The sequence below is a fragment of the Arvicola amphibius genome, chromosome 1, assembly GCF_903992535.2.
Source record: "Arvicola amphibius chromosome 1, mArvAmp1.2, whole genome shotgun sequence".
In the NCBI taxonomy this organism is placed as follows: Eukaryota; Metazoa; Chordata; class Mammalia; order Rodentia; family Cricetidae; genus Arvicola; species Arvicola amphibius.
The window spans coordinates 72,767,972-73,041,874 of NC_052047.1; the positions used below are offsets into that span (position 1 = coordinate 72,767,972).

Sequence of the window (273,903 nt, forward strand, 5' to 3'; positions counted from 1 at the left end):
CCTAAAATTAAATACTTTTGTACACCAAAGCGTTGGGCCAAAATTATCTCGGGACCTGTACCTCAAGGCCTGTAGGACAGAGAAAAGCCTAGCTCAAGTTTGAAGCTACTCAGTGAGGATGAGACAGCAAAATCTAGGTAGCTGCCTTTCGAGCCCGAGGGAGGGCTTGGCTGTCTCTCATTGTCTGGAGGTACCCCACATTACAGGATGACACTTAACCTACATAAGCTGATGCTCACAGTGATAAACTGAGTTCCTGCTTTGACTTGACTCCCTATCGTGTCTGACTGTCCTGTATCGTGGGACTGCAGGACAGGTGGATAGTGCACTCATCTTTTCCTGGGGAATAAGGCTATGGAGGCCTGGTACGAAAGGACAGCTTAAGATAATAAGGAATGGAAAAAATGTTTGCAATCCATCTCTGTCTATGTACATTAGATAAGACTATGATGCCCAGAATATTCAGGGAACTCATGTCATTGTTCATAAAATAGAATCGGAAAAGAGGCAAAAGACTTGAATCGGCATTTCTTCAAAAGAAACATGCAAATGGTCATGGGAAAAGATACTTAGGGAAAAGATACACTCCGAGACAGAGGGCACACACAGAGGAAATTGCAATAAATGCCACTTTCATCCACGAGCTGGCTGTGATCAACGTGATATGCCATAGCAAGCACTAGAAAGCACATACACATGCATGCACACACCACAGCTACATGTGCACACACAGGCATATACCACACATTTGCACATACATGCATATATACCACCTACATGTGCACATACACACATACCACACATGTGCACACATATGCATATATCACAGAAATTTGCACATAAAGGCATACATCACATACGCATGTGCAAACACATATACACACACATATATACACATATATATGTGCATACACAACACAAACATATACAAATGGAAAAAAGCAACAGCAAGGGCTGGTGAGGATGAAGAGCCTTCTTCCATTGCTGATGGGAATATCCAAGCTGAAACCTGGAGCGAAGCACTCTGGCAGTCCTCCAAAATGTTTAACATCTAATGACCCACCACCTAGTGATGCCTTTCCTAAACACATAGAAAAATAAATTTAAGTCAGGCGGTGGTGGCACACACCTTTAATCCTAGCATTTGGGGGGCAGAGACAGATGGGTCTCTGTGAGTTTGAGGTCAGCCTGGTCTACAGAGCGAGTTCCAGGACAGCCAGGACTGTTAGACAGAGAAACCTTCTTGAAAAGCAAACAAACAAAACAAAACAAAACAAAAAGTTAAAACATATTCATATAAAATTCTCCATGTGAATGTTTTGGGCAAGATTATTTCTAATAGAAAAAAGGTTGAAGCAATTTTAAAATGCCCCTTACCTGATGGGAACACCTGTCATGTCTCTATGGTAAGATGTTATTCAGTCACAAAGAACAGTGAAGTCCTGACACTCATCTCTATAGGAATGAGCCTTTGAAGCATGCTCAGTGAGTGAACCGCATTCGACATGATTCCGTTTACTGCAAATGTCCTGAAGAGGCACGTTCCTCAAGGCAGAGGTAGACTGCTCCATGTGGCAAGAAGTGGGGAATAGGGTGAAGGCACTAACGGGCATGGAGTCACTTTGTGATGAGAACATTCCACTGTTGGAACTCAGTGATGGTGGCATAGCCTTCTGAATCAACTACAGCGTACCACACTACTTGATAGTGGTGTATTTTATCTAGACAAGCGATCTTTACTGAAAACATCACCAACGCTTGGAAAGCTTGGAGTAACCTACAAGTGTTTGCTGATGTGACTACATGACAGTGCCACTGTCACTAGCTCCAAGCTCCACAGTCTTGGAGGACAGCTGTCTTGGGGGATTGGGTGCCCAACCTAGGTACACAGGGCTGACTCACCTCAGACTTAGAGGTGAGCTTTTGGAACCATCTTCTCTCTCAGTATTCTGCCTCACATCCAGTGACCTAGCTAGAAGGAGAGGATGGAACACTCCAAGCTAAGAACTGTGTCTGGTGGATCCAGGATCCCTGCTTCGTAAGCATTTGTTGTCAAAGCTTTCCCCCGACCATTGCATCTTGTTTCCATGTAGTGTGCTGTGTCTGCTCTACTAAGAATGGAGTTGTGGGAATCCAGAAGTGCTCCACTGCAAGACAGGACATCTATGATGTTCAGCTCCTCTGGCCTGGTTCCAATGTACCCACCAGGTGAGCGCGGCAGTTGCTGAGCGGGGAATGGGAAAACGGGGAGGTTCTGGGCACATTTTAAAATGCTCTATAATACTGAGTCTCAGCGGTAGTCAGAATCATTCAGTCTTACAAGATGAAAAGAGTCTCAAGACTGGAGGTGACACTAGTTGCACAGTTACTATTTAATAAACACATTAAATACAATTAAAAATTGGGAGAATAGTAAATTGTACACGGTTTGTAATTTATTGTTTTGCTGTGGTTATTGAAAGAAGAAAGTGCAGATGTTGCACCTTTTTATCCCTGGAGCGCCCCTGACCAATAGCCACAGCCCCTGGGACCGTGGGACTGATGGCCATGGTCCCTGAAGCACTCAGACTGATGGCCACAGTCCCTGGAGACCCTCAGACTGATGACCATTGTCCCTGAGATCCTAGGCAGCTGAATCCTCTCTCCCAGCTTCCAGACTGTTCTCTGATTGCCATAGATTCTCTCAAGGTCTGTGACCAAGCCTTGAACTTGCTACGAACTTTCTGGAGTTACCCTGCTACCCTCTGGCCAGGCTGCTATAAATAATAATGACGATAATGAAAAGAACTGCTTAAGATGCAGCAGGAGGCTCTGCAGACTCCCAGGCGCGCTGGAGAATGAGAAATGTTGTGTCCAGGGACTGCTTCATGGACTCGTGCTGATAAATCATAATAATTAAATACAAGTCCTCATGGTTTGAAATGCATTTCTTTCATTCCTTGTAGCAAGGCAGGGGAATAAAGGAAACGGCAGACTGTCCTCAATCGAGATGTCCTCCAAGGGCTGAGGGCTAGTCCAGGGCTTCCTGCTGTTTTGTCTGTAGCTCTCAGTTGCTGGGAGACTTGCCTATCTCTAAGGCAAGTTTTCATTTTCTTCTTTCCTGCGTGTAGATGGTGAAGGTGAACCTCGGGTGTAGATAGCACAGAGTCTAGAGATAAGGTGACTGTTCCTCTTGCTGTCCTTGCCAGACTGAGTCAGTCACATTCCCGCTCGTGCAACCGCACAATATAGCTGGTATTTCGGGAAGCCGAAGCTGAGGGAGCAGCTTGCAAAGTTGGCTTACATACTCTTCAGCGTGTGTGTTGCCCAGAGGAAGCTAAGCTCTGAGGTACTAACAACATCTCCCAGCTCTTTGTGTCTTTCCACTCCCAGAGTTTACCTCTCACACTGGCAGAATCCTCTGAGGGCTGGTGCCGGAGCCGGATTGCTGTTCCCTGTGCAAGGATAGGGCTCGTGGCTTCGTTTTCTGTGCTCCAGCATCCCTTCTGCCTCCACGGTTGGGGAAATGCAGAGATCCTTTTTATACTTTTTACCACATACTTAGACTTTTGCACAGAAGTGATCTGCACAGACTTTCTCTCCCAGCTGCTTACCCAGGTGGGCCCACCTCCCTCCAGAGGTGAAGGGGAGCAGAGCGTCCCACTCCTCAGTGAGGAGACCTGGGAATGAATGAGATCCCATGACACTGATGGCTGCAATTCTTTGCCCTGGCACAGATTCTTTGCGTCTGGTTATTTTTCTGCTACAGAGACTGTCCTTGAGCGGGAAACTCTGCACCAGCTACTTTGGCTTCTAGTAGTAGATGTGTGTAGCATTAACCAGGAACAACACTCCAAAAGTCTCTACACATTGTCAAATGTCCCGTGTGGGCAAAATCCTTTCCATTTATGAACCCCCCCGGTTCAGGTCATCTCATGTCTGTGTTGACGCTATCCTCTGCTCTGGACATTTGCTTATTTGGGATTAGAGCCCCCACTGCTTCCTGGCCAGGGTGTGGACCAACTGTCTTATAGTGTGCTTTGGTTCCTGTTGTTACAGAAGTGTTGAAGGTCTAGCCAAAATATTAGAATCTGCCTCTAGGTGGAGATGTGCCAGTGTTTGCTCCCATGAGAGTTAATCCAGTCGGCCCAGCCAAACACCTGGCCAAAGGACCATCTGTCAGGAAGGCGAATCTATCTTAAGTCATGCTGAAGAGATAGAAAGAACAATTAGCTCTTTAATGAGACAGTCTACCTTTCATTCCCGGAATCTCTGGCCGCTAGCACTGCCACTTCAGAATTCTGTTGGGTCTGCTCATCTTTGTGCATTCCAACACAAAAAGCTGTGACTCTTCCTTCTTCTTCTGTTGAGAAGTAGAAAGAAGGCTGTGTCCTGGTACTGTAGGAAGAGGAAGGGCTGAGGAGTCAAATGAACTTGGCAGTTCCTTCAACTTTATTTCTCCCAAGTTCAAGGTAATGATTGTATCTGCCTTGGCTTGCTAGTCAGCTTGCGCTGCAGTAACAGAATACCCCCACACCAGGGGGTCCAACAGCAGACATTTATTTTGCCATAGTTTTAGGATCTGGAAGTCTGAGATTAGGAGTGGGCAAGGTTGTTTCTCTAGAGCTTGTTCTTTGGTTTGTAGACACCACATCCTACTGTGCTATCAAATCTCCTCTCCCTCTGTGTGTGTTCATGTCCTTATCTTGTTTTCTATATGTATAGAGTCGCATAACAGTAAGATCCACCCTAATGGTTCTATTCTATTTTAATTTCCTCTTTAACAACTTGATTGCTGAATACAGCCCCATCTAAAGGTCTGAGAGTTAGGTCTTCAGCACAAGAGAGGAGAGGGGACAGATTAGTCCCACAATGTCTAGCACTTAGTGTGGAGATGAAGCAAAAATAATAAAAGTGAATACAGCCATGCGTCTTATGCACGTTTCTGCACCTTGTCATTAATTTCACCTGTAGTTGCACCCAACTCTCCAGGTTTCATCTCCAAGCCCTTACCTTCTATTGTCTTCCCAGTGATCAACTAGTCCGAGAAATTAATAAATTAATACCTCCCAGTCTCTAATTCAATCTTGCATTTTCCCCAATTCTTAATTATCGTATGCTAGCAACACTGAAGTGGTCCACAATTGCTCATACAGAGCAATGCATAGTCAGCTGCCAGTCAGGGGGTTATAGGCTATGGTAGCATCAGGCCTGCGTGGCTTCCGAACTGTGGCAAGAGTCTCAAACGGGAGGGGCCCAATGAAGCATGTTCCTGACAGATTCTGTGCTAGATTGAGTGCTGGGTCATTTTGACAGTGTGTAGGAGCAGAGACCAAGACAGCAGCACAGCGCATGGATGAACTGTGTGACTCCTGACCACATAGCCCAGCTGTGAATGAAGATGAGTCACATCTGGCAAAGGCTGATGATGCTGTGAAATAGCTGCTGAGTTTGTAGTTGGTCTGAGTTTCCCCCAAAAGGTTTGAGTTCCCTTCTGTTATCTCGGTGGTCATCTTCAGCCCAGGTCTAAGAAAAGAATCGTGATCCCAAGTTACAGGGCTCCACTTTGTTTGTGACAACCACAGCTTGCTGGGTGATTGTCTCAAAGGTCCAAACCCTGATTATTAGTAATAATATTATTGGGGGATTAGGACTATTATTATAGATAGGGTTGTCAAGATTATTAACAGTCAGCTGTGCACCCATTGGTTATCCACACTGCTTCTTCCTGACACTGGATCTTAGTGGTTTTTGAAATGCCTGTGTAGGCTCCAGCTGGCTGCAGGTTATCACAACCCCGTCCTCCTGCCATGGGGTCTTGCTACTGCTTCAGTCTCTGATGACTTGTATTCTGTGTGATCTGAGATCTGCCTTTTCCTTCCATTTCATAGCCCCTTCTGACTTGGTGGAAGGCTCTTATGTCCTTTTGTCCCACCTGCCAATACACAAGTCACTCTATTGGGGTCTGAAAGCAATGATGACCCAGTTTGGGTGGTACTATCTATGTGAACGGGCAATGAAGTCGAAAGCTGTGTGAATATTGCCAGGCTCTGAGAGGAGTGGTTGGTGGGTCAGATTTTTATTTTCCTGGCTCCACCTTCCTGGCTTCACTGGCATCTCCCGTTGGCAGGACATGGGGTGACCCACTGATCTTACCTGCTCTGGGACTCAGAAGAGGGGAAGGGATCCCAGACAGATGGGAAAGAGTGGGGAGGGTGTGGGATAGGGAGTGGTCCGACATTTCCCGGGTCCACTGACAGAACTACTCATGTCCAGACTGCGCTCCTCTCCACCACCTTGTGCAGCCGGTATATCTCAATGTGGAAACCCACAGAGCTTGGTTTAAAAACCCTGCACATCCCCGACAACAAGACCACAGGAAGCCTTTGGAGAGCACCATTGAAAATGTTTGGCCATGGCATCTTCGGGATTCTTTTAATACAGTTTAGATTTCAGGTAACTGAGATTTTCATACAAGCAGATCTTTGCCTATAGATGAAAACCATCCATGGTCAAGAAATCTTCCCTCTTCCCTTTCCTTTCATCTTGAGACAGAGACTGAGAGTTGAAGCTGTGGGATTTGGGCTCCAGGCTTACTCAGGCTTTGCTCTGCAATTCCCAGTAGGGAGGATGAGCAGGAGAATGTGGACGTAGTGTGAAAACGTGCAGTCTTCTGAGTGACGGGCCAGAGGAGAGCATGAGGTACCCATCTCACTTTGTCCAGTTTGTATCCCATGTCCTTCTGTTCCACTGGGAGCACGAGGAAATTTGAATCCATGGCCAGGTCCTAGAAGAATACATGTAAAATGGCCTTGGATGGGTGAATTTCAAGGGCATTGATTTAAACCTCCACCCCATGGGAGATTCTTTAATTTAGTGCAATAAACATGGGCATTGGGCCAATGGTATGCATTGCAAAATATAATGATGATGATGATTATGATGATGATGATGATGAAGAGTTAAAATGCCGTGCTGCTTAGTAGCCACACTGATAGACTATGATAATAGGAAAAAATCCATTATCTTCTGTAACATTACTTACTGTTCATCAGCTCCTCATCTCGAGCGAGGTTGTCATTCTCCCTCCTTTAGAAGATAGAATAGAGGACCAGATGATATGGGAAACGCAAAGCTCTTTGCCCTTTTGAACAGGGCTCAATAATGATGAACGTGGATGTCAGAGACCCTGCTGTGATACATGAGGAAGTGGGGGCAGGATTAAGGGCCTTTTGCCCAAGCTGACTGGCTCATACTAGAACTGTTGCCAAGTTGTTTTCCTAAACCAGAGAACACCGCAACTCCACCCCAAAGCCAATCCGGTTTCCAACCTGGGCTTTCTTCCTTGGACAATTTAGCATCTAGCCTGGCACATCTTTGTCATCTAGAGCGGGGCCAGTTGGAGGCACACTGGCCAGATGGTGCAGGATAAGCCAATTACTCTGTGCAGTGGCTGTTCTGGTTTGGGAAGATGTAATGGTCTCCATTAATGCGTGAGTCTGTAGGGAGCATGATTTGAGTCACGGCTGACAGCCTGACTGGTTCTGAACCCTCTATAACCTGGTGAATTCATAAATGTCCCTATTAAGAGGAAATTAAAATTAAAGCTCTGCTGGACGAGTTGTAGACTAGCAGGAGGAAATCTCATTAGGAAAGTGTAAGGAGATCACATTTCCCCAGTGTTCGAACCAACAACCAGGCAGCGTCACCTTGTTATTTGACATTAAGCACTGAAGCAAGACTTTTATTGGGATCGTAATGGACTTGTTTTTCTGTTCTCACAGCAGTAAACAGTGCTCAGTTCTGCATATGGTGGCCTGGGACTTCCCGAGATGGGACAAGCACACAGGGATGACGATGAGCAGAAACGGTGGTGCTCTTGCGCCAAATCCTATCTCTGTCTTGTTCTGTCTGTTTCTCTTACAATCTACTTGCTTCTCTTTCTAGACATTTCATTTATTATAGTAGTAGTAGTAGTAGTAGTTGTAGTAGTAGTAGTAGTAGTAGTATGTGTGTGTGTGTATACCCATTTTAGTGGAGGAACTATTGTGAGACCCCACGTTACTTCTCAAGCATTTACTTCCCCTCCCCCAAGTCTCCCAGGAGACGGAGTGGAAATCCACTCTTGGTAAGAGAAGAGAAGGGAGAGAGCATGGAAGCAGGACTTGGGTAGTAATCAGAGCACATATCTTGTTCCATATGTGTGCAAGTGGTGCACACGAAGAGGAGGACTTCTTCCTATCTGGATGCGGCCTCACAGCTCTTTTTCCACACAGAAGCAATTTCAGTTTCCGTCTCCATCTCAGAAGCAGGAGTGGCAGATGGCTGTCCTTCTCTGATTGGGGGGAGACACGAGTACTAGATCTTTGCTACAGCCTTAGAGGATTCTGAGGCTGCTTTTTCTGTTGTTCAGGTGGGTAACCCCTGTGCCTCTGTCTTCAAGTTCATGAATTCTTTCTTTTCCACTTTTCTTCTTGGATACTTCCAAACAATCCTACATGTCAGCCAGCCCACCTTTCAGTTCTAAAATTTCTGTTCAGCCTGTATTTGTATCTTACATTTTCCTGTGTTTTTTTTTGTACTTTGCTGTTTTTCATTTTCTTCCAAGCATATTTGTAATTATTCCTATTAACATTCATATAATGACTACTTTAAAATATTGGTTTCTTTTTTTCTGATACTGTCTATGCTTTATTATGCTATATATTTAGACTTTGTTACATATTTGTGATAGCTTGAAAAAAAATGGCCTCCATAGGGAATGATACTATTGGGAAATGTGGTCTTGTTGAAGTAGGTATGGCCTTTTTGGAGGAAGTGTGTCACTGTGGGGCGGGCTTTGAGGTCTCTTCTGCTCAAGCTTCCTTCAGCGTGACTCTCAATCCACTTCCTGTTGCCTTCTGATGAGGATGTTGCCAGCACCATGTTTGCCTGCACACCACTATGTTCTCCATGTTGATAATAACAGGCCAAACCTCTGAAAATGTAAGTCTCCACCTCAGTGAAATGCTTTCCTTTATAAAAGTTGCCATGGTTATGGTGTCTCTTCCCAACATTAGAAACCCTAAACAATACTGGTTAGGAAGGATTTTCTTTTGGTGCTGATGGATCATTGGTTTGGACTTCTAGGTTCTTCAGCTTTTGATTGTCTCTCAGAAGTATTTTTGACGGGAATGATGAGGAAGAATGTAAGCTCAACACAGTCCCCCACAGTCCATCTACTTTCCTTTCTGAGTGATAGACCAAAATATGCAGTGTAACTAGAGAAGCGCCAATGATATTTTCTGTGACATCCTCATGTAAGGCACATGGGGCAGGGCCAAGAACACTGCCTTAGCTGTGTCTACAAGCCACTACCCATGAACGAACCAAAGCAAGGTGGGGACATTAGCATCAGTGTTGAGAATTTCTCTTTGATCTGATCCTACTGCTTTTTGATAGCTCTTGGTTTTTATATAAAAAGTAGTCTGACATTTTCATTTTATTACACAGAACATCACTGTTAATAGAAATGTAATATCAGTCATATATGTACTCATTTCTTTCTCTTTTAGGACCACCAATGTGTTTAGGGATGACTGCTTTGGGCTAGGCAACCTATCATGGGGCTCATTCATGGAGAAAACTGTCTTCCTCCCTCAGCAGCCATGAACAACCTATAGCTCTTTGTCTAGCATGAGGGCCTTGTAAAATTTCCCTATCCACACCATAAGGTCAGTTGGTGTTGCCATTGCACAGGTCTTGTTTAGGCAACCATACTGTTGAGATTTCATGGGTGTAACTTCCCTGTCTCACCTAGAAGACACTATGGAACAGCAGGCATCCTGGTCCTCTGGTTCTTACAATCTTTGTTCCTCTCTCTTCTGCAATGTTCCTTGAGCCTGAAGTGTAGGGCTTGTGTGCAGCTATAACAATAAGGGTGAAGTGATCACTTACTCTCTGCATTTTGACCAGTTGTGATAACTGTAACAATTTCCATCTTTTGAAAAAAAAAACCTCCCCTTTTTTATGAGGGTTAGAACTTATCTGGGGTTATAAGGATAAGCATTTAGAATACATTAAGAAATTAGTTTAGGAAAATGGCAGCAGTAGATTCTCCTCTAGGTTCTATGACTTCTCTGGCCTTGGTAGTTGGTTAGGTTTCTAGCACCAGGCATGAACTCCATTCTATTGAGCAGGTCCAACTAGACAACTGTTGGTTCCTCTCAGGAGAAACATGCCATTATTTCACTTTGAGGATGTCTTGCCTGGCCAGCCTTTCTTCTGGTTCACAAGCTTTACAGCTGGGTGGGGCTATTGATTGCTTTTTTCTCTGGAAATATGCACAGAGCCTTTGGATACTATAAGAGCTATTTCTCAGGGAGGAGATAAGCTCATTGATTCTTTCTTCCTCCTTTTCTGGAGATCATACATATGGTTTTGAATCTCATTTACTGTGGTTTTTGTTTGGGTTGGAAACATCACCCCAGCCCCTGGCACCCATCCTTGAAGCGCCAATGGAGCCAGAATGGAGCAGGAAGCTCCATTTCAAGCCCCTGCCCCTGGGAGTTGCTATGGTCTGGACTCCACCTCTGGGAAAGCCCGCCATGGGGTGGACCACTCCTACATGCTATTTAGGCTGTTGCCCGGAAAAGGAACACATGGTCTCCGGGCTTTGTGTGGTCTTCCCCTTCTCTCTCTTCTTTTGCCATGCTTTTCCGGGCCACCCGGGAACACTGCATTAAACATGGGCATCTTTTATTCAGTCTGATTTGGTCTGATTGGAATTATTTGTGTTGGCGGAGAGGCTCGTCTTAAGAAATATTCCTAACAGTTTTTACTTCTAAACCTCCCATTTGGCTCTTTATGTTTTCTACTTTCTTCTGTGGCTTTCTGGTTTTTTGTTTTCATTTCTCCCAAGTATATAGACAGTTGCTTAATGACATATTTGGATGACAGGTAGCTGAAAGTCTCTGTTTTCTGTCTTGCTAATCTGCCTTGTCATGAGCACTTTGTTTGTCTACAGAGAGTAGCTCCTTCGGGTCATTTTTTTCCCTGTGATCAGGGCCTTCTCCATTCCCCTGTCTGGTATATAGTAGGCAATAAGAAATTCCAAGGAATTCACCTTGGTGACACAAGATCTTACTCCAGCCAATTAATCTTTCCACTTCAGGGTCCTCTTATGTTTTATCTAAGATGCTTAGGCTTCTTGGTTACACTTGGCAGAAGGAACAAGGAAGTGACTCCATAACAAGAAGTATGGGATGGGGTGGGGTGGGGGTGGAGACATGTTTCCAGTGGGTGGAATTAGGAATGATGCAGCCCAGTGGGCACGTGAGGTATCACAGTATGTAACACAGAGAGCAAGCATGATGGAATCTGGCCAAAGATTTCTTAATAAGTTCTGCTCTTGCTTCAGAGCATGGGGCTGAGGCTGATGAGGTCTTATTCAGCAACTGAGCTGCAGGGATAAAAGAAAAAAATAATAATGAAAGAAAGAACTCAGGTATAAGAGGCATTGATTTAAAAAAATGTTGGCTAATTCCAAACTAACTGTTCACGGAGGGACATAAGTAATGGGTGTGAGAGCAGAGGAGAATCACTGCCTGGCTAGGAAGATGGTTGCTTTCTTTTATTTGAGCCTTAGATGCCTCCCTGAGCCACACCCAGAACCTGTGGAGAGATAACACACAGGAGTCGAAATCCTAGGTTCACACAGGAAGTAGGGAGGGCTTTTGTGCAGAAAGAACGAAACGGCATATGCAAATTGAACACTGGTGAGAAATACAATAAGAAACCTTTGGGGTTTTCCATTACCATGTCAAAATCAGGCAAGTTGATTGGGTCTGAATCGACCTGCAGAGAGAACTCAGGAGGAAGATGGCGCCAACTCTTTCTCTCAAGGGTCCTTCTCTCCCTTGCTCTTGGACTCTCCTGTCACCGCCCCTCCTCACTCTCCCACTCCTTCCTCCCCACCACATATAACTCCACACACCCGAACCTACCATGAACACACAAGCGTGTTAGATGGCGAGGGACCAAGGAGACAGTCCAAGAACTGCAGTCACAAGACAAATATGGAGATACGTGGAGAATCGCTCATTTAACATCTTCTCTCCAAATGTTACAGTCAACAAAAGGATCCAATTCCTTTCTTGGAGAATAAAGACATTTAAAGGGCAGCTTTAAAAAGGAACTGCTTACGATGAAAAGATCCAGATGTGCTATGGTTTAAAAATATTTTTAAGGAAAAATATGAGCACTCAAATGAAGGTCTCACGGTCCTGTGTTTAATGTGGTGACCGTTTAGAATGGAATAAGACTATAAGCTAGAAGCATTTTAATTCTTCAAGTCAGGGGTGGATTCAAAGTTTTACAGAAAAAGCTTTTGAGTTTTGAGGCCATGTACAGCAGGAAACTTTGCCCTCTTTAAAAAGCATAATTGCAATACAAACAAATCTCCCACTGAAGAGCCAGACGTCCTGGCAGCGAGGTCCTTGGCTTTAAAGTTGAAAGTAGAGCTTAAGAAGTTAAGTTCAGAGCCATGCATGGTGCTGCACATCTGCAAGCTTAGGGCTTAGAAGGCATCAGCAAGAGGATGACCACATTTTAGGTCAGCTTGAGCTGCAAGGCGAGTTCAAGGCTGGTCTGAGCTACATCGTGATACCCTATTGCAAAACAACCAGAGCAAATCAAATAAAAGGGATTGAACTTCAGTAGCTGAGTAGATGCATGGCAGTCATGCACGCGTTGTTCATAAGCCATTTGTGAGTGTGTCTCCAGAAGCCTTCACTTTGGGGTCCAGATGTCAACATCATGTGCTCCGCTGAGGCTGCTCTCTGCTTCTTTGCAAAGAAAAGAGCTTTCTTGCCTGTGAAGTTTCTACGATGGGGATTAAGTCGTAAGTGGGCCTTTTGATCAGGCTTTTAGGGCTGACCTCACATTGATGAGGTTTGTCCGTGTGGTTTCGGGTTGTGCTGTTCACTACTCTTCATTCTCCACGGCCTTCCCTGGTGTGAACGTGGGCATTTGTGGGTCGTTTTAGTCCTTGTGGTTTTTGCTGGTTATGCCACCATAAGCATCCTTATGGAATGTCTTTCATGTGGATGGCTTGCATCCTTGTTACCTTGCATGTCTGCATCTGCGTATAGTTTCCAGGTCCTTAGTTGTAATTTCAGGGTTAGTAGCTGCTACCCACGAGTCTCCTGAAGGGCTGTGCCAGTTTGCACCAGGGTTGCACATGAGTTCAGACGATTTCCCCTTCTTTGTGTGCTCTCCACATTCCACCGGGTCATGATTACTAATTCCCAGGAAGGGCTCCAGGATGAAGATAATGTGGAGAAAGGCAAATTCCTGTTTGTTGCTGGTGAGCATGTGCAAGGGTGCAGCCATTATGGAAATCAGTGCTGGAGTTACTGAAAAGCCTGAAAGTAGAGCCCCCATCCAGCCCAGCATGCCACTGAGTATTTACCTGAGTGAGTGTAAATTTACATGAACAGAGAGGCTTACACACCCTTGTTTACAACTCCATTGTTCTTAACGGCCAGGGAATGGAGCCAGCCTGTGTTGCACACACAGAATAGATTTTGCAACAGCTATAAAGGAAACTGAAGTCATGACAGCTTCTGGAATCTGGGAAAGTGAATTAAGTTGAAATCGTGTTAAGCTAAATAAGCCAGACTCAGAAAGACAAATTCCAAATTTAGTACCTACATATAAAACCACATATGTAACTATATGTTTGCAGGTTAAAAAAAAATCTACAAAGGGGGATTACAAAATGGGAGGAACAGGTCTTAAGGAAGGAGGGAAATGAGGGGGTAATGAAAAACACATAAGAGGAAAGTGGGAAGGGGGACTAAGTTGGGGAAGGACAGGAACCAGCTGCAGGTGGGATGTGTGTGGAGGAGGCAGTGTTAGAGAAGAAACAATGAGAGCCATGTGCATTAGGTTACTTTGTATGTTAACCTAAAGAATTAACAATAATTTAAAAAATGACTACAGCAAAACAGATTTCACTAAGAGGCAGTCTATCTAGAGCCAATCCTCACCAGAAACAAGGCATCCCTACTGCACCCAGTGAGCCTTCAGTGCCACATGGAAACATCTACCCTGGATCTTTAGCATCAGTGGACTGGGCCACAACCTGCGGTGTCTTTGTGATCGGTAAAACACGAGCGAGCACTTCCCACCCCTTCCAATACATTCATCCAAATCCTTTGGCAAGTATTCAGCATCCTATTTTATAGTTTCTCCTACCCATAACTCATAGCACTTTTACCTAATTGTCCCCAAGGGCAGCGAGTTAACTCACAGCTCTGTTTTCCTGAGTGAGCTCAATGTCTACACCAGCTGGGCTCTGAGCAAGGCAGGCACAGGTCATGGCCTTCTTGACAACGTTTCTCCAAAGATCAGCTTTGTAAGAATTCCTGAAAATGGATGATTTTAGTCTGTGTTACCGTAAAAACGACACCAAGTGGGACCGTTACAGAGATTTTCGTGGCTCGTGACTGTAGTGACTGAAAGGTCCGAATGTCATGGCACTGATATCCTGATGAGGACCCCTGGGTACCTTACAGCATGGCAGCTGTCACTAATGGCGGGACTGTATTGGTGAGAGCTCTTATGGAGATGGAGGTGGCAAGAGGGTGTAGAGGTGGAAGCTGGACTTGCTTTATGATAAGCACCTACCCTGGGAGGAACTAACCAGTCTCTTGAGAAGTTCCTTAATCCCTTCTGAGAGTGCTGCCCCCACCATCTAATCAACACATTACATTGGGGTTCAGCTTCTCAAAAGTGAGTCTTTGGCAGACACGCTTAAGCAGCAGTCAGAGCCTGGAGCTAGGCATGGTTTTCTGTCGGAAGGCAGAGCGGCACAGGTGACAGCCAGGAAACAGGAGACTGATGAGAGTCCAGTCTTGGTGATTGCTGTTGGTGTGCTCAGTTTACCGGAGACACTGTTGTTCCTTCTAGACTGCTGCTGCTGAGGGTCGAATTGTGACCCCCTAAGAGATACACCAATATTTGAGCTCAAGTTCATAGATGACACCTTGAACTTGCAGTCCAGATGTGTCACCACCATTTCTGACCTGTTGTTAAAGTTCCTGCTGTGTCCCAGTTGACCCAAACAATGCAGGAGCTTGGCTTTGTGCATGAGTGCTAAGTGATGACGGGGACAAATTAGCGGTGGCCCACAAAGAGTCACTAAATGATGCCATATGTTCACATCTGGATTTAAACATGCTAACCAACCACTTAGCAAAATCTTTGTCCTTTATCCTGAACGTAAACTGCTACCTCTGTTATACAGACCAGCAAGATCTGAGACGTGGGATGAAGTCTCCCATCCCTTTGGTATTATATGTGGCTATGGGAAGAGTAATATTCTCACAGTTTCTATCAAGTGGAAAGACACACAACTCTGAAACAAAGAGAAAGATATGGGATGTTGACTCTCCAGCATCCGTGGGTGCCTTTTCACCTGGAAATAGGGTTTTACAGATACAGTCAAGTTAAGCTGAGGTGATGAGCAGAGCCCTACTCCAACATGACTCTTGACTCAGAAGAGCAAAATTTGGACACAGTCAGAAGAAGATGCGTGAGCGGGAAGCAGAAGCTTGAAGGATGTTGTCACAAACCTAGGACTGGCTGAGATCGCCAGGACTGGACAGGATAGTTCCTCCATTAGAGTCTTCAGAGAGAGTGTAGCCGTTCTGCATTGCAGACTTCCATGTGAGAAGCAGATACAGTAGCCTGATGACTGTTCTAGAAGCAGTGCTTGCCTTCCCTATAACGCCCCAGTCTCCTTGTCCCCAGAACTCTTCCTGTGAAGCTGTTTCTTCTGTGTCTTTTCTTTCCTCCCTCACCTTTAAGTTTTATTTTTACAAAGCAGAGTACATGAACATGGCACACCAGATTTCTCCCTGGAGTCAAAAACAAGAAAGGGTGATACCCGTCAACCCTCAGACCTGTCTTCCTCAGGCTGTCTCAGTGCATGACTGAGTCCCCAGGGCACACTTGCTGTCCATGTTGGCACACTCAAAGTCTTTCCTCCCTCTAACCCTTTGAGATCAGGGGCTACATTTACTCCAAAGAGGCCTCGTAGGTGCCGGGACTTTCTACCTGACTTGTCCTTTGAACTGAAAAGAGAACACAACATGGACCAGTGAGAGCTTGCTCTGGAAACAGTCACCATTCAGGTGAGATGCATTTCTCTATATGAGCATAATTTAATTGGACCATGTTATAGGAAGCTACGCTAAGCTGCCAGGCATGTAAAATATGTGCAACTGTGTGTTGGTATGCTATACCCTAAGATTGAAGCTTGAAGGATGTTGTCACAAACCTAGGACTGGCTGAGATCGCCAGGACTGGACAGGATAGTTCCTCCATTAGAGTCTTCAGAGAGAGTGTAGCTGTTCTGCATTGCAGACTTCCATGTGAGAAGCAGATACAGTAGCCTGATGACTGTTCTAGAAGCAGTGCTTGCCTTCCCTATAACGCCCCAGTCTCCTTGTCCCCAGAACTCTTCCTGTGAAGCTGTTTCTTCTGTGTCTTTTCTTTCCTCCCTCACCTTTAAGTTTTATTTTTACAAAGCAAGATCTTATAAGATCTTATAAAATAACTGGTCTCTAATCCAGAGCATGCTTGTGTTGAGCCTCTCTATAGTTACCAAGTGATAGACTAATCCATGCCCCAGTCCCTCAGCAAAGCCCATGCTCATGCTGGCGAGTGTGAGCCTGGAGAGGACTCTTCCCAGATGTGGTCACATTAAGCATGGCGATGACAGAGATGGGGGGGGTGGTTGGGCTGGAGACAGTTTTGTCACTTGTCACTTCAGCTCTGAGCTGCTGAATGGTGATGGAGATCTGTGTACACAGGGCATTTTGAAGCAAAAGAAACATCTAGTTTCCTGCCTTCTGCCCTCCCTGGCTCCCTGCCATGTCCTTCTACAGGCCTAGGACACAGGCAAATCATGGCTGGGGTACATTGGAGGTGCCACCCGTAGATCTGTGCCAGCCCCTCTAGGGAATCCCACCCACCTCCAGCCTGCTTTGTCGGGATGCAGGGGTGTGAATGTGGGTGGAGAGGAGGCCCGTGACCACAGGTAAGTAAGGTGGTACTAGTACGTCCTCACTGTGATGGATGGCTTTGGTATGGAGATGACTGTGTTCTCCAGCGTGGCCCGGTGTTCTGTTAGCCACTCTGTTCTGACACAGTGGATTCTCAGTGTATCCAGCTCACAGAGCGAAGGATTTCACAACCTTGTTAACAGCCTCCTACAGCTGAGGAAACTAAGGCCCAAAGAGGATGCTTCTCATGGGGAGGCCTGAAATCCTATCTGGATGTTAGAGGGGATTTGATAATCTCCACTATTTCTCTAATAGGGCACTTTGATGTGCTGCTGATTCTAGTAGGTGTTGTCTGTCCACTCAGGCTGCAGAGTGTCCCTGTCCACTAAGAATATGCAGTGTCCCTGTCCACTCAGGGTGCAGAATATCCCTGTCCATTAAGAACATACAGTGTCCCTGTCCACTAAGGACACACAATGCTTCTGTGCACTCCGGCACACAGTGTCCCTGTAAGCTAAAAGCACACACTATTCCTATTGAGTTAGGTCACACAATGTTCCTGTTCACTAAGTACACACAGTGTCCCTGTCTACTCAGGACACACAGTGTCCCTGTCTACTTGGGGCACACAGTAGTCCTGACTATTCAGAGTATGCTATGTCCTTGTCTATTCAGGGTAAAGTCAGAGTCCCTTTGATTGAGTCCCCCTCCATCTCCCCTGGCTCATTTGTCTTCTCCTAGTTGTTGATGGGTCCCCAGAACCTCACATGTCTCAGGCTCCTGCCCACTGCCCCATACATCCCTCCTCCTAAGGTCTTTCCTAAGGTGGCTACTGTCTCTAGCAGCCTCTGATTGAATTTTGAAGCTGGCTTTCCACCGCTCCCTCCTGCAGCTTTTATGCTACTTGAATTATTCCAATATTTTCATAGTATGTCTCCATTTCCAAGAGAGTTCTTTGTTTACCTCCCAGGGGAGTTATTGATTGTTGCACCGATCTGGAGCCATAGCTCCTAGGATGCGATTCTTGCCCTGTCTGTCCACAAATTCTGTCTGGCATCTGGCACAGAGCATACATTGGCTATTTCTGGGGGGGATGAGTAAATTCATTGATCTAACGTCCAGGGTAAAGGCTCCACAAGAAGCCTTCACAGCTCTGGGTGATGCCCCTCAGGGAGACTGGGGTAAAGTGTGATGTTCTCCAGAACATCCCAACTTGGCTGCTGAAGGAACAGGAAGTCTTTTAGTACAGGAAGTGTTACCATGATAGTTGAGGGCCCAGCATTCTATCTGCGATTCAGAACTGAGCTCAGGCTGCCCAGCTAAGCAAGTGTACATGGGACTCTGGGCACTCGAATGTCCTCCACAAGGCACCAATGGCCTCTTGGAACAGGAGCCACTTACCCTAGTCCACAGAGCAGCAGGGAGAGCCTCGAGAGTGGTGTTCTGGCTAGAACTCACATACCAACAATCTTTTCATCTCTCCACATGACTTTCATGGATCTTCCTTCAGCAGTGTTCCCTCATCTGTTTCAGGATCGGCACAAACCAACAGGATGACGGTGAGGGGCATGCGCCCTCATTGCTGCGGTTTGTAGGTAGGCTGGGGTAAGGGTGTGTGGACATGCCCTTGGTTGTGGGAGAATGCCCTCAGGTGCTACCGTGGTTGCAGTGACAGGCACATTCCTGGCTTAGAGAGGACACTGAGAGCATGCATCCCTAGGATGAGAGCAGGCGTATGTTGCCTTGATCTCTACCCAGCTTGGCTGGCTACTCTGTCTCACAGAGAAGTCTCCACATCATGGGCTGAGCGTCCCATGTCTGCATCAATCTCCCCTTGACACCCACGGGCCAATGTGTCAGTGAGGTTCCACATGGGAGTTTCCCCGTGGAACACCTCTAGGCAAGAGCAACTGATGGTGGGAGGGTCACGTCAGTTCTCCTTACATGCTGCCTGTTGGCTGTATACTGACGGTCCTAACTTAAACTATTGCCACGGAGCTGGGCCTTATGGAATTCTGATGGGTGGTATCGGCAAGGTGACCAACTGATACACACGTGCTGAAGTCATCCAGGGGAGAGGAAGTGGCTCTTCACTCCCAGTGACAAATGTAGGGAGTTTGTCACCTGGAGGTCATGGTGGTCAGCCACACCAACAGGCTCAAGAGAGATCGGGAGCCCCCCAGCAAGTCATGGGTGGCAGAAGGGTAATTTGGAAGTGCTGAGCTCACCCTCTTGCCTTCTGTGTTTATTTTTTCCATGAAAAACACACTTTCATTTTAAAAAATTAGAAGCGCCAAACAGAAAAGGCAGCAAAAAATTAAATACATCTAGAATAAGATATGATGGTGGCTGTTTTGTTCCAGTTTCTTTCAACTCTATTTTGATGACTATACGGTTAAACCTACTCTGTCTAAATGATTCTATATCTTGTTTTATAATTCAACACCATACCATAAATATGTAACCAAAGCATTTGCAGTTCCTTGCAAGCATTTGCTAAATGGTTTGAAAAACCTGAGGATATTGGATTATTTCTAAATATACTGTGATAAATAACATTGTACACAGAATTTCAGTTAGAGCTGTTTCTTTTGATCATTTTTCCACGACCAAGTTTGATTTTTTGGTAAGATTTGTCCATGCAGATGACTGGCTGAAGAGTCTGAACCATGGGTTAAGAGCACAGATGCCCTGTATGATTCTCAGGACCTGCAGGACCCTGGCTTGGCAGGACTACAGCATTCTGCACCAGGATGGCCATTTGGCTGACCAGGTGACTCATGCTCGTCTCACACCTTACAGGACAAACAGAAATGGTTAATACATCCAGTCAAGCATGGTCCTGGCCACTGACAGTACACTAGTTCTTAATGGATGCCTACACACTGACAGTTTTTGAGAAAGGCCAGTTGAATTCTGATGGACCACAGCCCATCTTCGTGTAGCTTGGCACAGAAACCTTTCCTCCTGTGTGGAGAGCAGAGATTCTTTTGTCTGCTACAATCCAGGACATACTTCTGCCTGGAGTCCCTAAGAAATTACAGGCTGTGTAATCCTCGATCTCTCTGCGTCTTTCTTTGGTATTTTGATCCCTTTTACTTCTGACAGGTGGTTCATGTTACTGTGACCTGTTTTTTTTTTTTCCCTTCTAAACAGTGTGCACTGCACTGTAAAATCACTTTTAAATACAGTTAAGAAGAATGCAATATCCCATCACCGGGTTAGAATGGTTCCTATCAAAAAGACTAATGACAACAAGAACTGGTGAGGATGTGGAGTGCTGTGCACACTGTTGGGAGGAACATAAGTTAGCACAGCCATGATGGAAAAGCGGTCCTCAGAAAAGTTCAGAGGAGAACTATTGTGTGATGCAGCTCTCTGTGACTGGGTATACACCCAAAGGAAATGATTGTAGCATGTCCGAGAGACACCTGCACGCTCGTGTTCGTTGCAGCCCTATTCCCATCTGAGGTCACCCAGCTGCCTATGAGCTGACGAATCAATGAAGCAAATGTGGTGCCTGGACTCAGAAGAGGAAGGCACAGCTGTCATCTGTGGCAGCATGGATGGAGCTGGAGGTCATTGTGTTAAGTGAAACAAGCCAGGCACAAAAAGACGCCCGGCACTTACACTCGTCTGTGGACGCTAAGGCCTGCTGATCTCACAGAGGACAAGAGCAGAGAGGTGTCTCCTAGAGACTGAGGGAGAGCAAGGGTGTGGGAGGGGAAGACTGGTCCATGGCTGTGAAGCTACAGTCATGGACAGATAGGAGACTGAGGGTGCTACTGTCCAGCACAGTGACCATAGGCGACAGTTCTTTATTTCTGTTCTATGTATTTGCCTGTGTGTGTGTGTGTGTGTGTGTGTGTGTGTGTGTATGTGTGTGTGTGTGGCCGGGGGATCACAACATAAGTATATCATTTTGAATGCTTTGTTAATTTCCTAGGCAATGGAGCCTATCTTATTTTCCAGTTTTCATCTTTTATCACGAATGGAGTTAACCCCATAATTATTCTCTTCTTTTTGTGGTAAATGATTACTCTTGTTATTGCTCAGTTGATAATTAGATAATTCATAATTTCTCTTTTATGTATTTTAAAATGTGTTTGTGTGTGTGTGTGCCCGTGTATGTGTGTGTGTGTGTGTGTATATGTGTCTGAAGTAGTTTTTTGGATCCCCTGGAGCTAGAGTTGCAGGTGGTTGTGAGCCTGATACAAGTTGGGTTCTGGAAAGCTGACTTAGGTTCTTTGTAAGACCAGCAAGCATGCTTAGCCACTGGTCATGTCTCTGGCCCTGATTTATTTTCATTTTTTTTTTTTTAGTTTTTAAGGTGTGTGCATGTGTGTAGATTGTGATGTGTGCTCATACATGTGGAGGACTGAAGTCATTGTCAGGTCCCTTCCTTGTTCTTCACCTTTTTTTTTTTGAGACAGGGTTTCTCACTGTGTTCTCTAATCAGCTCTTCTGACTGGCCAGCAAGCCCCAGGATTGTCCTGTGTCTGCAGGGCTGGATTGATAGACTCTACCATGCCCTGCTTTGTGTGTGGTGCTAAGGACCACACTTGGGTTTTTATGCCTACGTGGCAGACACATTACAGAGTGAGTCATTGCTTCAGACCCCAGTTTTCGTAATTTCTACAAGCTATAGGTGTACCATTATCCACATTCTGCGATGTGTTCTTGCCTATGCCAAGCATTCTGCAGCTTTGACAGACAGATTTCCCTAAAAATGCATCCACTGTAGCCACCTGGACCACTAGCCTGGCAGTGGAGAAATGCTTTGTGCTTTAGCTGTTGGGATCACTACCCTAGCAGTGGAGAGATGCTTTGTGCTTTAGCTGCCTGGACCACTAGCCTAGCAGTGGAGAGATGCTTTGTGCTTTAGCTGCCTGGACCACTAACCTAGCGGTGGAAAGATGCTTTGTGCTCCCTTCTTGCTCTTTCCTCCCTTCTTGCTCTTTCCTTCCTGGCGCCTCCAGCCTCAGACTCACCCTTTCTGATCTGGGTCATGTTTGTTTTACCTTTCACGACAATTTATTAAAATAAGTGAGTCTCTGTTTTTAGTTGCAGACCATTTCCTCTCTCCTCCCCCAAGAAAAACAAGAGATAGCTGGCATTTCTAGTGCTGGAAAGAATGTCTCAGAGAATGCTGGCCCAAGGACCCTCCACAGCCTCATTAATCAAATCCAAATGGGATGCGCCAGAGCTGGGCCCAGACCCTTTCTTACGGTGGGATCAGATTGCAAAGGCAAGGGGACTTAGACACAATGTATGGCCAGAGGCCTGAGTGCAGGGGTAGACTGGTCCTGCCTCACGAGGGCTGCTGTCGAGTGGGAGGCAGAAGAGAGCACTGTGGCTATAGGATGGAGAATGCTAGCCATGCTAGCCCTGCCACACGTGTGCAGGCTTTACAACCACCCCGTATATTAGGAGTCACCATGTAGATAAGAAAGCCAAGTTCCAGTGAGAGTCTTTACCTACTATCTTGGAACTAGAGAGGAACCAGGAATGGGCAGAAGAGGGAATGTGCCATACACCTGTGAACACTCTGCTCCCCTGGCCTCATGACCTTGGGACCGTGGTTTTGCCATCAGAGGAGGCCAGGGCATGCTGTTGCCTCACCAGCACTCTGGCACGGAGGCAGAATTTCTCCTTCATGGTGCAAAAGTGTCATCTATGTTGGTGGAAATGAAGCGAAATAGCTAAGAAATGAGGGAAACTGATGTTGCTGAGGATAAATGTGACACATTCATCTTGAGAGAAAGTGATGATTTGGATGGGTGGTTGTAATGTTTGTGTTCCATTCTCATTTTAGTTTTTCTTACGTATCCTTCGAGAATTTCTTTCATGCATAAAAAACGTTTTGATCACATTCACCCTCTACTCCTCCCTGACTTCTTCTTGAACCACTGTCTCCTTCCCAACACCATGTCCATTATCATCATCATCATCATCATCATCATCATCATTAAATAACCCACTTAATCTAGGGCTATGGACTTCTCCTGTTTGCAGTCTCTGTGCTGTGTTCAAGGCTCAGGCTCTAGGCACTGGATGTCCCCACCACGGGAGACAGTGGAATAACTGGTCAGGCCCTTGTGATTCTAGCCAATGGTCGAGAAATTACTCTAGGTCTAGGAATGTTTCTTTAGAAAATGTTTCAACCAGCATCCAATTAAAAGGGGCATTTATAAGGAATTTGCACAAAGTTCACAGTCAGAATGGCTGTCGTTTTAGACGGTCTACAGAGACATTTTCACCCCTAACTGTTGGTGGTAGTCGTGGGACTCGGTATTTGAAACCTTTCCCTTAGATGATAGTAATTGTGATGCAGAAGCAGTTTTGATTTCTGCCTAGAAAGCCATTGCTGTGAGCCCACCCCCAGGACTTGATTTATCAGTAGCACGCAGCTGACTGGCACACAGGCAACTCGTATTTTACAAGCAGGTCACGCACTCCTTGCCACCAGCTCACCTTGGCGGCACAGGCCGGTCACAGGGAGAGATAAATCACAGCAGTGCTTGGAAGCAGAGGGAGCTGTTAGAGAAAGTGGAAGTGCGCGCACTGCATCACCCTGGGAGATGAGAGCCATCTGCCCCACGCCTACCTGGTTTCCATGAATCTCTATCCCAGGAAGTTAGAAGCTCCCTAGGAACCCATGGAGCCGAGGGTCTGGTGCAATAGCAGTCTCTGTAGCTGCAGACACAGTTTGTTCTCTGGGGACATTGGTAAAGAAAGCGCATTTCATTGCTACCCTCTCCAGGTGCTGGGACAACACAGTAATCTAGGGCGGGGGGCGGGGGGACTCGCATGGCCTTTTGCAACTGGAGGGAGGAGGCTTCATGCATCTTAGCTTCTCCGAGCTTACCAACTTGTGCTGTGTTGTCATTGCGGCAGGGGGCCATTTAGAGCAGCTCCAGTGGGTTGTAGGTGATTGCAGCCTCTGGGCCAGTGGGGCAGGTGGAATTAAACCATAGGGCCCCACTTCATTTCCTTCCTCGGGGAAGACTTCGGCTTAATGTTGATTTTATCTCAACTCTTTCATTTCAAAGTCTATAAAAGAATGAAATACTAACACACTGAGTCACCATAGCCGTTCACCTGGATCCAGTTAAGGTGAACATTAATCTCCACTTACTTTCTGCCTCTCTGTGGCTCCTCTCCCATTACACACACACACACACACACACACACACACACACACACACACGCACTTTTATAAAACTATTCACAAAGACAGACATCCTCATTCTACATGAGTGAATGCCTCACCAAGCACATTTTCCTACATAGTTATAGGGTCATTATCATGCCTAAGAAATTTAGAATCAATCCAAATGTTTTCCTTTCTCCACAAAATGTCTTTTATACATATTCTAATAAAACCAAAGATTCGCTTTAAAACCCCACGTTGCAGTAGAGCATCATAACTCTTTAATCGCCTTTTATCTGGAGCAACCTCCTCTACATTTTTATTCTTCAGGATTGTCCTTTTTAAAAGTCAAATCTTAAGTCAGTGAGGCCTATCTATGCACTTATCAAGAAATCGACTGTGTGCCAAGAGTGTTTGATCTTACGTGACTTTAATGGTATATCTTGAGATTTACTGTGCGATTGCCCCTTCCATTTAGATGAGAACCGTCACAGTGAGAGTCTTATCCTAGAGTAGACCCCAAGCCCAGTCCCTCCCTCAGCACTGACTAGACGGTGGAGAAAGGGTCTGCTTGTGTGGGTGACATCACCGGGTTCCTCTGGGTGGATTACTACTGTCTGTTGTTCAGCTTGAACAGGAGAGGTTCAGTACTGGTTCACAACCAACAAAGTGAGACTCCGATGAGGGTCTGCACAGTCTGACCTCAGGCAGCCCAGAGGTAGCTAGTCCTCTTGGTCCTGTAGTGTCTCAGTCGGAGATGAAGGGGACAATCTCCTCTATTAAGCTCCTGATGTTCTGAAAGTCCAAATATTCAAGGCTTCTGGGCAGTCTTCGGTCTGTGGCTAGCAAGGGGACATGCTCAAATCCTGCTCTCCTAGCCTGGATCCAGTGTGTGCTATTCATGGCCTTTCTTTACATATGTCTACATAGTAGGGCTGAAGGCAGGGGAAATGACGTCAGCAAGCAGTGTGATGTCCATGGCACAGCTGAACACTCCCTCCCTCTGTGAGACGGAGAGCTCCAACGCAGTAGAGTAGAAGGCAGCTGAGCAAGACAGGGTACCGCCGTTACCTAAGAGTGGAGCTCAATGAAAGTTCGGTTTCTCACATACTTTCGAAAATGAGGGCAAACACTTACCTTCCATTGTATATCAAGAGTTCCAACCCAGGAGGCAACACAAGTATCAGTTCAGATCCAGACTATAGCAGGAGGCTTTATGAAACACGTAGAGGCACCTGGTGTATACCCATGAGTAAGAACTCCATACCTCTCCTCTGTCCCCAAGTGCCAGACCCGGTAGCTTCCTGTACCCCAAGCCCCAGGCCCAGCAGCTCCGTGTCCCCCAAGTGCCAGAACCAGCAGCTTCCTGTTCAGGGAGCTGATGGAGGAGTGTCTATGTGTTACTTTCATTGGTTAATTAATACTGCTTGGCCCAATAGGACAGAAAATTAGGTAGGTGGAGTAAACAGAACAGAATGCTGGGTAGAAGGCAGTGAGCAGACGCTTCAGGCAGTCGCTATAGTGAATCGCCATGCCTCTCCTCTCCAAGATGGATGCAGGTTAAGATCTCCCTTGGTAAGCGACCACCTCATGGTGCTACACAGATTACTAAATATGGGTTAAAGCAAGATGTGAGAATCAACCAATAAGAGGCTGAAACTATGGGCTAGGCAGTGTTTTAAAAGAATACAGTTTCCGTGTAATTATTTTGGGTAAAGCTAGCCGGGTGGCAGGACGCAGCCCCGCCGCTCCCTTCTACAGGGAGCTGAGAGGGAAGTTTTTCTCTCCTGCCTAGGTAGCTCCCCCACACCTCATCAAGACATTCTATCTGTCCAGGACAGTAGAGCACTTTACTGGCTGTCACATTGGCCACTGAGCAGTCGTGCTTACCTGCAAACAAAGGGGAAGGTAGCATTTTTCTTTTTTTATTGATTTTTATTGAGCTCTACATTTTTCTCTGCTCCCCTCCCTGCCTCTCCCTTCCTTCTTCAACCCTCTTCCAAGATACCCATGCTCCCAATTTACTCAGGAGACCTTGTCTTTTTTTACTTCCTATGTAGATTATATCTATGTAAGTCTCTCTTAGGGTCCTCATTGTTGTCTAAGTTCTCTGGGATTGTGGTTTGTAGGCTGGCTTTCTTTGCTTTATGTTTAAAAACCACCTATGAGTGAGTACATGTGATAATTGTCTTCTGTGTCTGGCTTACCTCACTCAAAATAATGTTTTCTAGCTCCATTCATTTTCCTGCAAAATTCAAGATGTTGTTATTTTTTTCTGCTGTGTAGTACTACATTGTGTAAATGTACCACATTTTCATTATCCATTCTTCTGTCGAGGGGCATTTAGGTTGTTTCCAGGTTCTGACTATGACAAATAATGTTGCTATGAACATACTTGAGCACATGTCCTTCTGGCATGGTTGACTCTAACCAAACAAGTGGAAGACGTGTATGACAAGAACTTTAAATCTCTGAAGAAAGAAATTGAAGAAGACACCAGAAAGTGGAAAGATCTTCCATGCTCTTGGGTAGGCAGAATTAACATAGAAGGTAGCATTTTAAAACTTTCTCAGGAATTAGTCAAATTCTTTTTGTTCCACGCTGTCTCTCCCCTTTTCTCCCATCCCTCCCCTTTTACATAGCCAGCTCTCCCTTGCACTTGACACAGGATACCGAGCAGTGGAGACAGCGGCTGGCTGCAGAGGCACGGCCATGGCTTCTGCCTCTTTCATTCCCAGCACGAGTTTCTCCGGGAATTGGGAAGGTGATAGACAAGATAGACCTTTACCACCTTTGGGGAAGACGAAGAACGAAAAGAGGAATCTATCTTCCTGAAGTCGTGAATTTGAGCAATGTGTGTAAGAGGAGACACAGACTGCAGACACAGATATGGGGCAGTCAGAGGAGCCCTTGAGTAGTGCTCTAGGGACATAATGAGAGCCCCCCCCCCAACCTCCGCTGCTGCTGATTGGTCAATAAAGCTAGAGCTCCCTCTCTGGGTTGCTTGCTGTAGAGGTGCCCACCCCAGCCCTGCATTCCTCTGCTGCCTGCACCTCTATGGTGGGTGGCAGTTCTAGCTCGGGTCACAGGAAATCATTGTTGAAGAGCCCCATCGGCACATCGAGCCTCATCTATGCAGGCAGGCACTGGAGACGTGGTGAAGTCAGGCTTTGCCTGGAAAGGGAAGACTCGCCACTTCAGAACAAGACTGTGGCAATTTGAAATGATGTGTTCTGTTGGAAAAAATTCTTATGGGATGCATTGTTCTGTAAATTAATTTGGCTTTGCTTTGAACACGGACCTTGAAATTTGTGACTGAGCCATCAGTTGTTCCTGAGAAGCGGGTGTGATGACGCCTGTCCTTCCGGTCTTGCCTTCTGGGTCCATGTAGGTTCCCAGTGGATCATACCTTTTCAGGGGTGTGGATACCATCTTTACTACTTCATTGGGGACGATTGCACAGCCATTGTCTGCTTCCTTTAGGTGAACCCCCCAAATCTGCATTCCAGCTGGCCTTATCTATCACTGCTTAACCATGCTCATTAAAAGAAAGCAATGATTCAATTTTTTTCCTAAGAGCTTCATTAGGACGAGGAAAAATTAAATTTACTAAGGAAAGGAGGAAACGATTGAATAAAAAATAAGACAAGTAATCGAATCGTAGGGCCGCGGCTGATTCGATTCTGACACATGGAACTAGTAATGAGATGACGGAGCACTCTGCCTCCACACAGCGCCCGCTAATCCACGCAAATCCTGATCATCTGGTTCCTGTCATGGTGCACAGTCTGGTTTTCCCAGGGTGCCCTAGGAAGTGTGGGCATCACTGGAAAATCTGCAGCACACAACCACACAACCAAGTGCGATATGCTAAATATCTGTTTTGCTCCTCAAACAAACAAGCAGAAACAAAACAAAAAACAAGCAAACAAACAAACAAACAAACAAAACACTGAACAAGGAAGTTAAGCAGTTAAATTCCTGTCCATTCTATCTACTACAAAAAGCCTCCAAGAGACTGGGAAGCCACATATTGAGTAAGTGGCAGTGCTGAGGCCCAGACCCCTGTGAGCCTATGTCACCTCTACCTGCTCACGATGCCCAGACCCCTGTGAGCCTATGTCACCTCTACCTGCTCACGATGCCCAGACCCCTGTGAGCCTATGTCACCTCTACCTGCTCACGATGCCCTTCGCTGGGAAGACGCTCACCGTGGGTGGGAAATGGGCCTTTCCAAGTGTAGCTCTAGCTAGCCTAGGTCTAGAAGGTGTAAGCTCATTGACCTCTCAATTAATTCCAGCTGATCCAGGGGGACTTGTTAGTAAGTTTTGGGGCACAATCCTAACATCCAATCCTTATACAGCTAGTTTACTTAAAAATGGATCTTTCAGTTTTTTTTTTTTTTTTAAAAAAGATGATGGTTAATGCTTTAAGAATGCACTCCATTGGGGGAAAATTTAGATGAATCCTAGTCTGGGATACAGGGCTGTCAAGACAGCCAATCGTGGGTTCTAAACTCACTGGTAAAGAGGACTTGCTGGGCCATTCTTGCCTGTCATCGTGGCTTAGGGAATGACGTGAGCTGGCAGAGTTCTTGACCAAAGTACATTTACTTCGATTTTCCTTCACTATGAAAGAAGACAGTTCCCCCAGGCCCTGGCATTTCCCAGTATTCTCTAGCTTGAGTATCAGCCTCAGGAGATGGCTTGCGTGTTCTCCCCTCTCATCCCTTCTCCAGGGAAGCCATCTGTAACCACCCTGGTTGGAATGAAAGTATCCTAAAGAGACAAGTGAGGGCCTCCCTTTGGCCACCAGTCTATTAAAACAAAATCAGAATTTTTCCAGAATCTCGTGCTGGGAGCGGGGGAAGCATGAAGCCTGATGCCAGCTGAGGAGAAAATGGAGAGAGATAGCCCATAGTTCTAGCAACTTGTCAGGTTGCCATGCAGAAGAGAGTGGAGCCTGAGTCAGGGCTGGGCAGTGCTGGGCAGTGCTGGGCAGAACCACACCTGGCTGGCTACTTACTTCTGCATGCCTCTTGCCCAGCATTTAAATTTAAACCTCATGTCAGGATCCTGAAGGTAAACTAGGGGTGGGAGGATATCACTGAACCGCTTTATTTGTCCTTCCCATTGTGGCTACTCTCAATCTCTCTCTCTCTCTCTCTCTCTCTCTCTCTCTCTCTCTCTCTCTCTCTCTCTCTCTCTCTCTCTCTGTGTGTGTGTGTGTGTGTGTGTGTGTGTGTGTGTGTGTGTGTGTGGACATGAACATGTATGTCAGGGCACTCATGTACTTTGTGGGGTCAGTTCTCTCCTACATTTGTGTGAGTTCAGGGGATTGAACTCAGGCTGTCAGGTTTGTGCTGCAAGCGTCTTTATCTGACGAGCAGTTTCATTATTCCCCAACTCCCAACCCCTTATATTTCAGGACACAGTTTCCCACTGATGAAGCTGGAGCTCACTGCTTTAGCTGCACAGCTGGCCAGAGAGCTCCTTCATACCCCCAGGACTGCGCTTACAGATGCCTGGCATCTAGACGGGATCTGCACTCAGAGCCTCAGGCTCTTTACCCATTGAAACTTCTCCCCAACCTCCACGTACTTGTCTCTTTAACGAGCTCTTTAAAGAGGTAGACAAGCCTAGCGTGTTAGGGCTGCAAGGACCCAGGCTCCGACCCTAACTACACTGGTAACAGAGGCTATTGGAGGCCTGGGACACCCTCAGCTTTGGGAAGTGACCCCTTGTTTTGTTGGACATCACTACCCCTGGGCTGGGGCTGAGTGTTACATGGAGACCTGGTCAGAAGAATGAGGTCAAAATTATGATATAGAATAATCCACACTTGGAGCTCTTCTCTACTGAGGCCAACATTCAACAAAATGTGCAGGAAAAGGGTGAGCTCTACTAATGTCCCAGTGCCACAGCATGGGTGGCAGCGAGACTCCCACCCTTCTCCAGCCCTGGTCTTCTTCCCCCTCCAGAAGTACCTTTTTCTTCCTCTATTCACATCTCCCTGTACAAGTCCCAACCAAGGACACAAGAACCCTGGAAATCTCAGTGCTGCCCGTGGGACCACAATCCCTGCCTGCAGCAAGGGTGGCAGAGGCGGTACCATCATCACAGTCCTGGAGGGCACCACCTCTCACAGCCAGCCCCTAGAAGCTGGACTGAGCTGTGTGCCAGCACCCTGATGCTCCCTCTGATGACTATGCCCAAATTTCAAGCCAAAAGTTGGCCAATGTATCCAGCGTCAGAGCGGAGCACAGGTAAGGGCCACTAGTCTTTATCTTGCCTTCAGTGTGGGTATTCACGTCAAGTGAGCCATCCTGTGTCCACTTCGTAGCTGACCAGCTGTCCACCCCTAACCTGCAACAAAGTGGAGAGGCGTCCCTTGGCAATGATGGCATGGGAAACACTGGTGCTTGTAGCAGACAGTCCTGGAGACAGCTTCTTGTGTATCCGGATCTGTAACTGCTGGAACTGCCCCATGACAAAGGGGCAGGACACACACAGAGGACCCCACCAGCACTCAGCTGGGGTGACCCCTTTGCTTTGGAAAGTTTGAGTGAAAAGAATTCCGATTTTAAACAGCCTCTCATTGTGTGGCCCCTTTGGAGCAGCCCTGTTGACCTCTGACCTTCAGTCAACTCACCAAAACAAGGTGAGTATTTCTGAGTCCCCCTCCCCTAAGCTTGGGTGGGGGGGGGGACAAGAGACTAAATCTGAACCTATTTACATTCCTTTCCCTGAAGGTGATGAATGGCTTCCCCTCTTGGAGCCGGGGCTCCTCCCGGGCCTCTTTTGTTTGCTAGGCTCATTTCAAGAGGTAGGGAATGCACTGAGCATCTTTTAACTGTTTACCAGCAGAAGGGCAAAGATCAGATTACCAGCTTGGGGGCGATTCATCTTTTCTCCCAAATCAAAGCCATGTGGACACAGGGTCTGTGTACATATCGGTCCACTCTGTGCATTCAGCTGGGTCAGGAGAGGCCAGCCAGGACCAAGCCCAGGAGGAAGAAAGAAGTAGTAATTAAGCCCAAGTGGGGAGCCAAGGAGGCCCTTCTCGGGCTTCACATGAGGACTTTTTATTTTTTTTTTAAAAAGTGTCTCCCATTCCCTTGCTGTTAGCCTAATTACCAATGCTTTTCCCAGACTTCTGGTCTGAGGGATGTTTTAATTTAAAAGATGTTTCCAACTGTAAAAACATATTTCTTACTTTGCCAACATTTATGGCTGGCTCTCTCTCTCTTTCTCTCTCTCTCTCTGTGTGTGTGTGTGTGTGTGTGTGTGGTGTGTATGTGTGTGCAAGGCCAGAGTTGACACTCTTTCTATCGTATTTTTCTGATTGGCTAGACTGGTTCTCTAACAAGCCTCTTGGATCCTTCTGTCCCCTCTTTCTGCATGCTGGCATCATAGATGTGTACTGCTTCACCTGACTTTTTATGTGGGTCCTCGGTGTCTAAACTCATCTTTAAGCTGTGTGAGCATAACCTCACCGACTGAGTGAGTCATCATACCAGCCCTAGAAATCCTTCTGTTCTAACTATGAGAGTCCAGGTTCATACTTGTTAGAAAAAACCCGATTGTTAGAAAATGAGCCTTGAGACAAACAGATACTCAACAGTTGGGAGGACCAGTCCATTGTCATGCTGAAATATACAGAGCAGTGTGGGCTATAAAACCGGAATGCCAATTCACCACCTATGAGATTCTGACGTCTTGACACATGTGTGTGCTTGTTTTCTAGAAGTTACCAAATAATAAAGCACAGAGACCAGGGAGCCGCATTGGGTCCTTGTCTTTAAATTGAAGTTCCTGATTCCCAGGGGATACTATATTGTTGTTTCCGATGTATCCAATCTACAGTGGCCATTCAGCCACCATACCGTGACTCTGCAGTGAGTCTGTAGCCGCTGAAGACTGTGACTGCGCATTTTGATAGCATTCGCAGACCCCATGACACTCGCTGAATTAGCATACAGTATTTTACTTCCTGCACGACACAGAAGCCAGCCATGGTGATGGTGACATGTATGTGCATAGCCGCTGCCAAGGCTGTGGCGACTGCGAGACTTCACCCCCTACTGCTCACAAGACAGGCCACTCCAGCTTCAAGGGTGATGGTGGAAGACGCCAGATTCCTGGGTCAGAGACAGAGGCGTCAGGGCTTATTTCAGTGAGAAGAACAGCCCTCACCACAAAGGGGAAGAAGAGCCAAGTTTAGTCTGGAGCCAAATGTGAGTAACCACGGTCAGGGAGCACAGATTCGGGTCTCTGTAAATTCCATGTTCCAATGGTGTCAGTTTCATGAACTTTTTTTTATAGTGACAGAACAAACAAAGTGATAAGTCAGCTCACTTTTCAAATATCCTGGTGGGTATATCAGGTAGGCAGAATACGGCAAAGAAGGTGAAACTCTGCTATAGGCTGCCGCGCACCGTGCCTGCGTTCGGTGCGCTTGAACCCTGTTACTGAGATTCGGGCAAGGGGCAGGAGGTTAAAATACACAGATACATACAGACACAGGGACAGAGACATGGGTCATCCTTGGATTCCCCAAGAATGCCCCCTTTATTGTGTTCAGGGGCAGATTATATAGAGATAGCCATGCCCCAGCCAAACCCACCAGAAACCACTCTGCCATCAGGAACTCCTGAAGGTCTCGTGCTCAGAACAGCTGTAGGCACTCAGATCAGGGGATTACAAGAAATTCTGAATCTGGGGTCTCACTGCTCCCAACAATGGGCCTTCGATGCTATCTAACGTCAATCTTAGCACCAGAAAGAGGGATCCTACTCATACATCCCAAAGTTATCCAATGGTAACAAATGATGTTACATCCCGTACAAAGGAGAGCAGTAAGTGCCTATACGTGAGGGCGGCTAAAGGTACCCCAAGATAATTTGGCTCTGGACTTGTAACATTCCAACTTTTCCACGTCCATGCAGTTGTAGTCAATCTGTCTTGCAGACACAGCTTCCTTCCAGGAATTCTTCACAGTCAAAATAAGCTGGTTTCTCTGAGTTTCGGTGTCACAGGGTGGCCTGGAGGCCCCAGAGGCCCTTGCATGAAGAGCAAGCCAAGCAACAGAAGAGATCCTGAGTCTGGGGATCCTGAGGGGTCGTGGCAGGTAGCAGGACACCCCATCCCCCGTTTTCTCCTGGAATAAGACACAGCCTCACTCTGATTGGCCTCTCCAGGAAAGGGCAGGCAAGACACGGCTGCCTCCACCAGGAAACTGATGCAAGAGCCTAATCTCTTGGTGCACAGCCACCTGCCACTCGTCCCCTCCCTCCATGTGTTTGGGAAGTGGATTTGTGACAGGCCCAGTTGTTTTCCTCAGCAGTCCCGGGACTCTGAACTCCTCTGCTGTGTCTGCGCGTTTTCCTGTTCCTTCATTTCCCGGCTCTCCTTGTGTGGAAGACCCTTTAATTTGGACTAAGCCGCCGGGTGTTGAGTGACGCGACCATTTACTGAGCGTGTCCTTGATCAGCCACAGCTGCAGGAGGCTTGCCATGAGCAGGGTTGCCTATTCTTTCTGCCCTTTGCCTTTACACATCGTTTATCTGGCTACAGATGTGCTTGCTTCTGATTGGTTGGGAGCGGTTCTTTGTAGGTCTAGTACACTAACTCTTCCCACAGTTACCTGAGGTGATTCAACCTCGTATCTCCTTGGTGCTTGTCTTCTCAATTTGCTCATGAGTTCTTGTGTCAGTGGAAAGTTTCATTTAGTTTTTAATTTTAAATGTAATCTTTAATTAAAATGTTTCATTTTCCTTCTCTTCTTTATAAAAAAATTATTTATTTTCACTGAAATATAACCACCTCATTCTCCCTCCCTTTTCCTCTTCATCCCCTCTCATATCCCATCTCCCTACTGCTCCCTTTCAAATTCATAGCCTCTTAGTCTTTAATTATTATTGTTACATATATATGCAAATAAACATATGAACCCCATTAGATGGGCTTAGTGTTGCTTATATGTGTAGATTCTTAAGACTGGCCACTTGCTATTGGATAACTATTTAGGGTGCTCATCTCTGGAGAAGACTACCATACTCTGAGCAAGTTTCAATTGCCTGTAGCTCTTCATCTGTAGGGGAAAAGAGCTGTCAGATTTCCCCATCCACACTGGCACATCAACTGGTGTTGTCCTTGTTTAGGTAGTCCTCTTGCTGCAATCTCATGGGTGCAATTTCCATGCATATCTAGAACTCTTAATCTTGCAACAGACTCCCTGGTCTTCTGGCCCTTTTCATCTTTCTCCGCCCTCTTCCTTGATGTTCTCCGAGCTCTAGGTAGATACAATGGTTGTGTTGGAGATGTCTCAGCTGGGTGCCCCACAGTTCTCTGTATTTTCACTAGTTGTCTGTCTGTAGTGGTCTCCATCTGCTGGTGTGAAGGGGAGCTGACAGCCACACTTCCCTGTGGGTACGAGGGTGAGTATTCAGAACACAGCTAAGAACTGCACTGGCGTAGGAAAGTGACTGCAGGGTACCCAGGTGATACATCTCCTGCGGCTCACTTGATTTTTCTTCCTGATACCCGGCTTCCTGATAGCCGTCCAGTGTATGTCATTTGCTATCCCATGTGCCTCCCCCCCACTGGAAGGTAAGCCACTACCAACAAGCCTTCTGTTGGTCTCCTTCACTGATCTGTTCTCAAAGTTGAGAGCAGAGCTTGCCACAAACTAGAATCAGAAATGTGTATGGGTCAATGACTGGATGCATGAAGGCATAAGGTTTCCCTTTGAGAAAAAGTTACATTTTTGGCAACCCTCTACTGTGTGGAGCTTCAAGCTCTTGTGATTGTTTTCTTTGCAAACGTTTTTCTCAGCTATCCTAGGCTCTGGGCTTCTGGCCTTGAATTTTGAGGAATGCCCCAAATTTTAGAGACTCACTGGTATTTCAGTTAGATGCACATTAATTTGGCACACTAAGGTGATGGGAACAGGTGATGTCAACACAGGATTTCCATTGATGTAGGCTTTCTCTCATATTTCCCAATCATGGTCAGTCCATTCAGAAAGCAAACAGCATGCACATCTCCTGCTAGGTTTGCCAGGGGAGTGCAGTTGTTGTTTGCACCCTGTAAAGACTGTACTTCTGCAATTCCTAGTTGGTGGGGGATAGCTGTCATTTCCAGTGTGTTGGTCTGCTAAGGTATTTGGCTGGTGTACCATTAAGGTCTGGGGAGGAGAAGGGGCAACTGCGTCTCTTGTGGCGGGGCATTGTTTGAGTTACTGGTCTCCTCCACACAGCCCTCTAGGTGCCTTACCTTATAGCCTTGGCTTTCCACTCACAGAGGCAGTGGGCACACACATCTGTTTCCATGGGCATGCTTCTAAGACTGTGTGGTCAGTTATGATGTTTATTATTGGGCTTGGCATAGGCATCCCATTTCCCTCATAACTAGCATGCTTGATCTGATTATGAATCAGTGTTGAATTTTATGGATTGCCTTTTTTTTCCTTCATGTGCAAATCCGTTTTTCTCCAAGGAACCATGGTTCCATTTCCAGGATAAGCCCACTCTTCATGTCATCATTATAGCTAGCTGAATTGTGTTAGTGTTTTCCCTCAGATGTTTGAAATGACGAACATTAATTAGGAAGACTGCCTTTGTTGTTTGCCGTGCTGGAGACAAAACCCAGGGCTTCGCATAAGCTGGACAGGTGCTCTGCCCCGACAATTGTCAGGCCAGAAAGACTGTTCATGCCTTTACCTTCCTGTGATGTACTCAGCCGTTTTCTTTAAGATTAGTCTAGCTTTACAGAACAAGCTTTTTGTATTTCCCTTCTATTTTAATGTTCTGGAAGAGTTTGTATACTATGAAAGCTTGAATATCAGCAGGAGGTTGCTTCCCGAACATCTGGTACTGATGTGTTGTAACTAACTCCCTTACACTGAGTACCACTGCATCTCTGGTTCTAGCTCTTCAATGTTTATCTAGAATTTAGATTTATCATTCTGTGTGCCTTGAAAAAACTGGATGTTTCTAGAAAATGGGTAATTTATTCATCTTTTCATAAGTGTTGCACTCAAGATTATGGTATTATTTTTCTTTGCTGTGAGATGAATTTGTCTTTTGTTTTTTCTTGCTTTTTATTGACTTGAGCAATTTGTTTTTCTCTATTAACTCTGCTACAGACATTTGTGTCTTGGCATTCTTTTCAAAATCCCATCTTTTTGTGTTGATGCTTCCCTGGTCCACTGCTTTCCACTTAATTGGCTTCAAACCTATCTTTCCAATGTCTATATTCCTATGTTACTTATGGATATTTATTTTTTTTAGGTTTTTGGGTTCAATATTAAAATTCTTTACTTTCAAACTTTCCTGATTTGTAATAAACATCTTTCAAAACACAAAATTTTGTTATAACTACTGCTTGAGATTTATGATATAAATCTGCATTATAAGGTCCCTGTAAATCAAAAGTGATTTCAGTATATTTGAAGTTTGCTGTCTGCAAAACATTTATCATTGGGCTTTTTGTTTGGTCAGAGAAAGAATTCCTGGTAACACTACACGGCCCATCTGCTCTCAGCAGCGCACACACTAAACCAGGCCTTCCACAGCTAGTTAGTAGCCAAGAATGCGGACTTGTCTTCCATATTTAATAATCTCCTTAGCAAATTCTGATTTGAGAATGTGGACTTTAAAAATGAGTTCAAACACAGTAACCTAGCTGACTTCAAAGCTGAGTGTGAGTAACCATTTTATATTGAATTAGTCAAGCCAAGGAGAGAAAGGAGAGAGAGAGAGAGAGAGAGAGAGAGAGAGAGAGAGAGAGAGAGAGAGAGAGAGAGAGAGAGAGAGAGAGAGTTCTATTAACTTAACAACATTCAATTGTTCACTTTACAAAATAGAGCTTTATTTCAGAAATCTTATATAAATAGATTCTGTTCTGGTCTTGTTCTCTGTATTATTAGATCTAGATGATAACTGGCCGAAACAGACTCAGCAGGGAGAACAAAGTCTATAAAATAAGATTTCAGGCTTTCTACGTTAGGCAGAGTCAGAAAAACCATCAAATGGGAATACAGCCACGTTCAGCTCAAGTGCAACTGGGGAACAAGACACTTAGGAGAAGACAAACTACGGGATTGTCACTACGGGTTGCAGACAGATGATACATGAACTTGGATTTTTGCCTTGGCTTCCCGTTTCCTTGTGGGAACTGAACAATTAACAGCTTATCGGAACCTTAGCTCTTCTGTAAACTGTGCAGGGTGTTGGCTGTGTGCTTGAACACCTGGTTCTCAGCTAGTGGCACTGCCTTGTGTTTGGGGCACCTGACCGGCCAAGTTGGTAGTAAAGTGTAGGCCTTGGGAGGTAGAGCCAAGGCCTGGTTTCAAGAAACTATTTTTTCTTGGCTTCTAGTTGAGCTGCTATCTGGGGATTGGCCCTTGCAAGTCAATGCTGCTCTAGATTTTGTCCACTTCCACTCTAGAGGGGACAAAATCCCCTAAAACCATGAGCCCAAATAAATGCTTTGTCTCCTAAGTTATGCTGCCATGCATGATGTCACAGTAATGTGAAAATTAACTAAGATGTAAGTGTAAAATGTCTGAAAGTAGTTCTCCACTCCCACAAAGGTACTAGGGAGCCAGTGGTTAACAACTGGATCCCTGACTCAGTGTGGCCTCATCCAAACATGTTCTCAGACTGTGGCCCAGGCCTCACCTTTTCAATCTTAAAAGATGATAATATACAACCTACTTCACCGAACTTTTGTAAAGATTAATTAAGATCTCAAAGAACTTAGAAAAATGTTTGGCTTCTAGTAAGCAATTATACACATATATGAGAAAGAGAGCAAGAACGCAAGAAAGAGAGAGCTAACATAAGCTGTCAAAACAAATCTCCATGAAAGATCATATTCTTATTTTTAAAAGAATCTTAAACATTGGATCATTCTGCTGCTTTACAGGGGCAGGGGTGCAGAGTCCCGGAGAGCCACAAGAGGTACTGTTTCCTCACCAGCCATCCCAATGCAGTGGCATTCTCAGAAAGCAGTGCATTCTGGGAAAGCAGTTGCATTCTGGGAAAGCAGTGGATGCAGAAGGGCTTGAGGCCCAGGGTGGTGTCTTTGCTGGTGAAAAAGAACGGATCTGTTGCTGGGAGATGGAGTCAGGGGACTGCTGCTGTCTAAGCTGCCTTATTCCACAGTACAACAGGAAGGAGAAGAGTCATGCTGGGCCCAGGGCTCAGTCTCTAGGAAGCAGCCCCTGCTTTCATGGTTCCCTGACATGTGTTGTAGACCAATTCATAGTGTCACCAAGAAATTTTCCTAAGCCAGAGTAGTTACCATTTCAAAATTTCAGACTGCTGTCTATAACTGGTCCTGGAACTAAGAAACTAATGCGTATAGCAACATAATCCCTTAGACTAGAGTCTTATACAATCAAACAAACAAAAATTATACCAAAGTTACACATTCCAATTGACAAATAGGGTAAGCATGTGAGCAGTCAACTCACTTTTAGCAAAAGTGGTCAGGTAATCAGCAAGCATACATACATAAGCAACTTCAGGGATCATCAAGGAGTGTGAAAGTCAGTCGTAGTCCGGGTGGGTTGTCACAGACTGACCAAGATGTATGGGCCACTGACTGCTAGAGGAGAAACCATCTCCCAGGAGCCCAGGAGGCTGTAGGAACCAGGAGAAAATGATCCCAGGAACGATTCAGAATCAGGGGCCAAATGCAGTCTGCCTCATTCACATGTTCGCAGTTCAGGCTTTTCCTCAGCCAGCGGCTCTGAGGATGAGGATGCAGGACTGGGTCAGCGGCTCTGAGGATGCAGGACCGGGTCAGTGGCTCTGAGAATGGATGATGGAGGACCGGGTTAGCATCTCTGAGGATGGAGGATGCAGGACTGGGCCAGCGACTCTGAGGATGCAGGACAGGGCCAGGGCCTCTGAGGATGGAGGACGGTCTTGATGGTCTCCACCACCACACATGTCCCCTGCTCTGCTTCACAAGCGTGTGGGGTCGCTGGCCTGTGCTACTAGGCTTGGCAGGATCTTTACATTTTAAAAAACCAGCCTCCAGATAAAATTGGAGTAAGAGACACCAGATTGATCTTCCTGGCCAAATTTAAGAAGAGGAAGAAGAAATAAAAACTAAAGCGACTGGGACTGCAGGTCAGGCCAGTTTTTGTTTGTTTTGATTTGTGCTGATTTTACAGTAAACAGCATAAATAGTCTGCTTATTTTTCATTCGCTGTTGAGTTAGCAAACCAAATGACGGGTTTCACCGTGGCCTTCTCACACATATGCATCACTGTGCTCTGCTCTCGTCCTCCCTCCTGCCATCCCCTCCCATCTCCCTTGTCCCATTCTTGCCCAGTTCCATCTCTCCAGTCCTTCTTTCTGCTCCAAGTCACATAACTTCTATCACTCTCTATTTTCCCTACACCTTACTCCCTTAAGATTGTTCTCACTCACTTCAGGATCCCCTCTCTGTTTTCCTGACAACTCCCAACACAACCACACACACACACACACACACACACACAGAGAGAGAGAGAGAGAGAGAGAGAGAGAGAGAGAGAGAGAGAGAGAGAGAGAGAGAGAGAGAGAGTCATCTAGATTCTGCATATGAGAAGGAGAAATGTAGTATTTGTCCAAGTCTGGTTTATTTGGATTAGCATGATGATATCCAGCTCCCTAGAATTTCCTGTGAGTGTTATAATGTCATACTGAGTGCCATGATTTCGTATTTTATAATTCCATTGTGCACACGCTCCCCAGTTTATTTATTCATCTGGCAAGGACTGGTTCCATTTTCTAGTTACTGTACATATTGTGGAGGTAACCACGAACTTGTAAGTGCCTCTGTGGTAAATTGGCTTAGAGTCCTCAAGTCCCTAACTGAGCATGGCTGGATTACGTGGTCATTCTGGGTTTGGATGTTTGAGGAACTTAAACTCTGCTTTCCATACTGGCCGCACAAGTTTCTGTTCTCACCAGCAGTGTATAATGGTTTCTTAGGCCTTTCTCGTCCTTGCTTGCTTGATGAGAGCCATTAGGAAGGAAACTCAAAACAGCATTCACTTGCCTTTTCCCGATGGATAAGGCCGTGGACCGCTTTTGCACATGTCTGGCTTTATGCCGGTCCTGTACGACTGTTGTTACTGTGGCCTGTAGTAGAGGTGGAATTAGCTACTGTGACACAGACAGCATCACTCTTTCTGATCAGGTTTGCATCGGCTATCCAGGGATTTCTGGGCTCCAATACTAATTTTAGGATTGTACTTGTTGTTTGTTTGTTTGTTTTCTAGTTCTGTGAAGAGTGCTATTGGATTTTGACAGGAATTTCCCTGAATGTATAAAAATGCTTTTGATCATATAGCCATTTTTACATGATTATGTGTGGTCTTTATGCTTTAGTATCTCCAGCTTCTTTCCTCAGGGTCTTAAAGTTTCCACAGCGGACATCTTTCACCTCCTTTGCTATGCCTATCGTGGATCATTTTGTTCATGTTATCCTGCAGCTGCTGCTCTGATCCTTATTTCTTTGCCGAGTTTTGCATATTGACTTCGTATTGTGCTAATTTGCCATGATCACGCTCTGCTGAGTCTTCGGTGTTTTTGAAGTATAGGTCATGTTCATCTGCAAAGTCTGGAAAGTTCACTTCTTGAGCTACCTGTTTCTTCCTTCCTTCTCTGTCTTTACTGCTCCAGCTAAGGCTTTATGCATCATACTGAGTTAGAGCAGAGAGAGAGAGAGAGGGCTCCCTTGTTGTATTCCTGCCTGTAGGAATGTTTTCTGTTTTCTCCCACTCTCTAAAATGTTGCGTATAGAATGGCTGACCATACGTAGTTGTCATTATGTAAAATATGGTCCTCATTTCCTTGGAGAACTTCCGATGAAAAGATATTGTATGTTGTGTTTTGAGATGATTGTGTGGCTTCTGTCCTTATCCTTACTTACATGCTATATTGCATTTATTGCTTCTTGTATGTTAAATGAACTTGCATCCCTGGCAAGAAACCAACTTGTTCATGGTGTTTGATCTTAATGCATCTTCAGGTAAACTGGTCTGTCCTTATGTAGCGTCTGTATCTGGTTGAGGCATTGGGATATAATGAGCTTGTGATGTTTTATTCAGTGGAACTCTCTGGGGAGTATTGATGTCTTCCTTAAAGGACTAATAGATGTAGGCACTAATCCATTCAGTTTGGGACTTTTCTTTGCTAGGGGGACTTTTTTATTGCTGCTTCAACCTCGTTGTTTGTTATAAATCTATTTAAGTTGTTTATATGTTCTTGACTTAACTTTGGTAAGTCATATGTATTTCAGAACATAGCCATTTCTTCAACATTTCCATTTTTAGGATGTGTTTCAAACTATTAGTAGTCCCTTGAATTTCACTGAAACCCACAAAAGCCTCTCTTTTTATAATTTTACTTAAACTTCTCATTCCTTTGGTCAGTTTAATTAGGCATCCATGAACCTTGTTCATGTTTTTGAAGAACCGAGTTTGTGTTTAATTGGTTCTTTGTATTATTCTTATATAATTTATTCAATCTACCCTGCCCTGCAGCCATAATTATTGCCCCTTCTCTTTTAAATAAAAAAGTGAAATTAGCATATGAGTTAGACAATATTAAGACATTTTGAATGAAGTGTGCTTTAGTGATTCTCTTCCCCCCTTCTCTCTCATCCCGTGTCCTTCTTGATCTCCTCTTGCATTTCCCCCTCCCCTGTCTTTGTCTTTTAAACCCCACCATTCCTATCCTTCCTCTTCATCTCTTGGGATGCTCTTGTGCTCACTTTTCTGTTGTTCCAGGCTTTTCCTCATGCTTGTCCCTGCTGATATGTCCACACGTACACACGTACACATTACAGGCCAGGACATGCACACACGAAGGAGAACTTGTGGGGTTTGTACTTAGAGTTTAGGTCATCTTGTTTAATATTGTACTTTTCAGATCCATCCATTTGAAGGTTTGAAGAGTCCCTGAGTGTTTCTGCTGAAGAAATGCTATTTTCTCATGCTCTGTAACAAACAGTAAGAGGCAGGAGACTCTACAAGTTGATCCACTTTGGGTTTAGGACTACCAATATCCAGTGTTATCTTCGCTAATGAGATTGGCCAATGAAGTGGGTCTTCACTTGATTGTCTGAACACAGCTTCCTGTAACCTGCTGCTGTGAGTTTCTGGTACCTTCCTGATAACTGTATTCTCTGGACCTGCTGCTGGGGCAGGCTGAACTCTGTTGTTTGCTGTCCTGAGTCCTCTGTGTAGGATCTCTCGCAGGCTTGTTTCTGGTTGATGCCCTCTGAATCAGAGTGACACAGCCATGCTGACTCATTCACTGCCTCACCAAAGCCTGCAGCTGGATTTGGGGCGTATGAAGGCTTATTTCCTTTTGGATGGGACTCATGTTTCCCCACCTCTGCCTGGTATCCACACAGCTGGAGCTATGTCTGGCTTGCACATCATGTCACCTGGGATTTTCCTTGGTGCTTTTCACTTGATGTCTATTGTCACCTTTTTAAATAGTCGGTTTTTTCTTAGATTTGGTTCTTCCCTTTAACCAGATCATGTGGAAGTGGTCTAAAATCCACCAGCATGCATAGAAGGCCTCTATATCTTGTGTTTTTAAAAATGCTTTTGTTTTAAATTTTTATTCTGCTGCTTATATTTATCTGATTTTGTTTACATTTTTGTTTACATTCTTGGGCAGTGTTTTCCCTGTCTCCTCCTCCTCTTCTTCTGCTTCTTCCTTTAAAATATTTTGGTCTTTACCCTTCCTTTTCATAATATTCCTCTCTTTCTATTTAGACTTTCTTTTACATAACTTAATTGTTTCTCCTTTCCCTGTCCCTTCCTTTATTTCACTCATGAAATAACTCTATACTCACCCTTAATATTTTCCAACTCCACATCATGCTCAACGTTATCTTTTCCAGTTTGCGTTCCTGGTCAATAGTGGTATATTAGCAGGATTTAATTCATTCCTATTCTACTTCTCCTTGAACGTTCATCCTCACTCCTATTGGATTATAAATGTATTTGTGCATCTTTTTTGGCTTGGTGTTATTCTTTCCTCCTCATTGAATGGTATTGGGAATTGAGTTTTTAATAGTGGGCAGCTCCATAAGATCCCTATGTAGAACCAGAAAATGGAATCAAACCAAGAGGTGAGCAAACCACAACAACGAAGTGAAAGAAAAAAACCGATAAGAAGCAAGGAAACATGAGTCCAACACTGAAGCTCAACTACTGAATTCATAACTGCTGAATTATGTGATGGATAGAGTGTTGAATGAAGAAATAAAATATTTTAGAGATGTTAATGACATTTATGCGATATAAACAAGCAGATGAATGGAGTAAGGGAATCAATTCAAGATATGGAAAAACAACTCAGAAATGCAGGGAAAAAATCAGAAACATGTATAATAAAGTGTCAATAAGGAAACCAAGATTTTGAAAAAAAAGTCCAAATAGAAATACTGGAGAGCCGGGCGGTGGTGGCACACGCCTTTAATCCCAGCACTCAGGAGGCAGAGGCAGGCGGATCTCTGTGAGTTTGAGACCAACCTGGTCTACAAGAGCTAGTTCCAGGACAGGCTCTAAAGCTGCAGAGAAACCCTGTCTCGAAAAAACAAAAAAAAAAAAAAAAAAAAAAAAAAAAAAAGAAATGCTGGAAATGAAATATACTTCAACTAGTTAAAAACAAAAACAAAACCACCTTCTCAACAGACTGGATCCAGAAGAAGAAAGTGGTGGAGGAAAAAAAGAATGACTATGACATTCAAAAATCAATGAAGAAAAGCGTGTAGCCGGGTGGTGGCGCACGCCTTTAATCCCAGCACTCGGGAGGCAGAGGCAGGCAGATCTCTGAGTTCGAGACCAGCCTGGTCTACAAGAGCTAGATCCAGGACAGGCTCTAGAAACTACAGGGAAACCCTGTCTTGAAAAACCAAAAAAAAAAAAAAAAAAGAAAAGCATGTGACTATAATATCCATGAATTGAGTGGTACAAATGGAGACAAACTTAAGAATTCACAGAATTGTAGTGTGCTGCATGGAAGATTTAGCTTTTACTCAGATAAAAATGGCTTATATGCTGCACGGTGCTTCCCAGAGTTGAGGTCGTTTAGGATGGGTCCCATTGGGCAGTCTCAGAGGCAGTAAACATTGGCCCTAGCCATGCCCATTTAGCAAAAAGAAAAAATATAGAAAGAAAGAAAGAAAGAAAGGAAGGAAGGAAGAAAAAGATGCTTCTGGTCAGAAAATAGTTACAGATACACAATAAAGACAGATTCAGATAAAAAAGACCTCTAAATGGGTCACAGTGTTGGATAAATATATGTAGGCTTGGGAGAGAGAAGAAAAAGAGTATAGAGAGTTATAAAAAGAAGTAAATCATTTAAAAAATAAAACAAAGTCTTTAAAGAGACAGTAAACTTGTAGAAAAAGTAATAGGAATAAAGAAAAATAAACCACATAAATATGAAATATACACAGAGATTCTGGATTATGTATATTATTGTGTTTTCTTTGAATTTTTTTTGACTACAGAGAGACATTTGATTCTGAGGAGTAATAGCTAAACCAACATATATGTTTTAAAGGTTTCTTGACTTCAAAATTTGAGTCTAAGGATATTTTGCTTTGGAAAAGATGTCCTGCTTTTGTTTCCAGAAAAGATGAAAACCTGTGGGATTAATACCAGATTAGTAGAGTTTGATGAAGTAATACTCCCCGCAAGGTTGCCGTGAACACCCCTCAAAATTACTTGCCCAACAAAAAGTAAGAAGCAATTTGGAGAGAGCTATACCCAAATTTCCTAAATAATTATTTATAAATGTTTGTTTACATTTAAAGGGGGATATGCTATAGAGATTTGCATTAGTATGGATCTTGCTTTATTGATACAAATTTAAGGTCAATTTTATTATATGTATATTTCTGCTCTTGATTAAGGTATTGTGTTTGTCCAGCTCAATTAAAAATGTATAACTAAGAAATATAGATTAATAGATAGTCATCTATAATAGTAAAGCTTGTAGTCATGTTAATTAGGTTTTCTAGATATATAAAGATATATTTCAGTTAGATAGGTATTCCTCAAATCTTTCAGAGACCTTCACAGTATGGCATTTAAAATGTTTAAGAACTTAGTACTTTTCTTGACAATGAGACACATCTGCTCCTGGCAGCACCAATCTACTTGAGGAGGATGATGGGCATCAAAGAGGCTCTTCATAGTGTTTGTTAGCCATTTGGGCAAGAAACTGCTCTTGCCTGGACTGTTTGATGAACTGGACATGCAGGACCCACAGAGAAATGACTGCTGAACTTACCTAAAGGTGGGACAGTCCTTTGGGGGTCCCTATTTCATGAGTCTGCCAGACATTCTGGGGGACACAAAAGAAAGTGACTGACAAACTGCCTATATAGGCAGAACTGTCTTTGAAATTTCCTGCTTCATGGAAAAGTCTGCTGGATACTATGGGCCTGTAGGCTGAAGATGGATAGCACAATGATACAGAAGAACTTTGGGTGACTGTCTAGGCAGTGAGATGTCTCTATCATTTCTAGAGTTTTGGAAGTTGTTTATGATGCACTTCTGTTAACTCAGGTAATATTATATCTTTCTGGGGTCTTTGATGGAGTTGAAGAATAGATAGTCATAGTTTTCCTTAGTAATGATAAAATATAAAAAGACATAAATATTGTAACTAAAATTCTTGCTTGATAACTGTTTTGTTATATGTAATTTTACTATGTTAAAGTTAAAACCTTCCTTTTTATTTAAAAAGAAAAGGGGAGGTGATGTGGGATTCTCCTCTATATGTTGTGAATACCATTGGTTAATAAAGAAGCTGTTTTGGGCCTGTGATAGGGTAGAGCAGAGCTAGGTGGGGAAAACTAAACTGAATGCTGAAAGAAGGAAGGTGGAGTCGAGAGAAGCCAATGGAGGCACTGCTGGAGATAGACATGCAGGAATCTTGCCTGTAGGCCATGAGCCTTGTAATAAAATATAAGCCTGCAAGGGACTGACCTAGGCACTCTGCGTATGTTACAGTTGTGTAGCTTGGTCCTCTCTCTTGTGGGACTCCTAAGATTGGGAACAGAGGCTGTCTCTGACTCTTTTACTGGATTTTGGGACTCTACTACTCATACTGGGTTGCCGTTTCCTGCCTTCATACATGGGACAATGCCTAGTCTTATTGCAACTTGATATGCTGTGTTTTGTTGACATTCATGGGAGATCTTCCCTTTCCTGAACAGAAATGGAGAAGGAGTGGATTGTGGAGTGGGAATAGAGGAGGGTGAGGGAAGAGGCTGGGAGGAGAGGAGGAAGGGGAAACTGTGGCCAGGATGTAAAATAAAAATAAAATAAAAGACATAGAATGTTGTAAGCAGAGACTAGCTGGCCATTTGGTGGGAGTAAAAAATACCACAAAGAAATAGGTTTGCGAAAGTAAAGGCCAGGCTCATGGGACTTCAGAGGGAAGCAGGGACTCTATTGGAAATCAAAAGAGAGGCCACCATTTTACACTCTGGCAAAGAATCTGGCTACATAGAGCTTGCGTTGTGACATCTGAGTGAAGCTGAATTCAGAAGTAATCGATGGAGGAAATTCAAAACAGCAAAGTATTGGGGCAATGGAACGGTTACTGCTCAGTGTGTTTGATCTGAGTTATGGCAAGAATTTAAAGCAAGAAGCAGAGCAGAAAGATGTGAATGATATGTAATTTGTCCAGAAAAAAGAAGTATGAATGTATTTAAGGTTTAAGATCAGGTGAGTACCGACAAAGGCATTGTAATTATGAAAGAGAATAGTCCCATTGAAGAGAAACACTTCACTTTGCACGGGGACAAAACAAAAGGAGCCTTGACAGCCCATTCCCCACTTAGAAGACTCTCAGTGTAAAACTGAAAACCTAATCTAAATACTTTCATTTAAGGGGAATTCCCAAGAAGATAGAGCCTCCTGCAGGGTACACCAGCTTAAATGGACCACCACAGGCAGCTCAGTAGTTGCTGTAGCTGTGGTCCCAGGGAACCAGGTCATGCGTCAAGCTGGAAGCACAGCCTGGTATTGTTCGCCCACTGCTAGCTTTGGAGAGACGTAGAAAGTAAGAGTTCCGGTGTCTCACAACCTTGCGATGAGGATTCATGAAAAGTTGGCAAGGCCAGGCAATGCATAGCAAAGTCAGAGTCCCTGCAAAGAAGAGGTCAAGAGAGGTCACTGTGTGAAGCTGTAGAGGTGAAATTCAAGTTGCAATGTCTATCCCAGTTGGAGATGTCAGAAACATGGGACATTGTCAAGATACCAGGTGGTTCCAGTCCAAGAGAGTACCCGTGTCTGTTGCAGGAAGAAGGATGTAGGTGCGGATTTATTGGTGCTCAGTGTGTGTCAGTCTGCAATAGAGACAGGCCACCACATTGCTAATGTGTAGATCTATGTCTTCCAAGAATTTCACTTTTGGGATTGGCCCGTCTTATAACATTGGCCTCTGACCCCATGGAACTATCAGGACTCAAGCTCTTCCCTTGATTTCCAAGGCCCTTGTCTTCCTGAAGCAGACTGACCCTGAATGCCAGGCAAGACCTAAGATCTGGGGAAGAATTTTTACCAAAGAGGAGTTATGGCCTCACTTAAACAACAGCAAGAGATGCTGAATAAAGACGTTCTTCCCAAGTGATGAAATCAGGACATCTTGTCCCGTGGAGAGAATCTCAAGTCTTTGAAAACATATTCTTTCCTAGCCTTAGGTCAATGAAGAACCCAAGTGTACCCAAAATAAACCATGGTCTCATCTCAGCACAAATGTTTCCATTTATTTTCGGGCTCATTGGCAAAATGTACATCCAGAAAGAATGGGAATTAGACCTTGCTGACAGCAGACACTTTGCCAATGTTTTCCTAGCAAGGCAGATGGGATACACATTCTATCCAAGAGTGCCCATCAGGTCAAATCATAATGGCAGTATATGCTGGTAATATACACAAGCATTCTCTGCAGCCACTGGCCGACTGAGTTTCCTATGCCAATGTAACTATAGGACACAGTCTGCCTAAACACTGCTGAGTGTTTTCACAGCAAAAAAATATACGGAAGTGCGTATTGTGCTGTTAAGGAGCAAGTCTTTGCTCATGCAACCATGACGTCACTGAAAGTGGCTTACAGTTCAAGCAGTTTTTGTGTGTGTCTGGGTGAGCTTATCCTCGCTGCACATCCTGCCTGTGGTTGTGAAGGAGACACTGCTTATAGATACATGCACATTACTGTGATCTCGTAGAATTCAGGGTTCTGAAGCTTCCAGAATGACTCCAGCTTACAGGATCTGAAAGCACAAAGCTCTGACTTCCCTCCCCTTGCCCAAGAACGTGGTAGCAGGGAAACACATGTTTCAAGGTCATAGTGAGGCTGGACTCTGACAAGCAACAAGCAGCTCAGGATGGCTGGCAGCTGGGCTCAGCAGGCATCTTGTGTGGAGTGTTCACCTTGCAAACACAGCTGGGGAGAAGATGGCTGGGAGCTGGAGAAACCTGATGTCTAGGATAGTCTTGTCTTTACTGTCATTCTCTTGTCTGCTGGAAAAAGCATGAATATTTTAAATTAATTTCTCAGTTAATACACAGCCCTCCCTATCAATACTTCTTGCTGGTACCAGTCAGTGTTGGTTCTCTTCAGCATCTACATGGCCACTTAGTTCCATTTGTTACTCCAGTTCTGGGGATCCAATGCCCTCTTCTGGCCTCTGTGGGTACTGCACACACAGGCACACATGTATTCACATAAAATAAAATAATAAACATTTAAAAAGAATATTGGTCACATTTGTGTGAGTTGACTTCTGGGACCTGCTCTGAGACCTGTGCCATCCCCTCTGCCATTGTCACACAGTATTTATTACTGTGGTTATGTAAAGTACAGCTCCTTCCTGTGCCAGCACCAGATTCCTCCCTCTTGACTATGACTCAGCATCCAAGGAATCAGTAGCTACTTGTAAGAGTCTCAAATTGTGTCATCCAAAGGTTTCAAAACAGGAAACTTGGGCCCTACAGGCAAAGGATGTTGATGTGCGTTTCAAAGGTCCGCACACATTCTTGAACTTTCTGATCTAGTTTTCTTACTCTTGCCAGGCAGCAGGACCAGGCTGATGGGGAAAAATACCACAAGTTTTTGCAAAGGATACAAGGAGAGACTACAAGAGAGAAGCCCCATGACCACAAACGTCTGGAAAACTACTCAAGGCACACCTACTCCAAAGAAAGGCTTTCTGAGGCCACACCTTGATCAAGGACAAGAGCTAGTATGTTCATAATTTTAACTTCTTGTACTGTAAGGAAAACCTATAGTAGTGAGAGAAGCCAAGGAGACTGCTGGCCAGAATCAGTTTGTACAACTTCATTCTACCTTTACCCAAAGTCTCAACAGTAGATAAAAACATCACAGCATCCTCACGGTGACTGGTGACATGTGTGGCTATGGGATGCCCTCACATGCCACCTGTAACCCCGAGTCTCTATCTTCCATTTCAGGCAAACCCAGTGGGAGGCAGGATGACCTCTGTACTAGAGAAACTCTTGAATCTGCTCCAGTTTTCCTTTTCCTTGATCCTGCTTGAAATGAAATAACCACCATCTTGCCATTAGATAGCAGATCACTTTGGGCATGCCTGTTAGTGGTGACATTGGTGCAGAAGCTCCTGGGGCATTGTTTACTGTTAGGGACACTGGCTGCCAAACTGCTAGAGACATGGAGTCCATGTTTTCCCAACAGTGTTGTGTTGGTGACATGGCCGAGGTGAGCCTTAGGAGGTTCCCACATGATCCACAAGGATCCCTGCCTCATAGGCCACCAATGTACATCCCCGTTTTCTGTTACTTTTGTGGCCCTGTGAATACTCTTTGGCAGCCATGCAGTGCTTAGGGAAAAGACCACTGTATTCCTATTTGAAATTGTTACTTTAGTGGGAAAAATTAATCTTTGGGTATTGGTCAGTCTGATCCAGAGGGGGGGCGGGACTACTGAGATGATCAGTTTCTCATATCATCAAGTACTAGGACTCAAATACTATTCTTTGTTTAAAAAAATATTTTGTTTCTATATATGTGTGTGAGTGCATGTGTATGCATGTGAGTACATGAGCATGTATATGTATATATATGTATGTATAAATATGATTGTGTTTATAGATACATAGGTGTGTGTGCTGAATGCACATGCATGCTCATGGACTATCTTAAGTGTGGAGGTCAGAGGACATCCTGCAGGAGTAGGTTCTTCCCTTGAGAAGTCAGAGATTGAGCTCAGGTTGTCTGGCTTGGTAGCAGGTTCCTTTACCCACCAAGATTCTTTTATATCTTTTATATAAGCTTTATAGACTAAAAGGAGAAAGTGAAAAAAGTATTTGAGTATTTCATTTTACTTTTATCCAAGAGGCGGAATTCCTAGGAACACCGGAATTAATGTGAAACCGTGTGAACCTTGTCTCGGGAATTTACAGTTGCATAAATGTTTGTGGTGTGCTATTTCCTCCCCCAAAAGAAAATGTTGATATGCTAATCTTCAATGCCCAGAAATTATGGCTTTTGTGGGAAGTGAGATGCGTTTATCACAGTGGGCTCTAATCCAGCACAACCATGTCTTTACGTAAAGAGAAAACCTGACCATGGAGAAACACAGATCGGGAGAAAGTCAATTAGAACAAGGCTGCCCCAAGCTAGGGAGTGCCGAGGAGCTGGGAAAAAAAGTCCAGCAAGCTCTTTCCTCCCGGGCCATGGACCTCAGGTCTTCAGACAGTGAGATGTCATATTTCTGACTGTGGTATTTGTTACCTCACTCCAGTGAACTAATACAGCCCCCTTTATCTAGCATTCAATCATTATTGAAGTTTGCTCTAAGCCAATGAGACAAATACTGCTTCTTTAAAAAGCAGCTGGCTCTTAATACATTCTAATCCTGGAAAATGCAAAGATTCCAGTCCTGTGGCCCACCCCCCACTACAGAGAATGTCGTTTTTGTAAATAAATTCCATGCTCGCAGTGACACAGAAGCCCTGGTTTATCTCCAGTGTCACGAATGCTAGGCTAGCTAGCACGCATCTGAAGAAAGGAGGGGGTGTGCGTACCAACATTTCAACTTCGCTGGCACTTGTGTGCCGGGAGGGGGATAAATCAGGAGCTGCAGAATGTTTCTCGCTGTGCAGCCACTGCAGCAGACACAGTGTGGAAGCTGAGAGTTCTTATCTTAGAAGGCTCTCGGCTTCAGCATCGATGGCTGAGGTTTACGTTTCTTGCACTCCTGATACACCCAATAGTCGTAAATCACATCTAAGCAGTTCTATTAAGTTTAACGAGCTTTTCTTGTGATGTCCAGCCAAGGGGGGAAAAATACCAAGATATACTTAAAAACATAGAAAAGCTTAAGGAAAAAAATGTCTTCTAAGAACTATTAAAACTATTGGTCACCATGGTGACCCTGTTCTTGTACAGTCCCTGGGCTTGAGCAATACAAGAGACCCTTTCAAAAAGCTTTTCAGTGGAAAATCGTTTCAAACTTAGAAAAAAAAAAACATAAGAAGAACCTCAAAGTTCTCGCAAACCCTGCCCTTGGAGTTCTCCATCAACCTTTGCCCTGTTTGGCTTAGCTTTCGGCTCTTTATAGCCATAGGCTTTGTCCATCACTTTCTGCTTGATAATCAGTTTGCTAAGCATTTACTGTGTGTCTTCAGGAGTAGAGAAGACACGGATTGTGATGTAACTCTCCCAGCGCTGGCAGAGACAGACAAGAAGATCATTTTTATTTGAACACAGCCGCTCCTGGCTTGTTAAACATCTCCTGGGAATGGCGGGGTGCATTCCTCCCGGAGCCTCTCAATTTCGTTCGTGACTGCACTCACTGTTCGTGGCCCCTTTCCATTTCATGGAAGAAGCCCATCGCACCCAGAGCTAAATGGATACAAAAGTTGCCCGATCCTTGCTCATCTTTCTGAGATTTTTCTGCTGCTGGGAGTTGTGTCCTCCTTGGTGGACACAACTAGAACATTTTCAACATTTTAGTGTTGCTCATCATTGCCTCCTCAGTCCCCAGAGTGGTGACAGGCACATGCACGAACCTTGACCACTGTTTTTAGTAGTCTAGATTAAGCCCATACAGAGAAAGAAGAATATGTCCATACTAACCTTGTTTGCCAATGACACAGTGCCCTTTGTTTTAGGGAGGACACGTGGTACAAGGCCGCACTATGTGCCCATAGGCCCCACTCTGTAGTTAGAAATGAATCACTGTCAACAGGAGCTCAGTGGTGGGGACCTTGAGGCTTCTATGCCCACATCAGAAGGAGCAGGCCCATTCAGGGCCCCTCTGCTTTCCTCATGTGAGGGCTGGTGTGGATTTACTTGAAGCACAGCCTGCCTCACCCTCAAGAATTCCAGCTCAGTGTGTTAAATTACCTTGCCCCCCCACCTCCACCAGTAAGATAGTACCACATGTTGTGGATGCCAGCTATAAGCACCAAGTCTATCAGTGACACTCAACCTTCTGAAGGCTGTGACCCTTTCTTACAGTTCCTCAGGCTGTGGTGACCCCCAACCATAAAATTAGTCTGTTGCTACCTCATAGCTGCATTTGAATCATATGATATGAATCATAACACAAATATCTGACATGTGGGGTCATGACCCACAGGTTGAGAAGCACTGGTCTAGACAGAGGCTCACTGTGAAGCTGGGTGCTCTAAATTATCCCCATGGTACCTCACAAACTGGCAAAGTTAAGGAAAGAACAGCAAGAAATGAACAGTGAGCTTCAGAATTCAAGTGCATAGTTGTAACCTACCCAAAAGCAGAGCCTCTGGCCTCTGCACAGGAGGCTTCTCTGCAAGCCCAGGAGGCCTGCACTTCATTCCCCAGATACAGAACATTAACCCCAATTTTCCACCTACAAAAACTTCTCTACTTCCTTCCTGGCAGAAGGAGATTACGTAATTACACTTAAAAATATTCTGTGTTGAGCTGGGCAGTGGTGCCACATGCCTTTAATCCCAACACTAGGGAGGCAGAGGCATGAGGATCTTGGTGAGTTTGAGGCCAACCTGGTCTACAAGAGCTAGTTCCAGGACAGGCTCCAAAAGCTACAGAGAAACCCTGTCTCGAAAAAACAAACAAAATAAAAACATATTGTGTGTTAGGGATGAGAGCCACGGTCTTATGCGAGCTAGACAGGTGCTCTGTGGAGGAGCTGCCTGTGTCCCACTTAGTAGATCAACTGTGTCCTGAGATAAAGTGTCCCCTTCTGGCTGACTCATCCTGCCTGAACCACATCACAAAAGCCAAGTCAAGAGAAAATCTTATGGGGCAAAGCCCCCATAGCATCTCCCAGCTGCCCCTGTGGACTCAGGCCTGGCTAGCATCTACAGAGAAGGGGCACACTGAGTCGCGAGGGCCCTGGACCACAACCAGAAGCCAAGCAGGAACTTTCCTTTGACTGTAGGTGGAGGTAGCTAAAAGGCAGGGGAGAGCCAAGAATCACAGAATGAGCAATGAGCCGGGGGCGAGAAGAGGCGGTGGGCCTGGCAGCCACAGCGTTCTGGTGCTCTGAGTCATTTGAGCACAAAGAACAATGCAGCTCGCAGGTGGTTAGTGATAGCTCTGGGCAGCCTCTCCTGCTTTTTTAGAGAGATACCAATCTTAATTATTATTGGTTAAGATGAAAAACAACTGCCCCGGAGTTAGGAAAATCAAATGGGTCCTGTTCTTGGTTTCCATCACACAAAGGGGAGTCTGTTCTGTAAAGCCCAGTTGGGCTTGGCCTGCTCGGGGACCACTGACACCCAGCTCCTTCCCAGAAGGACAGCTAACTCGTGCTGCGGAACCTGGGTGCTACAGGCACTGGCAAACCCAGCTAGGGCGGCTTGTGTGTAATGCACTTTTGATAAATGTTTCATAAAGTGACTGTTCAGAAAACAATTGCGTTTTCCCGTGGGAGGGGAGTAAAATTGATGACTGTGGTAGCGCCAAGCACTTCATGTCACACAAGAACAGCATGTCCTTGGGGCACAGATTACAAGTATGAGTCTTTGCAGTCTCTGGCATGAACATGGCAGAGTGTTAGGAAACCAGCACGGATTCTGATGCATAGAGAATACGAAAGGGCTCGCAAGAGCGTGCATCATCATGCATATGGAAACTCTTCAGACACACTTGGCGATTCTGTCCCTTAGAGTCATGACATTGATGTCCATAAGTGTACGTACAGGGGACAGTGGGAGGAGACTTATGTCTTAGCAAAGCTCCAGTGGGAGCTGGAGATGCAGCTCTGCCTAGAATTCTTGCCTCAACTGTACAAAAAAGAAAAACCACCAAAAACCTCAAGCACACTTGAGTCCCCAGCTTGAGGCCCAGTGTCTGATATACTCCATCTGTCTGTATCCACAGAGATACCATATTTAGGGTCAATCCCTTTTAAAAGAGGGTTGTAGACATTAGGAAGAGACATTAAATTTCACTAAATACAGATGTGGCGAGTCAAATGATATTTTACTCTTGTTCTGGTGAAGGGTGTTAATATATTTTTAACACTAAAAGTAATCTTGAGTTAAAACTCACAATCATGGGATAGTGTTCTTTTAGTCTGATGCTGGATCTTGCTTGCTAGTGTTTTATGTAGATTGCTTTTGATGTCAAAATCAGTACAGCTGGTAGGTTTTTGAAGTTTGGGATATCTTGGTATAGTTTTTAATCAATGTATTTCTTGTTCTCAGACAACACATTTGAAAGGTTTCTTCCTCTGTGTGTCGAGGAACAGTTTGCAGGCACCCTGGGCTTAGCTTCTCCACAGGAGCATGACTCCCACTTGAGCCACTTCTGGTTCGTGATTTCAGGGGTGCCCGTCCCAGCTCTGCTTCACCTCTCTCTCTTTTCCGGTCAATTTAGCTATGACAGGTTTAGACAGCCAGCTTGTCTTCCCCAGGTTCTTGTTATTCACTCAGTGTCCCCAAATGTGTTTCTTATTTCCCCTTTGTACTGTATATGCTTGCATCCGTCGTCACCCACGCACTTCGCTGTAGGACAGCTGACCGCTTACAAGGTCGCTTCCAAGGACTCCGCTCAGTTGCGCCTCATGTTGACCATTCCCACCCTCCTGCTTTGCTGAGCGCATGCGAGTTTTGCTGCTGAACTGGGTTGAATATAGACGGTTTCCCCTCATTCAGCTGTTCCTGGAAGTACTGATTTGATAGTACATGTCAGCCTGGTTCTATCCCTATTTTCCTCAGGTCTCATGGCATGGGCATTCGCATGGTTCTCTTCCTGCTGAAAGTGTACTATGATCAGTTTTTTTTCATGTTACAGAGGCTGTGGGAACCTCTTGTTCTTTCTCTCTGCATATGTGCATTCTGGCTTTTTAAGTCTATCACACGGTTGACCATTGTATTTCCTATTCTCAAAAATTATACTTTTCCTTTCATGTGTCCCAATTTTGCTGAGATGAACCTTCAGATCATTTTAATAAATAGAATAATAATTGTAAAGTAGAGCAGCCTTTTAAGTTTTCAATCATGTAGAAGCAGCCAGTGATGCTATCTAGTCAGCAAAAGAATGACATTATTACTTTAACTCTAGTAACTAACTCTATCACATTTACCCTAGTTTAAAGAGATTTAAATCCACTTTTTTTAACCCTGGGATATGAGTTCCTTTTTAGATATATTATAGTCTCTGATGTATGATAATTGAAAGTACAGTTTTTCAGTCTTAAGGTGATGGCTAAGAGTTCAAAGATTAAAAGGTAGCACTACCCTTGCAAAGGACTCGGTTCATTTCTCAGCACCAGCATTTAGTGGCTCACAAATGCCTCTAAGTTACAGTTCCACAGGATCTGACTGTCCACGCCCTTTTCTGGACTCCATGTATACCAGTACACATAAACTCATGCAAGCACACACATACACATAAAAATCGATGATAAATAGATGGTAGATACATAGACAGAATGATAGATAGATATATAGATAGATGATAGATAGATAGATAGATAGATAGATAGATAGATAGATAGATAGATCTTTTCAGAAACAATGGCACTTTCTTTAGAGGCCATACAGAGTCGCAGACCCTGACTAGTCCCACTGAGACACGGTCCTGTGCCATATTGTGTTGCTTATTCTGCTGCTCAGCAGTCCTGGTAGATCAAATGCCTCTCTGTATTTCAAGTTATGGTGGGTATTTTGGGATGGATCCCCATTGTCAGTGGAGAAACATCTGTATAGACCTGAATCCTTATCCTCCCTCTGACTTACATATAGCTCTCCTTTTCAGATTTCTCTGTACATTATTATTCCTACAATAAATTTTAACTTTAAAAAAACTACAAGAGCTAGTTCCAGGACAGGCTCCAAAGCCACAGAGAAACCCTGTCTCGAAAAACCAAAAAAAAAAAAAAAAAAAAAAAAAAAAAAAAAAAAAATTACTTTTGCTGAGTTTTCTCAGACCCTCACTCTTTGCTCATCTTCTTGCAAATCTATTCTTATTCTTCTCATCATTGTGCACAGAAATGCATTTCCCTGTGTCTGTGGATATAGAAGAATTCCTTTCTTCTTTCATGTCAACTTAGTCTTTTGTTTTTTGTTTTTCAAGACAGGGTTTCTCTGGGTAGCCCTGGCTGTCCTGGAACTCACTCTATAGATCAGGCTGGCCTTGAACTCACTGAGATTCACTTGCCTCTGTCTCCCGAGTGCTGGGATTAAACGCGTGCGCCACCATGTACTCCACTCTCAAATGAGGATTTTCTTCACTGTTTTTCATGAGAGAATGCCTTGCTTGCAGGAGTCACTCTTTTGTGGCAATTGCTTTTAGATGATGCTTCTTTGCTCTTGCCTTTGATTGGCAGCTCCGGTTGTGCCAATCTGGAGCCCGGTGCAAGCTCTTGCACACGGCAGCATCCAGATACACATCTTTCCCCTCCCTATTCTAATTCTCAGCAGCAGGCTGTTTAGCACTGTCGGTCACATTCTGTGTGAGCAGACATCCCTCATCTCTGTGAGATGCACTTTCCATTTCTGCTTCTCGGTCCCTTTATTGATTATAATTAGAATGGGAAATGATGGGGCAGATAGATATCCATGGCACCACTGGAAACTTGAAGTCTTGCCATACATTTTAAATGATTTAATTCTGGTCAGAGCACATCTTCCCACTAATGTTATTCTTAGAGGGGTTTTATACAAATCTACCTTATGATTTCAAACCAACTTTAGAATATAAAAATTGCTGTGTAGAAAGTTAAATAAATAATTTGCATAGTCTTACCGCAGTAGCATGGTACCCTGGAATGCCAATGAGAGGACTCTCCTCTGTCCTTGACTCCACTGTCCTCCTCCACTGGTTTTCTAGGCTAGAGAGTTCTAGGCTGTCAGACAAACCATCAATCTTTACCAGAAGTTCATCCAATAGGCTTGAAAATTCATCCAGGTAATAATTCTTAGGGGAAGAAAACAAGATTGGTAAAGGCATATAAGAATGCAAAATTTTTCTTTTCCCCTCATTATCTGAATTATTTAGTGATGCCAACTTTAGACAGTTGTCCCTGTTATAAGATATTCCCGACTCAGAAGTTACATTTGGGTGCTAGGCCAGCTTCTTTCTGTCGGCCTTGGTTCCTTCATGTATGGTTTGTGCACGCACTGCTTCATTCGTAAGTGTTACCGCTCATGTCGCCTTGACAAAGGGCCACTGAATGGATCTTGAGCCATAATGGGCACATGACGGGCAGTAAGCCCTATACAAACACACGGTGCGATGACTGCTTTTCACCGGCTTCAGGGCCACACGGAATGCTGTATACACAGCGGTCACGGATGACGGCTGAGAAGTCACTGTGAAAATACCTAGGTTGGACTTGTTTGCATTAGTGTCTGGAGTGCCCAACCCGAAGTGTCAAGGGCTCCATGGTTTGGGTAGAAGTTTGGGTCTGATAGCCAGCGCCAAAAGCAAGCGAGTAACTCAAGGAAAACCCGGAGACTCTACGTTTTCAACAGTACAGGGTGATTATAGGGATGTAGTGAGCAGCGGCAGAGTCCGCAAACCCTGTGAGCTCTTTAGTATTTCAAGGGGAGAGTCTATGAGATCCACTAGGGTTGAGCCTTTGCAGTAATAACTGGTACGGATCCACAGTGGTGCTCTCCTAGCAGAAGGCAAGCCAGCACGGTAGTGTCATCAACCCGAGTGTGTCACTGCTTCCTGCTCCAAAGTCACACAGCTTACCTGATCCGTAACCACCTCAGTCTCCTCCAGAGTTGTTTCCAGCCCCAGAATGGTGAGGACTTTATGCCATGCATAAACGGCAACATTTGTAAGTGTCACATGAGATTTTCTTTGAGCAGACTTTCTTTTTCGGAACAAAGTCAGGAGGGAAGCCCTCAGCTGGAAGAGACAGAGAGAGAGAAAGAGAGAGAGAATTCTGTGTTACCAAGCTATGGAATGACTGTCAATGTGATAAGCTTTGAAGTGGACATGACATCAACTGCTAATGCTGAAGGACTTCTCAGGAAGCTTGGCAAAACATAATTAGGAGGATGCCACTCAGGCATCGGACTTTGGTTTGAGCTCAGCCGTGAAAGCCTATCTTACTCTGAAGCACACTGCTGTCGTCACATTGTGGTGTTTCTGTGTTGGGCACATCACCTCGGCTGGAGTGTGGGCCGGTGTCTGGGAGACAGAAGGGAACCAGAGACCCAGCAGACTGTTGCATCCTCATGTGTGCTAATAAGATGAGCCAACACTGTGCCCCAGAGATGAGTCCCTAGGCTATTGATTTCCTCACTGCTGACTGAGACGTGTTAGTTCACATCCCATTTATTTTGGAAAATAGTTCAAACAAGCAAAATTTTAGCCATTTAAAGCCTGTCTGCTTTGGACGCCTCGGAGAACCTCACGTGGTGCTGTCCATTGAGATGGAGAAGCTGTGCTGACAGGCCCAGAAAAGCTTGCTAACTCACTGACGCAGAGCCTCCTTCCCTGCTGCTGAGCCACACCCTCGGAGCACTTCAGTACCCCTCCCTAAGACCTCCCTTCCGCCTTTCTTCTGGATTTCCATCACCTGACTCCGTCTGTGAGTGCGTGCGTGTGTGTGTGTGTGTATGTGTGTGTGTGTGTGTGTGTGTGTGTGTAACGGGGTTCTACAGTGTGAGGGGCTTCTTCTATGTGGAAGCATGTCAAAACATCTCTTGAAAATGTCCCTGTGTGTCACTGTCTCTCATGGCCACCACTGTGCCCTTGATCGTCCCTTCAACCCTTGGCAGGACTGTGTAGGGACACCGAGAGTGGGAAGCACAGACAGCTGGCAGATGGACACAGCTCGCCTGCACATCTGAGGGCTGGCTTCAAACCACAGAAGGCAGGTTAAACAAGAAGAGAAACTCGTGTGATTATAGGTGTTTAATCCCAGCACTTAGGAGGCAGAGGCAGGCAGATTTCTGAGTTCAAGGGCAGCCTGGTCTACAGAGTGAGTTCCAGGACAGCCATGGCTACTCAGAGAAACCCTGTCTTGAAAAATCTAACCAACCCTAAACAGAATTGGACCTCCTGATGCACGGTTTTAGTTCTAGTGCTTGGAAACAAAAGACAGGTGAGATTTTACTAGTTCCTAGATTTTACTTTTCCTAGATTTTACTGGTTAGCCAGTATAGCTTACTTGGTAAGTTCCGGGACAATGGGAGGCTTTATCTTATGGGGAAGAATGGCAGTTTCTGAGGAATCACGCTGAGAGTTGTCCTCTGGCCTCCAAATGCACACACACACACACACACACACACACACACACACACACACACACATTCTTCTTTGTACTTCTCATGCCCTAGACTTAAAACGGATGGATGGAAAGAGAGTTAGGTGAGTGGGCCAGTGAGTATAGTAGCGGGCAAAGAGATGGGGGATGGGTGGCTGGGAGGGTCAAGATGGAGGAAGGAATCAAGCATGGATGGATGAATGGGAAGGAGTGAGCAGGGAATGTGGCTCATTGAAAGGAGCTAAGAGCGCCAGCCCAAAGGCTCTCAGTCTGTGAGCGTATGTAGCCACTTCTAGTCTAACAATCCACCGTGAGCACTGGCAGAACTTCATGAAACAAAGAGTTTGAGGTGATTGAGAAAGTGTTGACCAATTCCTTTCACTTGTATTGAGCATCACCATGTGCCGGGACCACCCTGGGACCGTAGAGGAGCTCTTGCTGTAGCTGCTTCGAATGTGGCTAGAATTCAGAGGGAGACAGAAAGGACTATCTAGGACCATGACTCAGTGAAGCCGGCTTAGAGTTTAAGGGCAAACCAGCTATAAAAGTGCCCTCTTCACAGAGGAGGGACTCAGGAGAGGCAGCCTGAGATCAAGCTGAAGGCGAGAAGAGACGTGAGTCACCAAGTGGGAGGCCAGGAAGGCCGTGTCCTGAGCAGGAGTAGCTGTGGTCTTGCTGAACTCTTCTCAGTGAAGGAAGAATCAAGCTGATTGTGCCCCCAGCTCCATCTCAGGACAGTTCAGGTAGATCCTGGGAGCAGGGTCTGTTCCCATGAGATCTGGCTAGCGCAGTCTAGACTTGTCTGTCTATGTGGGCAGAGACCACTTTGTCCTGATAGCAGATGAAACCTTCACACACTTTGACTTTAAAGTCTAGCCTGCATCGAGGTATCCACGTACCATTCCAAAACACAGAGCGGCCACCAGCAGAAACAGGGCCCCGCAGTAACAAGCCATGGCTCGACGCCCAGACTCCAAGCGATTGTGAAGTGAGTCCTTTTGGTTTCTTCCCAGAAACTGAAGCAGCAGCTCAGGAAATGCATCTGTAGAGGTGCCGGGTGATTGCATCCCGGTGAAGAGCAGAAAGCGGCACAAGTGGGAATAGGCAGCCAGCGACAGGGCCCCTAACAGCTGCAGGGAGGAAACCCCAGGATGTTGACTCATCAACTGACTTTGGGGAAGAGGGCTATCTGGGGACTTCTAAATTATTTTAAGTTGTTAAAACCTGGGAGAAGAGGATTTTGTGTGCAGCCCAAGCCTGTCTGGTTTAGGATCTTATCCCAAAGAGGCCAACCTCCACCAGAGTTGCCCCTCTCAGCTGTCTTTCTGTGTTTCAGCCTGTATCTACACCTTCTGAGCCACCTCGTAGTTCTGAAAAGAGGCCTGTGCTCTCTTCTCTGCTAACAGAGTTGTTCTAGCCCCATCCCACCACCCTCCTTGCACTGAAGCTTGGGAGACTGTCTGAAGGCCAGGTCACAGTTCATTCATGCACCATGAGGGCCTGTGATGGATGATCAGCTATAAAGAGGCTCATCCTCTTAGGCCACCTTGGCTATCAGTGACCTGCCCCTTCAGCCTTTGGCCAGGAGCATCTTGCCTTTATATTAGACCTCTACTATATGGGACCTACTGCTACTATGAAGGTCTCTTGTCTAAATGTGTCTAGCACCCAGCATGGGCTATATAAGAAGAATCAGAAAGAGCTACTAAGAGCCAAACTGGCTCTGGTTAAGCTTATGGTTTGGCTAATAGAGACAGGGACTTGGCTTGGGGTCTGAGGTGTAGTGTTGGCAGCCCAGTTTGTTCCACGCTGCCTGCTAAAGCCAACCCCAGTTCTGACACACTTTCTCAGGTGTCTGGATGACAGGCCGCCATCGTGCTATCTGTCTGGGGAATCACTGGCCTCTATTTGTTTCCCTGGCCCCGAAATTTAGAATTCCTCGCCTCTTGCCTGGCACTCATTGAATATCCTCAACTCTGAAGTGGTTTGGCACACACCTCTGTGGGACTGAGGAGGAAGAAAGCATAGCCTAGGCTGAGCATGGTGGGACATGCCTGCCATCTCAGTGCTCTGAGCTGGAGGCAGGAGCATCAGGAATCCAAGGTTATCGTTGGCAATATAGTGGGCTTAAGACCAGGCTTGTTACATAAGACCTTGTCTTGAAACAGAATGCGAAAGGGATGGCAACCTTGCCCAGCGGGCAGAGGGAGTCGCCGCTCCTAAAACTGCAGTGCCACTGAAAATATCGTACATGACATTGTTCATTATATCTTGGGCTAATCTTAACATGAAAGCACTTTTATATAGTGCTAAACGGTATAAATAACAGTTTACTGCTAGGTAGGGATCACATAGATCCATATAATTTCTAAGGCAAGCAACCTTCTTTGGCATACATCAGCCATGTGTTTCCTGGCAGGTTTATTCGCTGGCCTCTGGTGACATCTATGATTTGGGTAGGGGTAGCCTGGGTTGAAATGTAGCTGTCTTAGACTCGGAGGTATACTCTTTCTGCTATCATTTGCTGACCTGCTCCTCCAAACACAGGTCCAGCAAGGTCTGGGGTCTATACTTTCTATAGCAGGAGATTCTTGCTTGGGTCCTTGTGGGTCTGTGTGAGCCCTGGGCCCTGAGAGCCAGAACATGCTCACAATAGCCACGCAGCCAAGTGGCTCTCTCGGATTTGATAGCAATGCTGTCTGTGGCAGAGGTGTGAACATGTGCTGCACTAGGCCTATGGGGCTAGAGTGAGCGCTTCCCCACTGGGACCTGCTCAGGACCAGCAACCAGGAGCATCATCAGGGCCTAAGCTACACTCTGGGCCTGGTTTGGGCCTTCACTCTCCAGTTAGAACTTTTGGCCCATCCCTGGATGGAGAGTTGCCCTGTTCTGGCATTGCCAAGCATTCATGCAAAGGGCTGAGCCCTATATACCCATCTCTTTCTTCCTGATTGGGGTTTCCATCTATGTTCTACTCATGCTATGTGGCTCCTCACGTGAGGTCAATAATACAAAGTGGATTCTAGTGTATGAGTGGAAAAGTCTCTGTGTGCAGGACTTGGGTGACAAGTGCATGTAGAAGCAGCATGTGGCTGTCAAAACACCTGAAAGTTACAGTCCCAAGGCAAGTGTCATTCCCTCTCTCGGTGTCTTGTTCCCTCATCTGAGAAAACCACCTTTCCTGGCCCATTGTGCTTGTTAAGCGTGTTCACACATAAGAGGCACTCCTGACACCTAGAGAGAGATCTGTAGGCAGTAATAACCACAGGAAATAACCATAATAACACTGTGGGAAAGTGTAACAAAAAGCCATTGTTTAATAAATCTTGACTATTGCTGTCACAATTGCAACTTATAATACTGATACCCCTTATGTAAACCCCACTGTAATGGGTCAGGTGGCTAGAATTCTGGATAGTGTGCCACCCTGTGAGAAGTTTGCTATTATCTGACTAGGGTGAACCAGTGTGCTGGCTGACTAAGGAAATCGCTGGAGAAGGGGAAAGGATTCTTACTGCGGGTGCCAGGGCTCTGGAGAGAGATGAACGCGTCACTGCGGAGAAGGCTGCCCTGCTGCTTAGGAGGCCGAGGAGGTGAGCGCATTTCAACATCCAGAGGAACAGCAGGCTTCCCCGGAGCCATCTTACCCTCTAAGGGAAGAACACAGCAGGTCAGTGTGTCCTGCCAAGGACAATAAGGAGCTCACGGGCACACACCTGTGAGCTGTGCTGAAACACAAGTCCATTTAAGGAGTTGTTTAGACCACAGGTCTCCCAGGGACACCAGGTCTCCCAGGGACACCAAGCGTCAGTGTCTGCAGAGGAGCACAAGTCAGAAGCAGGAGTCAGGACACACTGTAAGGCATCTTCAGGAAGCCAGGCTGGTAGAGACAGCGGAGCTGGTCTGGTTGTTTCCCCTCTGAGCCTCAGTACACCGTGCTCAGTAAGGAAATGGCTGTCACAGCAGTGACAGGGTGTGTCTCCCTCATCATGCAACATTTCACCAGTGTTTGCCTTGAAGATACAGAAAACTGAATCCTGTGATGACTAGGACAGCTTTGACGTCTGTGGCTCAAACAAACACAGTGATGGGACAGACACACAGCAGGGTGGCCCAGGGGCATGCTCAGAGTCCAGATGCAGCACAGGGACCCATAACCCCTGGGTCACTCAAAAGCTGTGCACCCGCTGAAAGCTCGCTGGGAAAGGCTTTTTGGCACATGAATCTCTCTCTCCCCAAGAGAAAGAAATGGGTGCCACATGCTAAGAACTCCATGTGGGCAAAGGATCAAGGTTTTCGGCTTGTTTGGGAAATAACCAACAGCCACCCGTGACAACAGAGGCCCAGGGAAGTTGTGAGGGGCTGGCTCACCTGTGGCCCCTTCGAATCAGCAGGACACAGCTGTGCTGGGGAAAAAAACAGGGACAACTGACACCACAGCTGGTACTGGCTAGGAGAGCTGCAATGTGGGGGCGCGGACAGAACTGCACCTTTTCTGGTAGCTGCAGTTTAGCAGGTGGAAATGAATGCAGAGACTGATTGCATTTTATTTAGACCGACACATGTAAAATAATACGTGTATCCTGCACAAATGGAGACGTTTGCATGTTAAATTTATAAAATTCAACAAACATCTCAATTTGAGCCGAACACACTTCATTCACTATGCTCTCAGGGGTCAGGGGCCATGACACTGGAGAGACAGCTATGACCTCTCCATGGACCCCTTTTTTGCCTATATCTGATTGAAAGGGCACCAGAAAGCCTCCTTAACTGTTTTCATTACCATATTTATTTATAGGATGTCTATCATGTGCCAGGAGGGATATGTATGTATAGTCTTCCTCTCTCTCATCCTCGAAAACCTCCTAAGTGTTGGACCATGGTCCTATCATATTTAGAATTTGAGGACGCTTACTGATAGGGTTAAAGAAAAGCTGAGGCTAAGGCCATAGGCCGCAGCTGCAAGGCTGTCTGGATCAGACAGTGACAGCGTGCTCTGAAGACCTCCCATCCTTACATCACAGTTCCCGTCTCAGGTAACTGGCTACAGGACCAGAAACCATTTACACTGCTTCAGTGTGTTGCTCACCCTCTTGGGGTATGGGTGATGCCATTTGTGGTGTGAATGGGACACTATTACCTGTTTCACTAGATAGTACATCACCCGATGCATGGATGGTTATGTGAAATACACTTGGCATGCCTGTGGTCCCTTCAAGACTGTGAGACATGGCTGTGCTTGGGAAAAATGGAGTTGCTTGACACTGTAACACCCACCGGGTAGGAGAAACACAATGTGGGCTATGGGCTGCATATTTCTGCAAATTTCCTGGTAGCTACAATTTAACATGTGATAGTAAGCCGAGAAATTTACTTAGCATTTTATTTAGATCAGCCTATGTAAAATAATATTATATTCGGAGGAAAATGGAATTATTTGCATACCAAATTTCTAAACTCCTTTCCAGCTTGTCAAGCTAAGCCCTGTGGAGAGGAGAGTTGGAAGCACTCAGCTCTGACCAGCTTGAACTGTACCCCAGGCACTGGCTGGTGAAAATGAATAACTTTCTAACGATGGCACAGATGATGCAGGGGAAGACAGCCGACGCGAGTGTGGGGCAGGATGAAGCTTTACCAGGTCAGCTCTTACTCAAGAGCTAAGGAAAGGCCCAGAAATTGACACCAGGCCATATTAGAATCCCCAGGGATGATGGAATCATTCCAGGCAAGATTCTGGAGACAGTAAACATGACCAGAAAGATAGCACACAGGGGAAAGAGGCTGTGAAAGGTGAACCCATTTTGGGGGGCCAGTGCTCACTGAGAATGTCCTGACAGACTCCTGTTTCTCCTCACTACACCCCAGTGAGAAGAGCATCCTACAAAGTGTCTCAGGAAAGGAACTTTGGCTGGGATGGAGTTGGAATCCAGACTGATACATAGCTGTGGTCGTAGGGTAGAAGAGATAGAAAGTGACCTGAGCGCCCCCTAGTAGAAAATGTGGAGACAAATACAGACACATGGGAAAGGTAGACCAGAAGGCCTAGCAATCATGAAACAGTGAGGCCAACAGTGGAATTGGGAGTCATCATCTGTCTAAGGAATAGTACTGAACAAGCTGATAAACTCCTTTTTAGAGCTTCGGGCCTCTTGGTGTATGAGACAACCAAGTCATACAGTAACACACACACATTTTGACAGATGCTAAATGCTTGCAAGAAGATCCGTGGGTGGCTATGACTGACCCAGCTCTTCTTTAACTGCGTATATTTCTCAAAATAACTGAGGCAAAGAACAAAACAAATAGAAGGCCCTTGGAATCGCCTGAGGTGTTCATTACCCACAGCTGGGAGGACCTGGAGCACAGCATCCTGGGGTTCTACATGCTAGGGGAATCCATGAGGTATTAGGATAGCGTGTCTTAAGACCTTCTGTTTTAGGACAGAAAGGAACAGAGCTTGCTGCCTGTGTGGTTAAAATGAAGATGATTTTCCTGCCTTTTGTGACTGGCATTCAAGACTCCTACAAGTTGTAGCAATTATTCTAAGTGCAGGAGTGTCTGGAATTCTGCTCCTGATATTTAGTATAGGAATGGCCTATGGTGCCCTCCATGCAGCGAGTCCCTGCTGGGATCAGCCATGTGCACAAAGCATGTGTTTGACAGCACCATGGGGTGGTGAGCAGGAATGGGAGGAGGCAGGCTCAGTAAGGAAGTGCCAGTTGCTCTGATGCAAAGATGATGTCTACTTCGTTTATGCCTAACCTTGGGACTCATAAGCACCTGTGGAGCTCAACACTCAGGAGTAGAAGTACAGCTTCAGGGATTCCCTCCTGCAAGGGCTCTCTTCTTAACCTTGGAGGGCTGAGGACTAACTTATAAAGTCGCAGGTCTAGTGATATCTGCTAAAGGAAGATGCTTGTCCTCCAGAAAGAAACCCAGACTGTCCTCTGCTTGAGATCCTTCAAGACACCACCCCCAGGCTGATGAGTCTCTGGTTCTTCCACAGCTGGGTTACTCTGGTTATAGGAAGGTCCTGACACCATCTGGGTCTCAGTTTCCCTAGCTGTATGTAGCAATTGTCTCGGGAACACGCTGTGTTTGTGCTCCACAGTTTCCCCAGAGTGTAGATGGTGAGAAAACAGAGACAAGAAGATGGGCGGAGGCTGATATACCCTCTGAGGAGACAGAGACAGCAGTGGTACCACTTATCCAGGAAAGGAAGACTGGAGCTGTGGTGGAGGACAACCACCATCCGTGTGCCCTCTAAGGCTCTCTAAGTCAGCAGAAAAGAAAGCTGACCCCAGGGTACATCAAAGAAGAGCCAGAAGGAAGTTATAGAGAGAAGGTGGAACAGAGAGCATTGAGGTTAGAGGGGAACCACCCCCCCTCTTTTCAGGTTGTATTGGGAGCATCTTGTCCAGGGTATGAAGGTACCCTAGGTACAGGATAACTCTGGGGCATTGACAGCCCTCAAGGCAGGTAGAAAAGAGACATAAAGAAACTGTGGGTACAGGGCAGGGTACCCTGCCCTCTCTAAGGACTGGAGGGGTGGAGGGAGGGCCAGTGGGGGAGCAGGAGGGAAGTGGGAGGAGGGGAGGAAGTGGAAATTTTGATTCCTATTATTTATAAAGTAATAAAAAATTATCAAAGGGAAAAAAAAGAATCTGTGGATAGGTAGAGGTGTTAGCTGTGGCTAACAGCAGAACAGGATGGGAATACAGATTCAGTTTGCATATACCTTCTGTGGCATGAGGATCTCCAGGGAGCCCAGCTGCTTGTGATAGAATTCCCTGACCTACAGGTCTTCTCCCAGGGGCTTATGAGACCCATCCTGTATATTTCACCTGGTCCTCTTGGTAGAGGTCCCATTCTACAGTTGGAAGTATAGAAAACAGAGAGAGAGAAGGACTTAGAGGTGATGTTTCTCTTTTTCATGACCTCAAGTCTTTCTCTGAGTCTCAGGCTTATGACTTATTGAAAATACCTGCATCTAAGACCATGGCCAGATAAAAGGGAAGACAGGCATGATGTCTAAGCATGTTAGTGCCAGCCTCCTTTCTTTAGTCTATGCTGACTGACACCTGCTTCCCCATGCTGCTGCAAGTCCATTGGCATCCCTGGCTCTTGAGTTCTGCTCTACATAGCATGCGTGGATGCCCAGCTAGTGGGCACACATGAAATTCTCCAAATCCCTCAGTGCTTCAAGTGTCACCATCTGTGAGCTCACAGCATTATCCTTCAACAGGACAAACCATCACACTGAACCTTCTAGTCCTTGCGTGACAATTGTCACTGAGCAACATCAGTTATGGCTTCTTTTGGGTAGCCTTGAGCCTCCTAGCATACCTGATTCCATGACACCATCAGACTTAGGTCCACAAACATCTGACGAAGTCCTTTGTGGAACTGGTCAGTGACATTCTCGGCAAGGGTAGTGAGGTGACCAGAGGCCGTATAGTAGGCCAGGGCTACCCCAACCGTAGAGAGCTGCAACCCAGGGGAGAAAAATCTCTTAGTCGGCTGAGGGAGGACTCAATTGGCATCCCTGACCCTTTGGTGACAAGTTGCCCATCAAACATTTAGTCAGTGGTTGAGAAGATAACTCAGCGATGGTGAAGTGAATGCATGAGCATGTGAATGCAATGTCCAGAGCCTGTGTAAAAATGCCTGTCATGTGCCGGGCGGTGGTGGCGCACGCCTTTAATCCCAGCACTCGGGAGGCAGAGGCAGACGGATCTCTGTGAGTTCGAGGCCAGCCTGGTCTACAAGAGATAGTTCCAGGACAGGCTCCAAAGCCACAGAGAAACTCTGTCTCGAAAAACCAAAAAAAAAAAAAAAAAAAATGCCTGTCGTGTTGGTGCATGTTTGGTATCCCCATGTGGGGGAGACTGAGATGGGTGAATTCCTGGGGCTCTCCAGCTAGCTTGCCTCATCCATTTGATGATTTCCAGGCCAGTTAGAGACACTGTCTTAAAAAGAGAGATTTACGGTATTTGAGAAATGACACTCAGAGCTGGCCTCCACATGTTTATGTACCCAAACACACACACACACACACACACACACACACACACACACACACACACACACACACACACACTCATCACTACCATCACCACCATCAGACGCCAAGAGAACCTGATTTCAAATGCTATTCTGCCTCTACACTGCTGTGGGGAACCACAGTGACATTGGAGATAGTATCTATAAGACTTTCTGATAAAAATATTTTCCCTTTCCAATAAAAATACTTTAGTGTCATTATTCTACATAAAGAAGACTACATCAGAGAGGTTACCTCCAGCCAGGGTCTTGGTTTTCTCCAGTAGCTGAGGACGCCCTTGGTGACCATTCCCCAGAGCTGGAAACAGAGGTGGGTCACGTTGAGGACTAGGAACGCCAGCTGGGAGGGGCCGGAAAAAAGTGAGACAAACAAAAGGTCAGGTAAGTAGTTCTTTAAAGGTCTGGACTTCTGCCTGATTCCGTTACCTATCTCTGCTTCTGTGGACACGGTACAAGCCTCTCCCTCTTGGCAGCATTTGATAACAAACTAGCCTTCAGTAGGCACCTGGGCAGCTCGGTATCCCTTCACACCAAGTGGTCCCAGAGACCCAATTCCATGTGCAGCATTAAGATGTGCTATTGACCCTGAGGCATAAGAATAAGACATAGGGGTGTCCACAGCCACCACCAGCTCATCATGCCAGCCTGCCATTTATTCACCACTTTGTAGGAAATTGAAACACATCAGCAAGGGCTTTCTTCATTCTCTTTGGGAGCTATGGGTGCTGTGCCTTTGTGGGTCCACTCCAAGACATGACCAATGTAATCAGAGCCAAGCTGGCTTTGCATCCTAAGGGGAGGACACTGTAGCACGAACACCAGAGACTGTCTCTGCACTAGAGTGGGAACCACGGTGATGTGGAGAGCAGCATCGATAAGACTCCTGAGAAAAGGGCTTTTCCTGTCAGATAAAAATACTTTAATGCCATTGTTCTACATAATGGAGACTACACCAGAGAGGCTACCTCCAGCCAGTGTCCATTTTCTCTGTAGTACAGAGCCAAAAGAAAGGGCAGGAAACTGACCTGGGTTGTTTTTTGTTGCTGGTTTTTTTTTTTTTTTTTTTTTTTTTTTTTTAATACTCTGTAGCTTTGGAGCCTGTCCTGGCACTAGATCTGTAGACCAGGCTGGCCTCGAACTCACAGAGATCTGCCTGCCTCCGCCTCCTGAATGCTGGGATTAAAGGCATGTGCCACCACTGCCCGAGTCTGACCTGATTTTTTAAACTCTTGATATTTTGCCCAATATGGCTTTATTTTTTTTCCTGCGTGAATTCTGATATTTTAAGATATCACACTAGCGTACTATTTACCTTGTTTTCTGACTATATTTTCTTTTTGGGTGCCTAAGGCAAGCCTCTCCTGCCCCAAACCTTCCTAGTAGTCTACACTTGTGCTGCATGCTTCTCCTCCATTCCCGGCTCAGTGGCGATCTCTAACAGTCCCTAGCGTCTATGGCCAGACCACCCTGAACGCGCCCAATCTTGTCTGATCTAACAGTCCCTAGACTCCTTTCCCTTCCAAAGCCAAGTAGACTTGACTTGCCCAACATCAGAACATGGTTCCTTCAGAGAGAAACAAGGAATAAGAAGATACAAAGCCAGAGGCACATGGTGCAGGGTGGCTGCTGAGGCTTTTAGCTGTTCAGTGAAGCAATGTGAGCCACTGACTCCTCGTGCTATGGACATGCGGGGGCAGATACCCCCAAATCAATTTTTTGGAGCTCCAAACCCCATAATGTCTCTCTTTGGAGGCAGGCCTCAATAGAAGAAGTTAAAGCCAAGTGCAGGCATGAGGTGGGGCCCTGTTTCTATAATATTGGGGTCTATATACACATTGATGCCCAAAGTACACATATTTTCTCTTTGTTCACTGGTGCAGAGATGGAGCCAGGCTGCGTGGCACAGTGAGAAGAGAGCATCCCCCCCCCCCACCAAGGAGGGGGTCTTCACTACAGCCCAGCATTCCCAGCACCTTCTTCTTGGGTTCTAGCTGCCAGAGCTTTCTTAAGTAGATGTTTATTATTTAAGCCACCCAGGCATTGAACAGTAAGTAGTCTTATTCACCTGACAGGGAAATGTGGCAGTCCCCAGTGGCTGTCAGAAATTTCAATAGTGACAAACCCTATTAATACTGGAACTTTCTTATAAATACATAGCTAGCCATGATAAAGTTTAATTTCTAAATCTGATGTAGTAACTGATTAGCAACCATAACACATGATAAAATAGAACAATCATAACAACATTCTGTAATTACACCATAATATACTGTAAGGTTGATTTTTAAAATATAGACAACTTCTGGAATATTCCAGTACATATTTTCAGATCATGGTTGACTATAGAAAGTTAAATGTTGGACAGTGAGGGATGATGACATTTTGTTATGGTAGTGGGGGCTAAGACTCAGCGTTGAAGCCCGGCAGTGGTGGCGCACACCTCTAATCCCACCACTCAGGAGGCAGAGGTAAGCAGATCTCTGTGAGTTTGAGGCCAGCCTGGTCTACCATAGTTAGTTCCAGGACAGTCTCCAAAGCTGCAGAGAAATCCTGCCTTGAAAAAAACAAAAACAATAAACAGAAAAAGAAAAAAAAAAAGACTCCAAATTGAATTTAGCACATCGAGGCAGGTTGAATATTTGTTCTCATTTTGTATGTGGTGGTTGGTTTCCCCGTTGGGGATGTTCTTTGTCTCCACTCGCAACACTTATTCTATGATTCATACTACATGGAAGGGACATCATAATTATTGTGTGGGTGGGCCAATGGGAAGGCCCTAGCTTCATGGCGGTAGAAGGTATTCAGCTTGCAGAGGCATTTAGCCATGTAGAGCCCCAGTTCCCTGTGCCTACCCAGGAGGTCCACGGCAGGTGGACTTACCTCAGAAAGCATAAGAAGGTAGCGTGGGGCTGAGTCACCATAGATGCTGATTGATTCCACCAGGGATGAGGGGACAAGACCTCCCGTGGGGAGAAGCTCTGCAGCTAGGGTCACACTGGTGAAGAGTCGCGTGGGAGGGTTGTAGAGAATGAAGTGTATAGACATGGCCCTCGTGCGCTGGTCCACCCACCTGCCGGTCCTGAGGGCAGTCAGGGCTACGTGGACGTCGTGCCTGGAAAACAGCCCAGGTTCAGAGGGAGGGCAGAAAACAAGACGCAGGAGCCCAGGAAAATCCCATTGTGGCAGCATGCCCAATACTCGCAGTACAAGCCTTCATGGGGACAGATGATCCCCAGGCTTCTGATTACTGCACAGACAGTCCTCCTGGGAGCTAGGGTCCCCACCAGGAGCCCACTGTCCTTCTTTTCCTCCTTGTCCCTGCAGGAAAGATGCAACCGCAGCCAAAAAAAATGGTGTCTACCCTCACCTGGGCCCCAGGTGAGGGAGAGAAGCCCAGCCGCCCTCCCCAAGGGCTGGCACATAGTCACATCCTTCTCTTTACCGTGGACTGCGTGGATAGAAAGTAACTACACTGTACGAGTTCATATTTAGTAGCAAATCATGTCCTGTGTTTTAAATTTCTCTTGGCACACTACTCTGACAGCACAGACTGATTTCCAATGCAAAGCCCCGTTCTGTAGGCCTAGGGTATCCTGCGGAACTGACAGGGCACCTGACTATAGGCTGAGCTTCAGGAAGCATGGCGTATGCGTGCTCTATCTATACACACTGGAATACCCACTCCTCATTTGCTCCAGTGCAGCTCAAGACAGCGGCTGTGATCCTCTAGGAATTAGGGGAGGAATAATCCAGGCCATGCGAGCACCCCGCTTGTCACACAGTGAGCAAAGGACAAAGATTCACCTGACTCCAAGACTCCGCAGGCTCTGGCAGCCACTTTTAAAGAATGTCCTACTCTGTCCTCCACGTACTTGTGTCTGAATTGTAGTCTGAGTTCTTCCACACCATTGTTCCCAAGCAGAACACTGCTCAGGCCTGAGCAGGGCTGGTCCTTTCCCTGCCTGCCCAGAAGCTGAGCTGCAGCAGAAATGCCTCAGCAAGCAACATGGGACCCAGGAGCATCTTCCTGAGGCTCGCTTACCTTGTTCTTCCTAGGCTGTACACGGAGATCTTCTTCTTCGCCCCACAGGCCTCAGGACCACTAGGGGTCAGTTTTAGGTTCTCAAGGTCAAGGTCATGACTCTGGGTAGGTGGTGCATCTTCCGTGGCCTCTGAGACTGGCCTGGAAGGCTAGAGCACAATCAAGTAACCCCTACTGATCCATGTCCCTAAGTTAATCGGCATTGTGGGGCTCCCAAGCTCTGTCACACAAAGTACAGCAGAGGCTCTGTGGCCAGGGACCTTGCTACTCTTGAGGATCATTCTCAAACCTACTTGTTGATCTCAGCTTTGTCTCAAGCTAGAAGCCTGCTGAAGGCTGCAGCTGAGGAGTTGGCTGTGTGGGGCTGGTCAATCTGCAAAACATTGCCTTACGGAATGATACTGTCTCTGGGTACCCGTCTCCATCAGAAAATAATGCAAGAATATTCTAGTTTCAGTTTTAGAAGAAAGAGCCTTCTTTTTGCCTAGCGTGGCAACTCTAGAAGTGAAGAGAACCCTTCTGGGGCAGAAGGCAGAGGGTACCAGAGGTCGCTTGGAAAGGGCAGAAGGAAGGTTGGCCCTGGCACCTGGAACTCTCACACTGCCTCCCAACTGTCTGAGGAACTTAACCGATGTGCGGCCCTGAGTCTCCCAGTGCACTTACCGTGCATGCAGTACCAGATGAAACCCTGAGCTGCTTGATCACCGCAGGGCCTATGAGGTGGCACTGCCCTCCGAGAGCTCCAGGCTGAAACAGGGGGAGACTCAGAGTATAAGAATATTGTGCACTTCAATGGCTGCAGTACGGAATCACTGACAAGGCTGCGGAAGCCCAGATCACCGCATCTGCAGAATCAGAAGTTCACTCTCCTGAAACCCCGAGGATACAACCAGCACTCCAGAAACCAGCCTTCTGCAGATGCAGCCGACACCCCCTCCTCAGCATCCTCCGGAAAAAGAAAGCATCCAAATGCCTTCCTCTTGAAGTCCCCTCAGCAACCATGTGAATGACCCCAGGCATCTCCATGACATCATGTGAATACAAGAAAATGAAACGAAGGACAAAATGTTTGAGGAATGCAGGACAAAGACCTTATATTTTTCTTTTTTTTGTTTTGCTTTGTTTTTGTTTTTCGAGACAGGGTTTCCCTGTAGTTTCTAGAGCCTGTCCTGGAACTAGCTCTTGTAGACCAGGCTGGCCTCGAACTCAGAGATCCGCCTGCCTCTGCCTCCCGAGTGCTGGGATTAAAGGCGTGCGCCACCGCCGCCCGGCAAGACCTTATATTTTTCAAAAGGGGGAGAAAGTAAATGATGAATGAGGGACAGGACAGCACAAACTCAGGAGCAGCCTTGCTCCCTGTCTAGAAGCTTCCCCGATGCTGCTGCCTTAGCCATGGGCTCCTTGTCTGCTCTGGGGACTCCTGAGCCCTTGCCATGCAGGCAGTGAGTTAGCTTCTTCCCCAGTCACACCCTGAACCCAAGTGTCCGGGTCCTGCTTGGACTGGCAAGTGTTGAGTCGGGGGGGGGGGTGTGAATAGCTTAGGAGGCCAACATGGGATAAGAACACAGACTCCAGGCAAGGAGACTGACAGGTTTCTTTGTCATGGTGCCATTGAGCAGACCCTTCACTGCCTCATAGTCCCCCTTACTGGCGTATGGCTTCCGTTAGACAGGAAATGAACGCATGCCCACCTGAGCCCCCCGGGCTCCAGCAGAGGGTCCTTCTGGGTGCAGCCCATCCAGCAACATGCTCAGAGTCCAGTCCCACCAGCCGTCTGTGCTGTTCAGGTCCCCAAAGGAGTGTCTGGCATTTCTTAATCCAAGAACAAAACAAAAAGTGTGCATGAACCCATAAGAACCATTCCAAGTGGGTCGCTTTTTTCCTGCCATTTTTTTTCTTCCACTCACATCCTAGGTATTCTGTGAGAGTTAAGACAAAGCAAACTGCAGTAGGAGGTACGTCCCCAGAATTCACTTTGCTCCTTCAGTGGCAGAGGGGAGAGAAACAATAGGAAAAAAACCCTCTTGTTTATTACTCGCTCCTTCGCTCAACAAAAGTCACTGTGTAACTTCCAGACACTGGGAGACAAGATCAAATTCCTGTCCTGCTGTGGGGAAACAAACACATTATGTATGTATGTATGTATGCATGCATGCATGTATATGCAGCCTATAATCAAAGAGTTTCAACTGATAATAGTTTAGCTTTAGAGTGGTACAAAATTTTACCTGCCAACACTTCTGTGTTTCATTTTTAGCGCAATATCCAATTCCATGAAACATTCAGCACTTGGTAATGAAGCAGGCATGGCCTTAGCTGAGGTCACCAGCTGTGGGCAGATGGAGTGTCCTGAGGACTTTCGGAGAAGGGTCAGTTGAGCTAAAGCCCAGGATCCAGGGACAGTTAGCTGAGTTAAGACCCAGGGAAGGTTAACTGAGCTACAGAGAACCGGTCACTTGTGCTAGTGTGCACCAGGCAGAAAGCCATTTGTCTCTTAACTCCATGTTCAGGGACATGACCTTCATCACGTGAGAAGATCTACAGCAGAAGCATCCACACCACAGAAGATGCCAATGCTTTCTACCAGAGAGCCTCAGCCCCGGGTGTGGGTAGGGACTTTTTAAGGGTGGCTTAGGGATGTGACAGAAAAGTAAAAATGCTGTAACACCTTACAAACTATGTGAAAAATGCTGGACAGTTTAATAAAAAAAAAAAAACCAAGGGTAAGGAAAAGCCTTCAAATATGTTAATAGAGAGAAAGAAATACCTCCATCAGTAGTTTGTATATACTGTAAATCTGTTCAACATTGCCATAGCCAGGAGCCACTGATCTGGCTCATTCTAGTTACTTTGTTCTTTCTTTCTTCCTTGCTTCCTCCTCCTCTTCTTCAAAATTCTTATTTATGCCCCTTCATGTGTGTGTGTGTGTGTGTGTGTGTGTGTGTGTGTGTGTGTGCGCGCGTGCGCACGCGTGCAGGAAACTGCAGAGGCCAAATGTAGCTCCAGTTGGATCCCCTGCAGCTGGAGTTACATGCAGTTGTGAGCTACTGAACTGGATGCTGGGAACCGAACCTGGGACCTCGGGAAGAGAACTACATACTCCTAACCACAGAGCTCTCTCCTGCTCTAGCTCCCTTTTCTTGAGTAGAGAACACCTCCGACCCATTCAGCAGTTTGTTTTGCCGTTTGGAGCCTAATCTATGTAGGCTCCCTACTGACTGCTAGCTCTCAATCTTACACTTCTCCGAAAATTTGGCCAAACATCTTGTTAAATTCTAAGTGAGTGGGAGAGCTGCAGAGATATCCAGAGGCTGCGATGGGGAAACAGTGCATTGCATGGGAAGAAGGATCAAAAGGGGGAGAGTTGGGGAAGGGGCACAGATAAAACCCTGAAAATATTTACAAACTTTGGGAGCTAGCACTATACAGAGAGAAGGTGGAAGAGCTGGAGGCAGGGAGGGCTATTCGGCAGACAAGCTGACTGCTTACCTATCTCCTAGTATGCTCCATATCTGTTCTAAAACACAAACCAGTGGACAGTTCATAGCCATGCTGAGTTTCCACAATACTTAAAACTTTTAAAATTTGATTTACTTTTATATGCATGGGTGTTTTCCTTGCATGCATGTCTGTGTACCACAGGTGTGCCTGGTGCCTTCAGAGGCCAGAAGGGGGCACTGGGTTCCCTGGGACTAGGGTTACAGATGGTTGTCAGCAGCCATATGGGTGTGAGAAACAGAACCAGAGTTCTCTTGAAGAGAAGTTGTACTCAACCGCTGAACCATCTCTCCAGTTTTGCATAATACTTTTGGAGGTTGCTGGGAAATCAACCCCAGGGAGGCTTTGCCCATACTAAGCTTGAACTGCACCCCTAGTCCAAGTTTGCACAGTTCAGAGAAAAGTTGTTACTTTCTGAGACTTGCTTCCTGTTGGGGCATCATTCAAGAAACACCTGTGTGGTGACCCTGCGCTCACACATCCCCACCACAGGAATCATCTCCTGCTCCTCCCAGGCACTCTGGAGAACAGGAGGTGAATGGAAGGATCCAAGCATGCCCTGGTCCTGTGCGTACTAATTACATTGATTCTACCAAATGGGCCCACAGCGGCAGTACAGCGCGTGGGGTGGGGGAGAGACAGGAGCAATCGTCTCCGAGCGAGCGCACTGGGATGGAGCCCCCTCCTTGGCTTCCATTATCGCAGCCGCGCTTGGAGCTTAGCTTTGTTTTGTTGACTTGGGATTTCACGAAGATTTTGAGTTCAGATGCACTTCAAATACAGATTAAATGCTCCACAATCTGTTATTGGAGTAATATTTTGTTGCTGTTGATGACAGAAATCTAGACTGCCATCTTTTGAGCTTTATGGAGGAGGACGCTGCACCCTGGAGCCAAAGGATTGCTTGCTACCGGGCGCCAAGAGAGGGCTCCCTGGATTCCACAGGATCCGTTTCTCCTGCCCTTGGTCCCATGCTCTCTCTGGAATGCTACAAATAACAGCCTCTCTGAACTTGTTGATTTTTAGGATTAGGTACTGGGGGATGGGTGAGGCAGACAGGGTCCACTTTAAACATTCCATTTTGCGCCAGGAGGTATAAATATGGCCCTGCTGGTGACCAGAGCTGCAAGAGGCAGTGAGGTTTCCCTTGGTTCTGGGAAGCATAAGGCGTTTAAGCCCACCTGGGTCAACATCTCAAAGGTTTTTTTACCTGTGTCTATCAGGCCCAAGAGCACTTAGGGATCTTACAGCTTATTACCTCAGCTGGAATATTTCTGAATTGACTATCAAGAGGCATATGAAAAATATTGAGTAAAAAGGAAATCAGGAAATGTGCGATAGAAGTCAATTAGCCAAATCAGTGTTCCTAATGTTTTGACTTCCAGATGTACAGAAAATGCCCGTCAGGGTCTCTTTGTTTTGCTCACAGCGCCCCCTCATGGCACAGTTTATACATCTGTTCAGTCGGAAAGAATTAAATTGTCTAGTGGAAGGTAACTGTGGCCTTGCCAAATGGGGCACAGAAAATTCCATTTGGCTTCCCTAGAGCTGCAGCAGTAATAGGCAGGATTACTGAGCTATAGAGTCCAAGAACTGGGACCTCCAGGCTGTACCCGGTTAAAGAGCAATAAAATTATAAAAATAAGGGGAATAGCATCTGTGAGTCACCATCTAACAGGGGATCAGTGTTCCCCTGTCTTACAGAATCTAAAAATATGTCCTTAAATCAAAAGAATGAAGTGGATTTTATTACCATCCTCTCCTGCCCCCAAAGGCAACAAATATATTTATGTAAAATGCATGAAAAATCAAAAAATTCATAAGAATGCTACAGAATGGGCATTAAAATATTCTCTACAGAAAGAAAAAGGAAACCCCTGAATTTGTAGCATTGTTATACTACCTGGCACTAGAAAGTAAATAATTATAATCCGTATCTCTAGAGTCAAAGTGCCTTGGAGAAATTGCCTGGGTTAGCGAAATTCACTGACAAAGGAATGTTCTACTAAGCGGGTCCACTCATCGCCTTGCACATCCTAATCTCAGGAGGGTCAAGACCCCAACAATATCCACATGGCAGACGCCGTGAGAGTGTGCCTCACCCTTGGACTGCCCTCTGGGTTAGTGTTTACTTGTGATAGAAGTCCGTTGCATTTAAAACTAAAAAAGCAAATGAACACTTGAGACATGGTAGAGAGCTCGACAAAGCTTGGCACTTTGAAATCGGACTTCACAAATCATAAATCGTGACTTCAGCCTTTGGCTAAAGAATACTGATGTTTTTCTGCAAAATAGATGGTATGACCCTCTTGTTCTGAGAATTTCTTTCACCGTTGACCCCAAATAAGATGTCAAGCACCTGCCCAGAGTCTGCAAATGGAGCCTTTTATTAACATGGGTAATTAGACAGACTTTCTCGGACTTCATATGCAGGTTGTGATGAAGACCTTTCTCTAAGAGCAGCCTGTATAGAAAAATGACTGAAGGAGTGAGTAGGGGGTCTGTAGGGCTCTCCATTCCGGAGCAATGTGAAGGAAACAGTTTCTAGAATGCAGACCCTGGAGTTCTCTTTGGGTGTGAGAAAACTGACCATGAACTAGTGCAAGCCCCTCAGATCTGCAAGAGATCCCCGAACTAATGCAACCCCCCAGATCTGCAAGAGCCCTCCTGAACTAGTACAACCCCCATATCTGTAAGAGCCCCCCAAACTAGTGCAACCTCCCCTAGATCTGCAAGAGCCCCCAAACTAGTGCAACCACCCCCAGATCTGCAAGAGCCCCCCAAACTAGTGCAGGACCCCCCCAGATCTGCAAGAGCCTCTCGAACCTCCTACCTTGTAAATGCCTTCCTGATGGCTTGGTTGAGAGAATATTCACCCGGGCAGACTCTCCCATATGTTATAAACAAAAGCAGCAGCAGCATGAGGCTGTGCGTGGAAATGCCTCTGGGAGGAGAGATTTGAAAGTTAGCATCCTTGGGGACACTACACACCTGTTTCGCTCACAGAATGTGTTTTAGGGAGCAGGATATCTATGTCCCTGTTGGGATGTAGTAGCATAAGGCATGGGATGGATTAAAGTTTTTCCTCTTTGTCTTTTTAAAAAAGAACCGCTCCCCCATTTTTATTAATTCTCGGAGAACTTCACACAATGCGCTTTCCTCGCCCAGCTCCTCCTAGGTCCACCAAACCTTCCCTATCCATCCAACCTGTGTCTTCATTTTTATTTAACTCATCAAATACAATTAGTGCTGTCTTTATACTGGGAACCGTGTGACCTACCACTGGAGCTTGGTCCGCCTACCTTAAAAAGAGAAAAAAGAAAGAAAGAAAAACAAAAACAAAAACTGGTTCTCCTCCCACCATATAACAACTGCCAATAGTTCCCTAGCTAGAGGTGGGATTTCAACACCTATGTGTTGGTTTTGTTCTTTTGTTTTATCAATATTCAGGTTTCTCAGGTCCATTTTGGAAAAGACTATTTGTTCATTGAATTGTCTTTATGTTTTTGTCAATAAACATGCTTGGGCCTATTCGTGTGGCTGTTTCTGGGCTCTCCCTTCTGTTCCATTGATCCAGGTATCTATTTCATTGGTCTGTGACTATTGTTTTGTCCAACAACACACACAGCAGTTTCTGCAGCTCCATCGTATGTATTAGAATTGCACGAAGTCAGCCCTCTAACGTCATTCTTTTTCAGCATAACTTTTGTTATTCTAGCTCTTTTGTTCCCTTATTCACTTTGGAACCAGTTTGTTGACATCAGAATTGCATAGCCTAAGGTATTTGGGTTGTGAGCACCCTGAATCTGCGGATTAACTTGGGACACATTGATGCACTGCCCTCTGTGGGTTGATGTGCGTAGTGTCTTCTTTCTTTAGTCTTCTTTTTTTTCAGTGTAGTTTTGTGGTCTTGGGCTTATAGAACCCTAATGCTCGCTTTCGTTTTCATTTGCATACTTGGGTTTCTACAGTAAATGGTCCTATACTTAAGCTCAAGTATTCCTCGCTGCAGGCATGTAGCAGTATAACTGCTTTATAATGCGTGAGTGTATGTGTGCAGGCTTTCATGTGTGTAGGTGCACATGTGTGTGTAAGCCAGGAGACAGCTTCGGGTGTGGCTTCTCATGAGATGTCCACACGATTTTTAAGATGGGGCTTCTCCCCGGAGCTTGCGACTCACTGATTCTGCTAGACTGGTCAGACAGGGATTCTCCTGTCTCTACTTCTCCAGTGCTGGGATTTCAAGTGTGTGCCTGCCTTTAACACGGGTCCTGGGGATAAAACTCAGGTCCTCATGCTGTACGGAGAGCATTTTACAGACAGAACTCTCTACTTTCTCAGCCCACAGTTCAATTTTAACATTGACTGTTACCTCAGAAGCATGTGCCTTTTTTGTTGAATGCCAGCAGGCTGTTTGCTGTGAACTAGAGGTATGTATGTGGCAGCACAGTCCCTGGAGAGACCCCGCAGGGGCTCCTGATGGCCCACCCTCTATTCTCAGATGCTCAGGTGCCTACAGTTCCCTTCATGACCTGCTCTTGAAGAGGTGCAGTGTTCAAGGCACTGGGTATACAACGTTTACCCTATCTGTGATTTTGATGTGTAAGTGTGTCTATGTGTGGGTGGGTGTCATTTAGGTCTGTCATGCATGTTTTGAGTAGGTTTGGTTGGGGGTAATTTAACTACTTTGCTTTTATGGGGAGACCAAACAGGTTTCAAAGTCTTTGTCAGTGCCTTGTCTTCCCAGAATTCTTTTTTCATGCAATTAAATGTGACATCCTAATAAAGCCTCAGCTCTTTTTTTTGGAAAAGGATTTGCTTCAGAATGCATTATTTATGTAAGGGAGCCGACCATGTGCAGGTGATAAGGATTTTTAAGAGGGACGATTAATTGGAGGTGACATTATATACTTTAACAGCACCATTGTGGGAAAAGTATCTGGAGCTTCTAAATACGTGACAGACTTAAGAAATCTGAAATCTGGAATTCAGAACTGGGAGATATGTGTTCACTGGTACTGTAGAAGGTTCCTCCAGGACCTGTTATTTGTGCCCACCACAGATGGGGAGGGGAATGGGTACCACTGATAGGAAGAGGCATGGCTGACGTCTAATTTGGAGAGGGTTGTCTCAGTTACGAAGCTTCACGTTTTATCTAAAAATGTGCAATGGGTTTTATGTTGAGCTCCAAAACATGTCTGTATAAACTATGTTGAGTTATTTTCAAACAGCGGTCCCTGGGGCCAGGCCACATCTATGAGGAGTTGCAACATTTGCTCTTGGGTTTTTATTGCCCTGTGCATCCAGCCAGAGGGGTAAAATGCCAGGTCTAGTGCTGAGCAGAGTGTGATGTGATAGGGTTGTTATGTGTGATACATGTGAGTCTGTATGGCTGAGGGAACCGAGGGGCAGCACTCTGGGCCACTGTTTACAGGCAGGTGACGGACAGACGAGCTTTCTTCCTCCAGTCTCTGTCCCATGTGTTCTGGCACAGGCTGAGACCTGGGAAAGGATTTTCCCAAGTTCAGATTGAGATCTCTTACTGTTCCTTCTTTAAAGAAGGTAGTACCAGAGAAAGCCCATTGTATTCTGACCTTCTCCCACCTTGCGGCTGCCTGTGCCCACCTCGGGGCTACCTGCTCCCATCTCGGGGCTGCCTACACCCACATGTGGGCTGCTTGTGTCCACCTTGGGGTTGCCTGCACCTTCTTGGGGCTATCTGCACCCACCTGTGGGCTGCCTGCGCCCACCTTGGGGCTGTCTGCATCACCTGGGGAGTTGCCTTGCCCTCCTAGAGGCTGCTGCATCCACCTCGGGGCTGCCTGCACTCACCTCAGTGCTGCCTGCATTTGGTTCTCTTTCCTCAGTCTCTCCCTGGTCACTCTGAACTTGGCCCTGGATGGTGGCTGAGCCCAGCGCAGGTGGCGATCTCGTTGTCTTGCAGCCAAGACCTGTGAGGCAGGAAGAGCACCATGATATAAGAGTCAGCACTGGAAAGAGAGGCCTTTGGTGTCCTTGCCAACCCAAGAGCCATCATCATTGCTCTCTGCCCTGCCTTTGGGGACTTGGTGCAATTAACACAGACTGTGTTGTTGGGGAGGCAATGGGAGATTCAGTAGGCCTATTTGAAAACTCTGCTCATGTCCAAAGCCAGCCCCCTTGGCAAGGATTGCATCTGGGCCATTACAAAGCTGAGCTTTACAGTAGAGGCGTGCCCACTGCTGTTCAATCACAGGAGCTATTGCTTTTGGCATTTGCATAGTAATTCATGTTCGGGACCTTCCAAGACTGGAGAAGTGATTTTAAAGCAGTTTATTTTAGTATGAAATGGCCTTTGTTTGCCTTATGTAATAAAAGCATCACGGCTTCCATGTTGTAGCCAAATCTGTTTATGGGCAGGACTAACATTAGCCAAACCCATGGGAAAAGGTCTCCCATTCATCTCTCACTCATCCGTTTACCCATTCCAGGCACATTCACCGCTCAGCCCTGGGGCCCTTAGTCCTTCCTCCCAGAGCTGCGGGGCTTCTAAGAAATACAGAGCAAGGACCAGAAGGTGAGCGTTGGGGATTGGGCTTGTGGTTCAGCTGTGCTTTGTGTTCTGAGGACTGTGCACTGTGGCTGGGCGCTAGGGAGACTCGCATGTGGAGGTTCACAGCTTAAGGTTTGGAGAGTCAAGCCTGAGCAGGACTGAGTTCCTCAAAGGCCTCTCAGTTCCGAGGTTAGACCAGCTACCAAAGGGAAGCTGGAGGCCTGAAGTTGTGTAGAGAGTAGTTTCTCAGAAGCCACGGTATTGAAGGATGGGGTCAGAGAAGGCGTGATACGAGCCTGTGCTTGGGATGTAGAGACTGCTACAGTCTGTGTGGAAGCCAGGGGAGACAGGGAAGCTATATATTTTCTACGTGCATTGAAAAGCAAATGATCTAGAAGTTCTCTGAAACTGTGGCCAGAAATTATATTTTGCATTTGCCTCTACAGTTCCAAATGCACTCATTTCCCTGTGGCTCTGATTGGGGTAAGGAAAGAAGCATGAGAAATGAACACAAATACACATACACATACATTGGGGCTCCAAAAAAAAGTGCAGCCAAATTTGAATTAAGGTCTGAGCTTCCAACTGCGTGGTGGGAAAGGTTCTGAAGCCTCTGTCTCCTGCTCACCCTTTCGGCCTCCTCAGCACTCTCAGGACTGTGGGAGCTGGGAGAAAGAGGAAGGTGGGTTCTGGAGTATTCTTCCAATTCCAAATCTAGATCCTTGGTTGCATCACGTAAAGACTCCGTAAAAAACTGGCTGTCATGTTTCTTTTTCCAAGCAAAGTCCAGTGCTGCCAAACAGATCTGGAAGAGAGGTGCAATGGCACGGGTGTCTATTTGTGCCCTTCCCACACAGAACCATCTTCCTGGTCCTGCACTGCCAGCTGATTTCATCTCAGTTCAAAATACATAGCCAGAAGCAACTACCCTGAAGTTCCTAGCACCTAGTCACCAGGTGTGGTCTTCATCAAGAGACTCAGGGCCTCTAGGGCACAGCTTCCTAACCTGAAGATAGAGACTGATGTGGGATTCCCCTCTATATATACTATAAATATGTTTTATTAGCATTGGTTATTTAAAAAGCTGTTTTGGCCAATGGCTTAATAGAATAAAGCCAGGCAGGAAATCCGAACAGAGATATAAAGAGAAAACAGGCAGAGTCAGAGAGATGCCGTGTAGCTGCCAAAAGAAGAGGGCCTGGAACCTTTCTGGTAAGTCATAGTCTTGTGGCAATACACAGATTAATAGAAACGGGTTCATTCAAGATGTAAGAGCTAGTTAGAAATATGCATGAGTCATTGGATGAACAGTATTGTAATTAATAGTTTCTGTGTGATTTTTTTTGGGTTTGGGCAGCTGGGAAATGAACACGCAATCTCCACCTACAAGAGACAAAGTGGTTCATCTCTTTTGGGATTTTTAAAATAAGGATTCTGAACCCCAGGTTGAGGTGGAGCTTAGCCCAGGCCCTGGCTCTTTGATTTTCTTGTCACATCTAAATCAAACTATAGAGAAGACTCACACCACCAAAACACACCCATTGGGCCCTCTCCTTCCCAGTCTCTCCCTGGTTCCCCGCTGACCAAGGCACCTCCACCGCAGGGGATTTCATACCATGAGTGGCTGGGTGACAAATACGCAGCAGACCACAGAGAGAAGCAGCAGGTGCAGCCACCATATACACTGCTCTGGCACAAACCTGTCCGGAAGAGGGGTAGGTCGGCATCATGGGAGTTCGCTACCCATGACGACAGTCACAGTCAGAGGACAATGATGTTTCCACTGCTGGGAGACATGGGGAGTGGTTGAGGAGGGGCTGCAGGATGGGTGCCAGGGCTGCCTGCCCATCAAAGCAGAGTCCTTCCTTCTTGAGGGGATACCAACCAGTCTGAAACTTCCCAGCACCAAGTGTAAGAGGGCCTAAAATGAAGACAGGACATGGTGCAGAAAAGGGACTGGGAAATACAGTGACGGTGTTGTGAGCTCCGTATTTCACCCCACACCTCTGGATTAAGCACACCCAGAGTCCCTTTTTTACATATAAGCAAACTGGGGTATGATCGAAAGTCTAGTGTCTGTCCTGTCTTCACAAAGTGGTCAGGAATGCAGTTGGGAGAGGAAATTGTCAGGAAGAAAGGCCCCTGGGTGGCCTCTCCTCCTCATGGGTTAGAAACACAGTGTAGGCTTCTCCAGAGCCATAGGGGATGGCCCTCTGGTCTTCAGGGGTGACCTAAACCCCACAGGAGCCACGTGAAGAGGTAACATGCGGGAAGGATTGGTAGGGATCTTAGATGAATCATTGCAGCCCAGCTCAACAGTATACATTTTGTTTTACAGACAACACTAGATAACAAATGGTTGACTTTGGCCAAGATCTTCTGATGAGCTTAGTGGCAGAATTCCCTTCCCTTTTTGTGACCCCCTTCCCCCCAAAAGCTTCTTGTTTGATGTAGCATACCATGCCCGTCTGTGCTCTATGCACTACCATATAGTTTGTGAACTGGGCAAGGGGCTGGAGATTTAAACACACAAAGACACACAGACAGAGACACGGATCATCCTTGAAACAAGAATGCCCCCTTTATTGTGTACCAGAGCCACTTATATGTGGATCCTTAACTGATAGCCACACCCCAGCCAAACCCACCAGAAACCACTCCCCTGCCATAAGGAACCTCTGAGGGTCTCATGCTCAGAGCAGCTGCAAACATTACAAGTTGTTTACAAGAAATTCAGGTTCTGGGGACTTCACAGCTCCCAACAGTTTGGTACTCAGGACTCTGTCTAGAGAAAGCTTCTGTTGAAGACTTGGCAGGGCTGAGTGACCCTTTGGGGTTTGCATATCATGGTATTCCCCTTCAAAAGGGATGGAGTATGGGAGAAAATAGTGATTCTGGTGACTGCGTATGAATTCCCCAAAACACAGGAGTCTCTTCCCAGATCCTAGACATCTACCAAGCACCCAAGGCTGTCTGAAAAACCTCAGCTACTCACTCACCTGTAGCCTAGGAATCCTGTCCCCAAGTCACAGGCCAGGGACACCACCCCACAAATGGCCCAGACCACAGAGCTTGACCAGCGCAGACAGACCCTTGACCACCGGGGCACGAGCCCTTCAAAACCACCGCTGGGAGCTAAGGAAGAGCAAGATAGAGATCACTAGGTTAGCAGACCTTGTCATCCTCACCTACAGGGCTATGGGAGTTTGTCACCGTGGTCAGGCCACAGGGTACCAGACACACTGTCAGACAGTATCTGTGTTCTGTCTGCGAGGATGATCCAGAAAATAACCTTTGAGTCAGTGGGCCAAGCAAAGCAGATAGGCCTCGCCATGTGGGTGGGGCCTCATTCAATCAGTTCAGTGTCTAAATAGAACAAACAGACAAAGGGAGGTCCACCTGCCTGACAATGATCCTTGAACTGAGACATCCGTCTTTGCCGAAAGAGCAGGCATAGCAGTGGGAAATGAGGAATTTGGAGCTGGCCGCTATAGCTGGGTCATCTTGAGCAGTCCTTTCTCTACATATTCCACAGTGAACTCACTTTTGAGCTCTGGCTTTGCAGCCCATCTATCTGCCCAGCAACATTTAGCCAGGATTCTTGGGACAGCCCACCAATGCTGGTACTATGATTATAAGCTTGCCTAGCTGAGTGCTTATCTGCACCTAGACGTGACTTTTTCCTTCTCCCCCAGTGTGTTCTGTGCGCCAGGCACGGCCTTGGTCATCTGAGCACATAGGTTTTTCTGACCACTGTCTGTAGTCCAGTTGCTGCCCAAAGCCTCTTCTGACCATTTATCCACACATTTTGCAGCTCGATTGGCCTGCAGTTACACGCTGACACCCTTGTCCTCCATTCCTACGAGGCCAGATTCGGCAGGCCCTTCAATCCCAATGACCAGACCAGATGAAGCTAGTTCCTGGGACCCTGGTTCCAGCAGGACTCACTGACTCCACTAGTACAGCCTTCCCTCTTATCTTCCCGCCTCTTCCAGTTCAGTGAGCATCTTGACATCATTTGAGGCTGGGGCTGTTACTCTAATTTGTTCAAAAAAAAAAAAAACAGAACTTTGACCTAAAGAATATTTCAAGTGTAGGGTTTTGAAAGCACTGGATCAAGCTTGCATGCCAGACTCACCAGGATTGGACTGAAGTCAGATGTCATGGCTTCAAATGGGCCTGAACTCGGCCCTGGGCTTGGATTTTTAGGGGATCAGAAGGTTTAGTGACATTTGGACCAAGTTCATTCTGCTTGTTCTGCCTCTCTGAATAGGTACAGACCCCTGTTTTGTCAGCAGGAATGGGGGCTACTCAATACAGCCATGGGGTTCCGTTACCTTGTGAACTAGGAGGAGGGTGGTGGCTCTTCTCTCTCGGAGCAAGAAAGGGTGAACAGGTCACACCACTGCTATTGGCTGCCATCCTCCAAGGTCTGTCAGTCCCTGGGAGAATGTCTGATGCAGGATGCTGGAATTGTGACAGGGTTAGGCCCAGTCAGTGCCACTTTTGCAACACTAGTACCCTTTGCAGCCAAGTCTGAGCACAGAGCCAGATGCGGGCCTGGTGAAGCAGGGGCCTCAGATGGCTTTGGAAGGATGTCTTCTCTGACTGAGTCAGCTCATTTGTACCTAAACTCCAATTTCCTCTTCCTACCGTGGGGCCAATGCTGGTGGCCTCCAGGCAGTTCCAGGCAGTCAGGTTGATAGATTGCAAAACCCATCAGAGGAAAAAAGGTTGGAGGATGAGTGCCAGAACTCTAGCTAGTTGGTGGTGGGGGTCGGGGGTCCTTGTGACACACAGAACAAGTGGGGCCTGAGAGCGCCTTGGGTAGGTTGGTACAGGGGGTGTGGACCTGTGGAGCAGACTGACTCACTGCCTGGAAAGTGTAGGAATCAGGTTAGCCCTGATGCACCGCCACAGAGAACCCCCTAAGAGCACCAGCACCCCAAGGGCACCAGCACCCAAGTGTTGGGTAATATTATTTTAAGGTGTGTTACTTTTGTTTATGTTGCATTTGTTTAACTCTGTGAAACTGTGTTACTGTGCTTGTCTAAAACACCTGCTGGCTTAATAGAGCTGAACAGCCAATAGCGAGGCAGGGGAGAGAAATAGGCAGAGCTGACAGACAGAGAGTATAAATAGAAGGAGAAACGAGCAAGAGGAGGAGCAAAAAGAGAACAGGGGAGGAGGACTTCAGGGACCAGCCACCCAGCCAGCCACAGAACAAGAGTAAGATTTACAGAAGTAAGAGAATTGGAAAAGCCCAGAGGCACAAGGTAGATGGGATAATATAAGTTAAGAAAAGCTGACTAGAAACAAGCCAAGCTAAGGCCGGGTGATCGTAACTAAGAATAATTTATTTGGGAACTGGGTTGCAGGCTGCCTCAAAAGACCTAAAGAGTAAAGAATAAGAAACATACAACACCCAAGAGTACCAGAACCCCAAAAGCACCAATACTCAAGGACACCAGAAATCAGGGGCACTAGCACCCCAAGGGCACCAACACTCGATGGGCACCAATACCCAAGGGCACTAGCACACAGATACCCAAAGCAAAATCCCAGCACAATGCAACCGCAGTAACATTAGAAATTGTCCTTCATTTGCATGGAGTTCTGGGTCCATAGAGACCTGGCTCCCAAGTCCTGTCTACAGAAAGGCAGCACAGACCACAGTCTCGGAATGTCACAATCTCTCCTCCTTCTCTTCCACAGGATATCAGGATCTCACTGAACACACCCACGGGACTTTCCAGACGCGGCCCTTCCCTGGCCCTACCTGCTTGTCACTCCCACTCCTCCACCTGGGACTTGGCCTACACTCTTTGGAGGACCAGCTCCAGCTGTCCTCTGGACCCAAGCACGGCTAACCCACAGCCACAGGAAGATGGCAGAGAAATCCATTTTTTAGCATCTTACTCTGTAGAATTAGGGATTGCATGTCATGTCAACTTACCTGGGATGGCTGCCTCAAACCTGGTCTCCCATTGCGATCAGGGCCTGTTGGGGTGGGGGAACAAGTGTGTGACTATGACCAAGGCACAACCATGGTACTTCAGGAGCTGCTTCTCCCTCTTTCCCCCTCCCCCCGAAAGAGCCTGAGAGACAAGGCAGATCTGAGAGGAGAATTTTTGATGTCTCCATCCTGATATGGGCCGTGACAAGCCCTCAGCCACCCAGAGCTACTCTCTGGAAGCCACAGAGCAGGAGAAAAGTGTGCCTTTAAAAGCTTAAAGATCCTTAAGAAGAAAGGGTCATCAGTGCGGCTATACACGGTTTTCAAACAGTAATTATTGAAAAGTGGGATCCTGGAGAAAGGGTTTGCTCCCCTCATGGCCATGCTTTTCTGCCATGGGGTGGAAGGCTATCGTTCATATGATTCTGGAAAATAGTGGTTACAAGATTATTGTCTACAAGGGATAGTGCTCCAAGAAAAAAGTGGCTTTAAGTACATCCGATGATGTTTACTTTCAGTGAACCAGACAAACAGAAAGCAGGGCTAGGCCGCCTACTTAAGAGACCGACCCCTGAGGACCAGCTGCCAGGGAAGCTTCCAATTTTAGTTCACCATACCCTGTGGTACCTCTGACTTCACTCCTCTTAGAGGCCACTGCGGTGCACCCCGAAGATGCTCTGTGGCTTCCTGTGGAGTAAAGAGGTAGGTTGGTAAGGGCACCCCACATCAGGGGTCTCCCCAGAAGCACAGGGCCACATACCTTGCTGAACCTGAAGAGCAGCGACAATAGCTGGGCAGCCGGACAGGCCAGAAAGGTGCACAGGAGGCCCAGACGGAAGGATTCCAGAGTGGGCCCCACACCCAGCGGGCGCTGCAGCAGTTCAATTACAGGGCAATTAAGAATTCCACATGTATTCAATGTGAATGTGACTCCGGTTTCAGCTAATCCCCTTGATCCCAGCCTTGCCTCCACCCCAAGTGTTGAACAAGACAAAATGTGCTTTTCCTCGTAGACACATCCTTGTGAGCCAAACAAGTGCTTACTGAGCACCCCACAAGACCTGTGCTCAGCTTATCAAGTCCTGACTACAGTCCCATAATACGGTGCCAAGAGCTTCATTATGCCCCCAGCAGAGGATGAGGTGCCATCCTGGATCAGACAATGGAGGTCCCCAGGGAAGCCCAGCTTCCCAGAGAGCTTAGCAGGACTCTCCTTGCCACTTGATGACATCCTTCGTCTTCTTTTGCTTATTGTCACAAGTTCTACCAACATATTATAGTTTAAAATTCTGTGTATCTTTAAGTGTGATCATATCTGATGCCACATAAAGACTCATCACACCCTTTGTCCTATGACAGCTGGCTGTCACAGGACAGTCTTGACACAGCTACTATCTGCGTATCCTCCAGCTGTCTGGAGGACCGTGCGAACCTCAGGGCTGGACCCATGAATGATCCTGCGTTTATCATAGACAACAGCCTTGGGCTGGAGAGATGGCTCAGTGGTTAAGAAGATGCATTGCTCTTGCAGCGGGTCCTAGTTTGGTTCCTAGCACCCACTTCAGGCAGCTCACAAACAACCTGTCACTCCGGCCTCGAGAAGTCCAACCCCTCCTCTGAACTCTAATGGTACTCTCTCTTTCCCTCCTTGTTACACATGCACCCATAATAAAAAAAAAGATAAAAATAAGCCTTCAAAAAGAATAGCTTCTTTCCCCTCACCCCGAATGCCATGTTGTCTGGAACCCAGGATGTGACTTCTCCCAGGGCACCTGTGTTGACTTGCAGGCTCTCTCGGGCTCTGATTCCGGTCATGTCACCTGCTGGCCCACTCAGCACATCTCTAGATTGCGCTCCCTAGTGTACGCCTGCCTCAGGGAGCTCTGAGTTTTGCACGTTAAAGGAAGGACAAACTGTCTGCCTGAGAGTTGGAGGTTACTGCGGGAAAATCTGCTGCCTCCCACCTGTTCATGGACTCCCACAGTGACCAGGGCAGTGAGGCACGAATAGACACACAGGAGACAGAAGGCCACGGCAAGCCGCTGTGTGTGCAGGTAGCTGCTGGAGGGGGGCTGGCTGTACAGTGAGAGCCAAATGTGGAAATCCTCCAGGTACTCCGTGAACTTGGCATAGAAAAGCTGAAACAGAAAAGCACGGGTGTTTCCCCAGACAGGGACACACATGTGAGTGCAGTGAAATCCTGACGGATAACCTGCAGCTTTTAGAATGGGACTCCAAAATTTCTTTTCTTTTCTCTCTTAGCTGATAACTGGATCCCTCCTGGCTACTGGGTTGGTGCAGGTGGATGCCTCTTTTAAGACAGTCACTTGCTCTGCCTCCTTCCCCCCTCCCCACCACCTCTTTAGCAGCATCTCACTGGACATTGCTTTTACCACCTAGACTGTGACCCAGTTCAGCCTCCTGCTGAAGTTTCCAAAGGTTTAGTCCCGACTAGTTCTCAGCTTCGTTTGCGCTAGCTTGTGGAGACCCCCCTCTGTTGGCCCTCCCACCATTTCTTTCCTTTCTGATCCCCAAAAGACTTTCTAAATCTCCCCACTCTTAGCACTTCCTGCAGAAACACCATCTCGTTGTAGCTGGGCACCAGTTCTGGGTTCACCGAGAGCCGGGACTGACCTGCCTTCTGCTCGGTAGCCTTACAAGGTCTACAGCCCAGAAGTTGGTAGTACCTTGTGGAATTTCTCCGAATTATAAAATTCTCAATGCATCTTAAATAATTTTTGGTGATAAACGTTCTAGAAAAGAACTATTTATACACAGACCTGATATTACAAACACCATCAGAACAATCAGCAAACGCTGTCGAAACAGGTTTACTAGACTAAGGGTGTATCTTTTGCATGTAAATTCCCAAGGGACCACTGATTCCAGAGACCCAGCCATATGGGTTCACAGATGACTAAATCAGTAATGTTAGGTTTCTCACCTAAAGGTCTCAAGCCCAACAGCTGGAGGGGGAAACATGGTGATTATTGTCCAAGGGATGTCACAGTTAAGTGTGGGCCTTTAGTTTAAAGGGCTAAGGTTTTCCTATGGACCATGGCTGTTTAAAAACAGTTGTTTCAAATTCATATTGGCCATGTTCTAAGTTCTGTGCTAAACAGGGTGACTACGGAGAGAACAAGACCCAGTGGCCAGGAAATGTCAGGCTGGCAGGCTAGTTCAAAGGGTAAAGGCACCTGCTGCCAAGCCTGGTGACCTGAACCCAATCCCAGGACCCACATGATAGGAAGGAGAAAACCTTCTCCCAAGCCTGGTGACCTGAGCCCAATCCCAGGACCCACATGGTGGGAAGGAGAAAACCCGCTCCTGTAAGCTGTTCTCTACCTCAACACGTGGATGGTGACATGCACACACACCCGTGCACGAAGCAAATAATTACAAATGCTGTAAGATTTTTAAAAAAGAAATCATTCTTTAGAAACACAACTCACAGAGAAGGGTCTCTTGTAACATTTGCTGTTATGGAGATAAAAGAAAATTGTGGCCGTAGCCTGGGCAAATAGCAGTGCACAGTGGGCCATTGTATTATTTAAAGGGAAATTCATGAAAAGGCTTATTCTAAAACACTGAATATAAAATGTGAATGTTTCTGAGTGAGCCAATGCCCATCAGCGGTGAATAAATGGGAATATTCAGAAACCAAAATATCATACTCAGTTTACGAGGTAATGACAAGTCTGTCACCTACTGGCACTCATAGACCCTCTAACATTACAGCCACGATCTGTTTGTATTCCATGACAGTGAACCTGTTTATGGTACACGAGTTAATAACAAATCTCTAATTTGGGCCCTGTTGGACACTGCAGATCACCAGCCTGCAGCAGCTCTAGAAATTTATTACTGCCGCAACTCAAAGACTGCAGGACTGCATCCCCGTAAAGATTGCTAAGTGGCAGAGGCATTGCTTGCATGCTAGCTGGAGAGCTGATTCAAGCATCAGGTCACCTGAGGTGTGGTGGGCTGCAGCTGTCTCCTATGAGCTGAAACAGTCCTTCCCCGGAGGAGGAGGGAGGGGCTAAGACCCAGGAGCTCGAGAAACCTGCTACAAGGTTACAGAAACAGTAAGCCACCACTGTGGAGAGGACTTACTGCAAGTAGTGCAGAGCCCCAGGGGGGCACCTTAGTGAGTCACCGCTCATGCTGGGGTTGGCTTTTCAGTGGTGTAGCCTCTGGCGAGTCACCCGCACCCTTGTAAGTAATCCATAAACCAGGTGGCTAACCAAGATAGACTTGGAAGGAGCCATTTCTTTCGTGTGCCATCAGTCCCTATCTAGGATGAGTAGGCTCTCGCTTGTGTCTTTCCAGGAGAAGCCACAAGACATCTTGACAGTCGGCTACCTAACTTTGGGAACGTTCAAATCGCGTCTTTGGAAAGAGAAGCAGAAGAACGCACCAAATAACACCCCCAATCTGGTATGTCACAGGTCACCCGCACGGGGCCTACCTTCCAGAAGCCAAGACCATTGCGCAGGCAGAAGAGCTCTCGCTGCACACGGCCGTCGCATAAGCTCACAGCCAGCCAGCACTGGGCAGGGAAGAACCAGCCTTGGCCTGAGTGTAGCTCCTTCACCATCACGTGGCTGACGAACCAGTTTGGGGACGGTCCACTGTTGTCGTGCCACAGCCGGATTTTCTGGAGTGGACCCAGCTGGTTAGGGGTGCTAATGACGCAAAGAAATGTCTCATCGGTCATGTGTGTTCAGCACCGGTAAAAACCTCACCAACTCTGGCCGGGCGGTGGTGGCGCACGCCTTTAATCCCAGCACTCGGGAGGCAGAGGCAGGCGGATCTCTGTGAGTTCGAGACCAGCCTGGTCTACAAGAGCTAGTTCCAGGACAGGCTCCAAAGCTGCAGAGAAACCCTGTCTCGAAAAACCAAAAAAAAAAAAAAAAAAAAAAAAAAAAAAAAAAAAAAAAAAAACCTCACCAACTCTGATCTGGCCCTTCAGGACTGTGGGCTCCAATGAGCATTGTGTCTGGTAGGGGCACACAGGCCTTTGGGATCTACTGTAATGCCCTTTTATTATCAGCAAGTAAGCTGATGGTTTTAGTTATTCATCAAAATCACACACACACACACACACACTCACACACACAAGCATACATGCACAAAAAAAACACTTAGAAGATTCTAGAAATAAATGATCCCTAGGTTTTCAAGTTTCATCACACTGTGGTGTTCCAGCCATTCTACTTAGTTATTATTAATTGATTATCTAGTGCTGCGCCTCATTAATAACTCACACTTTATCTCAGGCTTGGATGCCAAAGAACAACCAAGCAGGTTCAGGGTTCAGGGCTCTCTGCTGATTCTGGGACCCACTGTATGACCTGGAACACATCTCTTGAAAATGCAATGGCTATAACTTCCTTATACCAAGTCACTAGATCTCCATCTATCTGTTCTAATGTGAGTTAGTCTGACGTTAACCTGTACTTTCCTCATAGAAACAATGCCCCAAAATAATAAATATAAGTAAGTTATAACAGACATTATACATTTTTCCATGGGAAAAAATACTTCATTATTTTCATGTTTTCTAAGAAGGTCACCTCTCCCTTGATAAATGACCTCTTCCCCCGACTCCATCTTTGGGATGCCATGTAGCATTGCTCTTCCAGGTTTGGGGTGGTGGCACTAATTAATTTAATCAGGTTTTGTGACATAAAGAACACTTATTCTAATACACAAGCTTAGTAAGCCTCCCCTTTTTTTCTGCCTTCATCCCTTCCCCTCCCCCACTCCACCCCATGCAAACAAATCGTGTTAATCTATCCCATATGTCACACATGCTTGTAATTGCAGCCCCCATGCAGCAGAGCCAGACAGGCAGTTGCAAGTCCAAGGACACCTTAGTCTACATAGTGAATTTCAGATTTCTGTGGCTACGTAGTAAGGCCCTACCTTAAAAAAACAAAAGCAAAACCAGAACTTTCCTAAAATTGTAGGTATGTGAGCCAAGTTCATTGCTCTCTGTGCTTCATCAGCAAGTGTTATCCTAGGCCTGATGCTCAGCCCATTCTGACCAGCCCCTTTCCCAAAACATGTGGTTGGTGGTGTCAGGAGTACCTCAGTATAAAGATGTGCCTGGAATTCCTTCCAAATAAAGACATCTCTGGGCAGCAGAGTTCTTTGGTTACTGAGAGTCCAGTTTCACCACATAAAACAATGAAAACCTTAAAACAGACACAGAAATGAGGGCTGAGGCTATGTCACCGAGGGGGTAGAGTTCTGTAGAGTGTTTCCTTGCCCTGTCCCAACTCACTACTGGCTGGTCCCAGCCTTGAGCTCAGGAACTGTGGGGGACTTGCATGGTTTGCATGGGGCTGACATCCTGCAGTGTAAAGGCTCCTCCACGAGCCAGCTCGTCACAAACTAGAAAAGCAGGAGCCCCTTTGGAATTCCTCAGCCTTTCTCTTCTTCAGCAAGGCAGAACGCCACAGAGGGCAGCATCACCTACCCTTGGCCATTGTGGCTGGACTGGGCCTGCAGGACACCAGAGTGGGTCCAGAGCTGGTGGGTGGGATACCCATGTCCACAAGGAGCACCCTAGGGAACCACATCCACTGCATATATCACTCAGTATCTGCTTCAGTTTTGCTGTGGTGTAATTTTAATCTTTCATTAAAATAATATTAATTTCTGGTATTTTTGTTGATTTTTTTGTTTGTTTTTGTTTCTTGAGACAAGAGTTTCTCTGTGTAACAGTGCTGGTTGTTCAGAACTCATCTGTAGACCAGGCTGGCCTCAAACTCAGAGAGATCATTCTACTCCAACTCCCAAGTGTTGGGATTAAAGGTATGCGCCACCACAGCCTGGCCCGTCTCTTGTCTTTTAAATCCTTTTCTAGTCCAAAATAATCTTTTGCTTTAAATAGTTACTATTTTTATTATTATCTTTCTGTTTTTAGACCTCTGAAATTAATTTAGTGTGTGTGTGTGTGTGTGTGTGTGTGTATGTCTGTGTGTGTGTGTACAATGATGTCAATTAAAGATTTCCCATTGTTTTCTTTTGTAGGGACTGTGATTGCTGCAGACATTTTGCTGAGTAGTTTCTCTGGTCAATAAGACCTCGACACATACCTGGGTCAGTTTTGGGGTGTCTAGCTGTCCCATAAGTCTACTGTTCAACCCCAAAAGACATTACACTGTGATGGCTCTTCCCTGTCTATTCTCTTTCAGATTGCTAGGCCTATACTTATTCTCTGTGTGCTAGTGTTCCCTTCCAAATGAATTTTAGAATCAATAGTTCCTGTTCCACAAGACATCTTTCTGACATTATAGTTGATTTCATTGGCTTTAATCTCTTTATATGTAAAGTTTTTTTTCAGTAAATTGGATAGTGTGTCTGGGTGTGGTAAAACAACTTTAACCCCAGCCTTTGGGAAAAAGAAGCAACTGGATTTCTGAATTTAAGGCCAACCTAGTCTATAGAGCAAGTTCCAGGACAGCCGGGGTTACGTGGTAAGATCCTGTCTGAACAAACCAGTGAACACGTGCAAACAAAACAAAAGCTCAGATAAAACAAGTAAAGTTTTATTAGAACAGATCAGTTCACACTGTCATCATTATCATCGGTCCTACAGATTGATTTAGGACAGTGAGAAATTAGTTGTCTCAGCTGCTGCATAGAGATAGCTCTGATTTATTTAGGTCTTTTATGAATATTAAGAAATTTCTTTCCATGGTGCTCCTGTGGGTGTTAGATGCATTCACCTTAGGTAATCGTCATTTAGGGACTGGTAAGAGGATCCTGCCTCCAATCATGCGCACTGGAAGCCACTGACTCTGTGTGCATGAGTGTATCCCACCCCAATCATGAACCTGACAATATGGTCTAAGTCATCAGACTAATTGTTCTACATAGCTTTTGGACAAGCATGTCAAGAACACATGGCTCTATCTTCTGGCTTCTAGGGGAGGCCACACTCACTCCCCATGCCCCCAGTCCTATGGGTTCCATAAAGCAGACACATTTTTAGAAAAAAGTGTATCAAGCACACGTGGAGAATTCCTGGTGGATTTGTAGGGCACATTGCTAACCCACGCCTCTGAATGAGTTTGTTCCTGCCTTTGCTGACTTCTCTTCCATAGCCCACCTTGGCCTAGGCATTTCCATGGGCTGCTAGGCTGGATTCCACCTTGCCCCTCCAACCACTTCCTCTTCCTCCCCACATACAACCTCATCTTCATCTGATTCTCCGGCAAACTCTCTACCTTGGCCCCTATCTCCCAACCCAGCCCTATTCCCACCTTGCCCGAAGGCTAGCCTAGGAACTTCTTACCCCTTTCTCACTAGATCCTTCTCTGAAGTGGGCCACGGATTCAGTGTTAACTCAGAGGAGTACTACCCAGTTCTTAGCATCTCAGAGACCCAGTATCTTTAAAGCTGTTTTTCACCGTGGAGGCAGAAAGGGGGCAGGGAGTCCAGGGGCAGGAGGTGCAGGTCCTGTCTTAACAAATATGCCCGGGGGGGGGCATTGGAAAGGGTAGATAAGTATCACTTTGACATTAGATGGGACAGTGGTCACCGGTGATTGGCAGGGCAATCAAATCATCTCGTTATGACTTCTTTGCCCATCAGGCTTATCTACTCTCTTAGACCTCACTAAAAGCCTGTTAGGAGTTCCTGTTACCTTTGACGTAAATTGGGCTGGTGACCGGAAGCCAGTGTCAACAATAACTGCATACAGCTGGTGGCCAGGTGGGGTGTCTCCTTCCAGAAAAATACAGCCAGGTTTCTTTTTCTTTTGACAACCTATACATCTGCTTTTAGTCACCAGAATTCCATAAAGAACCAAGAGAAACACACTGAAAATCCCGGGAAGCAAATTACGTGGGTCACTGGAAACAAAGAGAGAAAAATAAATGGGATTTCTCATGGGAACAGGCATTGAGGAAGACGCATTAGCTCATCACAAATTCCCAAATTCTTGTTGGTCTTCATGGACGTGTCTCTCAGACATCTGATGCTGGCTGAGTGGAAGGGGACTCTGAAAATACAGAGCTGCCTGTGGCTAATGCCAGGCATCCCACAGCCTACAGTGAAGCCCCAGGAGGCCTATGATGATCCAGCTGAGGTGCCAGAAAGCTGCACCCTGCGGTCTAGGGAACTTGTACTGGGAAATTGAAAAAGAACGCCAGGTACTTGCCTAACATATGTGAGGCTCTGGGTTTAATCTTTAGTAATAATGAAAAAACAAAAATGGAAGAGAGACGGAAAGAAAGAAGAATGTCCCTATATGAGACATGCCTCATGATACTGACGTGACGTTCTGTTCCCCTCCTGCCTCCCCCAGCAGACCGAGACAGGAGATGCTCCAGATGCTCCTGTATGCCTCTTAGCATACCTCTGTCCCCCCCCCCCCCCGCCTCCCGGAGTGAGGCTGCTCTACTCTACCTGCAGCTTATATTCAACTCATCCCTGGTTCTCAAGCACCAGTTCCTCCTGGAGAGCAACCATCCAGCCCCCTCCTCTGCAGATCCACAGGGAGTCATCCTTGTAAAGTCCCTCCAGCTGGACCTTAATGCACACGAATTTGGGCTCTATGGGTATTTGACAGAATTGCAGCGGGCCCGTGCTGTGTGGGGACGCTACCTTCCTAGTCTCCTGTGTCATCACTCTGACTCCATCTAAGGACTGATAGATGCTCTAGGTCCCCGACCTGGTGTCCTCCTTTCTGCTTCCAGACCAGAATCAGAACCAGGTCACACTTGCTCTCAGCCCCACTTCATGAACTCGTGATTCCCGGCTTTAGCTCTTCCTTCTTATTCCTACATTTCTTCCTGGAACCACTCAGATGTCACCAGTGTATTGGGGCGACTTTAGGTGTCATTTTCTATCTGTAATAACTCCACTGTCCCACTCCTTGTTTACCCACAAATATTGGTGTCGTCGAAAACCAGGACTGGACTTTCTGTATAGCAAGTCCCGAGAATTGACTGGGGCAGCATTGGTTGTTAGTGACTAATGACTACTTGCTACCTATCAGGCCCACCAGCAAATCTACCAGGTACCATTCACAAGGGAAGTACAGTTTCATATTCCACCAATATAAATGCAAAAAATATTCAAATAAGTTTGCCATTAATACACTCATATTCCAAACTCTAAATAAAGTTTTTCATTATAAAACTGGCTATGGTAACTTTTAAACTTACTTAAAATATGGCAGAAGTTCGTGGTCGTTTGAATGGGAATGGCCCCCGTTGACTCTGAATGCTTGGCCATAGAGAATGGTACTATTAGGAGGTGTGGCTTTTTTAGAGTAGGTGTGGCCTTGTTGGAGGAGGTGTGTCACTAGGCGGTTGGCTTTGAGGTCTCAGAAGCCCAAGCCAAGCTCAGTGTGACAGTCTGCCTGCTATCAGCCGATCAAAATGTAGAACCCTCAGTTCCTTCTCCAGCACCGTGTCTGCCTGCATGTTGCTATGCTTCTCACCATGACAATAATGGACTAAATCTCTGAAGCCGTAAGCCAGCCTCAATGTTTTTTCCTTTATAAAAGTTGGCATGGTAATGGTGTCTCTTCACAGCAAGAGAAACCTTAACTAACAAGGTTGATATTAGAACTAAGGCTACAATATTCAGTATAGAGGAAGAAAAGCAATGCGAGTATCATTTTTGATTGCTGTAAATATTAATTAAATCAATAAAAACTGACCCAATCTACACTGAAATACAGCTGAGCTTAAAAGTAGAAAAATACAGGATTCCTGGTGTTTATAAAGCTCCTGTCAGTCGACATAAAGTATAAACAGTATAAAAAATAATATGACATAGAAACAATCACTCCTTATATCTGTGCTCCAGAAAGCAAACATATTATGTAAGCATTACACATAAACTCAGTGGAGCATGCACGTCTCATAAGCGGACACTGGGACACAGGAAATGAAGCTCTGTTTTGGAGAATGGTACTCACCTCCGAAACTCAGAAAGGCTGCTCACTTCGAAAGTGGCATTCAGCTTTCTTCTGAGGACAGAGAAAGGCGCCAGGCGATGGTAGCTAGAAGGGGAAAACAGCAGAATAACTGATGTGGACTAAGTCCAGCTGTCTGTGACGGGACAAAGAGAAGCTGGGGAAAAAGAAGCAGCAGCCATTCCGATGTTATGATGTGGGCCAATTTGCTATGTCTTCATGTGTAACTCTCTGAGGTACCATGGAGCCCCAAGCCTGAGTACTGGGAGTCAGCTGCTTTGGAGACCTTGCTGAGCTTTCTCGCATCAGGAAACACTGCCATCTACAGGCAGGCGTGACACCTATGGTAAATGCTATTCTTGTAAAACATAAAACTGCCTCCCCTTTATTATTCTGCAGGTAGTTTCTGTGTGTTCTTCCTTTCTGCCCCTGGCTCTTGGGGAGTGAGTACTATATAATAAAGAACAAAGGACTGCCTTCATGTAACCCTGGAACACCGAAACTTTACCAGTAACTTCCCATGGCACCACATACTTGCAAAAGGTTACTCCCAAACAACATGGTGTTGGCACAAACAAGAGACATGGAGCCCAGTGGGTTGAAAGAGAGAATCTAGATATAGGTCCACACAACTTCAGCCACTTTTTTTAGACAAAGATACCAAAAGTGCACATTGAAGAAAAAACAGAATCTTCAACAAATAGTGCTGGAAAAAACCGAGTACCTATGTGTAGAAGAATGAAACTAGGTGCTAATCGCCCCCATCCTCCATGAAAATCAGCTCTAAGCAGATTCAAGATTTAAATGTAAACCCAGAGATTGTAAAGCCAGTAGACGGAAAGATAGAGAGTATTCTGTAAGACATAGGCATTTGTGAGGGCTTTCTAAATGGAACTTTAGCTCCTTAGGAAAGAAGACCAACAATTGACAAAAAGAACCTCATGAAAGGAAAAACCTGTACAGCAAATGAAACTGCCAGTTGATTGACAAGGCAGCCTACAGAATGGAGGAAAATCTTTGCCAGCTATTATCTGGAAGAGATTACTGTCTAGATAATACTTTTCTGGGACTCCTGACTGTGGGAATGAGGGTCTCTGACTCTTGTGCCTGCCCTTAGGACTCTTTCCCTTCTGTTGGGTTGGCACTTCCAACTTTGAAATGATAACTTTTGCTTAATTTAATATATTTTATTTTGTCATTTTTATTATTATCTCTTAGAAGTCTGTTCTTTTCAAATAAGAGATAAAAAGGGAATAGATCATGACAGGAGGAGAGTTAGGGAATAACTGGGAGGAATAGAGGGAAAGGAAGCTATTATCAGAATTTATTGCATGAGAAAATAATCTCTTTCAGTATAAGAAAAATGAAAAAAAAAGATTAGGCAGAAAAAAATCTAGCTATATGAAGAACTAAAAAAACCCTAAGCATTAAGAAAACAAACAATGCAATTGCAGATGGGTTATGTATCTGTACAGAGACATCTTAAAAGAAGAAAGGCAAATGAACATTTGAAACAGTATTCAAGACCCTTAGCCAGCAGGGAAGTTCACATTAGAATTGGAATTCTATCTCCCCTAATCAGAATGGCTGCTATCAAGAACTCAAGAGACAACAAACGCTGGTGAGCTGTGGGGAGAAGGGAGTCCTTATTACTGTTGGTAGGAATGGAGTTGGTGCAGTTTCTCTGTCTAAAAGGAGAACTACCCTATGACCAAGCCATGCATTCTGAGCACAGACCCAAAGGGCAGCACAAATGAATGGACTAAACTGATCTTTAGATTGATAAATAGTGTTCACTTTAGTGATATGACCCAGATATCCCAAGAAGGCTGCTTGTGTCCATGCAGAGACTTCTCTTTCCACGTGAAGTTACTTTTCAGTCCCAGTCCCCTCCTCTGCTCACAATGAGATGGAATGGCAGGGACTGTGTAGCAGCAAAGAATCCGCCTGCCTGACTGTAAAGCATGTAGTCACAGGATGCCCGCATCTATCTATGGTAAGGATCGGAGATACTCATAGGTCACTCATCTGCGGACTCACTTCTCAGTGGGCACCAGCAACTACCTGCACATGCCCGTCACGACAGGTGGCTCAGATGGGATACCCAGCCGACAGCCCCTATCCTTGGGAGCCACAAGACTGACATGCAGACAGGTGTAGCAGGCATGGTCTGTTAAGACGTGTCAAGCAAGACTGCCCAGCTTTCATGAGAAGACACCGCTCACAGAAGGTCCCAGGGACTGCCACAAATGCAGGCAAAAATGGAGACAGTTGTTAAAATTTCTAGGCTTTCCCCCAGCAGGATAGTCGTACCTACAGTTGACTCTCTCAGGAGAAGTTCCGGGCTGCGGACAGAGACCTTCGGATCTCCACTCTGTCTTGTCCCAAAACACACACTGGATCCACTGGAAATGCACTGTGTAGTTTACTGCCCCAGCAAGGTATTTGTTTGGAGGTCTCCTGTCATAATCAGCGTCTAATAGGGACAAATACCCCACATCAGCTCCTAGAAAAGGGGATAAAACATATCATTAAAACATGTGAACTTTGCAAGGAACATGCTCCATCCCAAATGCAGGTGGAAGGACCACTGGGGATAGACAAAGAGGGAAGGACTAAAAGGTGCATCAGGTTCTGGGTTTTTTTTCCTGCTTTGGGGAATTTACAGTGAATTAAACACACAAAGACTTTCGTTTGTAAGAATCAGAGTGCAGAAGAATGGAAAGACTGTAAGAGCTAGATGACCACGAAATCTGTGATACTGTGCCTCATAGAGATGTTAGGGAAGACAGACTTCAAGGGCTTAGCACGCTCTGACCTTTCCGCGGAACAGCAGGTACATAAATTTGCACAGTCTGCTCATCCCAGAAGTACACCTGCTTCACAAGAAAATCCGAAGGCGTGGCCTTCTTGGAGAACCTAGGGGCAAACAAGAGGTAGTGAGACAGCTTGTCTCATCTGTGTAGACTTTACTTACACACTTTGTGATGATCGTACTTATCCCTAGAAACAGATAGTTGGGGATAGTCAGGGCTAAAGAGAACCAATGTTCTTCATCCCCTGGTACACTTAGCCCCTGAACTCCACCCCCCCCAACACACACAAACACAATACTTTCCCTTATATCTGTAAAGAACAAACCCAAACCAAAACCAAGCAAAAGCTGCCTCATGAAAAAGTAAGAATAATGCCCAGCTCTATTTGTGGCATAAGAGCAAAGACCTGGCTGCATGCTGAGGTGCATGGCATGTGTGAGCTTATCAACACTAATGCTTCATTGTGTTACCAGGAAGTGAGGGGGTTGGCACGTAGAGATCAGAACCTCTTACTATTCAGGTAAAGAAAGTTCCAAGCACCTCCCTTTTGTATGTGACTTTGAAGAACTAAGTAAAAGAAAAAAAATAGATTCTTTAAGCAAATAGATGCCCAATAGCTCAGCTCCCTTGGCGGATAGAGTCAAGCGAGTGAAGGAAGACTCAGCTGTGTGTGGAGCCTATCTGCCCAGCAGAGCCATGACAGACAGACACACCACTGCTCCCTAGTCCCCTCCAGCCAGCCAAGGCCTTACATGGTTAAACAGATACTGTAGTACAGTTAACATCTGCCAAACACGTGGGACTCCCAGGACAATGAACAGAGCTGCTTCTTCCAGAAGGGAATGCCCCTCCCCACCTGCCACTCAGTCACTACAGCGACTTCTCGCAGTCTTTTCCGCCTGAGAGTCCAAAGAATTTCCAATAGCCTCTCCACATAGCCTAGCGGCTACCCGAGACCAGTCTAATCTCACATGCTCAACAGCACCGAGAGAGAGGATTAATTTATCAAGTCTTTTGGAAAATATAAATTTGAAAACATTTTTCTCCTAGGGAATAGAAAGAGATAAAAGAAGCAAGGGAGGGAGGGAACAAAAGAATAATTCCTGTCCAGGTCTTCTGTACTGTTGTGTTACCAGACTTCTAAATGGTGTCATACTATGTATGGCTGAAACTTGGGTGTTTCTCATTTTAGTTAACCGGTGGGAATCTAACTTTTAAAAAAGTGTGGAAGCTCATTTTTAAATACATATACATACTTATATACATGTAGGCATATATATATATAATTTCTTTGACAATGACCTTTGTTATTCCTTCAGAACCAGTCCACCCATCTGTTCACTAACACCCCTAACTTAAGGACGTTCCATCATGCTGTCATCTCATGTCCCCTTCACACACCTTACTAGCAGCATGACGGGGAAGGCTCTTGTTCTGGGCTTCAAGAATCTGATGCGTATCTGTAAGGTTTCCTGGGGGTTTTCAGAAAGCCCAGTGAACCGGTGGAGATTCACCTCATCCCGAAGCAAGGTGAACACGGTTGGATGTCTCTGGTGCTGCCGATAGGAAAGAGAGCAAGTCAGGCGGTTTGTCTTGGGGAAGGCAAATGCATTAGAAAGCAGCCAGCCCAGCCTAAAGGCAGCAGAGGCAGTGGTCAGCTGTCTTTACCAGGTGGTCTTCCTCCCCAAACTCCACTGTCACAGGTGTCTCCAGCCGTCCTCTGAGAATGGGGCTTCTACTCTTGCAGCTGTAGAATCTAGGGCTCACCACGCTGCCCACCTTGGGGGAACAAAGAAAATGAAGCCAACAGTTGACCCAACGGAGAAAAACAAATAGAAATGCAGATAGGGATGGTGGTGTACACCTTTGATCCCAGCACTCCCTGGAGGCAGAGGCAGATGGATCGCTCTGTGAGTTAGAGGCTATCCTAATCTACATAGTGAGTTCCAGGATAGCTGGGCTCTGTGGGGAGACCCCATCTCAACAAACAAATGAACAAACAAACAAAACCAAAACAAAGCATTGGAAAAACAGGAAGTAAGTGGAGTCATACTGTCCAATTCCGATCAAACAAAATGAGTTTAACGAGATAGGCAGACAGGATTTGTGTGGCTGTGTGTGGGGGGCACTGCTAACACTCATTGCATGTTTTCCTTGCTGAAATGATAGCTTTTTAAGTTAAAAAATTGTTAAGAGCTTTTATAAAAAGAAGTATCTGGCATGGGTGTGGTGGTACAAGCCTTTAGTCCCAGCACTCAGGAGGCAGAGCCAGGTGGGTCTCTGTGACTCCAATACCTGCATAGTGAGACTCTGTCTTATTTTTTAAAAAAGGCAAAGAGGACAAGGAAGAGGAGGTGGAGAAGAAGCTAGTGGAGGAGGAAGGGGAAGAGGAGGGGCCCCACTGAACTGATCTGGCTGGGAAGGCAGAGGGTGGAGTTGATCACTGCGCTCACTATTGCTCTGCCTGTCCTGTCCCACATGATTCACAGACCCAGGAGCCCTTGTGGATTTTGAAAGTAGATGATCCTGCCAAAGAGCAAAGACCTTGGAAGTCCCTCCTGACTTCCACACCCCTAAGCTGGGGCAGACCACACACACCTCTCTTTTAGCATGGAAGAAGAGAACACTTGAGAAGCCTCTTCTCAAGTTTTGCTCTGGTTGAACTCTGTGTTGGTTTTAGGACAGCGAAACCTGTCTGAGCCATGACCACTCCACCACATGTTCTGGCCCTAGACTCCCTGACACAGATTAGAAGATGCCACGGTGAATACTGCGTGGATCCACCTATCAGAGACGAAGGAGCCCTAGTTCTGCAAAGATTTTTCTGGAGAAATTTGTAGAGACAGAAGACCAAGACAAAAAACTGAAATCCTGTTATTTGAACAATCAGGCCCGTGATCTTCGGGAGCCTGACTTCTGACACCGGGGACATCTTAGGTAAATAACTAGAGTTTAACTCCTAATGACCTATGGCACCTTCGCCCAAATGGCCAGTGTCTAAAAGGAGGACTTGTGCTGGAAGCTGTACTAATTAACAAGACGGTGAGAAGCCCACCCACCTATCCACCCAGCTCATGACCCCATATTAACAGCTCATGACATAAGGCTAAGTAAGCACTCCCCCCCTCCCCCCACTGGACTTGCCCACAACGCCTTCTGTGGTATTGCCTAATAACTCTTTTCTTTCTCTCTCTGGCCTTGTCTCTGGAAAATACATTCCCCACCTTCTTGCCACCAGCCTTCTGCAGGCCACCTCAGACACAGCAATCTTTAGCCACTTCAAAGTGGCTTCTCTTTGGAAACAAGGACAATAAGCAAGAGTGCCAACCTACTCTCCTTTCCTATGGGAGTCGGGTCACTGAGCATTTGAAGCCACCATTAGACATGGCAGAGGCCGTGTGCCGTACCTGTCCAGGACCTCGTCCCTCTGGGTAAGGGCTATTCGTGAAGAGCATGAGCTGGCTGATGTAGCATGGGCTTTGGGATGCCTCTTGAGCAGGACGGCGCAAGGTCAGGTAGCCAGGGAAATGGACCCAGATGAAGCCCAGGTTCTGACTAGACTTCTGGAAGCTGTGATGGAGAAGGGTCCAGAATTCCATCTTCCCAGTGCTTATGTGAAGCTGAAGCTGGTGGCTCAAGGAGAGACAGGTCTGCAAACACAGGAGGGTAAGGAGGACTCTTGCAAGATGAATGAGCAAATGGGTACAAAACACCAAAGGCAATAATACTAAAGGCACAAATGGCTTTTCCCTGTTTTGGTGCATCTCACTGATATTTTATTAATTTCTTAAAAATTGCTATGCTTCCTGGTGCTTCTTAGTTCCTAAGAAGAGTTTTGATGGTTTGATTGCTTTTCAAAACTTTTAAGTCAGTTGGTATGTACACAAACCTAAGCTTTAGTACGCGTTCAGACGGAAGACATTTTCACATATGTATGTGTTCAAGGATAACAACAGGCCAGATTCAAACATAGGATTATTTGGTCTACAATTTTCAAAGCATTGTGATAGCTATTAGTTAAATAAACCAGCAAGCTCGGGTGGATGGGAAGGTAGGGAAAGAAGAGCAATGAACTTCTAATACTAACTGACTGCTTCCTCAGAACACTGCCATTTCATCAGAATAAAATAGCTGAGAAAATGTCTCAAAACCGTTGCAGCAGAAATAGACATCTTTTTTTTAAAAAAAAAAAATAGTCATAGCTCAGCAGGGACACTTTTAAAGCTAATGTCTCCAAGCAATCTTTTGTGTGACTTCATGCCATTCTGCAGAAAACAAAGTATGCCCCTAATTCCCGAATGAAGATCTATCCTAACACCGGGCACACAACACTGCTGCCACATAAGACTTAGCATTCCAGATGAACACTCCCAAATGCTGAGCTGCCACCCAGAACCGTGGCTCAGCTCTCAGGAACCAACTCTAAATTTTCAATGGGAAAAGGAACATGTGTGTGTATGCATGTGTGTATGTATGTATGCATGCATGTATATATGTATTATGTATGTATATGTATATATAGGTATATATAAATATACTGGTTAGCATGTGAAGGGAGCAGCTGTTCATTTTGTTTGGTGTGTATGTGTGTGTGTGTGTGTGTGTGCATGTGTCTGTGTCCATGTCTGTGTATCTGCTGGGGATGAAACCAAGGGTCTCATTCATGCCAAGCACACACTGTACCACTGAACTGCACCCAGGCCTGCAGTTGTATTTCTGTGGGTGGATAGAACATCTTACTAGTAACATGTCAGAGATGATCTTCATGCCTTCTTCCTGCAGAGAGTCCTCCTTTCTCATATCTTCTTTGGCAGCTTCCCAGACTCCAGAGATGAGAAAAATAAGCTCAACTCCCAGGTTTTTGTTGACCAGCAACTTCCTGGAGAACGGGCCTTGGGCCAGGAGCATCTGTGCATATTCGAGGATGTGCACAGCACTCATAAAGCTCAACTGCAGGGAAAAGGGGATGGGGTCAGATGCTCCCTGGCACACGGTGAGTAGACTTTTGCTGATTTCCCTGTTACTGGGTATCAAAATGATTCAACATGGCGTCAAGGCAACAGAATCCAGTTCGTGTTTGGTGTTAGGTGATGAGTGGACACTATTCCTAGCAACCATTTATTCTAGGATGCTCAGCTTCTTCATTCACACAATGACCAAAGAAAAGCAAAAGGTCCCTTATAGCCCTTTGTGCTTTAGTATGGTATGCATTTTTTAAAAAGCATGCCATAAATCCTGTGACATATTGGCCCCAGCATCATTCCATATCCTCCATATCCTCTCAATTACCCACGCATAGTCTGTGCTTAAGATGCACCGAACTTTTATCAACCTCTAATAACTAAGACTTCTTCTCGATACCAAGCATATTCCTCTACTGGTAATACCTTTGCCCTCAGTTTGACTAGCAATCCCCTCCTTCTTGGCTTCCCTCTTTATAGACTTTCACCATGCAACATTTCCAAATGCTTGTGAAGGCAGAGCGGGTGGGCTAGTGTCACCACACCCTTTGCCCACCTTAAACCGTTACCCTTAACTAGCAGCATTTAAGAAATTAGTGCCCATTTATTAATTCTTTGAGAATTTTATATATAGATACTATGTATTTTGATCATATCTCCCACCCACCCTTTTGCCTAATTCATCTGAGATGCACTCACAACTGCCTGACTTCCTTCCAGTTCAGTGTATGCTGCCCGTGTATTAATGGGTGAGGGATCATCCAAGAGAGCGTGGTCAATCTACCAAAGGGCACGCCCTTAAAGAAATCTGACTCTTTCCCAGAAGCCATCAGCTGTCCACAGGGCTGTGCATACTCATGAGCCCCTTTCTCTTCCAAGCAACATTTGTTCTTGCATTCCCTCTTTAGGTTCTTTTTTATAATGGAAAAGCTCAGATATTAGTTTTACATCTGAATACTTCACTCTGTGAACTGATAGAGAAGGACTTATTCTGAAACCGTGCTCCCTATGCTACCATCAAGAGCCGCAATTCTATCGTCCTCATTTTGCAAGCTAACAGCTCCTAACATCTACTGGGGTTAACTGAACAGTTGTCTGTGCTGCAGAGGGCTTGTGCCCCTTTCCTAATGACAGGGTTTTTAGCAGAGCTTTTTGTTTTTGAGACAGGGTTTCTCTGTTTATCCTTGGCTGCCCTGAAACTTGCTCTGTAGACCAGGCTGGCTTCGAGCTCACAGAGATTTACCTGCCTCTGTCTCCAAGTGCTGGAAGTAAAGGCCACCATGCCAAGCTAACATAGTTCTTTTTTTTAAAAAAAGGATGTCTTTCTACATTAATTTCCTTGATTGGTGTCTACAAAACAGGGATTAAACATTTCCTTCTTTGGTCTTTAGCAGCTTCTAGCAACTGTTAGAGAAATGTGTGTGGTGGGATGAGCAGATTCTGTTTTCTGGCACTCACACCTATTTAACCAAATAGTGAGCAGTGGCTTAGAAATAACTTCAAAAATGAAATTCTCCCCCAAACTGCAAAAGTAAGCTAGTCTGGAAGTGAATTTTTTTGAAATTTATTTGTAAATGTGTGTACAAATACATGTTCATATTCCTGTGTGTGTGTGTGTGTGTGTGTACGCATGTGGAACTCTGGAGGTCAATGATAGATGTCTTTCTCAGTAACTTTCCATTTGTTTATTTATTTATTTATTGAGATAAGGTCTCTCTCTGAACCTGGAGCTCACCAGTTTGCTAGACTAGCTGACCAGCGAGGTCCAGGCCTCTCCCTGGTTTCTGTATTCCTAGTTCTGGGATTATAGGTATGAACTACTGGGCTGAGCTTTTTACACAGTTGTTGGGGACATAAACTCAGGTTCCCTGCCTGTATAGGAAGCATTTCCTCAGCCCTTGGAAGAGCATTTAAGCTACTTACAGAGCTAAATCAAAATAGGGTTTTAAATAAAAAACTGTCATCCATTTAAACACATAAGAGCTTTATGTCCAATTTTTGCGCTGCAAAATTTTAAACAAACAAGCAAAAATATCAGGAATGGTTACTTCAGAAATGGCAGTCATGTCCAGCTTCATTTCTGAGAGACGCACGACAGGACTGTGGATAGGCATGGGCTGATCTCTAGCATGTCACCCTCCCGAGCCTTCTGAGGAGTCATGTCTGGGCAAAAACTCCACGCCCCAGATCCTGGAGTCCAGGTGAGGCCACGTGTACAGCAGTCATCAAGAAAATGTGTGGGATTAGGCTTGTCACTTCCAGGGTGACATCAATGACACGTGACACACCACATCTGTATTCTTCTCCCCTGAACTGGGGAGCCACAGAGTGGAGATGTCAGATGCATGAGAACAAGGAGGGTGTGATTGTGTCTCCATGGGAGGATCATGCAGAAAACACCTTGTCTGCGTTCAGTCACTTGGGCACCAGGGCTTTTTGTTATAGCAGCTAACATTACTTTAGCACAGCTTGCACCCTGGGAGGAGTTAAAAGGCAGATGTGGCCCTAAATCCTAGTTAAGTGCTATGTTTATGTGAAGTCAAATGACTGTCGTCAGACCCCTGAGGGTTTCATGGAGATTGTAGCATTTGAAACCATCTTTGATAAGAAACTAGTATTTTCAAAGGAGCAGAAAAAAACCTGTTACAGGATAAGAGAAAACTTATTACTTCAGGAACATGAGAAAAACCTAGAGTGGCAGACCATAGAAGAGATAGCTTACCAAGAGAGACAGAGATACTGAGCAGGGCCAGGTGAGGTCTTTGTGTGCCGTGTGGAGAATCTCAACACTCTCTATAATGTAGAGAACCATCAGGCATATTGAGTTTCAGGGGACATGAGCGGATGTGTTTTATGAAGGCGGATCTGTAAATGAAGAGGAGTATGTGGTCCAGCCTTCTGACCTGGTCTTGGTATGATTGCTTTGTCATCAGTATTAAAGATGAAGAAGATACACAGGAGGAAGAATAGGATATAGGTGACAGGGCCACCAGTGTCTCAGTCATTCTACTTCTGCCTCTCTGTTGTCATGACACCCACACTCCAGTGAGGGGAAAAAAAGAGCCCCAGTGAAATGTGCAAGACAGCTGCTAAGTACAAAACTACCAAAGGAGGGCGCCCAGGCAAGAAGGAGAAGAGGGTGCAAGATGACATCAGAGAGGAAGTGTCTATGGATTGTTCTCAGTTCTCTGCTGAGCCAAAGGCAGGGCACCATAGGACAAGTTATGGGCCAGAATTCACAAGCGTGTGATTGGTTGAAGGGCCCAGGTGAAGAAGGTGAAGATCAGAAGCGGCCAAAGCATGCAGGCTATGGTAAGCTGTTTGTGTGTCCCTGAATGTGAACACACAGCTGTAAAATGGTACTAAGAGAGGGGACGTGACTAACTGCTTTAGGCTTTTCCACAATAATGCTCTGACTGCTGATTGTGGAAAGTGTTATAAAGGTGTCAGAAAGGAAGCAGAGAGCGTGTTGAGGGAGATACCCGGCCTGGATGAAAAATGGTCTGCATGTAGGTTAGTGCGGCGCAGTAGAGATGGGAGAGACAGGGAGATTCTAGTTGCATCCTTTTAAAAGAAGAACTGACTAGTTTAGTTACACTTGATGGACTCAGAAATCAAAGGATGCTCAGGTGACCGTGTGTGTTTTTCCACTTGACTCTGGGTAGCAGACTCTGGGTCTTACCTTGCGCCAAAGGAAGCAGGAAGAAAATGGAGTAGCTCTGAACTTGGAAATGTGAGACTGATTTACAGTACATGACAGAAGGCTTGGCTGAGGATATGAAACGCACAGTCTGATATAGTCACGTCGATTTAAAACTAATAGCCTAGAAGAGGTCATCTGGAGAGAGTATCGGAGAAGAGGTCCCAGTGACTCCCTGCTGAGACGCTTATGATGTCAACATGACAGGGAGGAAGGAACTGGAGAACCAGGGATGGCAACCAAAACCTGAGCCATGAGGCCATGGAATGAACTGCACCCTCATGGCATGGCTATGAAGGAAAAAAGAGGCTGAAGAGTTTTCTGTAGAGTTGAGGGATCTTTTAGCATCAGCACTAACAAGTATGTCAAGCCCTGCTACAGGTAAAGCTGCAGGGCAGACAGCAGGCATGGACGCTGCAAACCCAGGCGCTACCTCAGTGCTCCACTGGAAAGAAGTGCCTAGAAACGAGAGCTGCTGGAAGAGGGTGGACATCAGCATATGGGTATTTAAAAAATTAAGTGGGAGTCTTGACATACCTTGGCATCATCTAGAAGAGGAATAAAGGAAGTAGCCGAGCATGGGCAACCTGGAAACAAACCCTGGAGGACAGCATGACAGAGATGGAACAGCCGCTTAGGTTGAGCATGCTCCAACCCCAGGGGCAGCGGCCACACAGGCTGGACTGAGGCCACACAGGGTAATGGTAGGTAGGTTCCTGAGCACAGAAGGAGTGGGGGATGCTTGCTGGGAGCCTGGGTTTTTGTTTCCTAGGACACTGCAGTAAGATTTGCTGACTGGTGACAACGAGGGGCTCCCATGAGTTATCCTGTCATTTCTCAAAGAACAGCAGAGTGAAGACACCTGTTGAGGGACTCTGGGCAATGCTGAAGATTTGAGAAAACAAGCAGGCATGGCCATGAGAAAATGCAATACCAAACATTAGTAATAACAACCCAACCACCGTGATTCATACTGTGGAAGGCACTTGTTACTCCTTTGTACTTCTAATTCTGCATGAAGAGAAGGTCCTCAGGCATGGCTTGAGATGGATAATGTTGTTAAGAGAATATTCAGGAGAAAGCCTGTCTCTAATCTCAACGTCAAAATAAAATTTTGAATCATATATTTATCAAGTTGATCATGGCCTTTATAATTGTGCAAATTCCAGAAAAATATTCCAAGAAAGAAATAGTGCTTACCTTATTAGGGAAGCTTATGAGGTCTCTCAGTATATGAATAGAGTCTACCATTGCTTCCTAAACAACAGAAACAAGTCAATAAACCAGAGAGAACTTATCATATTATTTCAAATGTAGTTTGCTCATTGATTCTTTGTATTGTTCTCTTTGTTTCTATTTTGTTGATTTTTAGCTCTCAGTTTGATTATTTTCTGCCTTCTAATCCTCCTGAGATCAAAAACACTGATGACAACTTATGCTGGAGAGGATGTGGGGTAAAGGGAACAATTCTGCATTGCTGGTGGGAGTGCAAACTGGTACAGACACTTTGGATATCAGTATGGCCATTTCTCAGAAAATTAGGAAACAACCTACCTCAAGACCCAGAAAGGCAATTATCACATGTACTCACTAATAGGTGGTTTTTAAACATAAAGCGAAGAAAACTAGCCTATAAACCACAATCCCAGAGAACCTAGACAACAAAGAGGACCCTAAGAGAGGCAGACATGGATCTAATCTACGTGGGAAGTAGAAAAAGACAAGATCTCCTGAGTAAATTGGGAGCATGGGGATAATGGGAGAAGGTAGAAGGTGAAGGGGGAGGGAAGGAGGGGAGCAGAGAAAAATATATAGCTCAATAAAAACAATTTTAAAAACAAACATAGCTTCTTATGAAGAAATGGGGCATATGTTGTGTTTTTCTATGAAAAGCCTTCCTGGAGGGCAGCCTTTTTGTAGCGAGATCATGGCTTTGGCCTCGATGTTTCCTTCTGTCCAGCATAACTCTGTGTCCCTGGCCAGCCTCACCAGTAGGAAACTGACACAACAGAAGCTGAAAGAAAGGGACAGGGCTAAGAGGAGCTTAGAGGAAGGGGCAGGGAAATGTCAGTGGAAGGAAAACGATCAGGCCTAGCAGAGCATCCTGTAATTCTAACGAAGCAAGGCCTGCTGTGTGTAGGCATGAATGTTCCCGAGTGGTCATCGTAAAGCAGAGCTGCAGAAATGTCAGAAGGGCAGTAGTCTTTGAGCCACAGTCATTCATTGAGAAACTGCACTTGGGGCAGGAAATATGGTTCAGTGGTTAGTGTACTGGCTGCTTTTCTAGAGGACCTAGGTTCAATCCCATGCGCCCATATAGTGGCTTACAGCCATCTGTAACTCCAGTTTCAGGGGATCCAAGGCTCGCTTCTGGCCTCCATGAGCACCAGGTACATAGATATATACATATGCAAGATAACGATACACATGAAATAAATCTTTACAAACTTTAAAAACATTGATGTTTACAAAATAGAAATCGCATACAGTTTTGATCTTATCCCTTGACTGATGGTTGCTCAGGAAGCAGCTCTCAGAGGACTGCTGCTGTCCAGGTTTACAGACACTGTGCTGCCCTGCTCAGGGACATACCTGGTCTGTAAAAGGTACTCTGCATGCTGAAGAAATCAATACATCCTGTATCTGTGCCCATAGGCCACAGGTAGATGTGTTTCTGCTCTCCACATACAAACGATTCAGGATCACAGTGGTCATGGCGATGTAGTTCCTGACTTCTGTGTAACTCCCCACCAGCTGGAGAGAAGACAGGGTGTCCAGGGTGGAGTTGTATCTGAAGGAACAGAACAGTGGCGATGGTTTGACGGTATTGTAAAACTTTACTCTGCCAAAGCTGAACCCAAAGAGAATGACATGAAGGGGAGGTGGTTTGTATCTGGGAAACTTGAAACACAATTAGACACATTGCCAAAATACTAGTAGCATGTCTTCAATTAGAACTGAAAAAACACAATATGTCAAACAGATACCAATATACGACCATCATGATCAATAAAGGAATGTGGCCCAGAGCCAAAGACACAGTGGCTAGAGCAAGCTGAAGAGGTGCAGGCAGTCTAACCATTGAGAGTTCATTGTGTGCAGACCTAGATTAGAGGGGAAACACACAGCATATTTGCGGCTCCATGTAAAATCGCCAAGTCTATGACTTCAGATTTTAGTAATTTGGCATTCAATTATTTATGAATGGAATAATAAACTTATTTATGAATGGAAAAATAAACCTGGAAAAGCAACATCATGTCTTAGACAGAGCTCTGTGCATGGAGCCATCACCTTTTTCAGCTCTTGCTCTACACTGTTTTTGCCATATGACTGCAAAACACCATTTACTTGAATAACTCAGCCCAAATGTCCAAAGGTAAAACAATGTCGAACTAAATAAAATGCTTGGCGAGCAATGAATCGCAGACCAAACAGTATGACATGTTGGCTAAAGACTGTAAGAAGCCAGACGAAAGAGAAAACACAGAAATGAGTCTGAGAAGAAACAGCACAGATTGCACAATTAGGGAAAATGTGTTTCACAGATTTAATCTCCTACAGTCAATAAACGCACAAAAAAAGCATCAAGGAAACAAAAGCAGCCAAAGGAAGCCTTAGAAAACAGGGCCCATACCCAGAGAGGCAGAATATATCAGACAAAAGGTCCAGTCTTCAATGAAATCTTTTTAGAAAGCCAAACAAGCTTAAAGTCCAACCCAAACTCAGGAAAGATAATAGACAATAGGAACTTCCTGTGATAAAACCCAAATAATGGGTTGATCAAAGACTTCAAAGCAGGAATCATAAATATATTCAAAGAACTAAAGAAAACTAATCTTGAAGATTAAATAAAAGTATTATAGTGACTAATCAATTATAGAGTAGCAATGAAGAAAAGCTATAAATCAAATGGAATTTCTGGAGCTATGTGTATATTAACAATAATGAAAGTTCACTACAGAGTTTGAAAAGCAAATTTTGAGAAAAGCAGCTGTGAATTTGGGGACCAAACAATAGAGATAACAGCAAGCAGAACAGAATAGGAAGAAAATGAAGACAGATTTGTAGAAATGCTGGATAGCAAGTTCACAAATAATACATTCCTTAACAACAAATCTATTGCAGGAGGTGATGTCTATAAAGTGCTATGGTTGAATCTATAACAGCTAGGCATCTATTCAGACAGATACCTTAAGGCACCTAGAATGGTTATACCTATATCAGGCTAAAAATAAAAGAAGTGGGGATCAAATTTTAATGATCCAGAGGGACATTTTCTGATCATAAAAAGGGTCAACCGATTAGAAAGGTAAAAGTTATAAATATATAATTGGTCAAAGAGTGAAGAATTAAGGAAGTGAGTGCTCAGCCCTCATCTGTGTGAATCACATCACCATCAAGGCTTAGGACATGGCGGGAGGGGAGTTAGCTGGAGGATGGGGAAGAGAGCTATGACATGCTGTCTTCCGAACATGGTGTGTTATAACAATTATGAACTCACAGCAGCTGTGGTTGCCTGTACAAGACCGACCCAAGATCAAGCCAAGTACAGTCCCAGCATAGATAGGGTAGATGATCTCAGCTCTACCCTGTACACTGTGGATATGTGTTGCTCTCATTGGTTGATAAATTGGTTGAAAATTACTGTTTTTGCCTATGGCAAGCAGGATAGAGCCAGCAGAGAAATCCAAGCAAAGATAGAGGAGAAGAAGGGTGGAGTCTGAGAGACACCAGACAGCCATGGAGGAAACAAGACATGCATAAAAGGAGGTAACACCACAGCCATGTAGCAATACATAGATTAATATAAATAGGTTACTTTAAATGTAAAAAATAGCTAGTAATAAGCCTGAGCCATCAGCCAAACATTCATAATCAATATTAGGCCTCTGAGTGGTTATTTGGGAACTGACAGGTGGGAAAGAAACCTCTGATTACTATACCCCCTTGCTAAGGATCTATTGGCAGTGAATGGTTGCTGGGGAGGAGAATTATTATTTTTTGAGGATGTGGCCACTCATAGGATTCCCATGCTCCAATGGTCAGTCCCACTTCCATAAGCCATACCATCTATACTTGGTGGATTGTTAAAAAAAAGAAAGATGTGAAGTAGGGTGAATATTGTGGCATATAGAGTGAATTGGGGGGGGAAGATGGGTCGGAGATAATCATATTTTATTGTATACAATATAAAAATTTCAGAAACAAAGAAAAACATTTAAAACCATAAAAATCTAATGTAGACATGTTCACAGTGCATTGCCAAACAGAGGTGGCATTATGACACTATGAATGTGCTCACACTTGCCCAAATACATAACATTGTGTAACTGTACAAGATTGTTATGAATACATAAGGAATCTATGAAGAGAACAAAACCTGATGGCATGGGAAGGACAGGAAGAACTTCAAAGGTAATGATGCTATTAGTAATGGACAGAACAACAGGAGATCAGCAAGGTATATAAGACTCAAGTTGAAGGTGATTAAACACATTACATATGAACATATTAAATAAGAAAATTTATTTATTACTTATTTTATGCATAGGAGTATTTTGCCTTATGTGTGTCTATGTACCATGTACGTGCCAGGTACTTTTGAAGGTCAGAAGAAGGCATTAGATGACTTGTAACTAGAGTTGTAGATGGTTGTGAGCCAGCATGTGGGTGCTGGAAATAAAACCCCAATCCTTTGCAAGAGCTACAAGTGCTCTTAACTGCCGAGCCATCTTTATAGCCCCCAAAGAATCAATTTTTAAAAAATTCACACAATAATTTGGGGGCCAGAGAGATGGCTCAGCTGGTAAAGATACTTTCTAGGCAAACCTGACAACCTGAGTTTGATCCTCAGGACCTAGACAGAGGCGGAAAGAACAAGTTCTCCAAAGTTGTCTTCTGACCTACATCTATGAGCCATGGCATGAAATGAGGATCAATAAATGCATCTTAGCATTTCTGGTGTATCCCAGCTTGCTTTCTGTTGGTGTAATAAAACACACACTAACCAAAAACAACTCGGGGAGGGAAGGGTTTATTTCTCCTGACAACTTGCGTGGAGGAAATTCAGGTCAGGAACTCAAGGCAGGAAGCTGGAAGCAGGAACTGAAGCAGAGGCCAAGGAAGAACACTGTTCACTGGCTTGTTCGCCATCACTTGCTCAGTCTGCATTCTTATATAACCCAAGAGCACCTGCCCAGGGTGTGGGCGGGGCACCACCTACAGTAGTCAATCATTAAACATGAGAATGTCCCACAGGCTTGTCCAGAGGTCAGTCTGATGGAGACATTCTCTCAAGGCTTCATCTTCCCAGACGACTTCAGCTTTCATTGAGTGGACACAAAAACTAAGCCCAGCATACTCAGCACTGAGGAAAATCACTCTCCTCTGCCAGTGCTGGTGGGAATACCAAGTGGTGCAGCCCATCTGGAGAGGTGCTAAGCAAGAGGTATCATATGACCCAGCAGTTCTTCCCTGGAGAAATGAAAATGTTCACCCACACCAAAGCTTGCAAAAGAATCTTCAGCATAACCCGATTTACAGACAAAATTAGGCAATGTCAGTGAGTAAATAAATTGAGCCAATACAATAATATTGAGTCATTAAAAACGAGGTACTGATTTATGCCAGATCATGGATGAAACTCAGCAATATTTATACGTGAAATGAAGAGGAACATTCAAGAGCGTATTCTCATCATTCTGTTGCCATGAAATTTCTAGAATCTGCAAATCTTTAGACACAAAGATTTTGGCTTTGGGGATTTGGAGGTAGGCTTTGGGGTGGATGACTCGGGAGTTACTATTGTTTGGTACAAAGATGTTATGATGAACAAATGTTCCCAAACTAGACCACGCTAAAGGCCACAGTGCTCCGTGAGTGTGAGGGATTTCCATGGGTCAGCTATATAATGCTTAAATGATACCCCAGTTAACTGTTTAAGGAGCTGGAGAGATGGCTCAGTGGTTAAGACCGCTTGATGTTCTTCCAGAAGATCCAAATTCACTTTCCAGAATCTATGTAGAGTGACTCATACTGACTTCTACCCCAGCTTCAGGGGGTTCAATGCCTTATTTGGGGCTCTTCAGGCACCCATACACATGTGAGAAACCCCAACCTCCACTACCCTCCCAAAGATGCATACATAAAATAAATCTTAAAAACATTTTAAAAAGAAAAGAAAGAGCATTATGGACCCTGAAGCAGCAACACAGGGCTGTGCAAGGGGTATTAAACAGGCCATGACCAGCAAGAGAAGAGCAATTACTATTAGCAATTAGTAATTAGTTAGTAGTTCTTTATCACCTCCCTGGGGGAATATAAGCTCTGCTGTCCGGTGTTTTTGTTGCACCCTCTTACTTACAGGTCCTTGTCAGGGCAGTCATTTCCATGGTAACGGGGTAGCACAGTCACTTCCACACTGCATGGCTGCACCTTGGAGCCTTGGCCATCTGTGATCTCAGTAGAAACAATGACTGTGAAGGAATAGGACAGAGGAGGGTCATCCCAGCCACTAGCTGTGGGGAAGTGTCTTCATACACCATTACCAGCTGAATAGTATGGGGAATGGTGACAGGGTGAGGGTGCTGGCAAAACTCAGGCAAGCTGGATTCCTTCCCACATCATACCCACCGATGATACCAACAACGATGTAAATAGAATCTTTGTCAAACAAAACTATGAGCTATAGTAGAAATGACTTGTAAAGATTTATTTTTATTGAAATAGATTTTTCAGATAATATATTCAAATTACAGTTGCCCCCTGACCCCTCTTAGATCCTTTCCACCTCCCCATTCACCCAAATTCACACCCTTTCTTTCTTTCTCTCATTAGAAAACAAACAGGCATCTAAAAAAATAAAGAAAGAAAAAAAGAATAAGAAAACATAAAAACAAAAGAACTTGAATAGAACAGAACAAACAGGAAAAAAAGGAGCTAAAGAAAAAGCACAAGAAACATATACAGATTCAGAGACAGAAACATACACATTCTAACACACAGCCATCCCAAAATTATATAATATGTACCTAAAAGACATAGAAGGTTGAAGAAAAAGCAAAAGAAGGGAAAAAAAGGAAGAAGGGAAGAAAGGAAGAAAGGAAGGAAAGATAAAAAGGAAGAAAGGAAAAAAGAAATCAGAAAAAGCTATATTCAAAGATCAATTTCTAGCTCAACCATACAGAGACGTGTCCTCCTGCGGTAGAGGGAAACAAATACAGAGACCCACAACTGAACAATGTGCAGAGAGTGAGAGACTTAGGAAGGCTAAAGTTCTACATGGGATGTCTGCATCGAATCCCTGCCCTGGGGGCTCAGGGAACCTTATGGAAGAGGAGACAGAAAGATTGTAAGAGCCAAAGGGTATGGAAGACACCAAGGAAACAAGGCCTTCTAGACACAATAGGATTGTTGCACATGTGAGCTCACGATCATTGTGGAAGCATGCACAGGGCCTGCATAGGTCTAAGCCTATCAACATCTCAGTGTTGAGTAGACATGAGCCTCCATCCCAAACCCAAAAGTTATTGCCAATTGATAACTGCTTGCAAAGGAAAAATCAGTTCAACAGAGTCTCACTGGGTATACGAATCACACTTAGGTCATGCCCAGGAATAGAGAGCCAACATAAAACAAACTCGATAGTGATTTTCAGATTTTTATCTTATAAAGACTTATTTTTAATTGTGTGTGTGTGTGTGTGTGTGTGTATGTGTGTGTGTGTGTGCATCAGTGTTAGGGTGTGTACATCTGAGAGAAGGTGCTCTTGGAAGCTAGAAGAGTCTACTAGATTTCCTGGAGCTAGAGCTACAGGCACTCACCCAACCTGGTCCTGAGAAATAAAATTCAGGTCTTCTTCAAGAGTAGTATGTGCTCCTAACCACTGAGCCATCAGTGCTGCCCCATGGTTTACCAGGGATTCAAAAATAAGGCATGGTATGAGAAAAGGTCTCAAGGTTCTTCTGTCCTTTTGGGGAGACCTCACAGCCCAACCCAAGATCTGAAAATCAAAGTAAGCTCAGTGAGTGCTCATCAGGTAGGGGACAGAGGGTGTCACAGAGGGCAGACAGGCAGAGCCTATCACTGTGTGCTGCAGGAGGGGATGGGTAAGTCATCATCCATTCACAAGGTCATGGTAGGTAGGACTATTTCTGCCCTCTAGAATATCCCTGTCCATCAAAAACATAAGGAGTGCTGAAATGGGGTACAGGGTCACAGAGAGTGTAATCCTGACCACAATGGATGGTGCGGTGTTAGTGTTACATTTTAACTAGTTCCTAGTTAAATGATGGAGGCAGATTTAACAGGCAAAGTTAAAGAAGAATTCTGAGGGGAGGCTCACATAAAAACATCTGTATGTATCTAGGGAGAAATGGTAACTTGATGGACCTAGGAATCCTTTCAACTAACAAAGACTCAAATGTGTGATAAGAACAGCTGGTTAAGGTGGGGTTTAAATGATGGCCATGGGTATAGTCATGTGTACCACACAGGAAGACCAGCATGTATGTGAACCCTGGGTTCTTGCATAGTAGACCCAACTGGAAAAGGTTGGAGACTTAACTTGGATGTCAGTCCTTCTTAGGATGTGGGCCCATGGCATAAGTATCCTAATCACTGAGAGGCCCAGATTCTGGGCTCTAACTTTTCCCAAGATTGTGAACTGTAGTGTGAGCTGCTTTGGGCTGTGTTCCTGCCGCCCGGATCCCAGCTGCCTGGCTAGCTTATGCCCTGAAATAATTACACGGAAACTGTATTCATTTAAACACTGCCTGGACCATTAGTTCCAGCCTCTTATTGTCTAATTCTCACATCTTGATTAACCCATTTCTAATAATCTGTGTAACACCACAAAGTGATGTCTTACCAGGAAAGATTCAGCATGTCTGACCTGGTGGCTGGCTTCATGGCAACTGTCTCAGAGAGGAGAGGCAGGGCAATTGCCTGAGGCATCTGCCTCATTCCCAGCATCCTGTTCTGTCTACTCCACCCACCTATGTTCTAACTTATCAGGCCAACCAGTTTCTTTATTAATTAACCAATGAAACAGCAGATAGATAGAAACACTCCTACATCAGTGAACAAGTCAAACTCTACTACAGAGCAACAGTACTGAAAACAGCATGGTATTGGTATAAAAACAGACAGGAGGATCAATGGAACAGAATTGAAGACCCAGATATCAATCCACACACCTATAAACACCTGATTTTTGACAAAAAAACACAAAAATATAAAATAGTAAAAAGAAAGCATATTCAACAAATGGTACTGGCATAACTAGATGTCAACATGTAGAAGAATGCAAATAGATCCATATCTATCACCATGCATAAAACTCAAGTCCAAATGGATCAATGATCTCAACATAAAGCCAATCATACTGAACCTCATAGAAGAGAAAGTGGAAAGTACACCTGAATGCTTTGGCACCGGAGACCACTCCCTGAATATAACCCCAGTAGCACAAACACTGAGAGCAACAATTAATAAATGGAACCTTCTGAAACTGAAAAGCTTCTGTAAAGCAAAGAACACAGTCAATAACACAAACTGGCAGCCTAGAGAATGGGAAAAGATCTTCACTAATCCCACATCAGACAGAGCACTGATCTCCAAAATACACAAAGAACTCAAGAAACTTGACATCAAAAGAACAAATAATCCAATAAAAAATGGGGTACAGACCTAAACAGAGAACTCTGAACAGACAAATCTCAAATGACTGAAAGACACTTAAGAAAATGTTCAACATCCTTAGCCATCAGAAAAATGCAAATCAAAACAACTCTGAGATTCCATCTTACACCTGTAAGAATGGCCAAGAACAAAAATACTAATGACAGTTTATGCTGGAAAGGATGTAGAATAAGGGGAACACTCCTCCATTGCTGGTGGGAGTACAAACTGGTATAGCCCCTTTGGAAATCAGTATGGAGATTTCTCAGAAAATTAGGAAACAACCTATCTCAAGACTTAGCAATACCGCTTTTGGATATATTACAAAGCATGCTCAATCATACCACAACGACATATGCTCAACTATGTTCATAGCAGCATTGTTTGTCATAGCCAGAACCTGAAAACAACCTAAATGCCCCTCGACTGAAGAATGGATAAGGAAAATGTGGTACATTTTCACAACAAGGTACTACTCAGCAGTAAAAAAAAAAAAAATGACATCTTGAAATGTGTAGGCAAATGGATGGATCTAGAAAACATTGTGTGAGGTAACCCAGACCCAGAAAGACAAATATAGTATGTTCTCATTCATAAGTGGCTTTTAGACATAAAGAATAACCAACCTACAATCTACAACCCCAGACAACAAAGAGTATCCTAAGAGAGACATACATGGATCTACATAGGAAGGAGAAAAAGACAAGATCTCCTGAGTCAATTGGGAGTGTGTGGGGCTCACCAGAAAGGGTAGAAGGGGAAAGGTAAGAAAGGGAGGGGAGCAGAGAAAAATGTATAGTGCAATAAAAGCAATAAAAATTGATAAAAAAGAATAAAAGGAAATTAAAGTTAAATACCTAAGAATAATGTATTGTAACTGTCCAATTTATTCTACTAACTACTATCATTTTTTTTTTGGTTTTTTTTTTCGAGACAGGGTTTCTCTGAAGCTTTTTTAGAGCCTGTCCTGGAACTAGCTCTTGTAGACCAGGCTGGCCTCGAACTCACAGAGATCCGCCTGCCTCTGCCTCCCGAGTGCTGGGATTAAAGGCGTGCGCCACCACCGCCCGGCAACTACTATCATTTTAAACTAAATTTAAATTAAAAAATATAGGTATAGGGCCTAAATTCCCTGAGGTGAATAAATGATTTTAATTTCTAGGCCCCTCTAAAAATTTGTAGATTTCAGAAGACAGAAGAAAGTGTTTGGAGGGATAAGTAGGCATACCGAGTCACATGGTTGACACTGTGGCTTACCTTTGTAATTGTCTGAGGGCTCACCAGCTGGCAATCGAAAGTAGTACTGGGTATCTCGTCCGCTGTACAGGGTATGTGGAGAAGTGTTTCCTACCCGGTAGTGAAATTCATAATGGAAGTCCTACGATCCAATCCGTGGGAGCAAAAATAAACAGGAAACTGAGCACAGTGTGAATGGAATCACCAATCAAAGTCACACACCTCTGCCTTCATGGCCACTGGTGGCTGTGTTTTGCAGCCTAGACCAGGGTACTGACATCATCCTCAGTACACACAGATGATAGAGTCTTCCTGGCGCTGTGGGACTCATCGGTTAAGCCAAAGGGTTATATTTTGCCCTTGGATCAGCTAGCTCTCCTGTCTTTGGATCCCTTAACCCAGCAGTTTGTAATCTGTGGGTCACAACCTCTTCTCTATGCACAAGGGCAGGTTTCTGAGAAGGAACATGGGCAGAACAGGACCGGGTCAGATGGTGTCCAGAGCCTGAAGACTCTGACTGAAAACTCACAGCCTTATGCTGTGCCACCATCTGACTTCAAAGGGAGCCTTGGTCAAAGGGGGCAAGTGTGGGTCAGAGACATGTCTTGGTGATAGAGTTAGGCCTCAGGTTGATCCCCCACCCCGTTTGTTTGCCCATAGTTAAAAGAGCCTCCTGACTTTGGGACAAAGCCCTGCAAGTATCCTGTCCTCATGAGGAGGGCGCTCTTACTAGTAGGAGAAGTCCCCCATTCAGACAGGAACGACTTTCCCACAATGCAAGGCAGGCCCAGCCCTGCAGCCTGTCATCCAAAGAATCCCTATGCTTTCCAAGAGCCATGGTTGCCTGCACTGCTCAGGAGAGACAAGGGTTTTCACATACCGGTTTCCCTGACATGCAGAAGACACTGAAGATGGTATGTGCCTCCATACCACTGTGGGGTCGCACCTGACAGGACATGTCCTGTGGAACTTGGTTGACCGTTATGTAGAGCTGAGCTTTGCCTAGTAAGACCTTCTTTGAAGCTAAGAGAAAGACAGGATGGGGATTTCAGCCAGCATAGAAAAGAAGAGTGGATAATATATATACATACATACATTACACACACGCACACACACACATACACACATTACACACACATTCCCCATGGACTCAGCTTGTGTCTAGAATCTGACGCAGACATCTGCTAAGGATTCTTTGAGCAGATATACCTCAACAGGCATAGTTATTACTCCCCAGTGATTAAACACCATGTTATATATATATCCCATCTGCTTTATTAATTACCCTACAATAATTTATTATCATTCACATTTTTTAAATAATATATTCTTAGGATAAACTGTGGGCTGGAGCTTTCTTTGTCACATTGTCAAAAGCCCTCATCCGGTCCTGTGGGGACTGTTTCAGTGGCCTCTGGCAGGCTGAACACTGCCTGTGCTTCCTATTTAATAGGCGGTGTGACAACACTGACCGCAGAGAATGGGCCCTCCAACACAAGTGACATCCAAGAGGATGCGGTGACTAGTTCTGCCTTGCTGACCAGCCAAATCCCTGCAGAAGAAGCATTTAGAGCTAACAACCCTGGGGTAGGAATAGCATACCAGCCTAAGAAAGGGACATAGGGGCAAGCATGTTCCCCTGAAATAACACAAGCAAGGACAGCCACACAGCGCCGTGTGCGATGGAGAACACAGGAGACTGAAGCTGTTAGGGAGGCTGTGTGTGGGATAAGTGGTGGCCAGCGGAGCAGGACACCTGGAGCCTGAGCTCAGCTCTCCCAGGAGGCAGAGGATACTGAACAGGATCCGGGGACCGTGGGAAGACTCGCAGCCATCTCCTGTACATGGCCTAAAAGAACGGCTTTCAGATTGTTCATTGGTGGATTTAAAAACAGAGGTGAGGGATGTGACACATGAGCTACCGAGAAGCAAAGGTATCCATTATAACAGAAGCAAAGATTGTCTCTGGGGGCAGAAGCAGCGTCTCAGGCCTTAGTGTCTAGACTGGCCAGGCAGAGATTCACTGTAGTGGTGAGAATCCAGAAGGGCCAGTCTCTGAAATATCAGAAAACAAACAACCTTCGGCTGCCTCCTTAGGTGATGTTTATACGAACCCAAGAGGCAAAACCAGAAGTGCACAGTAAGTTTTGCTTCTCCGTTTTTGCTCTGAGGTATGGTCTGACCTTGAACTTGCAAACCTCTTCCCACAGACTCCCAACTGCTGTGATTACAGATGGGCCACTATGACTGGCTCCTGGTGGGCTCTAATGAATGCAAAAAATGTGGATGAAGATTCAATCCTGCATATCAGCGGAATCTTCTGTGCTTGTTAAATGGGACTTTTGTCTCTAGAAGTGGGGGAAGGTTTAAAAGTTACCCGAAAGAATGCTTTCAGATTGAGTCATGAAAATGCAGGAAGAGTTGCTGGACACTAAGCAGGGTAAGCCTGTGGTAAATTCCAGCCCACGCTGAACACTTAGAAAAATGGCACTGACACATGGTTGGGATTAAATATATGCAGGGCAGGTGGCCCACTCGGGTGTGGTAGTTTGAATACAATGGTCCCCATAATCCCACAGGGAGTGGCACTATTAGGAGGTATGGCTTTGTTGTGGTGGGTATAACCTTGTTAGAAGAACTGTGTCACTGTAGGAGCGGACTTTGGGGTTTCCCATCCTCAGGATACTGCTCGGGTGTCAGTCAACTTCCTATTTCCTGCTGACATGCTTTCGGCCATGATGATAATTGACTGAACCTCTGAACTGTAAGCAAGCCACCCTGATTAAATGTTTTCTTATAAGAGTTGCTGTAGTCATGGTGTTTCTTCACAGTAATGAAAACCCTAACTAAGACATTAGGCATCTAGCAAAAACCTAAAACAAAGATAAAAACAAAACAAAAACAAACAAAAAACCCCAAAACCAAAACACACACACACACTCACAAACAAATATATAAGAAGGACAGTAACTGGTCATTGTTTAGCCTGTTCTAAACATGCACCCGATGTCATAAAGGGAGACCTTTATCACAGCAACTAATGTGGGTAACAAACAATGGGGTGGTGGTAGGAGAAGAGAAAGAAAGGTAGGACCCAGGGCAAAGGGTTTCAGGAAAGAGTCACTGCGATTTCTAGGAAAAAGTATGATAAAACCAAAGCATTCATGGTTCCCCACCCTAGCTATAACTTGTACGTTGACATACCTACAGAAGCCTGCAAGACATACATCTCGCCACTGATGAGTGAGAAGGGTCTTATTGTCACATCCGGTCCCATGGTACCTACAGAAGAGAAGTGTCCACGTGAAAGTGGCAGTCAGTGGGCTCTCAGGAGTAAGCCCCACCTTTGCTCCAAGGGTACAGGTCAATAATACCCTGGTTACATGTTGTGGTGGTTTGAATAGGTATGGCCCCCATAGATGCATGTGTTTCAATACTTGGCCCATAGGAAGTGGCACTATTAGGATGTATGGCTTTGTTAGAGTAGGTGTGGCCTTGTTGGGGGAAGTATGTCACTGTGTGTGTGGGGGGGGTAGACTTTGAGGTGTCATATGCTCAAGCTACACCCAGTGAGGGACACAGTTTCTTTCTGCTGCCTGTGAATTGAGATGTAGAACTCTCAGCTCCTTCTCCAGCACCATGTCTGCCTGCATGTGGCCTTGTTTCCAACCATGACAATAATTGACTACATCTCTGAAACTGTAAGCCAATCTCAATGAAATACTTTCCTTTATAAGAGTTGCTGTGGTTATGGTGTCTCTTCACAGCAATAGAAAACCTAAGCCACATGTTCTATTAATACTTGGGAAGGACACTAGTCTGTGGGTTACCAGCCTTCTTTGAGGAGCCCAAATTTTTATCTTGAGGCCATCCTCACCCAACAGAAGCAGTAGTGAGGTGGTTCAGTCAGCCTCAGCTCAGAAATGAGGTAAATTTCCCTAGCAACAAGAAAATGCTGATAAGATCTCATCTTGTGCATTTACAGCAAACTCGGTATTTGAGTTTCTATTCATTTGATTTATTTGTTAAAGTATGATTGACATATTGCATTTTTGTAAAATTTTGGTTATGAAAAATTCTTAACTCTTCCCCTGCAAGAGTAAGCTGTCCTATCCTGCTTAGCCTTCCTCAAAATTGAGAGAGATACAAGGTATAAGACAGGAGAGAGCAAGGAAAAAAATCCCTTAAAAATAGCATGAAATCCATAGTTTCCCCAAAGGGCTTATGCGGTGACCATACTCACATTTAGTACCCAGAGAGACAGTGGTCCACGAGAACAGACAAATCAACATGCCTGTGCTGGCGGAGAGAGGTTAAAAAAATTCCTTTCCCTGCAAGGTCAGCTTTACCTAATCCGTCCATGGAAATGGAACATGTACTCTGTGCAAGGTCTTAGGGGCAGTGGATATCATGTGCTGAGGTTCTACCCAGAACGGGGACTCCTAAGGGACAGCTGCAGCCAGCTTCATCCTTAGAGAAGAAGCCATGGGATGGGCTGTGGTCCACAGAAAGACAAGCATGAATAGGAAAGGCTGGGTGGTTCCTCTCCTCCATTAAGACAAAAGACTTGGGAGAACCTGAGGGCCGAGTCCCAAACTCTTCTGAAATGGCTGTAAATCGGGGGTGCGAAGAGCATGTTCGTACCTGAGGAGGTGTAGCTGTGGAAGACAGCTCGGCTGACCTGGGCCTTGGGCCAGTCAATCATGAGAGCCGGCTTTGTTCTGCCTGTGTGTAGGAAAGGGCCCAGCAGGTTGTCCCCATCACTGGTACTCTTCTCAGCATTCATGCTTGGTCCTGATTCCCGGAAACTGGTACTGGTCCCTAGGAAGATAAACCATGCCACAGGAGAGAAAAAGAAAGGTCCCAGTCTTGTGAAGCTTGAATATCAAAGTTGATGCTAGTACTGATTTCTGTGGTTGCTGGATATGGATCATCTAAAGCCATGCCTTTAGTAAGTGTGTGTATTCAAGAGATGTCCCTTAGTGTCTTATAACCAACCTCCCATTAGATCCTTTCTTTACCTTCCCTCCCTCCTTCATCTTTCCCTCCCCACTCCCTCACTCATCTTCCTTCCTTCCTCCCTTCCACCTTGTGATCTGGAATTTCATAACGTAGAGTCAGGTGATGCTAAATGACAGAGGAAAAAAGTGCAGCAGGTTGACAGAGAAAGAGAGTGTGGGGAACAGAAGGGGACTTCTGTTGGCGGGGGGTGGGGGGGCTTCTGTTGGAGCGGTGGCAGGGATTCAGAGCAAAGAATGAATTCAGTGAAGAGCTGGAAGAAGTTTCCAGGTTGAATAGAAACCAAGTGTGGTAGGAATGGTCCTTTGTGCATGACCAAAGAAAGAGAATGGGGATCAGAAGGTGGGCAGTGAAGTTGAGACATGCTTGTGGCCACCTTTGAAACCTTTGTCTTGAAGGGGGTAGGAAGCCACCAGTGGCCAGAGGAAAGCGACCATGTGGTTTGTGTCTGAGAAAGGTCCCTGGCTACTGTGTAGAGGATATTATTGCAGGCAGCAGACACAGAGGCAGAAAGCCATTGTGTAGTCTGGGGAGGAATGGCACGGGATGGTGTTGAGCCAACTGAAGACTTCAAAGAAGGCCACAGAAACAAGATACAGTACCAAAAGACCTCGAGGAATTAGGATGACACCTTTCAGAAAGAGCCATGATAAGTCGGGATAAGATCATGCCCATTCTGTCTATTTGCTATTACTAATTTGGCACCTGAAACACCTGTGTATGTAGTACAAATTTTCATTTCTTCTGTTTGATTTTTATGGCTTGAATAGAAGGTTATCCTCACAGGTCCATGTTAAATGCTTGGTCCCCAACTGGCAATGCTCTTTTTGGAGGTTCTGGAAAGTTTAGAAGGTGGTGCCTCACTGTGAAAAACCCACTGGGGGTAGGTCCTTGGTAGTATGCTGTCCCTAGGCTCTTCCTATCTGGCACTCTGCTTTCTGTCCACCATGAAGAAAAAAAATCCCCTTTATACACACTCCCACTGAAGTGACCTTCTACCCAGGAGCGTGGGGTCAAGTGACTGTAACCCAAACCCTGTGAAACCATGAGGCAAAACCAGTAACCAGAAAGCCAACCAATGCAATCATGTCTCAGTATCCTACAAGTAAACCAAACAGCAGCAAAAACAGTCGTTTTGGCTAGACAGAGGCCACTGTCCTGGCCTAGGCAATCCCTAGTGATATCGAGGGCCTTGTCAGGAGCGGGTCTACCTGATCCACAGCCAGGACCCCTCTGTCCTGCTGTACACTCTGGGCAGCCATCCTCTTCTTACTCATCCCAGAGCCAGGCACCAGGTGACTAGGTGACTGGATGCCATACCAGGTATCACCCCCACTGTCCACAGCCTACTGGAGTTATTCTGATTGCCAGATCCTGAAGGACATGTTGCCTATCTTGTTCCTGTCTTTAAAACCCTAGTGAAACTGGGTCTTATGGCCCTCTAAGGCTTTATCACAAGGCCATGAATGGTTGGCCACATGTCTGTTTCTAGAACCTATAGCCATAACACACTTTGTTTTCCCAGGTCTCTTTTCTGCTTTTTCCTATGACTGCCTATGAGGAGCATCTCACACAGAGAAGTATGAGCCACAAGAGGGAACAATGTAAGCTGTAGAAATCCTAGGTCGGAGACAGTTGAAGAAAACACGGCAGTGAATCAGAGAACCAACAATCACTCAAAAGATAAGTCAACCACACATCATCTGCCTGTGATGTCAACTAATTAATCACCTGCCCATTCATTTGGTAGACACAGCACACCCCAATTATCCATCCGTTTAGTGTTCGCTCCTTGTCTGTCTATTCCGCAGAAACATAGATCACCTACTGATCGTACAATCAGTACCTATTTACACGATACATTGATCATCCTGTGTTCACTGATGCACTGGGCATCGCGACGGTTCTGGGGACACAGGAATAAGCTAGTTGTGAAATTTTCGTGAAGATGTCAGGTGTACATGGGACAGACACGGAAAGACATCACAGGTCCAGAAGCCACCTGCTTAGATGAGGTCGGGGTGGAAGCATGACAGGTGTCATCATGGTGCCGAGGGAGAATTCAGAGTGGGGAGGGAGAGAAAGCCTGCAGGAAGGAGGATGAGCAAGGAGGCAAGGTGAAAGGAGCACTTAGGGAGGCCTGCACGCCGACGGTCATCATGCAAGGCACCTCGGGTCTGGATTGCCTACTGTTGGGCGTGAGACCACTGGAGTTTGGGAGCAGTGGGCTCAAGATGAGCAACAGTAAGTGAGCCAGGAGTGAGGTCTGTGCCCTGAAGAGGGGCTCACAGTCTCCATTTGAAGCCCCCCGGGGGAGTTTTAGGTGGCCTTGCTATTAGGGGCAAGCGTGAAGCATCCAGGATGGCTGGTACATTGTAAGCCTGGGTGCAGGGCTCTTCTACATGGGGACAATCAAAAAAGTGGTCACCTGGCTGTCTTCCAGGGGATGGCACGTCTTCTTGGATGTCACTATAATAGGCTTCAAAATCTACACAAGAGGGAAAAATTACATTTCATTTGAAGACACAGTTAATGAGTGCTGTATGCTGTAGACTAAAACCCCTGACACCAAGATCCTATAAGGCCAGAGGAGTAGAACTACATGATCGTGCGGAGTGAGAATGTTGCAGATCAGAGCCAAACTAGCCAAGCCATTTCTTATTTCCCTTAAGTTGTTATTCATTATCACTCCCAAGCCTGACAGAACATCTTTTTGACTATAGGTAAAACCTTTAAATTATATTTTTAGCAGAGGACTATTTGATACCAATCCACAGCTAAAAATGTTGCCAGTCCAAAACCTGTGTGACTTGCCCCCATTTGTAAGACACAAATTAGTGGTGTACCCCCTACACACACACACACACACACACAATATATTTGATACAACTTTCTTCATTGTATAACTAATCAAATATCATGTAACCACTTCTGCTGTGGAATGCAGTATTAAGGGTAACTTTATCCGTGTCCCTGAATCACTATCATTCATATTTGGGTCAAGAATAAACTATCTCTTAGCTGGGCCATAGTAGCACATAGCAATAATGCCAGTGTTTGACTGGTGAAGACAGGAGAATAAGGAATTCGGCCTTAGCTACATAGGGAATTAGAGGCTTGGGCCACATTAGTTAGAACTTGTCTCAAAATAACAAAAACAAAATATTATTTTATTATCCTGGGGTTGGAGCTGGGCTCTGCACTCAGCATGAACACAGTACTCTCAGAGGCAGGACAAAGGCGGAAGTGACTTCAAGCCTGTGCCATTAGATCCATTCCTTCCCAGGTGAGCCTGGTGCCTAGATACAAGGATGTGCAGAGATGGTGGCACTTACCGTCAAAGGCAGGGGAGGAGCTAGAAGGAGGCCAGCTTCCCTCTGGGGTGCTCATCATCAAAGCTTCCTCATCCAGAGAACCTGGTGCTGGACTCAATGGGCTGGAGTCCTCCATGGGCTCCCCCGAGCCTGCCATGGGACCCACCACAGCAAGAATGTGGTGTCCTCCTGCTGTGGACTCAGCAGAAATGCTTCCCTGGTTGTGAAGAGCTGTCCAGCTCGGGGGCATGGGCAACCGCTCTTGTGAGTGTCGTGACAGGGATCCTCTCAGGCTTGACTGCAGGTCTGACTGAGACAACTTCAGAATAGCGCCAGATGCCGAAACACCCAGCAGCCCCATGGTGCTGCAGAAGGGGACTTAAACATGGGTGTGACAGGGTTAAAATTCCACACTGAAAATATAAAATATAGGTTTTTTTTTTTTAAAAAAAAAAAGTATACAGGCTGTGGTTTCTGTACAAGATGGCTCAGCTGGTAAAGGTGCTTGCTGCCGAAGCCTGGAGACCTTAATGTGATATCCAGAAGTTTTGTAATGGTGGCTAACCTCCACATAGACACTGTGGCTTCCCCAGCCAACACACACACATAATAAACACACACACATATACAGGCTACACAAGCATGTCTACCTGCGGGGCAAAGATATTGTCTGAGAGTTTGGGTTAACCATTGCCACCTCAAGGCTGAGGTGGCTGCAGTACCTTACATAGTCCTGGAAACACAAGAAGTGAAACAGGACAGAGGCGGTGGGGGCTTGGCTGCCAAAACTCCCTAGCAGAAGCAGGGAGAGGGCCCCAGAATTCATACCTGAGACTCCAGCTATTTCTCCTAACCACAGGTTGTCTGGGGACAGGTACTAGGGTTCATAGAGTGGAATTCCAGTGTGGCAGCTTTACTGAGTCATCACCCAGGCTGTAGTGGCCTTTGGGGTGACACATCTGTTTTTAAGTCACCTATGGTACTGTCACTAACCCTCCAGTGATGCTCCTGACTTGAGTGGACTGCTCATCAGGGGTGTGTCTTGGTGCCACATCTGGGGTGACTGAACACTTGTTCCCGCCTTCCCAGGAAGCATGGTGCTGCTGTAAACAAGCCTGCCATGGAACCCCGATGCCAGATCAAGACCCAGGCACATGGTTGTGGCCTGGTGCCGAGGAAGCCAATACATGACCTAAATGTGAACAAGTAGGGAAGGAAACTCTCAATCTCTTCTCTCGCCTGAACTTGCTCTCCCCAGTCTGCGTTCAGACTAGAGGGTGACCCTACCATGTTCTACGAGCCCACTGTGTGAGTGACTCTATTCTGGAAGAAATTCCCACAATCTTCATTTCCCTCCATGACCATGGGGGTTCAGTAAATAATTCTAAAAGACATCACCAGGGATTATGATAAAGAAGCAATGACAAAAATATTCACGGACAGAAATAACTCTTTGAAAAGGCAGCGTTTGTTTTTGACCAGGGCAGACCTTTCTACCTCTGTCCTCCATGGTGTCCTTTACAGTGAGCTAGTGGTTTGTCTCCCTGTGTTCTGTGAACCTGCTGTAAGAGGGGATGATGGGAGCCCTTGTCAGCTTTCTCTGAGAGACGCTGGCCTCAGGCAGCACTGGCCTTGTCGAAGCCAGTGTCTCTACCACAGGTCCTCACTTAGGTTTTGATTCATAAAGGTCTAGTTTATCTTAAAGAATTCAGAGCCCCCTCTCCTGTGGTATGAGACACAATGGATGTCCTCGTTGTGTGTGTAGTGGGGGGCAGCTGTACCTCAAACTCTGCTTTATAAGGTTTTCTAAGAGCCTCAAATGGACTAAAGAAAACATGGCAGGCAGCCAGTGGGGGCTGAGCAGTGCTGGATGCCCAGCCCAGAAACCCAGTCTTCTGTGTCCCTTCCTGTTAAAACTCAATCTTAGTCCACAGCATCCCGCTACTCTGTGGAGTGGTGTAAGAAAGGATGAACACGAGAGTTGGGGGTGTATACGAACAAATTCATAATATGCTTCAGCCCAAGCAAATGGGAGGCCTGAGACCCCAGACCCCTGCTCCTCTCCAGGTCATTCTCATCAGCCTGGTGGATTTCTTCAGACATCCTGACTTGGAGGAGATGACTCACACCCTAGTGAAGCCCCTTTTCTCCTCCTGGAATGCCTCACGTCATTGAGTGACAGCCAGTCCACCCCCTGTGATCTTCTTACCAGTTTGCTGGGTATGCCTTGCCCCAGGGTGGAATCACCAGAGAACCTCCCCCCTCATCATTTCAGGAGCACTTATTCTGAGTAACTGCAATTCCTGCTTTCTCTCTGTAGCCATCTTCATCAGGACTTGAATAAACTCTCTTTCCACACTCAGTGTACCTCAACTTCCCATTTAGAGAGTAGCAGAGACCCGAGATGCCAGTCCTTCTGGAACTCCGCCCTCCACCAGTGATCCCTGTCTTTCTGGGACTCTCCTTGAAGCTTTGTTACATAGCCACGGCTGATTACATCACCCTGCCCCAGTGTTTGGGATGGCCAAGCCTCATCTCAAAGATACTCAGTGGCGCCGGGAGGTGGTGGCGCACGCCTTTAATCCCAGCACTCGGGAGGCAGAGGCAGGCGGATCTCTGTGAGTTCGAGACCAGCCTGGTCTACAAGAGCTAGTTCCAGGACAGGCTCCAAAGCCACAGAGAAACCCTGTCTCGAAAAACCAAAAAAAAAAAAAAAAAAAAAAAAGATACTCAGTGGCCGCTAGCCACCTGTCGCTCATTAACATGTGAAAACATGATCATATGAAAGAGTCCAAGGATGTTAGAAGCTGTATGCCAGGAAAGAGGATCATAGAGCCAACACAGATGTCAGTTTCCAAGTCTACTGCTCTCTGGACAGTGAGCACCATCAAATCCTTTGCAATGCACTCCTGTGATTCTCAACCAATAAAATGGCCCAAGTGAGTCTGTGCTCAGCCTCCTTACGGCACATATGTGGGGAACCATTATGGGACTGTCACTAGGTGTCTGGAGGGCTGAAGTGGGATGAAGTCCCAGCCGTGAGGAGGTCAGACGCGATGGTTCAGCCACTTCAGAACAACCCTTTTTGTATTCATCAGAAAAAGAGTAGCCATGTTACCTTCCATGGTGTTCTTTTCTGTTGCGTTGACCAGGAAGAGATCCCAGGAATAAGTGAGGTCGGGTATATCATCACAGTCTTCACACACAGCCCGGAGAGACAGTTCTTCATTCCAGTTTACACGGATGTCTCTAAAGTTGACCCACAAGATGTGGACGAATCTGGAACAGGCAATTGCTTCGATGTTGTTGGAAAATACTGCATGCATCCTTAGGCTGCATTCATTTGGATGGGCCACGTTTGAACCATCTGTGCTCGCTTTGTATTGTGAGAACTGAATGTATCGATCTGTCAGAGCCTGTGTGGGGGATCACAGACCATGTGACCAGCTTCCAGGCTTCACACAACAGCCAGCGTTGGACCGAATACACCAAACAAGCACACTCACACCTCACCAGGTTCAGGGAAGCTGTGACTTCCTCAATGTCAAACAGTCCTGGGTTCTATTCCCTATGTCGCTCAGCCTCGGTTCTGGCCGGGCTGTCCAAACACAGAAGTCAATACTTGAGTTATCTCTTTACCTTTTTATCACACATTTGCCTCTATAGCTACAGACCACTTTCACCGGGGTCTTGCCAAGTCATCTGCCTTTGCCACAGTTATCTGGCTTAGCTCCACCTCCCACTTGGGCTGGGCTATTGGGTCATGAGCTGCCCCGTGCCTTATAGTGCCCACAGGGACCATACCTTGCACAGTCTCCCATTGCCTCCACACATCTCTGAGTCACTATAGTGACATCCTGGCAATTTCTTCAGGCTGGCCCAGGGCTGAGTCCCAAAAGCATTTCATGAACTCTGGTTTTTTGGAACATCATTAGGTGGCGTGAGAGACTATGTTGGGCCTCACCATGTGGTTTCCTTTCCTATAGGACTTAAGGGCTTTTTAAAAGGCTGAGTACAAAGGGGCCTTTCTAGGTGGTGTGCAGAAGTCTGTGTGTCTTTCACTACCAGGTACACCCCACACCATGACTTCACCATGGAACATTAAGTGTAGGAGGCAAAAAGGAACATGGCAGGCCAGGTCTGCTGCTTCCTCAAAAGGAATCAGCCTGTCACATGTTTGTGTGTACTTCTGTATGTGTGTGTGTACATGTATATACTAGCTGCTGGCCATAGTTTCAGTTACTTGCAGTCAACCAACATCTGAAACATTAAAGGGAAAATTCCAGAAACGAACTATTTGCAAGTGCTCAGGTATGCCATTCTCAAAAACGTGTAATTCGTAATTTGTGTGCTAGCCCCAAAGTCGGTTCTGCTGAAATTTAGCCCCTGCCTATACATATAACCTAGACCTAGAAGGGGGAGCCCAGAGGCTTCCATGTCCTTGCCCATCCTGACAGCTCAGTTCAGTCCTAGTATACCTGCTTTGCGTCTCTGGCTGTACATGTGTGTACTTTGGTAGCCTTGGTGATGAAGAGCTTATGGGTTTGGTTCCTAGCATCTCTTTGTGATCTCTCGTGCTCCAGGATGTCACAACTGGACCTGCACTTGCGTTCATTCAGTCCTGCAATTCCTAGAAGACTCCCTAATCTGGAAATCAGATTGCCTTGCTGCCTTCTGTAACAGGAAGGACCCACTGATGTGCCATTGTTAGTCCAGGAAACAGCAGAGCTACCCACGACACTAGCCCCTTCCCGGTCACCACCTTCTTTATTTATTTAGGTATACAATATTCTGTCTCTGTGTATGCCTGCAGGCCAGAACAGGGCACCAGACCCCATTACAGATGGTTGTGAGCCACCATGTGGTTGCTGGGAGTTGAACTCAGGACCTTTGGAAGAGCAAGCATTGCTCTTAACCTCTGAACCATCTCTTCAGCCCCCACCACCTTCTTACTTAGTGGTGTGGTCCCCACATGGCCGAACTTTACACTGATCTCCATGAACAGAGTCCTAAGCTGCCACCACCATCCAGAAAGCTTAGCTACATATGCACAGGGCTAGGGTACCTGAAGTCTGGGTCTGAATGGGTGGACAGGAATGTCAAGGCCTGAGAAGAGTTCTGCCCATTGCTGGAGACTGTCAGGGTCACAAGGAACTGGTCACAGCACCCACTGAGCCATTTTGCCGGGAAGGAAATGGCAGGAGCCTGAGTGTCTACTTGGTATGGAGTAGAGTCCTCAAAGCAGGGCCACCTTGGTGAACTGGCTGCGGTGCAAGTCCAGTGATACCTGTTGAAGGAGCCATCGGAGGGGCATGGTTAGCATCTCTGTGTGTTAAAGTCTCATGTGGCCGGAGAGAGATGATACTCCTTATTCTTTGACATCAGTGACACAGGGCTAGGTCTGTCTCTCCCACTCACTGGCATAAAGACCACCGTAATCCAGCTAGAGCTCTGCTTCTGAGTGACTTGTGTCTTACACCCTAGTCCTGGAGCTACCTCTGCCACTTCCGTGCGCAAAGTGACTCCTTCTGCTCATAAGGAACACAGCCCTGCAAAGCCTAGACTGACTCCCTCACAATGACTCTGCCAATGGTGCATCTCACCTTGGAGACAACTCCACATGGTAAGACAGGAATGTCACATTATCCCAAGTTTAGGAAGAAAACACCTTGGTGGAAGCCTTGGGGAGCTGGCCTGTCCCTTCAATCTCACCATCTTTCTGTAAAATGGTAATTGCTTGAGCCACAAGACAATGATGGTTGTGTTATCAGGGTGGAGGAGGAGGACAGTTTCATTCCACCTTTGAGCAGATCTTAATCCACAGGGGAGACATGCTCAAACAGACATGCAGCAGGCAGGAAACAGTACGCAAATGCACTGGCAAGCTGGGCCAGCCCCACCATGGCACCCTGCTTCCATAACTGTCACTGAACTCTATTGAACCTTAAAAGTCCGTTTCCTTGTGTAGCCTGCCGGTGCTGCATTCTGAGGAGGTGCTGCATTCTGAGGAGGTGCTGCATTCTGAGGAGGTGCTGCATTCTGAAGCACTACTGCATTCTGAGGAGGTGCTGCAGCATTCTCTTAATCTCCTCTGGGAAGAAGGGTCTGTGGAGTACACCAGAACCCAGTGTCCAGTGCAGTTCACAAGCTGGATAGAGAAACTGTCCCATGATTCCTTACTGCCCAGAAGCACATCCAGCAGGAGACACCGAGCTCTCGGGTTTAGGCACTGTGAGGACTCCTAATAGTTGACGGTGTGGAGGTGACTGAGACTTAGCCTTAGTCTGTCTGACTTGGGGTGAAGAACTGGTCGCTGAGAGCCGTGTCTTACAGCATGTACAAGGGTAGAATGGGGAAGGGTCGACCTCTCACCTCCACGGCACTAAAGAAGTGCCAAGTCCCATGCTTGGGTGTGGTAAACACGAAGCATCACAGCAGGGGTTATAACCACAAAGGGACCTCTCTACTGATTTGTCAATAGGGACTATGTGCCAGACCCAGGGATATAGCCAGTGAGAGCCCTGTTGTTCTGAACTCAAACTCCATGACGGAGGGCAATGATCAGCAAGCAGTCTTACAAGTGAGGAACAAGTAAGACATGATTTGCTTCAGACAGGACAGTGGCTTCCCCTCTGAGTCATATAGGTGTGAAAAGGTCAGAGCAGGGAAGTGAGAGCTTCTAACTTTTCCTAGACAACTCCATACTTGGACAATGGATGTAAGCTGAGGCCCAGGTGTCTCCACCCAGGCAATGTAGGGAAAGTGTACGGGGTTGGTTTCTATGGGAGACCTAATGAGGTCTCTGACAGAGAAGACAGAGTGGGAGGAAAGACACTGAGTAAAGTTTCGGTCTGAGTGATGGGAAGAAATGTTTCCTTGGGGTCCCAGCACTAAAAGGGGGAAGTGGACATGAGCCCCCACCCCAACCCAGAAACTATCTCCAGTTGACATATGCTCAAGAAGGAGAATCCCCTTTCCTCCCCTGGAGTCTCACTGCACATACGAACCACACTTAAGGGCAGCAGAAGAGGGGCAACACAAAATGAATTTAATGGTACGTTTGGATCGTTTTTTGTCTTATACTGCTTTGTTTGGACACTTTTTAAAACCTAACCTAGCTTTTGCAGGTCTATTACAGTTTATATTTGTGTTTTTATGGGTTCCATTTGTGTGTGTGTGTGTGCATTAGTGTCTATATGTGTTTCTTGTCCCTTTTCTTTCTTGTTTTGTGGTCTAGTTTGTTTGCCTGTTTGTTTGAGAGACAGGGAGGGGCAGGGGCATGGATTGGACCTGTGGAGGGATCAGGGAAGATTTAGGAGGATATGGGAGAGGGTAAATCATAATCAGACTATCTCGTATAAAAATTATTTTTAATTAAAAAAATGTTCCCTGGATGAAGATGGGAAGGACAGTGAGTGGGAAGAGGCGGAGCTTGTGACTGGGAGAGCTGAGGCACAGGAAAGGGGCCCACAGGTGGTGGCGCTGCACACAGCGCCGAGCAGATGGGTGGAGGACATGAGTCTACGGCTATGGGGAGGGTTGAAGGTTGCCTGAGTGGGGGATGTATGCGGGGAGGAAGAGGACCACATCAGACGACTGGGAAAGGCCCACTGGGTTGGGCTGTTTGGCCCAGAGCCCGGGACCACAGAGCAGAGCCACCCTATAGGCAGCTCTCGGCCTCCCCCACACAAGGAGTCCTTATGAAAGGGGTGCATTTACAATGTGTGTTCCCAAATGGCATTTTAAGCATGAGCTTTAAAAAGTGACTCACGCCCCACTCACCTTTCCTGTATTGACTTACACTTGGACAATGAACAGACCACTTCAACTACAGAAAGCGGGTACACATAACTACCTCAACCACACTGGCAGGATTCCCAGACTAACTCTCCTGATGTTCCTGAGCCAGAGTTTGAAGAAGTAGGAGCCTGAGAACCTTGCAGCTCTGGCTTCTTACCTGAGAGCAGCCCCTGGGTTGTCAGGGTCATAGGACTGGAAGCCTCTGAGGATGATGGAGGTCGTGGTGGCCCTGGGGATGAAGATGTGGGTGCCTTCAGAGATCACACTGACAGGAGCCCTGGCTCGAACTTCCACACCAACACTGTAGTTGCTATACACCATACTTCCCTTGATCTGAACCTGAGAGACCAAACGCAAGGGGCATTACAGGATAAGAAAGCGGGTGCTTCCTGGAACTGCATGGGGGACACTGACCCTCAGCTCTAACTGCAGGAGTCACCTACAGCGTTTGTCAGAGGGTGTGGCTGGGGGAAAGAGTGTGGATCTATTAATAACCAAGTCTGCCTACATGCACAGTTATCTAGGTGTGTGTTGGTCAGTATTTTTGTCGACTTGACACAAGCTAGAGTCATTGGAGAAGAGGAAACCTCAGCTGAGAAAATGCCCACATCAGATTTGCCCATAGGCAAGGCTGTGAAGCATTTTCTTGATTGGTGATTGATGTGGGAGGGCCTAGCCCACTGTGGGCGGCACCATTCCTAGGCAGGTGGGCCTGGGGTGTGTAAGAAAGCACACGGAGTGAACCAGGAAGAGTAAGTAGCATTTCTCCACAGTCTCTCCTTCAGCAATGGCATCCCTTTTCTAACCCACGTGGTTCTATAACATTTTCCAGCCCCACACATAGCACTGGTGAGAGCAATGGCTGAGGGTCACGCTGGGTACTTCTCTCGTGACCCTGCCCCCTGGTGGGCATCTCCATGCTTCTCCCCTAAACGGCAGCATCACTATTTTTCCGTCAGTACAGGGTTTATTCAAAGTAGGTGCAAAGAAAAGGTGTCTTTAACAAAAATAGAAGAAGTTTTTTATTGATTACTTGGCCAACATTAGAACATACATTCTCTCTCTCTGTGTCTCTCTCCCTCTCTCTCTGTCTCTCTCTGTGTCTCTGTGTGTCTCTATCTCTGTCTCTGTGTGTGTGTCTCTCTCTGCCTCTGTCTGTCTCTGTCTGTCTCTATCTCTGTCTGTCTCTGTCTGTCTCTGTCTCTCTCTTTCTCTCTTTGTCTCTCTCTCTGTCTCTCTCTGTGTCTCTGTGTGTCTCTCTGTCTCTGTCTCTGTGTGTGTCTCTCTCTGCCTCTGTCTGTCTCTGTCTGTCTCTGTCTGTCTCTTTCTCTGTCTGTCTCTCTCTGTCTGTCTCTCTCTGTCTCTGTCTCTGTCTCTGTCTCTCTCTCTCTCTCTCTGTGTGTGTGTGCTGTATGCACCAGCCTAGACAATGAGTCACCTGTCTCTGCCTGTCCCCACAAGTACCGGGGTTACAGGTGCACACTGCACACCGCCATGCCTGCCTGTTGTACACAGGTGCCCGGTATTTGAGCTCAGCTCCTCCCACTTGTACAGTACAGCAAATGTTCCCTCCCACTGTGCCACTTCTCCAGCTGAAGAAAAAAAAAAACTCTCTCTTAAAATTGTACAGACACCTTTAAAACAAACAATCAACCAGATCAATTTAAACCAGACCAAAATAAAATCCACACAAACAAAACTCCCTTTCATTGGCTGAAAGAGGTTCTCCTCTAGGGCTTGTGGAAAGAGTTGGCTGGCTCGACCGACCCTGAGGATCTGTGAGTGAGCCCACCTTGGCTGTAGCAGTGTAGTTCCCACACTCCAGGGTGTAGCTGGGGAGCACAATGGTCTGCCCGAGGGTGTTGACGGCAGCAGGGAGGGTGATGACAGTCGCCTCAGCATCCGCAATGGCCCAGGTGTAGGAAAGCCCTTGGGAAATGTTACAGAGGACTGCAGCTTCCAGTGTCACTGCCAATCTCAGGGGCTGAGAGCGCCATATCTGGGAATTGACGTGAGAGGACGTGTCAGTCGGTGTCCACCGACCCTGATGGGACAGCACACTGTCAGAAAGTGTCACTGGTATAGCCCCCGCCATTGGTTTGCAAAATTACAGGGTGGGACTTGGGAGTGGACTTCAAATAGCACCTGGTACATTTATTTTACAGACAAGAGTAAACAGCAAACATACAAAAACAAGAAAAGTAGGTATTTACACTTACATACTGATAGCAGGAAAAAAAATCTTTTAAGCATGAAACCAATGGGAAAATGTCACAGGAAAAAGTTACTAGATTGTATTACATTAGAATTTCATTTAATTGTTTAATTGTTACTTGTTTGTGTATTTATCATGGTATTCACAGCTGTGCTGTGCTTCCCACGCTTCTTATTCCCTTTCCCCATCCTCTGGGTTTAGCTATAACGCATCCCTCAACATCCTGGCCTGACTTTGGGATTTGTCCCTGAATGTGGAAAAGCATTCCAGGTGAGTCTGTCCGGCCAGGGACCCTCCCTTCCTGTTCTGGGGCTGATGCCAGGTGCATGAGCTCTCCCTGGAGGTAGATCCATTTAATTTAAAAAGAGAAAAATTCCCAGAGAAGTGGGATTTTAAGAATCAGCAACTTTAATGCTCGTTGTCCCTCCCCATCTTCCCTCTTGTACCCACCCATCATGTTTCCCTCCCCATTTCTTCCTCCATTTTTTTAGTTCCCCTTTGTCTCTTATTACACCACACTTCAGGGCAAGCCCCATGCTCAGGAGTCATTGGCCAACGCAACACAGACTCCATATATTTTTTTTGAGTTCTTTTGTCTTGTTTTAATAGCTTTTTGGTATTGACTTTCATTTTTATTTATATGCTTTGATTTCTCCTGTTTGTCTTATTTTTTACAGATTGAGAACATAAGATGGGTGAGTAGAGAGGTGGGGTGGATCTGGAATGAGCAGGAGGGGACAGAATGTGATCAAAATAAAATACATGGAAAAGTTTTAATTAAATGTACTTAAAGGTAAAAGGCAGTATTGGCTTCCCTCCTCCCACTATGATTGGGACTTGTAACCTTAAAATTTAGATGAAATACAGTTTGTTATAAAGAAAACCCAAATGGTATAAAGACTAGAATGTTTAAAAACCAAAAAAAAAAAAGAAGAATTTATTAGTCCTACAACTGGGAAATTCATCTTTTGTGCTCTCCAGGTAGCTTTCTACACTATTTAATCTGCTGTTCAGCCTTTTTCATTGCTTCTACTCTGAACTGATTCCGTTGTAGGACTTGTAAGAAAGCTACCAGACACCCACGGGCAATGGCAAATTGCAATACTCTCAATTTTCATACACATCCAAAATGATGAAATGCATTAAAATTATACAACTTTCATTGGAGTAGGAGCTGGCTTTGCATGCTGGCAAACTGGGGTGCACAGGAGCATCCAGGAGACACGGATAAATTTCCCAAGAGAGGCGTTCTGCCCCTTAGCTCTGCAACATGGAGACACTAAGGACACAAAGAGAAACATGCACACCAGGGTGTTGCACACTGAAGAGGATATGTGCTCAGAGCGAGGGCCACATGCTAAATATGTGTGCACAGAGCGAGGGCCACATGCTAAATATGTGTGCTCAGAGTGAGGGCCACATGCTAAATATGTGTGCACAGAGTGAGGGCCACATGCTAAATATGTGTGCACAGAGTGAGGGCCACATGCTAAATATGTGTGCTCAGAGTGAGGGCCACATGCTAAATATGTGTGCACAGAGTGAGGGCCACATGATATTTGTAGTAATGGAAAGTTAGAAACGACCAAAGTTCAATAATGAAGATGCTGGGAAATGGTGTAGAATGTGTACATTTGATCCAGTATATGCCACCATGAAAAACCAGCAGTCTTGATGATGTAATAAGAGACAGTGATGCTATAATACAATGATTCAAATTTTGTCATTAAACACAATTCAATATCTCCCTCCGTTCCTCCCTCCCTTCCTCCTTCCCCCACCCCTCTTTTTCTCTAGCAGGGAGCTGGAGAAAGGGATCAGTGGTTAAGAATGTTTTCTGATTTTGTAGGGTAACTAGTTTTCTTCCCAGTATCCATGTTGGACAATTCACATCCTCCTAGAACTCCAGCGCCACGATATCTGGCGCCCTCTGCTGGCTTGTGCAAGCACCTGCATGCATATGCCCATAACCATATACTCACACAATTTTAAAATAATAAAGACAATTTTTAAGCAATAGATAAACATTTAAAATAAACAAATATATCTCCCGGTGTCTGTATTTCACATAATTCCATTTTTCTTTATACTTTTAGAAAACACAAGAAATAAAGAAACGAATGGCGCCGTCAATATTGCTTCTCATATCTTACAGAAAAACTCAAATGAAAATGTTTTACAGATTAAATACTAAACTCATTTATTTGTGCAGTATTTGTTTCTATGTATTGAGGCAGTTGAAAGTAAGTATAAATTAAAACAAACAAGCCGGGCGGTGGTGGCGCATGCCTTTAATCCCAGCACTCGGGAGGCAGAGGCAGGTGGATCTCTGAGTTCGAGGCCAGCCTGGTCTACAAGAGCTAGTTTCAGGACAGGCTCTAGAAACTACAGGGAAACCCTGTCTCGAAAAAAACAAAAAAACAAAAAAACAAATAAATTAAAACAAACAAACAATATGTCCATGTGTGGGAGTGTGAGCCTGTAATTCCGGCATACAAGAAGCTGAGGCAGGAAAACAGAGTGCTGGGATAGCCTGGGAAGCATAGTGAATTCAAGGACAGCCTGGGCTAAATAGCGATACCCAATCTTAAAACAAAATAAAAATAAAGAGCGTAAGATAACAATAATAACAGCATATTCCTTAAAACAAAACAAAATCAAACAAAAGACAGGATCGGCTTCACGGCAGAACAAGAATTCCAGCCACAACCTTGTGAGCTGTGGTCTTTCCCTAGAAGCCCTCGCATTTTGGTCCATTCCTCACACAGAGAGCACAGAACAGCCTGACACCATGGAATGCTGGCCTTGAGAGCTACAGAGGTCTTGCCTCGAGGGACATGGACACCTGATGGCCACAGCCTGCAACCCCACACTCTCTTTGAAGTCCACTGCGCTCTGAGGCTGCTGGGACCTGAGATGCATAGGGCTGGCAGCTGACCCATCACAGAAGGCATTTTGGCAAAAGCCAGCAGCGAATTCTGATTCCCAAGTGGCAGGCTGAACACCTTTGACCTGAAAGTAAAACTGCTTGAAATCAAAGCCCTCAAAGAAGTGCAAGAAATAAAGGGCAGCCTTATTCTTTTTTTTCCTCCCATTTTGTAATGAGTACTCAGCATATAATTGGTCATTTCTTTTCATTTTTGTGTCAGATTTTTCTTTGGACTGAAAATGCCATCATTCTGTATATAATCAAAAAAAGAAAGAAAAGAAAAGAAAAGAAAAAAGAAAAAAGCTACTCAGAACAAGCTGTGCTGAATGTCAGTCATATAGGTAAATAAAAGACTTATTCACCCGCTAGGAGCCAGGCTTCTCTCCAAATCCAGGCTCTCCCTGCTCAGGCACCAGCTTCTGAGCCCTCACAGGGACGCTTTTGTGCTGAGTGCAGCAGGCAAGCTCAACAAAGCCTCCTTCATTCCCCAGCGAGCTCAGCGATTTCGAAGCAGCCTGTACTGAGGCAGGCAGGATGTTTGCCTGAGCCCAGCCCTACCTGCACCTTCTTAGGCCCCATGTTCTTCACCGGAGGTGGTTGGCAAGGCTCGTGCACGATGAAAAGCGGCTTCCTTAGGACGGCGGAGCTGATGTTATTGAAGGCCAGGACTTCAACTGTAAACTCACCCTCCCTGGAAGGGTGGAGAGCAGACATGGAGAGATCAAGGTTGCTCTACACTGGCCCTCTATCCCTCTGCATCACCATCTGTGATGGCCGGTGAACCCAAAGTGTAGAGACAGAAGGGGCCGGGGTCATGAAGTTGATCTCCACGGAGGCCATTCTCTGTCTACGTGGTGGAGATGCCCATCCTGTGTGGATTAGTCCCTGAGTCACTCCGCTGGCAGTTACATGCTCCAAACAACATGATACTCAGGCAAGGGCACACTGCTCCCAGTAGCCATGACCCAGTTCTCTACTAACCACAGAGTCACCCCAAAGGTTGAGCCTCAAACTCTTCCCTGTGATGGACATTCCTGACTGGAACTCTGGGTCTCTGTACACATCTGGTTCTAGCGGTCAGATTTCCTGAATAATCCTTAGGGTTTTGGACAGAAACTAAAACTAAAAAGGGTCAGAATGGGTTTTAAACCTGCACCTTCATCCAGTCCCTGGGCAGAGTGGAAGCCTCTGGCTATGGAGGGAAGTAGCACAGCAGGATCATGGGAATTAGGCAGCTCGTGACTAGAATGTCACCTGCTACCCTGGAGGCTCAGGAAGAAAGGCAGGTTCTCCAAGGAGGGGGATGTGTTGACTGAGGTTTCTGTCCTGTCTGGTCCTGTAGCCATTCAGTCCCAAAGAAACACACAGAGGTCTGCATTGATTATAAACTGTTTGGCCTAGTAGTTCAGGCTTCTTATCGATTCTTATAACATATTAGCACATAATTCTTTTCTGTGTTAGCCACGTGGCTTGGTACCTCTTTTCGGTAAGACAGTCACATCTTGCTTGCTCTGTGTCTGGCTTCCTCTCTGTCCAGGAGACGACTGCAGACTGAAACTTCCCTCTTCCCAGAATTCTCATTGCCCCGCCTCTACTTGCTGCCTGGTTGCCCCAACTAAACTTCCTGCCTGGCTATTGGCCAATCAGTGTTTATTTAAAATACAAGAGACAGGGTACAAACCATTGTTTCACAGTAAGGATGTCTGCATGGTGGTTCTGGGCTGTGGAATGGCCCCAGACACATTACCATTTGCAGAGGGCTATTGGAGCCCCAGAGGGCATCCTGGGTGCCTGAGCTCCAGGTACCTGCCTAGCCATGTGCAAACCCCTCAGGAACTTTTGGTTGATTCCTTCTGCACCTGAGAATCTATTCCCAAGGAAGAAGTCATGAATTAAGGCTAGTGATAGACCATTAAAGATTGCCCATGAGAGCTGGAAGAGGCCACAGACATGGGCCTGAGTTGAAGAAAGTCTGCATTGGCTTCTGGTGCCACTGCCCACAGAGGCCTTACTTTTTAAATTCATCTATTTGTGGTTTGGATGAGAAACACTTCCCCCCCCCCCACATAGACACATGTGTTTAAACACTTAGTCCCCAATCGGTGGTGCTATTTGGGAAGGTTATGGAAGTGTGGCTTTGCTGGAGGAAGTGTGTCACTAGGGGTGGGCTTTGAGGGTACACAGCCCCACCGCACTTCCTGCTCCTGCTGCCGTGCCTTCCCCACCAGGTGATCATCAAGTCCTCAGGACCCCTACACCCATGTAAACTGTTCCCGAAGTCGCTTTCGATCATGGTGTTTAGCCACAACCCCAGCACCATAACTATCACACTTCTGCACACTCCGCTTCCCTCTGTGCCAGCTGAGTCTGAAGCTGAGCCTTGGCTATGCTTGTCTCTGGCAACTGCGAAATCTGGACACTCATTGGGAGGTCTTGGCCCACTTAGGACCCAGATTCACTCTCGCCAGAGACTCAGCGAGGAATAGTTGACCTGTCTGTCTGCGGCACCCACAGTCCCACCTCGAGTGCCGCTTGTACTTGTGGTTTTACACCGAAGAAAACCTTCTGGAGCAACAGTTTTGGAAGAAGGCAATTAGATACCGCTTATCTTTCTAATCTAGCCAGGTGCTGCCCAGTGATGTCATGGTTAATGACACCACATGCCCACGGCATGGCAAGGGCTCCTAGGATTACGATAAGGCAGAACATTTTGTGCTGCCTAGTGGTACCATAGTTGCCCTAATACAAACAGAATGATACTGGGGTGAAGTCAACAACCACACTGCCAGCACAGAAAATGATGGCCGGTATATGGATGGCAATAAAAATGGTTATGCAGTTGGTTTATATATTTATGGGCTATAGTTTTCAGAGAATGCACACCTACGGACAAAAAGAACTGTAGCCTCTAAAACAACACTATCTGCCAGTGGCTTTCTGCTTCTGCTTGCCTCCTTTCCCTAGGGCTGGCTCCTCCAGAGCCCTAGGCAGGTCTGACCTGTTTCCATTCAACATTTGTCATCTGCGTGACCCGCAAGATTGGCTAAGAGGCTTTAAGCATCGGGTCCGTAAGAAGGCATCCCCACGTGCCACCCGCAGTCAGCTGCCACCTGTCCTGCATGGCTCACCTGCTGTAAACATGGCTGCAGGAGCTGTTGCCCGTCTCGATGGTACCATCTCCAAAGTTCCAAAGATAGGCCACATCCGTGCCAAAGTTGAGCCTGCACTCAAAGGACACGTTGGCATTTACCAGGGCTGAGGCCGGGGACATGAGCCGATTGGCCATGATCCTCTTCTGTATGCTGATGAGGTGGGACTCAGACACCACACTGCCGATCCTGCTGCTGGCCTCGACTATCACGTGGTACCTGAGGATGGGGTACAAGGCAAGATGAGAACACGAGGCTGCCGAGAATCTCCACAGCGCTTCAGCAGAGAGACAAAGCTGGGAGCTTAAGTTGTGGGCATTATTCAGTGAGGGAGGATCAAAGCCAAGACGGAGGGAGTTCTTAAGTTCCCTTTCTCATTATTTAGTTCATGTCTCTACATGAGGTGAGCATATTGGCCTTCTCTATGGGAAGAGCAGTTTAGATTATCCTGAGGGCTGAGGTAAAATTTGACCTTAGCATCGCTGTGCTTATTGTACACTGGGGGAGGTGGCCCCTCTTCTTTTACATTTTATGGCTAAGCTCAACACAACAGAGTGCTTAGGGGCTGGGCGCAGTGTAAACACCAATAAAACTATCGTGAAAGTGCCAGGGTGGTCTTTATCCTGACGTTGACTGTGTTAGCACCAAAGACCATATTGACCAACCTCTGAGGGATGCTCAGCCTTCTTGTAAGGCTTCTGGAAGATGTCCTCACGGGTGGGTCATCTCCGAAATACCATACAAACTCCAGGGGTATGGTTTCCTTGGTAACAGCCACAAATGTGATGTCTGTGTCTGCAGCAAACACAGTGCTGTGGGTGTAGACGGACACAGCTGTGACAGAGAGGAGGTGGGGGCCATCAGCACAAAGGGCTGGAAGCCACTCAGAGAACTCTGCCCACCCCCACACCGCCACCTAACCAAAGCATGAACACCGGGAATGAGCCTGTGGATGCGAGTCTAAGGCAAAGCCAGGGGACAAGCGAGATCTGTGGGGCTCGAGCAGGAGGTAGAGTCCGAGTCTGAGGACCATCAGGAATGGCTCACAAGGCAACCCAGTCAGCTCCTTTGGGAACTCTGCTTGGAAGGCAGGGAATGGAGGTGGATAGGGGGTGGCAGATGACCAGATGATAGTTCCCATCTCCCACATTTAGAGTCTGGATTCTAGGGAAGTCCCAGAGCAAAGTACATGTGTACAAAAGCCTACTGCAGAGCCAATAGGATGGGTCCTGGGCTGAGCTGACAGCAGAAGCGTCAGCAGTCAGCTGCTAAAGCAGAACGGCCACATCTAGAGTTAAAACAGACATACATTGCATCTTATACCCGACAGTCACACCAAGCCAAGCCCGGCCGCTGCCCACTGAGGGCTGAGAAACAAAGGACACATTGTATGAGGATGTAGATGAAAAGCAGTGCATCACGACTGTGCCTAGAACAAGAGAGGACACGGGAGAAATGTTAAGCCATTTGTCTTAAGCATACACACACACACACACACACACACACACACCAGTATTTCCCATCATCAACTTTTCCTCTTTGAATTTTAATGCAATTTGAAATCTGGAGCATTCACTCAAATGAGGTGGCTGGCAAACATGAATTATGTCATAGGATCTCTCTCTTTAAATTTTTCTTTAGATGATTCTGTCTCTTCAGAGAAATCTACATAGCAATGAATACATTATGCCCTTTGCAAGATATCAATTCCTTTGCGAGATGATTTTATGCTAAACATGTTTGTCCTATATGTACACATTAAACGGTTTCCACACCATAAAGATTCTTAATGGGGGGATTCAACAATAAGCCTCATTCATGTAAGTCCTCTAAAATGTAGTGCAGTGTTTTATGTGCATGTTGGTGCATATGAACATATATATGTATATGTTTGTGCATGTGGGTACATATACACATATGTATGTATATATTTGTCCATTTGGCTATATATGCACATATGTATGTACATATTGGATATTTGTGCATGTGGGTACATATACACATATGTATGTATATATTTGTCCATGTGGGTATATATGCACATATGTATGTATATATTGGAAAACAAATTCCAAAAAATTGAATCAGATCCTGGAAGAGGGCTGTGATATCTAAGAAGATTGAAGTAAACTCATTTGGGATATTAAAATGAGATAGGTTTACAATTATTATTGCTGTTTTTCTATGAAATTTCTCATTATAAGGAAAAATGTTTATAGCATAAAATGGATATATATGTGTGTGTGTGTGTGTGTGTATATATATATATATATATATATATATATATATGCCCCACAAATAAGATTGACATGTTCTTATTAACAATGACTAAAGCTTAATCTTGATCACAATCTGGTATCACAACACACAAGGAAAGAAAAGTTATGAATTTGCACAAGGATGTCCCATTATTGATCTTTGGTAAAGAATTTAGACTCAAATCACCCAATTCTAAACCTTAATACAAAACCCACAGAGGCACATGGCCTGTGCTCAGCCACTCAAAGTTTTGATAAGACAAGTCAATACGAGTGGTCAGTGGCCGGTTACAGAGCCCTGCTAGGTTTAGAAGTCCTGCACTGTGTCATGTGTTGCTTAGTACAGCCCCCCCCCCCATCCCCCAGGAGGACGGTAGGGAAATGCAGTCAATACATGGTACAAGTAGTTCAGATTCTCAAGAATGACCTCTTTGGGATGCACCTCCCACTGCGTTCTCTTTTTCCTATAAGCCTATATCTGTCTACTGGAGTTGAGCAATTTGGGGTCTTCCTCTTCACTCTAGCTTGGCCATAATGTGCCCCAGCTGTTTCCCTCAGAACCCTTGATTACTATTCCTCGGACTCCTGGAATGTGAATTTATGATGCCTTCTCCCTAGATGGCAGCAGGGGAACAGACGCCTACCGGTAGGGGTGTGGTGAGGGTAAGGAGGCGGGAGTTAGGAGTTCCTGACATATGAGCATCTAGCACCACATACTGTTGGCTATGGCTACGCCATCTGCCTCACAGCTTACCGTATGTACCAACTTCTACCTTAGGTAGTGTCTGTCCTATGGTGACACAGTCTAGGGGACAGCTCAGCCCCATGGCCATGCTCCTCTTAGGGGGCCCCTTTTTTTTGTCCTTTCCCCTATTTTTTTTTTATAATACACTTATCCAGATACCTTACTGGATTACAAACCCCCTAAAATTGGATCCCTATGTGATTCCACCTCTTTTCTCCTAACACACACTATTCCACAGTACCTATTTTCTACCTGAGGTAAAAATGAAGGATGATACCGTATTGAATAGGGTAGCTGGGGATGGACAGAGAAACCAAAGCCGAGTCAGGCTACACACACAGCGGAGATCTCCATGCACAGGTCTCACCTTTCTGCAGTGGGAGGAAGTCGGCAAAGGAAAGGGCTTCACCCTCGTGGGTAGAGCTGGAGTTCATGAATACAGACACATTCTCATGGCCAATGTTCACGTAATACGGCCCCAGTTCCACATCAGCTCCATGAACGTCATGGACAACAGCCCTGAGCTTGTAGACTCCTTCTGGAAAAAGAAGACAAAGTGGACATTTGATGGCCTATCAAACAGACATGAGAACTGACACCTCAGGATAGGCACAATGTGGTGGTTAGTCTGAATACTGATAGTGTAAATAAGATTTACACTTATTTACATTGTGCAGGGACATTTCATGGGCATGCAGCCACACAGCACACTGAGTTCCATGTTAAACATGCCTTGGAGTAGCTTAGCATTCTACTGTCTGGGAATTCTTCATCATATTAACAACTGGCGTTCGTGTTCTCCACTAGATCCTGAAAATGATGCAGCATATTTGTGGTGAAAAATTATTAACAGCATGAAAGCAGGTCCTGGTCATTCCAGAATAGCTGGGTCAATATGTGTATGTGTGTGTGTGTGTGTGTGTGTGTGTGTGTGTGTGTATGTTTGCTAGACACGCTTGCTTGAATAACCATACAAATAGTTTATATCAAAGGATTATGATAGACTAAAACACAGCCCCCAACCCTGACTGTTTTCTTGAAGTTTCTATATCACTATAATTTGACTTTGAATTTTTCTTTAACTGGTAGAAGCTGTTCTTTCTCTTTTAGATTGGTGCCGATCTCATGGTCAGTTGCCTAGTCCCTCCAACTCGCCTCTTCTTCCTTGTCTTTGGATTGGTCACTGTTATCATGGGAAGTATCTGGGTCTAGCTTGCTGAAGAAGACACAAAACTCAGTTGTCCCATGGGACCAGCCATGTCCACAAAAAAAGGCATCTAGCTGACTGGTAGCTGCCTACAGATTCACAATGAATCCTTTGAGGCCCGCCCAGATCCAAAGAATCCCCTAAAAAAAAATCTGGTTGAACTCATGAATGCTTTCTAGTTTGTTTTCAGTTCTTTGAGAATGTTATATTTTGAGGCACTGATTTGCACCCTGCTAACACAGCTACAGCTGACTGATGCAGCTGGACTAGAGAGGCCTCTAGCAGGTTGCTAACCCCAACCCCCTACCCACTATTCTTAAGATATGCATTTGATCCTGCTTTGGCTGTAAAATGTTAGACGAGCCCCAGTGTGTCACAGGCTTATGTCCTTGGCTGGTCCTAGTCACCCATCCCCAGCGCTGTCCTGCACAGAGCTTTATTCATCATCCACATAGAACAAAGGTCCCCTTCCCAGCCTCTCTCAGTCATGTCCCCATTATGTAAGCTTCTCGTCTTCTCCTGGCCAACTCACTCCTGCCATGACCCTTTTTAATCACTCAGGCAGAACAGGTGCCTTCATCTGGGGAACGCCCAAAGCTCTTGTGATGTGTTGCATTTTCAAGTTCACTGTATTCTGTCTCCTTTGCCCCCCCCCCCCAAGCTCATCACAGTTCACACAGCACATGCATAATAAATGTTTATGAAATGATCAATGACATTATATAGAATGGAGAACTAAAGCCAAATAAATAAACCAATGTTCTCAAGGCCCAGTGCAGGTTGTTCCTTAGGAATTCATACAGTCTCTGCTGTCTAAGAGAGTTGTAGGTGGTGGCATAATATATACACGGCAGCAGAGATGTAGCCGGAAGTAGCACAGGAGTTCAGCCCCTAGAGAGGGTTCAGGAGCCACTTAAGCCTGGCTTGTCAGTATGGACCCAAGGTATAGCTCACCACAACCTCCTGAGCAGTTTTGAATTCTCATTTCTAACTCTGACGTCATTTTAAACCACAAAGACGACCTTAAAACTTATGGTACACGGTGACTGGCAATTAATAATGAAACAATCAAACAAAGTCATAGGACATATGGATATGTTAGGGAAATAAGAAAAAAACTAACTACAAAAAGAAGAAGAAAAAATGAAAACAGAAATTAAGCAACTAGGAAAAAAAACATATAACAAACACAATCCATGTTGGTTCCTTAACTAAAGGAATGTACATCAGCCCTATTTGATTCAGAAGAGAAGAATAAAATTAAATAAAAATGATGAAGGAAATACGTCAATATCAGTGAAAATTTAAATATCAGAGGGACTCGCTTTATTGAGGTCTATGTAATTAGGCTTGAAGACTTGTATTAAAACATAATTTTCTAAGAAGCTAAAATTTAAAAAGAATTAACGACATGAGAAATCTCAAATGTCAATAGAGAAAGGTGTCAACAAGTTAGCCAGAGGCAACAGGAGGGCTGTGTGCAGACTTATAAAGAGAATTACTGTCTCTAATGCCGCCTTTGCTGTTCCAGGATGAGAGAAAGATGAAGTTCTCCATGAATCACTGATCGGAAAATCTAAATCTAATGCCCCCAAACCAGCAACTAGACTCCAGCCCAGTTTATGAACATCAACGTAGAACACTTGAGCAGGATTTAGAAAACTGAATTCAACCAAATGTTTAAAAATAATAAGGAAAAATCATATGACTTCCCTCTCCCAGGAATTCAGGAAATGTCTTGAGTAGTGTGACTTGAAACTTGTGTAGTTCTGAAGGAAACACCAATCATAAAATCACCTCAGCAGATAGCATCTATAAGAAACTGGCAAATCCAACAATTTCTTTACTTTTATTTTTATTTTCAGTCTTTAATAAAAGATGAAAAGTTCTGTACCAGGGTCAATTGAAGCATGAAGTTTGGAGAAAAAATAGTAGAAAAAGCTGAAGACAAAGACACCCAACATTGTCTGCTACTGTCACCCACAGTACTCTGGAAATCCAGGCCAGGGCAATTAGACAAGAGAAAGGACTATGGGGCGCTCACAAGAGATGGGAAGTGATACATCAGCATTTGTAAACTGCGTGTTTGCACAGCTAAGAAAACACTGGTGAATGTGTGCAGGAGTCCCTGTCAAAGGTCAGCAAGACTGAAGGCAAAAGACAAAGGGCAACTTCCTCACCTTCCTCAGTGCCATGGCAACCAGTCTGAAGATAGATAATAGCTTATTTGTGACAGCCTAAAAAAATGAGGTGCCATGTAAGTGTCATATGGAAACAGCATAAACACATTTAGTGTGTGTGCATGTGTATGTGTGTGTGTACAGTTTGTGGGAGTTATCTCTCTCCTATGGAAAAATTTTTTAGTGTTTCCAAAGGTGTGGGGAAGGGTACAAAGGAACAGAGTACATTCTATTAAAAAGGGGGGCTTGGAATCACAAGGCTTCTACATAAATTAATTTTTAAGTTAAACACTATTCAGATAGAATTGCCGATCTCTTCATGTTAGTCAGTGTGGGTCTAAGGTTCAATGTGGAAAAATCATCAAGAAAATGTGACCAAAATAATCCCAGAAACGTCTAGGCACCGGGAGTGCTAGCCGCAATGGTGAGACCAGAGGAAAACGTAACAGTGGCTCACACAAGCAGGTGGGACAAAAGGGAACAGGGAGTCTGCAGGTGGCCTGGAATGGGAATCCAGCATGCAAAGGGGTTGGGGTGGGGTGGCATGAGGGAACATTCCAGACGCTTCTGAAAAAAAAAAAACAGTGGATCATTTGAGCCACATGAGCAGGCATTCTGACCTCAGGAATGTGAAACGTGCATCTGACATTATGCCAATTATGTATTCAAAGTTATTAATTACTTAAATGTGCAAAATTCTATCGTGAAAACACTAAAAGACATGAAAGAATTGATTTATGAATTTGGAGTAAGGAAGACCTTTTTAACTAGAACATGTATCTCAGAAACTGGGGCTTAGGATATAGCTCAGGGGTAGAATACCTGCCTAGAATGCATGAGAAACTAGTTTCAGTCTCTAGTATCTCCATAAACAGATAACAAAATAAATAAACAGCATTTTCACAAAAAAATCTAAAAGCAAAGCTGAAACACAATAAATGAAGAAAAATATTTGCTACTCATTACCCTCACAATAAGAAGACTAATTTTTCTCAGTAATGAAAAATACTCACAAAACCCCATGCTATACAGACCACAAAACTGTTCTTTTTGGCTAAAGTTTTTTTTAAGGTATTTTAGGACTGGAGAGATGGCTCAGCTCAGCAGCACTGACTGCTCTTCCAGAGGTCCTGAGTTCAATTCCCACCACCCGTACGGTGGCTCACACCATCTATAATGAGATCTGGTGCCCTCTTCTGGCATGCAGGGATACATGTAGGCAGAACACTGCATATATGATCAAAAAAATCTTTTTAAAAAATTAAAATAAAATAAAAGGTGCTTTAATTTTGAATGAAGATAATCACACACCAAGTTTCAGAAAGAGACCATTTCCATCTCTCAGACTGACATCTCTGTGTTCACAGAGCACAGAGCAGACAGCTCTAATTGAAAGCAATTTGGCAATAATTTGGCAAATTGCTACTGGACACAGCATTTGAGAAAAATGTCCTCTTCACTATGAGCTGCCACTTCATTGTTACTTTTAATACTGAAAGATACAAAGCATCTATACAAACACTGCGAATGCTTGTTGTTGTTACTTTGATAAAACTTAAGTGGTGGAAGTTTCAACTCTAAAGAAAGAGTGTGCTCTATCACCCGTGGGTCCTTGGTGAGCAATATAAGGGATGTTTGGATGTCGCCATGTGTAGGAAGGAACCCTTGTACTGACTGTGTGACCCCAGGGTTCGTTTCTCAATCTCTTTCTCCTACTCTGCAGTTCTGAGGGGACAGTTAATGACTTGGCCGCAGCCCAAAATGTGAGCCTCTGCCATATAGAACCCCCAGGTTGGTTCTAAAGGACCCAGAGGGTGGAATGTGGCTTCCTCCCTGCCAGTGTCTGGACACTGCCACTCTGCTGGTGTCCCGGGATGGCATCTCCTCCCCAGGCTTTCAGAGAAGGACTGCTGCACCATACCTTTCCTGTACCTGTGGCAGCTAGTCACTGCAGCTGCACCTGTCATTGTACATAGTCTCATCTCAGCTCTGCAACCGTCCCCGAAGTCCACCAGCAGACGAAGAAGTGTTCCGGAAGCAGGGTGGACACGGATTCCCAGAGCTGGAGGCGCCTGAGCGTCTGTGTCTGGGAAGTAGTTGATGGCAAAGTGCCCAGTGTTTTCAGGCTGCTTCACTGGGATAGGCCCAGTAGGATGCTGAGCGAGGGGAGAGGGACTCTCAAGATGGCACCAGGATGTGGGTAGGCTGCAGGTGCAAGCCATGCCGGGAGGAGTCTCTGAGGAACTAAGAGAAAGAAGCAGTTATCCGATTTCAGGGAACGCTATGGAGTCGGAGAATAGAGGGGCTTTGGGGTGGGTGGGAGGGCAGGTGTGAGCAGACTGTCTAGGATAGATCAGGAAACAGGGTGTAAGGACCATTAAGAGGGGCCCTGGTGATCCCTGGGCTCCCAGCCTGTAATACCAGAATCTCTGGCCACTTGTGAGACAGGCATCTCTGACCACTGGCTGAGACACTGAAATCAGGGCCAGATAGTTCCCTAGGGAATGAGGACATCACTTTAGAGACTGGGGCCAGCTCTCCAGAGACTGAGATCAACATCTGGAGGCTGCGGTCAGCTACCAAAGCGCAACTAATCTAGTTACAGAAAAAAAAGAGTAATATATATATTTTTCCTAACATTTTTTCCTATCACTGAAATCATGAGCCGAAAACCAGGCTTTCTCATGAGTCAGCAGCTACTGGCTTTGTCCAATGCTGTCTTGACCCACGGCCACCAGTTTCCCCTTTCCACATGTAGCTCCATGTGCTGGGAGCTCAGGGCTGGGAGGAGTCTGGAATACTAAGCCTCTGGCTCCCTAGAATACAGGACTTCAGTCACTGGCTTCATAGGAACTGCTGCAGGAGGACACCGATGATGGGCATTTAGCCAGTTAGCAGTCTGGATAAGGGACAGAACCCTTCAAAGCAGCAGGAGAATGCTCTCACGGGCACGGGAGGGTCTGAGAATCGGGGAATACTCCATCCTCTGCCAGTGCTGTGTTTATCCCCCCAGCAATGCAGACAGACAGCACTGAGGTCTGAATTTCTGACTTCTCTAAGAGACAAAGGGACCACATGACACAGGATGCAGGTGGCAAAGGGCAGCCAATCACGTCATCTGGAGTGCAGTGACAACACACTCACAGCCATGGCTGTAGAAAATCGCATGACCCAAATCAGCAAGTGACTGAGATGAGGGTGGCCTTCGCCACCTTCCTTCTGCTTTCTGGGAATGGTGGGAAAAGGGAAAGCCAGACCCAGAGAGCTGCCTGGGTTCTGGTCTGTGTGGCTGTGACCACCCTGGTGGGGACCTCCTGGTGACAGACCTCAAAAGCAGCTTCTTGGACAGGTCTTCCGCTGAGCACAGTTCTTTGCAGCAAAGAACTCCCTTCTTCGGGCTGCAGAGGGCGCCCTGCAACATGAATGTGTATGGTCACAGGAGCTTCTCCAGCTGATGCTAGGGCACATGTTTTCCCTGTCAGAGTCAACTTAGCAAACGGCCCCGTGAGACTGCAGTCTCTAAGGACTGAGGACTCTGGTTTGGTTGGAGACATGTAAACAAACCTGTCCATAGCACTGTGTTCAGAATGAAATGGGGCCATTCCCAGCAAAGAGAACACCCAGTCAGGAACCCCCCTAGAACGACACAGGTGGCAACAGGAACTTCAGGATGGCCTGTTATCACTTCATGCGGTCAGCCTCCACTAAGGTGATAGGTTAACTATTTGTATGATCATGTATTCATGAGTCTGGCAGCCAAGAGATGACATTCCCACAGGCAGGGAAACAAGGACTCTTTTCTTTATTATTGCAATTACATATTTCAATTCTGCACAACTGCGCAGCCTCTAGCAGAGTTGGAAAGGCAAAGTAGAAGCCGCTGATCAGCTCAGAGGCAATTTCTCCAGGGGCTGGGGTCAGATACCAACCTGCTGCAGACCAGAGAATGATGCATGTGCTCTTTCAGACTGACACAGCCACCGGAGACAGAAGCGGGGACTGGTGCTGTTCCCGATGCTCCTGATCATGACAGAAGGCAGAGACATGCTGTCATATGCTTGCTGCATCTGACTGCTAAGTGTTCAGGCTTATGCAAAAGACCCTCCCTGTCACCTAAGTCTGTTGCTGGGAGCCCCACAGGCAGACCATCAGAGACTGGATGCCAGGGAGAAGTCTTTAGGGTGGAGGGGAAGCTCAGTTAAAACCGTTTGCTAAGATTTGCACACACCTAGGTGCAAGTCACATCCCATATGTGCTGGGCCACTGGTACACACTGTGGCTATGTCTGTGCACTGTAGCGCAGATCGGAGTTGGAGTCCTGGAAGGCAGGTCCTGGTTATAAGCCCTAGACAGTGAATCACATCTCGTGTCCCGTGCCTCTCTCTGACCACAACAGGCTCGAGGTCTGCAGAAGACAGGCTTGTCTCCATGGAGACAGCGGACTGTGGCATGTGGTCAACTTCAGAATTCAGCTCTGGTCCCTGACTGTTGCCATGTCTACCTCCCTGGTCTCTCTCATGGTGCAGGAAACATACCTTTCCTGTCACTGGTGGAACCAGTTCCCTTGACACTTTCGACAGCATGTCCTCCTGCGTAGTCCTCTGAGGGGGCATCCTAAGTGACTCTGGACATTTCTAATGGGTCACATTTTCTAAATATTTGCTTTCCGACTTTGTGTCTTGTTTCTTATTTATAGCTGATTACTTCTTAGCACAGAATTGTTTTTGAAAACAAAAGTCCAGTAGCTCAGGCTCACTGCCTCCTTTTTAGAAAACACAGGCCTTCCCTTCTGCCCAAACACATTCCCCAAAGCCTGCTCACCCAGCTACTACTGTGGACAGCAGACAGACTGCATACTGGGGCAGGAGGAGAAAACAGGGCTCAGGGCTCCTGCCCAAGACAACCCCACCCTGCTCTTGCTGACTGCTCACTGTGGTCACACACAGCGTAGACAAGAATGACATTTCCTCGATGGCCCACAGGGAGTTCTAATTCCAGGGAGAATTTGAAGTTATACCTTGTCAAGTCCTAAATGATTTAAAATAAGCTCTATAATTCTTCAGGTTGGAGAAGGTCATTCTTCCCGAGCCAGAAAGAACATGTTTATTGAGATGGGCTTGGGGAGTTGGATGGGGTGCCAGGCTGACCAGCAAAATCTGAGAGATGGCATTTAAATGCTGAGACGCCACATAATAAAACATGTGGCACAGACAACAGCAACCAAAAGGCCTGAAGCTGTCAGGCACAGAGAGACACATTCTGCCCCTAACAGGAAGTCCATGTTTATAAAGTGGAAGCTGGGAAGACAGCATTGTTCAGTCCCCCCTTTCAGAGAACTGGGTCACAAACATTTCAGCATGGGGGTGGGTATCCTATGCTCTCCAGAATTTTCTTCCCAAACATCAAATTTTTGGTTATGTAAACTTTTTTTTTGCTTTTTGAACATACAAGAATAAGGAAAGAAGAAAACAAAAACAAAAAAATACAAACTGTATCATGAATGGTTAATGTGTTTAAGGTGGAGTTAAAGAATCACAGTATATTCGCAGTACCGTGCCTCTAGTGTCCAGGAGTTTTACTTCCTGGGGAACCCTGAAAGTCCTGAAATAACCCCCAGATCATGCCACCCCAAACCTTGGCCACTCCTCGTCTACTTTTGCACCCATGGCTTAGACATCTCCACAGGAACTGCACAGTAATGTTTGCCTTTTTCAACGGGCTCGTTTCACAAAGCACCATGTCCTCATGGCTGAAAACAGTTTTGTTTCCAACTCCAGGAGCTACACCCACATACCCTCCTGAGGCTTGCCAACTCAGTTCCTGGTGTTGCAATCATGCTGGGCCTTGTTCTAAACTACAGCATAGTATATACTGCAGGAGCTTTCAGGCAGGGCTTACCCCAAGTGCCTCCATTTTAAAAGCAGCATCTGGCTCCTCTTTGAGTGCAAATACAAACACAAAACGATCCTGCACCTCACTGTGCATGAAGACACCACCACTTCTCTGGTGCCATCATGGCTGATAACTAACTTATTCCTACAGAATATTATTGGGAAATTTATCAAAGGGGCAAATGGGTACATGGGTCAACCCCAACCACAGCAGCAAAAGGCCCAAGAAGTGGCTCCACAGCTAAACAGGTAAAAATGACTGCCATACAAGTCCAGTGACTTAAGTTCAAATCCCAGAACCTTCAAAAAAGACAGACACAGTAGCTTCTGTCTGTGACGCCAGCCCTCCTCGGGCAAGGATGGGAAGTGGAGGTGAAGAACCAGTGAAACCTACAGGCCAGCTAGCCTGGGTACAGAGTGGCAGAAACAAGATAGATGCCGTGTTAATAAGGTGAAAGGAAAGAACCCACTTCTGAACACGGTTACTTGAGCTCCACACCTATACCAGGGCTTTCAAGTATCCACACACACACACAGTAATAATAAAAATAATAAAGAACTGGTCTCTGTGAGATATGCACAATTTATTTTTAAAAGTGTGTGTGGGAAGATAGAATAAAAAGTACTACACAATGGAGAAAAATGATGACATCTTGAAATTTGCAGGCAAATGCATGGATCTAGAAAACATCATATTGAGTCAGGTAACCCAGACCCAGAAAGACAAAAAAAATATTTACTCACTCAAAGTGACTTTTTGGCATAAAACAAAGAAAACCACCTACCAGTCACAATCTTAGAGAACCTAGACAACAAAGAGGACGCTAAGAGAGGCAGACATGGTTCTAATCTACATGGGAAGTAAAAAAAAAAAAAAAAAAAGACAAGATCTCCTGAGTAAATTGGAAGCATGGGGATCATGGGAAAGGGTAGAAGTGGAGTGGGGAAGATGGGGGGAGAGCTGAGAAAAATATATAGCTCAATAAAAACAATGAGAGAGAGAGAGAGAGAAAGAGAGAGAGAGAGAGAGAGAGAGAGAGAGAGGAAAGAACAAACGAAAGAACAAAAAAAGGAAGCCAGCCTAGAACTTGCAAAATACACTAGATGGAGCAAGTCTGCAACATTCTTACCTGGACTCCAGAAGGAAGAGGAAGCTAACACTGCAATGGGAACACATTTCCTGACATCTGACTACCCAGTGTGACCATTAAGGGACCGACAGGCAGAGAGCTCCTGACTGTCCTCAGGGCTTTAGTCTATATCGATCTCCACCACAGCTGCAGCAAGCTTCCATCTCTCTGGATCCCATTCCACCCCTTGGCCCTTAGCTTCCATGGCTTCGAGCCCAGCAGCTGGACTCAGTTCTGAGGTCTGACAGCCCCGAGGCCCTGCAGCCTCCGGTGGTAGAGTCACCAGCTGCTCTCCATCTGGTCCCATGCTCTAATCCCCGCAGTAATTTTGCATTCCTAACAGCCCTCTGCCCGCCTCCAGGAAGACCTCCCGGAGAAGTCTTTGATCCCCACTGCATCCCTTTTGACCATCTACAGTCATTCTATGACCCAACTGTGTGTATGTATATATAGTTATGATGCGATGTGCCACACATGATCAGAGAGCTAATATTAGTAATGAGATTGGAGTAAAAGAACCGCCTCTGCCTCAGCCAGCTTTCAAGGCAAATCAGGACTACTTAGCAGACTGCAACCAACGAAACCCACTCAGCTCATAAATTTATTATTGCTTAGAGAATTTTAGTATTGTGGGAAGGTACAATGCATCTGTCCATCTGTGTTTCTAGCATGGAGTGCTCATGAGAACTCGTAGCTGGCACCATCCAATATTTGGGGTTAAGTTTACTGTACAACCTTATGTAATAATAATTAATACTATATACACATATGTGTATATATGTATATGCCACACACATACACACGTATACGTATATACACATACATGTACACACATATATGTATATACACATACATGTACACATATACACACGTATATGTATATACACATACAGGTATACACACACACACACACACATTCTTTTTCCCCTCAGTGCTTAGAGGTCCAAATCTACTTTGGGGTGGCAGAGCTGACTCTGACGTTGGCATCTGAGCTGGTCCCCATGATTCCCATGCCATCTGTATACTCAGAAATGCCCGACTGTCTGGGCTTCTCTGACCTACCTGTCAGTCCCGCCATCCCAGTGTGCCGGAGCTTGTGTTTCTCTGTTACTAGCACTTAGCCTCCCCTCACAACTCGCGTTCAAAACGTTCTGGAAGGAAAACGAAGGAAAACTGTGAGAGCACTGGGGGAATGGGTACTGTTCATCATAAAATGCAGCCTCCATCCCTATGTACCAGGTGCCGTCCTCCCTGGGGAGGGCAGTGAAGAAGACAGACCGATGGCCTCTGCTCCTCGGGTGCGGAGGGAGGCTCAGAGATAACTAGAAAGCTGGCTATGGGGGGCTGTGGGGAGGGCAGGGAGCCCACCTGGATGGGAGAAGAGTGTCCTCTCTTCCCTAGGACTTCAGACTGTTTGCCCTCAGTGAACTTAGGCACCTCCTGGTAGATAGTAGTTCTTTCGTAGACACCTTCAGAGAGCTCCCGTGCCCCATATGTGAAGTGCTGCTCACAACCTCACCTACACTGGAACTATGGTGGGAGGTAATCCCCCACATACATGTGGGACAGCATCACCCCAGACTGAGGAGCAGGACCACTTCTCACTTTAGGAAACCATGCCCCTCCTGAGGGCAGTCTTACCCCCACTCCTGAGGAGTGTTTTCATTCCCTTACCCAAGGGGCCCTCTCATCCTCCAACTGAGGAGCAGCCTGCACCTTACCACTATCTAAAGGATGGCCCCACCCCATCCTAGCTGGAAGGACAGCCCCATCTCCATCTGAAGAGAAGCCCCATCCTCTTACAACTGAAAGACAGCACCAGTCCCCATTCGAGGAGTCACCATTTGCCTGGGTAGAGACACAGGCTCCTCTGCTCAAGCATATATGTCATGACAGTGCAGGGCATTTGGAGCTGTAAGCCCCCTACATACACTCATGTGCGCACACAGATATTCTCAGTGGGAAAGGCCTAAGTGGCCCAGTGTAAGGTGCACCTTGTCCCAGGGAGCTGGTGTAGATGGCCTCTGTGCCTGTTTGTCTCCTGCTGTCACGTTTGGAGCATATGGAGGCCAGCTGCTGTGCTCATCATTCACCCAGAGCTCTGGCTTAGTCTGGATCTCTAGAGGAGGAGAAACATACATCCTGAGGTTGGCCACTTGCTGGGGATGAGAGCAGAGACAGGAGCCCTGGCCAGAGCACAAGGTCTAAGGCCTTTTAAGTAGCCCTTATGAGGAAACCCATCCTCAGGATGCTTTCTGTCTTTGTTCTCGCTGTCTAAGAGGGCTCGGGTGTGGAGTCACCGGGACTGTGCAGGAAGCAATGCACAGCCCTGGCCATGCTGGAGGAGGGACGATGACGGATGGGAGCACGGTGCTACTCTGTGTGAGGAGGGACACTCTGTCTTAGTGTGAGAGCAGAAGGCAGAGCAGTAGGTTTTAAAGCCAAATCAGAGGAGGAGGATGCCATCCCAGCAGGGACCCTGCTTCAAAGCCAGTAGTTATCACAGCACCTCTGGGCAAGGACACAGGTAGTCAGTGTCCCCTCATGTTTTCAACTTTCTAGGGCAATGTCAAATCAAGAGTCCAGTGTGTTAATATGAACTGCTGCTAACTATGCAGGCAACTCAGGTCTGAAAGAATTGCGTGTGAGTGTGTGTGTGAGTGTGTGTGTGTTGTGAGTGTGTGTGAGAGTGTGTGTGCGTGTGTGTGTGCGTGTGTGAGTGTGTGTGAGTGTGTGTGTGAGTGTGTGCGTGTGCGTGTGAGTGTGTGTGTGCGTGTGTGAGTGTGTGTGCGTGTGTGTGTGTGTGTGTGTTTATATGGGTGGTGGTTTTTTTTTTTTGCTTGCACATATTTTTATGTACCACTTTTCTTTTTTAAGATTTATTGATTGATTATGTATACAGTGTTCTGCCCAGAAGAGGGCACCAGACCCCATTACAGATGGTTGTGAGCCACCATGTGCTTGCTGGGAATTGAACTCAGGACCTCTGGAAGAACAGTCAGTGCTCCTAACCTCTGAGCCATCTCTTTGGTCTCTCCAGCCCTGGCCTGAAAGAGTTTCATGAACTGTACACATCTACAGGGAAAATATTTATAAAACTGGACTGAGCCAGAAGAGTAAAATGCCTTGTTTCTCTGATCTGTCACCAAGTTACTGTGCTCCAACAGGTGAAGATTTGACTGCCCTGTTCTGGGTGGCGGCCATGCAATTCACTGACATGAAGAACTAAGGACAACGATTTTTACGTGTTTAGAGAAAATGCCCCAGACAAGTCAGCTCTTCTCGTCAGTCATTTGTAGATACCCAGGTGATAATACCTTTTCTTAACAAATGCTAGTAATGAAGTTTTGGGCAGCCAGCTTAGAGGATGCTCACTGGTAGAGTGCTTGCCCTGCATGCCCAGGCCCTGGGTTCAGTCCTCAGCAAAAACACACACACACAAACATTTAGGGTGGTGGCACATGCCTGTAACCCTAGCACTTAGGAGGCTGAGGAAGGGAGATCACAAATTTGAGACCAGTCTGTGATTCACAGCAAGAAGCAAGACCCTAGCCGGGCGGTGGTGGCGCACGCCTTTAATCCCAGCACTCGGGAGGCAGAGGCAGGCAGATCTCTGTGAGTTCGAGACCAGCCTGGTCTACAAGAGCTAGTTCCAGGACAGGCTCTAAAGCTGCAGAGAAACCCTGTCTCGAAAAAACCAAAGAAAAAAAAAAAAAGAAAAAAAAAAAAAAAAAAAAAAAAGAAGCAAGACCCTGCATCGAAACACTATATCACTGCTCTAGTACTGCAATGATGATAATGATGTGCGTGCGTGCGTGTGTGTGTGTGCGTGTGCGTGTGCGTGTGCGTGTGCGTGTGTGTGTGTGTGTGTGTGTGTATTTTGTTTTCCAAGACAGGCTTTTCTGTGTGGCGTTGGCGCCTGTCCTGTCTTGTAGACCAGGCTGGCCTCACACTTACAGAGATCCACCTGCCTCTGTCTCCCAAGTGTTGGGATTGAAGGTGTGCGCCACCACTGCCTGGTAATGATGCTACTGATGATGATGGTGATGATGGCAATAATATAAGACTGGGGGTTGTGGGTTTGACTCAGGGACACAGATCTTGCCTAGCAAACCCTGGGTCCCATCTGAACCACCTACACAATAGTAATAGCAACAATGGAACAAGCGTCTGTGTCTCGGGCTAGGGAACCAGGTCCTGGCACCTCTGCATCCTGTCAGTCACTGGCCTCTGTGGATTTCATTGTAGACTCAGGGTTTCTCTGGGTGTGGTCCCTGCAGTTCTCCTGAAGCAGAAAGTATGGAGTGGGGCCCAATGAAGAGATTAAAAGTATAGGACCCTGGCCTAGTGACCTTTTCAAGAACAAAATCTCTGTCCTTTATCTATTTCTTAGAAGCATACAATGAAATTTGCACGTGACCATCTTTCTTGTAAGGTCAGTGTGCCATTCTTATCAAGGACAGGAAGTTAAAGCCTGAGGAATTTATTGTTAAACCATCGCTTATCTTCCTAGCTGCTTCTCTGCCTAATTAACTTGTACAGCCCAGGCCTTGACTTAACTCATCTCACACTGGTCTAACTTAGGACCTAAGAGGTAGCCTCGACTCCTCTGTGTCTTCATTTCCTTTCCTCAGAAAGGCTCTGAGCCTCAAAACTTGTACCCAATCTGCATGCTTCCCCTCCGTTCATCTATCATATGCTATTTTACCTGTGGATCCACCCTTTGAGAATAGACATGAAGTTGGTTGCTTCCTATGCTTTTAACCTGTATTTGTTAATAAAGTGAACACAAAGGCTGGGGATCCAACCAGGGCTCCAAACCACAAGGCTGTCTCCCACTAGATAGATAGGATGCTGGGCAGATGCCGTGTGGAATAAGACGCTGTCAACACGTGGATACCTGGGGCCTGGCTGTGGTGGCTTTGCCCCTTTCCCGAGGCGTTACCGACTGGCACTCCACTGCAGAAGGTTCTGGGGCTGCAGTCACAAAGCTGAAGACACCCCCTCTCCCCAGCACCAGTTGGGGTCTCGTTCCTTGAGGAAAAAGAGCAAACCAGTGGGAAGCACCTGCACATGGGAATGATGAATAATTGGAGAAGTTAGCGCAGCGTGGCCACGCTGTGCTGCCCCTCCTTGATGTCCATAGTAGTTTTGTCACAGATCCAGCAGGCCCAGCATAACTGTCACACAAGCAAAGAGCAACTCCCGTCTGTGGCTTTTGCACTTTGGTTTCAAACTTGCAGCTGTTTCTAGTTAATTAAATTCAACTCCCACCAGGCTCTTATAGAGGCAGGGGAATCTGTCTTCCCGCTCAGGTGGAAGGAGCTGCCACTCAAGCGCTGTGCTGGGCTCTGGGACTCCCCCCTGAATCCCACTTCCAGCCTCACTGGTTGTCCTTTGGCCCCTGAGACCATGTTCGGTGGAGGAACACTGTGATTCAGCCATCTTCAAGAACCACGCACTACCATTACCCTCCGGCTTAATCTCCAGAGAGACTCAGATCAACCTGTGGCTCGTCCGCCTGTCAAGAGCTTGGTCTTGCTCTCCTTCCTACTTCTCCTCCTTTCCCTCTTCCCTCTTTTTTCCCCTCCCCCTCTATCTTCCTCTATATGGAGAAGAAAGGAGCCTGTATCCCAAGGCTGGTTCTAAGGCTGCCGTTCCAGTAAGGGCCTCTCGTGCTGTTCCATTATAGTTAAGGGCTTTAGTCTGATCCTTTGGTTCTGGATTCTACTTTTTTGTGAAAATGTGTTCAACTCTTTTTATCCATTTAAATCTGTAGCTTTCTTTCTAGCTTTGGTGCGTGCTGATGGCATGAGGAGGATGTGTGTGTGGTGTGTGTGTGTGTGTGTGTGTGTGTGTGTGTGTGTTTTAATTTCAGTAAGGCTGTACAAAGACCCAAAAACCTGGGTAGTTTTATCTGATTTTTGTGAGTTTGGTTCTTGATGCAATAACCAGGACACCTCCAGTAGAGGGCAGACGAGGACATTATGTAGAGGGAACGAGGTGGAGAAGCCCCAAAGCGGTCAACCAGCCTAAATGTGAAGATAAAAGAGGAAGCAGGTGCGAGGGTCTCTGTTAAACGACGGGACAATTCCAGAGGTAGCGCTGTCTAGCCCCCACTGTGCTCGCCTTTTGATGGCCATAAAAGGGGGCGTGAACAAGGAGACAGCCTTGGGACCAGCACACCTCACCTGCGGCACTCTGGAGGTCAGGGGACTGTGGGAAAGAGCTCCTAATGTCTGTCCGTTGTGTGGACCCCGCAGTGAGTGCTAAGGGGCAGTCTACTTGCTACTCTCAGCAAAGGGGTCATTTCTTATAACTCCTGAGTGACGGTATCAAATATTTTAACACCAAGGGTTTGCAAGTCGGTGGGAGAAGAGCTTCGGAACAAAAGGGCAGGTGATTTTAAAGAGGCATGGGGGAAAATAAACCACCAAATTGATCAATCTTTGGCAGCAGTGGCATTGAACAAAGGCTTTTCCAAGCAGCAATAAAGACAGCCCAATTGTTGTTGCTCGCCTCTTGGTGTCTTTAGTGAAAGAATAGCCAGGTCATAGAAGCAGACAGTGAGCTAAAAGGCAGACATGCAAACATTCTTCCTTCCCCTCTTGTCTGCAGAAACTTGATGGGGTAGACAGATGGGACAGCAAGGGTACTCAGATTTGGCGATGAGGAGAAGTGTCCCATACTGGAATTGGACACGTTCAATCTGACTCAGAGGAGCAGCTGAGTCTCAGCCACCTACACCAAGCCTGCACCGCAGCTGCCCTGCATGCCATGCCAGAGCACAGAAGTGTTCCAAGGCTGAGCTGGATTGACTGGTTCAGGCCTTGGAAGAGGGGTATGGGAGATGTTTGTGCCACATCTTGCCACCAGCAGCCTGCTGACAACGGAGTTTAAGGTGACACACATCCTCAGAGCAGCACGAATATGCTAGACTAGAAGAGAGTAGGGAGGGGTGATGGGAAGTAGGATGCGCTGTACCCTTTGACGGATGGCTTATGTCTAGTTTCTCCAGAGGAGCTGCCAGGCAACCTTTGTCCTCTGCCAACAGCCGGCAACCCTGCTCGCTTGGTAGGAAGAGTGATGGGCTTTGTTGGGGATGAAGGCCGAGAGTCCTTGGAGATCTCTCAAATGCCTTCCTGGCAAATGCCTTCTCAGCAGCATCTACTGCTACGGTTGAAAGGGCAAGAGTAGCTTCTCCGTGTGAACAGGCGCAGAGCCTCCTCCAGGGTAGGGCACTGCATAGGGAAAGCCTGGGATATGAGTGACGGGGGGGGGGGGGGGCGCTGCAGAGCTCGGCCCTTCTGAAGCAGAGTGCCAGGAAAGGTAGACAGATTCTGGACTTTTCTAAATTAATGCACAGCTGTTTGGGGCTGTTTTGGGACATCATGGGCCAGGCTAGTCTTTGGGACATCACAGGTACACGATTATGAAGACAGCAGTCTGGTTAAAAGAGTTCTGAGTACGAACAGTTATTTAATCAGGGCAGCTCCTTCAAAAATCATCTTGCTTTCCCTCCAGTGAACTAAGAATGGACCATCGCCACCGTCTACATTTCCTCCTGTGAACTGAGAGTGGACCATCGCCACCGTCTACGTTTCCTCCTGTGAACTGAGAGTGGACCATCGCCACCGTCTACGTTTCCTCCTGTGAACTGAGAGTGGACCATCGCCACCGTCTACGTTTCCTCCTGTGAACTGAGAGTGGACCATCGCCACCGTCTACGTTTCCTCCTGTGAACTGAGAGTGGACCATCGCCACCGTCTACGTTTCCTCCTGTGAACTGAGAGTGGACCATCGCCACCGTCTACGTTTCCTCCTGTGAACTGAGAGTGGACCATCGCCACCGTCTACGTTTCCTCCTGTGAACTGAGAGTGGACCATCGCCACCGTCTACGTTTCCTCCTGTGAACTGAGAGTGGACCATCGCCACCGTCTACGTTTCCTCCTGTGAACTGAGAGTGGACCATCGCCACCGTCTACGTTTCCTCCTGTGAACTGAGAGTGGACCATCGCCACCGTCTACGTTTCCTCCTGTGAACTGAGAGTGGACCATCGCCACCGTCTACGTTTCCTCCTGTGAACTGAGAGTGGACCATCGCCACCGTCTACGTTTCCTCCTGTGAACTGAGAGTGGACCATCGCCACCGTCTACGTTTCCTCCTGTGAACTGAGAGTGGACCATCGCCACCGTCTACGTTTCCTCCAGTGAACTGAGAGTGGACCATCGCCACCGTCTACGTTTCCTCCTGTGAACTGAGAGTGGACCATCGCCACCGTCTACGTTTCCTCCTGTGAACTGAGAGTGGACCATCGCCACCGTCTACGTTTCCTCCTGTGAACTGAGAGTGGACCATCGCCACCGTCTACGTTTCCTCCTGTGAACTGAGAGTGGACCATCGCCACCGTCTACGTTTCCTCCTGTGAACTGAGAGTGGACCATCGCCACCGTCTACGTTTCCTCCAGTGAACTGAGAGTGGACCATCGCCACCGTCTACGTTTCCTCCTGTGAACTGAGAGTGGACCATCGCCACCGTCTACGTTTCCTCCTGTGAACTGAGAGTGGACCATCGCCACCGTCTACGTTTCCTCCTGTGAACTGAGAGTGGACCATCGCCACCGTCTACGTTTCCTCCTGTGAACTGAGAGTGGACCATCGCCACCGTCTACGTTTCCTCCTGTGAACTGAGAGTGGACCATCGCCACTGTCTACGTTTCCTCCTGTGAACTGAGAGTGGACCATCGCCACCGTCCTGTTCATGCTTTGTCACTCTGACAAAATGTCTAACACAAGCGATTTTAAAAACAAACACTATTTGTAAGGTTGAGATACAGAGCCCCAAGAATGTGCTCCCAGTGACCTGTTTCCTCCAGCCAGGTCCCACCTCCTGGTTTTCACGAGCTCCCCAAATAAGGCCACCAGCTGGGAGCAAGTGTTCACCTTCCCAGCCTTTGTGGGGTTGGTGGCAGTTCACGTCCAAGCTATAACCATTCATTGTGTGAGGCTGAGGATGTGGTTCAGAAGTTAGGAGCACTGGGCTTTTGTGGAGGACAGGATTTAATTTCCAGCACCCACATGGTGGCTCACATTCATCTGTAATTCCAACTCAAGGGGACCTGATGCCTTCTGCTGACCTCTGTGGACACCAGGAATGCCTATACATGAAAGGAAACATCCATACAAATGAAATAAGCAAATCCAAACCAAACCCAATTTCTTTTGCAAGAAGCACTTCCAAGTACAGAGTTTGCAATCCAGCTCATCACCCCCACCCAAGCCTAGAACAGGGCCAGCTCACCTTTTCCAGTCCTCAGTAATGCCCTCAGCCTTTGCCTCAGACGCGTGCTGTGCTCGCTGGTGCTGGACGCCACACTCAGTGCACCAGCCTCCCCCCACACTCACTGCAAGACATAGGGCAATGGGATGCTTAAGGTTTCTGTTCTCTATACTGAGAACTCGTGTCAGAGTACCCGTCATGCACAGAGGAAAGGATATACTGCAACAGTAGTTTCCTGATCAGAAAACGTGCTTCTCCACTCTCTCCTCAGGAGACAGGTTTGTTTAGGTTGGGGATCTTTATGTGACTGCCTGGAATAAATCAACCCCTCAAGCTACGGCAAGAGGAGTGAGTGAAATCTGGTAGGGAAAACAGCTTGATAAGCTGGTAAGCCCAGGCACCCCAGGGAGCAGCAGGATCATTTCCGTTCACATATAGACTTGGGGGAGCACGATAAGCTCCTTTGTATCATCTCTTAAGGTACCCCTTCTCCTGGGGACCCAAAGAAAGAAATGTTGTGGCTATCTCTCATCTCGTTTCCCACTTTGCCATTCAGAGGCATGGACCAAGGGCTCTGTGGCTGTAAAGCAGCCCCTTATTGCTTTGGAAAGTGTTTGGTAGTTCTCCTAATTTACAGGAACTTCTCAACCTCCCCAGAGAGTCTACATAACTCAGTCTTGTTTTGTCTTATTTGGAAAATTAGAAATTCTTTCCTTCTAGAGCTGTCTGTGGGTCTGCACCAAACTCAAGAGGAGAGTATTAATTGGCAGGGCGGGACGCTTTTCCTGTACAAAGCTCCTTCCCAGGTGGGAAAGGGAAGGAACCGTGGGATACAGGGAAGAGCCTGCTGGGAGGCTAACCTGCCAACATCCTGTGTTTGCTGGAAGCTGCTTCAGCTCCACAGGGTAAGTAAGCAGGGCCACTGTGCCCCATGGAGACTAAAGGACCACCGTTGACTCCAGTGTCCTGTCTTTTTAAGAACAGCCAATGGTGGTCTCCAGTTTTCTCTCTGTGTTAATCCCTGTGGTTTTCTCTCTTCTGTGCTTGTCGGTGTAAGTGCAGGAATTTGGGGAATTGTGTACTTTGCAGCTTTATTAGTAATTCAATGTGGATTTGTCCTTAAGGAATGAGTCAGTTTCAATTTGCAATTTGTTTGTAAGCAAACAGAGTTTTCTCTCTTAACACCCTGCCCTGGATGCCCTGTGTCAGATCTAACACCTCACGTTTAAAGTGAGCCCAAGAGTAAAGACACCTGCCACTGGAACTGCTGGGAGACAGCCACACCGGGACCTGATGGCCACCTTTGCCCTTTGTGAATGGAACGGGATGTAATGAAGATGACAAATTCAAAGTTTGTGGTGGTCACACTTGCTAACCAAAGGCTCCAGGAGGTGGCAGGGACTGAGGGAAGTGAAATGCCCCGCCAGTCTGAGCTGGGGGGGTAAATCAAGTGAGAGAAAGAATTAGCTTCCCCATCATTAGACAATGATGCTATGGCTCAACCACAGGGGGAAGAAAATGGCCTTTGCCTCAGAACACCCTGGTAGCCTGTGGCTGGGCTCTGTCTTTTTTAATTATGTGGGTGCTGTGTTCTTAAACGGCTCTATCAGCCAACAAATGGAATCACTGGCTGTCCACACTCTCAGCCTGTCTCCCCATGGCCTGGGATCTGCTGAGCACTTCACTAGAATGATATGGAGCACAGCCTAGAGGAAAACCTACAGTTGAGGCCAGAGGCACGCTCCACTTATGGTGAGAACCAAATACGTTAGCCAGCTAGAGAAGAGCAGGTGACACCCTGTAGATTACTCCAGGCACACACATTCTGGAGAGGGTTAATGCAGTGGCTTCTAAAAATGAGCAGTTTTAAAACCACCACCTCTGGGCTTCACTTAGGAGCCATCAAAGACTTGACAGGATCCCTTGTTAAGGGGAAAAAGAAGGGATGGAATGAAATTAATATGTAAGGACAGAAATCCTTCTGGAATGGGCCTCAAGATAATCTTGTAGAAGGCAAACTACCCAACTCCTACTGGTCTTTTCTTAGCTTTGAACAAAAGCCATGTCTTTTCGAAGCATTTGAAACTGCAAATTCTCCATTCAGATTTAATACACAACTTTGAGACTTAGATAATTGTTTAAGGAGTCCTTCTTACTGCAGAAAAGGAGTAAGGCATTTAAACTGTATACAATGAAAAGGATAGATGGATACTTGTATGCGAGTAGCATCTCCTGAAGAATTCAAATAGTCTAAACAAAATGGCAAACATCTGTCTATACAACTCACAGTATAAAGAAAGCGGTTCATCTGTCCAAAGGCATGGGTGCTTCCCAAGACATGTACTTGTATGCTAGGGTGCCGTGGATGGCATCCGACATTCAGTTTTGTTCTGGGCAGTTACGCATCTGCAGCAATGATAGATGCATAACAGAAGATACAGGGAAGATAGCTCTACGATGTTTGTAGGAGCAGTCAGCTTTGTCTTCCAGTTCTCCAGCCCAGATTCCGATTAGTAGTATTTCACAGCTAACATTCTTGCTAGAAAACCACCCGAGAGCAGGCCACCATCACCCCACCTTTCACTAATAAGCAAGGCACAGGCGACTGTGTCCTTTCTTAAGCAGCAAATTGCCACTGTTCCTACAGCAAGCCTGTAGATGTCTCCTACTGCCTATCTTTGGATACCCTGCATCTCTTATGGCACCATTCTCCAGACCCAGCTACCCTCAGGGTCCCAGCACTCATAGAGCATCAGATACAGTATCTGGACAAATTTGAGTAAACCGTGGGGGCACAGCATGGGGTGAGGATAGATTGCTGAGATTGTGACTGAACAGAAACTTACCATTGGTTGAGCTGGTTCCTGGAGTGGAGTGCTCTAAGGAGAACAGGGCCCAGGCTGTGACGAATACCCTCCAGCACATCAGGCAGCCTGCTCCCATGGGGTCGGTTCTCTGCTCAGCAGAAAGATCACAACTGGCTCTGCTGGGTGAGTGCAGAATGTCCCCAGAAGGGTCCTGATCCAGCCAGGCCTGGCCTGCCCTCCCTAGGAGCTTGAGCAGTGAACTTGCCCTGCTCTCATTAGCATATGAAGGGCAGTGAACCAATGACAGGTTCCCCCTGGGAAACGTTCTGCACAGTGGAGCACTGGGCAGCTAGGAGGCTATTTCCTCAAAGGATGCCCTGAAAAGACAGAGATCGACAGTGGCTCGCTAAAGGAAACAGAGCTTAAAGTACTTTAAAGTACGTGGCTTTGTGAAAAATAGCAGGATGACCTGTCATCTGTAATGCTAGGACAGTGCTCACATTTAACGTCATCTTTAAGTGACAGGAAAATGGTTTTGCTATGTCTGATACCAATTGTAGGAACTTTAGGGATGGAGCTGTAGTTAAGTGACAGCATGTGTGGAGGCCTTGGGCTCAGTTCCCCACTAGAGAGAGGGGAGTTGATGAAGAAGGAGAGGAGAGAAGAGATGAGGTACATTGGCACACATAACTGAACTACAAATGTTGCCTATGTCTGTTATAATCTTCCACGATTCTCATTTACTTCAAAGTAAAAATATCTAGAACAACAACAGCCTTTGCTCCTTTGACCACTGGGCATTTGGGCAAACACCATTCCCTTGTCTGCACAGCATCAATAATCATAGCAAAGATGATGACAATGCTGTAGGCTTTGGAGACCACTGTGGTTTCTTTCTCTTAATAGCTTTTGTGAGAACAGGGAATCAACATGAGCACAGTTTTTTAAATCTAAACTGGTTCAACACCCTTTAAAATAAAATCACAAATACATATAATATGTTCTCTGAGAAAATTTATTGGTCCAATTTCTAAAAGATTTATTTATTTATTTATTTATTTATTTATTTATTTCATACACAGCATTCTCCCTGAATGTATGCCACCAGGTCTCATTATAGATGGTTGTGAGCCACCACGTGGTTGCAGGGAATTAAACTCAGGACCTCTGGAAGAGCAGCCTGCACTCTTAAACCTCTGGGCCATCTCTCCAGCCCCCCCCCCCAAATTTAAAGAACGTAAATCTCTTTCCAGCTTATAATTACATCATTCTCCTCTCCCCCTTCATTTCTCCCACCCCTCCCACTTTGGTCTTATTTAAATTAATGCCCCCCTCATTTTTTGGTTGGGGGGAGGCAGGGTTCTGGGACAGGGTTTCTCTCTGTAGCCCTGGCTGCCCTGGAAGTCAATGTGTAGGCCAGGCTGGCTCCAAACTCAGAGATCCATCTGTTTCTGCCTCCTGAATATTGGGATTAAAGGCATGAATCACTACTGCCTGGCTGACTCTTTTTCTTTAATTGCTCTCTCTCTCTCTCTCTCTCTCTCTCTCTCTCTCTCTCTCACACACACACACACACACACACACACCTTCAATATATAAATACAACCTAGCTGACTCTTTTTCTTTAATTGCTCTCTCTCTCTCTCTCCCCTCTCTCTCTCTCTCTCTCTCTCTCTCTCACACACACACACACACACACACACACAACTTCAATATATAAATACAACCTGGCTTTTTTATTTAATTGCCATCACACACACACACACACACACACAAAACTTTAATATATAAATACAACCTGGCTTTTTTTATTTAATTGCCAACACACACACACACACACACACACATACTCTCACACACACACACACTCACACACACACACACACAACTTCAATATATAAATACAACCTGGCTTTTTTATTTAATTGCCATCACACACACACACACACACACACACACACACACAACTTCAATATATAAGTACAACCTGCACAGTCCTTACAATGTTACTTGTATGTATATGTTTTCAGGGCTGATCATTTGGCACTGGATAACTAATTGGCATGCTTGTCCCTGGGGAAGACTCTGTCTCCCACACTAAGACTTGTTTCTTAGTTGCCTGTAGTTCTTTGTCTAGGTTGAGGCCTCCTGAATTCTCTCCCATCCATGTTAGCACGACTTAGTGTTGATTTGTTCAGGTCATGCACAGCAGCCGTGCTGGTGAGACTTCATGGGTGTAGCTTCTCTGCCATTTCTAGGAGAGACAACCTCATAACCTTATGTTCTGTTCCTCTTCCACAATGTTTCCTAAACCTTGGGTGCAGGAGTTTTGATGTAGAGTAGGTTCTAGAACTCTGCATTTTGATAACTTGTGGTTTTCCATAATAGTCTCTGTCTACTGCACAAAGAAATTTCCTTGTTGAGGGGTGAGAAAAACATTTATTTGTGGGCAAGGATAAGTATTCAGAGTGTGGCTCAGAACTGTGTGGGTTTAAATAAGTTGAGGTTGTAGACTCTCTTCCAAGATCCATGATTCCACTATCTCTGGGTACTTGGCTAGCTTTCCAGTATAGGTGTGGTCTCACTTTCGTTGAGTGGTCTTAAGTCCAATTAGAGACCTGTTGGCTACTGACAAGGTATGTGTGCCACTACTGCACTGTACTAAGAGTCTACTTGTTCGTTTCCCGGCTGCCCAGACTCCCGAAATAAACACACATAAACTGTATTATTTAAATCATTGCTTGACCAGTGTATTGCCAGCAAGCTCTTTTATCTTTGGTTAACCCATTTCTATTATTTTATATTTTTACCACGAGGCTTGTAGCATACTAGCAAGGTTCCAACTTTCTCCTCTGGCGGCTCCATGGCATCTTTCTGACTCTGCCTTCTTTCTCCCAGAATTCAGTTTAGTTTTTCCCACTTAGCCCTACTCTGTCCTATCACAGGCCAATGCAGATTCTTTATTCATTGACCAATAAAAGCAACACATATACAGAAGGATTTCCTACATCACTGCACCCTTAGGGTCATAGTAGAGTAAGTATATTTTAATTGATTAGTGTACAGTCATCATATTGGCTTCTTGTGCCTACCTCTAGCCTTGTTTCCACTCGTTTTTCTTCTAGAATGTTTTGCTCCGTGAAATAGACAATGACGCATACGCATGTGCCATATTGAAGTATGAACCACATCATTAGAGACTACCTTTTTAAATCTAGATCACACACACACATTATGGACTTACAGTGCAAAGGCAGATTCAGAAACCTGGTGTCCAGCGTATGGCTTCTCTTTTCCCCAGATCTGGGTAAAGCGGTTGTTCTTTCTCCTGGGTACTTACAGCTTGTTCAGTCAGCAGGGAGGTCCATCGGGTATATAGGAGGAATAAACATTCATGCCACACTGAGCATCGCATTCTTGATTTGAAAATGCAACATGCTCCAGGAACTGGTGAAGCCCCCGCGTGAATGTGGAGTGGGACCTTAGGAAAGAGGCAATGGTCCTGTGCTATCCACCTACAAAGGTTTCTTATACCCTCTGCTTCTTTGGCAGCAATCCACAAAGGAAACGAACAGATTAAAGTACAGAAACCCGGGGCCGAAACTCAACTCATTCTGATTCTTGCTTCTGTCTGGCCACCTGCATGTTTTTCCCTTCAGGCAGGGAACCTCACAGGACAAGCTATATGGATGCTGTCTCTGTAAGGAAGGTAACGACAGGTAAATGAACATGTGGATGGTGAAAATGCTTAGAGTGTTCACACACGGAGCCTCTGAAACCTTAAGCTTATAACAACGCTGGGTTAGAAACAGGCTACCTGGGTGGAGGGCCCTATGGTAACCGAGTGGTGCCACGTGTCCAGGACACACTGACCGAAGCTCTGAACTGCAGAGTAGCGGATGTCACTGGAGTCCTTTGCCTATACGACACTCATAGGCAAAGCACCTATGCACCCTGTGCTGTTGGGAGCTCGTGGCCATAGGTCCCTTGGAAACAAGGTCAATTTCTAGGTTTCGTTTGGTTGTAAAACCTACAAGTGCACCGTATGTCTTCTAATTGAGAAATGCACCAGAGTACTGCATTTTCTTTAGCTCCAACCACCCACCGGTGGCCCCTTGGGCCACTCATTGTCCAAGATTGGGTGCTGGGAAGAGGCAGGTCTCACCCCAGGGTGCTAGAGAGCAGAGTCCAGCATAGTTTGGAGTGCTGCTGGCAACAGCACTGCTCTGTGAAACAACGGACGCATAGGCACGTGCCATTTCTCTTTATTCCGTCCCTGTGCTTCTCACTGATTGCCCAGTTATTTGTGAGGAATCCTAGCTTAGCTGCTCTCTCCCAGAATGCTTAGACTAAAAAAACATTAATTAAAGTGTTCAGGTTCCTCTGCAGATGGTGTTAGGCACTGGGCCTCAATTATGACCCAGGTTAGAGAGCTCGGATGCTCCCACAAGTCCACGTGTAGACTTAATCTCCAGTTGCCTGGATGTGGAGAGACCTGTAAGATGTGGGGCCTGGTGGACGAAGGCTAATTACTGGGAGTGTGCCCTTGAAAGGGATATCTGCCTCAACCTACTCTCTGCTTTTTGTCTAGTAGAAAGTAGATTACATTTATTTGTGTATGTGTGTCTTTGTGCATATGCATGCATGCCATTGCATACATACATATGGAGATAAGAGGACAACTTACTGAGAAGTTGGTTTTCTCCTTCCACAGTGTGTGTCATGGGTTCAAACTCAAGATAGTCAGGCTTGGCAGCAAGCACCCTTAGGCACTGAGCCATCTTATCTTTTAAAGCTGATTATCTCTGATATGCTGTCACAATGAAGGAACGCTAACTAACTTGTCCACGTAGGGCCTATTCGAGTTGGTCCCATGGTAAGAAATTTTTTTCTGTGAAATGGTCTCATCAATCTAGGCTCCAGTACTCTGAACCCAGTATAACTTCAACATGGTAAAAAAAAAAAAAAATTTACTTCCCACTGTAGAAAATAAGGATGTGCTATGAAAATTAAGCCTAAATTATAACATTCAGGAAATTCAAGTTACCAGATGAATGTGTAGAATGTGTATTAATAAATACATTTCAAGTAATAGTCAAATAATAAATATTTATTTAAGTCTATAAAAATATTTTTATTACAAAGTTGGTTACGAAATTGCCAGAAAACACACACATATAAAAACACTGAAATAAAAATCACCCAGAGCTAGCTGGGTTTAGATGTACACTTCCTGGTCTTCTGTGCCACATTGAACACCAACATCCCACTGGCTTTGTTACCATACATATAGTGCTTTGTCCTGTAACATTAGGAAATGACATTGCCTCACACACAGATCAGACCACCTGCCAATTCCCCAGTCATTCACATTAAGAAATCCTTAATTTATAACAGTGCTCAGATTTGACTATAACCTGTGTAAGAAGTCTTACTAGCGTAAGTAGTAATCAAAAGGAGCAGTTTCAAGCTTTCCCACAGATAGTAGATAGCAAACTGCATGCCAGGAAGTGGTGCTAACACCCCCTCCCTAATGTCCAAGTGACCCTAATTTATCACCTCCTAGTTGAACACTGCTTAGAGAAAAATCCACAAGCCCAAGCTCTCTTTTAGATTCTCCATCAGAATCCACACAAAAGCACAGAATTGGAGTGTGGCATTAGTAAAATGGCGGAGTAGAAATCTATGGCTTTTCCAAGTCGTCACATATTTCCAACTAGTAACTTTCCAGAGCGAGGCGACCATCCTGAATTCCCTGAGTGCCAAAGTGAAGTTGTGGTACCCACTGGGCCACAGAGAAATGCAAAACCGTGAGCAGAAAGACAGTCAGGGTAACTATAAGACTGCTCTACCAAGCTCACAGGACCACACATGGAGAAAGTCCCTGTATTTGATTCTATAGTGGAAAAAATAGGTGGGAGCCGGGCATTTTGCTCCCCCACATTCTGAGACTTTGTAGGAGACTTGCTTGAGTCTGGTATCTTCACATGGGACAGTGTGTGCAGAGCAGAACTAGACTTCTCAGGGCCATTAAAAGGGAAAAAAGGCGGGGGGATGAGCCTCACTGCCATCGAAGTCCGAATGCAGAAGTCCACCCTCGTAGAAATGGTAATGGCATCAAGCTTTGCAATAGCTGCAGCACGTGCAGGCATACAGAATTTCTAGACAGACTTACTATACAAAGACGGCCATGGGCAAAGCCATGCTGCGAAGGCTGAGGTGTGTACGTACTCAATACACAGACACTAATACGGAGTCAAGAGAGTCAAGAACCTCACATCGGCCCACACAGCAAAAGTAAAGAATGGGTGGTTACCAGAGGCCTGGGCACTGGGGAGGAGTTTAGAAAGCTTTCCGGAACAAGCAAGTATGGAAACAGAGAGTAAATCCTAAGTAGCCCAGGAGGAAGGCGCAGAGTGAAAGGTGGGCTGACTGCATGACTGAACCATCTAGGAAGAACCTCTAGGCTGTGCACTTTGATATCCCAACGTCTTTAAAATAAAAAAGTACAGAATTTTGTCTCTTAAAAACAACAGACACTCAACCAATTGGGTGACATTTACCGATATGTCATCGGCCACTGCATCTGGTGGAAGAACCAGTATTCCTGCCTCAAGTCAAAACTAATGTTGAACCGCCTTTCAGGCTTCCAAGAGCAGGTTTCTTTGTGGCAGGATGCAGGGCAGGACACACTCAGCCTGGAGACTGATGGGTAGGAAGATCCCTGCTGGACCAGGGACCCACAGGGTAGAAAGGGCTGCTTGGACATGGGCAAAAATGGCTACTTTAAGAATTCTTCTGAATTTTTGACCCGTCATTAGGACGGTCTTAAATCTCAGTTCAAGGCATGGCTACCAGGGATACGGGTTCTGAGCTCTGGCAGGCAAGGTCAGGGGGTACCTCACTGGTTCTAACATTCAGGAAAGCATTCTTCAACATCCAAGTCTTAGGCAATCAGAGTAAGGGGAAATGCCTCTAAGCCTCAGACACCATGCTTCTTCTATACATAGCAAAACTCTGCTCTCACCTCAGGATGAGGTTCCACAAGGTAGCTCCAAAACCCCGAACGCCACTCTGAGCTCCCTCCTTTGACTACAGATCTGTGAGATACAGCTATGAACACTATGCAGAAAGTTGTGACAAGAACCAGAAAGACCACAGCCTCCAGACTGCCAGTAAGGGCTCTTCTCGCCCATGTTAAGTTACTAAGCAAAGTCATCACCAACAGCATGTGGCACAGTGGGGACATTAGAGACAAGTGAGGCACTGACACTTAGACAGAAAAAGAAGCTTCATAGGGAACTTCCTGAAATTTCATTTGCATCATGATTTTGAGGCTATATCATGGCACCTGGACTGCCTCTCATTATGAACCAAAGAAGAGAAATGCTTTAACAATTTAAAAAGATCCCTAATTTTAAAATGTTAGTTTAACTAAATCTATCTTATTAAATATCAGTAGAGCTAGAGGCATGGCAGCTCATATCTGTCATCTAAATACCTGGGGCGTAGGAGGCTCAGCAGTTCAAGGACAATATTAGCTCCAGCTCATCTAAGGCCAGCTTAAACTACACGAGAACCTGTCTAATAAAAACTGAAACAGCAACAAATATATTATCCTAGCAGTGCTTAAGAAACAATACTTTCCCTAAACATGGAAAAGTCAACACCCCGCATGCCTTTTTTAAATCTTGTCCTAGCAAAATAGATCTTAACTCTAACATGGAAACAGTTTCTGATGCCACTTCATGGGATACCTGACACCTAGTTAAATCAGGAAGTCTGCTAGGGTGTTTTTGGAGGAAGTACATCCTCCATGGTGAGCCAGCTCCAAAACAGGAGCAGAACACAGCCTTGCCTATGATGGCCAAGCTTCAACTGCTTCATGCAAAACACAATGTGCTTTAGAGAAAGGTGGCTCTGAAACTGTGGAAGAATTATGTAAAATTATGATTTAGATGACTAGGGATATAGTTTGGCATAGAGGGCTTGCGTAACATGTTCCCATTCCTGAGCACTACAAAAAAGTAAAATAAGTTATGACTTAAAATCAAAGTGGGCTCAAGCGACAAGTATACAGATGGACAAGTTCAAGATGGAAACTGGTTGGCTAGTCTTCAGGATCTCAGGCTCCCAAGCAGCGTGTTCCCCAGGCTGAGAGGAGAGGCTCTGCAGGTTCCCCAGGCTGAGAGGTTCTGCAGGCAGTGAGAAGGAAGTGAACTTGAACTTTCAATAACTTGGGCAAGGCTCCACATGTTGTAGCTGTATTGGTGAGAAACCAGGCATGCTGCCAGGGACAGAGGGGTTGCATGGTTTGCACTGAGCTCCCAGACATGGTGGTTGGGAGAGATGAGCATGCTGAAAATCTGAAAACAGACAGCTGCAGCATCCCAGGGACTAAGCTGGGAACTAGCTGGGTAGTATTCCTGTGAATTCTGACTATACACATGATGAGCTTGCAACATCAGTGACAAACTGTTACTCACACTTTAGATAGGCTGGGGAGCAACTCAGTGGCAGAGCACATGCTTAGCACAGAGAAGGCCCTGATCTCATCTCTGACACCAAAGGAGAACAAAACAACAAAAGACCCTAGGAAAAAAATTCCGTCTTTTCTTCTTCATGTCTTAGACCCAGGGGATAAGGGGACAAGGGCTGGTCTTGAGAAATACGAAGGAATGATTATCTAACTGTGCTTCGTTAACTCCACTTGTACCTATGCCAGCATGGAGAGAAAGAGCGGAGTGCAAGCCTGCGGTGCTGTGAGGACGGGCAGCTGCCCTGCACACATCCAGGCCTCTCTCATCACGCAGAGGTCTCTGTGCTCCTCAGTCTGCTGAGGTGGCGCTAGGACAAGGCTGGGATGAAGTACTGAAGGGAGATGTCGTCCAGAAGCAAATCGAGATGAACAATCCTGTTACTCACAAGACCTAGGAGAAAAGAGCCAGGCATTAGAGGCAAGTTTTCATCCTCCCGGATGTCACAGTCGCTTGTCTGCCACGGACATTTCCTATGCTTGGTGTCTGTTCCCTCTGAGGGCTCGTGAGGGGCCACAGCACATGCTACTGCCACCCACTGGGGACCGTGTGAGAGATGGAAGAAAGAAGCTGCCCAGGCTTTAGGGGGAAAACCAGGTTCATTTCACCAAATTAGCCTTCCTGGTAAAGCAGGCACCCACAGTGAGGTGACCAGAGTACATGGTCTAAGTGCTTGAGGTCCTGTGCACGGTGACAGGCTGTGCTACACACCACCAAATCCTCCCTGTGTCCTCGCCCACAGTCTCTCTGTGCTTTCTTATCCTGTTCTGGCTGCTTTATGTGAACTTGACACAGCTAGTCACCAATTGAGAAAATGCCTCCGTAAGACTGGGCTGTAGGGAAGCTTATAAAGAGCATTTTCCTAATTAGTGATTGATGGAGAGCCCAGTCCATTGTGGGTGGGGCCATCCCTGGACTGGTGGCAAAGGGTTCTATAAGAAGGCAGGCTGAGCAAGCCATGAGAAGCACGCCAGTAAGCAGCACCCCTCCATGGCCTCTGCATCAGCTTCTGCCTCCAGGTTCCTGCAGTGCCTGAGTTCCTGTACTGACTTCCTTTGATGATGAACAGAGATGTAGAAATGTAAACCAAATAAACCTTTTCCTCTCTAAGGTGCTTTTGGTCATGGTGTTTCATCACAGCAATAGTAACCCTAACTAGGACACGTCCCTTTTCTCTTTCAGAAAGGCTGGCCATTGACAGAACTACCCAGAACTTTCTGTTCCATTACTATATGATCTAGTCCCAGGTCATACCCTCAGCTTCATGGATGAGCGGTCACCCCAGGCACTTTCCACAAAGAGAGGGATGTCACATCTAGGCCATTTGCTATGCCCTTTTCAAAACAAAACAAAACAAAACACAACACACAAGGAGACAAAGAGCCTTGAGAAGCTCTTGATGAACTTCCTAGCTCAGTAGGGGAGAGCAGGGAAGAGGAACAGGGTGGTATGTAACTAGAGCCAGGATGGGGTCCAAGCCATTAATAACCAACAACGGAGGAGACTTTGGTAGTGAGCGCAGGTCAGGTAGGCAATGGGCTCAAGCTGAAACTCAGATCTTGGCAAAAGCATACACAGGGCTCTGATTATGTAAACTCTGAAGAACTCCACTGCCGTGGGAAAGTCTGCGCTGACTGTGCAGTGTCACTGCCAGTCCAGCACGGCTGCCGGCTTTCTGGTACCACGCTGCTCGCCATCACTCTTGGGCATCTCTAGATACTTCTAGCTCAAGGAAACTTTACAACCTGACTGCCCAGGGAGCTTTGGTTCCCGGAACGGGGCGTATTTGCATTTAGAAGACTGTATGTATATCAGACTAGAGGTGGGTAAGGAAAAAGCAAACTCACTGCACACAGCCTTGGTGGGAGTCACTTGCTGTCCTGCAAGGAACTGGAGGAGTTTCCTTATGTCGATGTGCACCTCGACCATGTCTTCCGGGTGTCTGTTTTGAGAGACACTCTCAGAGGCTGAAATGACATTTTTTTTTTTTAAATCCAACATCTCTGGACATAACAAGGAACTCATCATCTGATCAGCAGCTCTTTTTAGCAACCCAGTAAATTACAACTTGTAAATGTTACTCATTCAGCAGGCATCTGAATTGTTTAGAATACTGTAACCTCCAGAAGAGCTTCACTTAAAAGGTCTTGAAGTACAACTCAGTCACCTCTTTGCACAAAAGAAAAGTGTAGCTCAGCATGAATTCAAAAGTTGAGATGCAGATGCTAATGCCAGATGTCTAACTCTACATAGCGGAACAAAACACAGAAATCAGCCTTTCACGTGCTGACAGCCTGCTCGTGCCTGTGAAATAAATGACTGACACCAAAAGAACTCATGTCAGGGCTGGGAATGTAGCTCAGTGGCGGATCACTTTCCTAGGATGTCCCAGACTCAATAAGTAGTGCAGCCAAACACACAACAAGAAATCCAAAGTCATTTTATACCTCTCTGTCAGAGCCTTCGTGCTATGGGTTTCACTCTGCTGGAGCAAGGTGCCCATCACTACGAAGTGAATGTTTCTTTCAAAGGTAAGGTAATATCTGTGTCTATGTGGAAGCAAACCAATAATAGCCAATCATAACTCTAAAAGTGATGAAGGCATCTTATCTGCTTGACAACACATGTATATCAGAAAATGGCTCTCCCACATTCCAGACTCTTCTTCCTCTCACCCCCTGGCTGCTTCCCTATTTGAGGAGAGGAGTCTAATTTAGGCTCACTGCTCACCAAGCTGCACCAACTACCCCTTCCTTCCGTCAAGGTGCACTGAACTGATTTCACATTCCTTCCTGACCTTTATGAGATGTAAAGTGTGACCAAGTTCATCTGCATCACATTCGTATCTGCCAAATTAACTTCACAGGTACTGAACTGACTAGAGGAGAAAATAAGAAAGACTCCAGTGCAGAGCACAGTGGCAAATGAAGAGCTGCTGTGGAATGTCTGCTTAACTATGCAAAGATGTGGTGCTTTTTTTTCCCTGCCTGCCTAAGGTACCTGATTGGTCTAATAAAAAGATGAATGGCCAACAGCAAGGGTGGAGGTATAAGCAGACTTCTGGGCAGGGAGAGTAACTAGGAGGAGGAATAAGGCTTAGGGAAAAAAAGAGATGCCAGGGGCCAGCCAGAAAGACATGGAGGAAGCAGGAAAGTAGGACATACAGAACGAAAGGTAAAAAGGCCCAAAGATGAATAGAAACAGGTTGAATTAAGTTAAAAGAGTTAATGGGACAAGCCTAAGGTGAGGCTGACCATTCACAGTTAATAATAAGGCTGAGCATTCACAATTAATAATAAATCTCTGTGTCTTATTTGGGAGCTGGTTGGCAACCCAAAGAAAATGCCAACTACAAAGAGCTATTGCATTCTTGGAAGTCACTGTTTGTGACCTGAATCCCAGAGGAGGGAAGCATCATTCTGTATACCCTCAGTGCCTGGTGGCCCTTGCCTAGTGCTAACTGCCCCATTATGTCATAAGGACAGGAAATTTTATCTCAGACCCTTCTCAAGTGTGAAACAAAGAAAACCAGATTTCAACATTTTCATTAAAAGAACTCAATATATATTCAAACAATTCATTAGAATCAAAATATAACCCACAAGAAAACTCACGTAATAGAGGGTTTCCAAGATCCTTAAAATGTGTTGTCACACATACCAACTCAGTTTCTATCTTTAGGTTCAGATCTCCGTTTAGGTTTGCTTCAATGACCTGCAAATTGATTAAAATCCAATGTTGAAAAGAGAAAAAACAACAGCTCATGGGTACAGCTTCCACAGAAGCCAGGTGACAAGGCAGTGCCACAAACCTAACACCTCACAGGGCACTGAAGCCCCTTTCGCAACAACCACAGAGTGGTTTATGAAAGCCCAGAATTCAAATATCCCCTAAAATCAACAAGGTATCCCCCTAGTGGAGAAGACAGCAGGGGGAAGAGGGAGGGGCCTTGCTGCGACACTCTGTCAAGGATCAGGGCTCTGGAGGCACCAGCAAAGTGATGAGGGTGGAGTGGAGATGAGGGCATGAGGGCTCCCTTATAGCAGGCATGGGATGAAAGGATCCTAACTTGTCAAGACAGATGCCCTGCCAGGTAAGAGAAAGAACATCATATGGGAGAAAGGATCAGAAAGGATGGGTCAAACTGCCGTAACTATGTACCCTTCAGAAACGCCCATTTCCTTCTTCCTTATTGAATTCAAGAAGCATGGTAGGCTGTGGCTGTGGCTTTTGCAACAAGAGCACTCCTCCCCCACATCATCACACTTCTGTGCAGGAGAATCCCTGAGATCTGGTTAAGATGGGCCCAGGCTCTAGACTTCCAATCAGTTTCCAGGGCATGCTAACGTTGCCTGTTTTCTGACCATGTCCAGTAGCAATGCCTAACAATGTGTGCTCTGCTGGAGGTGAGCTCAGATGTGATGCTGGAAACAGCTCTGTAGGAGCAGCTTACCGAAGAGCTGAGAAGGATTTAGGGTGAGAAGCACTGTGATGCAGTGAGAGGGGAGACTTCGGAGTCAGACCTTTAGGTCAAGTGAAACCTGCGGCTGGAGGCACAGTATCTATAATGGGGGCAGCAGTGCAGCTGTCCCGCATTTTATCGCTCTGGTGCACTCAGAGGTAGTTTACAGCAGGTACCAGTACAGCTGGTCAGGAGTCAACTAATGGCACTAAATGATGATTAAGGGAGTTGCAGGGAAAGAAAAATCTTATCCTGAAGCTTCGGAAACTGAATGTCGATGTGCATGAGAGGACAGAAAACTGCATCTTAAATCAGCTCTGAGTGGCAGGTTCAGGGAGTTGGCTGCTGATAATTCTTTCACATGCTGACTAAGTGCATCATGTGTCCGGCACGCCGGATCATGTGTGCGTTGAAATCTAATGCTCCATTACTCAGACTTTAAGAATTTGAAGATGGGATGGAGAGATGGCTCAGAGGTTAAGAGCACCAGCTGCTCTTCTAAAGGTCCTGAGATCAATTCCAGCAACCACATGGTGCCTCATAAGTATCTATAATGTGATCTAGTGCCCTCTTCTGGCCTGCAGGCATGCATACAGGCAGAATACTATACAAATAATAAATAGATAAATAAATCTTAAAAAAAGAATTTGAAGCATGAAAGTACACATACCAGCAGTGAATTCAAAGCCAAAGCAAGCTGCCTTCTTAATAGATATTTATTTCTAACACACTGTTTTTCAGAAGCAATCAAATCTACAGGTATTAGCACACGGTTGTTGGAAGTAAATGGTAAGAGGCCACATATGAGCTTTGTGGAGCCCCAATGAGTACCCCAGAACACTCACAACATTGCTGTCTACATTTTGTTTTGGTCACTTATCATTCTGGATTATAGGGCCGTGGGTTAAGAAATGAAAATAAGAGCTCTGCTTACTGAAAGTCTTAACATGAAAGCTTTTTACTCCAAGGAAGCGACTAGATTAGAAGGCTGTGAGCTTGGAAACATAGTGTATAATGTCAGAAGCTAAAAAAACAAGAGCTCATCTGAGTCCAGAGAACATACCTTGTTTTGTTTCTAGCACAAGAAGATTTGGAGTTCAGAAATTTTATGCAATAAGCATAGGAGACAGATATCATGTGCTGACCAGTTTCCAGGGCATGCTAATGCTGCATGTCCTAAACTACAGCATGACAACAGAGCTGTGCCCGCAGGGTGACTTCCTTTCCTCTTCAGACCTGGGATCCCTTGTCTGCAATGCTCAGAGGATGGTCCTGGTGACATGGACGATGCCTCCCCTTTCCAGATGAGGCAGCATGTCTGTGCTACTGGCTGGCAGAATGCTGACCGCAGACTGCACGTGGTACTTTCTGTAGACGAGTTAGGCAGATACCAACAACCAAACCAGAAACGCAGAGTGCCATGCACAGGCTGGTTGGCAAATCTCCTTCCAGATAAAAGAACCAATAGGATGGGCATGGTGAAAGCTTAAAAACAGAGGAGACTCCCCGCCTACGGCAATAGTCCCAGGGCAGGGGAACAGGAGTTGAAGAGAGGACCCCATGGGGAAAAAGTGAGTGTCAGAGCCCCACACTGTCTCCCCAAGCCGTTCTGTGAACACTGAGGCCAGGCCAGACACCAGCACAGCTGCAGCTCTCTGTCCTGGTAAGGCAACAGCAGCCCCAGCCCCTTCTGAATCTGGACCTCACACATCTTTTATGCTGTGTTTTTGGGACTCACTCATGATCCTTTACTGATGCTCTGTCGGTGCAGTTGGGAGGTTTCACTATAAATGTGGAAATGGACCAAGATAATTTCCCAGCTTCGTAAGGTCTCTATTGTACAAACTACTAAGACATGCAGCTTCCCCTGGAAGCATCTACTTAGTTCTTTAGAACTCTGGCTCCCAGGTACCCAGAAAGATCTCGTATGCATTTGGCTGTTCTAGCTCGGTAACGGCCCAGTTAGCATTTGTCGAGCACTCCAGAAGAGAAACAACTGCCACTGCTCTCACCAACCTCCTTGCTGACTCATTTCCACAGGACAGAAAGAACAAGCACATGATCCCTCAGTTAAATGCCTGACTTGTCCCTCTGGGCCTCCTGAGTCTCCTAGAAGTCCCAGGGTACCTTAGAGGAAGCCAGGCTGACAAGTGGATCAACACCGTGGCAGAGGCAGTGAACAGCACTGCCAGCACAGTGTGCGCTATTTCAAGGGAAACGGAGTTTTGATGCAGAGGGCAGCACTGCTCTGAAGTGAGGACTCGTGAAAGAAACAACACTCCAGGAACCCCAGCACTTCCTACAGGAACCCCAGCACTTCCTACAGGAACCCCAGCACTTCCTACAGGAACCCCAGCACTTCCTACAGGAACCCCAGCACTTCCTACAGGAACCCCAGCACTTCCTACAGGAACCCCAGCACTTCCTACAGGAACCCCAGCACTTCCTACAGGAACCCCAGCACTTCCTACAGGAACCCCAGCACTTCCTACAGGAACCCCAGCACTTCCTACAGGAACCCCAGCACTTCCTACAGGAACCCCAGCACTTCCTACAGGAACCCCAGCACTTCCTACAGGAACCCCAGCACTTCCTACAGGAACCCCAGCACTTCCTACAGGAACCCCAGCACTTCCTACAGGAACCCCAGCACTTCCTACAGGAACCCCAGCACTTCCTACAGGAACCCCAGCACTTCCTACAGGAACCCCAGCACTTCCTACAGGAACCCCAGCACTTCCTACAGGAACCCCAGCACTTCCTACAGGAACCCCAGCACTTCTTCCTACAGGAACCCCAGCACTTCTTCCTACAGGAACCCCAGCACTTCTTCCTACAGGAACCCCAGCACTTCTTCCTACAGGAACCCCAGCACTTCTTCCTACAGGAACCCCAGCACTTCTTCCTACAGGAACCCCAGCACTTCCTACAGGAACCCCAGCACTTTCCTACAGGAACCCCAGCACTTCTTCCTACAGGAACCCCAGCACTTCTTCCTACAGGAACCCCAGCACTTCCTACAGGAACCCCAGCACTTCCTACAGGAACCCCAGCACTTCCTACAGGAACCCCAGCACTTCCTACAGGAACCCCAGCACTTCCTACAGGAACCCCAGCACTTCCTACAGGAACCCCAGCACTTCCTACAGGAACCCCAGCACTTCTTCCTACAGGAACCCCAGCACTTCTTCCTACAGGAACCCCAGCACTTCTTCCTACAGGAACCCCAGCACTTCTTCCTACAGGAACCCCAGCACTTCCTACAGGAACCCCAGCACTTCCTACAGGAACCCCAGCACTTCCTACAGGAACCCCAGCACTTCTTCCTACAGGAACCCCAGCACTTCCTACAGGAACCCCAGCACTTCCTACAGGAACCCCAGCACTTCCTACAGGAACCCCAGCACTTCCTACAGGAACCCCAGCACTTCCTACAGGAACCCCAGCACTTCTTCCTACAGGAACCCCAGCACTTCTTCCTACAGGAACCCCAGCACTTCTTCCTACAGGAACCCCAGCACTTCTTCCTACAGGAACCCCAGCACTTCCTACAGGAACCCCAGCACTTCTTCCTACAGGAACCCCAGCACTTCCTACAGGAACCCCAGCACTTCCTACAGGAACCCCAGCACTTCTTCCTACAGGAACCCCAGCACTTCTTCCTACAGGAACCCCAGCACTTCTTCCTACAGGAACCCCAGCACTTCTTCCTACAGGAACCCCAGCACTTCCTACAGGAACCCCAGCACTTCTTCCTACAGGAACCCCAGCACTTCTTCCTACAGGAACCCCAGCACTTCTTCCTACAGGAACCCCAGCACTTCCTACAGGAACCCCAGCACTTCTTCCTACAGGAACCCCAGCACTTCTTCCTCCAGGAACCCCAGCACTTCTTCCTACAGGAACCCCAGCACTTCCTACAGGAACCCCAGCACTTCTTCCTACAGGAACCCCAGCACTTCCTACAGGAACCCCAGCACTTCCTACAGGAACCCCAGCACTTCTTCCTACAGGAACCCCAGCACTTCTTCCTACAGGAACCCCAGCACTTCTTCCTACAGGAACCCCAGCACTTCCTACAGGAACCCCAGCACTTCCTACAGGAACCGCAGCACTTCCTACAGGAACCCCAGCACTTCTTCCTACAGGAACCCCAGCACTTCTTCCTACAGGAACCCCAGCACTTCTTCCTACAGGAACCCCAGCACTTCTTCCTACAGGAACCCCAGCACTTCTTCCTACAGGAACCCCAGCACTTCTTCCTACAGGAACCCCAGCACTTCTTCCTACAGGAACCCCAGCACTTCTTCCTACAGGAACCCCAGCACTTCCTACAGGAACCCCAGCACTTCTCCTACAGGAACCCCAGCACTTCTTCCTACAGGAACCCCAGCACTTCTTCCTACAGGAACCCCAGCACTTCTTCCTACAGGAACCCCAGCACTTCTTCCTACAGGAACCCCAGCACTTCCTACAGGAACCCCAGCACTTCTTCCTACAGGAACCCCAGCACTTCTTCCTACAGGAACCCCAGCACTTCTTCCTACAGGAACCCCAGCACTTCTTCCTACAGGAACCCCAGCACTTCTTCCTACAGGAACCCCAGCACTTCTTCCTACAGGAACCCCAGCACTTCTTCCTACAGGAACCCCAGCACTTCTTCCTACAGGAACCCCAGCACTTCTTCCTACAGGAACCCCAGCACTTCCTACAGGAACCCCAGCACTTCCTACAGGAACCCCAGCACTTCTTCCTACAGGAACCCCAGCACTTCTCCTACAGGAACCCCAGCACTTCTTCCTACAGGAACCCCAGCACTTCTTCCTACAGGAACCCCAGCACTTCTTCCTACAGGAACCCCAGCACTTCTTCCTACAGGAACCCCAGCACTTTCCTACAGGAACCCCAGCACTTCCTACAGGAACCCCAGCACTTCTTCCTACAGGAACCCCAGCACTTCTTCCTACAGGAACCCCAGCACTTCTTCCTACAGGAACCCCAGCACTTCTTCCTACAGGAACCCCAGCACTTCTTCCTACAGGAACCCCAGCACTTCTTCCTACAGGAACCCCAGCACTTCTTCCTACAGGAACCCCAGCACTTCTTCCTACAGGAACCCCAGCACTTCTTCCTACAGGAACCCCAGCACTTCTTCCTACAGGAACCCCAGCACTTCCTACAGGAACCCCAGCACTTCCTACAGGAACCCCAGCACTTCCTACAGGAACCCCAGCACTTCCTACAGGAACCCCAGCACTTCCTACAGGAACCCCAGCACTTCCTACAGGAACCCCAGCACTTCCTACAGGAACCCCAGCACTTCCTACAGGAACCCCAGCACTTCCTACAGGAACCCCAGCACTTCCTACAGGAACCCCAGCACTTCTTCCTACAGGAACCCCAGCACTTCCTACAGGAACCCCAGCACTTCTTCCTACAGGAACCCCAGCACTTCTTCCTACAGGAACCCCAGCACTTCTTCCTACAGGAACCCCAGCACTTCTTCCTACAGGAACCCCAGCACTTCCTACAGGAACCCCAGCACTTCCTACAGGAACCCCAGCACTTCCTACAGGAACCCCAGCACTTCCTACAGGAACCCCAGCACTTCCTACAGGAACCCCAGCACTTCCTATGCTTCAAATCCTCTTGTGATGTAAAGATTCCCAGAAGCTAAATGTTACTCCCATCCATGCAACAGCATATCGATTACGGACTACTGGGTGACGGTCCAGCCCCGGACTCTGACACAGAAGGTTAAGAAAGGATTTCTCTTCCTTGAAGCTGGCAGTTCTGGAGATTTCAAGATACCGATTTATAGTGGGGAGAAGTTCAGCGCAGGGAGTTTCCTACAGGAGCTTGGACCGAACACTGACAATGGCTAAGCATTTCAAGGAGATGAGAGACACAGTGACTGAGTAGCAAGGATTACTAAGCAGGGAAATGACAGGGCCAGGCTGGTATGGCTCTGCCAGGAGGGCCTGGCTGACAGAGATGTGGCCTTGAAGGTTGGAAAAGTCATAGGTTTGTGGTTTGTGTGTCAGGTGGGCAGTGGCTTTGAAAAGATTCAGGAACATAATGGAATGTAGTCTTAAGGGGTGAATAAATGTGGAATTCAGGACACACTATGTGTAAATGATGACAGTCCATCAAGTTTGTGCTATTTTTGGACCTTCAAAAATATATAGAAAAATAAGGGGGCCACCTATATGTTAGTGTCTAATGTGTCCACGCATGCTAATGTGTGAAAGACGTGGGGCTTCAACCACTCACTCAGCTCGGCGGTGGAACATGCTCTCAGATTGCATGAAGCCTTGCATTTAATCCTCAGCACCAAATAGGAGACCAACAACAACTGCAATGCTCTGTCCAAATTACCAGAACTTTTGGAACACGCTCCCGATACACTAGAAACATGAGGGATAAGGGGCAAGGCTGAAAGTTTTCCCCAGTGAACGAGAGCTGAAAGGCATAAGAACAGGTCCCTAAAGGCCAGATGGCAATACCAAGCTCTGTCCTCCAGAGTGGGGCCTCAGTGGGAGACACCTTGTGGTGATGAGGGGGTACCTACACCTCCACGACAAGCCACCCACATGGCGGGAGCTCACTCACAGCTCTTTTCTGGAGGAGTAACCAATCGCTTACCAGATGATTGCTGATATTTTTCATTTTTTCCACAACACTCTTCATTGTCTTCAAGGCTGGTAAATAAATACTGACCTATAAACCAGTATGAGAAATCACACAGATCAGAATCTTAACATAGTCTATTATAGCAGGTACTCAACTAACAACTATGAAATGTACTTGTATTAAAAACTCAGAATCACATTTTTAAATTTTCCAAATAAAGTCCCTTTAAAACTCTAAAAGTCTGACTAACTTATTCAAGCAAATAAAAATACCTGGATACCTGGCTCTGGTTACCATGGTGACCATACTCCCAAGAGCATTGTTCTGGTTCAAGAAGGAACACAGTACATCAGCTGAGATACCTATATACAGGTCCAAGGGGAATACACCTCAAGTGCAGAGCGAGAAGCCTTCCTCTGGGAAATGTTTTATAAGACCCAGGGGCCTTCTCTGTACTCTGTGTAAGAGTACAGCCAGCCATTATCATGAGTCATTTGAGCTATGTTACCAACAGCACTGTATGTAACACTGGTTTTTTCCAAGCCTACATAGACACCTTTTAACCAACTACACATTTCATCCAGTATCCGTTTGATTTCTTTTTATATATGCAAGAGACAAAAGACCATTTGGCATCCTCTTTCTTTGCAATGGTGCTGAGGTTCCTAGAAAGTCACTGTTAACTTAAGTCCAAGTCAACAAAATGTGTTTTCTGGCTCTTTCATTAGGGCCTATGAAACATGAATTTGTGCCTAAAGCCAAGAGCCATGGTAAATGTAGACTGTCTTCCAAAGTATAACTTAGGCTCTATTTTCTTTTGTTACAAGCCATCCCCATTCACTTCCTATACAGAAAGTATGGCATTTCTAAATGGGTATCAGCTCTTTAACAGGATTTCAAAGCAAAAGGCACATACTCACATTTGGAGTCTTGTTAATTGACTCACAGTCTTTTCAGAAACTATACAAATTCAAATAACATACAGCAAGACGACAGACAACTAGCAACAAAGAATTCAATCCCTGCCTTTTATTTTGTGTTGAAGAATAGGACTGCAGACAACACTTACATCAGAGTCTGGGACAGAGGGTTCTTGTAAGTCCTTCCACAATCTTCTAGGAATCACCTTTATGGGGATATCATGGGTCACAATTCTACTACTGCTAGACGAGGACAACTGCTTAGAGAAAAGTTAGATTATTTTATGCTGTCAACGCTAAAAGAAAACCAAAACACAAGAACTGTTGCTAAACCTTTGAATTCCAAACGGAATGTTCTTAATTCATCCCCTCAAAATCTGTTCAAGTGATAATGTTGACGTGGTGTATCTGTTTGGCTTTGGGTCCCGCAGGTCTCTGAGAAGTAGTGAAGGAGACAACAAGGCCCCAGTGGAACCAATGGAGCAAGCAGAAAGCAAGTGCACAGAGCTGGACCACATACCCGTCAGAGCCTGAAGAAAGCACAGTGGTGATGAGGATGAGGGAGGGAGGGCTGCTAGAGAGGAGAGGAAAACCCTCTGGGGTGTGGCTTCAGAGACAGCAGAACTAGAGAGGAGACAGCCTCTGGGAAGCTGAATTTGAGGGGACAGGGTTTCAGGCAGAGGGACAGCATCAGCATTTGCAAACCTAGGAGACAGAGAGAGGCAAATCTGCCGGGCCAAGGCAACCCAGACACCATTGTGTGCCACGCCCTCAGCATGCTGCTGCTTCCACACCTCTGAAAGGATCGACCATGTTTACTTCTAGAAGCATCTCTAAAACTCAGAAACCACAGAATTGCTAGGAAGAGTGGTACACACAACACTCAGAGGCAGGTGGATCTCTGTAAGTTCGAGGCCGGTGTGGTCTACATAGTGAATTCTAAGACTGCCAGAGCTACACAGTGAGACCCTGTCTCAAAACAGCAAAGAAGAAACCAAAGTATCTTACATTCTTACTTAGAAAAGTATTATATAGTATGATCTTGCTTTTCCTTAAGAAACTAAAAAAACTCAAACTTCTGGTTACATGGCATGCTCTAATTAGCTCTAAGAACACATAAAAAGTTTTGAAGCCAAGAACAGACATCTATAGCCAGCTTGGAAACAGATGTAGTAATACTCACCCACAGATGCCCAGAACACATATAAGAAAGGGAAGTTGTTAAGATAATGGAGGCCCTGGGTGGGCTGGGCAGAGCACTAAAGAAAGGGAAAGTTTTGGAGAGAAACTCCACGTGGAATGTCCAATTAATGTACCCAGCCTGGGAGTGGGGAAAAACCCGACATATCCAGAGAACCACTCGGAGGGTAGTAATTGGTGACTTGGCTCCAAGATAGTGTGGGCTACATGTGAAAGGCTAGGGACACGTTAGGAATCACAAACTCCATCCTGTCTGTGTGTTTCCGTGTGTTCTGAGGCTGCTGGCTACTCATCTAGTAGTAGTGTCGAAAACAAATGTGTTACTTAAGTCTGAGGACTATGTATTTAAGAATAGTACAGATGATGACAAGGTGACAATATCCTAAAAGAAAGAGATTCTAGCTAGCAATTTGACTGTTTGAAAAAAGCAGTATCCTGTTGAACACTGCGCAATCAAACTTTGTTTTAAAATGACTAGGATAAGTTGCATTTCTCACATGTAAGTCAGGAACCAGATCTTTTATTTTGAGACAGGGTCTCTATGCAGCCCTGGAACTCAGAGATCTTCCTGTCTCTGCTTCCTGAGTGCTGGGATTAAAGACATGGGCCACCTTGCTGGACTAAATTTTATATTTTAAATGAAACTAATTCATTTTTCAAGAATATTGTTTGAAATCTTAGGCTTATAGCTACTTATTCACCCTAGACCAAAACAAGGCACTCATAAAAAAAAATTCAGAAATCCTTTTCTTCCTACTTACCAGCTCTACAGACACTGTAAGACAGGGAAAGTGTTTGTTAGTCAGCTTGATTTTCAAGGCTCTGGCGTTCTGGGCAGTCTTCAAGGCTCGAGATAAGTTTTCAGACGTTAATTCTAAATAAATCTCATTGTTTTCTGCAGAGACGCCTTCCATCTGAAATTCACTAAAAATGTTTTCCTGCGGGACAGAAACGGGTATTTAAGGCCTTTACAGCACCCCTGGCTGGAGCCCGGGGCCTCTGGGCGATCCTGCTCACCTGGTCCAGCTCACACCACATGCTCACCCCACCGCTGGCCAGCTTGTCTGAAAGGATGAAGTTCAGCTTCTCCGGGCTGATGCGGAGGGTACAGGTTTTGGCAAGTTTGGCTATCATGTTACTGACTCCTGTAGCGAGGAGGGAAAGAAAGCAGTTACTACGCACGACATCGGGTATCCTACAGGTCAGCCTGCAGAACTTGAAGTTCACGGATCACGCTCGGACTTCAACGCCGCTGACATTTTGCGAGGCACACAGCCCACAACACCAGTGTTCAATAATGAAACGGTCTCAGAGAACAACTGACAACCGGGAATCTGGCGTGCATTCCACGTAACCGTGGGGCTGCGGGGTACGGCCCGCGGGCAGGGTTAGGCACAGTCGCGGGGAAAGGAAGAGCAAGAGAGGACTGCAAAGGTAAAGGTCCCCGGTAGCTATCCTTCCCCCTCAGGGCCGCCCTCCCAGCCGAAGGGTCCCAGCTGTGCCCTCCACCCCGCCCGTCCTCTCACAGGGCTGCAGCCGCACTCTCCGCTCGCTCCCCGCAGCCCTGCCAGCTCACGTGTGAAGTGATTCAGACAAGCCAGGTCCACGATCTTGGCGCGAAACTTCATGGCGGTTTCTTGGCCGGCAGCGGCTTCGGCCCGAGACGCTCGAAAGTCCCTCCCGGAGCGTTCCGACCGGGAAACGCGGGCGCGCGCACTGAGGTTCCGGTGCGGCCGAAGAGGTTCCGCCCGCCGCTCACCCGGGTCAAAGGCGGCGCCGGGCCGCCCAACCGTTGCCGTGGAGACAGAGACTCCACACCCGGGGTGCCGGGGAAGTCACTCCATGGAACACACGCGGATACCTGGCAGAGCAGCGTTTTTAAAGTTTTGAAAATTCATTGAAACGTTTTAAAACTTTGAGCGCATTACTTGGTAGGATACCTGGAGAGCGCGGATGTGAAGTAATAATTCTGCACCTTTGTCTCAAAAGAAACTCATCAGAGCCTATAACATTCTTATTAATTAGCCCTAGCTAATGAGGGTGTTTAAGCAAGAGGTTGGAGATCTGACTGGGCATCTTAGGGACATTATGTCAGCAAGCTTATTTTAAAATGAAAAAAGGAGCGGGGGAAGGAAAGGAGGAGGGAAGGAAAAAGGAAAGAGACTACTAGGACAAACACACTCTTTCCTCCGTCCCCTCCCCTCTTTTCCCTTCCCCTCTCTCTCCTCCTCTCCCCCTTTCTGTCTCTTTCTCCCCTCCTCGTGTGTGTGTGTGTGTGTGTGTGTGTGTGTATGTGTGTGTGTGTGTGTGTGTGTAGAACACTTGTCAAACACAATGGTGACCTTTGCATTCATCTTAGTACCATACACAAATAAAAGCCCTCTTAGTATAGTGTCCTTAGAATCGTTTCTTTTTTTAAAAAATTTAACCTAGAATAGAACATTGTTTTTTCAAGGATTATAGTTGTAAAAAATTTTAAATAGTATTGGGGATTAAAACCCAGGCCTCCCCATTTTCTAGGTAAGCACTCTTCCAATTCACCACATAACCAATCCCCCTCCCACCAATATTCTTAAAGTGCTTTGAAAATAATATAAATCCAGATCTTTGAGGTCCTCAAGATGGCTCAGCAGGTAAAAGTGTTTTCCATGAAGGCCTGAGTTTGGGCCCTGGTGTAACTCCAAAATTGTCCTCTGACTCCCACATGTGCATATTCACACACAGTAAAGTTTAACTTAAACATTTAAATATCTTTAACATTTATTGTTAAGATATTAATAAAACAGCTGATAGTGCAGGCAGACTATTGGTAAAGTGTGTGTGGTGTGTGTGTGTGTGTGTGTGTGTATACACGCTAAATTCTGGTCTACACTGACATACAAGTGGTTGGCAAGCCAAATGTCAGACAACACTTTTTGAATGTCAACAAAATTTGCCTTTTTATTTATACTTAATTTGAAATACAAATGTCACATGAAATAAGGTCATCGTTACATATATTTTGTGTTTAAAGGTTATATTGTTTGTGTGTACATGCAATGTACCCAGGATCATTCATGCATTGGAGTTCATGTGAGGTCAGAGGACAAGCTCTAGTCTTGGAGTTCACCTTCCACCTTGTTGGAGGCAGGGTCTCTCTTTGCTATCAGCTGATGAATACCCCAGGCCAGTTGGAGCATGAGTTCCTGGGGATTTGTCTGTCTCTGCCTCTTGTCTCAACAGAGAAATGCTAGGATTACAAATGCTTGCTAACCCCAGCTGGCTTCTCTTGTATGTTTAAAGCAAAGATTCAAACTTGGTGTCCTGTATTTCAAGGCAAGAACTTTACTGCTGAGCCATCTTACCAGTTCCTAAAGACTTGCGTTTAATAAACTTTGTAAGCAGTGTGCCATTGTACCTGACCTCTATTTGAAATTGCTTAATATTATGCAATAAAATGGCAAAACAATTTTTAAATTCCTAAGAAGAGATGTACATAATAATGATGATTATATGTTCCTTATTGATGAATCTCAAATAATGTAAGAATTTTGCTCAAAAACATATAAGTAAGCCAGCAGTCTTTTCTTAGAAGAAAACACCAATTTTGTATATTCTTGTAATTAAACTAAATAGGTTTAGCAAGCAAAGTCAATGATTTCAGAATTGATAGTTAGATATACTGATATTTCCATATTTTCTTTCCAAATGATTTCCTCAAGAAATCACTCTAGAGAATTCCAGAAGTCCTATGTGCCAGAGCATTTTCTAATGCAATATCTGCTTGTTATTTCCCATCTAGGTAGTAAATGGACTTTTGATTTTATTAAGTTCAAACCTTCAGGGTGCCCCATTCAGTCGCACAAGGAGCTGCCGAGCAATGTTGGTGTTCAGTTGACTTACAGGAGTAAAACACCCTGCCTGATCTTGTCGTAGGAAAGGAAGTACATTCCATGTCAAATGTCACTCAATCTATGCAGATGGGGGTCAGGGAGGTGTGTCTTTTGAGCCACTGTCTAGGTGAGTAGCATGTCTTTACTTTTACCTAAAGCTGAGGTGGCTATGTCTGCCACATGCCTGCTCATCTTCACTAGTCTCAGGGGAAGAAAAGACTCATTTATTTGCGGGCTTGTTAGTGGTTAGTGTTGGAAAAATTGCCCCAGAGGGAAAGAAAGTGGCAATCGCTCAGAGGTTCTACAGCAATTTGGAAGCCAGTATTTGTCTTACTGTTTACATGAGAAAACGGTGAGGTGGAAACTCTTCCTGTAGAGCCTGGCATGAGCGAATGTCTTTTTGAGAGCTGTCTTCATCTAAGGAGCGTGTTTCTGCTTGGCCTTGTGTTCCTACCCCCAATGTGTCCATTGTGGATCTGACATGCTGCCTGGAGAAAGCCACCAAGTATGACATCAAGAAGGTGGTGAAGCAGGCAACTGAGGGCCCACTAAAGGGCATCCTGGGCTACACTGAGGACCAGGTTGTCTCCTGTGACTTTAACAGTGACTCCCGCTCTTCCACCTTTGATGCTGGGGCTGGCATTGCTCTCAGTGACAACTTTGTAAAGCTCATTTCCTGGTACGACAATGAATTTGGCTACAGCAACAGAGTGATGGACCTCATGGCCTACATGGCCTCCAAGGAGTAAGAAGCACACCCTGGACCACCCATCCCAGCAAGGACACAGCAAGAGAGAGGCCCTCGGCTGCTGAACAGTCACTGTCCTAACTCAGCCCTTGACACTGAGCATCTCCCTCACAGTTTCCATCCCAGACCCCCAGAATAGCAGGAGGGGCTGAGGGAGCCCTACTCTCTTGAATACCGTCAATAAAGTTCATTGCACCTCTCAAAAAAAAAAAGTTTATCAAGGGACTCCTCATTTTTTGGATGTCAAATGAAACATTTCAATAAATTCCATTGGTTTTAAAAAATTGCATTAGTGCAGTGCGCTAGAACTATCATGCAGTTCTAAGTGCAGAGGGATGAAGACTTGAGAATCACATCCAATCGAGGAGGAAATAGACCAGTATTTGGTGGGTGTGGACCATGTGAGTCAGCATTTGCTGAACAGGTGCGCCTAGGCTGAACATTCTGCAGATATTAACTGCTTAGAACTTCCACGGTGGGCTGATGTTAGTGTTGCTGCTTTGAGAATTTGTATTAGAAAGGTAGGTCTTTGTGATGTGAGTGGCAGATGTGTTTCCATTCTGTTTGTTTTATTTGCAATGCTGTTGCTTCTGTGGAATTTTTATGCTTTTGTAGCTTCCTCTATTCAATAACATACAAGAATTAGCCTCAGTTTTATTGAGGCTTTTATGGTTTCATTACCCACTTGTAAATATTTCACCATGCTATATTGGGGATTTATCACATTGTAAAGTAATCAATAAAGAAGCCGTTTCATTTTCTAATGGCTAGATAACTGTTCCAACCATTTGCTTGGTTTCACTCAGGTGCTGTGCTTTGGATATGGGCTTGTTCCCTCCCTCTGATATTTGTGGGTGAGAATACTGAGTGGTGATTATGATTCTGTGCTCACCAAACCGATTAATTGTTCATATGGTTAATGGATTATGGGTTATCAACCAGGGGTGGACCGACATAGCGCCAGTTTGGCTAGGTCTCATAAGCTCTTCCCATGTATTACGGAGAGTTTCAAACTGCCAGTATGCAAGCCACTGACAAAATGCATCCTTCAGAAACTGGCAGAACTGTGAGCAGAAATCAACCTCTTTGATTTGTAACCTACAAATTTGTAGTGCTGTAACCCTAGCAAGAGAAAAGTAGACTCTGCCTGTGAGTTTGTGCTCACTGAGTCCCCACACAGGTAGAAATTAGTCTTGGCCTTTCCAGCTCCACTTATGTGTCAGTGTTCAATACCACATGGTTCTAGCTACTGTTTTTAGCCTTTGTCACGAAACGTCCCCTCTGATGATACTTTTTCAGGTTTCCATAAATGACGACACTGCCAACAATCGTAAACAAGATGGAAACCTAACTGCCACTCATATTACAAAGGCCAGGTTCTCTAATAGATTCTCAAAAAATAATAAATGTATTGTTATGAAATTGAGAACCAATCAGTCTACAACATACCTCTTGAGGTTTTAAAAACCACACATTTTGCATAAAGACTATGCCTATTTTGGCCTTCCATAAACAATTTAACATTGAAAATAGCACACGTAATGAGAGCAACAGAGCAGAGTAACAGTCCCCCATGAATGCTGTGGCCACTGCAGTATCATTTCACACCCATCTTCTTTTTCCATCTTCGTACTTCTTTCCTTCCCCCACAGAATTTGGAAACAGATCTCAGGTGCATCATTTCGCCTGTAAATATTCAACATACAAACCAAAAAGAATAATGTTTCTTTCTAAAAACATTAGCCATTTGGTAAGTTGTGGCAATGGCAACATTCTATATGTGTTGTATTTTGTGTGTGGGGGGGGGAGTTGTGTGTGCGTGCCATGGCATGGTGTGTCCTGGCCCTACATGCCATGATGTGCCTATGGAAATCAGGGACATGTCTCAGGAGGGTTCTTCTTTACACCATGTGGGTCCCAGGGATCAAATGCTCATCGTCAGAGGTGGTAGCCTCTGCTGCTGACTAAGCCATCCTGATGGTCAAGTCATGCTTCTTATTTGAGACAAGACCCCTCTAAATGTCTTAGGCTAGCCTCAAACTCAGGCTCCATTTGCCTCAGTTTTCCCCATGCTAGGATTCCAGGTGTTCTCCCTTATGCACAGAAACAATTCTTTTAAAAACAAAATTGTAATACCATTACTTCACACGGATATTTTTGAATTTTTTTTAGCAATAATTCTTTTGCTGCCTGGTGGGGATGGAACCCAGAACTTCATGCACGCAGGCCCCGTGCTCTGCCTTTTCTCTGTAGGTGAGCTCCGACCCAGTACTCTCTCTGACTGCGCTCGTAATTACTATAAATTTCTGTTTTTTATTGAGATCATTATCATTCCGAATTAGGTTAATGCGATTGATGTCTTCACAGTTGAGTCAGGCTTTTCCTTTATTGAAACCTTTTAATCATTCTGCTCTATAGGGCCCTTTCCCACATATACATTCTCCTTCCCTTTACCTGGTGCTTATGGTCTTTGGTGTGACTTTTATAATTTATGCTCTTGATCTGATCATTGTTTTTTATTTATGTGTAGCTTTGATTTTACATGCAGCAGTTTCACAGCTAACAGATTACTTCAATTTCTACTTGTTTGTAATCTTTTAAAAAATATTATATTTATTTTGTATGGGGTGAGGATCAGAAGACAGTTTTGGAAAAGCTGGTTCTCTCCTTCCACCATGGATGGTCTGAAGACTGAACTCAGATTATCTTGCTTTGGTCACAGAGGGGGCTTTTCCCAGCTGAGCCATCTGGCCAGCCCATTTGTAATGTTTTAAGAGGGCAGGTACCGAACTCTGAGGAGTCACCTGCAAACATTCGTGCCAGAACTTGCTGCTTGACTTTTATCTCTAATTTAAGAAGTATCTGTAGCTTCTCTACTTCTGCTGCCCAGAGCCTAGCTCAGAGTGGGTTACGGGTGGTAAGAGTGGGGCCTGTGCACCCAAGACGGGAAATGAGACCTGAAAGTGTAGAAGCTGTAGTGAGGACGGCTTCCCAGTGAGATTGTCTCCCAAATACAAAATCACCCCCCTGATGCTCAAAGTGAACTGCCCGAAAGCTGTTGAATTGCTTTACTTGCTTTTTTATTAGTAAAATCCATCGACTTCTTACTGCTTAGTAGGGGTGAGTTTGAGGTTTCCCTCCCACTCCAAATCTTTGGTTCTTAGGGGTACAATCTGATGTAAGGGAATAGAAACATCCTTGGACACTCTGGCTTCATGGTCCACCGCCTTCTACACCAGCTCCTCTAAGTGTGATCACTGGGGATGCCGTGGACTCTGAATCTGTACAAACAAGTATACTTTGGATGTCCCCAGTTGCTAAGGATTTGAAGTTTCACACATAACAAAGATTCAGATGCTTCATTCTGGAAACAAAGAGAACATGAGTGGTTTATAAAGATTTCTCTGGAAGAATCCCAATGAACAGTGACATGGTGGGGAATGTGGGAACACTTCTTTCCTTCCCTAGCACAAGTGCATTCAAATAGTGCACTAGCGGATGGGAAGATGAGCAGCTGGCAAGGAGGATCCCATGAACAGATACACATGGGGGCATGAAGATATTCAGGAGGTCTCCGCAGTGGTTCTCACTGCTGTTGACTCCCCTCACTCTCCCTCTGTGCCAATAAAGGGGGAGTTGTATGAAAATAAGACTCATAAAACTGACTGTGGAGGCTGAAGCAGAAGAAGCATGAGCTGAGGCTAGCCTGAGCTACCCTAAGCAAGACCCTGTTTTGTTAAAACAAAAATAAACAAAAGCTCAACCAAACTCAAAGCTAATATGATCCAAACCCATATGGATATGCAAGTCAGACATAGAACGCTACAAATATGTCCATTCAAAAATAGTTAGCCATCCCCTGGCATCTGGGAGGATTGCTTCCGGGTCCTCCTCTTGATACTAGATCCATGGGTTCCCAAGTCCCCTATATAAAATGGCATAGTATTTGCATAGAAGTCAGGGTAGCTTTTCATGTGGTTAAGACCATCTCAAGATGTCTTGAACCCAGGGCAAATGCTATGTTAACCCTCACTATGTTATAGTGTCTAAAATACACTAAAAGGAAAATCTTACTTGCTTAGTGCAGTCCCAAAGGCTTTTCCATCTGTGGTGTGATTCTGTGTGTGAGATCATTGTATGTCAAGAGCTGTTTGGGCACTTGGTGGTGGGACGGGGGAGACTTGGATCAAGTTCATTGTTGACCAAAAAGTATCATAACACTTATCCTTACATAGCATGAGATGCTTCCTACACATCGCTTCAGCTAGGTCAGTTTTTGTGACTGACTATAGATAATGAAGAGGTATTTTACACACTTTAGTGCACTTCGGGAAGTTTATCAGTTAACAGTGGGTGTTTCCCTCATTGGATCGGGAAGAAAAGGTTTACCTGCATTATCTGGCATTAAATATTGACTGCCTTCCTTTTCCCCTCTCTCCACCTCATGTCACAACCTTCAAAGCTAGCCTCTTTCCTCAAGGCAGATAAGACAGTCACTATTGAACCGAACTGCTCTTGTGGGAGATTGTTTCCTGTCCCATGTGCTGGGTGCACTATTAAAAAGAAAGAGACTGAGAAGCTCAACACATAGGGGGACTAGTAGAAAGTGAGAGCAGGTTAGAAACTGCTTTTGCAAGTGTCTGCCTCTTGTCACTGATTTTGCACCAATGCCCTACAGTTAAAGGGTGTGCACTAAAATGCATGTAAGAAGCAGAGTGGAATTATGACGGCCTTTCTTAGCTCTTGCTTTACTCATGGTTATTTCTGGTCAGCAGTTCTAGCAAATCCCTCTTAGTGATGAGGCCAAATATACTCAGCCATTCTTGGTGGGTTATTACCTGGAGCTCAAACGTTTGAACGTTTGTTTTCCGCTTTGTTATACATAAACTGACCTAGGAACATTTCTTCTCCTTCGCATTTTTTCATCATGCCCTGCAGGGAAGCAACAGGAATGGAGGCTGTTAACAAGTGGGTGGGGTGCTCGATGAAAGGAATGGGTGCAGGTCTTCAAGCTGCAAAAGTCCACCTGAAGTTGCCTGTGCGGGAGCTGGGGAGATGGCTCAGTGGATAAGATTGCTTGTTGTGCAAGCCTGAAGACTTGCATTCAAGTCCCCAGCTGCCGTTTAAAAATGTTGACAAAGCTGCCTGCGCCTGTAACCCCAACATTGGGGGTCAGAGACAGATAAAACCCCCTGGCCAGCAAGCTTTGCCAAGAAGGTGAATTTTCAGTTTAGTGTATTAGGGCCAAGAACAATTGAGGGAGCATTTGGTTCATCGATTCTGTAATACAGAAGGAAAATGGGAAGCACTTGTTTCTTGCTCAATGATTCCTGCCTGGAGGAATCAGTCCAGATGGCCTACAAATAAGGAACAGTTTGAGTAAACACACACAGTAGGGCAGGGCCTGCCAAGACTCATCCTTAACTCAACACTGCAATTTTGTGAGCATCAGAGGCTGGAATCAGGAAGCCTCAGCAGCATAGGATTAGAAGCACTGTGGGTCCAGGAAGTAGGCTACATTTTCCTCCACCAGTAATATCAAAGGATAGAGGTCAGGCCTAGCTAAGCCTTCGAGGAAAAATTAGGAGTAAGCACTCAGACAGAAACCCTGGGGAAGGTCAAACCGGCAGCGACAGAAACACAGACTCCTGTGGCTCAAGGTGAAACTAGCACCACAGGGACCTAGGCTGCAAGCCCAGAAAAGGCTTGGGGATCTGGGGCCATGGTATGCTAGAGAACAGGGCGGGGAGGGACTTCGGATCTGAGGCTTGGCTGACTGTCCATTTCACAATTCCTGAGAGCCCTCAGTCGTAGCAGTCCCTGCCCACCAGCCTCCTGAGCCAGCTGGTTGTGCAGCGAGCCCGTCTTGTTCTCTTCCTCCTATGCAGGTCCCAGCAGAGTGGGCTAGGCTGACACTTGTCCACATGCAGGAATCCTTCCAGAGGCACTGCATTGACTGTGCTTCTGGATTCCCACAGAGCATCTAGACACTCAAGAAAAGCTGCTTATAAGACCAACAGAGACCCTGTAAGCAAGCAGAAGATAAACGAAACTCTGCTATCCGCTGGTATCTTCAGGTGCGAAGAAGGCCGATGCTGCAAGCACCAAAGACTCTAACAAGCAATATTTGTAGAACTGAAGTCTTAGAGGGTGTAGTTTTTGGTGAGAAAATGAAAAGTCTTGCATAGGTGTTAGAGTAAAATAGGTGCTGTCTTTCAGAGACGGAATATGAATCAGAAAGGAAACTGAGAAACAGACTTCGGATGCAAGGAATGAGATCCCACGGCATCAGTCATCGCCATGCTCATCTAGCATCCTCAGATTGGAGCCAGAGGGTAGAAGAGCTCAGATGGGGATGGCTGGGAGGAGGGGAGAAGGGCGAGGGAAGCCATTTATCTGACTTGAATTAGCAGTGGGAGGAGATGGCCTCTGACGGAAAAGCTTGGCAACGTATTAGAGACAGACATGCACCAAAGTGAGCAAATTAGACAGACAAAACAGGCGGTAATACCTTTGGAGATGTTTAAAAACGTGTTCAGTAAAGAAAGTAACTTTCAAGTGCTGTCTGGCCAATACAGGGAGCAGTGCCCAGTACTCACCAGAAAAAAAAAAAAAAAAAAACTTGTTGACCTCTGACTGAGACAAAGAAAAAAAGGACACGCAACCCACCCCACCCCACCAAGAGCCTCAAACACGAACACAGATTCAGGAGTTCCAATCCAATACGTATTTCTGTAGAAACAAAGTCCAACATCTTTGGTAGATTCTTGCACAGTCTACCATATTCGTAATATTCAAGGTCTCATTATTCATAAAAGCCCTGTAAATAACTCTTAGATTGTCTACCACTAATAGATCAGTAAAAACCCAAACATAGAATATTTAGTCGTGGCTTCCAAAAAGAAGTCAAATATTGACAAGAGATAACATTGTAGCTAAACCTGTGTTAATCCCGCCCTGGAGAGTGCAGAGTGTGATGAAGGTGGTGTCCTGGCACAGGTGGAATTGATAGTCAAAGTCCATTCCTGGTCGCCAAGGGGCTAGGGATGTGATGGGGGGAATGAAGGTGAAAATTAAGCAGTATGGGGGTTCCTTTGGAAGGCAAACAAAAATGTTCTAAAATTGTGATGGGGATTCAGAAGTGGTGAATACTAGAACCACTGAAGTGTGCACTTCAAATGGGTGTTTTTTTAAGACAAAACTATCAAATGGGCAGAGTCACAGAAAAGACATGATTTTCATCTTCTATTGGAGGAAGCCATCAAATAATATCTAACACTGAAAAATTAAGAAATAATGGTAAAGGAAAATATGGAAGCAGGTTCCCCAGTAACAGGTAAGACTGCTGCTAGCGGGGGCTTTGAGAAAAAAAGAATTGAGAACAGGGAGAAGCAGGAAGGTGCATTATGAAGTTTACATAAATAGCCCACATTTCAGGTGTATGTGTGTAACTTTTTAGTTGTAAATAAAAAATATAAAATCAAACACAGAAATCATAGGTCCAATCCTCCCAGTCTGTAAGTAACAAGGAAAACACCCTAGACATAAGATACACAAGAAGCTAGTGTACAGTTCAACGGAAAGTCCAGGGCGGGAGATAGCTCAGTAGTAGATTTTTAGTTTAGCCTTCAAGAGGCGCTAGGTTTAATTCCCAAAGACATGAGGGTAGCTCGTCCTTCCCAGTCTAACACCCTCTATCTGCACCCACTCTGAATAGCAGCTTTTAGACAGCTTCTCACATAGACAGAGAACTCCTTGGGTGCACTCGAGGTGTTTCCTGAGGGGGACACCTTCTCTGAGATGTGCTCCATGGTGACTGCTGTCGGGATGATCTTCCTGGCCAGCTTGATCAGGATATGACCCTGGGAACCTGGAAAGGCCCAGCACTTTCCAGGGTGGACATCTGGCTGGAGAGAAAACATGAAATGAATCTCATTTCTGGGTGAGTAAATCTAATCTTTCAGTACTGAACACCTTATCACTACCAACTGTAAGGTCCTTTGGACACCCAGCAAACAGGAGACCTTCCCAAACACCCTGGGTCTGGCTGTTCATCCAGAGCACTTGTGTTTCTGTCCATCGGAGCCTTTACCACAGCAGGGTGTTGTTTTCACTGTTGCAACTAGACTGTTGGAAGGGCAACTACAGCTGGAAGTGTGGATGGTACTGGGATGATGGTGGTGCTGGGTGATGGGTGATGGTGGTGCTGATGGTGCTGATTGTGATGGTGATGGTGGTGTTGCTGATGGTGCTGATTGTGATGGTGGTGCTGATTGTGATGGTGTTGCTGATGGTGCTGATGGTGCTGATTGTGATGGTGGTGCTGATGGTGCTGATTGTGATGGTGATGGTGGTGTTGCTGATGGTGCTGATTGTGATGGTGTTGCTGATGGTGCTGATGGTGCTGATTGTGATGGTGGTGCTGATGGTGCTGATGGTGCTGATTGTGATGGTGGTGCTGATGGTGCTGATGGTGCTGATTGTGATGGTGGTGCTGATGGTGCTGATGGTGCTGATTGTGATGGTGGTGCTGCTGATGGTGCCGGGGTGATGGTGGTGCTGATGGTGCTGATGGTGCTGGCGTGATGGTGGTGCTGATTGTGATGGTGCTGATGGTGCTGATTGTGATGGTGGTGCTGATGGTGATGGTGGTGCTGATGGTGCTGATTGTGATGGTGGTGCTGATGGTGATGGTGGTGCTGATGGTGCTGATGACTAAGGAGACAATGTGTTTATGGTGGAAGTGATGGTGGTGGCAGAACTGACAGTGCTAGTGGTAGTGGAAGTGAAGGTGACCTTAGTGATGGTTGATGGAGAGATGCCAATGGTGGATAATAACAGCGATGGAGGTCCTGGTGGTAAAGAAGAAAAACAAAGCATTTCTTTTACTAGATGTGAAATTGTAACCTGGCGAGAAGAAAATGCAAGGTTGTCTCTGAAGACACTTTTCTACTTGAAAGCAGCTTCTGATACGTGGCTCACAGCGTGTTGACAGTCATGATCTTTCCAGGTGAACGAAAGGCTAAGTGAAAATTTGTTACAGTCAGTCCTGTGAGAACTTGTGATGGCATAGCACCTAATACCGGCCTGGCATTTGGAGAACAGCCTCTCTTAGCATATGTCTGTTGAATGACTGACATTTTCAGTGGAAAAGTGGGAGGTTACAGAATCAATAGAAATGAAAGGTATAAAATTCTGGGTGTTTTGACAACTCGTTTTCTGATCTTAAAAATGCAATAATTAATAATAGTTTATTGTTATTAATGTGTACAGTGTGATGGTATAGAGATGTAAGAAGTATCCTGGCTCTATAGGCAGTGTGGTCGTTCTTGCCTCCAGCTTAGACATCAACACAATCATGGTCCTTAATAACAAAACTGTAAGGTAGACGTAATGTCCTGTTTAGCACTTACCTGAAGAATCATATCTGGGGGCATCTCATAATTGAGGAACCCTATCCCATGCCAGTACAGTTTTGCTTTATTGTTTTTGTAACTTTCTGAGGTCCCAGCTTCAATGACAGAGGCTCCTAAAATTGCAAATATTTTAAACTTAATGCATAAAACCTAATACATGCCATCTGGATTTCAATGATCTCCCTGGAAAGCCACTACTGTCAAAATCACAAAGTCAGATTCACACTCAGGACTCAGTCAGGCCTGTATAAACTACTGACATCCTGTAATCTCCAGAAATGTGTTTGCTCATCTGTTTCTTGGTTTGAAATAGGGCCTCACTAGATATTGAAGACTGACTTTGAACTTGTAGCAATCCACCTGCCTCAGCTTCCTAAGTGCTTGGAGTATAGGTATGTGGCACCATATCCAGACAGAAAGTCATGTTTAATTTTTCTAGTTTCACAAAATTTCTGAAACTTACGATGAAAAAATTCTTAAATACTGGAACAATTGAATCAAAACTAAAACTAATATATACTATATTTATCAGCATCCAGAAAATTAGATTTTCTGTCAGCCTCCTCCACTCAATAAAAAGCAGCAAAGCCACACCACATGTGTGCCCTTCATGTTATCTTTGTAATAATAATTATGCAAATTCATCAGACTTTAATTTTTTGTAGGAGGTTTAATTGTAATAAAAGCATAAAGGGATTTAGCAAACATTATCCCTTCACGTTGTTTCATTTAGGAGGGAAACATACTTGAGACATGAGAAATTTTAAAATGCAAATCACTTCTTTAAATTTCACTTAATATAGTGCAGTATAACCCTGAAGTCCATGAGCTTGCATTAACATCCATGTTCTTGACCAGGCATCTACGCTATGAACTTTGTCTGCGATAGCACACTTTGAACTATTAAATGTGGGCCTGTGGTCGCCACACATAACAAGAGGAGCTACAAATCTCCAATTTAAACTTGAAATTTAGATACTGAGCAATAGTTAGGAAGATGGCTCAGCGATTAAGAGTGCTCTGTTCTTCCAGAGAACCTGATTTTAATTCCTAGAACTTACTTCAGGTAGTTCACAGCCACCTTTGACAACAGCTCGAGGGACACCAGGGACTCTCTGGCATTCATGAACACCACACACACACACACACACACACACACACACACACACACACACACAATTAAAACTGTGTCTTCAGTTTTGAAGTAACAGTCTTACGTTATACAATTCTTGGGGCTTGCTTATCCTGCAGTTGCTTTCCATTCTCCAAAAGTGAAACTGAAGCAGGCATCTTTTCTCTAACAATTAATATCCCTACTTGTATGACCTGCTGGACAGGAAAATCCCTTTTGCATACTAAAGCTAATATAAGTCTGATTCCCCCTTAGAATCATCACATGAGAAAAAAATTAATTGTGGGTGTTTGGCTGAAAACTTCGCCTCAAGACTCTACCTCAGTTATACTCCTCGGGTTCCAAACCTTGTTCCCTTAGAAAAACCACCAAAAGTCTCTTGTAGACCAGGCTGGTCTTGAACTCACAGAAGTCCGCCTGCCTCTGCCTCCTGAGTGCTAGGATTTAAGGTGTGGGCCACCGCCATCCGGCTTTAACTCAACTTTTAGTTGGCTTATTGTATTTGCGGAGAAACCCACTACCCAGGATCCAAAAACACTTATCTGTGGGTTTTAAAGAACTCATGCTTATTCATTATTTTAATTAATTTTTTTTAGGTTTTTGTTTGTTTTGTTATTTTGTTTTTGTGTTGTTTGCTTGTTTGTTTGTTTGGTTGGGTTTTCAAGACAGTTTCTGCCAGCCTCTGCCTCCTGAGTGCTGGATTAATGCATGTTGCTACTACCGCTGGCTTAGACTTTAGTTCTAATTAGCATTCTTGAAAAATAATTTACACACCCAGTAATTCACGGACCATTTACAGTTCAGTGTTTCTTGTTTTAGCATATTCAGAATATGCCAGCCAGCCATCATGCGCCAATTTAGGAGGAGTCACTCGCAAAAAGAGCACAGTGAGCAGCAGTCCTCCCCATTCCTTCAGCCTCCAGACCCAGGCCGAGCAGTGTCTGATCAGTCCTCCGTCACACACCCACCTATCCCAGCCATTCCTTTTACTGTCTCTTTGCGGCGCAGTCGCATTCTGCAGCTTGTTTCATGTGGCAGTTTAGGGGCTTCGCTAAAGCATTTGCGATCCCTGTGTGCAGTGGTGAGTACCGCAGAGCCATTCTTTATGTGGCCTTCTGAGTACTTTATTCATCTCTTAGTGAACATTTCTCACTGTGGTGATTGTCAATCTGGCCACCACGGGCATTCTCACTCGGTTTTGTGGGTTTTACAGAACGAGGGCTCAAAACCCAAGCCCTTATGGGGTCCCTAAGTAGGCACTCTTGGCACCGAGCTGCACTCCCAGCTTTGGCATGCACGCTTTGCTGTAAGTGGTAATATTTAATTCTTAGAGTGAATACCTAGAGGTGGTGCAACAGGGGTCACTAGGGCTATATTTAACTTGAGAGGCAGCTGTCAGGTTCGCCTTCCAAATGTACCGCTTACTATCTACACATCCCGACGGACCGTGGATGGAAGCCCAGGGCTTTCCGGGTCCTGCCGCACTTGGCAGGCTAGCGTCTGTCACTCTGATCGATGTTCCTGGCGCGTCATTGTGCTCTGGAGTCCCCATTTCACTAACGAATAATAATGCCCAGTAATTTTTTCATGTTTATTTCATATTTGAATTTCTTGTAATGAAGTGTTTTCTGATCTTTTGCCCAGTTTTGAAATTGTATTATCTGTTTTATAATTATTGAAGTTTGAAAGCTGTCATGAATTTTAGATCCAAGAGCTTTGCTAAACTTATGTGTCAATATTCTCTCTCCAGCCCTGTGAATTTTCATTCTCTTAATTCTCCTTTTTAGAAGAGAAATTAATACTAATGGTGTCCAAACTCTCCGTTCTTTTCCTTTGGTCACGTTACACGTGTTTTCTTTATGATAACCTTTCCTAGGCTGGCGAAGGACAATTGGAAGTTCAAGACCAACCTGGGCTATGATGTGAGTTCCAGGTCAGCTGGAGAACTTATCAAGACCCTGCCTCAAAATAAAAATTTAGGGAAGGTCTAAACAAAACTCAATGGTAGGGTGTTTATCACACAAGCCAGAGACCATGAGTTCAGTCCCTAGTGTAACAAAATAACGAATAAAAGACTACTCCTCTTTCCTTTAGTTTTTGTTTTAGAAATCGGAAAACTTCATGCCTTACACTCTGACTTTAGGTTCATATCTGGTAAATTACAGCTAAGGTTTAGTCTGCAATGAACACCCTTTGTTTCAGAACCACTGCCTTGACGTTTCCATTTGCCAAAACTCAATTCACCATATCCATGTGGACTGACTTGTGTTCTGTGCCACCATCTTTGATTTTCAGGCCTTCATGATAATCCTGAAAACCAGCTACCAAATGTTCCAGCTATACACACACACACACACACACACACACACACACACCCAATATAAACATCAGTTTTTCTAGTAGATATTTTGCCCTGTTTTTTCTCTGTGTTAGCAAACATGTTGTTTATAAGTTGACATCTGTTAGTTCTTTTCTAATTTGCCTACTTTGGGGTCCTCTCTCCCTCTCTCTCTCTCTCTCTCTCATCTCTCTCTCTCTCTCTCTCTCTGTGTGTGTGTGTGTGTGTGTGTGTGTATGTGTGTGTGTGTTCCATTTCTTGTCTTGGAGCATGGGTTAGGACTTCTGTGGCATTGGTAACTAAGAATGGTAAGAATGGATGGGGCATCCTTACCATGGTTTCTCCTAAGGCCATAAATATCTGTGCTGACATAAGGAATTATGCAGGACATTCTTTGTCAGGATGAAGAAAATCTCTCTAGTTTGTTCAGTGTTTAATCATAAAATGAATTGAATGTTGTTAAATTAAATTTTAATTTACCTAACACCACAATGATTAGATTGTTAATCTATTGGAGGTAGCAAATGGTGCAGATATAATTTCAAAGTATAAGGCTTTTAGTCCCAGAAGAGGTCCTACTTATTCACACAAATTTATTATCATTCTTGTGTAATCCCTGGATTCAGTTTGTTGTAAGATGTTACAAAATGAAGCTGGGGCAATGGTGGCGCACACCTTAACCCCAGCCCTTGGGAGGCAGAGGCAGGGCTGATATTCCCTGAGTTCAAGACCAGTCTCTGGTCTGCGGGCATAGTGAGTTCCAGGGCAGAGCTACATAGTGAGAAATGTCTCAGATAAGAAACAAACAAATATTATGAAATGATAAATAGGGCAAGTGGACCATTTGAGCTTAGAGTTTTTCTGTGTTTGCTTATGAATTCATAGTACAATTATCGCAGTGCTCGGGGGCCTAGTGTCCACCAGGCAAGTACTGCATGGCTGAGCTGTAGGCCAGACATAGTTTTCTTTCATGAGGGGTTTAAGTGGTGTCTCTACTCAACACATCATTATCCACTTCTTATTAATGACGTTTGATGGTCTGTACCTTTGAAGAGATGAGTTCACTCACACAGCATTGTCTCTCACACTGCCCTTCCCTCCTCCCCTCTGCACTGCCCACAGACTATAGAGATTACAGTTCACATGCTGCCCTTCCCTCCTCCCCTCTGCACTGCCCATAGACTGCAGAGACTATAGTTCAAGTCCTGCCCTTCCTTCTCTCGCTCTGCACTGCCCACATACTACAGAGAATACAGTTCACACGCTGCCCTTCCCTCCTCCCTCTGCACTGCCCACATACCTAACAGAGATTACAGTTCACACACCCTGCTCTTCTCTCCTCCCTTCTGCACGGCCCACAGACTGCAGAGATTACAGTTTAATATCCTCCCTTCCCTCCTCCCCTCTACACTGCCTATAGATTGCAGAGATTACAATTCACAGTCTAAGTAATCTTTGGGGGTTTAATTTCATTGGGAAGATGTTGAGCACCTTACTTAGTAAGCCATTTTTAAACAGAGGCCTTTAGTCTACAATAAGGCATCTAGCATCCCTGTAATGGTACCCTCATTTTGGTTCATATAATACAGTGTTGCCCATCTGCTGAGCTTAACTATTCCCTTCCCTGCTTGACTTCTTGTCGCATTCTCAGTTTTCTCTGGGGTCCTTCTATACACATGCTGATAGAATCCCGGAAACAATCAAAGGCAACCATTTCTAATATTTTCCTTAGAGTCTAAATTGTTAGTTTCACCCCTTCTCAAAGTCATAGGGATATGTGTCTTTAAAGCATTCCTTTTAAAAAACGTTATCTTTCATTATTCCCCCTGTACTCACCAGCTGACTTCAGGGCATAATCAGCCATCTGTATTTGGTCCCCTCTGAACTTTTTAAGCACATAATGTACCAAGTTTGACACTTCCTGTAAAGATTGGAGAAGCAGTTTTCCGTTATTAATCTCTACCAACTGCTTGCATAGCTACCCTTTGTCTCATGAGCTTGGACCCAAACTCCTTCATATGAAGAGTCCTAAGAGTTCCCAGCTACTCTCAGAGCTAGGCACCGGTGCCCTCAGATGTCTCGTCCACAGCCCTGTGGGAGTGACCCTTCTCAGACAACTCAAAGAACTAAAGCTAAAGTATGCTGGGAGCCCTGGTCCCAGGAAGGCGTCCCTGGGGCTCCCTCTTAAGCCCTCCCCGCTGTACCATGGTATCTTCCCATGGGATGAGATGGAGCTGTGGTCAAGTGCGCTGCTTGCTGGGACCTTTACCAATGTCCCATACTTAGCAATAAAGACGGGAATATATTCTATAGCTATCTGAGAATCAACAGGCCAGACGGGTGCTTATAACAGCAATTCTTGACCCATTTGAATCAGCGTTTGGCTCTGAAGGCTTCTCTTGTTCAAAAAATAAACAAGTACCCCTGGGCAGGTACAACAGTAGGATTTATCATTGACTAACTTGAACGCTGTGCCACAATTACAGGGACAAGCTTAGAGCCTGGAAGCCATGGAAAGCCAGGGTTAGATTTCTACACATTTCAAACCTAGACGTGGGGAGGTGAATGATAGCAGTCCAGGCAGTGGAAGAGCAATGTAGAGAAGCTTCTGGCCTAAGTGTAGAGCTTCCCAGAGGCATAGTTCTCAGGGCAGAATGGGAACTTCTTTCTGGCGAGTATTTGCTACAGACATTCACTGATCGCCATTTCTGAACCACTGGGTGGTTATTTGGTAAGGGGTAAGTGGTATCACAACACAATGTCTCCTCCGTAACACAGCAGTGGTGGGGAAGTAGAGTCCCAGGGACATCACTAGTGAAAGGAAGCCAATCAGGGGATCCCAGAGGACATAGCTAATGGCAGTTGGTACCCAGTTGGTAGAGGAAGTGGCATGAGCACCCTGGGGCTAAATGTCTCACCCCCCCCCCCCCATCCATGCCCCAGACAGCCTTACGTCATCAAGAACCTCAGTGGTGCCCTGGTTCTGCATAGCCTCTTGGTGGGCAGGCCAGCTGTGATTGTGTATGCCGTCCTTCATGTCTCTAAGTAATGCCTTCAGAACATCTATTTGTTCAGTTAAAATCAGGATTTCACGAAAATTTTTCTCCAAAGTCTGACTCTCCTTCCTGGATGCAGAAGAACCACAAGGTGAAAGCGGAAAGCAGTAAAGCTCCTGCCAACAGCTTCAGGGCCAGCAACGGGGAAAGGTTGTCAACATAAGGGGAGGAAGGATTCTGCAAGGAGGGGAAGGCTGGGATGTGCCTCTGTCTGCTCATGACATTTCAGTGTGTATGAAAAGCAAGGTGGCCACTCAGAAGACCAGAGTCAGAGGGCATCCTTGCATGGCTTTTTCTACACTGAACGATGCGGGAGGCAAGCAACCCACCTTGTCCTCAGTCAAGTAACTTCATACAGGTGAATGCTAAACCCCGATGTCACCCCCTGTCAAGCTGGCATGTCCTGCACTCCACGTGCAGCAGATAGACATGTTTTTGAAGCTGTAGCCTGGAGATCACACAGTGTCTACTATTTATATTCATTTCCCCATTCATTGATTCACTTTTATTTGAGACAGGCTTGCCAGCTGTAGCTTCAAAATCAGGATCTTGCTGCTTCAGCCTTCTGAGTACTTGGGAATTATAGGATCATGCTAGGCTCGGCTGAAAATAATATTGTAGACAAATTTGGCTTTTTGTGGTGAGTAAGAAACAATGGCCAGGAAAAGTGCCCCTTGACTGGCATGGCGTATAAGGTCTATACAGGAAAATTATTTCAGTTCTATACATTTCTAAAAATAACCCCAGTGTTTCAGTGTTTGGAGTCACAGCAGAGACTGACCCGTACAAAGCCCCACTCACTTTAATAGTTCTAGTTGCTCCTTAGGGATTCGAAGTCTAGCCTGAAATAAAGGAGAAAAACAATTCTGAACCTTGCCTCTTCGCTCAGTTGTCTTTCTTCTGAAATCACACTGGGACCCTTGAAGAAACCACGGGACATAAGAGCACTTTTCATGGATATCTTCTTTGGCCTGCCGTGCTTGGGAAAGTGGCCTTACTCACACTCACTCATCAATAGAAAGGGACATTGAATGTGAACTCCAGGATGGCAGCCTTGTTTGCTGTTTATGGAGGTGAAGTACCACTGCCCACTTTGGATGCGCATCTGTTTTCCTGAGGATGGCTTAGGGTCTGGGCCGGCTCCTGGTTCCAGGACCAAAAATGTAAAGACCTCTAGCTGTAGAGGCTGTCTCAGGAAATGTCTGTCTGTGGGGTTTCACGTGGCTAACCTTTTGTCCAGGACCAAAGTTGGTGTGCTGGTTAGGTTTTTGGCAACTTAAAACAAGTTGGGAAAGAGAAACCTCCAATGAGAAAATAGCTCAGTAAAATTGTCCTATAGGCAAGCAGTGGGTATTTTCTTGATTAATGATTGATGTGGACAGGTCCAACCCACTGTAGATGGTGCCTACCCTGGGCAGGAGGATCTAGGCTGTTTAAGAAAGCAAACCAAGCAAGCCATGGGGAGCAAGCCAATAAGCAGCGTTCCTCCATGACCTCTGCCTCAGTTTCTACAGCCAGGTTTCTGTCCTGAGTTCCTGCCCTGATTCCCTCAGTGATGAACTGTGATGTGGAAGTGCAGGCCAAATAAATCCTTTCTTCTCCTTGTTGTTTTTGGTCATGGTGTTAATCACAGCAATAGAAAGCAAACTAGGGGTGGTGATGGTGATGGTGCACAGCTTTAATCCCAGCACACAGGAGGCAGAGGCAGGTGGATCTCTGAGTTCAAGGACAGCCTGGTTTACAGAGAGAGTTCCAGGACAGCCAAGCCTATATATACAGAGAAATCATATTTCCACAAATGAAAAAAAAACAAACAACAAGGAGGAAGAAGAAAGAAAGATGGGGGGAGGAGATGGGAAAAAGAGGGAGGGAGGAAGAGAGGGAGAGAAGGAGAGAAGAAGGAAGGAAACAAATTGGAGGAGTCAAGAAAGTTAGGAGATGGTAACAGAGTAGAGAGTGGGTAGGAAGATCTCATTGAGATCTCAGGAGCTTCTAGGCAAAGGAAAGCACTGACCTGGCTGGGGATGGGGGAAGGTTAGTCATATGGTATCATTTGTCTTCCCTCTTCCCTGGAGCTTCTGCTAGGGAGTTTGCAGGGGTCAAAAGGTATGGAGAATTGGGGAGATTTCTTAGCCATAAAACCACTTAGAAGAACCCACACTTGCTTTAAAGATTGCTATTGGCTGTTCTCCCAAAACCAAGAAAATATAATGCAAGTTGGACTCACCTTGTAGCCTACTAAGTTTTAAATGAGTGACATGCAACAAGAATTTAATGAAACATCACCTGGTAATTATAGAGCCGGGCACCATATTCTTCAATTATGCTAGATATTTGTCTGTGTTTTTGAGAAAACTTTTTTTCTTTAAACCGTGGATGATTTTGAAGTCCTTCAAAGAAAAGGCAAACTCTTGATTAAAGAACTTATCTAGAAACACTTATAAAACACCTTACATGTATCAATAAACATTTCTGTGAGCAGGAAGGAGAGAGTGGTCTTAGAAATTCGGAGTATAAAGGCTAGGGATGTGGCTCAGCATTGGCAGGAGAGTGCTTGCCTTATGTGGGTGACCACAGCATTGCAGAGGAAGAGGAAGCTGGGGCAATGGCTCTGTGGACAGAGTGCATGCTGCACAAGCATGAGGACCCGGGTTTGGATCCCTGGAGCTGATGTGGCTACGCGAGCTCATAATCCCTACCCTGCAGAGGTGCTGCTATAGGAGACAGCTGAGCATCTGGAATTCTAGGTTTAGTGAGAGATCTTGTCTTGAAAATTAAGGTGGATCAAAATAGAGGAAAACACCGGACACTGACCTCTGGCTTTTGCACAGTCACACAGGGGCATGTGCACCTGTGCACACATGCACATACATGTATACATCAAACACGCACATGTGCGTACATACACATACAAGGTTGAGAAGGACAAGAAGACAGGAACAGATTCTTGGGTGCCCTCACAAAAATATCATAGCAGAGAGAGAGACAGAGAGAGAGAGAGAGAGAGAGGGAGAGAGAGAGAGAGGAGCTAGTGAGATTGGTCTCCACTAGATATGGGATGCAAAACAACATCCGTTTACTTGAAGGAATCCTGCAGCTTGATTAGAAAGATAAAAGAAGGTGAGCAGAGTCAGGGAGGCCTGAGGGACTTTACTGGGATGCACACTGTGCCAATTACACATTCCTTCCAGACAGAGGAAGAGACAAAAGGAGAGAGAAGGAATACCCGACAAAACGATGCTAAAAAGTTTTTGAAGAGATGAAAACAAATCTGTTCATCCAAGAAACCCAACAGATGCCAAGGAGAACAAACTTCAAGATTCCCCACAACAAAGCACATAATCAAATTGTCCAAAGACAAAGGCACAGAGAACTTGGAAACAGCAAGAAAGGAATGCTTTGCCGTGGATAGAGTTCTAGGCGGGATTATCATTTGATTTCTCATCAGAACTATAGATGCCACAAATCAGTGGGGTGATGTGTTAAAGTGCCCACAGGACAATCAGTGTATTTACGGTGTATTATGGAGACATTTGTATTCAGCAAACTAGAACTCTTGGCAAATAAAGAGGGAGAGGGGAGGTGGAGGGGTGCTCAAACATACCCTGGGGATCTGTTGCTGTCTTTTGGGTTAAGTGAAAGGACATTCCATGGGACAGCTCAGTGCTTATAAAGATGCTACTGAACTGACTAACAGCTAATAAAAGCCAGCATTATAATAACATGGGTCAGTGTGTTAGTTCCTTTTCTCACCACTGATACAGAGTATCCAACAGAAGTAACTTACAGGAGGAGACATTTATTTCGGTTCAGTTTTAGATGCTAATGGTCTACCACAGTGATGAAGGTGTGATCACTACAGGGACACCACACATGGTGTTAGGAGCTTGTGGCACGGCTTGCTCCCATCATGGTAGATCAGCAAGAAGAAATCTTGCACCCGAAGCAGGACCAAGTGATAAGCCTCAAGCCTACCCCCAGAACTCTCTATCTGCTAGCTCCATTTCTCAAAGGTTTAATAACAGCCCTACCTGCTGGAGACTGAGTATTCAAACACAAGCTTGTGGGACGCATTTTATATTCAAACTATAATAGATGGCAACTCAGGTTTAATTTCTTAAATGATTTAAAAGATAAACAAATGAAACATAATGATAAATCCACGTCAATGGGTACCTGAGTATTTGCATGATTTATAAGCTCATTTGCTATCAAATTGTTCTATTATTAGTTCTGACTGCTGTAATTCCCATGGTAACCACAAAGAAAATATTTAACTCATGTGGGAAGAGTCTCAAAAAAGTACATTACAACCAGTTCAACACAAAAGGTGATCACAACAGAAGAAATTAGAAACAAATATAAGACAAAAAATATAAGACGTAGGAAAAAAAAACAGGAAAATGGCTGAAGAAAATCTTTTCTTATCAGTGATTAATTTAAATGTAAATGGTTAGACTCTCCAAGTCAAAAGTGGCGGTACCTGCAAGCAATTCTAACACTTTGGAGACTTAGGCAGGAGGATCAAGAATTCCAAGTCAAGGCCTAGAGAGATGGTTCAGGAGTCAAGAGCTCTTGTTCCTTTTCCAGAGAATCCAGGTTTGACTCCCAGCATGCACCTGGCAGATTACAACCATCTCCCACTCCAGGTGATAGAAAGACCTCTTCTTTCTATCTTCTTTCTTTGGGCCCAGAGATGTATCTTAGTGGGAGAAGCTTGCTTAACATGTGTATGGCTTTGGGTTTGATCCCCAGAACTGGAAAGTAACAACAACAGCAGTAACAACAACATACACACAATGCTAAAAACAATGAGAGAACTATGTGAATAGAAAAACAATCCATAAATCTATGGTCAGTAATTCGACCATTTATTGTTATTAAATTGGCGATATTTCCCAAATCTATTTACAGATTTGAAACAATCCCTGCCACTGGCACAATAGGCTTCTGGGCCAATGGGAAAGATTTAGACATGCATCTATGGTCAATTGAACTTTTGTCAGGATGCCAAGACTATTAAGAATATCCCTATGGGAGAATTATCTCTTCAGCAAATGGTGCTGAGCCAACTAGATACTCAGGTGCAAGAAAATGAATTTGGAATTGTACTCTGCACCACTTGACCATAAATGGACCAACAACATGAGTGTAATTGCTAAAAGAAACCATGCAGAAGAAAACAGCAAATCTTCATTGTTAGAATTTTGCAATGGATTCCTTGATAAAAAGCCATCAAAATTATAAACATTTATGAACAAAAGATAAAGTAAAAAAATGAAGAAACACTGCGCGCAATGAAAGAAAGCATTTTAAAATCAAACATCTGAGACGGAAAAACACAGTAAGAAATGGACAAAAGACAAGTCTCCAGATAACGCCTGCTTACTGTTTATAAACTCATGAAAATTAGTATCTATGAAAACGCATATCAATGCCACATTGACTACTCTGTAGCTTCCAACATGATTCTAATTAAACAGGGAAATGGCAAGGGAGATTTACATAGCATAGAGAAAGGCAGAACCCCCCCCCCCCCCCCCCCCACACCCATTGTAGGAATGGGCAGTGAGGTACCCAGCATGAAAGATTATCACCATTTCTTTCCTGGTATCTCCACTACTAGCTGTTTGCTTAAAAAGAATCTAAAATAAACGTCCAAACAAACACACATGCACATATTCATAGCTGTACTATCCCTAAAATACAAAAGATATAAATAGGCCAAATATCCATCAATGGGCAAATGGATTTAAAAATGTGGTATATATGCCCACAATGCAATATTGTTGAGCTACAGAAATGAACAAAGAAGTGATACACTATACAACAAGTATGGCCCTTCAAACAGGATTAATGAAAGCAAACATAGAAGAAAATTGCCATTTTTTCACCTATTTAAGCTAAGAGGCAGGATGCAGACTTGTGGAGGAGAGAGAGAACAGGAAGCTACTGGCTTGGTATACAAAGAGTTTCCTTTAGGAGCCTGATTATATGAGTACTTTGACAGAGGAAGGGCTTGCCCAACACTCTCCACTCAATAGTACTGAATTATCACTTCAGCTCAGTAGAGAACAAAAACAACAATGGCCAGTTTAATTCTCCTGAGATTTGTGGGCAAAGGTGTTTACACTTGAGCCAGCACATGTGTTGGTAAGTTGGCTGGCTAAAAATTGGAAATACAAAGGAGCGGTTTATAGCCTTTATAAAGACTTCAATGTGTATCTTAAAAGATTATATCATAATTATATAAGTATACCCCAAAGGCTAATGTGTCAAAGGCTCGGTCTTCAACTTGGTAGTACTAGGAGTTGGTAGAAGTTTGAAGAGGTGTGATTCAGTAGGTGGTTAGGTCATTGGAAGCATATCCATGGGAGAATGCTGAGACCATGCAATTTTTTTTTCTTTTTTTTTTTTTTTTTTGGTTTTTCGAGACAGGGTTTCCCTGTAGTTTCTAGAGCCTGTCCTGGAACTAGCTCTTGTAGACCAGGCTGGCCTCGAACTCAGAGATCCACCTGCCTCTGCCTCCCGAGTGCTGGGATTAAAGGCATGCGCCACCACCGCCCGGCTGAGACCATGCAATTTTGACCTGCCAGGCGAGATATGGCTACTGGAGCAACAGTGGCATGACAGCTATGGAGTAACTAGACACTTGGACTGAGGCCTGCTCCACAGAAGGGAACTTCATACCCTTTATACATCTATCTTGGTCAAAAGCCCATGACTGGGGAGACCATAGGCTCTAGGTAGAAGGTGTTATTGTTATCTTACCAAATAGTCATGCTGTTCAAATGCCTCATAAATGTTTTTATGCTTACACCCAAAGACCTGGGCTGCTCTCAACCATGGTCAGAGAAGTTTCGATATGTAGTTAATAGCTGTCAATGGAAAGATGGTTAACTGATCAAAGAACTGAGGATGAGAGAACTGGTGCTGAGCCTTAAATGTAATATCTGTGTAAATCTCACTGCCACAAAGACTCGGAGAAAGTCAAAGAAGAGAAGGTAGAAAGAATGTAAGAGCTGGAGGATGGGGAGGATGGAGGGGGCACTGTGACACGCTGGCTTCCAGACATGGCATGTCTATTGCAGCCATGAACCCATAGCAGTTGTGACTACCTGTACAACACCTGCAAAAGATCAATCCAACCAAACTCTAGCATAGATGGGGTACAGGCTCCACCCCTTCCTGAGCTGCTACTGGTTGCTAGAGGAGGGAAAATCATTCTGTTTTGAGGAAGTAGGACTGGTAGGTTTCCCATAACCCTGTAATAGGATGGGCCCACAGCTATTTGCATATGGGCAGCACTGACTGGATTTAGTGGTTTTCAAAAAACAAGTTGGGGGTGAGGCATGAGAGAGCTAGAGAGGGGAAATGGGAGAAAGATATAGTCATATTTCATTATATATTTATAAAATTCTTGGAAGTAATTAAAATTTAAGATAAGTAGAACTGTAACATGATGGCCTGTTTGTTGGGGTTTCTGTCCTGCCCAGTTCCCACAGCTGGTAAGCCCCAAAGAAAATCACGCGTCGGTCTATATAAGTTATAAATGGATTGGCCCATTAGCTCAGGCTTTGTATTAGCTCTTATAATGTATATTAACCCATTATTCTAGTATATGTTAGCCACATGGCTCAGTACCTTTTTCAGTGGAGCAGTTCACATCTTCCTTCTTCAGTGTCTGGACAGGACTGGGGAGGAATGGGCTTCCTCCTACCCAGAATTCTCCTGTTCTCATTGATCCACCTCTACTTCCTGTCTGGTTGTCCTACCTATACTTCCTGCCCATCTACTGGCCAATCAGCATTTATTTAAAACATAACTGACCGAATATAGAGGCTTTCTGGACTGTCCTGCCAGTGCAAACTCTGATTCTTTGAGGCAGGAGGTTCAGCTACAGAGAGAGCATTTGAGTGTTGTTTGTGGACACACTGTTGCAGCTTGCTTGCTGGCAAGGACCTTGAAATGCCATAAAGTTGTGGCAATAAACATGACTCTGGCTGGTACCTCTGCCATGAGCCTGAAATCTCAGAAAGCTAAGAAATGGGCTGGATCTAGCCATCAAAGCCATGGCTTTAATCCTACCCATATTGCTTAGCAAATTAAAGACTCATGTGGTCAGAAAAAGAGAGATAGATACAGTAAAGAGAGATTCAAAGATGAAGAAAACCTCTAAATGTTTTACAGTGTATTAAAATATATGCAGGCTAAAGGTTAAAGTCCTTAAAATAAAAGATAAAGAAAGAGAGTAGTTATGTGTGGTGGTACATACCTTTAATCACAACACTTGGTAGACAGAGGCAGACAGACCTCTCTGAGTTCAAGGTGTGGTGACACATATCTTTAATCCCAAAGCTTGGGAAGCAGAAGCAGACAGACCTCTGTAAATTCAAGGTGTTGTGGTGCACACCTTTAATCCCAGCACTTGGGAGGCAGAGGCAGGTGGATCTCTGTGAGTTCAAAGACAGCCTGGTCTACAGAATGAGATCCAGGACAGCCAAAGATACACAGAGAACCTGTCTCAAAAAGTAAAAATAAAAATAAAAGAAATAAAGGTTAAAGTAAAGCCACATAATGATGGAAAACACACAGAGAATCTGGATACTGTGTGTTATTATGCTCTTTGAATTGTTTGAATGCTGAGGAAAGAGCAACATCTGCTAAAAGATATTTGTTTATAAATGCTGCTAAATTAATCCAAGATAGGTATTTTGAAAATACCTTGACTTCAAAATTGAAGTCAAAAGGTATGTTACTTTGGAAAGGAGATTTTGCTTTTGTTTCCACAGGAAACGAGAGGCTGTGGATTCATTCTGAGTTAAGAAAAATCAGGTTTGATCAAGGAAGACCACCTGAGAAATCTCCGGTAGGAACAGATGGCCTGGATGTCTGAGTTCTACATTTAGAACAGATTCAAGACTGCTGCCTGAGATGATCAAGACTCACAGGATACTCCAGTCAGGAATTGATCCTAATTTTAAATTTTCTTTAGGTCCCCATAAGATTATTAGCACCCCCAACCAGCAGGAAGTAGTAGCCTGGAATACTATGCTCATATTCCCAAAAGATGGACTATGGATATTTTCCTTTTTTTTTAAAGAAGGGGATGTGGTGCGGGAAAATTGTCTATATTCTGTCAATTATGTTTTAATAAACACTGATTGGCCAGTAGTCAGGCAGGAAGTAGAGGCAGGACAACCAGACAGGAAGTAGAGGCGGGTCAATGAGAACAGGAGAATTCTGGGAAGGAGGAAGCCCATTCCTCTGCAGTCCTGCCTAGAAGGAAGATGTGACCTGCCCTGACGAAAAAGGTACCGAGACATATGGCTAACATAGATAAGAATAATGGGCTAATATAAGTTATAAGAGTTAATAAGAAGCCTGAGTTAATGGTCCAATCGGTTTATCATTAATATAGACCTCTGTGTAATTTCTTTGGAGGCTTACCAGCTGTGGGAACTGGGTAGGACAGAAACCCAAACAAGCAGGCCCTCATGTTACATAAAACTAAAATATTGTATGCATGTATTAAAATACTATGATGAAACATATTATCATGTATAACTAATATGTGGGTTAAAGCTTTTAAAAATTGAAAAAAAATCTCTAAGCTCAGTCACTCAAATTTAGAACAGGAAAAATATCAGATGTTTCTTTTGGAAACATATTGGGGATTTTTTCCTTTTTGATCTATCTATCTATCTATCTATCTATCTATCACCTATCATTCATCCATCCACCATTATATCACCTATTGTTTATCCATGTGAGCTTGCAGAAGACAACTGGATGTAGTCTGTTTTTTCCTTCCACTTTATGAGTTCAGAGACCAAACTCAGATCATCAGGGTTGGCATCAGGGACCTTTACCACCTGAGTCAACTCACTGGCCCCATATTAGGGATTCTCTGCTTCCATGCAATTTTTGTGTTCTTTTGCATATGTATATAATATGACCTCTGGTTTTGTGGTATGCACGTGTGTGTCTCTGAATCTATATGTTCTCATGTTTTTCTTTGTCTCTTTTCTTCAGTTTGTTTTGTCTTATTCTGGTTTGTTTCATTTTATTTTATTTTATTGTCATTCTTTCCATGCCTGTTTCCTTCTATAGAAAGATAGGGCATGGATTCTGCAGGGAGGGGAAGTAGCAAGGGTCTCAGAATAGTTGGGGGAGGGGAACCATAATTGGAATATAGCATATACAAAAATATATTTTAAATAAAAATAGAAAAATAAACTATAATACTTACAAGAAAATAATTTTTAAGTATTTTAAATTAATTTTAAATAAATTAAATTAAATAAATTTTTAATCACTATAAATTTTCTAAGAAGCTCATATTGTTTTTAGCACAGGACATGGAAGGGGGAAAGGAGCTGGAAGAATGTGCAGGTGACCTCCAACATGTCAAACATGAATTATCCCACTGAGCCCTCTGTTACCATACACTCTGTGAGTCAGTTTAAGGATCATCACTTCTAAGACTTACCAAAGAGAAGAAAAGTTGATGTGAACATTGTACTTAGGATAATCTTCCATGATAGAGTTAACCTACAAAGAACGAAGAGCTTTAATAATTTAGCAATGTAAGCCATTGCTATTAACTTTTAACTTGGACTTCATACTAGTCAGAGTACCCAAGTCAACAAACTTAATTTGTCTCACTCCTGGTTCCTCTAGATGAATTCTGAGAGCTATTTAATTTCTGATCTGTGACCTTTGAAACAGACAGAAAGTAATTTCCAAGAAGGTGTATATGCATATACGTTCACATTCTTCCCCCCACACACATGTACTGTGATGCTATTGGGTCCCTATTTATGGTCTTTAAATGTTTTTAAGCAAACAAAGTTTTTCTAGAAGTCAACAATGATGAATGTACTACATGACAAATGAATGAGGTTAAAGGAGTTCACCAGACTGGTCCCTAAACTGATAGGACTGGTATCCTTATGCAACCAGAAGGGACCAGACTGCTATCGTGCACCATCTGGACATGGTGTCTGCTGTCTTCAAGAAAGGCAGAGAGTCTCCACCACAGCCATAGTCAACTGGGACCATGGTTTCAGCTTCCTTGGCTTTTGAATTATGAGAAAACTCAATGCCATTTTTAAGTTTCCCAGCCTCTGGCTTTTTACTGTGGTCCAAGAGACAAGTATACCGAATCCACAAACAAGCCCTCTTTGTTATAGCTTCCACTCCGAAAGTGTCTCTTCTGGGCTCTGTCCCTGCTCATCTGTCATGTCTGGTTTTGTATTTCTGTGACTGGACATGTGTGGGCAGCTCCATCTTTCTGCCCTTTCTTAGCCCTGGGCCTTGAACTGTCACACTGTGGTGTGCAGTTGAAACTCACCATTCCTACGAGTGGCGAGTACCTTACCACTGAGTTATACCCCAAGTATCAAATTTCCAATCTTTTAAAAATAAAATCCTTAAAGGAAAAAAGGATGCTAAAGCCATTTGAGCTTGAATCTGTAAGTGCCTGGACCAAGTGTTCCAGGATGGCAAGCTGAAAATTGGTTAGTTAGAAAAACCAGACAATGATAGATCATTTGTAACTGGTAGTTGGCAGGTAGATGCATCGGGAGAAGCCTTGCCTCAGAACTTACAAAAGACCAAGGACACCTGTCCCAATGTGTCAAGTCACTCCACAATGTGGCTCTCAGTCTCTCATCTGCTAGCTCCAAATTAGATTCCACCAACTGAAAGTCAGGGCTGTGACGAAGGGCTGAGAGGATTACCTCATCTGGAAATGATGCAGTCTATATGTCGACACCCTCGTCTCTTTAAAACTCACTCCTTTTATATTAGGTTCTGCTGCCGGTAAACAGACTACTTACATTACAAGGTAGTTGACCAAAGGGTGTATTAGGTGAGTCTCTCACCAATCCTCCTTGCAGCTGTGATGACAGCTGGGCTCTGTGAACCACAGCTCACAAAGAGAAACTTCAATTGCCTGGATACGGAACCTAAGCAGCTTGACTCCCCCTCTTCCATCACACTGAGCTGCAGCCAGGGATAACTTAGTGCTAAAAGTTACTAGGAGACCATTCTCCTAGGTAGAGTTTTTTGAGACCATGCGGCAGCAGAGGGTTTACATCCCTATTTTATGGAAAGCCGCAAGCCATGCGTATGGTTTTGGACGCGATTCTTCACAGATACGCCTTGTCCAACAGCCAAACTGGGAGGGAGCACATTTTGAAAAGTCCAGTGACTCACTATGGCGTCATTCTTTGCGACACCTCACAATGGCCAGCAGGTCATCACCACACCCAGGCAGGGATTGCGTGCTCATAAGCCTCCCTCTCTGAGTGTCTCTGCTTCTCATGCCTTGCTGTATCAGATGCCAAACCAAATGAACAATGTAAAGATCTTCTATGTATCTATTGCTTTGCTCCAAAAACTCTGGCTGCTTTGATATGTGGTGTGGGAGGTTCTTCTGTCTATGTGTTACTTTTATTGGTTAGTGAATAAAGAAACTGCCTTGGGCTGTTGATAGGGCAGAGCTTAATTAGGCAGAGAAAACTGGACTGAATGCTGGGAGAAGGAAGACAGAGAGAGAGAGAGAGAGAGAGAGAGAGAGAGAGAGAGAGAGAGAGAGAGAGAGAGAGAGAGAGAGATGCATGGAGCTGCCCCTGGGTATAGATGTGTTGAAACTTTGCTGGTAGGCCACGACCTCGTAGTGACATACAGATTAATAGAAATTGGTTACATTAATATGTAAGAGTCAGCCAATAAGAAGGTAGAGCTAATGTGCTAAGCAGTGATTTAATTAATACAGTTTCTGTGTGGTGATTTCGGGTCTAAGCTAGCTGGGGAAACCAACAAACAGCCTCCCCTACAACAGATATGTTTGTTTCAATACTCGAAGATATCAGAAACACAATGTAAGGCCCAACTCCCCCAGTCTCATTCTTCTCATCTTCCCCTGTAGATCACTAGCTTAAAATTAATACTGTATTTCCATATAATTTTAAAAAATGTGTTTACAAATATATATATGTATATCTATATTAGACAAAATAAATGATATGCTATGTTATGTTTCAATTTCATATGTCCTGAGCCATATTAACCCAGTTCAGTCGTTCTGCCTGTATTTTATTATGCAGCAATTCATTCACTCATTCTCCCACAGATGCGTGCTTACTTTATTTTCAGGGACAAAAACTATGTTCACTGCCTCTTTCTGCATGCACACCAAAGTGCATTTTAGTCACAGTCTAGAAACCAAAAAGGCAGGGTGGCCTGGCGTCTTTGGACCATGTAATTCTAGGGTGACCAATTACTTTTCTTTCCACACCTAATGGACTCAGTCATATATTTTTTTAAAATGTGACGTTTTTGGACCGGTGCCAGCCAGCTGACTCCAGGAAAATGTCTCCTGCTCGTATCCCCAATGCTTGTAATTTTGGTGGACATTACGGATAACGGTGCTTTCACGCTAACTTTGAGATGGGGTGGGGGGAGTTTTGGGGTACCAGCAGTACCCTGGACTGAAGAGGGATAGTCTAAGATGGAAGACTCCTTCTGCCCGGTGGCAGAATTGCTTACCGTGGCCCCAGCTAAAGACCCAGGAATTACTTTTCCCACCTTAGCCTTGATGGCACACGAATTGTCCTCAGTTCCACCTGTAAACACAAACGTCATCTGGGATCAAGTTAGAGCCCCTCCCCCAAATCGCGTAGCCCGGAAACAGTCCTGGTAGTCCTGGCCACACAGAGATTAAAGGGGGAGCCACACCCATCATCTTGGCCTGGGGCAACCATGTCAATCATCCAGCAGCCGATCCTGAAGCATCTCTGTAACACCGATGTAGAATGCTGTCGCTAGGATCTGGGTTATCTATCCAGATCCATGCCCATCCATCTCCCGAGAGAACGCCCCACTGATGTATATTTTATGGAAGATCCTGACACATGTCTCTCATTCTGTTTCAGTCTGTGAACCGAGCTACAAGAGCGAAATGAGTCCCATCTTACTCTTAGCGGCAGGCCTGCTGACTTTCGCCCTAGCTATTGGCTCTGAAGCAGCCCTCTCGCTCGGTTCCCAGTCTTCTTCCCTTGTGCCTAAGTGACAGCAGAGGCGGCCTCAGGGACCCTCTTAGTAAAACAGAGAAAGTCCCCTGCAGACCGCATAGGATCTGTATCTTCTTGCGTACTAAATAATTGACCTGTGTCTGAAGATCTTGAACTTGGTTCCCCACAGTGCCAGCCCCGTTAATCTGTGTGCTGGAGGGATTCTAACGCAGTGCCTGGCACGCCTTAGTCTCTAGCTGCAGATGATGCAACGGAAGACAGCGCAGTCAAGTCATGTGACCGAAACCTGCTCTAGACTCTCTTCTATCAGCCTGAAAACGCAACAGACTGAGGTCTTTGCCAGCTGAAATCAGTCGTTCCATCAGATGCACAGACTCACGTCTACAGGGATGACAAAGAATCAGGCAAGCAGGATACCATCAGAAAAAAAAAAAATAAGGTTCAGGTGATGACCCCAAGGAAACTGAGATCTACTAACTGCCTGCTTAAAAAAAAAAAAATACAGAGTTTAGAGAAGTTGGGTGAAGGTCTAGAGAACACAGATAACGAGACAAAGTTGGAACAGTAACACCCAAGCAAAACAGGATGTTAGATAAAATCAGCACAGTAGCGGGTTTTGGTGGCGCATGCCTGTAGGATTTGTTGAAAGAGGCCGAGGCAGGAGGATCATGAGTTCGAGGCCAGCCTGGTCTACATAATTAAATAAAAATCGGCACAGTAACAAATGACCAGATGGCCTTGATTCAAACTTACAGTTCCAGCCTGAAATTTTTCCTTAGAGAGTCATGGAAACAGATTCAGTAATCTGAAGAAAGAATCGATAAATCGGAGACATTCCCCTTGACGCCCAGAAAGCTGGCTCAGTGGGGGAATGTGCCTACCTTGCAAACCCTCTGGCCTGAATTAGATCTAGGGAGCCTGATGAGGTGGAAAGAGAAAACTGACTTCTGAAAAATGTCCTCTGTCCTCTGCACACACAGTGTGTTGTGCGCACTAACGCACATTCGCACTAATAATAATCTATAAAAATTAAAACTAAGAAATAATAAGAGAGACAGTCTATTTGAAATTAACCCTTTTGAGGCGATATAAGAATGAAAACGATGAGGAAACCATGTAAAAACCCACAAAACAGCACCCCCAAGAGCAGACGAGGGACGAACGTGACAAAGGAGAAAAGAGAAAGATTATTTAAATAAACACGAGTAGGCAATTCTCTGCATCTTGGCAGTGACCTTGGCAGTTAGATTTGTGATGTTTCAAGATCAAGTAAGATTGCCCCCTCCCCAAATGCTACCTGTTGGGTGCGCAAAGATCCTTGCACCCACAGATCACTAGGGAAACGAGAAAGGTTAAGAAACATGGCCTCTTCGCAATGGGGAAGATAGAAATACCTGTTTTCTTGCTCAGAAAGCTGGAAGTGGATATTGTTAATGACCTGGTGACCTTTTTGCTATCTGTGGCAGCAGATGTCACCTCCCATTTGCTAAACAAACAAACCTCACCCAAGTCCCCCAGAATGCTTATCTCAGATTCTTGCCTTTCTAGACCGTTACCCATCCTTAGGAGAGAGTTCACCTGTACTTCATAGCCTGCTGACCTCTGTGATATCTTGATCAGAGACCACACTAGGCCTTTTAGCTGTAGACTCCACCCTCACGGTCACGTGTACGTTGTAAAGGAGTTTCTATGTAGTCATAGCTTAAGCTTTACTGTGCACCTGGAATTGGAATGCTTGTTGCCTGGAAACCTTTTTCCAGATTGTACTGTGTTTGAAATACGCTGACCAGGAGCCGCCTGGCATTAGACTCCCCTGCAGGCTGATCCAGGTTGATGAAGTCCATCTGAACTGGTTTTCATTCTCATCTCTTCTCGGATCACTGCCGGCATGGTTCCCCCTCAACAGCCTAGAAATGCTGCAACCAAATCATCAAAAGACAAGAGAGTTTTCAGAGCACTAAGAGAAATCTCTTGTCATGTAACACAGACCTTCGACAGGAACTGGAGATGGGAGACGGCGAGCTCAGAATTCTGAAGGAAAAACAAAAATGTCACCCAGCCAAGCAAACCTGGAGAAGCTGTCCCCCGAGAATAAGTGAGGCAGGCTGGAGAGATGGCTCAGCAGCCCACAATGCCTGCTGCTCTTGCAGAGGGCCTGGGTTCAGTTCCCAGCGCCCACGTTCTGGCTAGAAACTGCCTATAATTCCAGTTCCAGGGAAGAGAACACCTTCTTCTCACCCAGTGGTTCTTAACCCATGAGCTGCAAATCCTTCAGAGGTTGCATATCAGGTATCTTGTACATCAGATATTTACAATTCCTAACACTCACAAAATTACAGCTATGAAGTAGCTACGAAGTAAATTTATGGTTGGAGGGTCACCACAACATGAGGAACTGTATTAAAAGGTCACAGCATTAGGAAGATTGAGAACCACAGCATCTCAGGGCTTCTTTGTTTATGCGATGCACATACATACGTGTAGACAAAAGACTGAAACACATATGAAATTTAAAAAAAATCTTAAAAAGAACTAAGTGAGATGAACACAATATCAGAAACAAAGCAGAGAGGGCTATCAGTGCTGGCCTTGACTGGTAAAATGTATCTTAAAAGGAACCCAAGTGATTGATCAAGTTTAAATGTCTGGGAGGTAGGTACTAGCATGCAGATGGGGAAACTCAGTGGTAAACATTTGGAGGTGATCTCTGATTATGGTAACTGGAAGGATGGCGGGCAGTCAAAGCAACTGGAGTCTGTAAAAAGATGTCAGGGGGGGCTGGAGAGATGGCTCAGTGGTTAAGAGAATTGCCTGCTCTTCCAAAGGTTCTGAGTTCAATTCCTAGAAACCACATGGTGGCTCACAACCATCTGTAATGAGGTCCAGTGCCCTCTTCTGGCCTACAGGCATATACTCAGATAGAATATTGTATACAAAATAAATAAATAAATAAATAAATATTTTTTAAAAAGATGTAAGGGAAAAGTGGAAGTGCACAGAGCTTTATGTAAGCTTCCCAGTTACCACCCACAGAAGGAAATCTCGAGTAAATAAGAAATGATGGGAAAGAAATCACAGCACATGGCTGCAAAAGAACACACACACACATTCAGCCATTAAAAGTAGGAAATCAAGTCATGTGTGACAATGTAGATGAACCCAGTGGACAATCTTCTAAGTGACATGAGTCAGATGCAGGGCGTACTCTACAACTTCCCATGTGGAATGCAGAGCATCAGAGTTACAGAAGCAGAAAGCAGAGCAGTAGAGACCACCCGGGAATCCAAAGAGGCTGTCAAACACAGCCCAAGACAGCTCTAAGACTGTGAACCAGGAGGAGCCAGCATGTGGCATGTGATTGTTACTAAGCATTCTGCCTGGAATCCATTGAAAGGCTAAAAGGTAAGTGTTCCTTCCCCACCCCACACTAAAATGACAAATGAAAGGTTATTAACATGGTAATTAGTTTGGTTGGGGTAATCATTTCTCAATGTACACATGTATTGAATGCCAAATTGTATAACTAACATATATAAAACTTGTGTTAGTTATAGCTCAACATTGAAACATCAAAATATCCCATTTTTTCTTGTAAAGAGGACGCAGAGAAAGTGTTTGCAGAATTTGGCTTCTCTTGATGTTAGCTATGGACACGATGCCCTTGTTTTTCTGATAAGGTTGACAACGCAAACTACTACATGGCATAAAAATATGTCAAAAAGAAGACTTTGACCTTCAGAGTACTTCAACTATCACTGAACAGAAAACAAGAAATTAAAGCACCTTGTTTTGTAAAATGTGCTATATTTTTACATTGCCTGATCAAAGGAGAGGTGGAGCCTACAGCAGGAACGAAGGGCAGGAAAGGGGCTCACACCTATGCTTGTGAGCGCCCTATTGGGAGTCGTTGGTAGCCAAGATGCAAAGAATTGGAAAGATGGAAAGTCCGGTTGTTTTGAAGACATGGCTGCATTCAGTGAGGGTGAACCAACGGAGACGGAAGGGCCAGAGGCTTTGGAATTTGCACATATGAATTTTTTCCTTTTCTCAAAGTGCTTATAAGCAGGGAAATATCTTCATATGTCTAACAACAAGGATAGATAAAAAGAGTGTAATGTGAGATTGCGTGACAAGGGGCTATCCCATGCTTCTGAAGGCAGAAGCCATTCTATGACAGACATTTGTGAGGAAACTTAGGAAATAAAAACACTGAGGTGCCTCTGTACAAACAGGCTAATTCTGAGTCAGTTTTCATTTGCATGTGCCTACACTCCTACCGCTACGACTCCTGCAAATTCCTTCAGTTCAATAAGAGAGCAAAGGTCAAAGCTGCCTTTTCAAGCATTAGCGCCCTTCATCATCACTAGGCTCATGATTTTAACTTGGGACAATGCCAAGTTTCTACTAACCCGGTTGGGAATCAGAAAGCCATGCGTTAGTCACCCCCGCGCCAGTTACTACAGTCAGCTGTTTTTAAAAATAACCTCTCTTTATCTTATGAGCCTCTGGTCAGGTGACTGTGTGACTTTCAGGAATGGAAGCACTCGTGTGCCGTGATAAGCTAAGTACCTATAGACAGTGGGACAAAGACACCGCTCTTCAGTAGTGAGGTCTGATATATTGTGACTGAGCAAGCTGAATATTTGAGATCTACCATAAGGTTAGAGCTGGACGGAGCACAGCCAGAAGCTAAATCCTTTCTCTCTCTCTCTCTCTCTCTCTCTCTCTCTCTCTCTCTCTCTCTCTCTCTCTCTCTCTCTCTCTCTCTCTGAAGCGGTGTAAACGAATGACAAACAGAACTAACCAGGCTAGCTTAAAATAAAATATTCAGCTTTAATAAAAAGAGGAAAGGGGGAAAACTTACAAAGCCAGAGTTTCAGCGAAGAGCAGGAAAGCAAAGAGAAGATGGGCTGCACACCCGCAAGATTTATAAGTAAATCTTAGCCTCAGGGAACACACCCCACAACCAAGGTGATTGGCTAAGGTTCCTCTCTCTCTCTCTCTCTCTCTCTCTCTCTCTCTCTCTCTCTCTCTCTCTCTCTCTCTCTCTCTCTCATACACACACACCCCTACCTACCTATACACATCCCTACCTACACACATGCACACCCCTACCTACCTACACACACATACACACACACACACACACACACCTACCTCCTCACCCAGTCGTACATTATCTGCCTTCTGCTAGATTTCTAAGGCTTTACTTGTCTAAGAGAAACATCACATCAGTTAGATCAAATTGTCAAATACGCACCATCTCAGAAAAGATTGGTATTTGAATTTTTAAGAAAAATTTAGCAAGGAGGGAACCACAGCTACTTACAGCTCAGCTGTCAATAGAATTTCTTAGACTGTTCTCATAATTTATCCTTAACTTCTGCAGGGATTGAAAGTGACTGGCTGTGTCTATTATTTGGTCCGAGAGGAGTGAAGCCTTCAGGATAAGCACGAGGCCAAAGTTTATAGCTTGAAACTCTTTGCAGTAGATGCAGGGTTAAGATCGTTCTAAAAACCGACATCTTGGCTTATGAAACAAATATTCCTCGCCAAGAAGACAAAGGGTATTTTGTGCAGTGATTTGAATATTGACCCAAGCTGCAGAAGTTTCCATTATCTGAGTGTCCCAAGTATTTGACAGTGTTTCTTGAACTCACTTAACTCACTCACATGCCAATTTCCTAGGAATTCAGTATGAAGCCCAAGATGACCTTGAAACTCTTCATCTACTGCCTCAACATACCACCAAAGTGTTGGGATATAAACGTGAGTGCAACGTGGGGAGGAAGGGAAGAAGGAAGGACAGAAAGGAAGGAAGGAAAGAGAAAGAAAGAAAGAAAGCAAGAAAGAAGGAAAGAGTAAAGAAGGAAAGAAGAATGAAGGAGGAAGGAAGAATTTCGAAGGACAAAAGAACGAAAAGTATCCCGCACTCCCTCCACCCTCCCTCCCCCCTCCCTCCCTCCCCCCCCCCTCGCCTCCCTCCTTCCCTTTCCTTATTCTTTTAGCTTTTGCCTAGAAAGTGTAGATTGCTTCGCTAACTAGGGTTTCCATTAGGGAGCTTTGGGGCGGAGTCGCTGCTGTAGGAGTATTTAGGGCTGGCCCAGCCCTCATATCCCGCCCCATCTCCCCAAGGGGAGGCCGAGGGCGGTGAACAAGTTGCTTCCCTGCGCTCTGCTCCCATTAGCTCTGGGCACACGCGCCGCACACGCTGGTTGGCTGCCCGGCCGTTTCCCTAGCGACGCGTGCTGCTGTGGTTCCGCAACTCTCTTGGAGTTTGGAGTCGGTCTGGGAGCCAGCCCTCCCGGTACGAACTTCAACTGCATGGACTGTAAATCCTAGATCCTGAAAGCCCGGAGCCCCGTGGTGACTTCAAAGCCTGCTAAACTCTGCGGCCCGTGATGAACTATAGGACACTTGGTATACTCCTGCTGTCTACTAGGCGTGCACGTGCCCTTGCTGTTTATCCCGCTTAACGTGCCTGGTGCTGTCTACCCCTGCAGTGTACCTACCGAAAGCGCCCGGGCTGAATACTCTGTCGCCTGTGTCCCTGCTGGGTGTTCAGCGTGGACGCTGCGCTGCGGTGTGCTCGCTGTGGATGTGCCAGCTCTTGGGCGTGAGGCGTCTGCAGGTGTGTCAGCTGGAGACGGGCGGAACCACGAGCGCGCTGACTTTGCCCCTGTAGCCTCTGTTCTCAGCGGGCGGGTCTGCAGCGCCCAGATACCCGGAGAATCCAGACTCAGCAGCTCCTTTCTCTCCCGGACGAGGACGTGCTATCATGAGGAACACGAGCAAGGAGGTGCAGAGTACCTCTCACCGCTATGCTCCCTGCGGTGAGTAAGGATGGATGGGAGGGATGGGGTGATAAAGTAGGAAGGGTAGGTGCCTCGACTCTTTCTGTTTCGGTGCTAGGATTGAAACCAGGACTTTTACATGCTAGGCAACAGTGCTACCTCCCTTTTCAGTGCAGGCGCTCATTGAAATTCATTTTGTAGCAAGTTAACTCTCCTAACTCTCCTATCTTGACCCCGGCTGTTGACTGGGAAAGTTTCATTTTTGACAGCATCCACCAGGTATATCACTGACTTCCTAGCTTTCCTAATTTAGGCCCCAACCAAGACAAACGTCTCCCGCTTTCAGCATCTGGATCCTGGAAAGCTGAATTCATTGAAGGTTCTTGGGTTGTGCGCATCAGTTTTGAAGCCGAATAGGGAAGGAAGACATTTCCTGACGCTGACATCGTTTTTCTCTTGTTTTTCCTCTGTGTCTAGAGAAGGGTTGGGGACAGAAGAGAGTAAAGAGGGCCTGGTGTTCATCTGGGAGGGAACAGCCGGAGCCGTCTCATCTGGAGAGAAGAGAGTGTGACCTTTCCCCAACCTCTATATGTATGCTAGCCCACGTCATTGTTGGTGAAAGTCAACCGAGAACTGGGGTGGGCTGGAAACAGTTCATACCCCGTCCCAGGCTCTGTAACCTTACTGTGACTTCTCCGTGTCCTAGGAAGTGTGAACCATGCTATAGACCCTCGGTGCCAGGTGTATTCGGCAAAGCCATTGTACACTGACACATGTAACTTATAGCACCCCACCAGAAATCATCACCCCATTTTAGAGAGCAGGGAAATGAGGCATTGCAAGTTGGAAGTAAGCTGCTCTTGGAATAAGTACACCCGCCAAAATGGCTTTTCTCTGAGACCATACAACCTAACAAGAGCAGCCTGTGCCCCTATGGGTGTATATGTGTATGTATCTATAACGTTACCTGTAGTTTAGAGGCCAGAAATTGGGCAATTTATAGTTTGGCCCACTCTCTCTTATTGCCTCTGTTTCCTTATTTGGAAAATAAATGAAAATAAGGGCACAGCATTAAATGGGCAAACTGTACAGAGAAAAGCAGTCAGCCAGTGGTTGATCTGGTGTCACATGGGTACAAATAATCTTTAGTGATAAATGTTAAAAAGATACTTCTGTGTCCCCTTTAACTCCTATATGCGTGTGCTGGGTGGCAGTGGTTTGTCCTTACTGATGGGACCCAAGATCTCTGAGCTGCCTCTGTGTGCACGTTCACAAATGCCTTAGTGTGCTCAGCACCTATCCAAAGCTCGCAGTAATGAGATGGCAGAAAATACCCTGTTCTCTGTGGATTAATTAGTAATCGAGAGAGAGAGACAGAGACAGAGACAGAGAGAGAGAGAGAGAGAGAGAGAGAGAGAGAGAGAGGCAAGAACCAAATGGCTTTCCTTTAAAAGAAGAAACAAGGAGCTGAGCTGAATTCTGACTCTTAATTCTCTGGAATCCTATGTCCAAATCTTTGAAACTAGATCATGCTGATTCAGCTAATAAGCATTCTTTAGACATTTAAAGCTTCCAGGTAAAATAGCCTTCCCTTTTAGGCAGCAAGCCCAACTTTAGTTCTAAGAAAAAAACTGGTAGCGTGTCCACTTAGCTTCAGAGAACAGCGACTTCTTGCTTCTGTGTTTATTCTAGCTTATTCAGTGCTGTTTCCCTGTGCCCTGACTCTGAGAGCAGCATGACCAATCAGCTACCCACCTGTGAAAGGGGAGTGATCTCTTGTACGCATTGGCTCACTAGCTTGTGGGGCCCATTAGTACAGAATCTGCAGGGCAGGCTGGAGAGCAGGGGAAGAGCTGAGGCTGCAGATCAAGTTCAAAGTCCTTCTGGAGGCAGAAGCCCCGCTTCTTGAGTTTTTTTTTTTTTTTTTTTTTTTTTTTTTTTTTTAGATGCCACTGAACAAAGGGGACTCGGTCTGTTGTAAGGATCATCTGCTTTATTCTAAGTCCTCTGATGTAAGTGTAAGTGATAGTTCCCATCCTAAAAATACGTTCACAAAAGCAACAGGGGTAGTACCTGTACAGAGTCTGGATACTGTGACGGAGTCAGGTAGACCCTGAAGTTTGCTATCACTCTTGCCACAAAGGACCACTCTCTGTGTTTGACTCTGAATGCCATGAGTCTGGCAGATGCCATGAAACACAGCCAGCATCCACAACACAGAATTTTTTTTTTATTTTTTTTTTTTTTTCTGTTCCCAAGTCTTTGTTTCCCAACTTTTCCATTGATGGGATGATATTTTTTTACTTCTTTGTATTTTGGCATCTGGTTCATTTCTGACGCAGACTTAACCTAAAGTGCCTACCGTTGGTATGCCCTGTTTCTCCCCCATCTGTATGTGTGTAGTGTGTAGTGTGTGTGTGTGTGTGTGATTATATATCAGCACTAGTAACCTCAGGACTTTGAGATTCTGCTAATCCATCTGTCCTTTGAGAGAAGTTCATACTCTGGTACTGAATGTCTCCGGAGAGTCTTATGAGTGGTTCCATGTCCACTTGGTGGATCTCCTCTGTAGGCTATCAGCTCAAGGTCTAGAGAGTGTCTTCATGCTCAACTCCTCCCCTTTTCTGCGGAGGACTGATGCCACCCTGGGGAGGAAGGAGGAGCAAGCTGCCTACACTCCTTTCCTTGCTCCATATGAATTGTCCCATAGTTCCCTCCTTAGGATAGAAGTCACACAGTCTACACCCACCATTTCCCCTCTGTCCTTCCCCGGAAAGAGCTTTGAAGTCTTGGGCTTGAGGAGGTTTTGTATAAAGGTGATTCCTCCAGCCTAGTGAATGGGACATAAGGTTGTCCGGCTGCTGGAGGGTGTAGGAGGCAGATGTTAGCTTCCCACACAGCTGTTAAGCAAGTGAAGCTTCCTGGGCCACACCCTGGCCTACTTCCTTCTGCTCTTGTAAAAGTGACAAACAAGTTTGATCAGATTGTGTGTCTGTGACAGAATTGAAATATTAGTGTTTTAATATGTGAATCAACTATCAAATCCTGGCCCAGTATCTGGTTTATCCATAATGATTTAAATGATACAAATGATTTAGTATTTATTCAAGTCTGCATGTCACCCAACATTACCAGAAATATGGCTAAACATTTTTCTGGGGTATGGAGGGCAAGAGGGGGAGAGGGAGGGAAGAAGACAGACATAAGGGTTTTGGCTAGCTTCTAGAATTAATAAAACAATGAAAGAGGCTTTGGGAGGAGGGCAGGGGGGCAGGAAGGAGGTGATGTTCTTTCTATTTGCTTCAGTGACTGATGTAGTTGGGGACTTTGGAAAATTAGTTGTCTTCTAGGTTGCTCTGGTGGTGTCCTGATTTGTCACACGTGGTCCAGAGCTGGCAATTTTTTTCCTTGTTTGTGTGCTCTGTGCTATGTACTGCCTGGCACATATGTGATACGCACACAGTAAAACTGTCAGGCAGTAGAGGGCCTCCTGTCCCCCATCCCATCTAACTACGTGCTGGTCTCCCTCCTGTCCAGATTGGTACTACCACCTACCTGTGAAGCGCTCTGAGAAGGCTGTGGGTGCCCCACCCGCATCCCAGATTCCGGGGCTCAGTGACTTGGGAGACACCCCAAATGGAAACATGCCCCGTGCTCGGAGATACTGGATAAAAGAAACAGACTCGGAGTATGTGAAACTGGCCAAGCAAGGTGGCAGACCTGGTAAGCCCTGTGAACTGCGTGGCTCTGTGAGCCGAGACAAGGGTGTTTCTGAACTTGTGCACATGAACTGTGGTAACTGTGGTAACTCTATGCTTTGTTCAAGCCTTTGGAAACTTGGGCTCGTTGAGAGCATTGGTAAGTATAGTCTTCGTTGAAAATCAACTTTTGTAGAAGCACACAAAAAAGACATTTTGAGTTTAATTAAAAAAAATCACTGATCAGAGGTTAAGGGACAAATGTCTCAACTAGGCTTTGGAGCACCCAGTACTGAGAGAGACTAACATGTTTCTATCTTCCCTCTGGCTGTCCCTGTCCCTACACTGAATATCATAGGTGAAATAGAGGCCAAGCCTATGTTTGAGCGTTCCAAACCTAGACAATACCACTTGACTGACTCAGCCAGGAGCAGATGGGGTGCAGCATTCAGGCAACCTTTTCTTAGATCCACTTCGTTGCTCTTGGTTCAAGAGACTAGCAAAAACTCAGACAGAGGTCATCAGTGACACAGTGACTGTCTTCTCTGTGCTGTGATTATGTGAGGACTAGCTTCTGTGAGCAGTGGTAAAGAGACAGAGGGTGAAGAGGCAAACCTGCCCTCAAACAGGGCGGAGATCTGTGGCAATTCTGATGCCAATGGGAGTCATGGGAGAGAAGGAAAAAGATATGGAGCAGGCAGGATATGCATGGAGAGTCTGGGTTAGGACTGTAGAGAAATTCCCATCATTCCTTCAATTTGTCTGTAAGTCTGAAAATCTTAACAGCAAGAAGTTTTTAATGTTTAAAATGAAAAGTTAAAGATTTCTCACCGAGAGGAGTAAAGTCAGTACCCTTTCCGCTGCTACCATGCTATGGGTATTGGGCATTATTTTACTTCTGGGATTACCTAGCAAAACCAGTTCTTGCCACTCACTGCCCTTGGACACCAGTGGACGGGAGGGAGAGGAGGGATGAGAGGAAGGAAGTCACTGGGGAGAGAGGAGCCAATTGAGAAGGGACCTGTGCTGCCTACCTTCCTGAGTAGCCGCAAAGTCATGGATGCATCCCTCTGGGACTTCCCATCTGGGAGCCTGGAGGGAGCAGCGTCTCTATGGAACAGCGCTGCGGGTGGAGCAGACCCACAGTTGGGGACCAAGCTGGTCAGACTGCTACAGGATGGAGAGGAGCCTGGAGGTAGCTGAAGGCTGAGGAGCATTGCGCACAGCCCCTGGAGATCTCGGAAGTGGAGAGATGAACCCCTGATGGGGTGCTGATGGCAACTGGCACAGATGCCAGCTCAGGACCAGAGCTTTGCGCACACTCAAGAGGAGAGGGCATGAGAGGTGGAGGGTGCATGCGGGATGTCTGTCTGAGGACCAAGCAGGACACTCAACTCTCAGCCTGTGTAGAGGCCACCCTAGAGAAGGTGTCCCAGCTCCCAGTGTGCAGTGTCGGTAATGCCACCTGTCCTGTGGGCAGCAGGAACACATGTAACCGTGTCCCTTTTCTCTTTGAGATTTGCTGAAGCACCTTGCCCCTGGGACCAGAAAGGGCTCTCCAGTAGCCTACTCCCTGCCAGAGTGGTATATCCACCACAGCAAGCCTCCGACAGCCCACCAGCGACAGTAAGTATCTCTAAGTCTCCCACATTTTTGTCTCTCTCCAAATATGCATAAAATATTGGTGCCAGAAAAATAGTTTAGCAGCCTGCCAAGTCTACCGAGCTGAGTTCAATTCCCCAGAATTGCACATTGTAGAAGTCAAAAGCTGACACCTTCATTTTATCCTCTGATTCCCGCGTGCTTACCGTGGAATGTGTGAGGCCAAATAAATAGAAACTTAATAGAAACAAGTTTGACAAATGTCAGTTTGAATTGGAACATTACAACTATCTCATTGGCAGAAAGTGTGTGCCATGGCAGCCCTGAGTACTAGTGCATGGAATCACCAACGCTTGGAGAGATGTAGCCTAAGCTGGCAGGAAACTAGAGCCAAGGAGACACAGAGCCGTGTCACCTCAGGGTGGGGTTCTTTTGGCCACTTACTAGCTAGTAGTTTTAGGTTTTTATTCATTCTTCCCTGGGCCCTGACCATGTTTGCCCATCACAGAGCTGCCTGCGCCAAAGTTTTCTTCTCACTGTGGATGACAAGTCCTACATGCAACTAGAAACGCACCCAGCTCTCAGACTCTAAGACAATCATAGACCTGGAGAGCCATGGGCCCCTTCACCCTGTCACATTATCTAATGATTGTTACTTGTAGCTGTGCCAACTTGACCCTTCAAATGCCTCTCTAGGTCTGAGAGGATGTATAAAAACTGATTCTAGGATTTATTTTTCTGCTTTTTAGAGACTTGCCTTTTGTTTTCTTCCTTCCTTCCTTCCTTCCTTCCTTCCTTCCTTTCTTTCTTTCTCTTTATTTCTTTCTGGTTTTTATAGACAGGGCTTCTCCGTAGCTTTGGAACCTGGAACTGGCTCTTGTAGACCAGGCTGGCCTCAAACTCACAGAGATCCGCCTGCCTCTGCCTCCCAAATGCTGGAATTAAAGGCCTGTGCCACCACCACCTGGCTTTTTTTATGTTTTTTTCCTGAAAGATTGGACCAACACAGACATCTTTCCATGCTGCTGGGCAGTAGGCAGTGTCACTTGACTGTCCCCAGGCACCCTGTTGGGGGTTTATTTTGTTTTGTTTTTTGTCTTTAGGATCCTGGCTTTTCCTGCTTTGTTTTTGTATTTTTATTAAAAGGTGTGATATTTTATATTTTAAATGGATCACAGGCTGCTTGGAACCTCAGAATTTGAGGCCCAGTCTGACCTCAAACTCAAGATCCTTCTGCCTCTGTCTTCCAAGTGCTGAAGTAAGAAGTGGCCACCACTATCCTGGCTTTGTTTTTACTTTTAACACATAAAATTAAAGAACACATTATGCTTGTACATGCTTGTGGCAAGTGAATATTAAACTCCTACCATTTTTCAGAATGAATAGTTTGTAGGCTAGACTTGTGGTACAAAACAGTTTTGTTTCGCCATGGCTGTCCTGGAAATCACTTTGTAGACCAGGCTAATCTCGAACTCAGAGATATGCCTGTCTTCTTTTGCCTCCTGGTTGCTGGGATTAAAGGAATGTGCCACCACCACCTGCAGGTTTAATTCTAACAGTAGAGAGGCAGAATTTCTGTGAGGTCAAAGCTGAGATCAAGCCTAGCCTGGTTTACATACCGAGCTCCCGGCCAGTCAGGGATACATAATGAAACCCTGTGTCTGTTGTTGTTTGTTTTTGTTTGTTTGTTTTTGCTTTTTTTAAGAGTTTGTGCTAAGTTCAGAAAAGAAAGGGAATCAGGTGGGGAGATCAGGAACAGGCAAAGAAGGACAGGCAACCCTGGAGTGGACACTTTCCAGTGTAGCCTGTGGGAAGACCAGTTGGATGCTTCTGCACCCACATGAAAACTGGCCATCTCACGGAGCAGCAAGTGGTTATTAGCGTAGATGTTGTTAAACGGTAAATGTTTTGTGGGCACTTATCTCGTTGAAGGGAACAAAGTAGTAAATGCTAGTCTCCAAGAAATAATTATAATTTATCTGTTTTATACGCTCATACTTTAGAATGCCACCCTATGATTTCTTTTGTTGTTTTGAGGATCCTGGGGGCTAGCTCAGGGAGGGGCCGATGTGTTTATTCAGTAGGAAGAGGAACAGGCCTACCTTTGTTTTCCAGGAAGATGGGGAAGTGGAGAGATGATGAACAAGAGGGTTGGGAAAAAGGGGCGTGGAGAAGAGTTGGTAGGTAGGGAGGAGATGAAAGAGAAGAGAGAGGATAGAGGGAGAAAGAGAGGAGAGAAGAATAAAAAGAAAGAGTGGAGAGAGCATGAATTGGGGCCAGGTGCCAGGCTGTCACTTGTCCTGTGTGTCCTTGCAGAGTCCCCGTGGTCTCCATGCCCGATTACATGGTGTATGAAGAATTCAACCCTGGTCAGGCCAACGGCAGCTATGAGTCCAGACGAGGCCCCTTTGACTTTGACATGAAAACCGTTTGGCAAAGAGAGGCCGAGGAACTTGAAGATGTGAAGAGAAAGGTAACCATGCTGGCCAGAGGGCGTCTCCTGCGTCTGCTTTGCTTCTGCAACTCCGAGAATAATTAAGGGAGTTGCTCCTTAGCTGCTGCCGCCTACTCAGGCCGCCTGCAGTCTTGGTCCAGCCCTCCCTCTGTGCTCTGAGCTCTGTCTTTGGAACTACTAAGAGGCAAACAGCCACATTTTCTTTCATGTTTTTTTCCCGTGTATGTTTTCCTTATAGGTAAGATTGCTTTTTGTCCTCTGGCGTCTAACCAGTTAATGGTTATCATGCAGAAAACCTGGCTTACCACTTCCTATCTGACATATAGAGCAAGGATGTGTTTATATGTGTTCAACGTCCTGCTCCTGGATTTATTTAAGTCCAAATTACCCACAGTGCTCCTCGCTGATAAAGGAAGGGAGGAGGAAGCATTTTCTTCTGCAGAGATGCCCAGTGGTGTTTTGGCTGTGAGGTCATAACTGGACTACAAGGTGAAGCCTTTGCAGAGGACCCGACCTGTCTGAGCGTCTAGGAATCCCAGAAGCAAGTCATGATCAGCAGATGGGTTGTGAGTTCTACACCTGTACTCTTCCTAGAGCCCACGAGAGCATAGCCAGGGCCATGCCAAGCGCTCTACACTTCCACTAACCCTGTCTCAAAAAACCAAAAAAAAAAAAAAAAGGAAATGAATTTTTGTACTCAAGACATCAAACATCAAAATTCCTGAGTGAAGTGTAGCATTTATACTTAAAATAGCAGTGGTGTTTTGAGACTGAGACTGAGAGTAGGCACCATTGTCATTTGAACAGCAAGGGGACCAGTGTGTCTTGGACACATTAGGCCTAGCTTCTCAGTGTTTTCGGGGGAAAGGGGATCCCCTCATGTGGGGACTTGGTAGTTGAATATCAAGATAGCACCAGTTGGCTGCCCTGTTTGGTGTTTGTTCTTCAAGCTGCCCTGGCGCCCAGTTGTGATTCAGGCTTTGGGTCACTGCTGTAAGTCCTGCTAAAGGACTCTACTAAGGACCAGGCCTGTTTCCTGATGATGTATATGTAAGTGGCTGACTATATAGAATCTTGAGCAATACATGGACGGCTTGGCTGTTAACCAGGGTTCCAGCGCATAGCCTGAGAAAATTTACAAAGCAAACAATGCTGTAGCATTGTAAAACCTGACTTCATATAGTAATCACTCACACAGGGTTCTGCTGACTGCAGAAATACCTGAAGCCAGACTGTCCTCCACCTTCTCAATGCTAAGGAAGGAGGAAGTTAGGATTGCAGACACCAGCACTGACTGTACACTAACCGAAGGTGTTATGCAACTCAGGAAGAGTCATATGGGGGGGGGTGGTCCTGAAGGCCCCGGGGAAGTGCTGCTCATCACCACTGGGCACAAAGCTCCCCTAAATGTCTATTCTGCAGAACTGGGGGACTTTTCCTCCGCTCAAATCTTACAAAACATCTGGGCACCGACAAGGTACGGGCCTTACTGTGAGAATCATTTCAATATTTGACTATTGTCCTAGACTTTGGCGTGCCACCCTACCCTATCTGTCACATTGCCACAGGTTCTCCTGCCTCTCAGAGACCTGCCTTCTCTGTCCTAGCAAAGAATGGAACACCCATCGAATCCTCGGCTCTTGCCCTCCCCATCACTCAGCCTGCTGTAGACTCTGACCTGTCTGTCCTTAGGACAGAGGTATCACTATTCTAAATGGTGATTGGGGGATACTCATTCTACATTTCATCTGAAGCCATTTACACAGAGCCCAGTTCGCCTGTCACTCAATACTGACCTTTTGACAAATGCATACCTCGTGAAAGCACCATAGACACTGAGCTGCAGAGCAGTTCTGTCGCCTCTCAGATGTCTCAGCCCCTTTGTCGCCAAACCCTCCTAATTTCCATCTCTAGCAGTCTCTGATCTCTTTCAAGTCCTGTGACTGTTAAATTTTTGCCATCCTGACACAAGCTAAGGTTATCTGAAAGAAACTTCAAGTAAGAAAATGTCTCCATCAGATTGGCCTGTAGGCAAAAGTCTGTGGAACATTTTCTTGATGACTGGATGACATGGGAGGGCCCAGACTATGGTGGGAGGTGCCAGGCCTGGGAGGGTGGTCCTGGGTTGTATAAGATTGCAGGCTGAGCAAGCCATAGAGATCAGCAGAAGACAATTTTCTCCACCGTCTCTGCTTTAGTTCCTTGAGTTCTTGTCCTGGTGTCCCTCCAAAATAGAGTGTGACCTGAGAATCATAAAATAAAGTTGCTTTTGGTCATGGTGTTTGTCAGCAACAAACCCTAACTAGAATAAGTCTTAGCGCATTTTCCCTTCTGTAAATGGCGATTTCTCTGTCCTGTCCCATCCCGCAGCAGTTTCTAAATACTCACTCAGAGGCTTAATATTAATTACAAACTGTTCGACCTATATATAGTTCAGACTTATTACTAACTAACTCTTACACTTAAATTAACCCATTTCTATTCATCTATGTATTGCCACATGGCTGTGGCATTACTGGTCTGTTGGCATCTTGCTTTTTGGGCGGCTGGCTCACATCTCTCTAGATTCCACCCTTCTTTCTCCCTGTGTTCAGTTTGACTTTCCTGCCTAGTTATAGTTTGCCTTGCCATAGGCCAAAGCTGCTTTATCATCAACCAATGAGCACAACATATATTCACAACGTACAGCAGGGTTATCCCACAGCACCTTCTAGACTCTCAAAACAGTGTCATCAAGCTAGTGCTTACAGTCCCTTTAGCCTACGTCTGCCATTTGGTACCATGTGTCAGAACCCTTGACCTTTTTATTGTTGAATAATCTTCTTAGACCAGGTACCGCTTGTTTATTCATTCCTTTGTTGGTGGGTATTCATTTTGTTTCCAGTTCTTGGTGACTCTCACAAAGCTCACCATACTTACATTTCCATTTTATATGGGCTGGTAGATCCCTCCGTCCAGCCAGACCCCTCAGAATATCAGTTATCCCCAACACTTACTGATTGTCCTCCTCCTGAGCAGGGGACCTCTTTACTATAACACAGCGACTGTTTTTGAAGCACATTTTGTCCCCTCTAGAAGTCATCCTGATGAAGTAGTGGTTATTTCATTTTATTTTATTGTAACAGCCTGTGGCCATACTGAAAGTCCAGGACTGGTATCTTTGCTGCTCTTGGAATCCATTCTTCTACCCTAACTTAGAGCTTTGATTTTCTTCACACAGGTGAAACTGCCAGCCATTAACTCCAAAAATCCCAGCAAAGTGGGGACCCCAGTTAGCCACAAAGACCTTGAAGGAAGCAGGCTGTCACTGCCTCCTATGTAAGTGTCCCCCTTGTAAGAATGAGTGCTGTTTGGATGATGGTTTTCTGTCCTCCACCCGGGTGGCAACTGTGAGTTGATGGCACCCACTGCCCTGCCCAGCTCTATCCAGAGACAGGTTTGCAACGGTAGCGCCTGCCCGCCGAACCCACAGAGCCCTGCCCAGCTCTATCCAGAGACAGGTTTGCAACGGTAGCGCCTGCCCGCCGTACCCACAGAGCCCTGCCCAGCCTGGCCGGAGAACCTGGTTGCACTTTTGCTCCTTCTTCAGCTCGGGTTTTTCCTTTATGGCCCCATGCCCGGTCTCCTGCAGCCTGTTCGCGGCATAGGTCGTGGTCTGTGGCCACTAGCCTGCTCAAGCACTCCGTCCTGAAACTTCCTGTCGTCAAAGCCTGAGCACGGGGAGGGGAGCGGGGTGGGGGGTCTCAAACTTGAATACAGGTGCTCTGTCTGATGCTGCATTCATCCAGGGACTCCCTTGGGATACTGACACCTGTTGGTCTTCCAGCTGAAGAGAGAAATCCTGGGGGGGTCCCTGTGTCACCTTATTTGCCAGAAGTCTAGTTAGGAGAAAACAGACGCCATGAATTGCTGAATGAGTCTTCCAAACAATCCCATTCATGACACTGGGACAGATGGGGAGGGACTCACCAGGAAAATCCTCAATGAGGTGATTCATAAGTCCAAAACTTGTGGCTTGGGAGGTGACAAGAGTGTGCTTGTCACCCGCCTGACTGGAAGGCTCACACTACCGCCCTATTGCTCTTCAGCGTTAATTATGATAGGACCTGTGAGCTGAAGCAGGCAACAGATGACAGAAGGCAGAGCTATGCAGTGAGTGGACAGCAGGAAGGGTTATTAAGACAGGAACAGCTATCCTAACTAGTCCCGTGTTAGCACAGGGGCAGGGCTCTAGGACCTCTTGTGTAATACTGGTGTTCTGACTAAATTTTAATTGGATAATAAGATTAAAAAGGGTTGGGAAACTCGGCTAAGAATGCTATCACTCATGTACAGGGATGTACTGGGACCATTTTTTTTTGTTTGAAATGGGGAAAGAGACTGGTAGATGGGAGACACAGAGAGAGAGAGACAGAAACAGAGAGGGGGAAAGGGGAGAGAGGGGGCAGAGCTCAGTACCAGCATTCCTTCACAAGTTAAGTTTTCGGAACACTGCTTCTATATTTGCCTTTTAAATCAATCTCGGCACTCAAGTTTAACATTTCCACGTGTCTCTTTAAGGCCCGGTCACAAGAGCAGCTCGCCAACCAACTTTTCCAAACTCATCAGCAATGGCTACAAGGACGAGTGGTTACAGCAGCAGAGAGCCGAGTCTGAAAAGAGGACCCCAAAGACGTCCCGAGCATCCTTGTCCACTCGGGCCACAAAGGACTCTGAAAGTACTGAGGACACAGAGACGCCCCAAGATCCAGAGGCCCCTGAAGAATCCGAGAAAGCTCCAGGTAAGGGTCATGCGTGGAAATGCGTACCATTGAGGGCGGTAGGTGATTGTCTTATCTCCTCATGTATCTCCTAGGGAGATATGCCGATTAAAGCTCAAACTCCAAGAAGGCTTAGGGCATGGGGCAGGCATGTGGGTTGTGTGTACTTAGACTTCTTTCTTTTCATTCATGTGGGAGAACAAGAAGCTATGACTTATGGGGCCTCATGTTTTTACTATAGTTATCAAAAATCTTGATACTCCATTTGGTACAGCAAAGTGTAAATCACAGTATCAGTTTGAGTCTTCCAAATGGGAAGAGTTCTCACAAGACACTGCCATTGTCCCTCATGAGCTTTTCCTTTGATACCCTTTACGGGATGCCTTCTTGTCCTTGGGAAGCCCCAGTTCAGGCATTCCATTTCTCTGATACCAGCGTTTCTTAAACTGAATAATTTAGGATGTCCAAAATACAACGCTAGTATTTGTATTTTCTTTAGCATCTCCAGAATTAGTCCAATTTGCTTGTTTGCATCTCCGGAGACTTACCGAGGAGTGTGTTCAGTTTCTGTCACTGATGATTATCGACAACTTTGTTCTGAAAAAAATTATCTTTATTCAGAGGATTTGCTGCTTTGAGTAGTGAGAGAGAAGGCTGTTGGGGGGGGGTGCTCAAAAACATTTAAAATGCTGTGGTATTGGTCTGTGAGCAGAGCTCTGTATGGCTTTCCATGTTAAGTGTGACCTGCTAATCAGTCTCCATCCTTACAGAGATGGCCAACTGGTGGAAAGGGGCCCTCTTGAATGTTACAGAGCCAATAGTTTTATGCCTCATTGCTCCTTGAAGCAGAATAGCCTTCTTTCTCGTTCTTTGAGTACGGATTATCTTTTTAAATTTATGTTTATTACTTTTAATTGTGCGTGTGTGCGTGTGTGTGTGTGTGTGTGTGTGTGATATTTGTTTTCTTCTATTCATCCTCTCACGGGTCTTTAGGCTGAGATCCTCTCTTGGTTGAACAGAGGACTAAGGATTGCCTCTTGACCTCCTGGTTGCAGTTCTTTGGGAGACGTACCCAAGAGTGAGAAGATCTTCGTGACGTTTTCTCTATGCTGTGCTCATGCACACGTTCTTGCTAACAGTGCTCTGTGGTTCTGTTTCCTTACATCCTTGCCAGTAGTATTTTTAATCTTCAGATTTATTTCTTTAACGTGTATGAGTGTTTTATCTGCATGTATGTTCGTGTAGCACATGCATGCCTGGGGCCTGCACTCGAATCCCTACTGCCTATCTTTGTTGTTGCGTTTCATGTTATTTTGAGACGGGATCTCACTATGTAAATCAATGTGGCTTAGAACTCCCCATGTTTCCAAAGTCGGCCTCAGACTTGTGGCAATCCTCCTGCTTCAGACGTCAAGGGCTAGGGTGACAGGCATGAGTTACCAGGCCCAGCTCCTTTGCCCATTTCTAAAACCCAGTTTCCTTTCTTGCTAAGTTACTTGAGCTCTCTATGTATTTTAGATACTAATCCCTTACCAGAAATGCAGTTTCAAAGTGCTTTCTCTTATTCTGTGCATTGCGTTTTTATTTTGCTGATTTCTCCTTTTGCTTGTTAGTTTGATACAATCTCATTTATCTATTTTGCTTGTGGTGTTTGTGTTTTGGTAATATAAACATCTATATATAAACATATAATATTTATATATAACACATAGCTCAGTATTTTGTATGTAACATAGTATTTATATACCATATATTTATATATAACACACATATAAACATCTATACATGTTTATATATATTATAGATATGTATATATGTATTATACATAAACATCTCTGGGGTCAGGAGAGATGATCTAGAGCAGTGACTTTCAACCTTCCTAACGCTGCGACCCTTTACTACAGTTCCTTCTGTTGTGGTGACCCCCAACCATATGATTATCTTCATTGCTACTTCATAACTATAATTTCGATTCTGTTATGAATCGTAATGTAAATATCCACTCCTGTGGAAGTGACGATCCACAGGTTAAGAAATGCTTACTTAGAGGTCAAGTGCTTATGGTTACGGCCAAGAAGCCAAGTTCAGCCGCAGCACCCACATGGTGCAGCTAACAGGTGGCTACCGACATCTCCAGTCCTAAAGGACTCAACTGGCTTCCCTAGGCACCTGCTCTCACGTAGCAAACATATGCTCATGAAGCCACACATGCACATGCACATAAGGAAAAGCAATAATGATAAATAAAACACATCTTTTAAAAAGGAAAGGAACTGATACCAGCACCAACATTGGAAGATTTCCCCTTTAATTTCTCTAGGAGCTTTGTAGTGGCAGGTCTTTGGCTTAGGCCTTTAGTCTCTACTTGGGTATGTTGTGTGAGCCGAAATTTGATTTTTATATTTTGATTATGTGTACTCATTTTCCAATAACATTTTGTGAAAAATCTGTTATTTCCTACTATGTAGTCTCTCTCTCTCTACCTTTGTTGAAAAGCAAGTTTTAGTCTGTAGATTGATTTAGTGGCTCTAGCCTATCCCATTGTTCTGTGAGTCTGATTTTATGTCTTGTCATGTGCAGATTATGTCATAAACATGTCAGAATCAATTGACTAATAACACATCCACACTTAACAACCACACACACGAGTAACAATGGGTTTGTTGGCAGCCATTTGCCAAGAAGTCCTGTCTCCCTTGATGCTTGAGGCAAACACAAGTTCTTTCATTCCAGGCCTCACTAACTCTCCAAGCACACGTCACACATCCCCAAATAAGTCTCCATATATGCATATATGCAGGCCAAGGTGCAGCAACAGAGGGGATAAGAAGCCACAGCAGAGTTCAAGGAGCCCTTAGGAGGCAACTGGAGACAAGCCAAGAGCTGGCAGGGCTGCAGAGGGATCAGGTAGTGAGCCATGCTGCTGAGTCAAGCCTCAGGGGGCTAGGCAAGCTGCAGAAGTGAAATGTGGAACCGTGAGGCTACAGAGCGAAAGGTCAGGACAGGTGCAGATGGACGAGTGGTGGATGAAGGGACAGCCGGTCTAGAAGAGCGACTCATGCACAAACAGCAATCCAGGTAGGCTATGCGGCCCGTGGGGAAGAGGCTGTGCTGAGGCCCTAGGGACAGTTCGCAGCTTGTTGGTTTTTGATGTGTCCTCTGAGTGGCCAGATGACAAGTTGGAGGTAGCAGTAGCCATTGTGGTGTTATTTGTCCCTTATTTCGAAGGTCTAAGTGCCTTTTCCTCAGTCGGGTGTGTTCAGCAAATTCTTTGGCCTGCTTTTATTGATCGGATTTTAATCTGCCCTTGTGTTTATGGGGTCACAGATTACATTAATGAGTGTACAGGGTAATTGCCCTTTTACTATTAGCAATAAGCTATTCACTATTCTCTGCTTCTGTGGGTGGTGCCGGACAGATGCTGGTGTTTCGTGTAGGCCGGCGCACAGGGTCATCCTGCGTCTGTGTACTCCCTCGAAAGGTACTCAGTTGCTGCCTTTCAAATCGAGCCCTTCAAGACAAGGCAGATTTCTGAGAAACCGCGATTTTGTCTACAATGTGGAGCAGCTCAGAGCAGACCCAGCTTGACCGCAGCATGCCGGTTCCCAGACCTTTCTATCCCGGAGTCATCTCACAGATGAATGGATTCAGCCTCCTTATTCATTTTGATCTGGGCACACTTTGTACTCATGGTTCAGTAGGATCTCTGTTTACAGGAGTGTGTATAGGAGCGTCTAGCCTGCCCACCTTGTTACTGCCCTCGGTATTCCATGGGTAGCACTACAATGTGCCTTTTCTTTCCGATTTGCCTTTTCTGCTTTAGTTACAGATTTTCCATCTCCTTCCCTTTAAAAATACTTAAAAACAAAATCTCCATTTTGTTAATCTTTCCCCTTGTGTCATTCATTGGTCTTTATTTTTGTCTGATATTATTTTCTTCTTCCACCTATAGTTTTAGATCATTATTTTTAAGGACCCCCAACTTAATATGTGCATGCAGTACATACACAGGCTCACCCACATAAACTGTAGTTTAGTATTCTGCATTTTATCCTTAAGTAAATAAAAATGACCTCACCATCAGTATACACATAAGATCTAACCGAGGGATAGCACTTGACACTGGTGTAAACTTATTAACTTTCTGGAAAAAGGTCATTGCAAGTCTTATCCAATCCAGGTGTTCTAATGGAATCCACATTTTTACGGGCAACAGGTCCTACTTAATCACACACAAAGAAATGTTTTGTCATCAAACTCATAAACAGAGCACACTGTTGTTGTAGGGATGGGCCTGCTTGTCCGTCCCAGCCGCCCGGCTAGCTTAGCCCCCAAATAACCACACAGAAACTGTATTCATCAAAACACTGCTTGGCCCATTATCTCTAGTTTCCTATTGGCTAACTCTTGTATCTTAATTTAATCCATTTCTATTAGTTTGTATATCGCCTCATGGCAGTGGCTTACAGGAAAAGATTCTAACCAGCATCTGTCTCAGGTGGAGGATCCATGGTTTCTCCCTGATTCTGCTTTCTTCCTCTCCGAATTCAGTTCTGTCTTCTCCACCTACCTAAGTTTTGCTATAACAGGCCAAGCCAGTTTCTTTATTCATTAACCAATGAAAGCAACATATAGACAAAAGGACCTCCTATACAACACTGTTCTTGAGGATGGGGGGGTGAAGGGGCTGAGGACCTGCTGCATGGGAAGTAGGTGTCACCACTGAAAACCCCGGCTCCTTCCCTCACCAATATGGTACTGCTAACACCACATTTCTTTCCACCATTGATCATGGTTGCTCCTCTGTCCATCACAGTTTACACTTTATAAACAATGATTAAAGCAGATGGTGCCTTCTCCCTCCCTACCTGAAAACCCTCCCCTCAGAGTTATAACTTTCTGGAAATGAATTTACTCAAAGCTTCTGGTAATTAATATTTCTTTCCTTCAACCAGACCAGGTTGTTGCTACTTTAACATGATCTTTTCCAGACATTCTTGATGTGTTGACATAAAACCTGTGGCTGTTAGGTCACAGGTTCAGTTACAGACTCTGACAAGGGGCCCAGTTAGAGAGGGGGTGTGAAACTTGGGGGCAGAAAGACAGATACCACACAGAGAACTCTCTCTAGCCACACTGCTGAGTTCTGTTCTGTGCTTCGGAAGCAGTTCTGCATCACAGGCAGGCAGGACTTGGATACGAAAGTATGGTGCTTGCTTTAGTGCCAAAGTGGAGCCTTGTTTCCCAACCATGATTTGTGCTGCAAGGTAGGAGTGCAAATTCATTTTTTATAGACTTTTGCGTTAATGCTTAGGAATAGGAGCAGAAATATGTTTGTTATAGATATTTGTTATATACTTTTCAATTAATAAGTTAAAATTTTAAGTGTATTAAAAATGTGGCCTCATCTTATTTGCATTGCAGATGCAGAAGGATCTCCTTCAGAACCGGCGCCAGCAGAGGTCGAATAAGCCTGGATATGCCCTCTAGGACAACCTTTTTAGTTGCTATCTGTAGCGTGACAATGGACAGCTATATTTACAGGCTCCTGTTCTATTTTATTAATGTAAAGTCTTTTGAAGCAACTTGCCTTGGGTATAGTTGGGATCACTTGGGTATAGTTGAGATAGCAAACATGGGGTAAGTGTGGGCTTTTGTTTCTTGCATTTCTCGGGATGGCCTTGCTGACCTGCTGATTTTTGGGACCAGAGTCTTCCTGAAGCAGACCTCTAACATCCTGTCTGCCCCACTGCTCTAAGACTTGAAAGAGAGGAGACTCACAAGTTGCAGCCTTTTCCCTTATTTGGTCCCATAATCTTTATAGAAACAATTTCCCACTACACAGAAATCACTAATTTCAGAGCCGTGTTACATAATTTGCTGTAACAATATTATATTATGCTTTGAAGTTTAAAGCATTACAGATAAAACATTGTAACATTAGTTTATTATTTTTGTTAATAGATTGGGTGCAAATTGAAGCCCAGAAATATTGAACATTTGTTGTTTTATATCCTTTAGGTTAAAAAATATATTTAATCTCAATTAGGCTATTTTATTAGGTTCACAAAAACATTCTGGTAATCAGACTCAATGCTCTTGTTTTATAAATTTTGTTGTTTCTATGTTAGTAATTAACATTAAAATGTATTTTATATTTTATTCATTAACAAAAGAATAATCTTATCAGGAAAAGTTTCTAGAAAGCCAAATAGAGTCAGCACTGGAATTAACTTATCATGCATTTGCTTGGTTAAAGTTTGAATTTCAAATTGGTTCTTTAACTCAAATACTTAATTGAACACTTACATCTCTATTGCTTTATCAGAGGGATATTACTACGGGAAAATATATCTAATATATAAAAATATGAATGACTATATGTATTCAATAAAAATAATATAACACTATTATGCAGTTCCCTCTGCTTTTTTTCCTTTCCCTTCTCTTCTTTCCTTCACTTATTTTGCTACCTCATTTCTAAACATTCCCACTTATCTGGAAGATCATTAGGAACAGACAGCAGTAACGAGAAGTCTTCATTATTTTTTAAAGGTTATTGAAGCAACAGAAAACCATTGTTTGTGCAAAGAGAAGATACAATTTGGGGTAAAAACTGATGAACACAATTTTAGCCTCAATCCTTAGAGTAGCCACGGTCAGTCTCATTGTGACCTCTCTCAGGTTGGTAAAATAGAGCTTTTGTGGTTTGGGTGTGAAATGGTTCCCCACATCAGGATCATGTCTTGGGATACTTGGTCTCCAACTGAAGGTGTTGCTCTACCTTCAGTGGGTAGGCAGAACTGGAGGAAGTGGGTTACTGAGAGTGAGCTGTTTCCTGTTGTCTACTTCCTGTTCCGCTAAGATGGAAGTGGATGCCACATGCCAAGCCTTTCCTGTGGTGATGGGTGGATACCCCTTACATGTCAATCAAAAACAAAGATCAAAAAATCCTTCTTCACTTGGGTGGTAGCTCCTTCAGTAATATGCTTGCCACACAAGCATGAGGGCCTGAATTCAACCTCTAGGATACATGTAAAATACTGGGAATGGTGACAGGTGGTCAAAACCTTTAATCCCAGCACTTGGAAAACAAAGACAGGAAAAACTCTATGAGTATGAGGCCAGCCTAGTCTGTGTGGTGAATCCCAGGTAAGCCAGGGATGCATATGGAGATCCTGTCTCAGAAAATTAGAACAAGCTACCCTCCTGCAACCTCGGTGGAACTCTGAAACACAGCTTATTCCAATACTGGGGGGACTTAAGAGGTGAGTGAACAGCCACATGGCAGAATGCCCCACTCTCTAGGACCTCCCCAGTGGGACAAAACCCTGGGCCCCTCCCCCAACTCCCTTGGCTATTCTAGCCAGCCAGCTTGGAGTTTCCAGAGGCTAGGATCCCCCCAAACCCAAACCCATCCAGCCCACCATTTAAACTAGTAGCCACACCCCACCCCCAAACATGCCTATCCTCCTGCAACCTTGGTGGAACTCTGAAACACAGCTTGCTCCAATACTGAGGGGAGTTAAGAGGGACCAAGAGCTTGCTCCAACACTGAGGGGATTAAGAGAGAGCACCAGAGAGCAAACCAGGAAAGGAGACCAAGAGAGCAGGCTTATAGAGACCTCAGAGGCTTTCTGAGACAGACATTGACAGTACAGAGCAGACCAAGAAAAACTCCCAAACACTCAGACAACCACAGCAAGGATTGGACCAAGACACAAAGACACTGCCGGCCTGATTTGAAGGAAGAGATGGGTAGGTGTCAATGCAAGAATTTTTTCATGGTAACACCAGAACCCAGTGGTCACACAACAGGAAGACTTGATCATCCTAACCCAGAAGAAATAGAAGAAAATGACTTTAAATATAACATTATGAAAATGATGGAAACCTTTAAAGATGAAATGAAAAACTCCCTTACGGAAATGGAGGAGAAGACAAACAAAAAATTGGAAGAAATAAATTCATCAAAGAAACCCAAGAAAACCAAGAAAAAACAATCACACAGGTGAAGGAAACAGTTCACCACTTGAAGACTGATATAGAGGTAATAAAGAAAACATAAACCAAGGGGATTCTGGATATGGAAAATCTGGGTAAACGAACAGGAACTACAGAAACAAGTATACAAGAATACAAGAGATAGAAGAAAGAATCTCAGGCACTGAAGATACTATAGACAAAATAGACTCATTGGTCAAAGAAAACATTAAATCCAACAAAATTCTTAACACAAAACATTCAGGAAATCTGAGACACCATGAAAAGACCAAACCTAAGAATAGGGGTAGAGGAGGGAGAAAAAACTCCAGCTCAAAGGCACAGAAAATATATTCAACAAAATCATGGAAGAAAACCTTCCCAACCTAAAGAAGGATATCCCTATGAAGGTATAAGAAGTGCCCACATAAAGAAAATGGAGAAAGCTCACATTAGAGACTTAACAGCACACCTGAAAGCTCTAGAACAAAAAGAAGCAGACACACCCAGGAGGAGTAGAAGACAGGAAATAATCAAATTGAGAGCTGAAATCAACAAAATAGAAGAAAATACAAAGAATCAGTGAAACAAAGAGCTGGTTCTTTGAGAAAATCAACAAGATAGACAAACCTTTATCTAAACTAATCAAAAGGCAGAGAACATCAAATTAACAAAATCAGAAATGAAAAGCAGGACATAACAACAGACACTAAGGAAATTCATAGAATCATTAGGTCATATTTCAAAAACCTGTACCTCACAAAATTGGAAAATGAGAAAGAAATGGACAACTTTTTAGAGAGATACCACATACCAATATTAAATCAAGACCAGGAGAGCAATTTAAATAGACCTATAAACTGCAAGGAAATAGAAGCTGTGATCAAAAACCTCTCAGCCAAAAAGAGCCCACAGCCGGATGGTTTTAGTGCAGAATTCTACCAAAACTTTCAAGAAGAACTAATACCTATACTGTTCAAAGTGTTCTACATAATAGAAACAGAAGGGGCATTGCCAAATTCTTTTTATGAGGCTACAGTTACCTGATACCAAAATCACACAAAGACTCAACCAAGAAAGAGAATTACAGACCAATCTTATTCATGAACATGGATGCAAAAATACTCAATAAAATACTGGCAAACCGAATCCAAGAACACATCAAAAAAATCATCCACCATGATCAAGTTGGCTTCATCCCAGAGACGCAGGGCTGGTTCAACATATAAAAATTTATCAATGCAATCCATCATATAAATAAACTAAAAGAAAAAACACATGATAATTTCATAAAATGCTGAAAAAGCATTTGACAAAATCCAAGACCCCTTCATATTAAAGGTCTTGGAGAGATCAGGGATACAAGGAACATATCTAAATATAATAAAAACAATATACAGCAAGCCTACAGTCAACATCAAATTAAATGGAGAGAAATTTAAAGCAATTCCACTAAAATCAGAACAAGGCTGTCCACTTTCTCCATATCTCTTCAACATAGTACTTGAAGTTCTAGCAATATCAATAAGACAACAAAAGGAGATAAAGGGAATTCAAATTGGAAAGGAAGAAGTCGAACTTTCATTATTTGCTGATAATATGATAGTGTATATAAGTGATCCCAAAAACTCTACCAGAGAACTACTACACCTGACAAATACCTTCAGTGATGTGGCAGAAAACAACTAAAAAAAAAATCAGTAGCCCTCCTATATACAAATAATAAAGAAGTTGAAAGGGAAATCAGAGAAACATCACCTTTCACAATAGCCACAAATAATATAAAATATCTTGGGGTAACACTAACCAAAGAAGTAAAAGACCTATTTGACAAATACTTTAAGTCTTTGAAGAAATAAATTGAAGAAGATACCAGAAAATGGAAAGATCTCCCATGCTCTTGGATAGGTAGGATCAACATAGTAAAAATGGTAATCCTACCAAAAGGAATCTATAGATTCAATGCAATATCCATCAAAATCCCAACACAATTCATTACAGACCTTTAAAGAGCAATGATTAACTTCATATGGAAAAGCAAAAAAAAAAAAAACAAAAAACAAAAAACAAAAAACAGGATAGCCAAAACAACCCTGTACAATAAAGACATATCTGGAGGCATCACCATCCCTGACATCATGCTCTATTACAGAGTACAGTAACGAAAACAGCTTGGTACTGGCATAAAAACAGAGAGGTTGATCAACGGAATCAAACTGAAGACCCAGACATTAATCTACACACCAATGAACACCTTATTTTTGACAAGAAGCTTAAATTATACAATGGGAAAAAGAAAGTGTCTTCAGCAAATGGTGCTGGCATAACTGGTTGTCAACATGTAGAAAAATGAAAATAGGTCCATATCTATTGCCATGCACCAAACTCAACTCCAAATGGATTAAATACCCCAATATAAATCCAACCACACTGAACCTGATAGAAGAGAAATTGGGAAGTAGCCTTCAATGCATGGGCACAGGAGACCACTTCCTCAATATCACCGCAGTAGCACAGACACTAAGAGCAACAATAAGTAAATAAAATCTCCTGAAACTGAGAAGCTTCTGTAAAGGAAAGAATACAGTCAATAAGACAAAAAGGCAGCCTACTGAATGGGAAAAGATCTTCATCAACCCCACATCAGACAAAAGACTGATCTTCAAAATATATAAAGAACTCAAGATATTAGACATTAAAATTCTAAATAACCCAAATATAAATGGGGTACTGAACTAAACAGAGAATTCTCAAGAGAAGAATCTCAAATGGCCAAAAATACTTAAGGAAGTGTTCAACATCCTTAGCTATCAGGGAAATGCAAATCAAAACAACTCTGAGATACTATCTTACACATGTCAGAATGGCTAAGATCAAAAACACTAATGATAGCTTATGCTGGAAGATGTGGAGTAAGGGGAACACTCATCCATTGCTGGTAGGAATGCAAACTTGTACAACCACTTTGGAAATCAGTATGGTAGTTTCTCAGAAAATTGGGAATCAACTTACCTCAGAATTCAGTAATGCCACTCTTAGGCATATACCCAAAAGATGCTCAATCATACTACAAAAGCATTTGTTCAACTATGTTGATAGCAGCATTATTTGTAATAGCCAGAACCTGGAAACACCCTAGATGCCCCTCAACTGAAGAATGGATAAGGAAAATGTGGCACGTTTACACATTAGAGTACTACTCAGTGGTTAAAAAAAATGACATCTTGAATTTTGCATGAAAATGGATGAAATTAGAAAACACTATTCTGCGTGAGGTAACCCAGACCAAAAAGATGAATACGGTATATACTCACTCATAAGTGGATACTAGCTATAGACAAAGGACATTGAGCCTATAGTTTGTGATCATAGAGAAGCTAAATAATAAGGTGAACCCAAAGAAAAATATGTAGAAACCCACCTGGAAATTGGAAATGGACAGGATTGACTGGCAGGGTTGGGAGCATGGGGATTGGTGGAGAGGGGAGGGTAGGAGAAGAAGAGGAAGGGAGAGGGAAGGGTAGAGGAGAACTTAAGGGGATGGTATGGTTGAAATGGAGGAAGGACAGTGATGAGAGCAAGGAGAGAGATATCTTGATTGAGGGAGCCATTATAGGGTTAGCAGAAACCTGGCTCTAGAGAAATTCCCAGGAATCCAAAAAGATGACCCCACCTAGGACCCTGGGCAATAAAGGAGAGGGGGCCCCATCTTGACTTACTTGCCCTGTAGTCAGACTGATGATTATCTTAAATATCACCATAGAACCTTCTTCCAGTAACTGATGGAGGCAGAGGCAGAGACCTACATCGGAGCACTGGACTGAGCTCCTAAAGTCCAGTTGAAAAGTAGAAGGAAAGAGAATATGAGCAAGGAGGTCAAGACCATGATGGGTTCACTCAATGAAACAGTTTGCCTGAGCTAATGGGAGCTCACCAACTCCACCTGGACTGGGAAGGAACAAGCATAAGACCAAACTAGTTCCTCTGGATGTGGTTGACAGTTGTATGGCTGGGGCAGACTGAGGGTCCACTGACAGTAGCACCAGGATTTATCCCTACTACATGTACTGACTTTTTGGGATTCTATTCTCTCTGGATGTATACCTTGCTTAGCCTAGATATAGTAGGGAGGGCAATGTGCCTTACCCTCTCTGAGGATTAGATGGGGGTCGGGTGGGAGGGTGTGTGGAGGGAATGGGAGGAAGGGAGTGAGTGAGAACTTGGATTGGTATTTTTTTAAAAAAATCTAATAAATTAAAAAAATAAAAAGAAAATCAAAGCAAAAACATTGGATGTTGTGGTGATTGTTGGTAATTCTAGTGCTCAGGAGGCAAGGACAGGCAGATCCCAGAGGCTTGGGAGCCAGCCAGCCTAGACTAATCAGGAGAGCCTTAATCCCAGTGAGAGACCCTAGGAAGACTATGTCTGGGTCAGGTGGGACTGAAGAGACGGCTCAGTGGTTAAGAGCACTTATTGATCTTACAGAGGATTTGAGTTCAGCTCCAAAACCCATGTCTGGTGTCCCACAACAGCCATAATCCTAGCTCCAGAAGATCCAACACTGCTGCCTGGTATCTATGAGTACACACAGACACAAACAATTTTAAAAAGTAAATTTAAAAAAATAAAACAACCTAACAAGGCAATGGCTCCTGATGAATGACTCGCAAGGCTGACTTTTGATCTTCACATGCATGCACACAAATATATAACTACACACACAAATGTATCCACATATATATAAACCTTTACTTTCCTTAAGTGACTTCTGGACAGGTATTCATTTGCTCACAGTAATAAGAAAAGTTAATAATAAAAATAAATTGAAAACTCACAACTCCATCTAGCTGTTCTGAAGTAAATGGCTTTCCACTGAAACCTAAAATGGTTACAATACTAAATATAAGTTCTCAGTTAAAACCAGCAAACCTTTTAAAATAACTCTGATGTTTGCAGGCAGAGACTGCTCATTTCCCTGCCACCCAGACACGAATAATCACACAGAAACTACATTAATTACAACACTGTTTGGCCAATAGCTTATGCATATATTTCTAGCTAATCCTTAAGTCTTAAATTAACTCATTTCTATTAATCTGTGAATAGTATTAATCTATTAATCTGTGGTCTACCGGTAAGATTCTGGCCAGTGACTGGCATCTTTCTCCTTCAGCTGCTATGTGGCGTCTCCTTGACTCCGCCTAGTTTCTCTCTGTATCACTGTTAGGATTTCCCACCTGACTTTGTTCTACTAAGCCACTGGCTGAAACAGCTTCTTTAATAACCAATTATAATAAAGCATATTCATAGCATACAGAGGGGAATCCCGTATCAAATATTTAAGTTTAATGCCCCCACCAACTACTTTTCTCTTCCCTTGCTGTGGTGAAACACCATGACCAGAAGCAGTTAATGGAAGGAAGAGTCATTTCGGCTTGTAGTGCCTGAAGATAGGAGTCTGTCATGGCGGAAAGGCAGAGAAGCAAGTGTCAGCATGGCGGCAGGAGCAGGAAGCTGAGAGCTCTCATCTCAACAGGAAGCTAAGTAAACAGCAAATAGGGTGAGACTAAAACTCACAGCCCAGTACTGTACTTCCTTCAGCAAGGCTGCTCTTTACCCATGACCTTGCCAAACGTGCCATCAACTGGGGGCCAAGTGTTTAAATACCTGAGCGTATGGGAAATATTTCTCATTCAAACCACACTGTGTGGTGTACCCACAGATACCTACACAGGCTTCAAAAGTTCTGGCACTTCTGAGGATTGCCGTTAGCCATTTTAGCTCACCACAATCTTGGATCAGCTTAATTCAAAGAGTTTGTGTGTGTGTCTTGATTTTTATGAGCCTCCTGTTACTCATATACCAATGTGGATTAAAGGAGCAGTTTTTTATTGCTGGGAAACCAAGAACCACACATTCCAGAACCAGGTGCTTTCCAAGCCAGCCTTCAGGGACTTAGCGCCAGCAGCCACATCATCACCAGGCACCGAATGCAATACATTTCCACTGTCCCCATGAGTTGAGTGCTTTCTCTTTTCCATTCTCACTCAGAGGCAGCCTTTTGTATACCCTATCCCCTGTCCCAGTAAATCTCTTGAGAGAGATCAGTTGCATGGTGTGATCTTTGCAGCATTCCTTGGACCACTGATCACTGCAAAACCCTAGAAAGTATGGTTGGTTTGAATATTAACGTGCTACAGGGGAGCTTCTTCTGAAGAATTGTTCTGGTTCATCAATCAGGAAGACCCGCCCTGACAGTGGATGGCACCTTCTGGTAGAAGCCCAGTTAAGAAGGGGTATTTCCAATGGAAGTTTGTTGTTGCGTTTTTCTGGATTGGACTTTCCTCTTACACTGAGTTGCTCTGTCCCATTGCTGCTGACTCCACTGGCAGCAGAACCAGTGTTCCCAAGCTCTCACTCTGGAAAAAGGACCAGCAGCTCTCGAGGAGCTTCCCGTAGTTTTGGAACTAGACTGGAGACACTGGAGCACCTTGTGGACTGCACCTTGTGGGCTGAGTGATTACTGACTGTGGCCCCCAGTGAGAGATAATTTCAACTACTGATGCACTCAGTCTCAAGGACCAAATACCTATAGGGGTCTCCACCTTAGGTGTGATTTGACCTTGGTTACTGTTACTGTTGTAAAAGTCATGTAATGCATTCTGATATACATACATATATCCCTTCCCTCAGTTCTGTTCCTCTAGAGTACCCTGGCTAAATCAGACATGAAAGTCAAGCTTAGGAAAGCAGAACAGAAGAATAAGAGGAGAGGAAAAAAGAAAGAACAGTTTTCTAGAGGAGAACAAAGAGCAGCATCAATGTCTCTAATGTAATAAAGAGAAGAAATAAAACTCAAGGTCAAGAAGAAAAGCAGCAGGGTGAGACTCTGACATAGGGTCATCGTCATGTTGGGTCTGAAATGTTCATTAAAATACAGGCTAGATGAGTCAGTGTTTAAGAGTTCCTACTACTCTTGCAAAGGACTCAGCATCCACATCCGGTGACTCACAGCTGCCTTCAGCTCCAGATTCAGAGGATCTGATGCTCTCTTCTGGTCTTTGCAGGCACTGCACACTCATGTGCAAAAACTTACATATACAAACACACACACACATGAATATATATATCCTGCTTTTTATTGCATATATATTTATATTTATATTGCATATATATGCAATAAAAAGCAGGGTATTACATATTACATATATATGCAATAAAAATCAGGAGTAGGCTCTGGTAGGAACAGTAGATGCTATCAAATAATTAAGGCAGACATATCAATTCTGTAGAATTGCTTACAGAAGATAGAATGACAGGAATTAATTACCAACTTAATGGTGCTGTAACTAGAAAAAGACAAGTAAAAAAACAAACTATGGGAAAATGTCATTTTAATGAGGACCTCAAGATAAACCTAAATTAAGCACCCCTAACAGTGAGAAAACACACGTTCCTGTGTAAGGTTGCGACTACAAGATGGCCTTTTCAGCAGGTGACTTGGTCACCAGGGCGGAGTTGCTGCTTCCACAGAAGTCCACAGAGATGCACTGTGTCTCCTGACAGATGAGGACACAGAGAAAAGTTTCCCATTTGTGAGCCAGACACCAGACATACTTGTACCTTGATCTTAGATTTTTCCGTACTCCCGAAATTCGAGAGGTAAATACTTTGTGTATAAACTGCCTAGTTTCTAGTTTTTGCAAAAAGCAGCCCGAATGGGTTTTAATACAGGAGGAAATAAACTTGTCTGCAATCAGACATGATGTGATCATCTGTGTAGCAATCCTAAAATAAGTTACAAAAGAAGCAAAATGACAAACTCAATGCTGGTAGCCAGTTGTACTAAGGCTACAAGCCCAAACAGCAAAAGCACCCAAGTAGAATTTAAAACGTAATCACCAAGGGTACCCTCAAAATGAAATGCTTATATGTAAGTCTAACAAAATACAAACAAGACTATATGAGAAAATTACATAACTCCAATGAAAGAAATTGAGAAGAACTAAATAAATGCAGGGGCTTGCTATGTCCATGGGCAGGAAGACTAAATAGTGTCATGATGTTAGTTGGTGTCATTAAGACCTATATAATAATATAGTCACAATTAAACCCTGAGCCTGCTATTTTATGGATGATGACAGATGATTAAAGGCATACAAAAGACTCTGAGAACACAGCACAGCGTAGAAGGAGACCAGCTTCAGAGGAATTCCACTGCACAGCTTTGAGACTTACAGTAATATTAAGGTGTTCTGGACACTGTGTTACCAGGAAAAGGATAAACAATGAAGCACACTGGGGAGCCCAGAAACAGACCCACAGAATACAATCAGCCGCAGAACCGGAGAGAAATGGAGAAAAGCACATTAAACAAATGCTACGGGCATTATCCACAGCCAAAGGAAGGAAAATCGCTAGACACAAACCATAAGCTGCTCAGAAAACCTTTCTCATATGACCACAGCTTTAGATGTAAAATGTGGATCTATAAAACAAACTCCTAGAAAATGAAATGGAAGGAAACATAAATGGTCTTGAGTTTGGTGACATTTAAATATAGCACCAAAGGTATGATTTATGAAAGAAAGAATTGAGAAGGTGGACTTCATTAAACACTTCTAGACTCTGTTCCATTGAAGAGAATGATGTTGTATAAAAAGCCACAAAACAAGTTACAAACTGTGGTGTGTGTGTGTGTGTGTGTGTGTGTGTGTGTGTGTGTGAAGTAACATCTGGTAAAGGACTGTCTCCAAATATTAAATACAAAGAATTTTAAAATTCAACGGGATTCAACAAGCAACATAAAAGTGAGTCCAAGGTGTTTATAAACACGTCACCAAGGGAGGTAGACAGAGGAAATAAGAATATAAAGTCCATAATATGGTATTTCATCAGGGAAATTCAAACTAAAACAGCACTCAGACACAAATCTAGTACAGGCCACTGGAACACATGTTGGCGGCGGGGGGCAGGGGGTCATACAACACTGAACATATTCTTCATTTGGCTTAGGAATCGAAGCCCTTGGTGGTTACTGGAAAGACTGGAAACCTGCCTACGGGTAGTCACAAGGGCCTTATTTACAATTATCAGTCTGGAAGCAAATGAAATGTTTATTACAGGTGAGTGGGTGAAGAAACTGTGGTGCATTCAGACCAACGCGGGTCAGAAATGTCCAGGAAGAAAGGAACCATGGGGTCATCAAAAGACAAGAAGGAAGAAACCCATACTCCTAAGAGAAAGAAACCAACCCGAGACATCCATATTGTGGGGCTCCAACCACCCGAAAGTGTGGAAAAAGCAAAGGGCGGAGACAGTAAAGAGATAACGGGGCCAGGGAGGAGAATGACGACTAAGGGATATGGAGGACTTTAGAGCTAGAAATTAGCTTTGTCCTATATGACCAAAATGGGTCATATGTACGCCCCGAGCAAACTCTTGAGTGACCGTGACGTGCCTCTGTAGGTGCGCTGGTTTTAACAGACTCACTGTTCTCGTCAGGATGTCGCCGGGGAAAGCTATGTCAATTGGGGCAGAGGGTGAGTTTTTCTGTACTTTGTGTTTATGATTGCTAGAAGCCTAAGACTGCAGTTTATTCAAACGAAACTCAAAATATTCCCTTATTTGTTCATACAGAGGAGAAACAAAACTTAAGGTTGGGAAGAAGGAAGAGGTAGACAAATGCTACGTGAGCCGGAAAAGGATGACACACGACTGGCGTGTGACAGAAGTGCTGGTAAGGGAAAAGCCGCAATTAAACCCGAAGGACGATCGGTGCGCTATAAAGTGAGGCAAACGAGAGGCTGAGCATTATTTCCAGCTCATTCTGCTCAGAGAGCCAAGCACAGCTGCTCTGAGTGCTCTCCTTTCTCAGCCTAGATTTCCTGCCAGAGTTCTTTGTGAAACAAGAGGTTTTCCTGGGTGATTTCACAATAACATAGCAGTGTGTGCAACATGTCTGATTCAGGAGCTTGTTCCACGTGCTAAGGCATAATGATGGGGTGAGTGTGTCTGGAGACACACGGCCTTACAACCTGGTCGGGGCTAACTTGGAATGCAAAGAATTTACATTAGACTTACAGCATGTGCTATTGCGCTAGTAAAAGATTTGCAGCAAAGATTACTCCTGGGAGCTGGCTCTGTGGGAAAAGTGCTTGCTGGGCAGGCAAGAGGACATGAGTTCAAGTCCCCAGAACTTCTGGAGAAAAGTCAAGTGTAGTGATGTGTCTATAATCTCTGCACTGTGTGTGTGTGTGTGTGTGTGTGTGTGTGTGTGTGTGTGTTGAAGAAGGAGATTTGAGGTAGGCAGATCCTGGGAGCTCACTGGCCAGCAAGTTTAGCTGAAATGATGATCCCCAGACTCAGTGACAGACACTGTAGCAAAAAAATAAAGTGGAAGATATCAGCCTCCACCTATGAACACACACACACACACACACACACACACACACACACACACACACACTTCTACATTGCATTTCTTTGAAAGTATACATCCCATTTTAGTAACTCTCTACACCTTTTTTCAGGAACTATACACGTAGATTTGTTCTTAAAGTGCATCTTGGACACTTTCTAGGAGTTGCAATGATGGTAACTAGCTAAAGTTAATCTCTTCACTCTTCACTTGAAAACTGAGTGGATCCGCCAACAAACTGAGCAGGTATACTTAAAGTAAAACGGAAGCCTCCATGGGTCCATCTTCATTCAGCATAAGTCTATGAGCTCACTAGACACTTCAAGCTGTCTATTAATATACAAACAGAAAACTTTCTAGAGGGGATTGCTCGCACTCTGCTGAGGGGTGAGGGAACATGTAGGGTGACTTAGAAACACAAAGGAGTGTACACCAAAACTATCTGTGATTGGGAAGTTCACATTGGGTGAGAAGCTAACGAGGACAGGGAAGAGAAGGAATCCTGTAGAGTAGAACAGGAAGGGACACAGAAAGGAAGCACGGCCCTGTTCCACTTAGGAGGACTCTGGATAAGCTAAGGTCTCTAGAAAACACCAGCAGGAAAGAGGAGAGGCGCCCTTGGAGACAGGAGACAGGACACAGAGAATGCTGGGACTCCTGCGAAACGAAAGCAGCAGAAAAGGAAAGCAATCCCATCTCCGCAGCCCCCATGACAGCCACGCCCCGAGGAAAGTGTGCATCTCCCTTCTGCACATGAAGGCACGACCCAAGTCCACTTAGTAGGCACGTGGAGGCACATGGAAGTCTTCACGGGGAATATCGCACGGCAAAACACTGAGTGAGAAAGCTGCCCTCTGCACACTAGCAAAGACAGAAGAAACCTCCGTTCCAGCTCTTCTCTTTTGTCTATTTAGAAAATTAAGAATGCAGGGCTGGAGAGATGGCTCAGTGGTTAAGAGCACTGGCTATTCTTACAGAGGACCTGGGTTCAATTCCCAGCACCCAACTGTCTGTAACTCCGGTTCCAGAGGATCTAGCATCTTCACACAGACATGCATGCAGAAAAAGCACCAATGGAAATGAAATAAAAATAAATTAAAAAAATTAAGAATGCACGTATGTGACAACTAAAATGAGAAAAACACCCCATTCCACCAAAGTGAGTGAAATGAGTTAATTTAATGTCTGGAAGAAAGAGTCAAAAATAATTTAAGCGCTAAAGGCTATGTTTAAACGTCCACAGGGGAAATTAGATTCTGATGAAATTTTAATATAGGGCATTGAATATGGCAGGAACAAAGAGGACTGAAATTGAAATGGAAGGCAAGCAAGGAAGAGTGGGCTGAACGTGTAATTAGATTCCCTAAAGAAGGAAAATAACAGGGAAAAAGGGAACAGAACTAATGTTTAGCAAGTATAACAAAAAAAAATCCTTCAGAAATAAAGGACTCAGAGCTACACATTTAAAAGGCTTGTCATGTACTGGGAAACTAACTGGTAACTATATCATAACATTTTAGTGAAATAATAGCTTTTTATTTTTTTAATTTATTTATTTTTGTTTTTGGTTTTTTTGAGACAGGGTTTCCCTGTAGTTTCTAGAGCCTGTCCTGGAACTAGCTCTTGTAGACCAGGCTGGCCTCCAACTCAGAGATCCGCCTGCCTCTGCCTCCCGAGTGCTGGGATTAAAGGCGTGCGCCACGACCGCCCGGCTAGCTTTTTATTTTAAAAATTCTGGTCAGTCTCTCAAGATCAGAATGACCTAATAACTTAGAAGATCAAACAAAGTGTCTGTCATAAGGCTCACTAAAGGTGAGCAGAGGCTGGAGGGATGACCCGGTAGTTAAAAAAGACTCAGTGCTCTTGGAGATGAGGCCACTCAGTTCCCAGCACCTACCTATGTCAGGCAGTTCCCGACTACTGTAACCCTAGCTCCAGAGGATTCACTGGTCCCTCTGAACCCTGCAGGTACCTGCTCGCATGGGCATATATCCACACAGAGACCCCCACACATACATATAATAAATTTAAAAAAATAACAAGAATAATAAATTTAAAATAAATATGGGGGAGGGGGTGGTAAGCACAATAACACACACCTTCAATCTCAGCACCTGGCATTTAGAAGCAGATGGATCTCTGTGAGTTCGAGTACAGCCTGATTTATATAGTGAGTTGCAAGCCAAATAGTGAGAACTTGTCTTAGAAAACATAACAAACCAAAGCAATCTACAGATTCAACGCAATGCCCATCAAAATTCTTCACAGACCTCGAAAGAACAGTACTCAACTTCATATGGAAAGGCAAAAAACCCAAGCTACAGTACTGAAAACAGCCTGGTATTGGCATAAGAACAGACAGGAGGACCAATGGAACCAAATAGAAGATCTGGATATTAATCCACACATCTTCGAACACCTGATTTTTGACAAAGAAGCAAAAAAATATAAAATTTAAAAAATAAAGCATATTTAACAAGTGGTGCTGGCATAACTGGATATTAACATGTAAAAGAATAAAAATAGACAGATATCACCATGCACAAAACTCAAGTCCAAATGGATCAAAGACCTCAACATAAAGCCAGCCACACTGAATCTTATAGAAGAGAAAGTAGGAAATACAATTGAATGCATTGGCACAGGAAACCAGTTCCTAAATATAACCCCAGCAGCACAGACACTGAGAGAAACAATTAATAAATGGGACCTCCTGAAACTGAAAAGCTTCTGTAAAGCAAAGGACACGCTCAACAAGACAAAACAACAGCCTAAAGAATGGGAAACGATCTTCACTAACCCCACATCAGACAGAAGTCTGATCTCCAAAATACACAAAGAACTCAAGAAACTGGACACCAAAAAAACACATAATTCAACAACAACAACAACAAAAAAATGGAGTACAGACCTAAACAGAGAACTCTCAATAGAGGAATCTAAAATGGCTGAAATACACTAAAGGAAATGTTCGACATCCTTAGTTATTAGAGAAATGCAAATCAAAACAACTCTGAGATTCCATCTTATACCTGTAAGAATGGCCAAGATCAAAAACACTGATGACAACTCATGCTGGAGAGGTTGTGGCGGAAAAGAAACACTTCTGCATTGCTGGTGGGAATGCAAGTTGGTACAACCCCTTTGCATGTCAGTGTGATGATTTCTCAGAAAATTAGGAGACAACCTTCCTCAAGACCCAATAACACCACTTTTGGGTATATATCCAAAGGATGCTCAATTGTGCCACAAGGACATGTGCTCAACTATGTTTATAGCAGCTTTGTTTGTCATAGCCAGAATCTGGAGACAACCTAAGTGCCCCTTGACCAAAGAATGGATAAAGAAAATGTGGTCCACAATGCACTCCACAAAATGTACTCCACAATGGAGTACTACACAGCAGAAAAAATAACGACATCTTGAATTTTGCAGGAAAATGGATGGAGCTAGAAAACATTATTTTGAGTGAGGTAACCCAGACACAGGAAAACAATTATCACATCTCCTCACTCATAAGTGTTTTTTAAACATAAAGCAAAGAAAACCAGCTTACAAACCACAATCCCAGAGAACTTAAAACAACAATGAGGACACTAAGAGAGACTTACATAGATCTAATCTACATATGAAGTAGAAAAAGACAAGATCTCCTGATTAAATTGGGAGCATGGGGACCTTGGGGGACGGTTGAAGGAGAGAGGGGAGAGATAGGGAGGGGAGCAGAAAAAAATGTAGAGCTCAATAAAAATCAATAGAAAAAAAGGAAAAAATGAGAGAGAGAAAAAGTCCTTGGTTAAGAGGAGCCAAATGCTGAAAAAAAAGATAACAAACAACCAACAACAATAAAGTAATTATAAAGGATGGGGTGGGGCAGCTGTGCCATTATATGCTTGTTGTATAAGAATGAGGACTCCAGATAGATCCTGTTATAATTATAATTATTATGGCCTAACCTGTCACCTGGGTATCCTGTCACTTTAAGAGGCAAGTACCACTCATTCCCAATCTCCCTTCCTGCTGAGGCAAGCTGATTTCATGCCTCCTCTCCTCCTCTTTCTTTCTCTGTCCATCCTTCTTCTGAAGAGGCAGCCTCTGCCTCTCTTTCCCCATCACCCCCTTTCTCCCTCACCTCTGCCCACCCTTTTTCTCTCTTTCCCCCATATCCCCTATCCTTATAGTCTTCCAGTACTCATTAAAACATTTAATTTGGGGTTCACAGTTGCAGAGAGTTACAATCCATGACCATCATGGCAGGGAGCATGGCAACAGGCAGGCATAGCGCTGGAACAGAAGTTAAGAACTACATCTGATTCACAAGCAGGAGGCAGAGTAAGAGGTAACTGGAAATGACACATGTCTTAAAACTGCAAAGTCCACACCTAGTGACACACTTTCTCCAGCAAGGCCACACCCTCCTTATCCTTCCCATACAGTTCTCCCAACTGGAAACCAAGCCCCCCTGAGAGATTCTTGATTGTTCTCAGGGACTATTTCCTAATGAACACCCTATCACTGCCGTAACCTTAGTAAACTATGTGGAGTTATAGAAAGTGCATTGTAGAATTCGATGTGGTAACTTGACAGATATCATGGGTCAGTGACCTCCATCAACAAAGGTAAACACAGGAGAGCCAGCCTTCCTCACATCCTCAGGGACCCTCAGACATAGAAGTGCCCAACACCAGAGACAAGGACGGAATGTGCTGGGTTGTAAGGAAGGGAAGTGGAAATGATCCCAGACCAGGCAATTGAGGCAGAAAGTAGATTTCATCACAGATACCGTTTTCAACTGGAGGGAAACTGACAGTAGCCCTCCCACCCATGGAGACTGGTAGTAAAGAGAACTGTGGGGTGGGAGGGTATGCCCTTGACTAAAGTCAGACGCATTTTGGGAAAGTATGGTAGTTTGAAAGAAATTTGTCCCTAAAGGGACTATTAGGGGCCATCAGGCACTATTACGACATGTGGCTTTGTTGAGGGAGGTATGGACTTGTTGGAGGATGTGTGCCACTGTGAGGGCGGGCTGTGAGGTCTCTTATGCTCAAGATACCACTCAGTGTCACAGACCACTTCCTGTTGCCGGAAAGATATAAGACTCTCAGCTAGTTCTCCAGCACCATGTCTGCCTGCATGCTGCCATGTCCCACCATAATGATAATGAACTGAATATCCAAACAGGAAGAGAGCTACCCAAAAGAAATGATTCCTTATAAGAGTTGCCATGGTCATGATGTCCTTCTGCAGCAATAGAAACCCTAACTAAGACAGAGAGGAAATTTTAAAACGTGGGAGAACTCTGGAGGAAGTTGAAACTCTAAAAAGGAACAAAACAGGAACTCTGAAAATGAAAGGATCAGTCATTCAAATTAAAAACACAACAGGAAGCATTGTCAACAGACAAGGCCAGGCAGACAAAGACAAGAAAATCACACATTCACACACACATAAGGAAAAATTAGTAAACAGGACCAAAGCCTTCTGAATCCTCTGGGACATACTCAACAGACTAAGCCTAAGAATCCAGAGGTAGAAGAAGGAATGGATATAAACTCTAAGGGTATAGACAATGTTTGAAATGACTTTATAGTGTAAAATTCTCAAATGTAGAGAAAAGATGTGAACATCCAAACAGAAGAACAAAGAACCTCAGGTTGATGTGAGCAGAGAACAGCCTCTCTACATCATATCATAGGCAAGATGTCAAAAATACAGAACAAAATCAATATTACAAATTTTAAGAGATAAAATGTCAACTCACATACAAAGGCAAAAACATCCAAGTAATGTTAGGTCTCTCATCAATACTTCTAAACTCCAGGGAAGCATGGAATGATGTATTCAAAGCCCTGAAAGAGAAGAACTGTAAATCAAGACTGGCATACCCAACAAAGTTATCTTTTAAAATAAATAGACAAATAAGAGCATTTCAAGGAAAGCAAAAGATTAAGGCACAATGCATGGTAATTAAGCATGGATGGCAAAAAACATTTAAAGATTCCCCATATACAGAGGAAAGGAAAAACTCATTCACAGAGTTCAGGGAAAACAGTCTCATGAGAGCAACAGATGAACAATTATGAGAAGGAATCAATAGCATCCAGGACAGCCAGCCATAAATCCCCTATGCTCATAGGAGGAGGAAAGAGTCACCATGAATCCAATCGACCTGCCCAACAGCTAAAAAACCATAAAGAGACAATAGACTCCCCTCCACAACAACCATAAATGCAAATAACCTTGGCTCACCAATAAATACACATGGACTAACTGCCTGAATTGAAACAAAACAAAATAAAACAAAACCTAGACTCAAATATATACTGTCTTCAAGAAGAACACCCTACTACAAAGATGCACAAACATTGTGGGTCAAAAAGTGGAAATCGACTTATCTAACAAATGGATTATAATCAAGGAGCAATAACTGTTTTCATATCTGATAAACTGAAAGCCAAAACTAGTCAAAAGAGGGAAAGAATGACACTATATGTTTTAAAAAGTGAGAAATTATAATGGTTAGA

General features: G+C 45.2%; 4 protein-coding genes across 6 annotated transcripts; 1 reads left to right on the forward strand and 3 right to left on the reverse strand.

Moving 5' to 3' along the window:
- Window positions 1-34,271: 34,271 nt before the first annotated feature.
- Window positions 34,272-158,268, reverse strand: Pkd1l1 (polycystin 1 like 1, transient receptor potential channel interacting). The gene is given in 58 exon segments (XM_042055078.1): window positions 34,272-34,607; window positions 34,708-34,872; window positions 42,223-42,472; window positions 48,664-48,753; window positions 52,068-52,204; window positions 57,475-57,645; window positions 58,429-58,587; window positions 60,853-61,083; window positions 63,469-63,603; window positions 68,303-68,443; window positions 69,255-69,359; window positions 71,900-72,131; window positions 73,062-73,210; window positions 73,725-73,808; window positions 74,753-74,873; window positions 79,393-79,503; window positions 82,392-82,510; window positions 83,720-83,896; window positions 84,707-84,791; window positions 86,091-86,226; window positions 87,429-87,558; window positions 89,048-89,119; window positions 89,808-89,918; window positions 91,012-91,185; window positions 93,516-93,732; window positions 95,141-95,247; window positions 97,707-97,914; window positions 99,993-100,076; window positions 102,303-102,495; window positions 102,808-102,908; window positions 104,207-104,355; window positions 104,465-104,584; window positions 106,213-106,455; window positions 107,546-107,755; window positions 112,667-112,723; window positions 114,059-114,257; window positions 118,833-118,944; window positions 123,407-123,527; window positions 124,266-124,408; window positions 126,590-126,667; window positions 128,030-128,206; window positions 130,833-130,892; window positions 131,740-132,083; window positions 132,369-132,582; window positions 132,712-132,910; window positions 134,799-134,997; window positions 136,784-137,005; window positions 139,676-139,857; window positions 141,311-141,517; window positions 145,221-145,353; window positions 147,791-148,030; window positions 148,477-148,645; window positions 149,121-149,240; window positions 151,182-151,352; window positions 156,123-156,357; window positions 157,459-157,517; window positions 157,520-157,613; window positions 158,131-158,268. Coding segments are annotated over 58 exon segments (9,126 nt in total).
- Window positions 158,269-178,400: 20,132 nt separating this feature from the next.
- On the reverse strand, window positions 178,401-196,734 carry Hus1 (HUS1 checkpoint clamp component). Of its 3 annotated transcripts, none has more exons than XM_038344972.1 (8): window positions 196,640-196,734; window positions 196,081-196,208; window positions 195,825-196,001; window positions 194,013-194,120; window positions 192,956-193,030; window positions 185,463-185,562; window positions 183,696-183,815; window positions 178,401-182,241 (listed from the first exon to the last, which is right to left on the reverse strand). In XM_038344972.1, the coding sequence occupies exons 1-8, from the start codon at window positions 196,689-196,691 to the stop codon at window positions 182,159-182,161; spliced, it is 843 nt and encodes a 280-aa protein (XP_038200900.1). In that variant the 5' UTR covers window positions 196,692-196,734; the 3' UTR covers window positions 178,401-182,158. The 3 variants fall into 3 exon arrangements, with proteins under 3 accessions (XP_038200900.1, XP_038200890.1, XP_038200906.1); XM_038344962.1 differs by having other exon boundaries at window positions 194,013-194,123; XM_038344978.1 differs by having other exon boundaries at window positions 194,013-194,123; window positions 196,590-196,731.
- Window positions 196,735-202,927: 6,193 nt separating this feature from the next.
- On the reverse strand, window positions 202,928-231,511 carry Sun3 (Sad1 and UNC84 domain containing 3). The gene is given in 13 exon segments (XM_042055082.1): window positions 202,928-203,047; window positions 204,522-204,548; window positions 204,550-204,615; window positions 207,423-207,590; window positions 209,097-209,212; window positions 214,406-214,490; window positions 215,523-215,694; window positions 216,427-216,467; window positions 217,912-218,015; window positions 226,118-226,179; window positions 227,514-227,634; window positions 229,119-229,259; window positions 231,388-231,511. Coding segments are annotated over 13 exon segments (1,347 nt in total).
- Window positions 231,512-236,445: 4,934 nt separating this feature from the next.
- Window positions 236,446-254,447, forward strand: C1H7orf57 (chromosome 1 C7orf57 homolog). The gene is made up of 7 exons (XM_038317745.1): window positions 236,446-236,500; window positions 239,999-240,184; window positions 241,677-241,785; window positions 244,078-244,234; window positions 247,437-247,534; window positions 248,777-248,997; window positions 254,401-254,447. Exons 1-7 carry the CDS (start codon window positions 236,446-236,448, stop codon window positions 254,445-254,447), a joined length of 873 nt encoding a protein of 290 aa, XP_038173673.1.
- The last annotated feature ends 19,456 nt before the right edge of the window (window positions 254,448-273,903 follow it).

Excerpts from the sequence above, each read along its gene's own strand:
- Hus1 (XM_038344962.1), bottom strand. The coding sequence starts at position 196,691 with ATGAAGTTTCGCGCCAAGATCGTGGACCTGGCTTGTCTGAATCACTTC. Across the intron at positions 196,002-196,080 it reads TGTGGTGTGAGCTGGACCAG|GAAAACATTTTTAGTGAATT; the intron begins GTGAGCAGGATC and ends TCTGTCCCGCAG. Across the intron at positions 185,563-192,955 it reads AAAATATCAGCAATCATCTG|GTCATTGAAGCAAACCTAAA; the intron begins GTAAGCGATTGG and ends ATCAATTTGCAG.
- C1H7orf57 (XM_038317745.1), top strand. The coding sequence starts at position 236,446 with ATGAGGAACACGAGCAAGGAGGTGCAGAGTACCTCTCACCGCTATGCT. Across the intron at positions 241,786-244,077 it reads CCGACAGCCCACCAGCGACA|AGTCCCCGTGGTCTCCATGC; the intron begins GTAAGTATCTCT and ends GTGTCCTTGCAG. Across the intron at positions 248,998-254,400 it reads AGAATCCGAGAAAGCTCCAG|ATGCAGAAGGATCTCCTTCA; the intron begins GTAAGGGTCATG and ends TTTGCATTGCAG.